The sequence below is a fragment of the Candoia aspera genome, chromosome 3 (genome assembly GCF_035149785.1).
Source record: "Candoia aspera isolate rCanAsp1 chromosome 3, rCanAsp1.hap2, whole genome shotgun sequence".
Classification (NCBI taxonomy): Eukaryota; Metazoa; Chordata; class Lepidosauria; order Squamata; family Boidae; genus Candoia; species Candoia aspera.
The window spans coordinates 34117279-34405636 of record NC_086155.1 but is presented as its reverse complement, the minus strand read 5'-3'; the positions used below and the strand labels follow the sequence as shown (position 1 = coordinate 34405636).

Sequence of the window (288358 nt, the reverse complement as noted above, 5' to 3'; positions counted from 1 at the left end):
ACTGAACTGGCTGTACAAATAGCAATTACCGTGTTTCCTGTAATACGAAGATTATCATCTATGCCTCTTGGTATTTAGTCCTGCAGTGCTAATACGGAATAAAGGAACATACGTTATGAGAATAAAGTGATTCCTGTAGAGAATTTGGAGTGGGGGAGTGCTTCTGACAACCTTTCCTAGCCTTGTGTCCTTCAGTGTACTGGACACACATTTATGGTTAGGGAAGGCTATTCTGGCTCATCACTACTCATCATTACATAACACTAAGCCACAATTTTTAAACAAATCAGCTTGGCTTGCACATGTCACTACATTGAATGGCTAAGTGTACTCATTACATTAGGGCAAAATAAGCCCAGTTTCTATCTTAGCAGTCAAAGGCATCTACAGGGAAGGTAAGGGAAACAAATGTTGAAACCTGTGTGTTTATATCAGCCCATAAATGTCATGACTTCTATGGTTGTGTCAGATATCAGGACACAAGTACATAATGAGGGCATTTGTATGATGATGTCACTGAGGTTTGCTGCAGACACCACTGGCAGTATGGGTGAACTGGGCCTATATGGGAATAGTATAGTGGGTATAGTGTTCTCCTTGCCATATTCTGTAAGCTAATTCAGAAATTAAAGCAGAAGTGAAAGTCTTCATCATTAGCCTCTGAAATTACCTGGTGAGGTAGGACTGAATTGCCACAAAGCAGACTCTCATTGTGTGAACTATTCCAGGTGTGAAAGAAATGGCTCAGCCACATCCTCCATTAATCCCCAGATGTTGCCTGTCAATTAGGATAACTAAGCATTCATCAAACATTTTTACATTTCTTTCTCCAATCAAAATGCCAGAATCTCATGTTTATTAACACTGAAGTGATGTTTTATAATGAAAATTATAAACCCCTGTTTCATACATTGCTTTTTGTTCTTTAAATTTCTCACCTCTTTTAAAGGAACTCATAAACTCCATCCAAACACAACTTTCTCTTAACACATTCACTCTTCTTTTATCCATTTGTTTTGCAATTTAATCTTCCTTTGTTCTCTTAATACAAAAAACCATTTTAATAATCTCTTTCATAATGAACACTCACTTTCATACTGAATCCATATTTACTAAGCAGCTATCTTTTCTTGTTTTGCCACATGCATGTCTTAAGTAACCCACCACATTCATCTTACCATGTTTCTTGTGACATACCTAATGCTCACTTCCATATAGTAGTTCCATATAATAAAGTGGGTAGAAGCACAAATGTACACACAGCTATTTACAGGTAGTCCTCATTTAGTGACCACAGTTGAGACCGGCAACTCGATTGTTAAGCAAAGTAAAACATGATTTTACAATCTTACTTCAGCTTTCCTTTGTTTTACAGACCTGCAAAGGTCATAAATGTGAGGACTTACTTTTTCATCACTGTCATAGCTGCATATGGTTGCTAAATGAGGAAGTTGCTAAACAAGGACTACCTGTACACTTCTTTCCACAAACATTCATTCCTCAGACCAGACCCATATTATCCACTACCTTCTAACAGCAGTTGTACATCTTAAAATGTCTCCATTTTCCAAGTTTTTGTAAACGTTCTATCAAGATGCACATTCATCTACTAGCAATAATTCACTCCACTTTCTCTGTCAAATGTACTACCTTAGTCTTTGATAAATTAATTTTCAGATATGTACTCTTCATTACATCATTGATTGATTATGTCCCATCAAGTTGGATTTGACTCTTAGCAACCACATAGATAGATTTTCTCCATGATGATCTATCCCCAACTGGGTTCTTCAGGTCTTCTGACAGTATATCCATTGCTGCTATAATTGAGTCCATCCACTTTGCTGCTGGTCATCCTCGTCTCTTTCCTACACCTTTCCCAGCATGATAATCTTCAGAGAGTTAGATTTTTACATAATGTGTCCATTGCATCATACAGTCTATCTAATATTCATTTAGGCTACAAATCATTCAGGTTCTCAGCCAACAACATGGCATCATCTGCATACAAAAATGGATACATATTTATGTCCCCAATCAACACACCCCTGCCAAACAAGCATGATTTTCTCTAGTTACACCACCTACATCTGTAGCCTTATTATCATAGCATCCCCTACCTTTCTACCGGTACTTGCGTGTCTTAACATTTCTTCCTTTTTCCATCTTTAGTTTCTACCAAAGTAAAAATTATTCACTTACTCCTGTTTTTCACTGTATTTCCTTGTCCAAAACAGCTAGCTTGGTTTTCAGTTAAATTAATTTTCAGATCTGTATTTCTTGTTACATTGTACAATCTAACATTTTCTGCAAAATATTTGGGTTCTCATCCAACAATATGACATCATCTGCACACAAAAGAACATGTACATTCACGTCCCCAATCAACATAATCTATGTTACCACAAGCATTTCTTATACAGTTATTCATAAAGACATTAAACAGCTAAGGAGACATCACACATCCCCGCTCAAGGTTTGATCACTTACAAAGCATTCAATTTATGCTTCGTTTAATTCCCTCATAAGCAGTTTTTATCTCATTCAGGAACCAAACTTCATATTCATGCAAAAATATCTCATAATTAAAGCCTATTATCATATTCGTTTTCTAAATCAGCACATGTGCAATAAACTTTAATACAGTTTTAATTAAAACTATAGTAAAAGTAAAAAATAGTGCTAATTTTTGAAAAACACATGTGCACCCAAGGTAGGATTATGTAAACTTATTCAATAAACTTGTCATATTAACAGTGACAGACTTGCAAATTTCTAAAGTAAACCTTTGGTACATGTGAACTAAATACTTAGGTCTTCCCAAATGTTCATTTGGTTTTTCATCCACAACAATTTTATCTTTTTGCTTATTAACCCCTTAGAGTTCAAGTAACAGGTCAACTTTTGAAAAATAAGAAGCAGTGAGTCTTTTCCTGGCTGTACAGCCAGGAAAATGTAGATGAATTCTATTCAGTTAATTGAAATCATAGGCATGGCATAGAAATGGCATAGACCTGGCTTGGAGTGGGGAGAGGAAGAGCCATTCTGGTTAGTTCCCTAGCCCTGCTGGGACCAGTCTTACCCCTTTATGGGCTGAATTTGATCTGCCCTTACTTGGATTTTATTGTATTTTATATTTATTGATTATTGGTATTATTTATAATTTTATGGAATTTTAAATTGTTTTTATTGTGAACCGCCCAGGGTCCCCCATGTGGGGGAGATGGGTGGTGATAAAAATATGATAAATAAATAAATAATCCAGCCATCCCAATTTAGTGTCATCCAAATATGCAGGGATTGTAATTACAGTACTAAAATTCTCACAGAGCATGCCATGCCTCCTGTGAATCTGGCATCTGCAGTTTCCTTGTACCTGGAAGGTACCAAGTCGGAGAAAGCTAAACTTCTGTAGTAATATTACTTAGTTCCTGTCTTCTAGATGGGTAGGGATACAGACCTCCAAAATTTCCAGCCAGATAGCAAAGGATGGTGGCAGCTCCATCATGTCTGAAATCTATGATAGAAATGTAAACCAAATAGCAAATTATGTGGTTTGGAATTATAGGGTAGCCATCAGTTTTGCCCTTCAATTTGCCATGCACTGGATTCTAAATCTGAGGATAACTATGTCACTAACGAGCCCCACCGCACCACAGAAACACCTATGGAAGCCTTGCTGGTTTGAATTGGAGCCAATTTTAGACTTTCTGTTAAAAAATCTACTACTGTAATAAATCATGTGGAGATGAGAAGCAGACCACTGAACCATTCTTCATGGTAAAAATCCAGCACAGGAAGCTAATAGGCATATCTAGAAAATTATCAAACCTGATGTCCTAATTTTTGAATGAAGAAAACATTTCTGATGTAAATCCATACCTATGATTCTCCATAATATTCTCATGACGCATACTCTTTCTACTATTTCAGAATCAGTTTCTCTAGGTTTGAATAACACAGGCCTATCTGAAGTAGGCAAACAGCCATTTTAACTTACTATTTCCTAGTAGGAACCAGTTTGCCTGAAATTGTCCCAATCTGAAAAATCACCATACTAATGTTAAAGACGTTCCATTGAAATATAGGTGTTCCAATATGGTTAGTTGTAATTCATATACAGGAGGAGGAGCAGAAAAATGGCTTCCCACATGAAAGTGAGAAACTAGGTGACTTTGGTAAGAGTACATAAATATTATACATATCTACAGTACGTGCCTGACTTCATGTCAGGATAGGGTAATTCCTTCCTCTCCTTGTAGATTTAACATTATCACATTTCAAAAATGAATAGATGGCTTAAGGAATAGGTTACTCAATCATCATTCACTGTTTCCCACATTTCAGCAAAGTCACCTTTACAGGGCAAAGACCAGAATGTTCTGGTTGAGATTTCTTGAGAACATGAGCAAGAACAGCCAAAGGTTACTAGCCTTAGGACCTTAGAACACCTTTACAGATCCCCATTGGCATATTATTTATACAGCTGAACAACTACATCCCACTGTTCATAATGAAATGTAAATGTCTTTTGGGCTGTCAGAAGGGGAGCAAATTTCCCAGGGGGGTTCTTTGATGGAAAAGGCTGACCCTTGCCTTTATTCCCAGGCAAAATGTAGGTGGTACAGGGCAACAGTTGCAGTTATATTTGTTCTTCAGAAATAGCACTGTTAAATTAGGGCAGTTATCAAAAATAAACATGTTGACATTACTATGATAGATACGGCCTATTTGTTGAATAGATGGAGGCAGGCCATGCCTGATGAATTCAATTTCCATCATGCATTCATATCAAATGGTGAACTTCTGTGAGTATGGTTTGTTCCAAAGTCCAAGTCTATGCTTATAAACTCTGTATGGCCCTAACCTCTATCCATGGCAATGTTGAGAGAAGTTATATTTCCAGGACCAGATAAATTACATATTAGGATATTAATGGAACATGCTGATGATCTGGCCAAACCCTTATTCCTTGAGAAATCCTGGAGAACTGATGAAATCCAGATGATTGGAGGACAGCAAATGTCCTTATGCCCAAAAGGATAAACAGCCTCCGTGGCCAAATGGACCCTATGATTTTACGAAGTGTCTTTGAATCAAATCTCAGAACTGAATATTCACCCAGCCCTGATGCACATACTGTGTCTCCACTGGAATTCAGGTACAGTATGTGACTGCAAATATAGCCACAGCTGCTGTTTTAGAATTGAGGACAGTAGAGCAGGGTTCCTCAACCTTGGCAACTCTAAGCTGTGCGGACTTCAGCTCCCAGAATTCCCCAGCCAGCTTTGCTGGCTGGGGAATTCTGGGAGTTGAAGTCCGCACAGCTTAGAGTTGCCAAGGTTGAGGAACCCTGCAGTAGAGAATAAAACTAAAATCTGAACAGAAAAACTAAAGATCGTTCATTAAAGTCAACATAGGCTTGAAAGAAAGAGAAATCACCTTATTCCTGGGCTTGGTTGCTTTTTACAGTAAGTGGCAAAAACACTGCATAAGATTGGAAAACATGTTCCAATATATTTCCCAGAAGCATAAAATGTTCTGTTTGATTAATATTTTCTATTCAGAGTAATAGCACATCATTTTCCTCAGTGTTTCTATGACTGAGTTTTTCCCACTCTGAGTTTTTCCCAACTGCCTGATACCATTTTAGACATGACTCGACTGCATCCTCTTGAAGTTGCAGATTCCATCCTGACATATACATCTGTCAATCATTATTATTGGCATAATGATTGAACAGGAAAGATTCTGCTGGGATGCATCAGGTTTTTCATAGGTCAAAGCTATTACGGGGGCAAATGAAGTCAGACATCTGGACATGGGTTGAACTCTGTCACATTCTTACTCTCCAAAGGGCTAGAAACAAGCAACATTTAGAACTCTATTTCCTAAAGCAAATTGTCTTATACAAGCAAGTCACTAAATAAGAAGTGTTGAGTGATTGAGCACTATAAAAGCAAGCCACTAAATAGGAAGCTCTGAGTGATCGAGCATTGAGTCTTTGTAATTCATACATTTACTCTGCAACAAAATAAAGATACCTTTCGGTCAAATGCAGCTCCTGGTAACAGCACAAATCGATCTATGCAGTTTTCTTGGCAACTGAACAGAAGTGGTTTGTCACTGCCTTCTTGAAGGATTTTTTTTTCACTTCATAGACTACAATCCTGGTGTTGCCTGATGGCTTCCCATCTGGAGATTATCCAGGCCCAACTCTAATTAGCTTCTGAAACTGAACAGACAGCAGCAGCTGCCACCAACTCAGACCAGCCATATAGCAGCTTCCTAGGGAACAACAGAGACCCAGCCATGTGAATTTCTGACAGACTGCTACTCATCCCAGGTTACCAAAGTATATAAAATATAAAATTTATCCTCCAACAAGTTATAAATTAGGATCAAAGAGTATATAAGTGGAATAAAACTAGAATTAGAATCTGGTAGCCAAGAGTGTGACTTATAAATGGTGGTGAGGCCAAGATAATCTAGAGGTAGGCCAGATCAGGACTCAGGCACTACAAGGACTATTAGAATTCAATTACTGTGGGGTGTAATAACAGAATCTTGAAAGCCTGCCAGCATTTCCCTCTGCCCCCTCTTATACTGGAGAGAACCAAGGCAGGGTTATTTTGAGTCTCTTTCTTATGCCTACTTCTTCCCTAGGACTGAGATTTTGTGTAGTCTCTTTTATCCATTAATGGCTTTTGCATTCCTTCACTGTCTCTGCCTCCCTCTATGGAAACTGACTGTGTAAGCCCAAAGCTTCCAGGAATAAAAAGTTGTGACTCTGAGGACCAGTGTAGTGTACTGATTAAGGTGTTGGACTGGGCTCAGGTAGATCCAGCATCCACAACTGAGGAAGCCTATTAGATGATTTTGGTCCAGACATTATGTTTCAAATTAGCCTAACTCACAGGGTTCTTGTGAGAAAAATTTGGAGGAGGAAGTATAGAGGTGGACTATAAATCAAGCAAATGAAAGAATGAATGGAAATGTACTGTGTGATAATATATCAAAAACATTGGTTAAAATACCAGCAATTCTCTACAATGTAAGCACTATCCTCACTTCCATTGCCTAAAAATAACTAATAGGGAAAATACCTGTTCTATCCACCCCACAGTCACTCCTCATTTGCACACACACCCCAGTCTTTTTCACCTGTTCCTCCCACAACCAGCATAATTTTACTCTGCTCTGTTCTACATTTTCCCCCTCTTACCTAAACTGTGCCCTGGGTAGCATGGCCATCAGAGTATCTGTCTAGCTTAGAAAACACCAACTTTCAAATCCCCTGTGAAATTCTTTGTATTAATTTCATCACACAGTGATTAGGAGGATAATAAAATGAAAAGAGAATGTGGAGAAAATTTGGGACAAGTTAGACTCAGAAAGCATACTAAATTGGGGGGAAACAACTCACAACTCTCTTCGCAGTGGCCAGGGCGGGGATGGGAGCCCAAGTCTTTGGGAGGCCTCTTCTTATTTCTATCTGTTAACCTCCCAAACGTCTGAACAGCCAAAAACCATCATTGTGGGGACCAAAGTCAACCCAATATTTGGGGGTTTGAAAGATGAGAATGGGAGTGAGAGCCTCTGGGGGACAAACCCTTCCTATCTCTAACCTTGAATCCCTCCTCCTCCTGCCCCCAACATGGCAATTCTGTGCTACTTCTCCACGTTTGTATGGATTGGGAATGGGAGAAGTTTGCTCCTCAGTCCCTTTGCTCCTCATTCCCTTATCTCTGCATTCCTACCCTTAATTCCCACCCCTCCAAAGAAAAAAGGTCCCAAAACATGTTGGCCTGCCCATTCTGCTGACATCACCAATATTCTCCTGCAGCTTTCTGGAGCTCCAATCCCTCAGCGCCCTTGTGCTAAACCCAGATTGCACAGCTGCAGTGTTCATACAACGTGGGCCCGAAGAAACAAGCCATATTATGGCTTAACCTGCAGCTAAGAGAATGGCTGGGTTCCCATAACACACTGAAGCTACGAACTACCCTACCCAGCTTAGCCAAGTCTATTATATTGTGTGATCCTAAGCAGAGTGTATTTGAAACACTCAAATACTGTTTGTGGTCAGGCAGTGCAAAGACATGTTTAAAGGATTTTCTGCAGCTTGAGGGATTCATTTAGTACTTAAGTGACTACGTTGCTTCATAGGAAGTCATTCAGAAAGGCTTTTCCTACCTCATGTCCATTTTTTGTATGTCTAACAGAAGAGCATCATGTACCATTAAAATCTGCCTGCTCTTTATATGTTAGATTTATATCCCACTTTTCATCCAGAAGCTCAAGGGAGTATACCACACCCAGCTCCAACTTTCCCCCACAACCTTTACCCTGGGGGTGATCTGTGTGGGTTAATTTCTATAGGCATGATGAGTTAACATTTCTTAATCATTTTAATACAGACAATCACTTTTCAAATGAGACAAGAAATGGAAAAGTCATAATTCGATGTAATGATCATGTCATTAGTCTGAGCTAATGTTCTGGTCTCGCTGTATCCAGGAATAATCATATCACAACATCAACATCAATCAGAAAAATCAAGCAGGATATACAGTATTTACCATAGAAATTGTTCACTAATTGCCTTCACTATCCATAAAGATAGTGTGCAAATCTGATCAACAATAAGCTTCCTTCAGTTCAAACTGCCCAGACAGGAATAAATTCAAGGCAGATATCCGTCTGTTATAAGAAAAAAAATTATGACACTAATATATTTAATGTGACATAAATTTTTATAAAATACAGATCACTTTGTCACGTATATAATGTGTTCACATCAGTTCTGTGGTGTGCACATACATACATAGAAATATAGGAACTCAAATATATAAGGTGAAAGAAAGGCAAACCGCAGCACCAGAAGGCTGTAAGAGCTGTCTGCCAGAGCCTTTCTATGTAAAAGGCTACGAAATGTAAGCAGTGTAACCTATGAGATTTCTATGCAACACTCGTGTGTATAACTTTGCATGGAAATACGAACTTCGCAAATACATTTTTACAGATGGTACCCCTTACATATTATGGTCTTTGTCCCCATTGTTACAGCATTTTTTCTCAATATATCCAAGTAAGGAACTACCAACTGAGTGTGTTTACCGACTGACAATAAACACTTATCACACTGATTTATGTGATTATTATTGCATTCCACCTTTTCTCTGAGAGCTCAGTTGGGTGCACAGAGGAGTGGGGTCTCCCCTCATTTTATCCCAAGATCCTTTAAGTATGATTGGGCTGTGAGAATGAGTAGCCAGAGTCACCCAGTGAGCTTTATGCTCAAGGAGGGACTTCAACCTGGGTCTCCTGAGTTCATCTCCTTAAATGCTACACAACACTGGCCTTTTGGCTCTTATTTCACAAAAGGAGATGTCACAATAAATACTGGAGTTGTTTATGGTGCCACAAGGACTCATCTCGTCCCTTTATCACACTCACTGTTAAATTTACTTCAAAAAATATTCAGCATATAATTGATCTTGTGCTCTGACCTTTCTATTAAAAAAAAAACTTGATTCATTGCAGCATTCCAACCCATGTCAAACTAACATGCTTAATTTAGATATTACAGGAACAAATTCAATAGGCCACCAGACTTAAACCCTGTTGTAAGTGCTTTTGGTTTCATTGGGAATTTTGTCCTGAAAGCAGCATATCAAGCTATAAAAGAAATGAATAAATAAGACGAAGTGGGGTTTTTGGGTCCTAGATGTGTTTAACTGGCTGGAGGTCCTCTCTCCCACTTTTTTGTAATGATTTCATGTGCTGTGAACTATAAATCATTTACACTGCTTAATTCAATTCATTCCCATTCCATCCATAATTTAAATTAACTAGTTGCTGTTTGGCCCCCATGAAAATTTTGTTTTCTGTGAGGCTCCTGCTCAACAATTTTGCATTTTGTTTTTGTGAGGCTCCTGCTTTCACTGTTGATCTGAATGGCAGAGCAGAAAACATTTATTGAGGGAACCTCTCTGTGATAAAGAGTTCTTGCCTTACAGTATTTGAGAGCAGTGGCAACCTCTGCTAGCACTGAGAGTGTAAATAGTCTGCATCTGCTAGGGACTTCTCCAGATGAGAAGGTAACGGCAGAGAATATACGCATTCCCTTTAGACAGAGAAGGGAGGGAAAGGAATATTCTCAGTTCAAAATTCAAATCTTGGGTGCCATTTTATCTTCCACTGCTGTTGATAAACATTAATGACCGCTTCACTTAGCAACCAAAATCTGGTCCCAATTGTAGCTGTTAAGCAAGGACTACCTGTATCTACTTTGGCACCCTGTTTTTTGCCAAGCCAATGCCAACAAAAAAACTGTAGAGCAAAACTGCATCCCGCTGCTTATACTTTCCAGTAATTGGCATTTAGAGGTACTTTGACATTGGATTCTTCAGCAGCTGGAGAAAATATGTAGCCCCTGGGTGCTAGCATTATGATAAAAGAAGTAAAGTTGTCCACTGGAGGGATAATCTTGGAAACATTTATCATGATCCTCCATATTCATCTGTTTCTTTTGCTAAAAAAGCCCAAACGTTGTGAGCTTTCCCATTGTGCTATAGCCTATTGATAATTTTGGTTATCTGTTTCAGCATTTTCTCTAGTTTCGCAATATCCTTGTTTGATTAAAAACTCAGTAATTTTAAACTATTTAAACTAGTAACTTTAAAATATTATGATTAGTTTCTTGAAAGAGAGTTACATTGTGTGTGTTGCCGTGTGATTTTCCTGAAGGGGAACCAATGCCAGGCAGAGATCCTTAGTGATTCGCAGGAGCAACTCCAGGACATGCCTTATGTGTGACTAGAAGGACACAGAGAAAGACAGCAGAGAGAAATGGAGGAGCCAGCATTGTTCTTTTTGTCTTTTTCCCTTCCCATTGTTGGACTTAGAATAAGGGTCTTTCAGGGAACTTAGGAGACCTGCAAGTTACTATGTATTCCTCTTTTTCCTCTGCTTGTTTCTAGCACTCCTCTCTGAAAGACAAAGGGAAAAAAAGGGCCAGGCAATTCAGTATAATTTCCCCTCACCTGAACAAGGTGACCAAGACATTCTGGCTCTTAGCTATTTCAACATATGTCTCTTTTCTTATTATTAAAAGCTGATGGCCTACTTTCTCTTTAGGCACAAACTAATTAGATAAGAACTGTTGCTAAAGTATTTGTAAGCTAGCGTTAGATTCTTTTTTCTCCACTGAAAAAATGAGATTCCAGCAAATCTCAGAACACAGGACTACTTGTTTTCATGAATGCCACAGGCATTTATTAAGATGGTAATCTGATGGAAAGGAAGTTTGGGACTCTGGTGCTGTGATATGTGCACTATTGAAACGGAAGTTATTTCCAAGCAACCATGGAAATGGAAGCAGAATGCTATCGCTTGTTAATTGGACCCTGGCGCACCCAGACTTATAAACAGTCCATGACCATTGCAGCTTTTGGGCCCATCATTCTTCAGACTGCTCTAAGTTGGCATAGGATGCTGGTCTTGGTGGTAGGTCTTCTGTTTGAAAGGAACTATTTGGAAACCACTTTTGGGCTTTTTGCTTGAAACTGAAAAAAAATGAAATTTTTATTTTGGGATTTGACGATTAGGACTGTGTAAGAATATAGAAATAATGTGTACCTTAGTTAAAAATAAAATAAGGGGTTAATGTAGTTTTATGTTTTTATCTGTACTGAAGATGGTCAGAAGTCATTCTTTTTTCTGTCTCTTCCTTTTTATTTCTGCACTTTTAGGTTTGTTTTTTGTTTCTTCTTTATTCAATCTCTTTCTCTCTTTATATATTTTATTTGTATTTTGAAATTTAATAAACTTTATTTAAAAAAAGAATATTGGAGAAAGAAAGAAAGAAAGAAAGAAAGAAAGAAAGAAAGAAAGAAAGAAAGAAAGAAAGAAGGAAGGAAGGAAGGAAGGAAGGAAGGAAGGAAAGAAGCTCTTTCTTATTCTTTCAGAAGCTCCTTTCCTGTCTTTTAAAGGGCAGCAGGCTATGTATGTTTTGTAGCAGAAAGAAAGGAAGAGGAAAGAAAGATACTTTTAGAATTAAAGCTTTACCTCAATTAGGTAACCTGAAATAACAGGACTGTATGTAGCTCTGAGGCCAGGGTCATTTATTTTCAGTAGAAGCAAAGCAATACTTACAAGCCAGCCTCATTGATTATATCCTCTGTCAGCTAATGTTCTTCAATTTTGCAGAAATGGTAATTTTGTAATTGATAGGTCGGTCTAGCCTGCGCTAGGCAGCTGTACTGCTCAAATTGCTCAATAGAATTGTTGTCAGGATACCAGAAGGAAAGAAAAATCTACTACCGACCTATACTGTTAATTCATCTACATTAGTTTCAGCAGCGCAGCACATTCAATATTAAGACTGGAACAAACTAAGAAATGAAACACCAGCCACAATCAGCTTCTTGGCCTGGTCCTGGTTAGGCTTCTCGTTTATGTCAGTTTTTGAATCCACTGATATTACTTGATCTGACTGTTCATTATCTAGCCTGGTGTTTTAATATCTATAATTTTTTTCAGGTCCCGAATAATAATAATAATAATAAAATAATAATAATAATAATAATAATAATAATAATAATAATAATAATCCTCTTCACAAAACTACTGTGATGTATGTTCTGTTCTACTTCTTTAGATGTAATAAGCTGTTCCTCCCAGGTGGGGAAGCTGAATTAATCTCATTTGCATATCTAGATCAGTTACATGATAAATTTCAGACCTCACCATGCTAGGATAGGGAAGAGAAGAATTTATTTTTTATCAGGGAATAAAGAATCTGTTGCCCTCTTGGTGTTGGACTCTGGCATAGCCAGTCATCCAGGATGATCAAAACTGTAATCCAACTTCTGGAGTGGAAGACCTGCTTCTTCCAGTTATTCATCTCTAGGAAGCTTACTGGAACAAATCAATACTATTTAAAAATTGCCCTGAATGCAAGTTTAACTGCAATCATGATGCATGTATTTTAAAAAATGAAGGTTTGTATTATCACTTGACAAAGTGAGATGTCTAGACAAAAGTGGCAAATCGAAGCACATTAAATGACAGCAAAAGGTCAATTAATTTAACTTAATATTCTCACATTTCTAGACAGGCATTTTTATCCTTAGATGCCAAACTGTGCACAGCCAATTTGCTATAGTTGCATTGTTGTAATGACCAGTGAAGGGGGAAGTGGAAATGAAATCTTAAAATAATTCCTTCATCAACAGCTACTAGATATGGGTAGCAAAAGTCCATATGATCACTAGATGGTAGCAAAGAGACACAGAAAACTAACTAACTGATATTTATTTATTTATTTATTTACTAAGGCTTATATACTCCAGTTGATAACAGCTCTGCATGGTTTACATTCCCAGTACTAAGATAAAAATGCAATCAATTCCCATTATTCAAATTTACAGAAAGTCTCAGTAACCCTCAGTCAACTGGCGCTGCTTTAGGACCATCACAGCTTACAGCTGTCCCCAAAGATCCTCTAGAAAATCCAAGTCTAAACAGATATCAGCAACTGCAGCAAGGATGGGCCAACACTATCTTCAGGAATACACTGTTCCAGAGGAGGGGAACCACTGCAGAGAAGGCTCCTGCTCTGGGTCCTTGACGGTGACATTCCCTCACGATCTGCAGAGTGCCTTTCCTCTTGAACCTCACCCAGTTGGCAGAAATCACTGTGGTCTAATATTCAACTGGATTTTTGTGGATGTAGTGAATTAATAATAGGTATAATCTGGGATTATATATGCAAAGATTTATGGCAGCAAAAAAATTAACATAATACTTCCTGGCACCTAAATTAAGCCCATGACTGAGATTGAGTTGCTGAATATATGAGAATGTGAATTGCCCCTCTGCTCTTGCTCATACAAAATCTTATTAGTTATTATATTTGTCAGTATTAAATATAGGTAGTGGCCATGTTTTATAACCACTGAACACAAGATTTTCCTCCACATTTCCGTTTCTTTTTTCCTCTGGATTCCCCTGTATGACTACTGAGGACTTCAACATTTGAGTCACTACAGTATACGGTAAATCTGCACAGGAAAAGCAGATTTTCACAAGAAAATCACTGAGATTCATTTCCTCTTTATTGGAACGAAAGATACGATACAGTTTTTTGTTGGTATAATTCCCCTTTAAATGTGTATCAATTTAAGAACAGGTCATAGAATACCAAGTGATACAATGAATATTACTAGTAGAAGTAATAAATAATACTCTTGGGTGCCTCTGAGCTTTGCCTGCTCCATCCAGATCATTTGGACAATGAAAGGAATGTTTATAGATCATCCTGTACAGTTTGAAGGCTGCAGCCCCAAACACCTCAGTCCGTAACTCCTAAATAGCAATGTCGGTGTTACCAATATTATTTGCATTCTTGTCCACTTTGCAATAAAAATACTGGTTCCAGATTCGCAGGAATGCGGTCCTGAATTTTTTAATCCTAAATGCATAAACAATGGGGTTCATGGCTGAGTTCCCATGAGTCATAAATATAGCAATATTGGTGAGGGTCGTGGGATTCTTGCATGTGGAGCAGAATAAGCGGACACAGTTGCAAGTGTGCAGAGGAAGCCAGCTCAGAGCAAAAAGGAATAGCACCAAGGCAAGAGACTTGGCAATTTGCAGTTCCTTCCCATAATATTTTTCTGGGTATGTTGAGCTGGATTCAACCTTTTTGTTGAGCTGCTTGCGAATGATCCTGAAGACCTCCAGGTAGATGACGAGCATAAGGACCAGTGGAGGCAATACCCACACAAAGAAGTTGAAATACACCATGTAGTCCATGCTGATGACATTCTCAAATTTGCAAACCATAGTGTCTGACTGGCTGGAGTTTGACTCTCGCTGTGTCTTCGGTTCATTCCAGCCAAACATAGGAGTCAGCCCCACAAGGAAGGAGATCAGCCAGCAGAATCCAATAGCAACCCCTGCACGTTTGGGGGTCACCACACTCTTATAACTGCAGAAAGAAAGAACAGAACATACATTGTGGCATTACAGACACAGCCACACTTGCATCTCAGTTTACTTCTCACACTGTTCTAAAGGGCACCATGGTACCAATGTAGCATGCAATGGGTCCAAGCTGTAATCCTCCAGATTTTAATAAAGAGATAAGGTGCCAGATTTTGAGAAAAACTTCTGCTTAATATTTTTGAGGGTCATTGCCACCCTGAGCATACTATGCTGAGGAAGTAACAAGTGTTTGATTTAATATAAAACAACTTCTATATTCTAAAAAAACATTAAACAAAGAAAAAAACTCTTTGAGGCAAATTTCTCCACAATAATTTAACTTCTTTGCAAGTATCTTATATAACAGTATTTTTCAAAATATTTTATTATTTATATATTGAAAATATTTTATTTTAAAATGATAAAATAAATATTTTTCAGAATATCTAAATTGGATCTACATTATGATAGGAATAGGCAGTGCACAGCCTCTCCATTGATCTAGCCAGCATGACAAGTGTTCCACAATCATGGGAGAGGAATATGGTGGGACACATGTTGCTCACCCCTAGCTTATGTGCAAGTAGATTAGAGGAAAAATATCATATCAAATGAATAACCTTTCCACTTCATGTATTGCTTTCATTCTCTCCTTTTCAGGAGTTCATCATACAGTATTACATTGTGGCAATAAAGATGTTTGGTGTACTTATTTCTCCACCCATTGTGTCCACCAAAACCCATCTAGTGACCCTGTTTAGGATGACTTTTTCCTTACTGGGGAAGAAAGAGTCTTAGGAGTCTTCAGGACCACTGTGAAGAATGTTCTAACTATGTGGCAGAGAGTCACTCAGATCTGCTCAGAGTTGGATTCTGACTAGGCAAGTCAGATGAAGTGGACAGGATCCTGTGAACCCAGCCACCTGCTTCTTAGATGGCCTTCCTGGATTCTCAAGGCCCTCCGGGAGGTGACACGTGGCTGGATCCCTGCAGGGCCTTTTGGAACCTCATCGGGGTTGGAACTACCCAGAGTCACAATTTCTGAGTCAGATGGCCATATAGATCAAATAAATAAGTAAATAAATAAATTTTATCCCACAAATCCCTCCACACATTGAACCAATATTGTAAGAAAGCATTAAACCTACAAATCCTACCATTTAAAACCTTGTTCTTATGTCTGTTCTTAAGCTCGGAAGTAAATGGATCTCCTACTGGGAGAAGGAATGCAAAACAAAACATTAATTACAAATTGTAGCCCACATCATTTTGGTTTTTAATCTCAACCAAGCCATGGAAAAGGACTCTGTGAAAGTCCTGAATAAGAAAAAAATGTGAAATAAATTCTTTCATTAGAAACCAAGTTGTAAAAATACACTATATCTGAGTTTTTAAAGCAGGGTATATTGTCATTTTTAATAAAAGTGACATGAATTATAAAGATGCCATTAATACAATGTACAAGAGAAAACTATTAAAGAAAGAAAAAGCTATCTTTATTTAATAATTAAATAGTTTCAGGGGGAAAAAGCAGTCTTACCAACCAGTTCCAAAACCCACATTAAGCGCCAGTGTTATTAGGTGAACTGAAGTTTTACAAAGCGTAAATCTGGTTTCTTAAAACTGGATTTTATATTTCCCAAAATGGGGGACCAAAAATTATTTGTTTCTTCTTTTTCTCCGATTTAGGAAGCTTCTAAATGTGACAAAATCCAGTCTGTATCATTACAGGCCACTCCCCTATTTCACCCAAGATATGATTGTCATATTTAAATTTTTGAAAAAGAGGATACCCCAGAAAGACATGTCAAGCCCCAAACATCTGGGCAAGATCAAGAAAGTAATTACACAGATTTCAGTAAGTTATTTTGAAAGCTGCTCTTGGGTTAATTAAGAATCATGTGGTCATGTGATCACGCTTTGGGCACTTGGCAACTGTCGTGCATTTACAACAGTTGCAGGTCCCACGGTCACATGATTGCCATTTTTGACCTTCCCAGCCAGCTTCCGATAAGCAAAATCAATAGGGAACCACATGGTTCGCTTAACAACTGTGGTGATTTGCATAATGACCGCCACTTTCAGTTCTGTGTCTGCCACCATGGGAGCATTCTTCCTCTAAACTCAAACTGAAATATACTTCCAAATAATAAGTGAAAATTCTATGGGGCTGAAGTCATACTTGTCATTGACAGAACAATATATAAATGGTGTGTGAGCCTGGGGGCTTTCTGAAGACTTCATTAGCAATTCAGTGTAAACATTTTTTGCACCAACTAATGAACCAGCTACACTTATAAACAAAACACACCAGCATATGTAAACAGTGAGAAAGAAAAGGAAAGGAAAATCCCAACAAAATGCTTATTAAACAGCTATATGTAATTTTTCAATTTGGCTTGCAACAAAATAAAGCAAAACCCTGCGTATCTGGTATTTGATCTTTGTTGATCTTTTTTTTAAAACCCACACTGCTCAGTCACTTTTATTTTCATAAAAGCTAGTCATTTTCCTTCAAGTGCTGCCCATTTAACTGTAACATTTCCCTGCAAACTCTCATGTTACCATGTTATGTGAAATCAGAAAGGATTGTTATGAATTTATTTATTTAGTAAATGTATATGGCCGCCCATCTCGTATACATGACTTCGGGTGGCTAACAATTAAAAACAAGATAAAAATAGGATAAAACAGCCAAAACAAAAAACAAAAAACCATCAATAGCATAGAATAGCTGCCGAGAACATTCAGTGTCTCACATTCAAATCAACTGAGAAACGGGTTCACCATGCTGCCAGGGCCACAAAGGGATGGCAGAGCGAGGTTTTTAATGCCTTGCAAAAGGCCAGCAGGGTCGGGGCAAATCCAATCTCAGGGGGATGATAATCCAAACAGCAGGCAACATGGCAGGAAAGGCTGTCTTCCTGGGTCCTGCCAGATGGAACTCTCTAGCACAGTGTTTCTCAACCCTGGCGACTTTAAGACATGTGGACTTCAACTCTCAGAATTCCCCAGCCAGCATGCCACTCCTGCATGATTTATCTACTTTCTGATACTTGAGGATTCCCCACATTTGAGATTAAAAACAAAACAGATAGATAGATAGATAGATAGATAGATAGATAGATAGATAGATAGATAGATAGATAGATAAATAAATAAATATCAGGGCTGCAGTTGGAAAGCAGCATCCCCAATAGCTGACTTAAGTTAGGACTTTTATTTTAGGAGTGACAAAAGAACCCTAAGAGAATGATACCAGGTGGCTTTCCATAATGTTATTCCTTTGGTTTCATTTTTAGTTTAGAGAATTCCACAACACATTGGCTGTCTGTGTAGTTTTCATAGCTGTAAATCCTCAGCAGCTATTCAAATTTTCAGGGTGTTGGAAAATGGCAGGAAAGGATGAGGACACTGCCGATTCTTCACCGTGAACAGCTCAAAGGAGACAAGGCTACATCAGGGTAGCCCATCTTTTGGCAGCCGGAGCCTGAATTTAAGCATGTGGCAGAGCAGAAGTAGAGTGAATAAAGTAAGGATACAAAATGGATGGGGTCATGTCATGCATGCAGGTGGAGCCATAACCGGGAGGGGTCTATATTTGTGGAAGGAACAGTTTATTTTTTAAATTAGACTTATACTACCCTGTCTGTTGGTTTCCTGCGTCAAAATATAGCTGTAAACAAGGTACAAAGAAAAGGCATCAGGAACTACATTTGATCCTGAAGGTGCACCGCATATGATAAGAAGCTCAGATTATTTTCAAGAAGTGCTGGAGGTGTGGGAACTCTGCCCAGTGTCCCATAGTTTTGACACTACTCTTGCTGCTGATGTTTGGATTTCAATTCTATAACCCTTGCTCAGCACAATCAGGTGAGGGGAGTTGATGTCCAACCTATGCGATGGTGCTAAATTAATGGGCCTCACTGCAGCTATCAGTCAGAAATGTAATCACTATTTACATCTTCTTAAGCTTTGGGGGAAAACTCTTGGCAATTTTGAACCAAACAAGATTTGATGGGGTAGCAGCCACTTGTATTTAGAGCTGGGTTGAAATTTTATAAAAAGGGGATTTGGATAAATTCTCAAAGAATATTAATTTTCAGACATTCCTGAATTTTTGCTAACAAGAGCCAAAGCAGTTCCCTAATTTTTCTACCCCCAAATAGGACGCACAATTCCAGACAAAGCTGAATTCTACTTCACTATACCTTTTAGTCATTTTTTAGTCCACTCCTTTTGTCATCCTGTGCTAAATAATTCACTACCAATGGTAAAAGAAAAATCCCTTTTTAAGGGCCTCCCCTGCAACTGTTGGGGAGAACTTGCCTCTTGCAGCAGAGAATGGAAGCTCTTGAGGTTTATGGGAGTAAAAGAAATGTGGTTCCAAAGAGGCACTGAAGCAAGCAAACGAGATGAGCTGGAAGGTGGATGGGGTCAAGGCTACCTAGACCAGTTCACTGCCACCCACAGTCTCCTACAGCTCAGGATTCACTCTGTGCAGTGCAAAAGGCAGGACACCACAGGATACCATCACTGAGAAAGAGAGGAGGTACGCAGTTGATTAGTGGGGAATCTGCCTTGACTCCCAGTCAAACCAACTGCTGGCTAGAAGATACTCCTTCCATTTGACTTTCATCTGTCTCTGGCCGTCTCCTTTTGTTACCCATTTGGGTGGTGTTTCTTAGTGAGTTTGCTCTTGGTATTCTGAGCTTGGGCTGAATTTATGAAGATGGAATTAGCGTGACAGATTTAGTACAGTAATAACCCAGAGAAAGCTACCATTTATGAGGCCAGGACATCAATATTTTTGCTGTGCTTTCCTGCACATCCTCCCAAACTCCTTGTTTTTTTACTCTGATAAAGCGTTTTATCAGTGTTCAGTTCAGGGCTCTTCCTTTCCATTCCCAATCCCCCATGAAGCAACTTGAAACTGACCCTCAATCAACAGCATCAAGATGAGGGTGTCAAAATTGTCAGGATGGCAGAGCAGTGTTGTGATGCAAGGCCTGCCCCTACGGTTTATGCATTGACACTGCATACACAAATGAAAGATGTGGTGGGGCTTGGCTCACATCTCTGCTCTGCACCTTGCTGATTTAGGCCTCTTCCACAGATACAACTGCTCTCAGTTACCTTTAATTCTGTTAAACTTGAAATGTTGTTAAACTTGAAACACCGTGACCCTATTGGTGCTTGTCTGCTTTCTCCCCAGATGAACTGCAGCAGAGTGCAAAGAACATCTGAGCAACTACTGGTTATGGTTGTGCAAAATCTCCTTCCCACTCCATAGAAAAAGGAAATAAATTGCTAGCATCCACCCACACCTTTGTTTTTCAGCACATGTATTTCTGTGCATTTGTTTGGTGATTTGCAAAAACTATCCTGAGAAGTTGCTATGTGAGGAAAACTTGCTTGTAAAGAATCTAAGCAAAACTACTGAAATCCTTCAAAAGTTTCCTAGATCCCTTGCTGCTATTCTTCTTGCATTTAAAAGCCTCGATGAGCTGTGAAGATGAAAGGACAGCATGTCAGCAATTTTGTAACTAAATGTTCTTCCCAATAGCTGGGACCAGGTTGCAAATTGCTATTGTGGTTGGATTAGGGAAGCTGTCAGTGAGCTGTCTTTACACACATGGGAGAAGATGATCTATAATACTGTCATCTTACAATCAATGCATTAAAGAAAAAAAATGCTTCCCATGCTTTTTTCTCAGCCATCAATTAAAACATTCTTGATCTCAGAATGAACATTAAAACACTCCCAGACCTGAACACTGTTTGTTTGTTTGTTTGTTTATCAAATTTCACCACTGCCCATCTCCCCCGTTGCATTTAAAGGCACTTTCTGTAGTTCTAAAGAATATTTCAGAGTAATATCTTGGTGAGCTGCAAAGGGATTTTGCTCATTTTTAGGGTCTGAAAGAAAATTCAAATGGCTTTCAAACCAGTTCACGTGTTGATGGATTTAGAGGCACCCATGGCCCACTTTTTGTCAATTTCCAATGTCTGAGCAGCTTTGCACATTCTCTCTAGTCAATTTTACAGCAGGCTCTCTCATTGCATCCCACATGGTATTTTGCTTGTTAGCCAATGTCTCAGTCTCCTGCTAAATCTGTGTTTAAAAACCAGGCCTAGTAGTCCTTCAAGGCAGTGTTAAATCCATGTATATAAGGAGCCTGAGCAATGCCTAACTGGTGCTTTCTGAAGAGATGGTCAAGATGCTGCTGGGGAAGCCAGGTATCTCTTTTCTCCTACAGTCCAGATCAAAATGCCATGCCAGCAGCAGCAGCCTAAAATAAACAATAGGAGCTGGGCAGATACCAATCTATGATCATGTTTTCAACCACATCCTAGAGGAAGTACTGCAGATCATGTCCACAGCAAGGTTGTGTCATGAGAAAAGGGGAAACATTTTTAAGTTGGAACAGCTCAAGATAAATTTAAGCTGCTTCTGGTGTACTGGATATGAAAGAGATATCATGAAGACATGGCTTTTCAAAACTGTTAGTGGGGCATCTTGGTGCTACAGTTATGGGAATGTGAAGATGAGACTTAAGAGTTGGAAATCCTGTCTAACTAGAAGAGGTAGTGAAACCTAAGATGCATATGAATACAATATGGCTTTATTCAAATTGTCTTCATAATGCTTTACAATGACTTCTACCCTCCCTGGCAAAAATGTCTACCACATTCTACTGTGACTTAGACTGACTGGAGTCATGGGTGGCCAGTACTCAAAACACATTTAGTACCCTCTGAGGATGCTCCAATCTGGATACATAACAGCAAAGGTAGAGAAACACATGATACCAGAATCTGCAAGCACTGGGACTGCTACAAGCTTCTCATGAGACTCTTATTCTCAGAAACACAACCTGCAGTACACTGTGTCAAATCGGTGCATAGAAAAATGAGCAATATTGATGCCTGAAACTGAGTCATGAAACAGAAACTGAGAAACATTGAGTCTGTGCTGGAATCTGTCTATCAATTTCCATAGAAAGTGGTTTCTACTGAAAGAAGATTCTGTTTTCTTCCTCATTCTCACAGTGCTTTCAAATGTCTTTTAGTTATGCTTTGTTCTTGGAGTTCCAGTGGCTGTTTTCTATTGCTCATCTTCCAACCCCTTGGCTGCTCATACATCCTAATCTGAAAATATTGCATGAAAGGAGTTACAACATGATGACTAGCCTTGAATTTAATTGTAAAGTGGTGGGGGGGGGAAGAAAGCTACAACTCTCTGAAGAAAATATTAACAGTGGAAATCAGGACACTCGCACACAACCTTGGTCAGCTTGAAACTAAAGAAATTGCCAGACCTCATCCTCACTCTTGTGAGAATTTTAGTGAAAGGTTTACTCTTCTTTGGAAAAAAAAGGAAGTATTTTCTTTCCCATCAAATTAAATGAGAATAGGAGAGTAAAATTCAGAAAATATCTGTGGTATAGCACTACAGTAAAGGAATATAAAAGGACATCCATGAAGTATGGAAGTAAATGAATTGATATCAAGAGGGAATCTTGCTGGAGTTTTTGGCACCTGATTTACTTGCTTATGTATTCCTTTGCATAAAATCTCATGTATGGGGAGAGGTCCTTATCAGCTTTGTACTTGGGCTTTTCAAGGGAAAATGGCAGTCCATCCATGTTTCCTCAGTGAAATTGGGCATTAGGATCAATGATTCACACACCAATGAACAGCATGAAGTTGGAAGGGTTCCCAATGATTTTTTGATCATCCTGTTCTGTTTTTTTGGGATGCACAGAGTTGATCCATCCATATTTAAGTTGCTGTAAGATTCCTGGACTTCTTTTGAGTAAGAAAATGAGAGGAGAACTACTTATTCTATTGGTTGATTTCAAAAAGCTAAGCTCAACTCTCGGTGACTTCATGGACATGTCCATGTTGTTTTCTTTGGTATCCCATCTTGGTTTTTTATGACGTTTTTCCAGTTTCCCAATCTAGTCTACATCCCTGATATTCCTGGAAGTTTCACATTCAAATAATAACGAAGTCAGGCCCTGCTTCCCTTTTAAGACATCATCATCATTATCATCATCAAATTTATATGTCATCCTACTGCCAGTGACTCTGGGTGGTTTACAATTTTAAGAACAAAAATCAATACAAACACACACAGACAGACACACAAACACATTTTTGGTTGGTTAGGGTCATGTTACGTAAACCACTGAAGGGGTGCTTCACTTCACCAATGATCTGAGCAAAGCACCATTTCAGAGTCACTTCGCAAAGTAATGTAGCCCTCACACCTCTAAAAGCAAAATGATGGCCATGGTGCTTCATTTCACCTGACCTTGCTTCCAACTTGCAATAATTGAACTTTTAGAGGAAGTGAGAAGATTTGGAAATGGTAGACTTTTGAGGTGATGTGATTTGCTGCCCTGAGTGCTTCCCATCACTTCTATAATGCAAACTCTTCTCTGAAGCAAAACTCCATAAATCTAGTCTATATATTTCTGACTATCAAAAGCCCACAGTTTATTTCTTCCTTGGCCTTTCTTATGTATTTCCCTGAAGCACCTGTGAGATCATGAAGCAAACAGAAGGATACACTGGATTGGCCACTGGTGTAGCTCAGCATAGGGATTCTTTTGGCAGCAAGCATCCTTTTATTATTTATTAAAAATTCTATGCTTATTAATAAAATAAAGCAGAGAAGTGGGAGCCTGATGTCAGGTATGAAATGCAGCTCATCTAAATGCTGCCAAATTAAAATGACTTGATTCAAGCAAGCTGGATCTCTGATCTTGCTCTTCTTCTGTTTCTTCTGTTTCTGAAAGTTGCAGACTCCTGCTCAAGAATTCCTCTTTCCACAACTTCTTCCATATTCACCAGGACCTTTCTTTTTCTGTTCTGCACAACACAGTAAAGGTGAGCAGAACATCTTTGACCTATAAGCGCTCACATTTTAGCTACTTGTCATAAAGATGGTATGAAGATGTTTAATACTTAGGGGAATCCTAATTGCTGCTGGAGAGCAGCCTACAAATTCCTTCGAGAAGTATAAGGGATTCCCTGTACAAGCTCAATGCCAGGCATCAGCTATATTGCCAGCTCTAGTTCTGCCTGTATCTCAGTTATCTGGAGGGCAATATCTAAGAGCAGATATTATGGGTAGAAATATTGGCCTAGATCTGTAAAAAGGTTTGGTAAGCCTTCTGAGGTTCTCATCGGATCAGAATGCATAGTGGCTGCAATAATATCTTCTTCCTGTAGTAAGGAAATGTAAGAGGGACATTTAGCTAACTTCCTGAACAAACACTATTCCCCTACTCCAACCAGGGGCTTAACTAGTCAGGAAGGAGCTTGCTGGCTGCTTTTGCCTCTGAAGCTTCCTGGGGAAAGCAACTTGGCTCTAGGGGAAGACAAAGAAAAGAGGCCATTCCAGAAAATCCAATGGACCCAGACTTTGAGATTCAGTAATTAATTAGGTTTCATTAGGTTTTGAATTTATTTTGGATGTGTTCAAAGCCTTCACGGATTCCTTTCATAGTGGTTTTCATTTCAAAATGAATGAACCTACTCGTACATTTTGTATGAACTTACTCAAAGCACATTTAGACTGGTTCTTGAAGTCAGCTTTTTTTTTCCTCCAAGCCCAACTTCCAGCCTGGTTTCTCTCTGATGTTTATCTGTTTGCTAATAAAAATGGGCTTTGACTGTCCTCGTGTGTTTGAATTAATAGAAAGGAGGTATTAATTTTCCTCAGTGACCCTGGTGGTGTATCTGCTCAACGTTTGTGGGATCTATTGCCTTTCTTGTAGCTTGTGGAAGTGAACAAGACTTGTTCTTTTGGCTCTTGGTTGGTAAGATTTAGCAGGAGGAATTACAGTGATTGTGTGGGTCCAGGAAGTGGTGTGCTTTATTAATGATTTTATTTCTATACTGCTCTTCATCTCAGAGAAACTTTGAAAAGTTTATAAGACAGTATTTAAAAAAAAAAACTTAAATAAAACAATCACATTAAAACCAACAATTCTTATATGCCACAGATACAGCAATTAAAACAAAGTTCATTTAAAAAACAAAAAGAAAAGCAAAATAATAGTAATTCTTAATGGCAATCTTGTCCTACAGTAGTTGTTATCCTATAAATGCTGGTTAAACAACCTTTTCAGTGTTTTCTAATGTAAAATAGTATGGGTGGCAGCTGAACACCTCTTGTTCTCTACATTTGCCTAGCCAGTGCACTATGAGTCAAAACCTACCAGTATGACTATGAATGGGGAGTTCTCCAACTGATTGTATATTGTATTCTATACTAGGCTGTGTAATATAGCTGGAGCACCAGCCAAAGTTGGGCAAAATTCTCCTTGCCACTCAGGCTACACATGCCTCTGATGATACAATGCATCAAGAAGGAACCATACATTGCTCACTCATTTCCTGGAAGAAGTACTACTTGGTTCAGTGGAGGCCACCTTCCTAATTCCCTTTCGTAGAACTTCAATCTTACTAGTTTGTTGGTTCTCAGCCAGCCTGCAGGCAGTTATCAAGTATCTGAACAATCTTTTCTGATTCAGAGAGAGAGAATTGAGATATTCTAATAATACCGAACTTCTACAGAAGACTACCCCTAGCAGATGGGAGATCACAACTTGAACATCATGTCCTGCAATAAGTGCTTGTTCTAAGGCAGGGTTTCTCAACTAGGGTTCCATGAAACCATAGGGTTCCATGAGAGATCACTAGGGGTACCCCGAGAGATCACAATTTATTTTAAAAAGTATTTCAAATTTGTGCAACTTCACATTAAAGAGGTAAGTTTCATTCTTTATTTTTTAGTTTAAGAACACTGTTAATGCATACAGACCTACACATGAAACAAATATAATAATTGTGTAACTTCTGGTCTGAATGTGCAGAGGTTCCCTGAGACCTGAAAAATATTTCAAGGATTCCCTCAGAGTCAAAAGCTTGAGAAAGGCTGTTCTAAGGAAACTGGTTTACAGTTTCTATGAAAACCTGACTCAATCTTTAGTAGCAAGCCTTAGCACAGATAACTGAAGAATCTCAGGACTTGAGATTCTGCAAGACCACCCCAGAAGCTATTTTTCCTAGTTCAGGTGGGAAAGATGTTGGGCACCTGTTTGGCGTCAAAGACCCAAAACCAGTTACAAACCCTCACAGCCAGTTCCAAGACTTTTTTTTTAGCGAGATAATATTCCAATACTACACCCCTCTCCTGATTCTGTGCTATTATTGTCACATTTGTGAGTAATTAGGCTTACTGTTCTAAAAAAAGTAGAAACACATTCTCACCTTAAGGAGTGCTTCCTGGATCTGGACAATTATCATCCAGGCACCAGTAACAGTTCTCCTGCTTACCTGCAGACAGACTTGAAGGCTGAATAGAAATTCAGCTTTCAAGTCTGTCTGTAGGTAAGCAGGAGGACTGTTACTGGTGCCTGGATGATAAGATGCATTTCAGTCTCACCAGAGGTTTGGGTACTGCACCAAAATAACTTTTTTGCCTTGATTGTGGTGGGAGAGAGATGGGGAAGTGGTGCTGTGTTGAACTTCTTAGATCCCTCAGCAGCTTTTGCTAGTGTTGACCATGATGTCTTGCTGTAGCAGGAAATGAAAGCATGGTATTGCAATGGATCTGTTTCTATCAACTGTATGTTAATGACTCACACCTCTGACCTTCTATTCCATTTGAATCAGGTGCTGAATAGCTGCTTGGAAGTGGAGATAGCCTGAATGAAAAGCAATACACTAAACTGAAAATGAATGTTAGGAAGGCAGAGGTAGACAGGTGATTTGTGGATTTGGGAGCTAGAAAAGTGGCCTGCTTCACTTCCTGTGAAGACACAGATCATTTTGGTAGATCATCACTGCAAGTCTCAGGAGAGCCAGCCAGTCTTTCTTCCAGTGGTTAATCAGGGAGCATCAAACTGGCCTCCTGCCTAGACCCTGCCATGTGTTGCTGGGTTTGCATGAAGTAAAAGGTTTTTAAAAACAAGGGCACTGGTTGACTAGCCACTCTGAAGCCTGAAGCACCAAGGTTGGCTGCAAGAGGAGGAGGAGGCCAAGAAATCATGAGATGGGGATTATCAGGAATTCGTGCTAGTGGGAAACCAGACCACTCCCAAGCCTCAAGTAGCAGCAGTATCACAAAGCGCCTGTTCTGTTTTCATGGTTGTACCTGCCCTCTGGAAAGATCTGCCCACCCCATCCCCTGGTATACAGTTGATCCTTACAAAGACAGGGAAAGCCTGGCTCATGCCTTGGGCATTTGGGTCAGGATGATTAGAGCTGCCATCTGGAAGAGTGCAATAAATTTGAGTTTCTAAACACTGAACAATTGCTTATATTGGTTTTTAGTTGTGATTAATTTTGCTTTAGATATCTTTGTTTACTGGTTTATTGAATGCCACCCAGTGTTACATTGTTGGAGTTGGGCAGCTACATACATAGATACATAGAACTTTTGGGGCATTCAGGACTGAAGAAAATCAACCCTGCTACTTTGCCCGAATGCTGGTATGGAAATCTGGGGCACAGTGCTGCTATCAACCTGAAGCCAAAATCCCATATAGGATGACCTTTCCTCAGTCAGGAGATACAAAACAAGGAAGTGTAGAAGTATCAGAGAAGTAAAAAAAAAAAATCAAGACAGCTGTTGCAGTTATGACATCTGCAGCACAGAGTCATTTTCAAGAACAAGACCTAGAAATTTAATTGATTAATCCCTAGTGCTGTATGTATTACAGCCATCAGATTACATGCAACATGTTGGAACAAAATGATACATTTAATTCTATCAATTTTTTTGATAATCTAATCCTGTATTATTTGCTTTAGCTTTTGGCGGATAGGTTAGATTTTTAAATGAGTCATTTCAAGTCTTTCTAATTAGCATTTCCCAGCCTGATACCTTCCTGGTACATTGGATAATATCTTGCATTGGCCAGGAGTCAGCCAACGTAGCAATCAGTGACCCAAATTAAGTGCCTTCTAGGGGCACCAAAAACAGCTCGCACAGCTGCATTCTGGACCAGCTGAAGCTTCCGGATACTTTTCAAGGGTAGCCCCATGTAGACCGCATTGCAATAGTCTATATGAGAGATAACAAGGGTATGGGTGATTGTTCGAAGGGCCTCCTGGTCCAGGAAGGGGCGTAACTGGTGCACAGCACGTAGCTGCACAAAGGCTCTCCTGGCCGTGGCTGCCACCTGCTCTTCGAGCAGGAGCTGTGAATCCAGGAGGACCCGCAAGTTACGCACCGGGTCTGTCTGGGGCAGTGCAACCCCATCCAGAACCAGAGATGTTAATGTCCCAGATACGGAAGAATCATTAACCCACAGCCACTCGGTCTTACCAGGGTTCAGTTGAAGCCTGTTGTTCCCCATCCAGGCCCCCACAGTCCCCAGACACTCAGAGAGGGTAGTCACAGCATCACTTACTTCACCCGGGATGGAGATATACAATTGAGTATCATCAGCATACTGATGATACTTCATCCCATGGTGATGGATGATCTCGCCCAGCGGTTTCATGTAGATGTTAAAAAGGAGAGGAGAGAGTACTGATCCCTGTGGCACCCCACAAAGAAGGGGCCGTGGGGTCGATCTCTCCTCCCCTATCAACACCGACTGGGATCGGCCCTGGAGGAAGGTGGTGAACCAGCGTAAGACTATGCCACCCACCCCCAACTCCCTGAGCTGGCCCAAAAGGATACCATGGTCAATGGTATTGAAGGCTGCTGAGAGATCAAGGAGAGCGAGGATGGATGCACTGCCTCCATCCCGCTCCCGCCAGAGATCATCCATAAGTGCGACCAATGCCATTTCTGTCCCATAACCGGGCCTGAAACCTGACTGAAAGGGGTCTAGATAATCGGTTTCCCCCAGGACCCTCTGGAGCTGCAAAGCCACCACTTTCTCAACCATCTTCTCCAAAAAGGGGAGGTGGGAGACTGGATGAAAATTGTCCAGAACAGTAGGGTCCAGCGATGGCTTCTTGAGGAGGGGATATACCAATGCCTCTTTAAAGGTCGCCGGAAACACCCCCTCTCCCAAGGATGTATTAACCATTGCATGGACCCAACCACATGTCACCTCCCGGCCTGCTTTTACTAGCCAGGAGAGGCACAGGTCTAGATGGCATGTGGTGGCATTTACGTGTCATAGTTTCCTTCTGAGGTACCTGAAAGAGTTGGGGGTTGGGCACACTGTTCTGCAGTGGTTCCACCACTTCCTGGGGGGGGGGCATTGTGTGGGAGAAGAGATCAAGTCCTTGGGCACTCCAGTATGGGGTGTGCTAGGTCTCTGTCCTCTCCCCCATTTTATTTAATACCTACATGAAGCCAATTGGATGAAGTCATCCTTTGGCTTGGGGTGAGGACTATGTATCTCCACTGTGGCCGAATGGGGATGCAGTGGAAGTCCAACCCAGTGCTTTGTCAGGACCTACTGGGGAGAAACAGACTCAGATCAAACCCTAGTAAGATGGAATGGCTGTTAATTCAGAAGCCAACCAATTACAGGATTGTACCAACTTTGTTGACAGGGATGTGTTCCCCCAGAAAGAGTAGGCTCAGAACTTGGACATTCTCCTGGACTCACAGCTCTTTTCTGAGAGCAAGTATAAGTTGTGCCCAGAGGGGCCTTTGCCCAGCTTCAGCTGGTGCATAAGTTGTAGCTGTTTCTGGAACAAGGCATTGAAGATAGTCACTCATATCCTTATTCACTTTCAGCTGGATTATTTGCATTCACTTTCCATGGGGCTGTCCTTAAAAACTACCCCAAAACTTCAGCTAGTATGTGGCTGCATATATGTTTCCAGGTCAGACACATTATTGCCATGCCATGTATGATTACTGATATGGGAGCTGCACTATTTCCCAGTTTACTTCTGAGCACAATTTAAGATGCTAGTCACAACCAATAAGCCCTACATGGTCCAGGTATCTTCAAGACTGCCCACTGCAGGTGGGATCTGCCTACCCACTGCAGAAGAACAGAGAGTGCTTGCTGAGAGTCCCTATATATCAAGATGTGAGGGGACTCAGAAGCAGGCATTATCTCGGGGGGTGGGGGCTTCCTATGGAATAGCTTGCCCCCAGAGGCAAGAGAGGTCCTTTCCCTCGTGGTATTCCAGAGGTTCATTTAAATTAGATTATTTCAGAGAGCCTTTGGGAACTACACTGGGTAGAGATGGTGGGAATGAATGGTGATAGACAACTTCTGGATTATATATGACAATTTTTTTATACTGTATTGTTGTATTGTTTTAACTATTGTATATTGTACTGTAAACTGCTTAGAGACATCTGTAATTGAGGCAACATGAAATTGCACAAATCAAATAATGAGAGCTGATATCATATCATAGAAATCAGCTCTCATTATTTGATTTGAGCAATTGCCCTCTCCCTTTGTGCATAACAATCCACTAAAAAGACCCATTGTTGCAAAAAGCATCTCTAGTAGCAAACATTTTGAGTTTCCAAGTGCCCTGATCCTGTCACTGATAAAATCTGAAGCTCTTGTATGCACTCACCATGCATACACACCATGCATTCTCTCCAATATTACTAGGAAAATTGTAAGGAAAAGGAAAGAAAAAAAGTTGGTTTATAAGCTTTACCCCTATCTTAACACAGCATGCTACACTTTAATTTCATAAATCTGTAAGGTGCAAATCATTAAGAGGAACCATATGAGTGGGATGGCTCATCTTGATCAGTGACATTGTAGTTTCTGACATGCCAACAATGACTGAAGAATTTAAGGGATCACTCTTCCAGAATACAGGCAATTTTGTCCAGTTTGAGGAAAGGAATGCTTTGTGCTTTTTTACTAAATGCCACTGTGGTGCTACAAGTCTGGGTATGAGGCAGAGTTTGAGGAGAGGGCAAATGTATCATCTTAGTACAAATTACATTCTGCCCCATTAATTAAAAATATTTTTTAAAACTACATGACTATGGATACACCTTTTGGTGCACACTTCTACTTATGTATGCATTTTATATGCATTTTCTCCACAGTGGGCACTTCTTACAAGCCAAAAGAAAATACATAGTTTTATAAGGTTCTCAAATGTTCATATTGTATTCTGTTCTTGCGTACATTTTTTAGTCATAAATCATACTGCAAAATTCTGAAAAGTCCAACTTTATACATATGTACATTCTCCTTTGTATTTGACAGATCTCAAATCTGTATACTGATTAGATAAAGCCTACATCAAGTTGAGCTCAGCTCTGGGGACTTCAAGGACACGTCCCGATAGTTTTTTGGCAACATGCACAACTGGTCCACCATTGCCTTCTTCCACAATTTTTTTTCAACTTACAGCTCTCGGATTCCATGAAGGCCACTCATCCAAGACCAACCAGGCCTTACCCTGCTTAACTTCTGGACCACAACACAGTCAGCCAAGGACTGCCATTTGCCAAAACACTATATGGCAGTGTATTAATGTACTATATAGCATAAAGCATCACTGTCTCACTAATATTATGCCAAGACTGTCTGGTCTGTTGAAATGCCTCTTTAAATTAGTAACTGCATTTATATCTTTGTTCCTAAACATGCATTGGCTCTCACTGTGATTAGTACTTGTTGATAATAATGCACAGTTCACTTTGACACTTTGAACTTTCTAAAGCCAGTTAGTGCATGGATTACAGAGAGAGCCTTCCCTAATTTATTGCTTGCCAAATGTGGTAAACATCAACTTCTGAAAGTCCCAGCTGACACCTTCTGACATGCTGGCTGGGAATTACAGAGTTGAAGTGCAACACATTTGGAGAGTATCAGGTTATGGAAAACTGCTGTAAAGGAAAAGAGGGACATTAATTTCCATCCATTAGCTTCATTCTTCTGGAAAACAATGACAATGAAATGATAGATGTTTATCTTCCACAGATACCTCTGCGCTTCTCTTCTAGGATCCACACTGGCATCTTGCTTAGTCTGAGCTTTCCTGCATTAATTTCGCTCTATAACATATATTTAAAATAAGGAACTGGTATATAACCATGTATAAAACTAGTGCACAGAAAAGGAACCCAATGCACTATTTTGAATAGGAAAGGTTAAGGAAAAACAAGAATAAATTTAAAGAAACAACAAAGATTTTGAGAGAGAGAGATGTAAGTTGATTGCAAATATTGGTAAACAAAAAATCATTTTTTTAAAAAAAAATTGTACATCCAAAAACAAACCCAACAGAGTTTCGTAGGACTGTTTCTTACAGTGGATGAAATAACATCTTAAAATTTGGATGTACACTGGGACAAATAAAAAATAAAAAATACTATAAATGTTAATATGATTGCATTAACTGATACTTATATTTACATTGAGAACCAGTTTGGTATAGTGATTAAGACATCAGGCTAGAAACTGGGAGACCATGAGTTCTAGTTCCGCCTTAGGCACAAAGCCAGCTGGGTCACCTTGGGCCAGTCACTCTCTCTTAGCCCTAGGAAGGAGGCAATGGCAGACCACTTCTGAAAAACCTTGCCAAGAAAACTGCAGGGACTTGTCCAGGCAGTCTCAAAAATTGGACATGATTGAGTGTGTGTGTGTGTATGCCATATATATATATTTACAATGACATTTAAAAATAAGACTAAAGGTCTTTCCACACTCAGCTAATTAGAATCTAAGCATCCTTGTCTGCATAAGGATTTGATGTTTAGTTATCAAGCCAGAATGAAAATATATTACTATTTCATAGAAATAATCTGCCTTTCGGTACCATATATCCCCTTAATTCTCACCAGTTGGATCTGGAAGATATCTTTTCTTCTTCTGCCATGAAAAACAATAGTAAACTCCTGTCTACAGTCCAGATATAACCTCTATCTGTGCAACACTGGAATAAAACTTGCAAATATGTGCACCGAGCAACACTTCTTTAGCTAGAACCACAGTAACAGAGAAGATAGCAACTACCTTATGGCTAACTGCACAGGAAGTCTGTTTAAGGGAAGAACAATGCAACTAAACATTCAAAGAGGAAAATGTAGCTGCTGGTCATTCCTGAGGCCAAAGAGGAACAAGGCACAGTTCTTGTCTGAGAAATTTGTAGAAAGCTACTCCAACTTCCTTTCTTCCGTTTGCTTTTCATGAACAGCCCTGCTCAGAAACTGATAACTAGCAGAAGGCTTTTGACTTTTGGCTAAGCAGCTCCTGGAATGACTAACGATGGCTTTACAAGTTCAGAGATCAAGAAAGTGAATCCCTTATAGGTTGGAGCCTCCCAATCACAACTGCTAAGTATCAGGGGCACTGTTTTCCACCATTCGGGAAGAAAACACATAAAAACAGCCCCTCATCCAACTTACCATTGTTTAAAAAGCAAACTATTTTTTTCCCCCAGACTTAGGAGACTGCAGATATCACACTCCCAAATGGTTTCTTCATCCTTCCGTGAAAAGGGGGGGGGGGGTAACGATGTTGTTTTTGCAAAAAAAGTTATTTCTACAATAGAAAAGAACTTGCTTTTTCAGTAACTTGCCAACTGAAGCTTGCTTTCTAGTAGCTAGACTTGCTTGACAGTATATTAAGAATGCAGGATATGTGGTCAGGGGAACAGAAGATTATATCCCCATATTAATAGGTGTTAAGGAAATAAGCTGCCTAACCAATGCTGAAAATATGCTCAAAACCAGTTCTAGCAAACTTTGTGGTCAGACAAGACCCTGACCTACTTACTCCAAGGGGGCTAGCTGCCTTATAAGGAAAAGAATAAATAGGGGACTGGGGGAAGTAAAAAGTGAGGAATGGGAGATATAAACAAAGGTGGGACTTCCTGCAAAATCTAAGGTGTCTTGGATAGGTTGTGAACAGCCGTACCTATCCTAAGTACCTATCCAATGGGGAACAGGAGGAGGGATTTCACCGGCCAGGGGTAGGGAATAAAACTGCATGCTTTGTGTGAAGGGGTGTGCCTATCTTGGCTGGGCACCCATCCTTGCAAGAACGTTAATAAAACCTTTTTGCTGCTTCTCAAGACTTTGTCAAATTTATTCCTTGAGGGACTTTTCCCACAGCTGGGGGCTCGTCTGGGATTCAAAAGTCTTCAGACTTCTGAGCACTGCCCTGACAGCCGGGAAGGCATGCCCCACTGATTTCAGTGGTCTTGCCCCGGAGCAGTGGTCTGGAGTCTCTGAATGACAAAGGATCCCAGGGAAACTAAACCTATTTGAGAGGTAGCAAAAGGACATTGAGAAAAAGGTAACCAGACCTATAACCGCGGCAACCAGTCAGACCTTGTGCGCGAGCCAAAGGTAAGGAAAATGGGGACTATAAGTATTTACCTTGGTGGTCGGGACCAGGGAAGGAAAATTGGACTTAAGTACTTCCCTGGTTGGACATTCTGTGAGGATGGGACCCTCTATGAGACTTTGAAAGTGAATGGATGAGATGTACAAGGGTGTACGAAGTGATTGTGGGGTCTGGATCTGCAGTTCTGTTCTCCCACGAGGGAAACAGTCAGAGAAGGACGAAGCGTTGATTAACAGGTGAAAGTCGAAGTCTCGGGACAGACAGAATTCAGAATAGGAAATCTAGGCCTAGTGGGGAGACAGGGTCTCCGGGAAATAAGGACTCCAGAAAAGGTAGTCCGGGAAACATTCGTCCAGATAGTCCTTTAGGAGTAATGTTGAAAAATTGGAAACATGTGTCTTGTACAAGGGATAAGGATAAGAAGAAAATGATACAGTACTGTTGTTTTGTGTGGACTAAAGAACCTATAAAAGGGACAGCTGTTTGGTGGCCCAGGTTTGGAACTTGGGAAGACTGGGTAAAACAAGCCCTAAACATCTATATTAACAATAAGGAGCCTTGGTCAGAGGAGGAATCAAAATATGCCTTGTGCTGGGTAAAATCTACCAGCCTAATGATGCCTCTCAGGGCCAAAGAAACTAAAGGGAGTCAGAAAATAAAATTTACAAAAGAAAACCATGGCGAATTATTCTGTAAAAGTATGGCCTATGTATAAATTGATTAGGGGTTTTGTTTGGCCACCATATGGAACTGATGATTTGGCTATTTGTGAAGATTTAAATATTACTATAATGAGACTAAAGTGAGAAATGAGGAGTTTAGATATGCTGCAGCATGGTTAGGAAAACAAACCAACTCAATCATGAAATTGTCAAAATGGGACCGCTTGGATGACTTGCCACCCTACAATGTAGTGGCGACAGCTCCTCCAATGGAACCCCGGTCTGAAAAGGATAATGGAATTCCAAAGGAAACGAGAAATCTCACAGGAGAAAATGAAGAATTAATAAAGAAAATGGAAAGTTGTTGTAGAGAAGGGACCTTTTCACCTATCAGCCAAAGGTTCATGCAGCCAGAAATCATTGTGCCATTTAGGCAGGTGCCCTTGGCTACTGGTGGCATGGGTCTGGTGAAGGTTCCCTTGCATGCAATGGATGTTAGGAACTTTAGGAAGAAATTACAAAATTAGAGGATTGGGAGAAGAGGAAGTTGCAGTGTCACACCACCCTACAATCTAAGCCATGGGAGAGGTAGGGAAGGATGTGGGGGTTGTGGGGGAAAAAAAGGGTGAGACCTGGGGGGAGACCTAGTAAATTAGAACTGAAAATTAGTAGTTTTTATTTTGTTTTGTTTATTTTTTAGTGTGTTTGTGCATGCACATGTATTTTGTTTGTGCGTGTGTGTGTTTTGATTTTTATTGTCTCTTTGGAAAATATCTTGGGCTGCCATAGGTGCACATTGGCCCCAAGTTTGTTTTGTTGATGGGAGAGCAACCAAAAACAGTTGCCATGTTTATAAGTATGTTTGAATTTCATAACTGTGTATGTCTTGTTTGTGAGAGAGCTGAGGATTGGCAACTGTATGTGGATAGAAGGTTGATAGAAGGTTGATAGAAAACACACACACACAAAAGATAGTGATTTAGTTGAGAGTCTGTGGATTGGATTGATGCAAATCCACAATCCAATGTGGCAAGATATTCAGACTTTGTTATCAGTCTTCCTGACGTTGGAGGAACAGAGGATGGTTATGGAAATAGGACAGAAAAGGGAAAAGTGGGAGGATATTGAAAGAAAACTACAAAAGTTGGGGGGTGCTGGCAGAGCCCATAAATGAACAGGGTGTTTGCAGGGCAACCCCAGGAGGAAGAGAGGAAGGAGAGAAAAAAGAAAGAAAGATGAAATGCCTTGTTTTTAGCTCAAGGTTTGTGGCCCCAAAGAGGGGGAGGCAGGGGGAGTTCTCAGAAGATTGGATCAAGGAGGTATTCCATGGAATGGAGGGCTAGGGAAACAACAGCGGTGACAGGCAAGGTGCAGGCTGGACCCTGATCAAAGAAGAGACATTAGAGAAGAGAACTCACCGCAGAAAGGACCTGGAGAGACGCAGGCTCTCTGGGGAGGGGAGTTGACTTGAATCACAATAGGGGAGTTGCATGGATCGTCTCCAATAGGCCTGGGAGCGGCTAGATTCATCTTGATGGGAGCTATCGCCCTTTTAATAAAGCGTTCCTTTCTCCTGGCTGAGAGGCAGGGAGGAAGAGCTTCTGTGTTCCTGCAGGGCTGTGATGGATTGCATGTGGCAACAGCCTGTTGAGGCGCTGGTGTGCGGTTTTCTTTTTGAGAGCATTTGTCTGTCTGAATGTGCGCGTACGTGTAAGGTTGAGAAACTGTTCTGAGTTGTGAAAAGAGAGTTTAGAGGTTGTGAGGCTATTCCTTAGGAGGCTGCAGGTTCTGGCCATGCCTGCATCCACCATTTATTCTGGTTTTGTGTGTGTGTGTGTATTGTGATTTTTCCCATTTGTTTTTTTTTTATTGTCTGAGGTGTATGTGTGTTTCATTATTTGCCCAGTCTTACCCAAACTCCCCCCTTCAGTCTGCCTCTTGCCTGCTTGTTACAGGCTTGAGGATCGAGATGAGGGGAGAGAAAGGCGACAGAGGGGAGGGGCAATGCTTTTACAGAAGATCCTTTACTCCCCCATCTTTTTAGGATTCTTCCTTTTACAATACCTTTACACACATCAGGGACAATCTTTTAAGTTTCAGAGATGTCTCTTTCTGCAGCTGCTGCTGTAGAAGGAAATGATTACTCCTCTTGTGAAAGGGGGGGGGGAATCTGGGCAGTTTCAGAGAAGCAATGACTCAGAGAAAGGGGGGGCACCCCTTTGCTCTCACAGCTCCACTCTGCTCTACCCCATGGCATTCCAGTTTTAGAAAAAGTATGTGTGTTTTTATACATTTTATATGGATGAAATTTGTTAAATTTTAATCACTCCTCAACATGGCACATGATGATAAAAACAGAAGAGAGAGAGACGAAAAATTTTGGACAATGTATGGTTCTAGTAGAGTTTCCATGGACTGGTATGATCTATCTGAATTTTGTTTTTTTTTGTTTGTTTTTGTTTTAACAATTTTGGTTATGGAAACAGTCCAAACATTAGATAAACTCTTATGTCAATGCTTTCTTTTTTTTCTAGTTTTACAAGTTTTGATTTTAGGGAAGTTATTAGGGAATTAAATATTGGTAATTGAAGTATATAATATTGTTTTTATTGGAAAAAAATGACTTTAAGTCATTATATATATATTAAAATTAGAGGTTTGGCTGTAAAAGTCTTAACCCAATTTTTGGGATTTTGGAAAAGACTTGTTGTTTAAGCAATTGGGTCAGGTGGTTGTCAGGCTCTGCCTGAGACCCAATAAAAACACAGACGCTAGAGTAGACTTTAGGTTCTGGTTTTATTTAGGACTAGAATGCATGCCCTTAGAAAGCTGAGAGTGAGGGAAGCACACTGGAACGGGATTTAAATAGCCCGCGCTGGTCAGCGCTCCACCCCACCTTACCCCAGGTGCGCCCCACGAGTCCCACCAGTTCGTCCTTGCCAGGTGAGAGGTCGTCCAGCCCCCTGCGCCCTGGGCATCGCCTCGATCGCCTTCCTGTGCGGTGATGATCCATTGCCGGGCGATCAGGCTTCTAATTCCTCGAAAGCCCGGCCGCGCCCTTCCGAACCTCGCCTGTTCAGTTGTTATTCAATTTCTTGTCAGTTACCTTTTATTGTTGCTTCCTGGGTTGCCGGCCTCGGTCATTACATTGTTTCTTTAGACCCATTACTGCTTTTTGTGTTTCTCTATTGCCTTTGCCTTATCAGCCAGGGACCCATATTCTTGTATTGTCATGCGAGCCGTTGCGATGTCACAAACATCACAACGGCGATCATGACAGTGGTGAAGAGATGGCCAGCCTGCTTACTTACGGTGGTATTTTAGCAAAGTTAGTTTTATCCAAAGTAATGTTTAGATAAATCCAAAACTACACCTACCAATCTAGTCACATGGGACAAATGCTTTAGGGGATTGTGTGCCTAGAATATTTATTTGTCCTGGAATCTTTTTGAAAGCCAAACAGGTGTGTGAGAGATGTGTGGTATGCCAGAAGGACAACCCAAAGACCAACCAAGTTCAACTCCAGGGGAACCTCCAAAGGGGGATGGCCCAGGGGTGAACTGTTTCTTAGAATGGGTGAAAGGCTTTCTTTATAGGCTGAAAAGACACTTGGAGAGGCTAGGACCAAAGGCAGGATTAACATGGGCACAAGCCTTTTTAGTGACAATACTAAGTCTCTGGATTGCTCCTAAGAAAAGACTAGGAGTCAGTCCATTTGAGATGGGTGAGGGTGACTCTATCCTGGAATTAGCGGAGAAGTAGGAGGTATGCATGCCATGGGGAAGAAATTTGTCTGCAAGTATTTGAAACAGTTATCTGCGCAAGTCTTGTCCTTGTCTCCCTATCTACAGGAACACAGAGCCCTACTGTCGGAACAGCAGGAGCATCCTTGTAAGTCTGGAAATCGAGTTAAACCAGACAGAGGGGAGTCGGCAACTGAGTTGGGAGAAACCCTAAAGAAGACACTGGTGTTGCCAAATACTGCTGGACACTGGACTGTACAGCCCCAGAAAAACCAAGAAATAGGGCGCACCATGCGCCTGAACTTTTTTCTAATACCTTGTAGTTTTGATGACCATAATAGTCCCTGGACTTGGAAAAGAGAGTCACAGGGTTCAAGGGAAGCTTTGAAGATGTACTCAATTTAGAACAATAGGGAATTTCTATTTCCATATGAAAAGGGATTAGGGTACAATTCTGAAATCCAGCCTACCTGTAGTATGGAACTACGGTTAATCCACTGGTTTGGATTTGTTAGCCTTATAGGCTGGCGCCTGAGTCACGAGTGGACTGATGAACACCTGTTGAAGGTGGGGTGAGGAATTTAACAGCTTAATAGCTTTAGCTCAGAAAATAGCTTGTCAGGCTAAATATCTTAATTGCTGGTTGTGTGGGTTTACAACTCTTCATGGTAGACATGGATTTAGAAAGGCTAATGGGCTCTTAAAGAGGGCAGTGGCAAAATTGGCTCAGGAGGCGAAATTGAGGTGGCCCCAGGCCTTGCCAACTGCTCTCCTGAGAATGCGTATTCAGCCATCCAGAAGACTGGGGCTCTCCCCTTCTGAGACAATATAAAGTCTCAAGGGGGAGGAGAAAGCTCCTCTCCGGTGGGTGGGGAAGGAGCAGCAGAATGCCTTTCAACAACTGAAAACAGTCTTGGTGGAGGCACCAGCTTTGGTGAGGAAGACCTGAGGAAGGCTTTTGTTTTGTTTTGTTTTGTTTTGTTTTGTTTGCTTCTGAAAACAAAGGGGTTGCAAATGGGGTACTAACTCGGAAATTGGGAAATTGGAACCAGCCTGTGGCAAACCTCTCTCAGCAGCTAGAGCGCAAGGCTGGCCGGCTTGCTTGCTTGCGAGCAGCAGCTGCAGCAGCACTCCTTTTAAAGGAGGCAGAGGAAGTCACCTTCAGAGCAGAGATTACAATTGAAACCCCACACATGATTAAGAAAGCAACTTGCTTTGTTGCTGTGGTAATAAATGTTTTCAATGGTTTCCTGTAGACAAGGTGGGATGGTGTTACGTGACACGCATCATTCGCTGAGAGTTGTAGAAGAAACACCCTCGATGTCCCCTGATAATACATAGAAGAGGGGAGTGAGAGTGGTCAAAATGATGAAGAGAGGTGTGACTGGGAATGTGAGGTGTTGCTCCAACCATTAGAAGGTTCAGATGAGACCGAATTATAAAGTTGCAAAAAGCAACAGGATGTTAAAAAGAAAAAGGGATTGTGACAAAGGGGGGGGGGGTTGCAATGTTGTTTTTGCAAAAAAAGTTATTTCTACAATAGAAAAGAACTTGCTTTTTCAGTAACTTGCCAACTGAAGCTTGCTTTCTAGTAGCTAGACTTGCTTGACAGTATATTAAGAATGCGGGATATGTGGTCAGGGGAACAGAAGATTATATCTCCATATTAATAGGTGTTAAGGAAATAAGCTGCCTAACCAATGCTGAAAATATGCTCAAAACCAGTTCTAGCAAACTTTGTGGTCAGACAAGACCCCGACCTACTTACTCCAAGGGGGCTAGCTGCCTTATAAGGAAAAGAATAAATAGGGGACTGGGGGAAGTAAAAAGTGAGGAATGGGAGATATAAACAAAGGCGGGACTTCCTGCAAAATCTAAGGCGTCTTGGATAGGCTGTGAACTCCTAAGTACCTATCCAATGGGGAACAGGAGGAGGGATTTCACTGGCCAGGGGTAGGGAATAAAACTGCATGCTTTGTGTGAAGGGGTGTGCCTATCTTGGCTGGGCACCCGTCCTTGCAAGAACGTTAATAAAACCTTTTTGCTGCTTCTCAAGACTTTGTCAAATTTATTCCGTGAGGGACTTTTCCCACACTTCTAGTTGCTGTTGCAGGATTTTTTTGCACGGTGCTTGCCTAGTTCATACAAGCAAATCTATTGATGTGTGATGTAACAAGGGGATTTCTTTTCAGCCAGGTTGTTGCAGACCCTGATTAGAGCTAAGAGGAAGTTACTGGCCCAAAATGGTGTCTGGGGAATTCTGGGAGTTGCAGTCCACACATCTCAAAGTCACTGAGGTTGAGAAACTCTGCTCTAAGGGATACCCAACTGCCTTGACATACCTTGAAAGAAAGCACGAGGGAAGTCATGAGGAAACATACACAGTTTCACCCAGTGGCCCTGTTCCTACAACATATTGGTGGTTTTGGCACAATACAATCATACGAAATCCAAAATCCCCATTTTAAAAACCACTTTCTCCAATAATTGCCTAGTATCCAATGAGCCCTTGTACCTGGAGAGTAACAGCAAGCCTTCATTAAATTAATTAGCCTGGCAGGTAGTAGTAGATATGGCTTGGCCAATACAGCCAGTCTCTGGCCAAGCATTTTGTGTCTCTAGTCTTTGGCAGTATAATCAAAAAAAATTTCAGGCATTCTTTTCCTCCTGTTCATTTTCTGGGTTGACTAAATATGCAGAACAGGTATCTGACTTGGTTTAGATGTTCCAACAACTCAGCCAAATGAGGGGAGTTAGTTTAACCCTGTGTATAACTAGGTCTGTTTAGGACTAAATTTAACTCCCTTAGATTAGCTGATTGGATTAATTGGCCCATTTGTTTTGTTTCCACAACACACTGATCCATCTTGATTAGCGAGATCATTAAAAAACAAAGGAACAGTTTTCATGTTCAGGAAGGATGTAAAAAGATAGTACCTGAGTACAAAGCAGTTAGTGACTGAATAATATCAATTTGACTTTGTGGACAACCCTTTAATATGAAGGTTATTCTGATGTATTTCATTTTATTTATTTATTTTCTATCCCGCCTTTATTATTTTTATAAATAACTCAAGGCGGCGAACATACCTAATACTCCTTCCTCCTCCTATTTTCCCCACAACCACCACCCTGTCAGGTGAGTTGGGCTGACAGAGAGTGACTAGCCCAAGGTCACCCAGCCAGCTTTCATGCCTAAGGCGGGACTAAAACTCTCAGTCTCCTGGTTTCTAGCCCAGCACCTTAACCACTAGACCAAACTGGCTCTCTACCAATTCTCTACCACTCTCTACCAATGTATGCTCCAACCAATTCCAGAGAAAAGAAGATTGAGGAGTTTTATGTTCAAGTTCAGTCTGAAATCAACATAACACTCAAGCAAGATGTTCTGCTTATGGTTGGAGACTGGAATGTCAGAGTTGGAAATGGTAGCTAAACTATATTTCTTAGGAAACCAAAACGAAGCAGGAGAACTACTCATCAGTTTCTGCCAATTTCTTCATTGCTACAGTCTCCAGACAACTAAAACAATGCCCATATGTATCGACATCACCAAATGGAGTACACAGAAATCAAATTGACTATATTATTGGTACAAGGAGGTAGAAGAGCTCAGTTATAATAGCAAAGACATGGCAGAGGGGCTGACTGTGGAACAGATCACAAACTGCTCATGAGAAAGTTTCAAATCAAGCCAGGGTAGAAGAGTGAACCAATTTCCATGATACAATCTTGAAGATAAACCCACAATTTTCAAGGAGAATAACAGGACTCTGAATCCTGAACCTCACTGATAGGGAACCAGAGGAACTGCGAATGAAATCAAAGGACAAATATTAAGAATGAATGTGAAAAGAGACTGGTGGAAATTGCCAAGAAAAAAAGAAAAGCAAAAGCTAATAAAGAGTTTAACAAAGAATTTCAGAGAGCAGTTAGGAGAGACAAGAACAGTATTATGATGACATCAGTGACAATGAAAATGGAAACAGGCATAGATATACAAAGAAAGTTTTCCCAAAGATCTCCAAATAAAGAAGGAAGTTCCAAGCCATACAAAACCTTGAATTGGGATAGTAAAGGATGCCAATATATAGTAAATGATTCAAAGTAAATCAAACAGAGATTTGATACTGAAATTCTCTATAGGTGGCATGTCAACTCCAAGATACCTTAGAACTATTTCCTATTTATCAGATTCTCTGGTCATTCTGGTCATTACCAAGCTGGAAGACCACAAGAATTGATTGAATATTTACAGAATTAAGGCACGCAACAGAGAAAAAATCATTAAAGGTTCTAACCAAACTATGCCAACAAATCTGGAGAACAACACAGTGGCCAACAGATTGGAAGAGGTCAGTCTCCATACTAACACCAAACAATATCTTTATAAATCTCACTATCATTTGCATTTTCACAAAACTATGAAAGCCTAGGAAGTAAAGCTGCACAAATTCAGTTTCTACTAAGGAACACTTTATTTTTCAGAAGAGACTGAGAAGTTTCTTTTAGAAACCATTAGACCATCTAATGGTTTTAGAAACCATTAGAACTGAGAAGAAAGATGGAGGAGCTACCATCCCTCAAAGTCTTCAACAGATTACAGTGCCATACGTTCCTTTGTTGGTCTCTCTATAGGGAATCAAGGAAGACATATATTTATCCTATTTTAAAGAACTACCCTGGTAGAGAACACAATGTCTGTCACTCCTTCTATCTGACCAGGACCCTGACATATATCTTTCCAGGTTGCCCGATTTTGTGCTATCATTTGTTGTACCCGTCCCACCTACAGCTGAAGTTCAGTCACAGTTACAATCACAAATTTTGGTGATTGCCACTACTATTTGTACTACAGTTACTACAATAATGTATTTTATGTAATTTTATTGCATTTCTGAAAAGTTTTATTAATAATTACTGGTCTATGTATTTTATTGTGCTTTCTAGCCCAAAGGCTGTAATAAAGGTTTGATTTGATTTGATTTGAGTAGTATTATTTGATTCAAGTTGACAGAAATTACAATTTTCATTACAAAATATACATACATAGACACATACATAAAACAATGAATTGCATTTCTCTTCTACTCCCCACTCCTTCCTTCAGTGCTGAAGAGAATAGGATCTTGATTATAGTAACTCTACAGCATTTTTCCATATTATGATCCTCCACCGGTTCTTTCACAGATTTTAAAATGTAAACGGGGGGAATGATTCCTACAGTCACATTCTCTTTGCTAAACCTCGATAGATTTAAATGTAGGAATAATTTCCTCCTCAACCCCCCCCCCCTTAGGGATTTTCCCTCATTTGGAAATTGAGCCAGGCTGTAATTCCTCCAGATCAGGATGGATATAATGTTTTATATTAGCTTCGTCTCTCATTATCTGAAAATAAATCCTTGTTTCTAGTAAATGTGTTTTCTCTTTCGGAAATATGAGCTTGGTAACTTGCCTTTTCTGTTTTTCAGAAATACTCAGTTTGCATAACACAATGATTTAAAATAAGAATTTAACTTGATTTAATTATGCTATTATATAATCATTTTTGAATGCTATTGCATATATGCTTTTAGTTGTATTTCTCTGATGGCTCCTTTTAGTAGGGAATTACTATGATGCCAGCTTGTATTAATTGCCTATAGAAGGTAGGCCTAGATTAGAACAAAGATCTCCACTGCTGTGCTCTTCTATCTCCCCCTCTCTCCTTTCATTTTGGGAGTTGAAGTCCACATTTCTTAAAGTTGCCAAGGTTGAGAAACAGTCGTATTGGCTTGCTCAACTTTTATTTAATCCACATTCTATGCAAAACCCATGTAACCTTGGAGCTCTAGCTCTTGGCTCTTCTAAGTGCAAAAGACCAGTGACTTGCTATAACCTGCTAGCTTTGAAATAATAAAACAATTATTTGGATCCTCTCCAGTTGTTGGTGTTTATTTCAGTGAGTTATAATATAATTATAATTATATTATAATGCACTCATAGATTTGATTCTTTCCCTGTGGCCTAGGAAATGGTAGAAAATACCTGTTTTGTAAGGCCTCTAATAGATAATATGCATTAAAACAGTAGCTCTTGTTCTGTGGTTTTATTCTTACATTCTTGACACCCTTAAATACAGTAATATTATTACTGTTCTTGCATAGTTTAATGCCTATTAATATCAAGCTGCTCTTAAAGTAATTTAGCACTAGAGAGATATTGGCCTGGACCTTTATAGAGAAGAAAATGCTGCTTAAGAGACTGTCTAGTCTATGGTCAGTTTGAATGGAGAGCAGAAGCCTTGACTTACCTATCAGTAGCTATGACTTCAACCACAGACTTTGCAGCATAGTTAATATGGGTACAGTATTTTCAGTAAATATATTTCAACTTAAATGATGGTAATTTTTCTGAATGTGCATCTACTGTATACATTTTACATAGGATATGCAGATTTTATTTTTTTATTGTTACTCTTGCTGATGTGGCATTGCATATTGATGCCATTGCTAGGGACTTACACTTGGTGGGTCCTAGGAGGTGGGCCTTCTCTGCCATGGTGCCCACCTTATGGAACATTCCCTCCCCACCCCCAGGAGAATGTTAGCTCCATCCTTGTTATTGTTCCGTAAGTCCTTTAAGACCTGGCTATGTCAGCAGGCCTGGGGATCCCAGGGGACTGGTGATGTTTTAAGATGGCTCCCTCATTGTTAATATTGACTCTCTCCTGTGCCTGGTGGTTGTATTTTTAATAATTGATTGTTTTATATTTGAATAATGATTGCTTTTAAATATTTATTGTTTTATTTAATTGTTGTACGCTGCCCAGAGTGAGATGGGTGGCTATACAAATTTGCTAAATAAATAAATAAAAATAAATGTGGTCCATCCAGGAAGTGCCATGGGAAACAAGCAGACTGTATGCATAATTTAACCACTGTATAAAACTTCTAAAATTGACAGTATTTCCATCTGATCCTAATCCAATCTGTTGAATTTCCAATCTAATTTTTAATTAGAAAAAATTGAATCAGAAATTTGCTGAATCAAAAAAAAAAACCCTCACAGAAATTTGCTGAATTAAAAAATCCAACCCTAAAAGCAGATTGTAGAATAGAGCAGAAATATCCATTAGTCCCTAATCAAAGAAATAAAGACCTTGAAGTCATCTAGTCCAGCTCCCTGCTCAGTGCACATCTGTCAGAGCATCCCTGACAGATGATCATCCAGCCTTTTGTTTGAAGACCTCCTGTGAGGGAGAATGTACCACTTCAGGGGCAGTCTGTTTTACTGGCTGACAGCTCATACAGTCAAGAATTTCCTCCTGGTATCTGCCTGAACCTACTTCTTGTAGTTTTAGCCCATTGGTTAAATGTGTGATGCCCAGAATCTGATACCAGATGTATGCAATTACTTGGTAAAAGATAGTCACATTTAATTTCAGAAGGATTTCTTAAGAGGAAGCTGAAAGTCAGTTGGTTGAAATTTCTTTAAAACCACTATGGTAGACAGAATATGCCACACAGAGTAAGTTAAATACTAACACCTCCAAGAGAAGGAAGCCACTGTGGCTAATAAGCTGTAAAGAAATTTAGAAATGATGAGGTACAGGTTTCTTGAGATGCACCCTGGGAAATAAACAGGAGAATTTTGCTGTTAAAATAATTATAAACAGATAAGGTTAGTAAGAAAAATAGTTGAAAGATTATATTACTAACGATGGTCTAACAAACAAAATGGATTTTCAGGAATCCAGGGAGAGGGCTGGACTCTAAAATAAGAAAAGCATGGGAAGACTATTGAAAGAAGAGACGGCAAGAACAAACAAGTAGAACTAATCTCATGCTTAAGTCTTCTCTTCAGATACTGTGTAATAGATACCACTGCTTGTAACAGATACCACTGCTGTTCCTATTGTTCAGGAAAAGGTGTCTGACCAGAGGTAAACAGAAATGAGAGAAATGACATTCTGGGAACAATTGACCCATTGCAAGTAAAAACCAATGGATTTTAGCTGCATTAGCCCACAAGAAGCACACATGTGGATTTACTGACCTCCTTTTAAAGTATGACATTGCACTAAAATATACTTTCTCTCCAGAAAATGTAGCCAATGTAGCCAATATAGCAATAATTTTTACAAACAGGTTTGGAGGGCTTTTAGAAAATTAGAGAACTATTAGCCTATCTTCTGCCCTGTATAAATTGGCAGCAAGCTATATCAAAGCTAAAGTTATCAGCTATCCAGAACAGTGTTTCTCAAATTTGGCAAATTTAAGATGTATAGACTTCAATTCCTAGAATTCCTCAGCCATCAAACCTTCCCTACAAGCCCCCACCCTCATCCTAACATTAGTCACATTGCAAGACAATAAAACAATAAACCTGCAAAAACCTTGGGAAACAAAGGGAAGCATTCCTACAGTGGTGTTCCAAGCCTCTGGATTTTAATTCTTGTAATAAAAATTAAATTTTACTCAAATAGTTGCAACTAACAGGCAAGGAAATGTCAACGCAGAGGGAGAATTTTTCTCATGATATTAAAGAACAATGTTGTGCTTTCATTTCTGCCCATGTGTACACAATGCTATCAAGGTTAGGTTTTCTAGGCCTTTCATTTTTAGTACTCGGTGTAGCAAGCCCAGAGAGCCATTCGTGAGAGACGATGTTTTCCTAGTAATATCTGATGAGCTTCAGTTCTGAGAAAGACCTTCATACACTTGCTACTGTGGGTGAAATAGTTTCAGACAGGAGCAGCACTTTGGTGAAGATGACAGAACTTGCTGAAATGGCTAAATCAACTTGTTTGATAGAGAAAAGACAATATCTACATTGACTGGTGACTGGAAACCCCTTATGGATTTTTACATAAAGAAGAAAAAATGAACTTGTGATTTATGGTTTTGATGATTAGACAGGATAGATTATAGAAAGAAGAGAGTCATGATGTGACTTTAGAGAGAGAGGTTAAAATATAATTTTACTTATAACTGCTGTGAAGAAAATTGGAAGCCACTTCTTTATATCTTTCTTTATGCCTTTCCCCCCCTTTCTCTACATTTCTTCTACTTTTTTATTTTTTTATTTTTGCATTTTTAGCTTTTTCTTTTATTTTTCCCTTTTTCTTTCTTTTTTGTTCTACTCTAGTTTGTATTAGTTCTTACTATTGTTGTTAAGACTTTCAACAAAAATTTATATATACAAAACTTTCAACAAAAATTTATATATAAAAACAGGATCAGTACTATGCACACATCTGGGAGAGTAGAAGGCAGGGTTTGCTGTGCTTCCCAGGTGTTGGTGCAGGATCTCCTCATGAGGGATAAAACAGGAGCCCAGCAGTTGCCCAGGGAAAATTAGCAAACGTCTTGCTGGACGTTTTGCTGCAAATCTGATGCAGCCTTGAATCAACCATCATCACATGCAGAGAAGGGCAATGTAAGTATAGAAATCCATTAAATAATGATACTAATTCCATTAGACCTGTGAGAAAGCTGACTCAAATAATGCCTAACGTCTGTAAAATGCTATGGTTTTAAAATTGTCCTTAGGATTCCCCAATCCTTCACACATGCAAAGCTCATCAAAATGTTGTTTGACTTTTTAAATCCAGTTCTGGCTAAATTATTATTATTATTAATCAAATAATAATAAAATCAAATAAATGTAGGTTCAATGCTCCACTTTTGGGCAGGTGGAGTTGTTGTCAAGAACTGAAAAAGGCTCGAGCAGCATTTCATATCAACTAACAATTTGGACAGATTCTGATGTTGTTATTGTTTTGTTGCATTGTTATTCTTTCTAGCATCTTTTAAATGGTATTGGTATTCTCCAATAAAAAATAAAGTAATGATAAACACTGATTTTAAGCCATGCTACAACACATTTTCTTTGGATTTTGATATAAATAAAATTCCTTTAGAAAATGCAGAATCAAAATTTCATTGGATTGGACATGCATGCCACCAAACACTTCAGCTTCAGCTTCGTTGAGTACCCTCTTTCTGTACTACCAACCTGGAAAACGTGCATATTTTAGGCATTTCATGATTTTTCAGGCTCTATTCCTTCTTCCTTTTGCATCTGTGTGCACCATTCAAATTATTGTAGCTTGCCATGGTGAGGCAGGATATGATATAGTAAATGACCTTAGTGGAATAATAATTAATAGCATCCCTGCCAATATGTCAAGACCAGAAGCTGGGACATCGTTATGCAATGCACCACTCATTTATTTATTTTGCAAACCTTCAGCTGACTTGAGAAAAAGTATTGCGTCAATAGGGATGTTTGCTTTTCTTCTCACTGGTCAAGCCTTCATTTTTATTATTATTTATTGAATTTATGGTCAAAGACCAAAAGAAAACACACAGCTACAATATAAAAGAATAACAAAATGAGGAATTGGTGCATGACAGAAAAGGAGCTGGTGCAACTTTAAAAATTATTGATTTTCTAGGCTTAACATAGGTAACCATCCATGCCTAGCATGATGCAAACCCTTTCTAATCACCTTAACTCCCTCTTCTTCCTGCCTTTTTTTAATTATATGGAGAGACTGGGAAGAAATACATCCTTCTTTGCAGACACGTTGGTTGAGTTCACACAAGACATATAACCAAATCACTCAGTTAAGGAGTGCATGGCTGAGAGCAGAGCTGTTCAGATGCCTAGGCTTGTACACACAAGCCACTTTCAGTGAAGAATGGCAGCAGTAGTGGCTCAGGGTGTTCTTCCAGGGGCACAAGGGCACCAGCAGGTTTTGTGAATGCTACGGCTACTGGAACAGGGTGGTAAAAATCCAGATGTCTGCTAGATGGCAGCAAAGAGTTAGAGACTTCTGCATCTCTTGATCCCACTAGCAATTGTTCTGATTTTTGCAACTGGTAGCTCTAATCAGTACACAGTGAGACTGGCTGCTATGCTCACTCAATCCTGCTTCTGCCTGCCCCTTAGTCCCCACCCATCATGCCACCATAGACAAGTGCCTATGGGTGCATGCACAAAGCCTACTTGCCAGGATGTAAAGATGCCCCACTTATCATTTCACAATGTCATGCCCTTACCATGTAGCCTCCATGTCACTGCCAGCCTGCAGCTGACGCAGACTGAAGCCGGTCCAAGGTGTTCTGGCATAAAAGTAATGTTTTTCCAGCTCAATAGGACGACCTCCTATCTGGATAATCCACAGTGCATGGAGGTCAGCAATCTATTGGGCTCCAACTAACTCAGCAGGCCTGCTGTGGGACTGCCTCTTGCCATCACGAGCCATTTGTGCTGTGGCTGCCAGAGAGAGTGGAAGCCTCTCTTGCCAGCTATTTTGTTCATGGAGATTCAGGGATGGGAAGTCTGATTTCATGTAAGGGCAAATGCAGGTCAGTGTTCCACTGGTAAGCAAAAACATCCTGGACCTTTTTTGATGGAGTGAAGCCTGTGTCTTCCCAGTTTGCAGGCTAGTTTAAATCAAAGGAAACTGTCATCCTTTCAAAACAGATTATACAACTTTGCCTCCTTGGGATTATGATTGTGATAACGCTCCTTATTTATTAAACATCATTATTGTTTTCATTCCTCTGAGTTACTCTGGCTCAGAACAGTTTCTTGTCTCTCAGCTCTTCTTGTCACTGAGAAATTTTATAGCCCTTCTAGACTACACCCGATTTTTAATTAAATATTATGGGAAGTATTTGAGGAAAGATGTGATGACAATGCCATGTATGTTCAGGTTTTTTTTAAAACTTTATTTCTTTTCTGAGATGATGATGATTAAGTCAAATTTCTAGGCTGCCTGATTCCAAATTACTCTGGGTAGCTTGACATATCAAGAAATATAAAATCAACAATAAAACCCAACAGGTTCTCTGAAGGGAACAGCAACCGAACCTCCTCCCACATCAGTAGACAAAAACAGACAGAAAGGCCCACCCAACCATACTCCATGGCTGAACTGCAAGTTCATGTGGTATGTTTGCTGTCAACTCCTCATTTTATTCTTTTAATTAATGCTTTGTTGTGTTTATTTTGCTTGAAAGGATCAACCCATCTGTGTTTGTATGTGTGTGTGGAGGAATTATTCTCAGACTGATGTTTTGGAAATATAAATTTGCTGCCAGAACATCTGAAAAGTGAAAATGGACCAAGCTGTAATCCTCTTTCTTGAGAGTCATAAACATGCCTGAATTCAATAATCCTATAATCAGGGTTTAATTAGAGCTCCCTGAAATGGACTGCAGCAAAAAATAAAAAATAAAAAAAACTTCTTGGCTGCCATCTGGTAGAATTCCGGATTTTTCCAGCCCAGATCCAATATCCCTTGTTTAATCTATGAAGATATCCAAGTACATGTTCAGTTTTCCTGCTTTCCTTCACTTGCCTTGGACTCAGGAGCCAGTTCCACCAGCATTCAATGCAAGTTCTCTCTTTAAAAAGTCCAACTTCTCCCCTTTTCTTCTTTCTTTCCTGTCATTCCTGTCATTCTCTATCTTCCTCTCCAAAAAAAAAATCACACTTCCTCCAACTCAATTGAGTATGCCAAATGTACCCTACACTTTGCCCCTGCTTCCTTCAGAAATGGAATTACATTGTAGCCATAGGAATATTAAGAGCAGTGCCTGAAAGTGAACACCACTGGCTTTGTTGAGGTAGGTTGGTGGGGCAGTGTTTTTTTACATCAGTATACTTTCCTTCCATCTCAAGGACAGGAGGAAACACATTATTGCAGTTGTGTGGATGAGCCTTGTGGTCCTTCCTGTGGAAGTGAGCTGGCCAGTGGTAGATCACAGCTGGGCTGGTTCATTTGAAAGCCCACCTGTGGGTCACTATGCCTGAAGGCCCAAAAGTGGTTGGCACTCTTGCCTTGATTGTCTTTACAGCACTATGTTGTTGAATAAGGAACAGAAAAGGGCAATCAAAAGATTAAGGGAATACTCCATTTTCCTACAAAGCTAAAATTGATTTGTTGGATCCTAACCTTCCCCACCCCACCCCACCCCACCCCCATATCTGGGAATTGCTAAATTGGGATTGCTAGACAATATTTAACTCCTTTCTCATAAAATAGCACATTATTGTGCTAATTTATTGCTGGAAAAGTGTGATATCTTTCTGAGGCTGCATGTGACATTAATTATGTCAGATGACATAATTGTACTTCCACTATAATTTTTTTACTTTAAAGAGAATCCAGGTAAAATCACTATTACTGTCCCTTTCTTCACAACAAAATTATGCATCTTTTTTTTCTTTCCAAATGCTGCAGCAGTCTTCTCCACTCAATGGGACAATAAACCCTACCAACCTCAGCTTTTTTTTCAAATAAAATGGCAAAAGCTCACTGTGAGATATTTCTCTGGCTACATCCTCTCCCATGGGACTGAAAAATAAAGTACCATGAAAACCTTGCACAAGAACCATAACAGGAATTATATATTTTTTGCTCTATCTTGCATGTGGAAAAACCACCTTTCTCTTGCTGCATTTGCAATTATTTCATACACTAGATAGGATTTACCAGAAGCTGGCTTGTATGCATGTGGCATTCAGCCTGGAGGGTTGAAAGAATGTTCTATTTTGCATTGCTCAGGGACAGGTTTTCTTTCAATCATTTATGTGATGAGCACCACAAAAATAAATCTCAGATTAATTTCTCCCTGCCTCCATTGCTGTCAGTATGGTTTATAGTAATGACCTGATTATTGACATAATTGTCATCAAATGTCTCTGAACAAAGTAGCAGTAACTGTGTCCTTGCAAGAGATGGATGTGTAGCATAACTCCAGATTCATCATTCCATGACCTAAAGGTATTTGATCTCTGATATTAAAAGGAATGTTACTCCTCTAAGATGAAACATAGGACATTAGTAACCACATTTGCTATAAAAGAGAAAGTGTGTACATCATCAGTAACACTTCCACAGTTGTCTTGAGTCCCTGATGTAAATGCAGGATTTTAACCACAACTCCTAAATTGGTTGCATTTTATCAGCAACTTCTGAATTTAATATGTAGAGTGTATAAACATGTATATTCCCCAGTTGATGACTGCTATGTCCGGTGATCATTGAGCTATTTTCATCACTGAATCGAATAAAGCCAATGTAGTCATTTAGATGTTGGTCATCAAATAAACAGTAAGAGAAAGACCCTGCTTGTATAAGCTGCTTAATGAGATATAAGAATAGGGAATTTTTTAGTTCACATTTTAATGCAGATAATGCACATTGTACCGTACTTCCTGAATTAGTAGGTGAACTGAAACTCAATTCATCTTCAGTTTTCATGCTTCCCCATATTCTGAGATTCAGTTCTCCTATTAAAATTAATACAAAAATGTATTAATGTATTTTTCCCCAGAGGGGGGAAAATACTCAGAAAAATGTGGATATTGAGGGAGGATCATTAGGATATCTTTCAAGAATATCAGCCTGATTCAGTTCAGGATGCAGAATTTTCCTAAATCCATGGTACTGCCTTACTAGAAACTCTCAGCCCTTTCTGTTTCCCTTGGTATATTATTGTATGTTAACTGTTCTCTCCCATACAGAGACAGATACAGGAACACAGAAAAACACAGATACACTGGCCTGTCCTTTACAGATATATACAAGTATCTCAAAGCTCCATTGATCTCTCTCTCAAAATTATAAGGGGACTATGTTCTAAATTATTGTCTTCTAGGACAAGGGTGTACAACTACAGGTGGCCTCCCAAGCATTTGATATGTCTTCCAGAATTTGGCACCAACTGTAATTTTTAATGCAAACAGAAGAGGAAAATTATTAAATGTATGGGGCCATATCCCAGCAGGATGGGAACTCTACATTACAGTTCCTTTATACAAAAAAGGAAACAAGGGAGATTCTAAAAACTATAAACCCATAAGCCTTATTGATATAACAGCTAAGAGGTATGCAAAACATCTCTTGAGCAAGATAGAGAATTGGGTGATCGAGAAGAAAATACTAGTGGAAGAAACAATCGGATTTAGACCAGGGTCTCCACAACAGATAACTGCTTCATCTTACATCGTCTTATTGCTAAATATACAACAGATGGTAAATACCTGTTTATATCTTTCATAGGTCTTAGCATGGCATTTGGCTCCATAAGTAAAGACACCTTATGAAAGAAGCTGGCCAAGCTAAATATGGTACCAGGACTCCTATATCTGGTAAAGGCCCTCTACACAAATACATGACTAGTTTGGTCTAGCGGTTAAGGTTCTGGCCTAGAAACCAGGAGACTGAGAGTTCTAGTCCCGCCGTAGGCATGAAAGCCGGCTGGGTGACCTTGGGCCAGTCATTCTCAGCCCAACTCACCTGACAGGGTTGTTGTTGTGGGGAAAATAGGAGGAGGAGGGAGTATTAGGTATGCTCGCTGCCTTGAGTTATTTATAAAAATAATAAAGCCGGGACAAAAATTAAACAAATAAATAAATAAAAGTTTGTACCGAGTCAATGGCTCTCTTAAACAGTGCATATCCACTTACAATGGTGTTAGGCAAGGGGGGAACTTGGCCCCAATGTTGTTTACCCTTTTATGTCAATGACATCCCAGGATTCCTTCATTTCACTGATGCTCATGTGCCAAAGATCCTCAACAGACATATCAGCATTATTTTGTCGGCAGATGATATGGTTCTGATGCATACTCCCAAGTAGGCCTGGGAAGATTGATGTGAAAATTTGGTTCCTATTATGCCTGTAATTCTTTGAATATCAACAAGAGTAAATCCAAAGTGGTGCTTTTCGGAAAGAGATGTGTCAAATACAGCTGGCACTTGGATAGTAAGCCGATAGAACAAATAGGCTCTTTCCTATATTTAGGGGCAGTTTTTAATGATACAGGGCCTTGGGCTGACCACTTCAGAAGAAGTTCAGTAAAGGCCACAGCAATGTTCAAAATGTTACTTAAATTCCTCAGTTACAACCATCTGGGTACCTTGATCCCCATTTTAAAGGTCCACATGGCAAGAATTGCACCAGTGTTAACTTATGGGGCAGAATTGTGGCACCTATCAAAGGCCCCCTTACTGAAACAAAATCAAACAAGCTTTTAAAGATCTATCCTGGGAACCGATAGGAAGATACCAGCAGCAGCAGCAGCAGCAGCAGCCAGAGCTGAAACAGGTACCCACTCCATTTACAGCCTAATATTAATTATAGTCTTCTACTACTGGTGGAGGATTCTCCCAATGGGACCTGACAGGATACCAAAAATGTGCCTTGAAGAACAGATAGGCATATTTTAACCCATGACATGGATGAATCAACTTGTCAAAGTCATCTTGCAGCTTGGCTTATCAACGCAATACCTACTTTCAGCCGGACATCAGGCCAAGGCAATATTTAAACAGAGAATCTTGGATATTAATGCCCAAACCGACATTGGGTCACTTGCAGACTTCAGGTCACTGAAAAGGTTGTGAAATGTAAACTATAAAATGTCTCCCCAAACAGACAACTATTCAACAATGAGTCTGATTCAATACCATGGGACAGCCATTACCAGAACAAGATTTGAGCATATGGATTCTATTTTTTTTTATAAGAATTTAATTAGGTTTCAAGCAAAGATAAAAACTAAGAAAAGAAAAAACTACGAAGAAAAAAAGAAAAAACTAAAAAAAGTGTAGAAACACAAGAGAAAAATGTTCAAAATTACAAAAAGAGGTGACTTCCAACGTTTAACAGCAAGGATATACAACAATTTCCCATAATCAATCCCTTACTCTATATTAAACCAAAATCACATTATTTCTGTAAGTCATTCCTTTGGCATGTTATAAAAATCACTAAATACAGTTGCTCCATCCCCTTATATTAAAATAAAAAAAATATATAAACCTCCTAATCAACTCCCCCCAAGATAACATTTATTTAATTATTTCCTAGGGACGCGGTGGCGCTGCGAGTTAAACCGCTGAGCTGCCGATCGGAAGGTCGGCGGTTCGAAACCGCGCGGCGGGGTGAGCTCCCGTTGCTAGTCCCAGCTCCTGCACACCAAGCAGTTCGAAAACATGCAAATGTGAGTAGATTAATTGGTACCGCTTCGGCGGGAAGGTAACGGCGTTCCGTGAGTCATGCTGGCCACATGACCCGGAAGTGTCTATGACAACGCCGGCTCCAAGGCTTAGAAACGGAGATGAGCACCGCCCCCTAGAGTCGGACACGACTGGACTTTACGTCAAGGGAAACCTTTACCTTTACCTAATTATTTCCTTCCTACTACTATTCTATACATTCCTGTCTACTATAATAAAGATCAAACTAAAAAACATATAAATTGTCTGCCATTGTACTTGATAATACAACAATTTTAATAATCTTAACCATATTAAACCCAAAACCAGACGCTTATTATTTTTTTTACGATACCTTAATAACCTTAATCCAAATCGTTAAAGATAAATGAAGTCAGCCAAACCCTAAAAGCAATACAGATAAATATTCTTAAACCCTTATTCCACTTCAAAATAAACCAGAGCATTTACATATCCACAACGCGCACAGGTTTTTCTTTTAAAAATCGAACAGCTCAACTCCCCCCTCATGTATGTACTCCCATACATAATAACCCCTTCTTTTCCATGGCGTTCCATCAGAAGATCAATTTCATTTATGGCCTGCAACTCGATCTCTCCCTTTAATTTCTTCAACTCAACTATCCAATCTTCATCCAGCATTTCAACAGAAGTCCCAATCTCGCTCTTAGAAGAGACATTTCTGTCGCCATTAAATTCCTCACTTTCATCCACAACATCCACAACCACTTGATACATTTTAGACCTCATATTTTCCACAATGTCCTGAATGCCTTGCATAGAAACTTGGTAGGAATCAGAAAGAATCTGTTTAAAATCTTGTTGGAAGTCAGAGAAGGTCTGTTTAAAATCCTCCATGTCTCAAGCAGTAGGTTATGGCACCCCCTGGGAGCTTAACCAGTGAAAGTCAAAGATATGAAAGAATTCTGAAATATGTTTACATAAGTGAAAGTGAGCTATGCAGACAGTTCCCCAGGGAAAGTAGAAGCAAAAAAATGACAGTTCAAAACAGCCAATTCAAAGTGTAGGAAAATGCTAATATCTTCAAATTTAGTACAAAGATAATAACAGGGAGACAATTATGTACTCTCAATCCTCCTTAATATTTGGATGGAAAACAAAGTCCAAAACTTAAAAAGATTTTTTTAAAAAAATAGATCCCCAAAATAATGATAAGCACCAAGAGAACCCACTTCTCCTTGTTGTAGAAAGCCTCTCTTAGGGTACGCATACTTGAAAGAAATATAAATTGGGTGATTTAGAAATGGGGTGGCTGGTCTTAGTGTCCCTTTAAGGCTACAGCACAGCTTGGAAATGGTGATGTCCCAGCCTCCCAGCTAGCTTTTACCAGTCAAACACAAATGCTGTTTGCGATCTTCTGGCTGCAAGCAGCCGTCCGGAGAACAGATGGGGTGATTCCAGGTATTTTCCTTTTTCCAGAAAAACACACCTGGGCTTCAGGAAGAACCTGCCTGAGCCTGAAAAATTGCCGCATTGTCAGTTCTGCCTGCTGAGCCTGTGGGCACAGCTGATCAGTCCGCCATGTCCCCACCAGAAGTCAGAAGAGAAGAGCATTTGGATTCTGTGATTAAATACAGACAACTGCAGCAGATGCCATGCTCTGAGAGAATGTGGTATGTGGAGCATCAGACATGCAAGATACTGCACAAGTCTTATTCAACTGCCAACTATATGCCCAGCATGGTCTCAGAATTTGCAGACATTACTTGACAGAGCTACACATTGGGACTGCGATGAAAACCTGTCTTATTTTCTTCACTGTACAAACACATATATAGTTAATAGAACTCCTAGGTTTGTAGCTGGGGCTGTTCAACTGAGAATGTGTTTTATAGAACACATTGGGGTAGCATGTAAAGGCAATGCATTCATCTGAATACACACTGTTCTGTATTTTAGCATTCGTTTTATACTTTTGTATTCTATTTTATCTTACATTAGTTTATCTCTATTTCATATTTTTATTTTATCTTACCTTACTCTATTTTATCTTATCGTTCATTTTACCTTATCTTGTTTTATTTTATTGCAGATGATGCCCATTGTTCCTTGATATAGTCAGTTGACTAATCAATAAAGTTGCTATTCTATTAAATGTAAGGTGAATTATCATACTAAGCGTATTTAATCTATTTGATTGAATACCAATTAAAATTAAAATAAACTCTATTTAATCATATTCAACAATCTACTTGTTGAAGTGTGGTTCCCCAGCTTGCTGAACAAAGGGTAAGCATGCAGCTCTCATCATGAAAACATTTGGGCCCCTCACAACTATTTGCTGTGTTGAACTTGGGGTTCTAGGGCATCAGGTTGAGCTCATATATCCCAGCTAGCAAGGGTGATTGAATAAAATGGGGATTGTAGCCTAAAATAGCTAGAAGACATCAGATTGGGGAAGCTTCATGCCACTCCTGCCTTTGGGGCATGGTATATATGATTAGGTGAAGAATTCAGCACAATCCCTCCTGGGGTGAGGGACTACCACCCTTTACAAAGGTCTGCATGCACACACATGTTGGACTAGATGACCTCTGAGATCCCTTCCAACTGTTAAGATTCTATGATAATATGTATACACAATATTTGCATAAGCAGACTGACTTCTGGCAATTAATGAAATTATTTTATCAAAAAGGATACATCAGCAAAGCACAAGCCATGGTGGCCATTTAGAAACAGAGGCATTAGACAGGAGCTTTGGGAAAGTGAGACCGAGGGAGAAAGAGGGAGATTAGTGGCTGCTCTCCTTCTGTGCCTTTATCAACCACATACATTGTTTACATCTGACAAGGCTCAGACCCACAAAACTTGGTTTCTGTCCTTGAAATCTTCCATCGCCATGCCTCTTGCTGCAGAACGCTTTCAGCTTCAATCAGCTTCTCGGAGGTCTGTAAATTGACAGCAGCAGGAAGCCTTTGGTCAAATCTTTGCTCGGGTGTCAATACGGTATTTTCATTAGGACCAACTCAGGCTTTCACGTTCTTTCAGGTAAGATGTTCCAAAAAGCAGTGATGAGGAAGAGAGGAGATGTGCAGGGGAAGGATGACTTGTTGTTAAAGCATGAAGTCTCCCTAGTCAGAGGCTTAGAAAGGAAAGGGCGGCGGTGGTGGTGGTGGTGGTGGAGGTTAAATGGATTAAGTTCTGTTGCAGAGGTGCAAAATCAGAGACTTCACAGTTTATGTGCTTTGCAAAAGCCTTGGATATTGCCCCCAGAAATTCTCCAAAAGTTGCCACTAAATTGCAATTTTTAGTTTGAAAAGCAGGGGAATTATTATATAAATAGACAGCAATCATGTTAAATGTACTTAATTCATGTAAAGGTAATAGAGTTCCATTAAAAATAATACGTGAAATCACATTTAATTCTTGTCCTTGTCATGCTTATTTCCTTATTCTCATACTTTCTGACATGCTGCACACCACCAACAGAGTCCATGTACAGCCCTCAAACATCCCCCCCCCAGTTACACATTTCTATTTAGTAAAATAGAATGGGTAATTCCCACATTTTTGAAAATATTAAAACACATGCAGAACAGCTTCTCACAGAACCCCAGTCCTGCCTACCTCTCCATGGATCAATGCAGTCAACCAGCTAGCCCATCAGTTCAACAGAAGTTTGGGGCCAGCATCTTGGATGCTGTATTACTTACTCTCAGGCACATTGGTGGCTTTACCTTTGGATCACAAGGGAATCTTAGGCTATTGTCTGCATATGAACACCCGTGTCTGTGCAGTTCTTTCAATGGCAAACGTGTGAAGAAGGCAGGGCAAAGTGCCATTTTGGAGCTGCCTCCTCTGAAATCCATGATAATATATTTTCTGTTCATTAGCTATTTGTGGCCCTCCATCTACTACCTACATCTATAGACACAAACCTCATACATCTGTAATATGGAGGAGAGGGTGGCTTTAACTGGGCATATCATTCCTAGAAGACACTATAAAACCTTGAAACTGACACTAATGGCTTCCTTGCATAAAGGACAACTGAGCAGCAATTCTATGAAAGGAAGAAAGTGCAAAAACAAAAATTGCACAAAGAATCTTATGGAATTGCATTTGAGCTGACGTGTCTCAGAGAGTTATGCAGCTACATCCTGGGTAGGCAGAGGCAAGGAAAACATTTTCCTTGGCAGCAGGTTGAAGAGTGATTGGCATCATTTAAAACACTGGTTATGAAAGGCTGTAGTGTCCATTAACTGAAGTGAAGGAAGATTGCACACAAGCTATCTTGACACAGTCTGACTCATATCAGCCCTGGTAACAGCGTACTAGCAAAAACTGCTGAGTAACTTCGGTACAAAGGGACTTCTTTCTTTGCCAAGAGTAATAATTTTCAGGGTGTGCCTGCTACTGATGAGGAGATGAGACTAAATGGCTGGAAGGAGAGATGGAGAAAATTCAGTTCACATTACAGTTACCAAGTGCTAATACGCTTTTACAAGATCTATGGTGGCAACACTTGACATTGTCTGGACTCAGAAGCTAAGCAGGGTCATGCCTGGTTAGTTATTGGTTGGGAGAAGTGTGTGTGTGTGTCCATGTGGTTACCACATATCAAGCTTGACTCAGCAGTCTCTTATCTTTTGTTTTCTTCTTAAAAATCTAAATAAAGTTCAAATAAGCATAGCTACGGAGTACAGTAGACTCATATTTCTTCTCATAAGGACATCCAGAAGCAGATTGTGTGAAAAGCTGCTCATACAGAAGCCAATTAAAGGCCTGCTTCCAACTCTTAGCTCCTCTAATACTTTTCCCTTGTTTTGTAATCACTTACCGTAACTCTAGTCACTCTCAGTCTCCTTACTGGAACGAATGTTTTAAGAAGCCCTGCTGAATTCTACAGTGGATATTACGTGACAGATGCCCTGAATAATGTGAGGGACATTCTCTGTCTATAATTTTCATAGATATTTATTAATTTATTTATTAGATTTATATCTGCCTTTCATTTAGCATCCCACTCTCCATTTTTTCCCACAGCAACAACCCTCTGAGGTAGGTTGGACTGAGAAAAAATGACTGGTCTAAAGAGATCCAGTGAGCCTCTATGGCTGAGGTGGACCGAACCTGGGCCTCCCACACCACTGCACCCCAGTGGGTCACATGGAAATAACCTTTATTTATTTATTTGATTTCAATAGCCACCCATCTCAACAAGTGACTCTTGTTATGCCCATTACTGTGCATAGCACAGACCTCCATTACTAAGGTAGGATTAAACAGACATTGAAAAAGATGCAAAATCTTCATGCGAGAGACAGATCAAAACATTTTCATCTGTTTTTCTTAAGGCTTGTCCATATCTGCTTGCACTTCATGAGCAAACATCACTGAATTTACACTGTGAACTGCTTCCATTGAAATGTATTGATTCAAGGAGATCCCTGGTGGCATAAAACCTATGCCTTTTCTAGTTCATATACTGTATGTAATCAATTTTGCATTCACTCAATAATAAAAGTGTATGTGTGAACTCATCTTTAGGGTTAATTGATAAACCGCATATTATATAAACTGATTGCTTTGTCACCTTTGTGCCCCTTTACCAGGATGAAAATGCTCAAGGATAATTATTATTTTATCTAATGTAAAATGTTTGGAGTTACCTTTTTATTTATAAACTTGCCTATCTCTTTACAGTAAAAGTTCTCAAAGCTCTGAGCAACATGTCCTTTCTAGGCTGAAGACAGGAACCACATCTGTTGGTTTTCCAAGTGTCTGGAATCTCTGTTTTATCCTAAGGTTTGTTCCAATGTAGTAATGTCACTTGATTTTTAATTGAAAGAATGAGGGTGAGATGTTGAAGTCTCTTTGAAGCCTTACATGCAACTCCCACTCAAGGGATATACTTTGATCAATTGGTATTGGTTTTTGAACAGGATTTAGGGTTGTATCTAATCCATGTTCCAAATGTGCTCTGATCCAAAAAAGCTTTCCTACCTCTTGTTTACACTGCTGTTCACTGAAACCATTTATTTTAAAATTTTCAATAGGGTAGTAGCCTTAATCCTTTCTCAGAGGTTCCTGGATTCCTAAAGCTTAGCCAGCCAGAGATCAGTAAGTCTGCATATTTAAAAACCATAGCATAAACAACAATATAAGACATGTGGTTAGCCAGGCTTTATATCAGTACTGTTGGGAACACACCAATGGAAAAATATAGGCTGGCCAACCTGTTTAGATTAGAGACTACCAAGGAATCTTAGGATTCCAGGTTAGAACTGGAATTCAGACAAAACGAGAACAAACTTTAAAGATAAGGCAATGGTAAACCACTGCTGTATTGTTGCCCAGAAAACTACATGGGCATGGACGTGTAATCACCAGTTATTCAGCTCAGCTTAAATGAGTCTTTATCTTTATGTTGAAAATTATTTAAATAATAGGTGTGACACAGCCAATATCTAATATTATTCCACCTATGAGAAAAATCTAAGGCATGATTTTAGAGAAAGATTACAAACTTTGGCTGACCTTGGAGAACTTCATAGATCAGCCCTGATTAGTACCTGGATGGAAGATCCTCCAGCAGCTCTAAACTAGATCCGGAACTCACCCCCCACCTCAAAAAAAGGCAGAAGGCAATGCCAACTAACTAATTTCATAATATTGCCAAGTGAACTGAGTTCAGTGGTTAGGCAGGGGGTTAGAAAGTGGGAGACTGTGAGCTCTAGTCCTGCCTGGGTGACTTGGGGCCAGTCATTCTCTCAGCCCTAGGAAGAAGGCAACAGCAAACTAGTTTTCTAATATTGCCATGAACACTATATGGCTGGTCTATATGAGATATATTTGTACTACATCTTTAAGCTGCTTTGGCCCTGGGCAATTGCTGACTTGACTCTGAACCAGCTTAGGAAAATCAGGTCTGAACTGGGATACTTTGACAACAGCTTGTAAGTGATTCAGTCTGGGTGGCAAGCTATCATGGTCTCCCATTGGACAATTCCCTGCTAATTTGCCTTCCCCCCTTCTGTTCCAGGAAAGCAGTGGCCAATCGCTTTCTTTCCCATGGCCAGGTCTTCCTGGACTTTTATTACATCATCATCATTATTATTGCCAAAAGGCCCGCCTGGACATATATATGTTTATAAGTATGTGTGTATGTGTGTGTATGTGTATACCCTCACATACACACACATAAAATTAAACTGAATGTATGTATACAAAGTTAAAACATCAAAATGTACATATATGCAGGCACAACCACCAGCTTCAAAATAAATACTCCTTTCTTATTGCCCCATTTATTTATTTATACACACACACACACAATCCAGGAAAATAAAACTAAGAATCCCATGTTTGCCTGTTTGCAGCATGTCTCTGACTAGTAGGACCATCAGGTTCTTCAAAACTTTCTTAAGTGCAGAAACCTGGCTTGGTCACGCAGAATAGAAAATCTGATACAGCTTCAGGAAAATCACACTGTGAAAGGGTTTTAGGATTCTTTGCCAGTAAGCGCACTTTGAGGTTTTTTTATAGGAAGCAGAAGGAGAAGTATGGATGAGATTTTACAAGTTAAGGTCCTAATTTAAATGACACTATTTACTTGATTATGAGAGCCAGTCTGGTGTAGTGGCTAAGGCACCAGGCCAGAAACCGGGAGACCATGAGTTCTAGTCCTGCCTTAGGCATGTGACCTTGGGCCAGTCATTCTCTCTTGGCTATACGGCAAACCACTTCTGAAATTCTTGTCAAGAAAACTGCAGGAGGTAGTCCAGGCAGTTGCCAGGAGAACATTGACTCGAAGGTACCAAAAAAAAAAAAGCTTGATTACCACCAAGATTTGCAGATTGCCAAAATGCTGACTTTGAAGAGAAACAATACATTTTAAGTGGATTGAAAATAATATAACAAAGCATTGTTGCCCATAGTTTACACACATATACAAATATTTTTTGCTTCCCAGTTGCCTTTAATCAAACAGCATTTTGCAGATTTCAAAACAGAGCAACCCCTAACCACAGAGTACCCACGGCAAGGAGTGATGCCCCTTTCATATCATTTTCAATATTCTTGGAAATATTTTTTCTTTCTATATTAGAGTGGACTATTCTGAGATGTGGTCTCTTTCTGTCTTTCTCTGTGTACTCTGCATGCATCTGTTTTTATGTACATTTCAGGGAGTCTCTGAAGATTGTTGCCATCTATATTATCTCAAGTTTATGTGGGGACTTGAAGGGTAGCTTTTATTTTCTTTCCAGGATACAGTCTGTTATCCTTTTCTTCAATACAGAGGTACAATTTTTAGAGCTGCTAGCTGGTTGCCTTCCAGGCAATGAGACCCCATATGGATTTCCTGCAGGCATGGCAGAATTTAGCCAAAAAAACAATGGTAGGCAAGATGCATGTGGGGAATGGCCAAGTAAACGTTTCTCTGTATTTACATCCCAGATATGCGAAAAGACAAATGGGCAGGGATGTTCCTGTTTGGGAGAGATTTCTGACAGGGGCTCTTCTTCCTTCATCTCCAATCACTTTGATTTAAAAATTGGACACCACAGTCTGTATGCTTTGTCAGCAGTAAAGGAAGAGCATAAATGTAAATTTTATGCATGAAAATGCTTGTGTGTCTGTATGTGTGGAAGAGAAAGAGAGAGAGAGAGATCGTCCAGTAAATGAAACAGCTACTTTTGTTCCGGTTGAGGACATCTCTTTTCATAAGCCTTTACAACAAGTGTGGGCAATGTATAGCCTAAAGTCATACTCAGTCTCAAACTCTTTTTGTGGCCTTCAGAGCTGTCTGCAGCCATAGTTGCTGAAGATCATGGCTCAGTTTCTTCTCACTCTGAGGCAGTTTGGGAAACTGTGGTTTGAGAGAAAATTCTCTGAAATTTCCCTGCAACCCAAGAAAACAGAGCATAGATAACCCTAATCCCACCCAATTATGTGTTATGTTCTTGACCATTTCGCATCATTGTGACATTTATGGTAGCTCTCAATTTTTCCCTAAAAATGTGGCCACTGGTCACCCAAAGCCTTCCCAAACCATCTCTGGAGAATTTTCTATGTTCAGAGCAAAGAATGTATTAAGGACCAGGGGGTTGCAAAAAAAGCTTTCCCAACTTTGAATGAGAAACCTTCTTCTGCAGTTTCAGGACCATCTCCTAGGCCTTTTTAAGAGAGAGCACAATGGGGCAGTTGTTTTAGGCCCCAGACAGGAAGGAGTCCTCATGCAAAACCTGGTTCATTATATGAAGCACTCAGATGGATAGATTTCATTCAAGGCAGTGAAACTGATTGGTTAAAATATAATTTCAAGTGTTCTTTCAGTATATAGGGTTTCCTCACAAACTCCCACTACAGGGCCACGGACTTCAACAGACCAAAAGCAGTGGGGAGAAAGGGATCTTGACATGGGTTGCAGGAAGGAGAGAGACCAGGGCAAATTAACACCCCTCCAGGCATGGGATTTTACAAAGAAAGATTGGACTATGTGGTTATGGCTGACCAGTAATCAGAAAGAGGGAGACGGGTTAATTCCTGTAGCTGCCAGTAAGAAAACTGGTCCACCATCTCCCAAGAGACACAGCACAGCTCTTGGAAGTCAGCAGCTGTGTGTCGCAATCTGCCAAATCTCAATCAGAGGCCAGCCAAGCGGAGGAGCTTTACTTCACTTCATTTACACTGAACACCTGGAAGCAAAGCTGTTTTTCCCCTCTCTCATTCTAGGCAAAGGCCGCACTGTCTTTATTTGCTAGGTGGCAGATTCTTAAAAGGCGTCCATCACTCATTCCAGGCAGCCAAGTCCAAATGAATGTGACACTCTGGCTGGATAAATGGAATAAATGGGCAGGAAGGGAAGGGAACCTCCCAAAGAATCAGCAGAAGGTGGGGAGGGGGGAGAGAAAGCAAAAGGGGGAGAAAACAAGAAGGGAAGTAAAAAAACAGTGTTTCTCAACTTCAGCAACTTTAAGATGTGTGGACTTCAACTCCCAGAATGCAACTCCCAAAGTTCTAGTAGTTGAAGTCCACAGATCTTTAAGTTGCTGAGGTGGAGAAACACTGGTAAAAAAGATAGTCAAGCAAAGTGTCCCTTTTTGTAATGTCAGCAGCCTAGATCCTTGAATTAGGCTTAAAATAAAAGTAGCTTAGAGAACAGAAACTGCATGAGCAAATCAAGCCTTTGTTTGTTTGCTCAGGAACATCCCGTTGGTGTTGGAGCCAAAAAAGTCATAACGTCAACCACAACTGCAAAGATGAAGCTTTACCCCTTTTATACTTGCATTGCTCATGTGTCCCAGGCAAAAAAGGGGCAGAGCTTCAATCTCGTGGTCAGGTGTATCTGCATGTCTGGTCAAAAATATCAAGATGGCAGCTGCAACTTTGATCAAATCTCCACCTGTTTTTTATGTGTATCGCATGGGTTTCAACTGCACTGTCGTGGCTACCATCTTGACTTTTGAAACGTACCCTGTGGACACTCTGCTCATGGTCATGGCACCATCTTGACTTTTTTGACCTCCCCACACAGACTTCGACTCATATTGTCCCTTTGCCTTTGCCATGCTGGCTTAGGCTGATCGGAACTGAAATCCAAAAATTCAGGAGAGCACCAAATTGCCTGCTCCCAGGGTATGTGTGGGAGGGGACTCAAAAAAGTCAAGATGGTGGCCATACCACAATCCCTATCCCTTTTTATGTGGCCCACATATAAAAAAAGGAGTGGGGCTCCAACTGCACAGTCATGGCTACCACCTTGATTCCTTTGAGCTCTCCACAGACGCTCCTGCCCACTGCTACTTTATTACATGAATGGCTTTAGGTTCCTTCCTTTTTCAATAGAAAAAGGAGAAATGAGATTCAAACTATCTGCCCTTCAATGGCCACTTTCCTACTAAAGTCAATACATGTTTTTTAAGGATCTAATTATTAACTTGCCACTCTCAAACCTGGCCTGAAGTAGGCAAGTGGTAGTCCAGCTGGCACTGCTGGTGACCTGCCATTCTGTTATCCTCACAGCTTTGCTTCCAAGTGTGACTGGATATGGGCTCCACCAGTATATCTCTACAAATAGTGCCGTGTCTTGGGTTGTTGCTGTTTCCGCCTCCCAGGGTCACGTCTGACAAGCTGGTGACAAGAAGCAGGTGTGGGAGCAGCCGGACAAATGGTTGGGTGGGAGGGGAGAAAAGCAGAAGACCGAGATGTTCTCTGACTACTGTCCTAACCTGAGTCAAACTTTCTCTGGTTTTATTCATTAGGAGACTGCGTTGCCCCAATGCTGAGGTGCTAGTATCGAACATTTGAGAGCAAACAAGAGGCGTGCATATGCACCAGAAAAATTCTCTGCAGAAGTTATAGAGCAGATTGATTCAAATGAAGAGGAAAATTAACACTTCAAATTCGGTTCGGCTGATCTAAGCCACAAGCCCTGGGCAGAGGGACCTCTGCTGCTTTTACTTTATATGCATGATTTTTTTTTTAGTGCTGAGACTTGAATCAAGTAGAGAAAGAAGCCAACCACTGTTATCAGCATCTTCTCTGGGACCACCGATAAGCTACCTACTGCAAATAGCTGTTCTCTCCTGCAAATAGCAGTGAGGGGCATTCCAAAGCAGGCCAGCCTTTACAAATGGGGTCACATCACTTCATTGACGTCTGGGGGATTTGGCAGCAAGCGGCAGAACTGGACGCAAAGCAGTAGGCAGGCCCGCAACTAGGGTCTGTGTCACCTGGGGCAAACATGAATTCCATACCCATTTTGGCAGCCCCAGCGCTCATTTTGGCACCCCCAGCACGGCGCCCAGGCCACATGCCCCACTTGCCCCCCCCCCCAGTTGCAGCCCTGGCAGCAGGCAAACTTGTGAATAAGATGCATTTCAGGGGAGAGTCTGTACTCCCTGCCCACTGCCCTACCTCTGTAGATGCACCAGGAATCATGCCATCAGGAATAGGTGGCAGGTCACCCCAATCCCTTTCTTCCTCTCTTCCCAACCCACAGGACTGCGTTGCTAAGTTTTGGGACAAGATGTGAAAAAAATCCTCTTTTTAAAGAATAGAAAAACTGGGAAAAACACAAAAGAGCCAAGGGCAGCCCAAAAGGTCACCTCATCTCTTCCAGGCCTCCAGTGGCCGTCTTTAATTCTTAGAGCTCTGGTTTCAGTCCTTGGCTGTTCAGCCATGTTTGCGATACTCAGTTAGGTTCACCACCAGGAGAGTCAGTGAGGGGTGGGGGATCAAAATAGTCAAGATGGCAGCTGTAGGGCTGCACAGATGAAGCCCCTCCCCCTTTTTACATGTATCCTTTGTGCAAAAAAGGGACAGGCTTTTGATCACATGGCCACAGCCACTCTCTTAACTTTTTAGACACCCCTCCCCACCCCGAGGACATCCCTGCTCATCAACTCTTCCTCTGGCAGGGTCCTTAGCTTTAACACCTACATAAGGAACATCACAAATTTCTCCATAAATGGAATAGAAGAAACATACACTTATTTTAAAACATCAAATGGAGGAGCAAGTAAAGCTGTTCAATTCCCCGTGTGGGCACCTGTTATCTCTTCCTCATTCCGCTCATTTTCCAGAGGTTTGGGTACCAACTGCATTCCTTCCCATTTGTTCTGATATATTACATCCATCTCTTTCAGTAATGAAGGGGGGTAATGTTCCACCAGGGCTGAAAGGTCACCATGTACAGCACAAATAAATCTCCCAGGAGGCAAAGAGACCTCCATCCTTTGTGAGTCATGATATGCAAAGCAAAGCTCATTTAGGGAAGCTCCTGAAACTGGGCTAAGCTCTACTGCCTGAAGTTGAAAACATGGTCTGGATATGAGTCACCATTCCTGGGACTGCAGTAGCAGCCAGGCACACTGAAAAAGCCGCTCCCAAGCCTCTCCTGCTACCATGCTACCTGTGCAGGTTGCACACAGCCAGCCAGAGGCAAGCTCCAAGCAGCACCCAGTCCGTGGGGAGCTGATACCCAGAAGGAAGGATTTGAGAGAGGATGCCAAGCATATGCATTTGAGAGAGAATAGGTGACAAGGAAAGCTCTTGTCCTTTGGATGACCTGAGCAGGCAGCTTCCCTGGTTCTGCTGTGGAAAATGCCTTTCTGTTTTAAAACCAGTCAGAGAAGCAATCTCAGCCACTGGTGTGAACGCTTATAATGAAGACTGAAGGCTACTGGTGCGCTCACTCCCAGGAGGAGACTGATTAGTCTCAGGATAGGAGGCTAACATTTAGGCCCTTCCCAGGTGGGCAGTCAGTGAACATGCCCTCGCTTGTGGCTGCCCAGGTTTGCTCTCCTCTTTATGCTGCCAATCAGAAATCTCACAAGCAGACCTATTTAGGCTTAGCTCATGTAGAGGGACTTAGATCTCTAAGCGCTTACCTGGACTGTCAGTTGTCCTGCTACCAGAACAGGCCAGTAATGATATTTGGAGGACAGAAACAGATCACATTGCCCTCTATTAATCTCCCACTTACTGTCAAACATCAAAGCAACCTCTGGGTATATTTTTCTGCTTCACTTCTGAAGTATTCTTTCCATGTGATGTCACCTCAAATGTTCCCATTCATTTTGGGTAGCGTGCTTCAGTTTTTTTCAGGATAACCCCAGGAGTCCATTGGCTACTTCACAGAGCCAGCAATGACTATTCAACTGAATCTAAGGTTACAATAATCTCTAATAGCTTTTAGAGTTACCGGGAATGCTGAAAAAGCATAGTGATTATACAGTAACACTTTCCTTGTAAAAAGAAGGGTGCTGGGTTGAAACCTGACAGATTTTTAAAATATACTGTATTACTATGTTTTATTTCCCTGAGCTACCTAATTCACTTGAGGTAGAAGGGTTTCACCCCAAGCTTCCAAATATTCCATAGGATGGTTAAATCTACCTCTACCTCTACCCACACACACACAGACATACATACAAACACATAACCGTAAGTACGTCCAGTAAGACCCACCCACAGGAAGAAAAGTGATTGGGACTTGCTTTTGTGGAACGAAAAGGTGGGAAGGCACAGCAGGAGAATTGTCCAATGGGAGGCCATGGTAGCCTGATGCCCTGCCAAACTGCTGTTGCCAAGGTGTCTTAATCTGACACTTTCGTCTCCTGATATTTTCATCTCAGAATCTTTTCCTACTCTTGATAAATCAGTGTGCCCTTGAATCAAAAAATGATGCCTTTCGCCATGTTGCCTGGGAATTCTGGGAACTGTAGTCCAACACTTCTGGAATTCAACTCCTTGGGGAAGATTGTTTTAGACTATTGAATTTTTTTTGACGGGGGAGGGTTGAAAGACAACAGAATATGGGCAGAGCATTCAATTAGATATCTAACAGCTAGGGGTTTATGGAAGTAAATAATTCTTCATCATGTTCCTACATTTTAGCTATTTCACCCCTAGAGATCTTTCATGAGGGTGCTGAAACCTTGCATGCACTTGCCCAAAATAGTACAAGACTGAGGAACTCTTGCAAAACTTTTGCTATTTTAATTTAAAAAACAACAACATTGAATTGGAAGAGCTGGTGGATGATCTACAGGATTATCATAGACAATGCATTACAGTTTCAATTTGTACATTTATATAATGCAAAGGTTTTTCAGACTATGTTCTATGGAACTCTAGAATTCAGAGATAATGTGATAGGGTTCTGTGAGAGACTAATGGAAAAAAAAAGTTCACTTGAATGCAGGCAGGGGCATCCATAGCAAATTTTTTAGGGTACAGTAGGAAGGGCAGGACTTGTTCTCCCATGAGAAAACACCATGACTACCACCTTGCAGTACAGAGTTCTGGGATTTAAAACAAACAAAAAAAAAAAACTAACAGATTTCGCAGCCTGAAAAAGGTTGAAAAGACCTGCTGTAGTGTATCCATGTTTGAAGTGAGGGGCCAGTAAGATGAAAGAAGATGCACGTTTGCTATAAGAATCTATATTTGTTGAAGTATCTTAACAATACTGTAATGGCTTCTCTAAGTTCTGACCAGCTGAGAAGAAAGTGGGAAGAATGGAAAAGCATAAATGCAAATCACTGGCACTTCAGCTGTTCCTCATTGAGGTCCATCCGTATAGACAAGTGCCTCTAGTAAGGATTCGCCTGACCACAGATTTCGCACAGCAGCCACTCCAAGCAAAGTGAGACCTACTAAAGGACATATCTTGGCAAGTGAACGCAGGTTGCCAATCTACTGCCATTCTCATATGCTGAATTTGGCAAATCCCATGAATAAGCAGCAAATTCACAGTATTTGTCTTTATATAATTAGCAGAGAAGACACTCCTATAAATTCTGGGGTATTTCTAATATTCCAAACCAGTAATCATGAAGGGCCTTCTCTGGAGTAGTGACTTTCACTGAGCATCTTAGATACACCAAAAGTATGAGATGAACAATCCACCAGATCTCGGTCCCAGGTTTATTAGGTGGGGGGTGGCTTTGAGTCAGCATTGACTCATGGAGACTGCTTGGACTAGTCCCTGTAATTTTCTTGGCAAGATTTTCAGAAGTGGTTTGCCATTTCCTCCTTCCTAGGGCTGAAAGAAAGTGACTGGCCCAAGGTCACCCAACAGGCTTCATGCCCAAGGTGGGACTAGAACCCACAGTCTCACAGTTTCTAGCCTGGTGCCTTAACCACTACACCAAACTGGCTCTCATTTATCAACATTGGGCTGTTTCAAATTCTTACTAGCCTAAACAATGAAGCAGGGTATATCCTAAACAATGAAGCAGGGTATATCCATACTGCACCAAAAGCTCTTCCAATCCCCTGCTAATGCTGGCTGATCTCTAGGTCAGTTGAAGAAAATTCTCTCTGGATTAGGATGCTTCAGCATTGACCAGCAATATGTTCAGTCAAGACTTCCAGCTACTAGGAAGCCCACTGGATAGGTCTCCTACTGCTGTGCCCTCCCAAATTTCTCTTCCAGAAAATAAATTGCCAATCATTTTCCTTTTTCTGGTCTTGTCTGAACTTAACCATTTGAGTAATTGGGGAGTGGGGTTAAAAAACAACAACAGCATTTCAATAGGGCAGCAATGCACTTATTTAAAAAAAAAACAGCCCAGTGGAAAACTGGGTAGCTTAAAGAAAGAAAACTAGTAATTTTTTAAAAAAATATTTCTGTTGGGTGCTGCAACAGTGACATTTTGCATATCAGGCAAATGTTTTAACCACTATGCTACTGAAATACCATTTCTTACAATACCTGCAGCAGGGATTAGAGAGCTGCAGGTAATCTATGTGAGGGGATGTTCCTGCTCCTATGCTCAGTAGCTAACCAAAGTGCAGGGGGTTGCTTAAACGAAAGAGTTGGCAAATCAGACATTTGGGCTTGAGCTGAAAAATACTACTTTCAAAGTGGAAAAGGAAACTAAGGGTGAGCAGAGGACAATGTCATCTGTTCCTGCTCTCCAGAAACAGTTGGCCTGTACTCATGATGGGATAACTTGGCAATGAGGTAGGTCCTTGGATTTAAGTCTTTCCCTTCTCTTAGCCCCAGAAGAGTTAGCAAAAGTCCTACATGCTAGGGCAATGCAGCACTCAGTCTTTGGTTCCCAAAAGGTACTTCAGAGTATTTGAGGATACAAATATAGCGTCTACCTGCAAGTCTTTAAAGGTGCTGTATTTTGTCCTGGGATTGTGTAACAACTCTACTTTATATCACTAAAGTTCAGACCAATCCATATGTAATATTAAAACAATCTTTAAAAAGCAAACCTTATTCTGAGATCTGGAGCTAAGAAAACTGGATAGAAAAACATCTGAGCCAACAGCCTACATTCTCTATATGGTGCAGGCAACATCACTTTGCTATTTTGTTCCAAGAAAAAAGGATGGCCTAAATTCCAGCCTGCACAAGCTCATAGTCACTCATTTTGTGCTGATGGGCCTTCAGTATCTTTGGGGCTATATATGCATAACCCAGCACAAATCCAGCACTGGTTACTAGTTAATGTGCAGAGTAATCACAAGTGTTTATTAAAATGTGTGATAACTGATAAGCATACTATTTTTAAACATCTAACTAGATGAATTACAATTAATATAGAATCATAAGCATATCCAACTGAGATATTGTAGGAAACATTGCTGACAAGGTTAATGCTTTGGAACAGCATGTTACAAAGGAGGGCAATTCTCATTCAGTGAATAACCCAGATCTTGTATTTGCCCCCGTATCTGCAGGTTCTGCCTCCATATCTGCAGGTTCCTTTAGTGGTACATTCAGAATTGTTTTATGGGCCCAAAAGAGAGCTCAAAGTGGACACTTAGGCTATTGGGTGACCTGAATGACATTCTGAGCACACTCCTCTTCATCTATATAGGGAGGTTGTACTGGCAGACACAGTTGTGCATGCACACACACATGCACACACACACACGCACGCACACATACATACTCATTCACATACACAACTATGTGAAGAACTTCGTCTGTATTGCACTCAGCCAGACTGTGAACTACACTGTTAATGTTTTAAATAAGTATCTTCAGTGTTACCATCTGGAATTTTGAGAGCATATTATGGGCATGCTCCCAAAATGGCTGCTGGGGAGGGCACAAAGCACACATTTACCAGAAAATAAAATAGGTGGAGTTGCTCTCCATTCCAACTTTTAACATGCTATGAAGTAACCCATCATCTCAGGTTTTCTTTGTCTTTTTCAAGGGCATGTGGATATAGAGAATATTGAACTGCAACCACTCACCATATTATCTGGGGGGAGTTATGCGGAGCCAACAGATATCATGGAGATGAAGAGTATATTTGAGGCTGATGCTTTGCTTTGCAATGTATGAGCTTTCTAAGTGTTTGTTCATTCAATTAAAATAAGGTAACCAAAAAATCTAATGGGGCAGAAATCCTGGGAAATGTAAAGGGAGTTGTTGCCAGGCACACTGGTGCCCACAAAAGGTGTTATGCGTCTATGTTTTAAATTATAGTGTACCTTTGTAATGTAAAACTTAGAAAAATAATGTAGAGTTGTGCCTATATGTTGGAAAATCCCTGAATTGGATATTAGCTCCTCCATCAACTTTGTTGTGTTCCCTTACACGCAGGTAGCCTTCTATCCTGACCATAATACAAGGTTGTTCTCAAATTTATTGGGATTATTGGAAACAGTTTATGTATTTAGGAAAAAAGCTATAGTAATAGTAAGCATTAGTACTGCTTTGTATATTTCCATGTAGTTCAAACTATAAATCTCTCCATTTTCTTCTTTTGTCTATCAAGAATGAGGTTGCAAAAAAGTAACCCAATCTAAAATGTAAAACATACCTACTAAGTTATTACAGTAATTTGAATCTGTTGATTCACAGAATAAGCCTCTTTGTTTTCCAGTGAGCAAATACAGGCCTGCTTTTCTGCTTCACAGAACACTTGGACTAAAGAGATTAACGAATACAGAAACAAAGGTAGATAATACTCAACTCTCCAACAGCACATCTCACATGCTCATCTGATCCTTCCAGGAAGTTCTGCAGAAGGGATTCTACAAGGAGTCTACTCTATGCTACTACTTGCTTTAGAAAAGAAATATGTGCATTCCTCCCCTCCCAAAAGTAAGACTTTTTAACTGAAAAGATGAGAATCAGCTGAACACTGTTCTTGTAAACTAGCATGGGTATCATATTAGTTTCCAGCAAGATCTGTGACAGAATACTTCTATAACCTTGGTAAACAAGCAACCCCATTTTACTGTTGAAACCTGGTTAGATTTATACATGGTAGAGGCTGAACATTGCATTACAAAATTACAGGTGTTATTAGATTAGGTTGCAATCTTATTTATTCATTTGTTCCTATTTTAACTCTAAAATTGTACTGAAACTGAGGCATCTGTTGAGACTGGAGGTTTTGTCATTTCCCCCTTCCCTTGGCTGCCCATGTATTCACATAAACAAATTCTGTAGGTAATTTTCTTCCCAAACTAGAAAATATGCACCTGCTAAATTTCTGCATACAGGCAGATTTTAAAGATCATGAAACCATCCATTAATTATATAGATAAAAATCACACCCTTTTATTCAGTGTAAATTAATGCAGGATAACTTCCTCTTCTCACACACTTACTCAAAAGGATGTACTTGAAAGGATAGTGGGAATTTTTTTTTTAATCTGATAGTTACATGTCCTACTTAAATTGATACCAGCATGCTTTTCTTTGTGAAACAAATAGCAAGTTGGGGGATAATTTATATGTTCCCCACCCCACTCCCATCCCGGTGCCACAGCTTGATCCCAATCCAGGGTTCTTCCACACTTGTTTAGTTTCCTCAGCTTTCTATATCAAAACCAGTGTGGCTGCAAGAAGGAGGCTAAAAATTATTCATATATATTCATTGTTGCATACATCAGTTATTGCTTAGTTGTTGCTTAGAAGAGGAGACTGACCAATGTGTTAAAAAAAACCAATTGCAACTCTGACCTTAAATGTATTTCCATCACTGTTCTCTTCCCAATACTGTTACTTCCCTACCATCCAACCTGGGTATCCTTTGCTCATCTTTTGCTCAAGAATGATTAGAATACGGTTAAAAATATTCTGCCTTCCAACCTCAGAAAGGGTGATAGAATCTTTGCCTCAAATCAGACAGCCATATTCCTATTAAAATTTGGATCTCCCAATACTTCCTATATGGAATTATTAAGAAAAGTCATACTTCTATGTTAGAATGATCAGAACATAATCCAAACCTAAAACTTAGGACATAACATAACACCGAACACCAGAAAGATCTGAAATCAGGACAAGGCAAATGCTGAGGATAGTGAATAGGTGCTTCCAGACAAGATTTTGATTACACGGTGTGGTGCCTCATTTATGAATTTTTAAAAGGGGTCCAATTCAACTCAACTCAACTCAACTCATTACGGTTGTAGATCAGTACATAAAAGGGGTCTATACAACATCATCATCCATTTATAGCAATCCTACATTTTTCCACTGATTTTTATGTCTTATTTTTTTCCCCTCAAAAATCCATTGGGGAAAGAAAGATGGAATAGCTTTGTAATGTTGTCTTTTTATTTATAATAGTGGCTGCTGTCCATCAGAAAGTAACCTAGGACTGCATGGTAAAAATCTAACCCTTGTCTGTCCTGATTGCCTGAACCCAATTTTAGTTCTTTAAATTTTTGTTTTACCAAAAATATGCCTTTCTTATTTTTATTTCTTTTGATTTTTACTCTTTTGATTTTGCTAAAATCAATATATAAAGCACATGTAAAACCAATGTTCATCCATGCATTGGACAAACTTATTAAAGCTTTCTTTCAAAGTTCTAGGGGTTATAATACAGTTCTTGACATTTTGGAAATTTTGGTGTCTTGCTGTGCAACACAGTCTTAGAGCTATATGAAAAAATTCAACTCCCACCTCTGACTATGCCTTATCTCTCAGGCTTCAGGTCTTACCGGATAGGAATCCTGACTCGGAGATAGCGATCCACAGCAATAGCCAATAATGCCAGGATGGAGCTTTCTGTGAGGATGAGGACAGGACATGTCACCATCAGGCAGCTGTAGAAAGGGATGCGTGGTCCTACGTTGATGACAATGGCAAGAGGAATTACAAGTGCTCCCACAGCTACATCTGCCACTGCCAGAGACACAATAAAGTAGAAGGTGGCATCCTGGAGGGACTTGTTCACTTTGACAGCCCAGATCACCAGAATATTCCCAGGAATGGATACAAGGGCAATCAGCACCTCTATGAAGATGTAAGCAGCCTGGAAGTCCGAGTTGTTATGTGACATGGTGGTGTGATGCTCCTTAGCTTCGGACCCTTAAATTGCCTGAAATGATTAACGGAGACATAAGATATGGACAGCAATAGCTGCTACAGAATTTCAAGCTATCAGTTTCTTCATAGAGCGTGGCCCAAATATATACAAATATACACACATTTCATAGTCTGCATTTACTAAATCTTGCAAGGCAAAAGGGTTTCTGGGGCAGGGGAATTGTATATTTTAAATCCTGCAAAAGTACATGGTTTTTTCCCATTTCCAGCTAAGCAGCCCTTCTCCAATTTGTCACCAAGAGGTTCACATACTGGATATGTCATATAAGTAGAGCTATTGCACAGAAAAACTTTCTTCCTTCAGTCTAATTGCTACAATTTAGGCTGAGTTCTTCCTTGCCGCTACATTTGATCCCATCCATTCTGTTCAGCAACCATATAGAGTTCAGTTGATAACATCTAAAGGAGCAATTCTGAACACTGCTGATTCACAGCCCCAGGAAACCTTCCTAGAAGAGATGGCTCTTCTTGAACGCATGCATATGTATTGATATATGCAATATTGCTGCTTAAAATGTTTTGCATCCACTCTGCAAAATGGTCATTTCCTTGCCTTCCAGAGCAAGGAAATTCCAAAATGCGACAACTCCTAGGAAGGACTTCTTCCCATGTCTGCTAACCTGAGAAAAAGCCCCACTCAGAAAATGTTTCAGGGCCTGGGCCTTGCAGGTTTACCAGTCGAATCCCTGCCTGACTGCATTTGATGGAGCTTCTGTTATTTTACCACCATAATCCCAACTAAGTCACTGTGGTGTAGTGGTGCTGGACAGAGCGGGTTTGGGTCCTGCTCTACCCATGGAAGCTGGCTGGGTGACTTTGGGCCAGTCATGCTCTCTCATCTGTACTGGGTGGTTGAAAACTGTGTATCTACCAGCCTGCACTGGATCAGTGTGGTAGATTACTGTCCATGACTTTCAATAAATAATCCCAATTAGGTTCATCTTAAAAGTCATAGATTTTAAACTGTGAAAACAGTTCGCTAACCACATATATTTCCGAAGCAAGTTATTTCTGAAATATATAATTAATTAAAAGGGGGAAAAACCCACTATTTAGATGCATTCAGATTGTAACAGCAAACAGACAAGAACCTTAACAATGCATAATTGTAGTGGGAGGCCTGTGGCTCAGGCAGACATCTAATGTCAAAGATCGGGGATATTTGATATACATAAAAGTGTCCCCTATTTTTATCAGAATGATGAATAAGGCTAATAGACTTTTTTGCCCCATGTGCAGTATTTATCAGAATAGCAAGGGGAGTCCATGTGGAGAGGTGTCCAAAAAGTCAGGATGGTGGCTACAACCATGTGATTCAAGTCCTGTCCCTTTTTTACATGCATTGCATTGCTTTAAAGAAAAATTAAGAACTTTTAAGATTGTGCATGAAATTAGACCAAACTTGTGTATTATTGATCTGTAGAGCTGGGATGTGCAACTTTTTCAGGATAAAGGGCCTTATGTTGCCTTTGAGTGGAATGCCTGAGGTTACAGTATCAAAAAAGTAGGTACAACATTTAAATTTTGTTTTTACTTCTTATGCATATTTTATTTAGTTAAAAGCACTTCCACATAACAGCTTTGCACAGCTCCAAAATCCATAGCACCTACATGATCTCACGCTGTCTATATTCTCAGATAATCTATTTCCAGCTGAGTTGCAATGCATCCAAAATCACAAAAGTGGTAATCTTTTCATTTCCATGTTGAAACTCTACAGATCTTGTCAGCATGGCATTATCCCACTGGCGGATAATGTCATGCTTCATTCTACCTTCCAGGTCTGTGGCTCAGGCCAGCTTCTTCCTCCTCTGCTATCTGTGCCGCTGGACTTCACACACTTTCTGTCTATAGGAACAGCATTTAGCACTCACCATCTCAAGTGGTTATATCTTTATTATGTTTTGGAAGTAAGTCAACCCCATTCAGATCAATAGGTTGGAGTGTTTAGCATGGCACTGAACAAAAACAGCAAGCAAATCAATTGTGCCATTCAGTGAAATGCATCATTTTACTGTGGCCCTAACATAGAAGTGTCCATCACTGAACAAGTTTCCCCTTTCTTCAATTGATTATGATTTCTCAGTAATAGGCATGCACCACTGAGCATTTTTATGTTTATACCTGGAAGGCTTATCTTAAAAAGAGTATTTCTCCAAACTTCCATTACATTACATTTGATAGTAGAATAGACTACCACTGGAGATGCTTAACATTCTAATTAATGTAGTATGATATAATGTTTGACAAGTTATGGTAAGACATGACTGCTAAGATGTGACCGGTAATGCTCTGTTAAATGTGAACATATGTTAGACAACAGGTGCAGTATACTGTCCCTTAATTCTCCCTTTAAATATGAGTGTGTGTTAGTTAATAGCTGTAGTATTATTTCCTTCAATTTTTTTTCTTTCTTGATTGTATAGTTTTAGTAAATAACATTATTACTTTACTATTGTTTATTTTTGATGTTATGTAAATATATTGAGAGCTCTTCCAACGAAGTCAAATTCCTTCTATGTCTAATCATACTTGGCCAATATTCTATTCTATTCTATTCTATTCTATTCTATTCTATTCTCCTGTACAAACCATATTTAAATAGAGATTGGATGGCCATTGGCCAGGAATGCTGTAGTTGTCTCCTGTGTTGTAGAACCTGAACTGAGCAGGGAGTTGGTCTAGATCAGGGATCCCCAAACTCCTCAGCTCATCAACCCCTTCATGAAGTTTCAGATTGTTCATTAACCCTCAAATATTTATTATATGAGAATAATTTAATAAATACTAGTTTAATAGTACTACAAATAAAAATAACAACAATAATGGATAGTCCCATTGACCCTTGGAGGTTGATACTGACCACTTTGGTGAACCTTGGTCTAGATAACCACCAACATCATTCCAACTCTTCGATCCAGCATCATGGTTTTTCCTCTATTTATGGGCTATTGGACAATTTTAACATGTGAGCTGACAATCACTTTATTTTTGCCTTGTGATTATTATACATTTTAAGCCAGCACTGCTGTCATATAGATGAACAGCAAGTCTGTTTCATCCTTCTTTTAATCAAAGATGCCAGCCAAGGGTTGAACCTGGATCTTTTGCGTGCAATGCATGTGCTCTACCCATGAGCTACCCCTTTCTTTGATGTTGGATCTTTTCCTCCCTCCTACAAATGTAGCAATCAGAGAAGACTTCTTCAACTTACAGAAATAATGCAGTATCCTGCCCCCCAGATAACAGGTAGAGTGCATAGACAGGCTGCTCTTTCCATCTAAAAATAAAATGCAGAAGTATACACTTCTTCATAGGAACTGGGAAAAAGAGCAGTCCAGAATAACCCTAACATAAACAATTCTCAAACAGTGGCAAATAAGGGGTGGTGTCATTTGTAGTTAATCACATTAATATTCGATAGCCACATCAATAGGTACAAGCAGTACATTGCACATGTCAGTAACAACAGCAGTGAAAGCATAACTGAGGGGAAGAATGACTACATTCCCCCAGGTATGACATGTTGTGCTTTTTTATCCTTGAAAAATGTGATTCCACTGCAAGACAATGGCAACCTTGGAGGGAAGAAATGCAAGTTATGCATAACAAATGAGGTGCAAATGTGGATTTATTAGGCAAAGAATGGGTTTTATCACAATATAGACTTCTTGGTGTTACACAAGTTCCTTTTTTGTCCCATTATAGTTTCTAATTAAACTGGGGTAGCCTATTTTCATAGCACTTCAACCTGCACTGGGAAAGGCTGTGCACTGGGGGGGAACAAGCCTTCAGGAAGGTGCCAGCAAATGTTGCAGTAGAGATGTGCATGATGTTTTTGAACAACAGTCAAAGGTACCTCTTGAATGCATCCCCACACAAGCACTTTTCCCCTCTCCATTCCAGCACACTTTTGGACCTGTGCTTCTTCCTTCTACAGAGAGATTCTGCCTCCCCTCCCCGCCAACCCCACACCACCATCCTTCTTATTTCATTATATTTTAGAAACACCCTCCCTTTGGGCTCTGGAGGAATAACTGCTTGTGTGCAACCTAAGAGCCAAACAAAGGCTCAGTGACAAAATAAAGCAGATGTGCTCTAAGATACTGCGGCCCTTTTGTGTTTTCTACTTTGAATAAATTCATCTGGGAAAGTATCAGTGCAGCACATCCATTCCTGGCCTGGTGCCGCTGAAATGTTACGGACTACACTGACTGCCAGGCGCGGGGAGTGGAAGTCCATCTGAAGGGCACCAGGTGCAGGGAAGGCCGGGAAGCACGTTCAGGGACCCGCACAAATCCTCTGCCCGTCAGGGAGAAGTTTGGCTAAGCAGAAGGACGGCCACCCCCTGCCCTCCAGCCCTCTTTTTCCTGATAGTCGCCCCGTTGACCCGACCATCCCACAACCACTCCCTGCCCCTTTCCCGTCCCGCGTACAGCCGATCTCCGAACAAAGGCGCCCCCCGGTCTCCTCCTTCCCTTCCCAAGGCTGCGCCTCCCTCTCCCCGCTGCTGTGCGGTCCCGGCCACGAGATCAGATCCTCCGACTTCAGGCGACCCAGGAAGAGCCGAGATCACCAGCCGGCAGAAAGCGCTGCGCCCCGGACGAGCCCGCGCTCCGAGGCTCACCTGGCCCCGCGCGCGGGGGTCACGCTGTCTTGCTGCCGGAGAAGCTTTCCCACCCAGGACAGGCTGACAGCGGCCGCGACCGCGGCTGCAGGAATGATGGGGTGGGAGCATCCTGCTCTCTCTTGGGCGGCTCGCTTACTGGGCTCCTGGATCTCTTGGCATGCCGGGATGCAACCAGCCCGCCCGGCTCCCGGCCGGGACCCCTGGAGTTGGGGCGGCTCACTGCGGTGAATCCGGACCCTGATGCAGGCAGGCAGGCAGGCAGGCGGCTCTCGTCCCGAAGTCTGCTCCTCGCTGCCGACCTGGGTATCACATGGTGCAGCGGACTGCACCGAACAGGGTCCTTGCGGTATTTTAAAGAGCGAGTCGCCTGGTTCGAGGGTCGGTGGGCCGCGGTGCGCAGGCGCGCGTGTCTCTGAGAGTTTGGGTGTGGGTTGGCAGAGCCCTGAATCGCAACAGCGCCGCTGCACCAGGACCGCGTCGCAGCGCTCCTCTTTCTTCTCTGCCCCAGGAGCTGAAAGCCGGGGCTGGAAAGCCGGCATTTCTGCAACCGAATCTGAGCCGAGTCCGGAGATGCCCTGCTCGGCTCCTTGTCCTGGAGCTGCCAGAAGCCGCAGAAGCCACTCAGAGGTTCTAGAAAAACCCACCCTGCACGTGCCCCCAAACCCCATCCGTTCCTTTCTGTTTCACCTGTGCCAACTTACCTTAGGGAAAAAAAAAAAAATTCCAAGCAGAGTCCTGAAAGCAAGCAAGGCTTCCCTTAGCGAGAAGCATCCTCTGCCCGCGTTGGCTTCCACATGAACCCGGGAGACGCTCGATCTCGGGTGTCTCCCCTGATCCCAAGTGCCTTAGCTACGGCATCCACTCGCGGTGAGGGGCTCGCCTGGCTCCCGGCCGGTGACCCCTCGGGCGCCTAGGAAAGACCTTTTAGCCTCCCGGGGCTTAACACCGGTTCAGCTGGTTCTTCTGCTGGTTTTAACTGTTGCTCTTGTCCCGCAGTTTATGCCCTTTCTTGAAGGGCCACGGAGACTGACTTTGGAGAGTACTGTGTCTCTGTGCCTTGTGAAATAAGGAGACTGGTTGGGAGAGATTGCAGGGAGTTGGAAGGGATCTCAGAGATTATCTAAGCCAGCCTGCTGCCTGGGCAGGAAACCAACTACTAGGGCATTACAAAATAAATAGGACATATTTCTATTGAATCTTTACTGGAATGTAAATTTAAGTTAGAATCAGATCAGCATCTGAGTGAGAGATATCTAAAAATTAAAAGCATTGAATTCCACAAATAAGGTGCTTCAGTTCTTTGAGAATGTCAGCAAGCAGATGCTGAGGATTATCTATTGAAGTCCTTCACCAAAGGCTCCTGAATTTATTTATTTATTTGTTTATTCATTTATTTATTTATTTTCTATCCCGCCCTTATTATTTTTATAAATAACTCAAGGCGGCAAACATACCCAATACTCCTTCCTCCTCCTATTTTCCCCACAACAACAGCCCTGTGAGGTGAGTTGGGCTGAGAGAGAGTGACCGGCCCAAGGTCACCCAGCCGGCTTTCATGCCCAAGGTGGGACTAGAACTCACAATCTCCTGGTTTCTAGCCCATTGCCTTAACTGCTAGACCAAACTGGCTCTCTTAGTCAGTCTTGCAGCTATCATGGGATCAAAGAACTGTTCTTTATTTTTTAAATTTGTATGGCCACCCATCTCACCAAGTGAGTCTGGGTGGCAAACAAAATTTAGAAAATAGAAACAATTAAAATAATGCAAACATTAAAATACATAGCAGCCAAGAATAAAGCACCCATTATAATGACTAATGGTATTAGTTCTTACCAATCTGTAATGCTTAATGTGTATTTAACAGTGTTCTTAAACTAAAAGAATGTGTAAAACTGAAGAATGTGTTAAACTAAAAGTATGTGTAATTCACCTGTAATTCTTACAGATTGGTTAGAAGTTAAAGATTGGAAGAAAGGAATGGGAATGAATTAACAGCTCTTGCAAAGGAGAAATGCAAGCAGTCAAGTTCTTCAAGTACTATCGAAACTGGTACTTTTACTCATACTTTTTACTTTTCTTCAGAAATGATCTAGAATTCAGATAAGCAATGATATGGCCAGGTCTGCACAATAAGAAAAAGTCTGTAAGCAGCATTAAAAAGATTGTTCCAAACTGCCTGATGGCTAATGACATTGGAGCGAAGTGTACATTAAGGAGTATACAAGGCGAAAAGGCTTAAATTCTCACATATCTGGTTGATATCAAGGGTGGAGGTGACTGATAGGAAAAGAGTTTCCAGAGTTATGTTAGTAACTTGATGAAACATATCTGTGGGAGCAGTGAAAAGGATGAGTTCCATGCTAAAGATCCCTAAAGAAAGAAAAAACATAAAACTGCCAAGATTTAAGTAATTTTAAGTAGCACCCATACTTATAATGTAATAGATTTGGAATACGGTGTACATTTCTTGTTTCCACATCACAAAAAGGCTATTTTACAGCTGGGAAAAGACAATAGACAACCTCAGGGGGCTGGTCTGACTCCTCTATGAAGAAAAGATTATAACATTTGCATTTTAGAAATAAAAGGTAAGCAAGAGCAGACATGATAGAATTGATAGAACTAATTGCGGAGAAAGTTTCTAAGTGCAAAAAAAGTGGAAAAAGAAAACTTTTTCCTTTCTTTTTCATCATTCTAGAACCTACCCTAGGCTACCCAATCTAGCAGAATAATGGGAGATTCCAGAAAAATAGCAGGGGGAAACTTTCATGGAATTAATATAGAATTTGTTAATCAGATATCTAGTGATGGCCCTAAAATGACATAGCTTTGAACAGGAATAGATTCATTCTTAGGATATCCATTGCTTTGTGATTCTTCCAAGATCCAATGCAAGATTATGACCGGGTTCTAGTTGCTGAGGAGCAATTGCCCAAAGGAGATGTCGCCTTTACACCCTACAGCCTTCTCAGAAGCAGCTGCCGGCTGGTTTTTAGGAGAAGCAAGATGAACGGATTAGGCTTTCCTCACTTTCTTACTTTTTTAAATAGTATCATTTTGATCTAAATTGGGAGTTATCTAGATTGGGACTACAATTTTAGATATGATGACAGAGATTTGTGAAAACCCACCTCATCCCTATAAACTTTTGCAAAAGATACTCAGATCCCAGCCTAGATGTGGGGAAAGGTGTGTGGGACACACAGAAGAATTTTTTAACCATATACTTTTACCTAGTGCACCCTCCCCACACTTCAAAGTTGCCACTTAGGAAAAATATGTGCACCCAAGTGTCATGCTATAATTAGAGTGCTGAATGAATGTTGGGTAAGTTTTTCTTCCAGCCTATTCTACCATGCAGATAATTTGGGAATGGGTAACTATGGCATATATGGCACCTTGAGTTCCTTGGAGGAAATGCGGGATATAAATGCAGTAAATAAAGGAGCACTAGAGCAGTTCACAGTATGCTTGTGGCTACATTTCTGTGATGTCATAAACAAATTAATTCCTAGCAAGATTTTAAGACATATTTCCTGTTGGGAGCATTTCTATTGCAGAGACTTCACAGACCTAAGAGAATTCATTCTCTTCTGTGATTGGATGCTAATCCCTTCTATAATACCACACATACAAATTTTGCTTTAGGTGTCCACTGTATGCATGTCTTTAAATGTGTTGTTTTTAATGCTATGTAATGTTTGGTGTGAAGCCATCAATGGCCTGCTAGAACCACCTAATGGAGCAGAGCTTAACACAGTGGAAGAGCTGTGCACAGGAAAAGAATATTATCTAAAATGGCTTTAATGAACACATCAGAGAAACACAGGTTATTGATCTTACACACTTAGCCCTCCCAAGCATAAAGAATTACACACTTAGACAAAGTAGGTTTAAGAGTAAAAAGAGTCTTACTGGTTTTATTCTTGGTTCAGTTACATCCATCTTCAGTGGAAAAGATGAAATTTTTGTTCTTCTGTTCTTTACCTATACTTGGTGATCTCTTAGCCCTATAGCTGCTAAGAGCTGCATGTAGAAAGAGGAATTCCAGGTCCACTGCATGGCACCCAGAGATGGAGGAGAGCAGCACACAGCTGTGTGCTTCACTCCAGGTTCAAGGAGGAGGAAGAGAGAGAGAGGAAGTAGGAGTGGCAACAAACAGCTTCCTCAATAGCACAGAGAGTTTGCATCTAAGAGCAACCCTCCATATGCTAATGAGGCATGCTGGATTTGCCAGGACTTCCAACATGGTGCACAACTATCACCATCACTTATTTGCTCCACTGCAAGGACATGCTTTCCTTAAAAAAAAGTTCTAGACACCATAATGAACACATATGTGTAAATCAACAACATACAAACTGAATCAATTATTGTGGTATTGCATGGATGATACATTCTGATGCTTAATTAGGGCTAGTTATCAGGAGATATACCACAGCTGGACTTTCTGCAGATGCTTCTGGTTTTGTACATTAAGTGGAGCCACACCGAACTAAGAATTGGATGAGGAGGTTGTATAATGGTTTGAGCATATGCTTCTCTTACCAATCAGCATATATCCAGTCAGGTTTTTCGACTCCTGAGTTATCACCTGTGCATCCATACGGGAATGGCACACAGGAAGCTTCACAATGGACAATTCTACAGTTCCTTTTGTTTATGTGAACCTAGCCACTGTTTTATACCATGCTTTAACACATTGTGCAAACCCTGCAAATTTAGGTTTATTTAATAAAACATGGTTAAACAAACCAAGGTTTGCTGCAGCATTTGCATTTCCCATTTCAGACCCAGACTGTTAGCCTATCCAGGTCAGTAATGTCCACACACTACCCAACTGTCAGGCTCTGCCTGCTACCCAGTAAAAACGCAGATGCTAGTGTAGGCTTAGGTTCTGGTTTTATTTGAGTAACAGTATGCATGCCCTTTAAGAAAAGCTGAGAGTGAGTGGAGCGCGCCAGAACGGGATTTAAATAGCCCGCGCTGGTCAGCGCTCCCACCCCTTCTTACTTCGGGTGCGCCCCGAGCCCCGTCGGTTCCATTGCCAGTAGGTGAGGGGTCGTGGAGCCCCTCCTGTGCTCTGGGCGTTTCCTTAATTGCTTCCCTGGCCGGTGATGGTTCATTGCCGGGCGATCAGGTTCGTAATCTCTTTGACAGCTTGGGCGCACCTCATGGTCTGGTCTTGTCAATTACCTTCTTTGCAACATTGTATCTCTTCTGCGCCTCCGGCTAGAGTTGATACTTTGTTGCCAGCACCTGTTGCTCTCTTTTGTTAGCTAGTTGCCTTTTCCCTTAATCCGCCCGGTACCCATTTCCCTGCATTGTCATGTGAGCCGTTGCGATGTCACAAGCATCGCAATGGTGATCATGACATACTGCCCCCCTTTGAGAAGGTTAAGCTGCGGGTTTGGAGGGGTAGGCGGTATGGAAGGTGCGGATCAGGTCGGGGGCCTGGACATCATGGGCAGCGACCCACTCAGGGTGTGGAAAGTGTTTCCACTTTACGAGGTATTGGAGGGAGCCCCACCGCTTGCAGGAGTCAAGTACCTCCTTTACTTTGAAGTGTTGCTGCCCATCTATCATCACTGGTGGAGTGGGGGGCGTGCGTGGGTGCCACCGGGAGGGATCACTTGCCGGCTTGAGTAAGCTGCAGTGAAATACCAGGTGCAGTCTCTTTAAATTATGGGGCAGGTCCAAGCACACCGTGACTGGGTTCATGATTTGTGTCACCTGGAATAGCCCAATGAACTTGGGGGCCAGCTTCTTTGACGGTTGCGGCGATTTTATGAATTTGGTGGATAGATAGACCATGTCCCCCACCTGAAATGTTGGTTGCTGGCGCCCGTGTTTGTCCGCTTGTAATTTGTATGCCGTTTGTGCCTCTTTAAGCGCGTCCTTGATGACCGGCCAGGAATCTGCGAGTTTCTCACCCCAATCACAGGCGGCCACTGTTGGGGACGGAGGCTGAGGTAGTTCAGGGATGGGGACGAATTCCTGACCCGGCACTACCCCAAAGGGGGGTTTTCCCGTGCTTTGGTGTATCGCGTTGTTGTATGCAACCTCTGCAATTGGGAGGAGGTCCACCCAGTCGTCTTGGTGATAGTTTATGTAGGAGCGGAGGAATTGCTCCAGTGTGGCATTAAGGATCTCTGTGGATCCGTCCATCTGGGGATGCCAGGAGGTTGACAGGGCTTGCTGGGTACCTATCAGTTTCAAAAAAGCCTGCCAAAACCTCGAGGTAAATTGTGTGCCCCTATCGGTCACCAAGCAGGAGGGGCAGCCATGTAGGCGGTACACGTGGACTAGGAACAGTTTCGCCAGCTGTTGGGCTGACGGGATCGAGGTGCAGGGGATAAAATGCGCTTGTTTTGAAAAGTAGTCTTTTACCACCCAAATGACCATTTTCTTTTGGCTGGGCGGTAAGTTGACTATGAAGTCCATTGAGATCTCATCCCAAGGGCGGGAGGGTTCAGCCATGGGTTGCAGCAGCCCCTGGGGTTTGCCAGCCGGTCGCTTGGCCATAGCGCACACTGGGCAGGATGCCACATACGTCTTGACGTCCTTCCTCAGCGAGGGCCACCAAAACTGTCTCCGAGTCAGGTGTAGGGTTTTCAAGAACCCGAAGTGACCAGACTTTTTGCTGTCATGCGATCTGTTGAGAATCGCCTGCCATTGTGAGTCGGGTACATATAACCTTCCCTCCGCCCATGCTAGGTCCTGGTCCATAGTGACCTTGTTGGGGTTGGCGAGGAGCCAGGGGTCAGATTTTAATGCCGTTATGAAATCTGCCCGTAGCCCCCCTGGCATTTGAGGTTGCCTGCGTCTAGGGGCGGGTTGCGTCGTAGTTGTTTGCGGGGGGGGGAGGCTGTCCCCGAGCGTGACCCCGGGTGACCGCTGCCATACCCAGCTGGGAATCGGAAAGCACCGTCCCTACAATGTCGGAGATAGGCTCCGCATCCTGAGGCAGTCGGGAGAGTGCGTCTGCCAGGAAGTTCTTTTTGCCTGGTATGAACTTCAGCTGGAAGTTGAACCGGCTGAAGAACTGAGCCCAGCGTATTTGCTTGGGACTGAGGTGCCAGGGCGTACGGAGTGCCTCGAGGTTGCGGTGGTCTGTCCAGACCTCAAACGGGTAAGTCGTCCCTTCCAAAAGGTGACGCCAAGCCTCCAGCACTGCTTTAACCGCAAATGCTTCCTTTTCCCACACGTGCCAGCGCCTCTCTGTCTCCGAGAATTTCCTCGAGAGATAGGCGCATGGCTTCAGGATTCCAGTGGAATCCTTTTGCAGAAGGATGGCGCCTATTGAGAAGTCAGAGGCGTCCACCTGCACCACAAAAGGCCATTCGGGGTCCGGGTGAGCTAGAATTGGCTCCGCTGTGAACAGTGCTTTTAGCCTGTCAAACGCGGTTTGACAGGCAGGAGTCCAATTAAGTACAGCCCCTGGGTTTTTTACCTTGCGTGTCTCCCCGACGCCTTTGGTCTTGAGCAAATCAGTTAAGGTTAGGGCAATTTCCGCGAACCCCCTCGCGAAGGACCTATAGAAATTCGCGAACCCAAGGAAGCTTTGAAGCTGGCGCCTGGTGTGTGGGCGTTCCCAGCTCAAGACTGCCTGGACCTTCGCGGGGTCCATCTCTACGCCTTTGTCAGAGATTCTGTACCCTAGGTAGTCCAAGTGCGACTTGTGGAATTTGCACTTGGACAGCTTAGCGTAGAGTTTGGCTTTCCGGAGCTTAGTGAGGACTTGCCTCACTAACCTCTCGTGTTCCCTCTGCGTCCTCGTGTAGTTGAGGACATCATCCAGGTAAACCAGTATGCCCTTGAATAGGTGTTCATGCAGTACCTCGTTGATGAGTTGCATGAAGACACCCGGGGCCCCCGCAAGACCGAATGGCAGTACCTTGTATTGGAAGGAGCCCAAGGGACAGTTGAATGCCGTTTTCCACTCGTCCCCCTCCCTGATGCAGATTCTGTAATACGCCTCGCGGAGGTCGAGTTTGGAAAACACCCTTCCCTTTGACAGGTGTGCTAGCATGTCCTTTATGAGGGGTAGGGGGTATTTGTTGGATAGGGAAGTGGAATTTAATCCGCAGTAATCGGTGCATAGTCTCAGGGTGCCGTCATTCTTTTCCTGAAATAGGACGGGTGCTCCAACCGGCGGGTTCGCTGGTTCTATGAAGCCCCTGGAGAGGATTTTGTCCAAGAATTCCCGCAGCGCCGCTAATTCTCTCTGGGTCATGGGGTAGATCTTGGGCTTGGGTAATGGGACGTCTGGGAGCAGTTCAATTGTGCAGTCCGTCTTACGGTGGGGGGGTAATTGGTCCGCTTCCTCTTCTCCGAAGACATCTGCAAAGTCTGCATATTGCTCCAGCAGTCCTTCTGGTGGGGGGGTCGTGGGTATGGTTGACAACTTCTGCCCTCCCCACTGTCGGAGCAGATGGTTTGTCTGGTGTCGGTGCCTGGTAGACCCCGTCTTTGAACTTGATGGAGCGTGTCCTCCAGTCTATGTGTGGGTTGTTGCGTGCTAGCCAGGGGATCCCCAGCACTACTATGGGTTTCCCTATCTGGGTTTCCACAAAGTCTATGGATTCCTTGTGGGTGCCCATTGTCAGGGTGACCATTTCGGTCCTCTGGGTGGCTGGTCTCCCCCCCGCTGTGGAGCCGTCTAGTTGGTGGAACGCCAGCGGTTTAGGGAGGGGGGAACAGGGCAGTTTTAGTGCGGCGACCATGTCCAGGTGGATCAGATTTCTGGAGCACCCAGAATCCACCAGAGCTTCGACCATAATGGCTCTAGGGCCATAAGAGAGTTTAATTGTCCCTGCCAGGATGGAGCAATCGTCACTCACCCTGGGGTTGTTGTGCCCCTTCTTCACCACCTGCCCAGTGGCACTGCTTAGAGCAGGTGGGGAGCATTTTCCGCCGGCTGTTCTTGGGCGTCGATCACGTCCCCTGCGAGGTAGGCATCCGCATCCTCGTCCGGGGTCGCTAACGCTCCTGTCAGGCATCTGGGGGGGTTGGATGGCTTGTGCGGCGTCTTTGGTGTGGGTCTGGGCAGGCGATCCGTTGTCCTGTTTTTGTAACAGTCCGCTGCTCGGTGGCCCGTCTTCCCACACCTGGTACACTGCCCGCGGGCAAGCCTCCATTGTTGGTCCACATGCCAGGTCGGGTCCGACTGTGGGACTGGTCCTCTGGTGCTGGGAGGGATTTTGTCCTCTGCAGTTGCAAGCAGGAACGTGCACTGAGCGTGCTCCACTTTTCCGGCTAGGCAAATCCACCCGTGAAGGGAGGCTGGGTCGTCCCTGTAGAGTGCCCATTGTAGCACCTCCCGGTTGAGGCCATGCTTGAACATGTCAATCAGGGTGGCCTCTGACCATTCCGTGATTTTGCCTGCGAGGACCCTGAACTCAAGGGTGTAGTCAGCCACCATTTTTCTTCCCCGGCGCAGTGCTTGAAGTGTGCACTTGGCCCTTTCCTTCGCCAGGGGGTCCTCAAAGTAATGCTTCAGCTCAGCTAGGAAGTTGTGGAAATTGGCCAAGGCTGGGGCTCCGGACTCGGGCATCTGTACGTACCAGTCCGCGGCTCTATCTTGGAGCTTGGTGGCCACTGCCGAGATTTTTGCGGCTTCTGTGCTGAAGCAATGGCCGTATTGGGCCATGTAGTCCCTTGCATTTGTTAGGAAGAAGGACAGTTTCGTAGGGTTCCCGTCAAATTGTACGGGGAAGTCTTTGGCGAACCTCCCAATTTGTGGGACCCCTACCTGTGGGTGGTGAGGGATGGCTCCCACTGGCCTGGGGCCATGAAGCCCTGTGACAGAGTCTCGTGCTTGGCCCCTTCCGCTCGGGGTTGTTGGCAGGGTGGGTATGGTGCCTCGATCCCCTCTTGCCCCCTGTGCCGCCTCAGTCTTGGAGCGCTCGCCTACGATCATTGCCAGGGACTGGAGCATATGTTCCAGGTCTCGTACCTTGGCTTCCAGGGCTGTGTCCTTGTCTGGCGTGCTCCGGTCTGCCAATGTCGGGGACAGGAGCAGGTGTTCAAGGTATTGTACCCTGGCTTCCAGGGCTGTGACCCTGTCTGGTGTGCCCTGGTCGTCCGACGTCGGTGCTGCCAGATGCTGACCGATCTGTAGTCTTGTGCCTTCCTGCTCGGGCGTTTGGGGGTAGCGGAGCCTCCAGGTGGAGTAGGGTGTTCCCGTCCAGGGTCCTGCTCCGCCAGCCCATGTGAGGAGTTGCTGGTCCCCGACTTCGTCTTCTGTCGGGGCTCTCCCGTCTGGGTTGGAGCTCCAGGTCTGGAACTGGGGTGCGGTGTGGGCAGGGAGGGTGTCTGTGTCCCATTCCGGTGCGCCGCCTCCAGCAGCTGTCGGGTTGCAACTGCCTCTTGCGGGCCGTCCTTCACGCCTCTGGTGCGAAGTGCTGGCTCCATCGCTGTCCCCGGTTCTGTTTTCGCCAGTTGATCTCTCTTGCGGAAAATTTTCATCCGGTGGAGCTTGGCGACTTTGGTTTGGTGACTCTCAGCTTTATGTCAGGCTCTGCCTGCTACCCAGTAAAAATGCAGACGCTAGTGTAGGCTTAGGTTCTGGTTTTATTTGAGTAACAGTATGCGTGCCCTTTAAGAAAAGCTGAGAGTGAGTGGAGCGCGCCGGAACGGGATTTAAATAGCCTGCGCCGGTCAGCGCTCCACCCCTTTTTACTTCGGGTGCGCCCCGAGCCCAGTCGGTTCCATTGCCAGTAGGTGAGGGGTCGTGGAGCCCCTCCTGTGCTCTGGGCATTTCCTTAATTGCTTCCCTGGCCGGTGATGGTTCATTGCCGGGCGATCAGGTTCGTAATCTCTTTGACAGCTTGGGCGTGCCTCGTGGTCTGGTCTTGTCAATTACCTTCTTTGCAACATTGTATCTCTCTCTTCTGCACCTCCGGCTAGAGTTGATACTTTGTTGCCAGCACCTGTTGCTCTCTTTTGTTAGCTAGTTGCCTTTTCCCTTAATCCGCCCGGTACCCATTTCCCTGCATTGTCATGTGAGCCGTTGCGATGTCACAAGCATCGCAATGGTGATCATGACACCAACAGTGTCTTGTCTGAGTTTCATTTCAGGAATATTTTTACCAGAAGATGTTGTGGACTGGACCTTCTATGGGGAAAGCCTGAGCTACTGAGCTTAGACCATCCTTTTGACAGTGCATCAAAGTGCATTGATTCAATAAATCCATCAACAGTCTTGACATGGCAGCAGGACCAAGAGAAGTGGCCCTCAGCAGTCCTGGGTAAATTGGGCACGATTGCACAGGTGAGCACATCGCCAGAGCAGATTTTTATTAAAGTAGTATGTCAACTGATACATGCAATCATGGCGCTAATGATGACAATAAAATGTCACGCTATGATTTATGAAGGCAAGACAAAGCTTAACACAAGCTGAATCTTGTTAATGTAAAGCACAGCCCAGTGGAAATCGATGAAAATGTCTTAAACTGACATATTGATGCTGCATTGTCCTCATCATTCATCACACAAATTAATTTTTTAAATGTTATTACAGTCCTAAATAATATACATATATTGTAGAAGGGTATTTGCAGATGAATTGTTTGTTAATAAGACTGAGTGGCAACAATGAACAAAAACCATGTGAAGTTTAATGTTAACTTTCAAGCCCCCTCCCCTATTTTGTTACTGATATTCATATAAGGTGGCTTGTGCCCTGTTAATGCAGTGTTTCTCAACCTTAGCAACTTTAAGATGTTGCAAAAATTGAGCGAAGCGGGTAAGACTAAAAATTATCCTAACAAAAAAAGTGGCCTCTTCAAAGAAAAAGATGAGAATTGGTGACTTGCATTTAAATAGTCAAGGGAAAACTGAATTGTGGAAAGTTGAAGATGGAGGGTTTGGAAAGACTGGGCTGCCACCACACCATGATCAAGAAAGAGAATTAAGCTCTAAAGGCTGGAAGATTTCTGAGGAATATTTGGACTTTCTAAAGCAGGTTGTAAAATTTGAAATTGACAAAAAGAAAGTTCTGTGCATAATACTGAGATATGTAAATAGCTTGGTTTACTTTGAAGTAGGATAACTGTCTAAATGTGTTTATCAGGATGGTCTCTTAAAGGTTTAGATAAATGTTTATGCTGTTTTGAGAATTCTTACATTTTTGGTATTAATAATGTTACTTTTTAAATTATATAATAGTAATAAGAAGTTGGTAGGTTATTTTGTTTTAGTTTAAATGCTTTTGACAATTGTTTAAATTTGTTTAATGGATTTTTTTAAGGGTTTAGGTGATTGTCCTTATTTTTGAATAATATTTTTATAAATAAATAATAGTAATAAGATATAATTAGGTCACTTTTTGTTAGTTTAGTTGGCAAATAGGAGTAAATTATAGTGAAGAAGGATATTGTTTCTTAGTATATTAGCTTTTTATGTTTGAAGGGGTTTTTTATGTTTCTTAATTGGGAGGGAAATTTGTTTTAGAAGGGAATGTTATAATGAGAATTTAAATGCTTTATAGAATAATGCTTATCATAGTATAAACTGGAGTAAGAGACTGATACTGATTTATGTATAACTTTGTTAGAAAGTTGGAAGCCATTCTGTTGTAGTTTGTTTTGTATTTTTACACCTTTTTAGTTTTCTTTTTCTTTGTAGGCCCTTTTGTTTCATTCTTTTTAGTTTTTATGTATATTTTGAAAAAAAAATTAATAAAACTTTTTTTAAAAAGAGAGAGAGAAATTTCTGAGGCACTGCCAGGGTCAAAGTGAGGAATGATCTTGAGTGGCTTAATCCTGACAACAGACATAAGTATTAGAGCATTCAGTTCCAGAAAAATGTATTGGATTGTCTTCCACATCGTTAGTTTGATCGAAACACAATGAACTATGTGAACCTGGCTATTGTGGCTTATTCAGCAAATTATGATTTAAACAAATCAGGGCTTACAGTGTGTGAGTCTGGAGGCAATTCCTGCACTCAGCTTGATGGCATGACATGAACTTTCAGCAGAGATCCCAGTCTAGAATCCACAGAGTGGCGGCATCCTCTGCCACAAGGACTTGTGTTCCACCGAGCCTCACTACAATATAGATAGTGGCCGGGTTCACCCAATCAGCTGAACCATGGTTTAATTAATTAACCCTATTACAGAACATGATGGACTGTAATGAACTATAAGGCTAGGACGACACAACAGACTAAGCCAGCTTGTGGTTCAGTGTGTTAGGTAAACAAGGTGTCCAATAAAGAATTATGGTAAGATCTTGGCATTTCCTAGTCTATAAAGATTGGCTTTTTTAAAAGATTTTTTTTATCTCCCCTTTATTATTTTTATAAATAACTCATGGCAGGGAACATACCTAATACTGCTTCCTCCTCCTATTTTCCCCACAACAACAACCCTGTGAAGTGAGTTAGGCTGAGAGAGAGTGACTGACCAAGGTTACCTGGCCAGCTTTCATGCCTCAGGTGGGACTAGAACTCACAGTCTCCTGGTTTCTAACCTAATGCCTTCACCACTAGACCACTAGTTCTATTCTGTACTCACCAGCAAAAGGAAAGCACCTGAGAAAAGGTGTTATGGACTGAAAATATAAGAGGGTTCATTTTAGCCGGTGTTCCTGTTCAAGTCATATTCTTGGGCTCCATCTTAAGTCCTTTTCTCCCTGCCTTACTTGCTCAATAGACCTACATTCTCCTGAATCTTCCTACTATAACTAGACCTTTAATCTCCCATGGACAGAAAACATGGGCATCCACAGAGGGGGCAAAGGAGACAAGTGACTCATATACTTCATGATGTCATTGTGCAAGTGGTGTGAATTATGTAATTTATGACAGTTGTGTCCCACAACTGATGCACAGGATGGAATTCATGTCATTAGCAAAGTAATGTCACAATGCATGTGACAAGACAGCATGATGACTTCTACTGGATATCTATGACAGGAACATAAAGCAAGATTCTTTACAATGGACTTCCAGGGGCTAGATTTTCACACTGTGTAAAGCCACAGTTTGCTTAGCCATGGTTTATTAAATAAGGCACAGTAGGCTGGAATTACAGAACAAACTAAGCCAAACCCAAGAGTACCACATCATGAGTCGGTATGCTCTGTGACTGAAGAAAGTACCGTAGATGGTGAAGAAGCGCAAGTAAGTCCAAGAAGTAGCAGACTCTACTCAAAAAGTGCTTCCTGCATCCCTACAGTCATACTATATTCTGTTTCTACTGTATTAATTAATCACTTTCAGAAGTTCCTATTTTTAAAGAAACCCTATTCACTCATTCAGCTCCAGCATAACAAACAGGAAGAGTCAACATGGCCTGAAACCTCCTGTTCAGCTAAGGAACTAAGCTGGGCAAAGCCCATGCAATTATTGTCATCAGAAGACATCTTTATCTAAAAAACGATGAGTGATCCAGCTTCATTAATAAATTATCAACATTTATTCCCTTATTTTTGAAGTATTCTAATGCACAGGAAAATCCTTTCTTCCCTAAAAACCTGTTAATCTAGAAATGATTGTCTGTGTGGGAAGAAATCAAGTAAATAAAAAAGAGTTGGCTTTCTGATTGAAAAGTTTAAACCAAAAAAGTTGATTAAAAAGTGGTAAGACTATTGAATATATCCAGGCAACATAACTGGTCAGCAACCAGAAGTTTAATGTAGGAAAGTTCTTTCTTTCTTCCCCTCCCCTTGCAGCCACCTGGGCTGCCCCAAAGGGCTCTGTGAGGATTGGGGCTGTCCCAAATAACATTACTGGGGTGCAGAGGATGGGAGAATTGCCATCACTCCCTATTTTTTCCTTTTTCCCAGTTTCCCCACTTCTTTTGGAATAACCTAAACAAGCTACAGTTTAGAACCTCAGAGTCTGAAGGGGCCTCTGAAAATTTCCAAATTGTCTTGTAACAGTTTTATTAAAATTTCCTATATGAAAGTACTTTAAGTCCTCTGGTATGGCTCCCATGACCCACATTAATTAATTGATTAATTACAATAGGCTTTATTTCTGCATGCATTCACACTTCCTCTTAAAGAGGGTTCTTCCTCACCCCATCACAGGTTTATTATGCATTTTGGCAGCATTCTTGCCAAATTCAGTTCTTAAGCTGCCTTATTCTTGGAGCCATTTAGTAGCCTGCTAGAACCACTGAAATGGAGCAGAGCTTAACACAGCTGAGACGCTGGCACAGAAAAAGAATGTTATCTTAAAATAGCTTTAATGAGCACACCAGAGAAACACAGGTTATTGATCTTACACACTCAGCCCTCCCAAGCATAAAGAATCACATGCTTAGACATAGTAGGTTTAAAGATAAGTAAAAGAATTCTTACTGACTTTATTCTTTGGTCCAGTTACATTCATCATTGGTGGAAAATGAAGTTCCTTGTATTTTCTGTTCTTTCTAAATTTAATTCACCCTAAACTCTCAGCCCTACAGCTGCCAAGAGCTGCGTGGAAGAAAGGGGCAGAATTCTTCATCAAGGTCCAAGCACATGGCCCTGATGAACGGAGAGCAGAGCAGCATGCTTGCTTCTCCCTGGGTAGAAGAAGAAGGAAGAAGGGAGAGAGGAAGTGGGAGTGGCAACAAACAGCTTCCTCAATAGCATGGAGAATTTGCATCCTAGAGCAACCATCCATATGCTAATGAGGCATGCTGGATTTGCCAGGATTTCCAACAATTCTCAACAGGGACTCTACAGCTTCGCATCACTTAGGGCCTCATCATATCTAATGCCAGCCATGGTTCATACAAAATATGGAGCCAAAGCCAAACAAAATGTATTATAGCTTAATGCAGACCCAGGCATTCTGTATTCTGTAGATACAGTCATGTCCCAACTTTCTCAAGTGACCTCCTCAGATTCCCCTCCTTCTTCTGGCAGTTCTGAAGCTATTAAACAGATCTGTCCCTTGGTTTTTACTATATTTAGTTACCCAAGGATCTTATACATTGAGTGGGAAATAATCAATATAATAAAATTGCAAGTTATTAAAGCAATAAAAACAGCATTAAGTAGCATCTTCAAAAACAGCATCCGACCAAACCATTATTAAAACACAATGCAATAAAGTAATGCAACAGCATAGTTTTAACATTAAGAAGAATCCATATTTACCTCCCTGGATTGTGGATTACCCAGATGGGATAGCATCAACTGAGCAGCTCCCTCCCAATACTCACATATAATTCATGAGGTCAACATTAGCAGCTTTGGGTATCTACCTGACTCCTGCAGTGCTCCTCAGTCCAGCCTCTAATTTAAATTCCCGCAATGCCTCTGGGCTAAGAAAACCTAAATTACCTTCCCCAATCAGATTCCCCTCCAGATGTGTGCATTTCAACTCTCAGAATTCTCAGAAATGGTCATGCTGGCTGGAGAATTCTCAGAGTTAATCCACACATCTGGAGCAGACATAGGTTGGGGATCCACACTACCTGGATCACTTCTGCTTGCTGCCAAGACAAAATAAACCAACATGGCAAACTGAAAATGGAAAGAGGCCACCACTGGGCAGACCTCACTAAGAACTGGGGCTGGGTTGTCCTATGGTCTGAGTAACTGGGGAGCGGATGCTGAATTCCAAGAGCAATGGATTGTAAGGAACGTATCCTCCGAGATCTATGCTCTTACTCTCCTGCTGGACCTGGCACTTTCTCTCTCTCCTCCTTCCGCTCACTTCTCCATTCTGTCTGTTGTTTTCCCAAAGCAAGGGCGCCAGCGTTTTTCTTTCTCTTTTCCCTTTCACTTTTAAAACACTTTGGGAGGAAGAATGCGGCAATCAAAGCTCACAGGTTCTTTCTGGTTATATTTCTTGCAGCAAAGACTGGCCCGCTGTGCCTCGTCATCTGTTCTTGCAAGAAGGAAGATGATGATTCAGCACAACAAAGGGGGGGAGGGTCCCAAATTTGCTATCTTGAGGTAGGCAATTTGCAGGACAACCCCCATTTTTCATCACTGCCTTCTCAAGAAATAAAATAGCGATATTATCTTTCATTCACGAGCATGCAAATAAAGCAAATTAATAGTTCAATAATCCATAGTAAATTATGCCACCATATGTGGTCTGCTTCAGGTTAGATAAAAAGATGTTAGGCAGCAAACAAAAAGTTGCTCTGGAGTAAGGTACTAGATCTGGGCTGCAAAAATTCAGACCATCACTAGATGGATCAAAGAGATACAGAAAACTCTTTGCTTGCTGCTACCTCCTGGTTGTCTGGCTTTGTGCAGCCCAGATCTGGTAGTCCTATTCTGGAAATAAAAACTTCCTTGTGCAAAAGGTAGGCTGACCTGACCTTAAGGCAGGAAATTGTGTGCTTCAAACTGCAGAAAGAATGGCTAGCCTGAAGGGAAATGAGAGTAGGAGTGGTGAGACCTGACCTTATACGGAGGCACATCTGTACACCAAACCTCAATGTGTTCATCTGGGAATATCCTTTGTCTGTACAACAAGCTTAAGTCTCAGAGTTTCCATCCAACAGGGCTACAGGATCAGTGCTGGGGCTAACCAAATTCTTCGTAGAGCAATAGCAGATCTCAGTAATATTTTCTGTCATATTTCTCCTGTGTATACTATTCACAGAAAAGGCAGGCATCATGAGTCAAAAGATAGGCCTGGTATCGGCTGCAGTTCAGGCAGGGGAAGGTGGAGGTTACATGGAAGGAAAAGCAAGAAACAGAGGGATATGTGTAGACATAGAAGCATCTGCAGCATAGAAACCAAAAAATAGTGGGAAACACTGCAGCTGTGTAACTTCTGCCTACCAAGTAATACATAGCAACTCAGCTGTAAAGTTTAGACAATAAACATCAAGACATTGTTCACGTACCCACTAGAGGGGAAATCAGAAGATTAAACTGATTCCATGAGCAGTTACATAACATGTCCCTTAGAAGCTTTAGTCAACAGGACTAAAACATCTGTTGAACTTTCACAAAATAGGTAAATTTCTGTAACAGCAGAAACCGTACTATCTTGGTCTATGCTGCTCTTAGCACAACCAGTGCCCTTGACAATGCCCTATCCATAATCAGCAATTAATTATCTTGGGTAAGTTTCCTCCATTTGATTTACCTGCAACAACAGATTTCTTTTCTCACTTACTGCCCACAGTCCTTGAGTGGTGACCTCTGAATCCCAGAATGAGATTAGTATATTTACGGAAAGAGAAAAACTGTTGCAAAGCTCAATGTTTCCTTCTGCTTGAAATCAATTTATATAAGAGGACTCTTCTGATCTTAATGCTTTTAAATCTTGGTCTTCTTGAAAAAGTCCACATTTTTCAGGTAATGAACCCATAATTCTGGTTCATTTATGGCTCTTGAAAGCTGATGTGGCACAGTGGTTAGGATGCTAGAATGTGATTGGTTGGGGATGATAGGTTTCAAATCCTGAAAGACCTTAGGGTCTTGAGGGGATTCTAAGGATTCAGCAGACAGAAGATAGCACACAAGGACCTTTTTGTGAACCAGTTCAGTTTTGTTCTTTTACTTCTAACATATCTAAGGAAGAAAAGTATTTGTTTTTTTTTGAGAGACTGATACCTTCAGGTACTATGCAAGCAGCATTCAGCTCACACATACAAACAGAACTTTGGGTCCCCAGTACATTCCTTCTTTAAAGGACTATAGTGAATTGTTTTGTGGCCTAACTGAGCTATTATCCCAAGTTTACCTACCTCCCTGCCTGGAACAGTAATGCTTCTGCTATTATTATACTACATGTACCTTAAGCTGTTGCTCTGTATACAGCTATTACTAACTGAGAGTCCTGTGGGGTTGTGATGGTCTGTAAATGTGATTGATACATAACTAACTAACTCCCTTACAGAGTTAATCAAGAGCTTTAGTTCGAAGTAAATAGCAACTTCTCATGGCTAGCACATCTATAGTTGTCTTCTTGTCACCAAATCCTCTTGTCCTTTGGAAATCTTTGCCTGCTAGACTGATCCTTTGTCACATTGCTTTCCTCTTCCTCTTTAGGATTTTGAATCACCAGCTTCCGGTTCGGGACATGGCAGACTAAACAGCTTTGTCCGCGGGCTCCGCAGACAGAACTGACAATGTGGGAGTTTTTTCAGTCTCAGGCAGGTTTTTCCTGAAGCCCAGGAGTGTTTTCACAGACTAGAAAATGCTTGGAATCACCTCATTTGTTCTCCTGAACGGCAACTTGCAGCCTGAGGATCGCAAACAGCATTCGCGACAATTGGATAAGAGCTGCCAAGAGATGGGGATGCCATCATTTTTTTTAAAAGAATTTCTATTAAGTTTCAGAAAAAGATAAAAGATACAGAAAACAAAAAAACTACAAAAACAGAAAAAGAACTAAAAAAATGTGAAAACACAAGAGAATTTTTTTTAAAATAGATTACAAAAAGAAGCAATTTCTGACTTTAAACATCAAGGATATAAACAATTTTCCATAATCAATCCCTTACTCTATATTAAACCAGAATCACATTACTTCTATAAATCAACCCATTAGCAAATTATAAAAATCACTAAATACCATTGCTCCCTCCCCTTATATTAAAAGAAAAGAAAAAGTATAAGTGACCTAATCAACTTCCCCCCCCCCAAAATAACAATTAGTTAATTATTCCCTTCCTACTACTATTCTATACATTCCTGTCTCCTATAATAAAGATCAAAAATAATTTTAAAAAGCATATAAATTGTCTGCCAGATACAACAAAGAATTAATATTAATTTAAAAAACCTTAATAATCTTAATCTCAATCATTAATGATAAATAAAATCCTCCAAAGCCAAAAGACCATCCAGATAAATATTTTTAGCCCCTTAGCCCACTTCAAAATAGACCAAAGCATTTACATATCCCCATGATAAACACAGAGCTATTTTCTTAAAGAAATCAAACAGCCCAACTGCTCCCCTCACAAACACAGACTTCTCTTCAAAAAACCTCCCATACATAATACCCCCTTCTTTTCCATAATATTCCATCAGAAGATCAGATTCACTCATGTCTTGCAACTCGATTTTTCTGTTAAACATCTTCAATTCAGCATTGTCAATTTCATCTGGTATTTCAACAGAACTCCAATCTCACTCTTAGAAGAGACATTTCCACCTCTGTTAAATTCTTCGATTTCATCCACAGCATCCCCAACCAGATGGCACATTTTAGACCATATACAGTATTTTCCACAATGCTCTAAATGTCTTGCATAATAACTTGGCAGAAATCAGAAAAAATCTGCTTAATATCTTGATGGGAGTCAGAGAGAGCCTGATTGAGATCCTCCATGTCGTACACAGTAAATTATGGCACCCCCTAGCTACTTATCCAGCAAAAGTAAAAGGTAATGGAAAATTTCCAAATTGAGTTTACAAATTAAAGGCAAGATACCAGACAGTTCCCAGAGAAAGTAGTGGCAGGAAAGTAAAAATTCAGAATGGCAGATTCAACCTGTAGGAAAATGCTGAAATCTTCAAAATTAGCACAAAAATAATGACAGGGAGGCGATAATATACTCTCAGCCTTCCTTAGTATTGGATGGAAAGCAAAATCCAAAGCTTAAAAATATTTTTTTTAAAAAATAAAAATTTAATCACAAAAAAAGTGATGAGCACCAAGAAAGATCATTTCTCCTTAATGTAGAAAGCCTCTCTTAGGATACAAATACTTAAAAATAAATAAATTGGGTGCTTTAGAAATGGGGTGGCTGGACTTAACATCCATTTAAGGCTACAGCACAGCTTGGAGATGGTGATGTCCAAGCCTCCTGGTGAACTCTTACCCGTCGATTGAGAACGCTGTTTACGATCTCCTGGTTGCAATTCTCCATCCGGAGGACAAATGGGTCAATTCTGAGCATTTTCCTTGATCCAGAAAAATGCTCCTGGGCTTCAGGAGAAACCAGTCTGAGCCCGAAAAAACTGCCACAATGCTAGTTCTACCTGTGGAGTTTGCAGGCACAGCTGTTTAGTCCGCCATGTCCCCACTGGAAGTGGGGGATGCCATCATTTCCAAGCTGTGCTGTAGCCTTTAAAGGACACTAAGACCGGCCACCCCATTTCTAAATCACCCAATTTTTATCCTTTTAAGTTTATGTACCCTAAGAGAGGCTTTTTACTGCAAGGAGAAGCGGACTCTCTTGGTGTTTATCGTTATTTCTGGGATTAATTTCTTTAAAAAAAATCTTTTTAAGTTTTGGCTTGTTTCCATCCAAATACTGAGGAGGATTGAAAGTAAACATTTCTCTCCCTGTTATTATTTCTGTATTGAATTTGAAGATTTTAATATTTTCCTACATGTTGAATCTGCTGTTTGAATCTTCAGTTTTCTGCTGCTATTTTTCCTTGGGGAACTGCATCTTATCAGCCTTTTACTTATGTAAACAGTTCCAGAAAATTTCCATTACTTTTCTACTTTCACTGGTTAAGTACTTAAGGGGATGCCATAATTTACTGTGTGAGACATGGAAAATTTCAAGCAGAATTTTTCAGAGTTCCATTGAGATCTTAAACAGATTCATTCCGACTCTTGTCAAGTTATTATGCAAGATATTGGGAACATTGTTGAAAATATCAGCCTTGAAATGTGGCATCTGGCTAAGGAGATCATGGAAGGAATTGAAGACCTTAGCAATAATAGAAAGGTTTCTACTGACAGAGAGACTGAGGCTTTTGTTGAAATGCCAGAGGATGGCTGGATGGTTGATTTGAGGAAATTAAAGGGACAGATTGAAATTGTTGTTCTGATGGAATGTTATGAGAAGGAAGGGGTTGTTATCTATGGGAGGCTTTTTGCTGAGAAGTTGAAATATTTAAGGGGAGCAGTTGGGCTGTTTGATATTTTTGTGAAATATGTGAATGCTTTGGTTTATTTCAAAGTGGGGTAAGGGTTTGAGAATGTTTATTTGGATTGCCTTTAAGGTCTGTTTGATGTTATTCTTCTTTAATGATTTGGATTGAGATTAATAAGGTAAATAATAAATGTTTGGTTGTAAGTTTAATATGATTAAGATTGTAATAATTGTAATATTATTAATTATAAGAGTAGAAAATTTATATGCTTTTTTTTAGTTTGATCTTTATTATAGTAGACAGAAATGTATAGAATAGTTGTAGGAAGGAAGTAACTAAATAAGTGTTTTTTCGGGGGGAGGTTGTTTAGGTAGTCTATATTGTTTTTCTTTTAATATAAGGGGAGGGAGCAATTGCATTTAATGATCTTTATAATGTGCTAATGGAATGATTTATAGAAATAATGTGATTTTGGTTTAATATAGAGAAGGGATTTATTATGGGAAATTGTTGTATATTCTTGCTGTTAAAAGTCGGAAGTCACCTCTTTATGTAATCTTTAAAAAATCTTTCTTCATTTTGTGTTTTCTCACTTTTTTAGTTTTTTTCTTTCTTTTTGTAGTTTTTTGCTTTTTTGTAGTTTTTATCTTTGTTCTAAACTTAATAAAATTTTTGTTTAAAAAAAGGATTTTGAATCACCAAGAAACCTGCGTCTCCCCAGCAGTCCAAGACTGCCTAAGTCCATATTGCTTGCTAGCCGTTCCCTTCCTCTGACCCAACCACTTCCTGCCAGCTCCTTAGCACATTTCGACTTTGCTCCCCTAGGAGAGATTCTGTGTGTAGTATGTAAACAGACTCCCCGGTTCTTCCTTCAGTCACAAGTACTGTTCGTACGTCTGGCATGTGACAAACAGCCGGCAGTGTCTACCTCTCCATTCTGCCATTAGAGCTTTCCCCACTTGAACTTAACCATAGCACAAACATGTTCTCGTCTCATAATGTTGTTTACTTCTCCTCAGCCCATGAATGAGACGGACTTCAGTTAATCTCAGCTGTACCAAAATTACAATTAAAATAGTGTTTCCTTCCTTAAACTGACAGCATCAAACTGTCACAGACTGTATAAAGCCTGTTATGCTTTCCCTCCCATTATGGTAGGGATGAAGTCAGGACACTTACCCATGCCCAGGGTTATCCGACATCTGAACAGGCAAAGGAGGACATGGACTATTGGAAAGGAGGGCAAAGGGGTGGAGGAGGACACACCAACTATTTAACTTTCTTGGCATCTGTGACAAAAATTACAGCAAAAAACTCTAAAAAATGTACTTGGGCCTACATGTATATGAAATTATTTTTTCCAGCATCAGAAAGACTGGCTTTTCAATTGCAATATTTTTCCAACAAATCTTTATTTGCAAGAATATATGCTAACAATAATATAGAACCTACAACGAAGTGCTGTTCAAATTTCACCACAGAAATGTATGACGAATCGTGTAATCTACAGATCAGAGTGATTATATATTTGAAGGGGCTGGACTGAAGCTGATTGCTGGAATCAGGAAATAAATAATGTAAATCTAAGCTATCAAGTCTATCAACAGATAAGGAAAAGAAAGAAGCAGATAATTTACAAGGTCACACTACACAGAAGTTTGAATGACTACTGCTGTGAAAAGAGCCCCAAATTAAAAAACAAACAAACAAGATACTCAAAAAGCTGGACCATATTTGATTTTAAGACTATGCCTGCCAGACAGAGGATATAAGGACAAAAAGGAGGACATGTCCTCCTTTTGCTGGACTCTGGTAACCCTAGCCATGCCTCCATCCCTCAGCTTCCTGGTCAGCATCATTTGTTGCCATTCCATTGTTACCTTCCTAAAGAGCTGGGTTTAGCAGTGGTCCTTTGGATTTGCACAGGAGCAAAAGAGATGTCTCTTTTTAGCCTAGGCATTCCCTTTGCACTCCTTTGGCAACCCTTCATACAAACAGTTTCCTGTTACAAGCATATATCTATCCATAGAACACAATATGATACATGGCATTGCCATTTTATATCCTCTATGGAATGGTAGAATTTTTTTTTTTATCTGTTGAATCATGCCTGATTCTTGGAGACTGCCCGGATAAGTCCCTCCAGTTTCTTTGCAAGGTTTTTCAGAAGTCATTTTGCTATTACCTCCTTCCTGGGGCTGAGAGAGGGTGACTGGCCCCAGGTCACCCAGCTGGTTTGTGCCTAAGGAGGGACTAGAACTCACAGTCTCCCGGTTTCTAGCCTTTTGCCATAACCACTACACCAAACTGGCTCTCAGAAATAATTAGAGGCTTGTAAATTTAAACAGCAGCCTACAAAAACAGAAAGTGGTTTCTGCAGTTTTGCAGAAGCCTCGTCATGTTTTGCAAGTGCCTGTTGTGGTTGGGAGACAATGCAGAGTGTTGGTAAATGGCAAATGGTATGTATCATCTCTTTGCCTGAAGACCCTTAGAGAGAATTGTCTCCAGCATTTCCTCACTAAAGCAGGTTAAAGCTCCCTTGCCTAGGCCTATGAAATCATAGTTTCAAAAAAGAGAGAAGTAGACTCTGGCTGAATGTTAGCACAGTCTGGCAAAGAAACCTATTACACAAGAAATGCTGGACTGCTTTTCACTGGATGCGGTTTAAGCTGAGGCTAAGTGGCCAATTGTCTGGGATGCTTTAATCTGGGTTCCTTCACTGAACAGGGGTTACACCCTTTAAGCAATATGATTCTACAAATGTAATTAGAAGTCAAATCCAATTAAATCAAATGTAATTTTTACTGGATTTGCCAGCTTATTTCTCCTGGTTCCTCCTAGTTTTTGAAAGGCAACATAAAGGCCAATTGTAAGCCTGTTGCCTCCCCTAAATTGTGCACTTCTGTCTTTAAGACACCCAGAAAAAGGGGTTTGTGCTGAGGCATTTGTCCAAGAGCTTTCAAGGCTTGATGTGCCGGGGAGGTCATTTATCTAATCCACTGCCAGATGTAGCTTGCTAGAAAGGTACTGTAGGATTCTAAGTACCTAGAATAAAATGGGCTTCTCCCAGTTCAGATGCTGTTTTTTGGAATAGAGCGTAGACCATTTGCTAGAGAACATAATGTAATATTGTTTTTTATTATTATTACTACTATTAATTAGGAGAGGGAATGATAGGTCTTGTCTCATGTCATTGATACCATGTTTTATATCACATTTAATGCCAACAGGAATTGCAGTTGCTGCATGCAGCTTTTGGGTACAACATGAGGAGAGATGTATCTGTGGTGGAAGCCGACCTGCTTTTCTGAAGAAGTTTCAGAGAAGCTGTTGTTTGAATGAGCTGGCAAGTTCTTTCAGGTTTGGAGAAGAAAGATGATGTCTTCTGTGGAGATGGAGTGGGAATGAACTGAATGGAAGGGACAGCCAATGTCTCCAGTTTCTCTGACAAATATGGTGTTTCTGGAGAATTCCCAGAAATTAATCTTTAGAGAGAAGATGCATCCACATTCAAAAATAAAATAATATTTCCTCCCACCTACCTACTCAGAGACTGTTTCCCATCTCTAGCCAAATCTAGCCTCAAGTGACCACTGATATAGCTGCTGATCCTCTTTTCTAGACCAATGTATACCTCTTTGTTACTGCCCAAGGATAAATGGCCAGTTGAACAAGTTGGCATAAGGACAATCATGTTTCCTTATTAACTTTATATGATCTCTTTTTATAAATCAGTAAATAGGTTTGAATATTTTGCTACAGCACATGATTTTTATTTGGACCTGTTTCTTAACCAACAGGAACTACCAAACATAATTTTCTGAATTTTCCTAGAATTAAATCTGAGGTTGCAGTCCTACGTACCTAATTAAACCCATTAAAAACATTGGCACTGACCTCTGTCTAAAATGCACTGTATCAATAGATATAAAATACAGTGAGTAGATACAATCCTTATGCTATAGTACAGTCTTTCAAAGAGGAGATTCACCAAGAAGGGACGTATTAACAGACTCTCTGGATTTTACCCCAGAAGTAATGGGGGAAAAAAAACAGTTACTCCTTGGAAGCCTGATCCTAAATTGCAGCCATAGTTCTCTGATTTCCAAGTATTCCATGACAGTCTTCCTTAGTATGTAAGAAAGCACCCAGAAAGATGTTTTGCTTGCCAAAAATGTCCACCTCCACCAGCAGTTAACCAAATGAATCAGAAGTGACCAGCTATGACATACGCCATGGGCTAAAGGATGTTGAGGAACACATAGTCAATAAACAGTGTGGAGGGAATTATTGTTTCTAAATCCCATGTGTGCAACAGCAGATCTAAGGAATCCTGAGAATTAAGATAGTTATCAAGATTAATCTTCAGCAAAGGATTGTTACCTTGTCGTGGTGCTGGAGCTTGAGCACCTCAATGATGCCATGAGCTAAACCGTGAAGGGCCACCCAAGACGGGAAGGTCATGACAGAGAGGTCAGACTAAATGCGATCCCTGGGGAAGGTAATGGCAACCCACCTCAGTATTCTTGCCGTGAAAACTAAATGGATCAGTACAACCAGAGATATGTCGGTATACCATCGGAAGATGAGACCCCCAGGTCGGAAGATGGTCAAAATGCTACTGGGGAGGAACAGAGGATGAGCTCAACTAGCCCCAGACGTGATGACGCAGCTAGCTCAAAGCCGAAAGGACGGCTAGCGGCCGACGGTGCTGGTGGTGAACGGCGAATCCGATGTTCTAAGCATCAACACACCATCGGAACCTGGAATGTAAGATCTATGAGCCAGGGCAAATTGGATGTGGTTATTGGTGAGATGTCAAGATTAAAGATAGACATTCTGGGCATCAGTGAACTGAAATGGACTGGAATGGGCCACTTCACATCAAATGACCACCAGATCTACTACTGCGGACAAGAGGACCACAGAAGAAATGGAGTAGCCTTCATAATTAATAGTAAAGTGGCTAAAGCAGTGCTTGGATACAACCCAAAAAACGACAGAATGATCTCAATTCGAATTCAGGGCAAGCCATCTAACATCACAGTGATCCAAATATACGCCCCAACCACAAATGCTGAAGAAGCTGAAGTAGAGCAGTTCTATGAGGATCTGCAGCACCTACTGGACAACACGCCTAAAAGAGATGTTATTTTCATCACAGGAGACTGGAATGCTAAGGTGGGCAGTCAAATGACACCTCGAATTACAGGTAAGTATGGCCTGGGAGAACAAAACGAAGCAGGACACAGGCTGATAGAATTTTGCCAAGACAATTCACTCTGCATAACAAACACTCTCTTCCAACAACCTAAGAGACGGCTTTATACATGGACTTCACCAGATGGACAACACCGAAATCAGATTGATTACATCCTTTGCAGCCAAAGGTGGCGGACATCTGTACAGTCGGTAAAAACAAGGCCTGGAGCTGACTGTAGTTCAGATCACGAACTTCTTCTTGCACAATTTAGGATCAGACTAAAGAGATTAGGGAAGACCCACAGATCAGCTAGATATGAGCTCACTAATATTCCTAAGGAATATGCAGTGGAGGTGAAGAATCGATTTAAGGGACTGGACTTAGTAGATAGGGTCCCGGAAGAACTCTGGACAGAAGTTGGCAGCATTGTTCAGGAGGCGGCAACAAAATACATCCCAAAGAAAGAGAAAACCAAGAAGGCAAAATGGCTGTCTGCTGAGACACTAGAAGTAGCCCAAGAAAGAAGGAAAGCAAAAGGCAACAGTGATAGGGGGAGATATGCCCAATTAAATGCAAAATTCCAGAGGTTAGCCAGAAGAGATAAGGAATTATTTTTAAACAAGCAATGCGCGGAAGTGGAAGAAGACAATAGAATAGGAAGGACAAGAGACCTCTTCCAGAAAATTAGAAACATCGGAGGTAAATTCCAGGCCAAAATGGGTATGATCAAAAACAAAGATGGCAAGGACCTAACAGAAGAAGAAGAGATCAAGAAAAGGTGGCAAGAATATACAGAAAACCTGTATAGGAAGGATAACAATATCGGGGATAGCTTTGACGGTGTGGTCGGTGAGCTAGAGCCAGACATCCTGAAGAGTGAGGTTGAGTGGGCCTTAAGAAGCATTGCTAATAACAAGGCAACAGGAGACGACGGCATCCCAGCTGAACTGTTCAAAATCTTGCAAGATGATGCTGTCAAGGTAATGCATGCTATATGCCAGCAAATTTGGAAAACACAAGAATGGCCATCAGACTGGAAAAAATCAACTTATATCCCCATACCAAAAAAGGGGAACACTAAAGAATGTTCAAACTATCGAACAGTGGCACTCATTTCACATGCCAGTAAGGTAATGCTCAAGATCCTGCAAGGTAGACTACAGCAGTTCATGGAGCGAGAATTGCCAGATGTACAAGCTGGGTTTAGAAAAGGCAGAGGAACTAGAGACCAAATTGCCAATATCCGCTGGATAATGGAAAAAGCCAGGGAGTTTCAGAAAAACATCTATTTCTGTTTTATTGACTATTCTAAAGCCTTTGACTGTGTGGACCATAACAAATTGTGGAAAGTTCTTAGTGTTATGGGGATACCGAGTAATCTTGTATGCCTCCTGAAGAATCTGTATAACGACCAAGTAGCAACAGTAAGAACAGACCACGGAACAACAGACTGGTTTAAGATTGGGAAAGGAGTACGGCAGGGCTGTATACTCTCACCCTACCTATTCAACTTGTATGCAGAACACATCATGCGACAAGCTGGCCTTGAGGAATCCAAGGCTGGAGTTAAAATCTCTGGAAGAAACATTAACAATCTCAGATATGCAGATGATACCACTTTGATGGCTGAAAGTGAAGAGGAACTGAGGAGCCTTATGATGAAGGTGAAAGAAGAAAGTGCAAAAGCTGGTTTGCAGCTAAACCTCAAAAAAACCAAGATTATGGCAACCAGCTTGATTGATAACTGGCAAATAGAGGGAGAAAATGTAGAAGCAGTGAAAGACTTTGTATTCCTAGGTGCAAAGATTACTGCAGATGCTGACTGCAGTCAGGAAATCAGAAGACGCTTAATCCTTGGGAGAAGAGCAATGACAAATCTCGATAAAATAGTTAAGAGCAGAGACATCACACTGACAACAAAGGCCCGCATAGTTAAAGCAATGGTGTTCCCTGTAGTAACTTATGGCTGCGAGAGCTGGACCATAAGGAAGGCTGAGAGAAGGAAGATCGATGCTTTTGAACTGTGGTGTTGGAGGAAAATTCTGAGAGTGCCTTGGACTGCAAGAAGATCCAACCAGTCCATCCTCCAGGAAATCAAGCCAGACTGCTCACTTGAGGGAATGATATTAAAGGCAAAACTGAAATACTTTGGCCACATAATGAGAAGACAGGACACCCTGGAGAAGATGCTGATGCTAGGGAGAGTGGAAGGCAAAAGGAAGAGGGGTCGACCAAGGGCAAGATGGATGGATGATATTCTAGAGGTGACGGACTCGTCCCTGGGGGAGCTGGGGGTGTTGACAACCGACAGGAAGCTCTGGCGTGGGCTGGTCCATGAAGTCACGAAGAGTCGGAAGCGACTAAACGAATAAACAACAAATCAAGATTAATAGAAATTTGAGATAGTTCTGTAGTATACTGGTTGGTCTGAAAAAGCGGGTAATATGTAGGCTCATTAACCTAGATTCCTAGTTTGATTCTCTCACCTAAGCTTTTTAACTTTGGGAAGTCCAAGTGAGCAAGATTTGGTCATCTTCATTAGCTGATTGTGACATTATCATATTTTGGGCCGAATATGCAGCCCATTATTTCAGCAATGTAAATTATCAACTTCTAATAGTAAAAATATTAAGCTCTATATAGAATTAATATATGAACCTATCTGACCATTACGTTTGCTCCAGAAGCCCAACTGATTAGACAGGTCAATATACAAGACAGGGATCATCTATGGTATCACTCAGGAACTTTCCCCACTATGGTAAATTAGAGCCTCGGGTCTCCTGTTTTTAATTTTAATATAAAAACTAATGAGTAGTCCATTTGATTTGTTAAAATTGATTTAATTCACTTAAATTTCAAATGATGTTTTCAGATTTGTCTGGTTTTATAGCATTGTGATTTGTCTTTCAGTTTCATTTTTAAATGAGCAACCTGGCAACAAATGCATACTTTACAAAGAAATAGGAGAGTGCCCAATGCCAGGTCAGGTTTCTTGTGTCCTTCTAGCCCAGTCTTGTCACTTTGGGAGATTTCAGAGATCTTTCACATCATTTATTAGAATCTGATCCTTTTTTAATTGAGAATTTAATGGGATCCTTCTGCATAAGTGCCGTTGGCTCTACTATTGTGCTAGGGTGCGTTCCCTTCATATCTACTACATACATACCATGCAACTCCATTGCAGGGTAAACAACATTATACAAAGTGCAAAGTGCATTACTCTTCCAGAGTAAGACATAGAAAGAAAAAGAAATTACAGGCAGGAAATAAGGGAAAAGAAAATGTGATTTCCTTTCTCTTCAGTATACAAAGCTGCTAGGTTAAATATGAACAAGATGGGGTGATTACTACATGACAGACTCTGCACCGAGCCCATAAGAACTCAGTGTGGGCTCAGCCGTTTCCACAGCTTTCCACAGGGTGCTGCTGCTCTCTTGTGATGCAGCACGGGATGGCAAGAGTTGGCAGTGCAGGAAACACAGCCGCCATGAGAACTGCATGCAGGATCCTAACTTAACCTGTAAGTCCCGAAATTATATAGTTTGTTCTTTTCTGCCAGTTAAACAGCTTTTGCTAAGCTATGAAGCATGACTCAATTTTTTATCAATGAAGCGGATGTACTTTTTGTCACTTCCCCAAAACCAAGATTTTTCTGAGAACATGATTGTGTCTTTCTCACCCAGAACAATGAGATGTGGGTAGCACATCCTACTTATATGCAGGCACAGTTTTGAACAAAGAACATGAATAAGCCTAGTCTGAGCTGCTTTGGGTGTCCAGTCTAATTTGACTCAAAGGGCACTGTGTGAATGTGTGTGTATGTGAGAGTGAGGGGGGGAAGGATGATCTGCCAGGTAGTGAATTAATTTCAACTGTCCATTATGTGCAAAAATTCTGTATAGTTCGCCTAACTGCACCAGCGTCCTTATTCTGCGCCAAAGATGGATTTTCTACCTGTTTTTATCTAAACCCAAAAGCCAGCTGACTTTTCATGCTGTATCCAACTAAAATCACCACGCCTTATAAAGCTGGGGTGTCCACAGAACCACTGGGCCTTACCATATTTTGTCATAAAATTCTTGGAAAATATTACATAAAATGATTTGGCTTAGTGATACAAAAGCTGTTACCTATGACCAAATCAGTCCAAAACTCCAAGTATCAACTGAATAGTTTTCATTTGCATTCCTTGTTGAAAGAGGTCATTATAAAATAATTGGGATAAATATATTGCTGCTCTAAAACGAATCAGAAATAGGGAGGTAAATAGATTTTGGATATTGGGAGTAAAATCTTTAGTGCTCTTATTTTATGAAATGCTGAAATGCCCTGCCCCCAAAATGTAAGTTGCCTTAAATGAAACTGCATTCTGGAAAAAGGATATGATTAGGCTTGAGATATGATGCAGCTTATTCTTCAGAAGTCAGGTTGGGAGGATGTCAATTCTACTTCCAATAAGTAGAATACAAAAGGATAAATAAGACTAGGTGTTAAAAACATCCATCTAGCTATCATCCTCATCCTCCATTTGTTATATTTATATCCCACTTTTTTGTCTGAGAGCTCAAAGTGGCATACATAGCACTCTCTCCTTCTGTTTTCCCCCACAACAGCTGCCTTGTGGGGTAAGAGAGAATGACCAGCCCAAAGCTGTTCAGTCAGATTCCATGGCTGAGTCTCTCCCTAGTACCAGCCCAGCACCTTCACCATTACAATATACTGGCTTTCATAAAAACATCAAAGAAGCACGGCTTGATCATATCAAATCCTATTTAGTCCAACTAGTTTTCCCCATAGAGGCCAATTAGATACTAAACAGGAAATTAAACAACTTCCTCCTGCTCTGTTTCCTGGAAACTGGGTTTAATCATCTCCCTGATAATTGATACCCTATTTAAACCCATTATGTCCAATAATACTAATGGGTTTATCCTCCCTGACTTTATCTAATTCTCCTTTAAAGCCACTCAAGTTGATAGTTATTGCTACATCTTCTGGTTATAAAATCAATAGTTTATGTGTTGTATGGAAATGAAGGATCTTTTTAAATTGCTCTGAAGCACCCACAACATATAGCACTTACTGGATCACACTTCCCCAGGCACTCACTGATGTTCTCAAGAACTCTAAAAGGTTAACGAGGCAGGACATATTGCTGAAGAAGCCATGTTATGTATTTTTTAGCAAGACTTGTTTTTCTTTCATAATCATAATTATACTTGAAACAATTAAGCAGTCAGTAATTTTCAGGCTCCTCTTAAATCCTTTTTTTAAGGAAAAGATTGCACTGGCCACTATGACATAGAAGACACAGATTGCACTAGACACGAGGACATGTTATATTTATTTAATATTCTCGGTATTTATTTTAAAAAGCAGGAACCTGGCAATCCTCTGCCTTGCTGCGGATGACTGGAGTGTATCGGTTGAACTAAAGTTGTGATTAGAGGCAAATACTAGCAGTAGATCAGTGGAATTACCAAGTTGCTTCTAACTGCCTTGGCTTTTAACTATGATACACCTGTCCAATGGCAGATTAAATCCTAAGAATGTCATCCAGAATGAAAAGGTGGTACAAAATCATTAAACATTATCAACTGCTGAAATTCCATTGTTGCAGAATCTTGAACAATATAAACAAAAATAGTTTTAAAAGATCAGCTACATCCCTGTAATGGCTTCCTTTTCTATCTGCATTTGGGATTTGCAGTTGGAACTTTTCCTTATTATCTGGATTTTTAAAAACAGGTATTATAATAAATTGTGGCTAAATTTAACAGAGATAAAATAGTTAAGCTTATATTATAAAAGTTTTGCTTAGCTCTTGAATTGGCAAATATATTTAGCATTCTGGAAGAGTGTTAAAAATAATTCAAAACAAAAGGACCCTAATAAAATAACTAGAATAAAATTATACTAAATATATATAGTGGAGTACACTAATGAATTGAATGAGGAAAAATAAGTACTTATTTTTTGTATATGACAAACAAGGAAAAGAGAAGAAAAAAATCCAGTCCTTACCTTTAAGTGGTTAACTATCTAGATTGGTAAAATGTGAACTAGAAGGCCATCTGAGTTGTTAAAATTGCATGAAATTACATTCTATGAATGTAATGCTTTTGAGTAATGAAAAATATCCTGATACTAAAAACATTTATTGGATACATTACTTGATAAGGCTTATTAATCCAAATATTTCCAATATGAAGTTCCCAGCCATAAAATTTTCAGGAGCTAAGTTACCGTAATAAATTAACCAGATGAGAAGTTAAAAATGGGTGAATTATCAGCTACTGCCAGTGAGTGATCAGTACCTTTTCAGCTATTGGTTAGCAGCCCAGTTCTTGATAAAATATATTCTGTATATATACCCTTACTTGGAATATATATGCAATTGCACTGTATATTGTACTATAAAGTGTTGGGGGCTTTAAAAAACTTAACCAATATATTATATTGGAGGGAAGGATCTCTGGAAGTTGTTAGACTCTTAGTCCCAACTGGAGTTGCCAATTTTAAGGCAGGAAGAGAAACAGAAAACACCAGGAGTGTTATAATTTTTAATTCAGTTAAAATCCACTAAAATGCCATAAGTTTCTTTGTCAAGGAAGCAGTGTGGAAATGAAATTAGATATCTTATCTGATACTGTTGGGTTTTAAATTAATTTATATGTCCTTTGCCAGATGCAAAGATACAGAATCAAATGTATCTCCTTGATCCCTGTGAACTTTACAGCTACTTCATGGCTTATATCCATGTGTTGCAACAGATTGGCACAGCTAGCTCTCTGAGAATTATTGCCCAAGTTATTTTCCAGTTATAAATAATGAAGTTTCTGAATAAAGATATAAAGAACCAAGGAATGCTGCCATTTCTATGTGCTTCAAATAACTGCCTCTTGAGAAAGAAATCCCACTGGTTGCACTGAATCCATAATCTATAAATATTATGCTTTTCCCACACAGAATGCCTCCTATCTTATATTAAACATGAAATCTCTGATACGCAGATACCAAGGATAAGACAGTGGAATTCAACTTATTTCAGCGTAGATTCTCTTATTCCAAAAGAATGGAAAGAGAAGTGGGATACCAAATAGTTCTAGTAAAGTCAGTAATAAAACACATCATTGTGCCAAAATATAATTCTGGCGTAGTCAGTAATAATAATAGAATTGTTAAAGTTAACACTGGAAGCCAAGATATTTTAGATAGGATTTTGCCATAGCTAAATTATTTAGAATCTGTGAGGGAATGTGAGGGTGACCTTGGAGAACAGAGGGAAGAGATGCTGCCTAGGGAATGATCAGATAAAAGGAAAGGGAGTCCACGAGAGGGTAATGGTCTAAAGAAGAAACTTAGGAAAGACCGGCCCTGACCACTCAAGCGATATAAATAGGGAGGGCAGGAGGTTTGTACTTTCAGACTTGCAAGATTGTGATCAGCCCTTCCAGGTAAAGCAGATAGGAAACATGACTAGATGAACTAATTCTACCTTATTGTAAGGCTACATTAACAGAATCTTGCAAGTCTGCTATTGTTATCCAAACGATAGCTACATCTGGTTGCCCTTACTGGACTTTTGCTGATGAAGCATTTGGATTTTGGGGTTTTTTATTCAATAGATGAGATATGGGGTGAAGAGAGATTATGTTGTATTTAGAGATAGTGATAAGCTATTAAAATTGTCTTTATTTGCTGGGATGAAGAGGGAAGTTACTTCTTTCTTCTTTTTCTTTCTTTCTTTTCCTATTTTTAATTCTTTTCTTTGTTTTTCACACTTTTTTCTTTTTTTTAGATTTTTCTGTTCGTATTTTTGTAGCCTGTATGGCTTTCATACTTTTCATTTATAATTCTTAATAAAATTATTTGAAAAAAAATTAGAAAGGTTATTCCTTCTGCCTATTACAAGCATGCAAAATAAATTATCAGGTTTTGTTATTTGTATATGCTTTTGAGCAGAAGAATCCTAAATCCTGTTTCTTGATATAAAGAAATGAATAAAATGATCCTAACTGGGATATGAGAAAGGCAGAAAGGAAAAACCTGGACCTCTCTGCTTTACTGCACCTGGCCTAGTTTGCATTGTCATATCTAATTGGAATTAGCATAGGTGACACCGCTTTGTGCAGTAAACTAAAAACGATGTGCTAATTAATTCACGTCTTTGCAAATGTATAACAGCCCTGTGTCACGGCTGAGCTACAGTTGCAGTTAGCTGAAGAGCACAAATATTTTAGAAGGCTAACGGGGGATACCCTGGCTAAGGTATAATTGTTTGCCTGAAAGTTCTAACAGCAGCAGTAAGATCATTGCTACTTTCTTGAGAGATCCATGAATTTAGGGTGGCTTTTCTGCACCTTCCAGAAATGTTGGACCTCAGTTTTCCAAATCCCTAATTCCGCATATTGGGAGATTATTGGAGTAGAAATCCCACATATCTGGGGCCACCAGACTGGGGAGGGTGTTTTCTCTTGTATTTGCATCTTCTGTTACCTCTGCCTTTTTAAGCTGCTGACCTGAGCAGTGGAAAAGCAAGCAAGGATTTGCTTACTCTTGACTTTTTTGTTGCAGTTGTGCTATATAACTTAATTTAGGAGAAAATTTTCCATTCTAGGGGGAAAAGAAGCTGAGGTGGAGGTGGGACTGGGGTTGAGTAAAAAAATAAATTCAAGGAACACAAAGAGTACTTCTACTTTTTCTCCATACAAATTTAATGCCTTTTGAGAATGTTCTCAGTTGGCTGGTTTCTAACTCAACTAAGACCTATCTACAGCAAAAGTAGTCATAATCAAGAACATTTCCAGATGACCAATTCATGTCATTTTCAAGTTTTGCTAAATGCAATGTCAAAGATACACATTCAGGTATACATTGGTGTATCTTCATGTTTGTTTCTGTTCTGACATTCATAACACTATGCTTTGCCCATTGAATACTCTGTTCCATGCAAAGAATGTTGGAAAGTTTGCTGAGACAACTGACCCCTCAATTGTCCCTGCTGCTTGTCTGTAGATCTTTTTCCAACTGCATTTAGGTGGTACAGGGATTGAAGTAGAGGTTGGTTATTCCATCTGTAAATCTATCCAGTTATTTGCTTATTCTAAACAGAACACAAGCCCTTTGAGAGCTAGCTGGTTGATCAACATAGTACAGTTGAATATATTTCAAAGTGAATGAACTCCTTGACATGAACATCACAAAAAAAAACTGTTCTAGAGGAAGTAAAAAGAGCTGTAGAATATCTGGGTGTCTGAATAAAGCCAGGAATGGGGGTTGGTGGGGGAAGCACTAGGGTTCTGGAGGAAAAATAGATTTCCTATAATATTGGATGAAGTTAGCATCATCAGGACAACCAGCAATTTTTGTATAAATGGGATGTTTTGCTTGTGCAATAAATTGGTCATCTTGTACTGTTTCTTCTAAAAAGATCAAGTCTTTGTCAGTATTCAAGGAGAACCTTTTTAAACAAAAAATCGTAATGACTTCCAAGCATTTAGTGCAAACACTTAGAAATGCTCAGGGGAATTAATAGAGCTCACCCCCAGATTTAGAGACAATGAACAGCAGCCTTCTAAATCTGCTGCCCTCCAGTTTGTGGATTACAACTTTCAAAATGCCCTGGGAATCCTGGGAATTGTATACATCTGGAGTGGACCTGTTAGGGAAGACTGCTACAGAGTGAAGGTCATTCAGTGATAGAGAAACCATTTAGAAATTATTCAGGGATAGAGGAGATTTGGGGAAACTGGCAAACAGGGGTTTGTAAAAGGATAACTTATAGCAGAGAAGCCCAGGCTGATGTGGTCCCAAGAGAAATAGTGGTAAGCACAGAGTGCTCTGACCTGTGTGATAATAATAATGAGTATGGAGCCGGAGCATATGTTGGAGTACAGACTAGTAGCCTTTCCTTGGCACATTCAGCAATGTAACAGCTGAGAATCCTAGCATGACTCAGGCTGTTTACAATGCCCTGGGTTGTGTGGGACAGAACCCAAAGCATGTCTTGCATTCAAAAGCTGAGTTATCATTCCAGAGCCTTGGGTCAGGGAAGAAAGATGGGCTAGTTGTTTGGTTGATGTATTTTATAGTATTTGTAATCTGTCCCAATCATAGAGACTTTGGGTAAAGTATGACATAACATCCACAGAATATAACACTACCCCTATTACAATATGTCCAATTAATTCAGCTGCTTCATAAGATGGGATTAGTAGAATGGAACAGTATTCTGTGGAACAGCATCCCCCCAGATATCCAAAGTTCCTTCCTTGCTGGTTTTCAGGAAGGCCATCTCCCATTTTCTGGGAGATTGGAGCGCTTGGAGATTTTTATCATCTGTCCAAACCTCAAATGGATGAGGGGCTCCTTCTAATAAGTGGTGCCAAGTTAAGAGTGCATAGCAGCCAGCAAAAGCTTCCTTCCCTCACACATGCCAGCTCCTTTCAGTGAACTTGCATGAAATGTATGTGCAGGGCATAATGCCCCATGATTGTCTTTTTGTAATAAAATATAACCAAATGCCACATCAGAAGCATCAGCCTGGATGACGAGAGGCAAGGAAGGGTCAGGATGTTTTAAAATAGACTCTGCCATGAACAGGGCTTTGAGATGGTCAAAAGCTTGTTGGCATTCGGCTGTCCAGTTTAGCACCACCCCGGGCTTCTTAGCTTTTTTTTTCCGTTCCCCTTTCCTTTTGTTTTCAACAAATCGGTTGGGGCAGAGCGACTTGGGCAAAATTTGAAATAAACTGTCAATAAAAATTTGTGAACCCAAGGAAACTTTGTAACTGCCTCTTGTTTGGGGCGCTTCCCAGGCTAAGACATCCTGTACCTTGGCTAGGTCCACTTCTATGCCTTTATTGGAAATCCTATAGCCAAAGTAGTCTTTATATAGAAAATCATGCAGAACTTCATTTATTAAGTGCATGAAGACCCCAGGGCCGCCCCGTAACCCGAACGGCATCACAAGGTAACCTCAAAAGCCCCCAAGGGGCAATTAAAAGCAGTTTTCCATTCATCCCCCTTGTAATAATTGCCTTATCCCAACGAAGTCAGTCTCACCAGGGATTAGTGAATAAAACTGATTTATTGAAAGGATAGTATGCAAATACGAAGAAAGCTGAGAATAAGCAAAAGCGCGCCAAATACAAACTAAAAACCCTCGCCTCCAAGCCGATCCCGCCCCTCACCCCAGCATCGCAACCACCCCCTCCCAGCGTTGGCAAGCGTCACACATCTGCCTGGGAAAGTAACCTTGAATACATGTCATAACCCAAACACACATTCCTTCAGGGCACCACAGAGATAACACCCTGGCAGGGCTGGAATTCCCCACCCCGCAGATGATAGACACGGATCAGAAACATGACATGCGAAACGTTACGATGTATGCAAACCATTGGAACGATGAACATGACACCCCTCTCTTATGTGCACACGAAAGTAGGCTTCCCATAAGTCCAACTTTTTTCCCTTTTGATAAGTAGGCTAACATGCCTTTCATCAGAGGGAGACGGTATTTATTAGAAGTACAAATGGCATTGAGACCCCTATAGTCAGTACATAATTGTAGAGATCCATCTTTCTTGGTGCAAAACAAGACCAGAGCAGCTGTGGGAGAAGCGGTGGGTCAGATGAAACCTCACTTCAAAATGTTGTCGATGAACTCCCTCAAGGCTGCCATCTCCTTAGGAGTCATAGAATATAGCTTGGGTTTAAGCAGTGAGGCCCTGGTTCCAACTCAATAGCACAGTCAGATTTTCAATAGGGAGGAAGCTGATCAGATTCAGCTTCCCCAAACACCACCTCTAGAACTTTATAGGGCAGCAGGATCTGAGGTTCCCCTGGGCTAGGTTGGGCTTTGGGAGTTCTGCTACACCAGCCATTGTTTCTAAGTCCGGGGGAGGTTCAGGCTCCTTCCAACCCCTGTACACCCCATTCACAAACTGCAACTGCCCCATGGCCCAGTCCACCTTGGGATTCCTTTGTTTCAGCCATGCTAACCCAAGTATAATGGATTGATGTGCTATAGGGGCCACTAGGAATCTCAAAGTTTCTTTATGAGTCCCAATCCTCATCTCCACTGTTTCAGTATAAAATTGTACAGGACCCCCTTGCATGTCTGACCCATCAAGCTGAGTAAAAGTTATGGGGTTTTTTAATCTTCCAACCCTCAGTCTTAGTCCCGTTACTACTGCAGGGTGCATTAAACAGCGAGTACAGCCAGAGTCTATGAGTCCAGCTAAGTCTGCACCGTTCCAGTTGATAGGGATTTGATTTTCATCCCCACCAGCATAATTGGGCATGGTTCACTCACCATTGGATCTGGGTGCCCATTGCATTGGGTTGCCACTGCCCGCCCTTGGGCACCATTCAGGACAGGCAATTCTAGTTTCCGGGCATCTGGAATTCTTTGCTGAGTTTTCTTCAGCTTCAGATAATCCTGCCAGCACAAGCTCAGTGTCTCCCTTACCTGGTGCAAGCTCAGTGCCAAGTGAACCAGACTTTTTTAGCTGGTAACTTGGGCTTGTCGCTGGGGGTTCTCCTTCACGGAACTGTGTTGGATGATGGGCACTCAGCAATGTGGTGACCTTCTTTGCCGCATTTGAAGCAAGCTCCACTTTGGGTACAACCCTCCTTTTCTCTTTCCCAAGTTCAGCATGCCTCTTTCCACTTGACACTCACTGTAGCAGTGGAGGTGTGCTTCTCTGCTGCATGAATGCATTGCTCCAACCTTACTTGCGCTTGGGTTTCTTCCACTTCTCCAGCCAGGCAAATCGACCATCGCAGTGTGTTTGGCTTGTCATGCACCAAAGACCATTCCAAGATTTCAGGTTTCAAGCCAGCTCTAAACTACTCAATTTTCAGCGATTCTGGCCAGTCATTTTGCCCACTAACTTCTTAAACTCGGAGGCATACTCTGAGTCCCCCATTGGGGGAGATGGGCGATGATATAAATTTAAATAATAAATAAATAAATACTGACCAGTTCCCTTGTCAAGGAGTTTGCAGACTGGTTCTGGCCCACATCGTGATTAGGGGATCTTCAAATCAAGCTTGCAGCACAAACAGAAATTCCTTGAAGTCATCCAGCTCCAGAGCCTCTGATTCGAACAGGTCCACAGTCCAATTGGCTACTTCCTCTTCTAAGTGGGCTGTCATGTACCGGATCTTAGCCTCATCATCCAGAAAATCTCTGCCCCCATTCATTCATGAATCCACAAACCTGATTCCTGAACCAAACCAGCTGCTTTGCGTTGCCTCCGAACTTCACTTTCAAATCCCATAGTCCTATGCTTCCACCTCCAGCTCTCTTGTCCCAGCTCTGGTAAGTAATTTGCAGGCTGGGGTCCAAAAGAGGTGGTGCTCTGGTGATCTGAGAAGTATTCTCACAGGCTTTTTCCAGTAGTCACTATGGCTATTTGCCACAATTGTCGACTCGTCTCCTCGACTGTGCCTTGCAAACCGGACATGCGACTCCTGATCACTGACACCTCACTTTCCACTCTTCTGATTCACTCACCAGATTTGGATCGAGACCCTCTCTCTATGGTCACCTGCTGGCTGGCCTCCAGGTCTGTGCTGCACCTGATCTCACGCGACCATCTGTCTTTCAAATCCCTCATCAAAGAGTTTGGGCAATACTCCACTTCCAAGAATCAGGTTTTGGGTTGGGCTCCCAACCTCTGCAGCCCTGTCATGGGATGATTAATGTCCTCTCTAGGCTCAGATCTCTCCAGTAGGTCTCTCCTCATCTGTGCCTCATATGTCATAGGCTTCTTCAGCGGGGAAGCCTCTCATGTTGGATGTCAGCTCACTTCCTATAAAATCTGTCAGAACCAATCATGGTGGTTTTGCTCACCATCGGTTGTTGTAAATCTTCAATTCCCTTGGGGTACTGCTGAGAAAGTCTCCCTCTTCCCAAGGGGACACCTCCAGCATTACTCTGTCCTGCTGCTTCCTCCATCTCGGAAACCATCAGTGTGTGCTCTGTCATAGGTGACTGGGAAAGTCTCACCCCTTCTGAGGAGACACCTCTGGCCACCAAGATGAGTTGTTTGTCTTGCCACTCATCCAATACAGTTAGTTCCCCAAAGTTGCTCAACAACACTGGATCCTCAGAAGGTACTGCTCCCTCAGGAAGGGCAGCGTCCTCAGGGCAGGTTGCCATTAGATTTGTGTTTCAGAGATTTCTGTGACAGCTCCAGTACCAGGATCTTAACTTGAGATATTCTCCAGACAATCCATTAGGAAGCTTAAAGAATTCATTTATTAAAATCTGATTACACAGGACAGTTGCAAAGCTCTGAATAACATTTTGGCACCAAAGCATTCAAATTAAATCGTTCCTTCTGACATAGTCTCTCCTCCCTGTTTTGTCTCACAAACAACCCTGTTCTCATTCCTGATCTTCCTCCTCCCATCTCCTTAGACTTAATTAGAGTCCAGGTGTCTTATCAGCCTGTCCTTGGCTTCAACATCTTGTGAAGGAATGTGATTAATGATCCTCTGTCTGCAAAGCTGTGAGAGCTGACACATGTTTGCTCTCATTCTGGCATAGCATCTAGGAGCTGATACATGTAGCAGTGACTTTATGGCAGGCGTGCAAAGTGAGCCTGACGCATGGCTATTCTAGTAGGCTAGGGGAATGGAATGGTAGCAGTAGAGGATTGGCTTAACTGATAGATTAATATTCCCAGTGCTATATTTATTGATTAGTATAGAGAACCAGGGAAATTGCCTTGAAGCAAATATTCAGAAGCTGTTATGTAAACAAAAAGGACAGAAGCATTCTTTAAGCCCTGGGAAGGAAGATAGTATTAAGAAGAGACTGAGGCTGACTCCTCCCTGACTCACTGAGGTATAATAGAAAGGGGAGGAAGAGCACAAGCAGACTTGCAATAAAGTACAGTTTTAGTCTTCCTGTGGAGTCAGTTTCCTGGGCCAGTCTACCGCATAGGGCTGAAAGTTATTGATACATTTTGGTTTATTGCACTATTGTTTTTTAAGCTGACATATGTATGTTGGGATGTACTGTATGCCATTTAGAGTTGTTTGTCACTGGAGCTGCCTATAAACTCAGTAAAATAAGCAAATTAATAAAATAAACAGAATATAAACAATATCCATAGTACAGTATTTTCAATTAATGCAGCTGCTTCATCAGGTAGAATTAATAGAATGGTAGTGGAAAGACCTGGATAATTGTTAGATGCCAAACTGGAGAAGGGATCTATCCCCCTATTTTGACAAAGTTTTTATGAAATGAATGACTCATACAAAAACAAAATAGGGCAGGAGACCTTAAGAACCATGGCACAATTTGAAGAACAAACTCTTGTTTGTTTGCTTATTTGTTTATTGCATGTCATCTTTTCTCTGGAATTTCAAGGTATCATATGCTAAAGAGCTGATTTTCCAATAATCTTAAAATAAAAGAGCTTGCTTGAAGAAAGATGTTATCTTAGTTTTGTCATTCCAAAATTTGAAAATTCATTGGTGACACAGAAGAATCTAAAAGTGTTTTCATCTGTCTACTCTTGTGTGCAAATCTGCTACAATATTCTGCATAAACTGGAGCTTCTAGACTGTTTTCAGGAAGGCCACATTACTAGTTATTCTGTGGGTTACCAAGTCATTAATAATTCAGCTGTCCATGAAGAAATGCAGCCAGCCTGTTGGATAAGATTGATGGGTGCTTACTGTTAACTTCTTAACCATTAGCAATGCCAGGCCCTAGATTCTGACCAAGGCATGAACTTTCTCCAAACAGATTGATCAGGGTTGGCAACCTGTGTTCTTCCAAACATTGCTGCAACTTCCAACGTTCCTCATCACTTACTATGGTGGCTAAGATTGCACTCAAGGTAGATGATGGACTCCCAGAACCTCTTGCCCCTCAACCAATGTCATTTCCATAATCTAAATTTAGTTTGTCATCCATTTGACCCTGGCTCCAAGACACTCATTCAGAATCATTATAGTTGTCCCTTGTTGCTTGGTTTAAAACATATATAATGATGAGTAAATATAAATGTGCTGATGACATCCCACCACAAAGTTTTGCATGTCCTCACTCAGCAGCTTCATATATAATTTAAATCAAGTAAGAGACAAAATAGTATAATCTCTCGCCCTCCTGATGTCTACTCTCTACAGTTTGACTCTACTGTTATTGGATCTAAGATCGTTTCATTTTCAGTTTAAAAGAGAGGACCAGTTTGTAAGACCATTTTTGCCCACCTCATTTCCCCTTCACTATTAGCTCTTTTCAGTTATTATTATCAGCTTACAGTATGCTGTACATTTGGAAACAGTTCTCCTCATAACAAGTTGCAAATTGCAGGTAGCAGCTGCATGTGGGGAACAATCTATGACATGTACCAAATTAGTAACACTGTGCTTAAGAACAACATATTGAGCTAAAAACATAAATTTTACATGACTTCTTGAGTGTCATAATGCTTACAATCATATCTAAGCCCTGGGGGGGTTTCCCCTTAGATTTTCTCCTTACTTCCTCCTTAGATCTTAGATCATTTCAATGTCCAGACAGCTGCCATTCCTTTAGATTCTGGTGGCTGCAATATAGCACTCAGTCTCCTTCATTTCTCTGCCCCAGATCAGCCACCTGTTTCCTCACCCATCACCTATCCCACAGTATGCACATCCATTATTAACAACTGATATCCTCACCATTTTTTTTCACGTGTGTACATTGAGCACGAACTAAATTGTTTTCTGTGCTGCTATAGGAAATGTCAAAGAGTATGAAATCCATGGTGTGTGAAAAATAGTTAAACGAAAGTGCATAATAAAGTGCAAGCATGTCAGTCAGGATTCTTGCTTCATGGGGCAACAGAGAATTGTAAGCGAAAAGAAAGTATCTTTTTCTAATTAAGATGTATTGTGAATAACAGTTCTTAGCTCCCATACTGAACTTTTGAGTAGATCATTCAGACTCTAATAAACTTAGAAAACTGGGTATTAGTAGTATGCACTGAATTTTGAATACATTATTTTATGAACCTGATATATAACAGTAGATTTGGAGCAATGTTTTTTTGGACTTCTGTTCAGGCAGTGCTTTGAGTCAGCAGCAGTTGAGTTTTGAGGGCAGCCTGCATGATTTCTGATGCAAATCACCCTGCCATAGACTGAGTCAGCTGGGCTGCTTACATGCATGGAGTTCAGTTTTGGGCAATGGATTGCAGAAACATGAGAAATAGTAGCTCTCTAACCTAGAGCAAGATATGTTTGCCAGTAGGATTCCTGCGGCCATGATCCTTCCAACTATAGGCTGCCTTCTTTCCCTTGTTTGGGAAACGTGGAGTATGTAACCTGGTGACAGACTGAATATTTGACAAATATGCCCATACAGAAATTGATGGGAGAAGGGAGGGTTTCTGCAATCTCACTGCTCTAATCTACATCATAATTTGATTGTATTATATGTTGGAAATGTTTGAAACATAAGATAAATTTGTATAATGTAAGTCAGCTTTCTGCAGCTTGGAATGAATTGATGAATTGATGAATTGGAAGTGCTTCGTCCACACTGGCTGGGAATTTTAGGAATTGAAACCTCAACACATCTGAAGGGCATCCTGTTGGGAAAGCCTGCAATATGTTCCACTCTGAACAAATATTGGAGCAACTTCTAAGGCAGGGTATTAACTCCTCAGCCTCACAATGGCAGTTTTGCCATGACAGTCATGTGAATCATCCCTTGGTCACCAGCCATGGTGTATACATTTCACACTTTCATGTCCACAAAAACTCATAAGCCATAATCCAACACAGAGGTAAGCCTGCTTAAATCCATTGAAATCAATAGGCTTACATTTGTTTATCTCTGCCCTGAATTGTAGCACCAATCTCAAAGACCAACTAACATTCCATCTCTAAGCAGGGTCTTGACAGAAGGATGACAATTCATCATTTTAACCTGACTTTAACCTTTCTGTTCCTAAGGCTACAGAAAGATTGTTAGCACCTGCCACACTAGAAAGAAGAAATGGATGGGTACAGGATACAACTAAAACTGTTTGTACTTTTGTTTCTATTGAGTTAATATAATTATTCTTCACTCACATATTTAATTATTTGTGTCTTCTGTCTCACTAAGAATTGCAATCAGGAAATTCCTGTAGGGTGCACCCAAAGTTTGGGGTAGGGGTAGGGGTCCTGCACATAGGCTGAGGCCTCAGGTTGTAGAGTTCTGTTGTCAAGGCTCCTTAAGAAGAAGAAACTACTTGCCCAGAAAACTCATGGTGTCTTCTGGGTGCTGCTATGCAACTCACCATACAGTTTAAGTTTTCCACCTAAGACCACTTGGTGTCCAGGGAGAGGTTGCACAACAAGCCATATCAGCACAGCATCTGTTCCCTTCACTTCAGACTGCATTGGCTCTCCCCAGAAGAAGCTTGTTTGGAAACTCTGTGTGTCAGCAGCACAGGGAAAGGGCCTGTTTCACATTCCACAAGAAGGGATACGAGAGCGGGTGGAGTCAACCTAGCATCTTAGGGCAGGGTTAGAGCAGCTGCTCCAAAATATGTTGCAACTTGTCATTGTCAAAGCCGCAGGAATATATACTAAGTGGACAGAAATAAGCGGGATTTGAATCTTGGGAAGAAAGGTAGTAGAGGAAGACCTGGAAAGAAAATATAGAATGATTCTTTAAACATCCAAGAAGCAGGAGGAGATACAATTGATGGCCAATTTGATAGCCAGGAAGCAATAGGGCCTATCAGTAAGGAAGGGTAAGATGGAATATTTTTGAAAGAATCTCACTGCCTTCATTCCAAATGCATCTTTCAACCCTTTGTTTAGGCAGGTCCGAAACAAACCAATTGTAGCCATGTTATCCAAGAGGGGAAAAATGTAAAACAATTTGACTTTAACAGAAAGAATTTATATTTCCCAAACTGCAGATCTTACCATTTACCATTTTATTTGCTTTCCTTTTCTTCCCAGCAAGCCTCATGAGAGGTGTCCTTATTGCAATTTAGCATCACTCCGTATCTGGTAAGACCCAATTTACATGTCAGTCTGTCAGTCATTTCAGCTAACAATGTAAGTGGTAAAGCCATGATTTCAAGAACAACAAAGATAAAATTTCCCCTCTACCCTTACTTTTCTAACCAGCTTACCTGACAAAGCGTCATTGAAACTCAACAATTGCAGCAATGTTATGAAGCCTGAGTTCAGTTGCAACTATCAGTTTTGAATTGTTTAGGCAGGAAAAAGGCGGGTTCATTCTAATGCTGTGGGATGTACAGTGTACTACTAATTTGTCTCCACTGAATATGAGAAACTGAAGAACTTACCAAGATAGACTGCCACTCCAAACCACTGTTAAGGGTACAATATAGGTTTTCTGCTGTCCACACTGAGCATCTGGCCTTTGAGGTTATATAAGGGGTTACCTAAGACACAACCTGACCAAAGATAAAGTCTGTATATAAAACACTTCACATAATTAACAGGGATACAGAGGAAGAGGCTAATTAAAAATCTGTGAACCCTTAGCATTGGGCCCTAAATTCAATGCTTCTATTTAAAAGTATCAGATTGTCATAAAAATATAACAAATGTGAGATGTAACCAATGTAGAAATATAACGTCAAGATGAAAAATCACTATTGCCTTCAACTGATTCATCATACCTTCCAAGAGTCCCTGATTATGCTCTAGTTACTGCCACATTGTATTACTTTAATTCTCCTTATTGTTTGCTACTTTTGAAGACAATAGAAAATAGCAGTTGTTACAAAATGTGTTGCTAAGGCTAAAATAGGGATGGAGGATCCACAATGTTGCTGAACTGTAGCCCCTGGCATCATCACAATTGATCATGCCAGCTGAGGCTGATGGGAAATGAAATATGGCAATATCTGCAGGGTTGCATCCTTGGGTTAAGAATGGAGCCTATTTGGTCAGTTTTCTGTAATTTATGGTGCTACCATCTCAGGGCTCATGTTTTTGGCTATAAGTCTTATATAATCTGGGACTAAACATTTACAGATCATCCTAAAAAGTCCTTCAGATTCTCCCTACATATCCACGATCTCAATTAACAGGTATGTGGGAAAGTTTCCATCATGGTATTCGGATGGAAAAATGTCCTGGCAGGAGTTTGGTTGTCTGACCCTGAGTAAGCATTGCTGTTGTTTGATCAAAATACAGGTAGTCCTTGCTTAACAATTGGGACTCTGTCGCTAAGCAATAAGGTAATTAAACCAGCCATCACATGACCACAATGAACTTACAACCTCACTTCTGCTGTAGTTGTTAAGTGAATCACCCCTAGTCGCTAAGTGAAACATCATGTGACTGCAACTTGCAATTTTACTGCTGGCTTCTCCATTGACTCTGCTTGTTGGAAGCCAGCTATGAAGCATGCAAATGGCAATCACAACTGCAGGACATTGTGACCATTGTAAATGGTCAATTGCGAAGCGCCTGAATCTTGAACATGTGACTGTGGGGATGCTGTGATGGTCATAAATGTGAGGACTGGTCATAAAATTACTTTTTCAGTATGTCGTAACTTTGAACAGTCAATAAACAGGGCAGTTGTTAAGCAAAGCCTACCTGTAATACTGTTTTCATTATTACTTTGTATCCGGTTATGTCTTAGCTTGTTTTGTTATTTACAGTAGATCCCTGGCAACTGTATGGACAAATGTCTACCATCTTGACCTATCCCCAGTGATGCTGTAGCTAATCTAGATGATCTATTCACCTTACCTGGTGTCCTTCCCTTCTTGCCCTTCCCTCAGTCTTGCCAAGCACATAGTTTTCTGTCCATCATCTGATCACTTCACATGCTCATAGTCCGTAAGTTTCTGCATGCTAATTATCACCTTAAGTGAGCAGTCAGTTTTTATTTCGTTGATTTCCGTTGCAATCCATGGTACTTCGGTAACCTCCTCCAATTCCAGAATTTGAAGGTGACTCTCCTTTTTCTCTTTCTTTCTTCATGTTCAGTGCTCACAGCTGGTCATTGCCACTGGGAAACAATTGTTTGAACTACTCTGTTCTTTGTTATCATAGAAATATCTTCAACTTCCATGATCTTAATTAAGTTTGTCATTGCCATCCTTTCTAGGATTAACCTCCTCTTTCCTTACCCAGTACATTGTCTGTTATTAAATCTTAACTTTTTTGCCATCAGCTGTGAGTTTATTAAGCATTCTGGTTGGCATTACCATTGTCTTTTTAATATTTAACATTAAGCGAGATTTTCCCCTTTCCATGTATGTTTGCTTTCATAAGAGCTCATTTTAGTCTTCTTCATCTTCAGCTAACAAGGTGGTGTCATCTAACTATCTCAGACTGTTAGCAATCTGGTTTTGATCCCAGCTGCCATCTTTTTCAGTCCTGCCATTCTTATAATATATTTGCAATATATTTTAAACAGACATGGAATCAATATGCACCCTTGTCTCACTCCTTCTCTATTCTGCATCAGTCTGTCTTTCCAGACTTGGTTCTTACAGTAGCTTCTTGTTCATTGTAAAGATTCCTCAAAAGAATCAGGTCATCTGGCATTCCAATGAGTCTTGTATATTCCACATTCTGGCATGTGTAGACAGTCAAAGGCTACTGCGTAGTCAATAAAGCACAGGCAAATCGCCTCCTTATATTCTCTGGCTTATTCTGCTCTCATATCTTTCTGTCCCTTTTTTTGAAGCCTGCCTATTTATTTGGCATTTCTTTCTCCATATATACTTCTATTCTTCTTTGCTTGCATAAGGAATTAATGCAATGGTTCAATAATTTACATATTCTTTTGCATCTCTTTTGCATTTCCAGCCCATGGCTACACACTCTTGTTCCAAATTTGTTGATCTAAAGCTGTTAGGAATTTAACTGTCTTTTCTCCTGCAGTTTTAAATGGTTCAATGAATATTCATCCATATCTGGTGTTTTCTTCTTTAACAGCTGGTCTTTTGCTTCCTACATCTTCAGGTGGGGTCAAAGCCTGAATATATTTTTTCTCTACAAGAATTTCTATCATTTTGTAATTCTGTATTTCCATATTCCTTTAACCTAATTGGCCTCTATTAGGGATGTTCCATGATTACTCTTGAGTATTCCTACCTGAGTTCTTAATTTTCATGTGATTTGTCTGATCTTAAAAACATGTCTCATTTTCCTTTACTTTTTAAAAATTTGATGACATTCTTGATTGAGATTTTTTCCATGCCCTTTCTTGCTTATCATCGAAAATGTGCATTCAGCTGTTATATGTCCTTCTTGCCACACAAGGTTTTCATGCTCCATCTTTCTCTAGCTATCATTATAACTTGTTCTGAGAACTACTTGAACCTATCCCTTTTTGAGATTTTTAGATTTCTTTCCCACTTTGATTTTCACATTTACACAGGTCCTCAGGTTTTGTTTTGTACATATTAAATGTACATATAAAACTAAATACAGCATGTATGTGGACACATCAAATGTTGTTGGCATACTTACTGTGTTTGATTATCCCTTATGTCTGACACCAGTAATTCATGATTTGTTTCACAATCTGAGTCTGGAACTGTCTTACCTTGAATGAACAGTGCTGCTGTCTCTTGTGTTTCCTATTACATAGTCCAATGTTGTTCATTTGGTGTAGAATTTGCATTTATATTACTTGAAGCAGGTGTTAGCAATGAATGAAGAATTCTCTTTGCAAAACTCCTACATTATTGTGTTTACCCATTTCAAGTATTCCTATAATCCCAGATTCCTTCATTTCTCCAATTTTTGCCTTCCAGTCACCCAATATAGTATTATATCTTTTCTGGATGTTGTAGCATCTCTTGAAATTTACCATAAAATTGCTCAATGTTTTCCACCATTGCTTCTGCAGTAGTTTCATACACTTGTATAACATTGTTTTTTGTTTGGCCAGTAGTCTTAATAGATATGAACCAGTTATTTATTGAGCTATAGTCAAGCATATACTTAAAAAAATACTTGATTATACAGAGAAAGAGAAAAGAACCTAGAATGTATTTTTGTCATGTGAACAAGGGTTGGAGCACATATTTATAATATATATTTTTTAAGTATCTTTGACACTTTATTCCTTCATAGGGCTTTATGCCCTAAATAGTCTATCATGTCATCCTCTTATTTAAAGGTGCCTATTCCAGTCCATGTAAGTTCACTTAGTCCTAAAACCTTAAATTTAATACATTTCATTTATGTTTTGACAATTTCCAATTTTCCTTGGTTCAAGCCTCTCACACTCCATATTCAAACTGTATGTGTTTGTGTAAACTTATGAATTTTTCTTTCAATACTGGCACCATTAGTGACCTGTCTTCTTTATGTCTTTGGTCTAGAAACATCACCAGCACCAAATCTACTTGTAAAGGTTTTATGTTCTTCTCCAGTAAATGCCTTCTCTTCTGAAGTTCTCAACATCCGGCAGCCAATTTGTCTAAACGCTACAGCTGTGTCCAAACAGTTTTGGGGGGTGGGGTGGGCAACAATACAGAAATAGTTTGCCACTACTTTCTTCCACATTTGATTTTGGAGTTTGTTACCTTGATGGATGGCTTCCTCATGCTTTCAGAGCCAAACCTGTCCTCACCTTAGCTTTATTGCTCCCATTTCAACCTTAACAAGGTGTGATCTTAACTAGAACTCCTGCTTCCACTGGCAGGGCCATGAAAGATACTGAGCCTTTATGCTATGTCAAGATGGTAGTCAGCTGTGAAGATCAAGTTATGGGAAAATTTTGTGGAGGTAAGGTGGATGGAATAGTAAAGTTTTGCTGTGTAATTTCTCTGAGAATTCAATGTATGATAGGCCTCACTTGAGTTAAATCTAGATCCTAGTTAGGTTTCTATACATCTGAACATCAGGTTTCTGCACAGATACTGCAGGCATGTATTTGGGGTTTTTTTTTTTTTTACTGAATTCACGCATAATATAGACAAAAGTTGAAAATAAAATCTGGAGCAAATATCTATTCACAGTTGAAGACCCTTGAGGCTTTTGACCTTGAGACTTTCCCCCCACCAACACATACACCCAAAATTGGAAGCTGCAGTTCTTTCAAATCATACCATTCATTTCCCCAAGACAACTATTGTGCTAATGCACCATTGCATCATTTAAATTTTGACAAACCACTAAAAACACTAAGCAGACTATTGTTAGCAGTTCAGTCTTCTCAGGGGAAAAACTTATCTAAAATATTTCTTTGAAATCTAACCCCAAAATGTTTCTGCATTAGACCAATAAAGATCTAATATTTGAAATACAGAAGCACAAAATCTGCTTGAGAGGCTAATTTCAAAGGTATCCTTAATGTACTGTCTCTTTCAGAATGTATATTATATGTAATTCTGGAATGTATACTCTTACACTTTTCAGTTTGGGTAAATTCTTGACAGATTGACTTCCCATTTCAAATATTAACAGCAACCTTTCTAGAGATCATGAAAAAACTTTTAGTTCAGCTTGTGAGCGTTAGATGTTATGCAGTGGGGTGTGGGGAATGGACCTCATTATGCATTAGGTGGTAAGTTTGCATTATAGTTTGCCTTAAGTTATTTATCCAGATTAGGCAACCTGGTGGCCTCCAGACATTTTCAGCTTCAATTTCATCATTAGTGGCAAAGAATATGGGAGCTGTAGTTCAAAATATGTGGTGTGCACAGGTTGAGACAACCATTCTCATATGTATCATCAAGAAGAGATCAAGCATTGCAGTGGCACAACTTTTCTGTCTGAGTCATTCACCGCTCATTGTGCTTCTCTAAGGACCTGTGTTTAGTTATCTCTTCTATGTGTTAAACAGCACATTACATTTCTTATTGTTTCCTTTTGCTGCTCCAATCCAAATTGGGATCTATGTCATTTGGAAGATAGGGGTTTGAAGTCTAGATCCATACTGGCCGTGTGCTTGCAATTGACAGGGGGGAAAAAAACCCTGAGACAAAAACTCAGCTTCTTTTCAGGAACATTTTACTTCTTTGGACTCAGCTCACAACTATCCTGGGAGCATGTCATTTCCTTATATGGTATCTTTATTTGGTACACTGATATTGAAATTACCATTAAAAGGTAGGCTATAGATGTCTAAATGAATAACATGTCAGTTCAAGTATTCTTTTCAGGAGTGGGCAAGGCGCTGCTATATTTTCCCAGTATTTCACCCCCTGATACTTTGGGCACCTCTGCACAAGGACTTGGGTCAGTTTGGAAGTAGGGTCAGATTGGCCTGATCACATGTCTACCTGGTTTGGGAGCCGAGTCCATTTTTTTCTGGACTGTGCTACAATTTTCTTTGAAAAGCAATGGCTCTGTGGGACTCATGGTTGATCCATTTTCTCACTGCTGGAATCCCCTCACCCCCAAGCCTGTCTGCAAAACTGCTGATCTGCTTTATTTCATCTCTTGGAGGCTTTTAAAAGTAGCAAAGGGATGGTGGCAAGGTGACCTGGATTTATTTATTTATACACAATAATCCTTCCTCATGTAACTTCCAAATACCATACAGCAGTATGGATGGGGAGTGGAGTGGCAATTTTTTATAGCGTCCTTTTTATGCAGAGTAGGGAATGAGAAGTGTTTTGTTGCCTGAGAATCCCAGGAGGCTGATGGAGCAGTGAGCTGCATGAATTATGTCCTTCAAACTCTCCTGCTGCCTCGCTGGAGGCAGCACAGACTGACTTTTGCTGAGCCACACATCCTCAGCATTTCAAAGGCTACAGGCATAAAGATGATCACAGGTGAGCTTCAAGCTGCTTTGCAAGGGGAATGGTCTTGGGTGGAAGTGCCCTTTTCCTCATTGCCTGACCTATTCATAGGATTCCATAATGAAACTACTTTATTGTTTGCTATGACTTTTGTAGTATTTGTAATGTGTAGGCACATTTATCCCCTGGAAAGACCTATTTCTCCCTAGAGCAGTCCAAGTCCACTTGATACAAAAAGAGTGGCATGAAGTAAGCTGGGGGCAGGGTTACTCTAAGAATCATGTCCCCTCAGGGTACACAGTCAGAGGCCTTTGTCCAAAAGCTTCCAGTGGAAGGGTGGCAGATGTTGCACTGGTGAAATGCCTTCCCTAGCATGTCCCTCCTGGAGCAGAGGTAGCAGGTTTGGTGGCAAAATGAAGGAGATTTTTTTTAAATTTTCCTAGTCTTTTTTGTTGTAAGGTCCATAATAGGTTCAGTTTGGTGGTGTGCTTTTGTGTGTGTTCTACTTTTTACATTTCTGTTTTGTTGCTGTGGGAGTTAAATCTACAGAGAATATTTGGTATTGAATGCTATATAAATTGATCTCATTCTTTGCCATTTTTAAAAACAAACCACAACATGAAAAGTTATTCTTTCCACAACTTGATTCAAATGTGGGAAGATCGTTAGAAAGCCAGATGTTTGGCCCTGGAACCAGCAGTGTGGTCAACTCAGACCGGGGGGACAAACTCTTAGGCCTCTTAGCCTAACTTACCACATAGGCCTGTTAGAAGGACCGAGGTGTCTGCAGAATGTAGTAAAAAAAAGGCAAGATGGCAGCTGCGACAATGTCATTGAGACTCCGTTTTGTAATGAAACAGTTGGAGTTTCTATCACACCATTGCAAGCCCATCTTAACTTTTTGGACAATACCTTGCAGCACCCTTGTATAAGTATCAATTAAAGGGAGGAATGAGATTACAGCATGTTCATCACTTGACTTTCTAGAGAAAGAGTGAGGTATAAATGTGAATAAAACATATCCAGCATCCAAATCAGGGTCTAAATTTGGTTTGGGTATAATTTATTACCAAAGCAACAACTCAGTAAAAGTTACCTGTTTTCAATAAATTATTTACTGTATAAATAAATAAATAAATATCTGTCAATAACAACCCTTTGAAACTAAGCTTGAAATTTTATCATTTATGTTATCATTTAGTTAGCATAAAATCATTTATGCTAGTAAATGATTCATAATATCTTAATAGATGAGTAAAGAGTTCCTTTTGTGTCATCTGCCACAGTTCATAAACCTCTAATTTCATTATAGTTACAGAATGCTATTTATTCCTGAGTTACAACATAATATAATCACTCTAAGATTTATATATTCCTTGCGTGTGTGTATGTGTGTGTTATATCTATTTTTTTTTGTTTGTTTTAGTTAACTATGGGTTGGCATGTCACAAATTTTTTACTTTATTTCCTGATACATTCAAATAAAATTTCAAACAACACAATTCCATGTATAACACCCCACCAGTTTAATTTTTCCTGAAAATTTCTCCACGCTACTCAACTTTCACAATGAAACTGATTAAAGTTTGCAGCATTGATATAAAAGGTACACTTTGGGCTCAAAGGTGAGTAGAATGTGTTAAAAATATTGCATGAGATTTCTGTAAGGCCAGAAAGGTCTTAAGAGCAAAGAGTAAAAAAGCTGGAAGCAAGATTTTCATCAAAAGGAACAGGATTAAGATTCAGCATCTATGCAAGAAACTATTTTTTGTAATCATGGTGAATACTGCAGATATATCTAACTGATAGGAAACATATGAATGAAGAGGGGTTGAAGTTTTATTTGTGCTGGAATGAGCACTTCACAGGAGGCACTGCCATCATTCCCAGAGAGCATCCCAGAGCACCGATCAGCACCCACGGACTGAAAAGATGGCTCCGCTTCCTCAGAAGCGACTGTTTTTTCGTTCTCTTTTGAGACAGGATTCATCTTGCAATGTGGCTACTTTTTGTCCTCAATCATGAGCTGCCCCCACTCTGGGCCCTCCAAGTATTCTCCTCCTTTTAACACAAAAATGTCAGCCCGTGACAGATTGGAACACGTTCGCCTCTTATGCGCACAGTGTTGTCTTTGTGTCGTGACCATCAGTGAACATCCATCATGGTCTAACCTGACAGCTGGCAGCAGAGCTCTAATCCCTCCAGCCAGTTTGGAATTACGGAGCCACAGAAGGGCCTTCCCCAGTAGCCTCATCCTTAACATATCAGGGCATGGATTGGCTAATTAAACCCTGTGAAGCACACTGGAAGGCCTTCCACATAGCCCTTCCCCTATCCCTGTGTGACCAAACATAGGAAAAGGTGTTACCTGACTTCACTAGGTAGGAGCCCATTTTACTCTGTGCTCACCTGTTCCCTGGGTCAGACTGGAACTATGGGGCTCTTGAAGAAATGTAAAGAAGAACATTTTGAAAACTTTTCCAGCTTTTCATTAAAAAAGAAAAGATGGTTTCTTCCATTCCAGTGAGGTAAGGGCAACCAAGTTACTAGTTGAGCTGTGTTTCTGCTTAGTCTGCTGCTTGAAGCTGGGTGGGCAACTTCAAGGCCTATGTTTGCTCCTCTTATTGCTCCTGATCTTTATACTTAATTTGAACATAATGGTTCTTTGGACAAACAATTTCCAACAGCAGATGCCCTCTGTAAAGTAGGCAACCATGTAAAGTTGCCACTAACTTTTCCAATTTTTCCCCACAACAACTCTGCCAGACAGAGTGGGCTGAGAGATGGCTCGCTGAAAATCACCCAGTGTGCTTCCATGGCTGAGGGTAGGATTCAGTCTGAGTGTCTCAGTCCTAGTCCAATATCTTAAGTACAAATCACGTTCACTGAATTGGCACAACACGAGTCACAAACTAGCCAACCTAGTTTGGCTTTCAGTCATTTTAGTCTAGTATGTTGTGCTAACCCAACCTGAGTGGATTCTGTAAAGATACTAGTCTAAATTATGGGTGCCACAGCTGGAAAGGATCTGCCACTTTCTATATATCCAATATTAGGAGGATGATATTTAGAGCCAAATGATATATATAAGTTGCATAGATTGTCAAAGGATTCATATAGTTGGACTTCAATAAACCATTTTCTTTTAGTGTCCCCCCTTTCCCATATTTCAGGAAGGGAGAATTAAGTACAAAGGCCTAAAACAGAAGCTGCAGACTCTGAAATTGTAGGTCTATTATGCTTCAGTCCCTGATATTTTGATGGGATGATTTTGATGGGCTGTACTTTATGACTGAGTTAAAATGCTATCCATCATTTCTTGAGCTGTCAGAAAATATACCAATATAAAATTTGCTACCCCTGTTGGTGATCACTATTATTCGTGCCACAGGCATCATGCCAGCAAATGGTGCTGCCCTTCCTTATAGCATACAGGGCATGTTAGAGATAGGAACTGGTAGATTCTGTGGGCTTCATTTTCTCGCCTCTCAGCAGATGTTACAGCCATCAGGAAAACTGATGGGGAAAGCAGCCATTTTCAGCAGAAGTCTAGACTAGAGAGTTTAACCATCTGTCAAAACTTGCTCTGGATTGGTGGAAATGTTTTGTGCTGATACATTCAAGGGAGGCCTGACAATCATTGATCATCAAGTTCCTTTTGGACCTGAAAATAACATAGGGTTATAATATTTTGGAACACAGAATATAGTGCTTTTCTAGAAGAGCATTAAGCCTTTGTTCAAAAGCAGCCTGAACAACAGTTGACAAGCCTGGAATCAGTTGTGCCATGAAGCAGTAGATAGAGAACTCTCTCTCTCCCACTTCACCATGCAGACCTCTCCCACTGCCATTGCTGGTCAGCTGCTGGTCAGGATGATCCAGCTCTCTTGGAAGCTTGGTAGGTGTAGGGGACAGGCTGGTTCAAAAGAACCAGACTCTCCCACAGCCCAAAGCAGAATGATCCCAGCAACCAGAGTGGAGGACATATGCTTACTGTATAGCATAAAGTGGCCTAAGGTGTCAGGTTGATCCCATCCCCAAGGGTCACCTGACCATACTACCCACCAAGAAGGTCAACAAAGAGTTTCACAGCATATATATGATAACACCCTTGTTGGGATAATGGGAAAAAACACTACTTTAATACCATTAAATTTAAAGATTGTTCTCTACTTCAGGGGTAGATTGATGATCATATGAAGGCAATTGATCATGAGGACACAGAAGCAAAAAGAGGTTGACATGGAAATGTTTGTTCCACAGTTTGATGCAAGTGAGGAAAAACTCTTTATCAGCAGTGGACATCATTGTTCCTTACAGGTTCCATCCCTCCTATATACTTTACTTTTCTATCCCCATTTGCCTTAACCATAGAGACAGGCATGCACATATATAGCTGCCATATCAGTGCATTTTTCTTAACTGTTTTTATTTGTTCTAGTATTGCAAATCATTGTGTACTATTTTCAACAGCCATTATAGATTACTTTTGTCTACTTTTACTGTCCAGTGAGAGTTCAGGAGACAAACTGCTGTATGTGTATGGGTGTGTTTTTACATATGTGAAATAGTGTGGGCTTTGAACTTGGAATTCCTGAAAAGAAGTAGACTTGTTTTTCCATGTTATAGACACAGTAAGCGCTCTCTTTTTTTTTCCAATTATGAAAAAGGCACTGGGTGGAAGAAGTACACTCTATACACCTGCAATATGGTTACCTAGCGTATGTGGAAATTACTGACAGACCTCCCACAGATTCTGGAGTGCCAGTTGACAGGCACCAAAAGAAAAACATGCATAGATCCTAAGTGCTGGACATCCTTAGTTTCAGTAGTAGTAATAATAATAATAATAATAATAATAATAATAATAATAATGACGAACTTACTACAAACGTCAGAAGTATTGCCAGTTTGGAGGAGAGGATGGAGAAAGAACCAAACGAAAAGGCAAATTGGGCATCCAAAAACTGCATCCAAGTCTGGGAAATGTCTGCCTGTCCTAATCAGAGGTAATTAAAACAAGCCAGGATCAAATTGTTTGCTTTAGATCATTTTTTAAAAACCCAGTTGGGGTTAGAGGAAGCCACACTGCCAAGAGCTGAGCTGCCATAAGTCACAGAAGTTATTCTAAAATGAAAGCTGAAGATGTCATTCTTCTTTGGATGCACATTAATGAAAGGGAATATGCAAGTACAAGATTTCCCTTGGTTTATTTCTAACCACCATCTAAAGTTTAGGTGTACAGCTAGATTTTGACCATCGCATAGATCATTGTTCAGACTGGACCTGCAGCTGTGGCAATGAAGTGACTCCAAAATTCCAGGTATTACATGGAATTAGAGCAGACAGGGGTGCCCCACTTTTCTTATACTTTTTAAAAATTGTGGCAAGAGAGGATCTTTTTCCAGATTGCTGTTTTTCTTACCCAACAGCATTGTGACATACTCCATTAGCTGAAATTCTCTGTTCTGCACAATAATTAAAATGTACTGATTCTTGAAGCCCATCTTTACATATGAGTATGTGATATGGGGTGGGCTAAAATAAGGCACATGCTTACAAATAAATGCAGAAGCAAATTTGTTCTGTGTGCATATATATTTGCATACCTTTCAGGGCATGCTGCACAGATGCCAAAAATCTGAATACAGCCGAAAATGTGGGTGAGGGAGACTTAACACATTCTCAAACCAATTATATTTGTGTTCTGTTTAAAATTAAACATAAAATTCTGGTCATAACTGAGGCAGCTCAGTTATGAGCATCCAAAAAAGCCCTAGCCTTCCCTAATGAATCATACACTGGTGTGGCTGCTAACTGTGCAGGGCAAATTTGAAACACGCTAGAAATCTGCCCAAAGTCCCTCCCCATTGAGCCTGTGGGTTGAGAAATGTGGATAGAATAGAAAGCCCCTCTGACTGGGTGGGGGGATTTTGAAAGGAAAAATATCACCACTTTTTTTTTTTTGCTTACATTCTTTCCATTGACCAGACCCCCAACTGGTATTTGATCTGAAAGCCATACTAGATGGACTGGATGGAGGGTAAACTCTCACATCCTAGCATTATGCACGCCAGTCAGATTTAATCTCTATTGATTTTAGTGTGAATTATTTCTCAGAAAACAAATGAGAGAAGAATGTGGAGCAAATGAAAAATAAAACTTTTACTTAATAAGAAGCTGGAATAGAAGACACTTGAGTGGTACTAAATAAGGAAATCATTGCAACATTTTAACTTTCTATGTGTTGAATTGAAATAGCCATTGTTACACTTTCTTAGCTGCACACTCAAATCTAATAGAGCTATTATCCCCTCAAAGATGATGCAGAGTTGATGCTAGACATGATGGCCATTTTGGATGGATTCCTTTTTCTGTGCCTACCCCGTGCATAGAAAGAACAATATCCATTGTATGGAGAGAAAGCTTATTTCTCCATTGGATATCCTAGTTTGAAACACCATAATACGCCACAATGAAGCATATTTACAAAATTGGTTCTTTCTAACCAGTTACATTCTTCATCTCACCCAGACCTTTTAGATAGGCTGCAGCTGAAGTCCTTTCTAAACTATTTTATTATTTGAACTGGAACAGAGATGGGACACTTGTGGCCCTCCAGGTATTACTGACCTCTTGCCATGACTATGCGGAGAATCCAACAACTCCTGGAAGATCATAGATTCCCAAGCCTACAGTAAAAGAAGTAATTTAGGACTATGCCTGATCAACTCAATTTTTAAACCAAATAATCCTGTGGCATTTTAAAGTAGCAATTTTATTAGGTCACAACATTTCATGGACTGGAGTCATTTACTAAGTTGCACAAAGTGTTATCTTCAGTTGGAGGGGTGTGTGTATGTGCAGCACTCACTTATATCCAAGAACAGAATAGAATGATCCATTTATAATAGCAGTCCCTGGTGATTATAGGACTACCTACTAGATCCATGACTAGCTGGTTGATTTCTCTACTTCCAAACCTGTTGGAAGATAGTTGTCATATATGGTGGGTTGGGGGTGGGGAGCAGACAAAGGGCCACCAGGCAAATAGCTACTTAGAAGTCCTGTGCACTGGCTTATCTGCCAAGTGTAGCGGAACCAGTGTGGATAGCTATCTTCAGCAAATTTGGCTGCTAAGCAGCTGAAGTTTGTTCTAGTGGGCAGCACCTAGTGACTATCTGGAAATAGAACATGTAAATAGAAAAGCCATGCTTCCTCCAATACTACTGGAAGCAATCCAAGAGTCTAGATTTTAGATTAATTCTAACTTAAGGTGCATCCAGCCTAAGGTGTGCTAGACCATGGAATACTCACTATAATTTATTAAATAAATCACAATTGGCTAAGCAAACCCATAACACCAAGTCATAAATATATTTTACGAAACATATGGCAACATGCTTATAACATGCTATGACAAAATTAAATAGAACACATTACAATTAAGTACCATATGTGAGCACAGCCTAAAAACAAACCCAGTGTTTCGTACAGCCACCCATTAATCTGGCACTGGACCAAACATCTGATGCTTGGGCAAGCAGATTGGACAACGGCCACACAATGTCATTGCAATTTACAGTCCCCCAAATGCAGTCATCCCCCCTTCCCCACCTGCTGTTTGCTGAGATTCTTGTGAAGCATGTTAAATGCCCTGCAGTCTGATCTAGCAGCACGCTGCTTATGTTCTTAAGCAAGGGCCCATTCTCAGAATCACTTAATGGAGATTAGTTATGCATTAAGCACTAAGAGACCCTGACTACAAACTCTCACTTATGTTCTACTGGTTGGGTTGGTTCACTCCCAGTGCCTTGAGTGAATGACAGAGCATGCAAGATGAAGTGCAGAAAGAGATGTAACAGAAGATGGTGCAATGAAGCACACAGAGTAAGTTTTCTGTTTGGATTTATTTATTATGGCAGCTTATACCCCAACTTTCTCCAAAAAGGTTTCACAAAGCATCTCTAAAATAATAAAATAAAATAAAATAGATAAAAGGTATTTGCTGTATTCTAGAACAATAGCAACTTTCTTATTTGCCCAAGTGGGCAGGGGTTGCCACCTCCAGCCATAGCTAGAGGTAGAGGCTACTGCCTTCTCCAGATGCTTCTTATGCCCCCAGTGCAGCTTAGGCCATGAAGGATGGTGACTGTCAGGTATGTTGGACAGTAACCTTTTAACTCTCGGCCAGCTGTGCTGATCTGGGGTAAAAGGGGTTTAGTTCAGCACATTTAGAGGGTGAAAGTCTAAGGAAGTTTAGTGCAATTGAAAGCTGACCATCTAGTGGTCATCTGGTTTTTGCAGCTCAGGTTTGGTTGCCCTGGTGGTCCCAGACTACTGATCTTTAAAGAGCAAAGCCAGGAGACTGAAGTAAAACAATCTGAGAACCAAGACAGCTGATAAAGGAGTAAAATGCTCTTATCTCCTGGGCCCTGAAGAAACACAACCATTACATATATCCAGGACCATGGCTTAGCTCAGTGTGTGAACTCAGCTGGCTCCAAGTTACATAGTAAGATTCACAGCTGAGTGGAGATTTGGAAGTGAGTCTCCCCAGCATTAGTCTATGTATGAAGAGCTCATTAAAGTAATCCCATGTGCAGATGGCTAAAGAAGGAATGACATCTGACAAACAATTCCTCCATTTATGGGTAGAGCATGTTTGCACTATTGCTTGCATGGGAGTCAGTAAATCAGCAGCCAACCGTCCCCAGTGTGGAGCTGCAGTGCTTAGGAAAGCTTCATCTGCTGACTGTGCAACCCAGAAGAGTCCAGCCAAATCATGTCACCTGCTCCAAGACAGAAGTTGAGGTGAATCTTCCTTTCAGGAAATGCTCTGGACCCACCTTTGTGCCTCTCCTGGCACCCCAGACTCTAGGAAGCCTTAGAACTGGCAGGAAGCGATAACTGAAAGGAGCAGATGAGAAAGGAATGCCGCACAGAGAGGCCAGCTCGGCAACTGATCATCAACATCATTGTAGGAGTGCAAGTGAAAATAAATCCACGGGACTGTTGTTGGAAAGGCGGCTGGGCTTCTCTGGAGCACATGCCAGTTCCTTCATCCGCTCACCCCCCTAACCCCCCTTTCAGCCACAACACTGCCCCAAGCAGCCAACTAATCCCCATAGGGAGAGTACATGAAATCAGATGGACAAGTTTTGATGTGAAGCAGCAGCTTAGGGCAAGCTCAGGTTTCCTAGAGGTTTGCTATATTTATCTCTGTGATTTAATGCCCGCACGGGGTTTAAATGCCACCAAGCAGTTGGTGTGAGGAGCCAGAGTTTCACTCCCCAACACAGACTCTGCTTTGCCAGACGCTCGCTATGGAACTCCTAGAGACCAACCCATATATTTTTACAGATCGGTTCTATGATGGGGAAAACTACCTGAGCCCACACTTACACAGCTATGAGCAGGCTGCCTATCAAGACCGAACGGCCATGACACTTTGTCCCGATGGCCGGGCAGGTATAGAAGAGAAAGTCTCTATTGTGCCAGACCATAGTCCTGGCCAGTGTCTGCCTTGGGCATGCAAAGTGTGCAAGAGGAAAAGTGTGTCCATCGATAGGCGCCGTGCTGCCACCCTAAGAGAGAAGCGCCGGTTGAAGAAAGTCAATGAAGCCTTTGAAGCTCTGAAACGGAGCACTTTATTAAACCCAAACCAGCGGCTTCCCAAGGTGGAGATCTTGCGCAGTGCCATCCAATACATTGAACGCTTACAAGCTCTGCTCAGTACCCTCAATCAACAGGAACGGGACCAACCGGAACTACGCTTCTGTAATGCCAGCACCCAGCCAGTGGTAAGTGCCAGGGGAAGGGTACAAGCAACTATCCACAGGGAGCACACAACTCATCATTCAGCAATAGGAGCTCATGGCTACAACACTAGCCCTTCCAACTATTTTAGACATGGGCATGCCACAGTATGTTCAAAATTCACACTGAACACAATAGTTTAGCACATACAGTTAATGGGATGATGACTGTCAGTATATAGCTCTAGAAGTGGACTAGACAAAGTTAAGGAGACAGAGATGTGATTACTCTTGAATCACAGGCAGTGCTTCTTAAACGGCAGTTGCTGGGAAATGACAGTGTTTGGCCATTGTATTGAGCAGACTCTGTGACTAGAAGAGCCTTTGGCTCAATCCAGCAGGACTCTTACATTCTTATGAATGCCAGCTTTTCCACTTCAGATATTGGCACCAATACCCATTACTGAGTAACTCTACTGAGGTTAAAAAAAAATCCTGCCTGAAACTTTGGAGAGCCGTTCAGTATCAATCATCCTAGGTCAGAGAAGCTAATAATCTGATTCAGCATAATCAACTTTCTATGAGCCTATGAACAGAACAGCTTGACTCAAAGCAAAACACAGCAAGTATGTTGTCTTTCCCACAGCCTTATATATTACTTAATTGTATTTCTATATTGTTCTCTTTTCCAAAGGAGCCTACAGCAGTTCACAAGAGAATAAACACTATCTTAAATGAAACCATCATAATAAAACCAGCACTCCTTAAAATTGACAAACATATAAATTATAGGTTTTTGTTATACACCATCGGTAATAAGTTGACCATACTTATCAACTTATCTGACCAGTTAGGCAAGCATGCAGGCAACTCAGCACTGACTCAAAAGTCTGTATAAACTAGATTATATATCCAGAAGAAGAATAAATGTTAATATAGCATTATTGTCTAATGTATGTGTTATTAAACATACATTATTAGTGGGCAATCTTTGACAGCATCATGTATATTTCTACACTGTATCTCTATAAATTAATTTGTAACTGTTTTGGTACTTCTCATTTAAACTGCCTGAACCCACAAACTACTGCATCTACTGCAAAGAGTGGAAGAACTATAGTAAACAAACCAACCCCAGAACGATCAAATACATTTTACAATGATGCTTTCATTGTCTAGAGAATGCATGCTATAGCACCTAGATGTATTTTTCAAGATGGGCATAAAAAGCAGGACAATAATTAAAACAGAAGTGACTGATGGATAAAATTGTATTCAACAGATGGCACTTCAGAATCAAGCTCTAGCAGATGTGCCAAGGTAGAGTGATGGGGTGGGTGGTGGGAGATGACACCTGCTAAGTTCAAATGGGTTCCTAGATGTCTCGATTTAAAAACACCCAGGGGCATTTGGATACAAATCTGGAATATCAATCCTAAAGGAAGAGAAATGAAAGAGGAACAGGTGCCTGAGAAACTGTCTGGACTCTTCCTACAAGGTGACCCAGCAGCAGAATTTGCCTTGTGACTTCAATGCTCAGTATTTTTCTAGCGCCTTTTCAATACATAGAGCTTGCCAGAAACGTATTTTTTCTCATACTTGGAATATAAATATTAGCAATGTTTGTAAGTTTGAAAGAATGAGAGAAATGTGTGTTTGAGGGAATGAGAGAATCCCAAAAAGAAACTTCTAGAGTTGTTGTTACAGCTATTGAAACTACTTTACATTGGCAGCTGCTTGAAACTAGAATAAAATATTCAAAGCTGGTAGCTTTTTATTTCTATTCAACTCTTGCCTCTTCCATCATCTGGATTACTGATGCTTGATATTTCCATGGTTTTGAGCTGAAAAGTATTTTGCAAGGATAGAATTAGTGGAGCTTTAACATTATACAGATTTTTTTTTTCATTTCCCCCCAAGATGTTCACATCCTTCGAAGAAAACCTACTTTTTTGTACAGAGTACTCAGCTGTTAATTGCAGATAATCCATGATGGCAACTCTGTTTATTAGCTCTGGATGGAGGTAATTCATTTTATCCTTGGGAAATTCTCCACACAAATAATGCATCCACTGTTATTCTAAGCAACAGGAGGAATGTGCTAGCAGAAATTTCAAAGGCAATGATCACTGCTGTATGTGATTTTTGTGCCAACAGACCCCATTTTCCCCTTGCATATTTCCCTATTTTGTAAACTCCTTGCTGATTCAACTGGCACAGTTAAGCAGGTTGTCTTGGACAGGTCATTCAACTTTAATAGTTGGGTGTATTTATTTAAGTTCAAAATGCGGTATGACTGGGTCTCCTGTCCTTTTCTAAGCTATTTTATTTCAGGAATCTTACTTCTCACTGCAACTTCCCATACTATATAAACCCAAATCTGGAATGTGTGTGTGTGTGCATGTGTGTGCATGTGTGTGTATACATACATACATATACATATTTACACACACACATTTCCAAATGAACAAGAGGAACAGCTGCATGCCGAAATTCCCCTCCCCACACCCATACAAAGCCCTTGAGTAAGAAGACCCAGTTTTTGGGTCCTCCTTACTCAAAACTCTATTGCATCACTGGCACTTAACAAATACTTTGTCATAACATATATTTCAAACAATGTATAAATTAACAAGTACAACACAAATCACATCAAGAACAGAAAGTCTTGTTCTCTCAGTTGTTGGAGCCTTGGATTCATGAAGTAATAGTATCTTTGAGGAGGTTTACCAAACAAATCCACACTTTAAAACAGCTAATTCAGTCTGCAATTGCACAGCCTTGCATACGCTTGTTCAGAATCAACCTAATACTCAACTCCTGTCATTATGCACCCCATATCATGTGAATTGTGGTTCCTGTAAATCTCATGTCTCCGTATTTGTTTTGAACAACAGCCTGGGTCATCTCTGAATCTATCAAAAACACGAAGTGGTGGGGAATAACTCCAAGATAAAGAAAAAGGGGGTATTTCCAAGTGCTATTTTGAAAAAAATCTGAAGCCAGGGCATTTTAGATTGGGTTCTTCTTTAGGGCCTCTCTGCCCTCCATGTTCCACTCAGAAAAAAAAAATTGTATGGAGAAAAATAAACATACAACCACTTCTAATTTCCAAAACCTTAGGTCTAAATGTTCATGAGACTATTGTTTCTCTATTTCTCCTCTATCCTACATTTTGTTAAAATAATTATTTTAACCTGTTTCAATAGTATCATCTCAAAGTAAGACTCGTCAATTTTTTCATTGTGAATTGAGCTTCTGAACAGGTGACAGACAATTCTTCACAAAATATATTTTGGGAGAACCAAAAGCAATGGTAGGAAAACAAAGCAACAAAAATTACTTGTTTGATCCAGTACAAAAGAGGATGCAAGAAGGGTATATCAGTGAGGAACTCTGATGTCATCTTCTGATTCCAGGTGCCAAATGACCATGGATCCAGTAGCACCTCATGCAGTCCGGAGTGGAGCACTCACTTAGAGTTCAGCACTCATCCTACAGGTAGGCAGAGTACAGGTAACTTCTGAAAATCCAAAAATCCTGATCCAATTGTTATTTGAAATTAAGGTTCCACCCCACTGTAATTCTCCAAACACCCTCCCAATTTCTCTTCCTGTACACTATTAATATATGTACATTTTTGGTACTACTCCAACAGGACTAGAGGCAGAAAAAAATTCATGCAACGATAAAACTTTTGTGTTTCTTAAGTCAGAAGAAATAGCAATAAGTTCTGAATTGTAAAACGAGCTTATAGGCAACTGTGCTTTTTTAGAAAGAGGCAGGTGTTGTGTGAGAGATTTGGAGATCCTTCTGAAGATTAGAATTGTGTAAAGTGTTCTTTGAAGAGCAACAGAAATTCCAAAATTTAGATTTTAAAATAAGGAGCTGTTTTATCTGTGATATTTTCCCCCAAGGAAGTTTATTTAAATTGATCTTTCTGATACATGCTAAATGTTAAGAAATAGGTTTATAAGTTGTACCTCTTCAAGCCAAGCCAAGCCAAGCCAAGCCAATAAAGAACACAAAACCCCAGCATGCAATGTTATATTTGGGAATTGTTAATCACCAAGCCCAAATCTCATCACACTCCCAGTGTAATTTGCAGTGCTTATGTTTTATCAGTGGTCCAACCTTGTTGCAGTCATATCTGTCCCTCCAGCTGCTTTGAAAGTAAGGAGAAAGAGCTACCCTGTTCCATACTTCACTGACAAGAGTGGCTGTTTTTCCTACTTTATTAAGCACAGTCCTCCACTTGAAAGGATTCTGAAAGTTTAAAGATAAATAGCCTTTATCAATTACTCTAAAGTTACTAATCAAATGTACTACCTGGATAGCAGGCTGATACTTTTAATAAAGATATAGTTCTCTTCCTGGTGGCCATTAATATGTGAATACATTAGGACCCACTGAAAGTGATAATTTTATATACTGACCTATCCATCTTCTAATGATTCCCAATTCTCCTTAATTTTCCAGATGTGATAAATGGAAAAATGCATTGAACAACTTTAATAATCAAATCCAAATCTAAGCCAATTGATAATAATCAGCATTTGTATATTATGTCTGTATATACTTCAACAGTATTCAATATGCCAAATAGATTCTACTTCAGATAATTCCACCATTGTGCAGATGAAGTTGACCCTCTGAAATTAGAACTCAGAGGAAATAAGAATTACTTCCTTCTTATGAAAACAAGCTGCAAAGGATGACTGAATATATAAAATGGGTTGCAGATCCATTAACCATAAAGGATCATTAACAGTTCAGTACAGAGATAGAAAGTATCTTCCAGACAGACAAAGATTAAGACCAAATCCTACCACAAGGTGTCTCAGATTTTGATTCTCCCATAAGATTCCCCATCCTTCCTATCTTGTCCAGTAGCGATTGGGTTTTCAGAAAAGGTTCTCTGCTTAAAATTGCTCCTTCGTTCTCCACAGATCATCTGCTGAGTGATGATTCTTCTGAAGACAGCAATCTTCATTCTCTGTCTTCAATTGTGGATAGTATTGTGGTAGAGGATGTGGCTGTTGCGTTCCAAGAAGAGAGGTCTCAGAACTGAAGCAGTGGCAAACAGTGGCCATCTCTTCACTTTTTTAAAGGTCATCACCAGCACAGTGTAAAGTAGAAGAAACAGAATACTAGGACTTTATAATTAGGAGGCATTTCTATTCTCACTAATACTGGATAATATTCCAAAAAGGGAAAAGTTCCCAGCTAACACTGGATGGCATTTTGTTTCCCAACCCTGACTGTTCCAGATCACAAATAAAGCCACTTATCCGATTCCATATGCCTGGAAGTGGTTTTGGTTTGTTCGTTTGTTTAATCCCTTATACCTAGGCAAGCTAGTGAGAAAGATGCCTAATCATACTCATTTAAGTATCTGCCTGGTTTTCAAAATGATAGAATATTGTGACTTCAATGAAAAAATGTGGATCTTATTTACTCTAAAAATTGGATTGGAATAGGATGTTCAATGTCTTTTGATGTATTATTGCAAACACTAATTAAGGTTGAAAGAAATAACAAAACAGCCTGCTAAGGAAGAATTTGTTTCCTTCCCTGTTTTCAGAAATGTTGTTCCTTTGGGGGCCAATTATTATTGTTTTTTTAATTGTGGGTGTGTGCAAATATGTGTGTGTTTTTAAAATATGCTATCTGACCAACTTCTTTTGGCAGTTAGTTTGCAATTTCCAGGCACAGAAGCTATATAAAATGCTGCCACCAAAGTTTTTTTTCTTTTCTTCTTTTTTCTTTTCTTTCTTTCTTTTTTTACTGTGTGCAGTTACCATTTTTGTATTTTTGCTAATTTATTGTGAGATTTTTTAAAAGAAAAAATAAAGGCTTCCTTTGGTTGAATTTATTCTGAGATGGCATGGAATATTGATTTGGTTTCTTTTTGAAAGTACTAAAGTCACTCCCCTGAAAAAGAAATGCATATAAATTGTATTCTCTATATATCCTTTGAGCCCACCCCTTCCTCTTTCAGTGCTACATTTGATGCATCCACTTTTCTTTCCCAATACAAAATTTAGCAAACGATGATGGATCTCCAAGTAAACAAGAGACATACTCCAAATATTAGAGACCTAGCCTAGTTGTTATTAGTATCATGCACATGGGCGTATGAATAAGTTGCTGAAAGAGAACAGAGAGGGAGGACAGTTCTAGGGAGATGTCTAGCAAGAACACTGATTTTCTTGTTCTGATTGTCTTATAAAATTTAATGGGAATACCTAGGTTTCAGTCTGACCTTCCCATGGAAATTCACTGGGTGATTTTGGGCCAGTCACTCTCTCCAGACTCCATATTAATGGGATATAAATCTAACAAACAAACAAACAAACAAATGTGTGTAAAATGAACAGTCTAGTCAACTTTAGATCCTTATTTTGAAACCTCTACATTCTGAGGCTGTTTGAAAAATATGAGATCATTTTGTTTTCACTGCATCTCTCTGAGCCCATGTTTCCCTAAAAGAATACAGAAAGAGCCATGGAAATATTATGAAAAGCAATTCATTTTTTAAAAATACAATAATATTGCAGCAGTGTTGTAGTCAGGCATTGTTATTCCCTTTATTTCCTTCCTGGAGGTTAAAATTGAGAGGTACTATATAGCCAGCATAATTTATAGCCATTAAGTCATAAGAAAAAAACGCAGGGCGTTGGATATTCTTACTCAACAAACTCAATCAATAAAGGCAAGATAGACACTGAAAAAATAATCTTGTAAGAGTAAAATGTACTTTCAACATTAATTCAGAAACATGTATCAACTATTAGCAGTCTACGATACAATTCCCCTTGTCAGCTGTGTATAATGGTAGGACAACAACAAAAATAGCGAATAGTTGTGAAATCTGACAAAAGAAGTCAGCGCATCTACAGAGACAAAATGTTCTGTGCAGGCCACCCAAGGGAGGTGTTTTGTGTCTACAGCACTGAGCTCATCTTGCCTGGATAACTCATTGCTAAAGGAAAATGGTCATGTATTAACATGACCAATCTAGAACACAGCATAATGAACAGTATCCAGCCATGAAATCCACTTTTATTCTCCTATTCAGCCAGAGAAGCACTGGGAAGCCCTACATGGCATGGGGCCAGGTTATTTGAGGGACTGCCTGTCCCTGGTTACAACTACCCATCCCATCAGGTCTGGCTGGGAGGGGCATGTTATGAGTCCCATCTGCTAAGGAGTTCCATCTGACAAGAACCAGAGATGAGCCTTTTCTGCTGTGGCACCCGACTTTTGGAATATCATTCCTCCCGAGGTGAGATTAGCCCTGACCCTACTGTGCTTCTGGAAATCTCTTAAAACATGGCTTTTTCAGCAGGCTTGGGGATCCCATGGTAATAAGGAACCTGCAAGATGGTTGTATCATATGTGAGATTTTGGTTCATTCTCCTGTGGTATTATTTATATCTTACATTAATTGTTTTTACTGGTTATTTAAGATTTATTTTAACTGTTGGCTTTATTGTACACCACCCAGAGTCGCATTAGTGAGATGGATGGCTATATAAATTTGATAGTTAAACAAACAAACAAACAAACAAACTGGAGATAAATCTTCCAATTGGAATACACTCATATGATATGATAAGATTCTAAAGAGAGACGCTGCATTCATGTAGAAGACAAGTATGAATCAATCAGCCTTGCTTTAAAATCAGGTTTATTGGAACACACATACACCCATTCCTGACCTATTTGCAGGGTTTGGAATCCATGCAGTACCAATATGACAAAAGAAAGAGATTATTCATATAAAGGGATCACTTACTCTGTAAATTAAAAAAATATTTAATACTGTATTAGGCAAGTCGTACACCAAAAAGACATTGCAACTGTACAGTCTCTTGGATATTGCACTTTCAAACAGCACGGTATGAATATATGGCATTTCAGCCACCAAGAAATACCACATCAGTAATAGGGGGCCACACAAGGCAAAAGGCATCATGAGGAGACAAACAGATCCTACCCTAGAAGAGAGAAATAGTAACAGCTAGAATTTTGTGGGGATCACAGGCTACCTGTAGATGCAGAGAGAAGGAAAGGAAATTTTCTGTCTGTCTATGTAGGAAAGATAGGGGTATTCATGGTATAGCCAACAGAGATGTCCAAGAACATCTTCTGCATTCCCAGCATCAGGTTTCATTTTCTTCCATACATGGAAATGTGATTAAAAAAAAAACCCATCACAAACTTGCTTGGTAACCAACCTCTCCCTTCTCTCCATCAATCACCAGTTCATTTTGTTTCTAGCCTGGTATTTTTTAACTGAGGACCTATATTGTCCATGGACAGAAAAGTCTTGTGGCATGATGAGAAGCTCCAGCAGAAGCCCAATGCACCTGAGGAAGAGTTCAGAGCTGGGCTTTCCCATCTTCATTTGCCTTGTTTCTTGGTGATTGTCTTATTGTGTCCAAACTGTACAGTAGGAACAAGCAGCTTCTGCTGCTCTCAGGCATAATGGCAGAGTGTAGCACAGGCGAACATTGGTGCAGGATCTGCTGCAGACCAGCATTAAGATGCACCCACTTCTTACCAAACCTATCGTGTCATACATAGTGCACTTAGAGATAGAGAAGCCTGTTCTCTTTCTCAATGAGGGTATCTTTAAAGCCAAGGGAAGAAATTTAGATGGGGTTTAAGGATACCAAACAGGAGATCAGGGGGTTGTATACAAGCAGGAGGAAGAATGTTCTGCTGGCCATGAGGCCTGAAATGATTGGCCAGTAGCTTCTGTTCTTTGGAGCTTAAGGAGCAGGCATAGTCTCCTACTCCCGGAAAGCAGCCAGCATATAACCATACAGATAGTGGGAATGTGCTGCAAAAGATCAGAAACAATGAGATAATTAAATTAAATAAGAAAGGAAACTGTACTGTGAGAAGTCTGCTCTGCATTTGTTTTCATTCTCATTTGGCAATCTAACTTTGCTTTACAACAACAATCAAGGTTGTCCTGAAATATGCATGTTCACATTGTCAGAGATAGCTGGAAAGCAAAACAATCAAGGAAATGCCAACACACATAACCATTTTACCTTCTATGACTAGGCAGTTTCCACTAGCATTAGTACCACAGTATTTAAAATTGCATGCTATGAGTTTCAGTCCTACTATATTTGAAGGGCATCTGCATGGGAAAAGCTCACCTATAGTATTTTAAAAGAGTATCAAGAAGAACTGATTTAGCTTTATGTTCTCACATTGCTCCTCCAATAACTCTGTTCAGTAGGGCCACCTCTAAAGGGTGGCAGGGCTGGGCATCCACAAAGGATTGCATTCAAGTGAAGGGCCCATACTACTTCAACAGCCACCATTTTCACAGTGCTTGAGCATCTAGGAGAATCAGAGAACATATGGGAGAATTTTCTGTTTGATGCATCTCACCTCTTCTAGGTTAGGTGATCCCATTAAGATTGCCCCACCTGAAACCTCCCAGAACAATGAAGTTGGCATATTATATCACTAGGCCTTTATTGAAGAGGCAGAGTGCATACCATACTGATAAAGATAGAACTTGCAGAACGAGTGGCAGGCACAAGCAAAGAAATGGGTGATACATAGGTTTTATCTGGAATCCCCAGTAAACAGGGCCAAGTCTGTTTTTGTCATTGTCATCAATATCAGTGTTGATGTTGCCTTGGGAAGAAGGGATAAAGTTTGCTATCTTTATCCAACAGCTGTTATCTTCACTTCCATAGAGACCTTCTCTGTCTCTATTCAGCACATTCCTAATGCTCCCTCCTCTTTGTTATTATAACCCACTAAGATTTTGTGGACATTTCAGTCACTTGCATCTCTTATAGCATGTAACCAAGCTGATCAGTATCCTCCTGTGTGGAGAAAACATCCCCAGTAATCTGGAAGTGCATAAAGGCTCAACTACAGTAATTGATTTATCATAAAATGGGTCCTCATTGCAAGTGCCATAGTTATTAAACTGGTTTTGAATAAAGTTTCCTTTTAATAAATATGTTTTGAAATTAATATATTTCATTTAAGCCAAAATATTTTCTCATATACTGTTGGCAGCTCACGATTTCTTCATTTATTTTGTATTTCTTTCAAGAAGCTCAGGAGAGCAACTTATCCAGAGACATTCAGAATGCTTCACAGCTGAACAGAAATCTATATCAAAGCTGAAAAATCTCATTTCAAGCCACACTTTCTACTGTTTGCTGTCCAACATTATTCTATCCATTTCAGAGGTGAGAAAAAATTGAAGCTGGAATTAAAAAGTCAGTTATTTTTATCATTTCTTTGCTGGCTCATATTATATAACAAGATTCCTTGGTTGGAGGTGGAGTGTTTTTTTACTATCATCTCTTGAAAATTAAATGTAGGGAGAACTGGTTTATGCCCTGCTTAAACATGAAGATATGGACCAAACAGATTATTAAACGGTACAGCTGGTTAAAGCTATGCCCAGTAATAGATTTAAAAGATCTGAGTTTAGCAACATTAAGGTAAAGACTTGAATTTGGTACTGCAAGTAGGTTCTGGTTTAATCCATTATTTTCTGGAACCTCTATGGAACATGAGGACTATACTTGTTCTGTCATGGTTTCTAAACTTACCTGGAACCTTGGCCAATTCCCACTGGAAATTGCATTTCAGCAGGAATATGTGCGAACTGTGGATGTTTCCAGCCTTTGGGACCCAGGTGCACCAACTGCAAACCATTTAGCAACAACACACAAAAGCATGCAATTAGTGGGGTCAATGAGCTCTCATGCGAAGCTCATTAAACTCTGGTTGCTTGTTGATGACTGCCTATCCTGGCTTATTGTAGATCTCAGAATTTAGGTGCTTTTATTTCAGCATTCAACATTTTACTTAATAAATTACTATCCAATGCTCTTAAAAGACATGAAACACAGAATCCTGGCCTCACCAACATATGGCTTTGGAATATGGTAACAGAGAATGAATTTAAAACAGTGAATGAATAAATGAAATCTAAGCAACTAGAGGATGCTATTAATAAACCTTAAATGTAATGAAATTAATTGCTAAAGTTTATGAGGGTGGAAGTGGGCATCCATGGGAATTATTAAAATTATTTTGGAACACAAATACTTTACTATATTTTCATTTCCAAGGTTCAGGTCAGTTTCTTTCTTCCAGGTAAGTTAAAAACTAACCAACAAATATAAAATAGTTTTATATTAGCAACTAATCAGTAAACTGAAGTTTTGTATTAGAAACTAACGATAGACTTAAAATAATTAGCTTCTTTGTTCTTTCCTTAACCAAAACTCAGGCAACTAAGCAAACGCTCTGTGTGGGATTCAGATACGTGTATTTCAGGGAACATTAACTACTCTTAGATCTTTTTGTCTGTATCAAACCTCTGCTATATCAATATCAGGTTCAAGGAACTCAGAGAAAGGCTTGAGTATTTTAGGGGTAAGAATTGCATGCAAGATACCCATTTAGTAGTTAGGCTGCTACTTAAAAGAACAGATCACTGGGCTTCAAGTCAGCAGAGAACTCATCGTGCATGCCATGCAGGATCCAGACAGTCACCTGACTTTTTAGATGGTATTGTTCATGTCTCATGAATAATAGTAGAGTTTCATCTTACCTTCTGGTGGCATTTTCTTCGGTGGTGCTGAAGGAGGTGGCAGGGGCACCAAAGAGGTCACTCGAAACCCTGCTGGAAGTGTCTCTGCTGACCCACTAACCATGGTGATACTGTGAAAGTCTCGAGGGCGGAAGCGCTTTCGCCAAGAAGGAGTTCGCCGAAAAGTCTTGTCTTCACCCTACAAAGAAAAGGATACTTACATCACATCTCACACAGAGTAACCATGTAGGCCTATACAATCTCCAGAGGGAGATCAAAGATTAGGACAGCTTGTAAACACTGGGACTGGATTAATTATTCGTGTAGAACTGAGCTCAAAGTTCTCAGAAGACTTATTTTTCTTTCTGAGAAAATGTTTGAACTTTTTCTCTAATCCTACCAGAAAAAATAAAGGCAGAAATTTCTCCGAATATTATTCACATATGCATGCATATATGGGTAGATTAAAGACCATGGTCACATCTAGCAACCCTATGCCTTAGAATTGTATCTTCTGGATCATGATGGTGGATGAAAAATGGCAAACAGTCTGTCAACACAGTTTGCCACTACTATCACTTGCAGTGGCAATACAGGTAATCCTCAAGTTACGATTGCAATTGCAACTAGGATTGCTGTCAATAAGTGATGGGGTCATAAAGTGCAATGTCATGTGACCACATCGCTTAGCAACAGCAATCCAGGCAGTCCCAGTTGTTGTTGGAACCCAAGAGGCACAGGTCATTAAGCAGGAAGCAGAGGGAGTCCCAGATAAGGAGAGTAGGGGTGCCGCAGGGGGATGGGATAGGCCCTGCTAGGCCCAGCGCAGGCTGCGTGTGAGTTGAGATGGGGTGCTGCAGTGCAGAGTGAGTGGTGTGAGCTCAGGAAGGCTGGGGAAGGAGGATGTGGGATATGTGTGAGCACAGGGAGGCTGGAGAAAGGGGGCGCCAGGTGTGGGCATGTGTGTGAGTGCAGGGAGGCTGGGGAAAGAGGGTGCAGAGTACGTACGAGTGAAGGGTGTGTACGAGTGGAGGGGAGAAGGAGGATGTAGTGTGTGCGAGCAAAGAAAGGCTGGGAGGGGAGAGACTCACCAGAATGACTTGCAACCTTCCCTGCCGACTTCCCTATTGACCCTGCTCTATTATAAAAGTTGGACAGCATAACATTAACAAGGAGAATAATTATTAGGGCAGTCTAAGAGGTCCCAGCTGAAGACAGCAGTATTTCCAAAATCATTGATCTTCAGATCTCTGCCCAGAAGAATTTGGAAACAGAGTTTTTACTACTTTTCAGAAGTTGATTCCACAGTCCACAAAATGAAATTTTTTCTACAGAAATTTTTTGTATATCATTTTGACTAGTATAATTAATTAAGAGATATGCAAAATTATGTGATTTCTTACATCTTAGGTTAGCTCTGTTCAGCTGAAAGAGTTTAAATTAACCTAACTTTAGAAGATCCACACAGGGTTGTTATATCTACATTTTCTAAAGAGCAAGGTTGCTAGAATTCTTTGGTTTTGACAAGCAACCCTCCCTCACAGATTTAAAAGAAGAGAAAATAGCGTATGTTCTGCCAATCTAAGGCTTCCTCCCTTGAGAAATGAGATGGCTTCTGTCTCAATTCTTGCCCCCCCCCCACCAAGTTTTATAATACCTCTCTCACCCCATGTATGTTTGCAATGTGGAAGTGGTATAGCAACCCCCCCTTCTACTTTTCCTCCACATAAATTGAGCATCACAATGAACCTCCCAGAAGACATATACAATACCAGTCCTATTTCCAGAACTCCAGTTGCTTCATCAGTTTCCTAGGTAATAGTATGAGCACTATATTTCTTAAATTCCTATCATGCTTTAGTAAGTACTTTATACTCACATCATCTAGTCGTCTGTCAGTACCCAAGGCAAGAAGATTGTTGAATTCTCTCTCCATCACCTGTCGTGCCTGTAAATAATATTGAATAATGTAATAGTAGCAATCTAGCCAAATAAAACTACTAATGCAAACTGTTCACTACCAGAACCAAAGAAGATAAATCGGTATTTATACTAGTAGGTTTCTTTATGCTTTCTGGTAGACCAGCAAGATTTTCCTAGCAACACAGAGGTAGATTTCTATTTATCTATTTGCAAAATTCTAGTATATAGCTCAGCAGTTGTGGGAGATTACCAGCTCCAACCAGAGTGTTTTTACTGTATCCACTCACCCATTTTTTGCTTCATTCCTCCTGCTAGTGGAACTTAAGTATTCTAGCAAATAAATTAGATCTCACAAACTAGAAGCTTGCCACTACTGGCCTAGGCAAATCAATTGCCTCCATCTAGTCCAGGATTTTGTCTTTAAAAATAACAATACAAATGCCTTTAGGAAGTGTTAAAAAAGGATGCATTCAACTATATCCTAAAATTCTACCTCTGAAAATTGGGACTCTGTTTAGCTCTCATAACAGAATGGGGATACAGAGGAAGGTTTCCATAGACAGGTTTGGAATAACCAGGTAAGATAAGCTTTCAGTCTCATAGAGTCTGGCTTCCCTTAAGATGAAGAAATGTGTGATTGAAATATCTTATAGTACATCAAAGGAACATTTATCATTTGTATCATTCCTGTTTAACCGTGTTAGATTAAAAATTCATGGAAGATGTTTTTTCATAATCTCAGAAGGTCCACTAATTACACGAGAAATAACCATAAATTTTGTTGGTGTAAAATATTTCTTCCTACCTGAGTATTCTGAGTGGGAATTTGTAAAATAAGTGCCAGACTATTATAATCAAAATTTTCATCCAAAGCGATAAGGGCACCATGGACTCCACTTTCAATGATGTTGTTGGCATATTCTCTAAGCCCAATGGATTGAATCCAGTGAATTACTTGATCATTGGTCCAGACCAATACATCTAGAAGACATTGAAATTACATCCTTAAATGAAATTACCATGAAGAATGCTTGTGTCTTTATGAGCTGTCCATGACATAAAAAGAACAAAAATGGATGTACTGTCTAAAAATAGTTCATCTGGTGCAACCAGTTCATAATATTCTTCTAATATTGTTTCTGGGGAAATAAGCCCCATTGCAAAACATCAAACAAATATGTGCTAATTTATTTATACACCAAAAATCTATGTTTAAATCTCTATCTTGAAGACAGTACAGAAAGAAGAGGTGTCAGGCAGAGCAGAAGTGATCCAGACATATGGTTGACATTAACTACCCAGTGAATATAAATGAACACAATGAAAACAAATACAGTAAAATTCAACAAACAGTGAAAAATGATATAAAATCAGCGAAGCTATAAAAACAGAAAACAACAAAATACAATAAAGAACATTTACAATATACCGTAATACCTAAGGAAATAAATAACTTTGCTTAGATGATACTAACTTTGCAGATAATACTAGGCAAGCATTTCTGGTGAGGCATTCCATAGGCAGAACAGCATGATTGAGTTAATCTTTGCCAGGATTATCATCTGCTACCATAAAAAGTTTTGGAGGACAGATTCTGATGAAGGATGAAGAGTTTGGGTACAATACATTCTTTTGTAAGAAAATGTACTCCAATAAGCAGCAAAATTGTAAGATATTTTAGGTATCAACTACAACCTATACATTATACTTTATATTCTTCAGTTACACTCTGTCAATGTCCCCAAAAGTCCCTCATTCGGAGATTTTAATAATGTCAACTTTTTTTATTTAAATTATTTTATTTTTAGCCAGTTTGAACCCACTGAATGCCAAAAAAGAAAAGAAAAAGAAAAAAGAAATCATATTATGTATAAAAATATGTAAATGTGGAGTACTGGATTCAGTAAATAATAGGAATGTTTTCAAATCAGAGTAATCCTTCTGTTCAAGCCTCCTTTGCTTGACCAGATGGGTGGAAAGAACTAAGTTTTACTATTCACTCCACATCACTGTGGCTCAATTTCTCATCTGGAGCAGTTGTTTATTTATTTTACAGAAAAATTGGTGGGTTAATTCCTTCCAGTTCCACTTAGAGCACTAACAACCAATTCCTGCAGTCTTTCAGGGAGACATTATCATTCCTGACAAGCATTCCTTTGTTCTGCACAAACCTCCCTCAACATCTAGTTGATAATTAGCCCCCTATAGGGCTAACTATTGCAAATTTTATCACATTCTCCCCCAAATAACAGGCATTTATGTACTAATTACTGGTTAAAAGAGTATAGCCTTACTCTTTATTTTTGATTAAATTTAGCATGCTTCATTCCTCCAAAAAACCCACTGTGAGAATTTCATTCCATCATGTGAAAACCATTAAGGTAATGCCATTTATGTTTTGTTAGACTAGGGAAAACTTTTCCATGTCTCATCTCAGATCTTGTTATGAAGTTGGAATAAACTACCTTGGTTGTGACTCAGGCAGGATCACAGCATTTCTAGAGCTTTGGACTAGGCTCCTAAATTGGAACATTTAGTCTCTGCACAACTCTAACTAATAAGCCTATAACAACAACGTTATTTCATTTCCTCAGCATGTTAATTCAGTTGTAAGTAGGGCAAGGAATTGTGCCTTGGATCAACTCTCTAGTAAAGGAAACTTGGGAGCTACCTATATCTAAGATTCCATCAAAGCCAGAATTCCTGCAAGAACATGTGAGCATTATGCATAAAACAATCGGAAAAATATTGAAATACAGTAAAATAAAAATGATTAAAGTGATGAAACTGTGACAGATTTCAAGCATGACAAATCCTGCTGAAAAGCCAATAACTGGAAAGCCTCTGGAGTATTTCAACTCTCTATAACTAGGAAAATAGATTTTGTAAACAGCATTGACTAAACAAGGATCCATACTTTGTGAACAGATTTGACTTTTCTGATTGAAAAAGAAAAATAGGAAGGAAAAGCAGCTTCAAAAACTATAACTCAAAATCTGAATTATAGATTGTTTTGCAGCTTGCCTTGAATACCTTTCTAAATTGCTACTTGCCTTTGATTTCATGCTGGCTTTCTTCCCGCCTCTTCTCCAGCTCTTTTCTATCATAGTTCAGTCTCTTCAGGCACATAATCCCATACTGGAGACTTGTTCTGCAACAATGCAATACTTAGAACAAGGCATATCAATTTTCCAACCACTTTTACTTTCAAGAAGTGTGCATGTAAATATGTGTTTTAGCCTATGGCAAAAATACATAGCAACTTTTGATACTGTTTCAAAAATAATGAACTGCCTACACTATTGATCCAATTTTCCAATTTTTGGCTTTAATGTATTATAATCTGAGAGTTTTATACTTATGGGATATGCTACTACCCAGCCTAAAAAACTCTTACCATGCCTGTCATTACTGCTCTTCATTCAAAGGAAGGATTGATAAAAGCCAGAGTGTACAAGTTGAACTTCTAGGGTCACATGCAACTCTCAAAAGCATGGGATGCAGTTTCCAGAGCCTCTCCACAAGCTGTCACTAAACTGTAGCTTTTTTAATGTAACAGAAGCAGAAAGTTATTAAATACATGGGGAGTAACTATATCAAAACCATTCAATTTCAACTTTAATCAAATTGAATTAAATCAAATTTAAGATATGGTCTCAGAGATGTTTAATATTTGTTTGCAAATGTTTAATTGTATTAACTTTTAATATGATAAATCAGGATAACTATTAAACATATAACTGCAGAGAAATAGTATTAATTGTGTTTAAATAATAAATAAAGTCACTCAGTGCTTCGGATTCGAAGGCAAAAGAGTGCTTTGGAGCACGCAGCTGCACTCACAGAGCTACTTGAAGCAGGTGCATTTTTTCTCCATGGTTGCCTTTTGGAGCTGAAGTGGGATCCTGAGAAAAGATGTATTTGATTTAAAGAGTTTCAGACAACTGCTGTGATTGCATCCTTGCATGCTCTGAAGCCCCTTTTTGCCTTTGAATCTAAAGCATTGCACAGCCTTGTTGAATAAAATAAAATCAGATTTGGTTTCTGTCCAGGCTTCACCTCTTTTTGGAGTGTGGCCCTGTTATACTTCTCCAAAGCCAAATATGGCCCTCAGCCTGAAAAATATAACTATAGGAATTTAAGGTGGTTGCAAGAGTGCTTCAGCTTATGTCCCAAGAAAACTTGCTCACCGATGGAAACTGTCTACCATCTTCAGGTGTACTCGAAGGTCTTTCTTAGTCAGATGATCCAACATTCGTGCATCCACAAGACATTCCATGAAGTAACTGCGATACTGTGGGAGACCTAAACTAGGAAGCCATTCATTCCCTATCCACTCATGGTTCATGTCCCCATAAGCCAGAGTCTGTGAAAGTTTAAAAAAGAAAAAGAAAAAGCAAGCAACATACAGTACATATAAGTGTACCTATTAGCAATACTGACAGAATCCTGACTGGATGGCCTACAGATTGGAGTTAGAACATTTTAGTATAGAAAATCTACCAGAGATATGGAAGTCTTACATCTTAGATATAAAATTCCTAATGATATATACTAGTGAGTCGTGCCACAGAGATAAGAGTCGTATAATAGCCTAAAAATGCTTCAGGACCATTTTCAGTAGATTTGAGATAATTCTATAGCAAACAAAAATTGCAACATCTGAATTATATAGCTTCAAACACATTTTTTCAATATATGACAGCATGACATGCATCTGACATTTGTAACAAGGTCTCAAACTGATTGCCTCAGTATTATGCACCATGCACAATGTATGCTGTAACGTAAGTATGCCATAGTTCAGAAACCTTAAACACACATAAAGCATTTGTATTCTGTTTTCAGCACCTTAGGAATAAATACACTGCATAGTTTTATAATACTGCAACTTATTGTCAGGGATACTTTTATATGACTATTAATCTTATCTGAGTCTGAAGACACAATGAAATAAGATTTGTTACATGCTAACCACTGAATTAACAGGTAAAGTAAGCTACTGAGTTTTCAATGAAATGCTTCGCTCAGAAGATCTTATAGCTCTATCCTGTCAGTTGTCAAAGTTTTTAGTGGCAAGAATCAAAATCTGAAAGGAAAGGAGAATTATTCCCTACTCATGCCTGACAAAATTCTTTAAACTTTACCTTCTGCTGGTCAAACAAGAGAGATATCTGATTTTTTAAAGAAAGTTAAAGAATACACTATAGATATTTTCCTGGTTTGTATAGGGAAATGGGAAGAGTAAAGAATCTGACTAGGAATACGTAGTGCTAAAATTAAATGAAAAGCACCAATAAAATCAATGTAGCAGGTTTTATATGTTGATATCCTAAACATATAGAAGTTGGTGAAATGTTTTGAAGGCTTGACAAAGAATTAGCTATTATTAAATGTAATATGACTAGCTTCCCTATTTGGACAAAATAGGAAGGTACTACAGTAGTAATCAGAAAGGAAGTATAGGAAAGTTTTCAAGTATTCTGCATTTGTTTCCATTATTCTCTAAGAGGTTCTTAAATGAATCTAGAGAAACTAGATATAATCAGATGGTTCATATTTATACAGTACATAACTCCACTTCGCTAGAAACTACAGAGCTTTGCATTTCCAGTTGCAGAAGGAAAAAACCACAAGATAATGCAGGAGTCTCACCTGTGCCCAACTGCCTTCCTCAGTATCCTAAATATGACAATGCAGCATGTCAATAAAATAAGTAAAGTCAGGTATCACATACAAAGCTTGTTTCTCCCCCAATAAAGCAGAGGCATTGTCTATCATCAAAATGATCAGGACACTCTCACATAAACATGGTTACAAGTAAGAGGATCAATTCTTTTGGAGGCTCCCATTATTTACTATTTCTAATTTAGAGGATGTCATTGTGGTTGGCATTTTGAATTTCTCAAGAATGTGCTGAAGTTTGAACAAGCCATCCCTAATCACAAGCCTTCCATTTGTTAGCTGTGGAGGCTGGGATTTATGGGAGTTGAAGTCCAATAAACCTGATGGAAAACCTGTAGAAAGTGGGTCTAAGCAATCCGCCTTATACAACTTGATTAAACAGATATATTGAAAACAGACAATCAACAGACAACACTCTCAGCTACCTGATAGTTTCCATTCCTAAGAGGCTATTAAAATGTGTAGCCAAACTGTGGTGGTCTTACAACTGGCTTTGCCCAAATGCTGATTCGGATGAATGGTGTCAGTAGGTACAAATAATGCATTTCTTTGTTAATCTATAAAGAAATGTATATGCTGCATTTTCTATCACAAGAAACCACTCTGTTTCTTCCCAGAGCTGGAAACAGATTTAAACAAAATGCCACAGGCAGTCATCAAAAAGCGTGTGCTGGATATTTAAGGATATGCTCTCCACACAAATAGTTAAATAGGAAAACATATCAGATATATGAACATGTTTCTTTTGTTCCTATCTAAACCCAGAAACTTTTATTTAAGTATATAACGTTCTCATTTTTCAATATAATGCACTCAGTTCCACTCAAACAAGAACAAGTGATCTGTCCACTGACTTGCACTAGCACTAACATACAAATGTTAGTTGGGTAAGTATAATAGCTGTTACAGCCAGCCTAGTGCCAGAACACATTTCAAAAGAGCCCCATACTAGAACAAGTCTGTTACTATGCATTCAGATCAGCTTTCCGAAGTAGATCATTTGTATTTGATAGGAAAAGGCATAACTGGATTTTTGGCCATTTATGCCCCATATTTCCAACTGTTTTGAGAATTCCCAATGTGGCTTGCAACAATTGATATGATTCCCTTACAGTACCTCAAAGATTCTTCTTATTCAAAACAATTCAATTGCTTGTTCAAAGTTGAACTCTTATCTTTAACCAGAAGCAAAATTATTTTCCTGTCACTTTCATTGAGGACAAGGTGGCAGAATTCTCTTACACAGAAAAAAATATTACCATTTTGGTTGAAGTAGCCATGGTTTCCATTTCTTCATGAGTAACCCAGACATTTCCAGATGACTAGGGTGAAGATATAACACATATGAACAAGAAAGCAAGGAATTTTCAATAAAACATTTCAACTCCAAGTTACTGCTGCATGGCCCTAGCTGTCATAGATTCAATGGCTATGGCAATGTCAGAAACAGTAAAGGCTCCCTTGAGTTGAACTCAACTCCTGGAGACAACTTGTTTTGTTTTACAACATTATGGAAATCGTTAGCATTATTCTACAATGTCAATAGTCTATAGCCCTGGGATTTTCTGATGGTCTTCCATCCAAATATCGGGGTGTCTGCCATCTTGACTTCTTTCATCACACCCTGTTGACAACCCTGCCAAATACTAATTATGGTTTTGTAATACAAGGATATTTTCTCCCAGGTAGTAAACATGGACTGTTGTAGTACCAAGCCAAACTGGAGCGAAGGAAGTACCTTTCAGGAATTCCATATTAAAAGACCTACAGCTATAGCTGTCCTGTTCAGACTATGAGGCAGCCAGGCAGGTTTACTATAAGGAACTCTTTATTAAAAGCAACTATTTACAGTAATAAAGTCCTGGTGATTAATAAAGTAAGACTGTTTAATCAAGACCACCCAGGCAATAACGGAAGAACAGGCAAGGCTGCAGGATCAGACTGTGGCAGATCAGCAGGGCAGAATTCAGCTATCTCGCTGAATGAAGCTATTGGACTTGATGAAGCTAGAGTGCATGGCAAGGCAGGAACTGGAGGCAAGAGTCTGCAGACTGGCACACCAACAGGGCTGGGCTGATGTGTGGAGGCTAGGCGAGACCAAACTGGAACCACTGGGCAAGGCTTGGCTCTGGAGGCTGGGCTAGACCAGACTGGATATTCTAAGCAAGGCTGGGAACTGGAAACAAGGCTGGACTGGACTGGAGACTCTAGGCAAGGCTGAGAGCTTGAAGCAAGACTGGACTGGATTGGAGACTCTAGGCAAGGCTGAAAGCTTGAAGAAAGACTGAACTGGGCTGAAGATTCTGGACAAGGCTGAGAGCTTGAAACAAGACTTGACTGGACTGGAACTCCTAGGCAAAGCTGAGGACTCAAAGCACTACTAGACTGGACTGAAGGTTTCGGGCAAGGCTGAGAGCTGGAAGCAAGGCTGAACTGGACTGGAGATCCTGGGCAAGGCTGAGGACTTGAAGCACAACTAGGCTGGACTGGACACTCTGGGCAAGGCTGAGAGCTAGGAGCAAGGCTAGGTTCACGTCTGGATTGTGCTGAAACATGGCGGTGAGGTCCAGAGCTGGATGTGAGGCTGTGCTCGACAGGAACGGGAAGGCAAGGATCCTTGGAAGCAGCTTGTGCAGAAGACAGGTCTTCAAAGGTAGGTAACACTGGCACCAATTTCACTCTGGCTACAGGCAAGGCTTCTGACGCAAGGGCTGTGAGCTCGAAGGATCGGTTGTCTCTGGAAGCTTGCTCTTCGTGCATCTGCCTTTTATGCCAATCCTTTGAATGCCTGTTTCCTTCTGCAGCCAACTGGGCTGCCTTTTCCTTCACGTGCTTTTCTGCATGCCTTTCCTGTGCACTGATTGGCGGATTCAAAGTCTCCTCCAAAGTTTGGCCAATCAGCATCTCGAGCTTCTCCCACTCTGCTGAGTCACTTCTGGGTTTTGTTTTCCTGAGTTCTGCCTGGTAAGTTTTGGTTTCCCCTTCTGACTCAGAATGGGTTTTGTTTTCTGAGTCAGAAGCTGGCTGAAACCTCACAATAGCCTGCTTCTTCAATTTGCAGCCTATTGCCTGCTCTGCCTTTTGTGGGGATACAGGTAAGGATCTCAGTACATATTATTACAAGCAGAGAATGCAAAGCAAGTATATCACTACATTTCAGGAACAACCTAGCATTGTTCACCAAAAACCAACCCACCTAGGAAGAGCTGTCATTGCTACTAGAAATGCATGTTTAAGTTGGCCAGAAAGTCAAGTTACAAATGGGAATAACAACAATAATTCAGCACTTTATATAAAGCTATTTTGAATTGATTTCTGGCAAGTATAGAGAAAGGGAAAAGGCACTGTATCCTTCATTCATTTTACAAGCATATATTACAATGGGGCAGAAAGGGTATGATACAGTTGACTTTCTCTGAGGGATATGGGGATTCCAATTTCCATCAGAATTCTAGCTAGAATCTGCAGTCTTGAGTCTGACTAAGGGGCTATGTGCTTGGTTTACATCCCTTCAAATGCAGGTTCTTAGCTTTAAATATGGAAACGAAGGCCAGTTTATAAATCCCAAGAACCCATGATGAAGTACTTACTGTTCTGGAGGTGGGTGGAGCAGACGGGCTTGTGAGCGACACCATTTCCTGAATTGCCAAGCGCAGTTTTAACCTGTGAAGGGCATTACTAATTCCAATTTCCCTCTGGATCTCTGTATCTGACAAGGCAGACATGATCGCACCACTTTTCACGTTAGCTCTGCAAGCTGCAACATACCAGGCAGGCATGCCCACCCAAAGCTACAACATAAAAGGCCAGAGATGAGTCTGTGTTTCCAACCTACACATGTGTAACATTTTCACATACTAAGAATTTATAATGAACAAAAGCACTGAAAGGTGAGGTTTGGACTGACTGTATTAAATTCTTTGGCTTCTTATAACAATGTATATTTCTTCTATCATCTCCACATTTCGTGATATAAGATACATTATGTTGAATTATTACAGGTTGGGGGCTTTTTTGTCAAAACAAAAATGCTGAAAAAGTATCTATGCTTTACATTTATGTAATATTTTCAACATTTTTATTTAAATAGGACAGGATCCAAAGGGGAAAAATACTTTTATTGGTACAGTTTAAATTAAAGTTTGTGAGATTATATATATTTGTATATCTTTCAAACTTGAGAAAGGTGATTATCTTGAGTTGCACTTGGGGCAGAGAGTAGCCAAAACCTTCCATAACTTGCCTACTCACTTTTACTGCTATTACTCACAGTCACATTCCTCTGCTTAGAAAATGATCCCAGGTGAATTAAAAATCACAGAGAGAGTGCAGTGACTTTGAACATAGCCCAGCAAAAAGATCTGGGCATGTGATTATATTGCAAAGTCAATTCAGAATGATGATAAATCATCAGGTCCTCACACTATGAGTGTGTAAAGTGTAACTTCTATTTGCAGTTACTTCCCCAAAACATCTTCATTTGCCTTCAATCTAGATATGAAACTGTGGTGGACTTTGGCAGTGCCACTGGTTCTCAGGGAGGAGGGAGCATATTCCAAAGAGGTGGAGGAGGTAAGAGGACGCACAGTCCGGGAGGCAATGGTGGGAAAAGGAAGAGTCTCCCAGGTTAGGTAGAGTTGCTTTAGTCTGGCAAGATTTTGTCTATACAGTGTGAACAAATAAAGAACTGGAGTTTGAATGGACTGACTCTTCGTTGTTCTTGGGCTGGGCCTGACAGAAACAGCAGTTGCCAAATATACATGTGAAAAAGAAAGTACACCCTCTTTGAGTTCTATGGTTTTATGTATCAGGACATAATAAAAATCATCTGGTCCTCAACAGGTCTTAAAATAGGTAAATACAACCTCAACCTCAGATGAACATTTTGGCTTTATTTTTGTAAAATAAATTATGACACGGTGTAATAGGTCATGAGTTGCTGTTCATCTGAGGTTGTATGTACTTAATTTTAAGACCTGCTAAGGACTAGACGATTTTTATTATGTCCTGATACATAAAACTGTAGAACTCAAAGAGGGTGTGCTTTCTTTTCCACAGGACTATTCACACACACACACACACACACACACACACACACACAGAACTCAGGTTACCTGCCAAACATGATTAATCTATAGCTAAGGGGAGCTTACCTCCAACCAGGAGACCACAGTTGGGCCATCCCACTGAGCAAAGGGAATACCCTTTCTTCTAGCATCTTCCAAAAGCTCATGTCTGGAAAGGGAAGCAGTAGTACAATAATTTTTGCTAGCTGTGCACTCCTCCAGAAAAACAAACAAAAACTCAAAAGTGAAATTATATTTAAACAGTTGATAGCAGATTTAGAAAGCTATCCCACAGAATGTGGCAGCAGGAAAGTATGCAATATGCAGTTAATACCATTTGGTATTATTGTACGCTGATCATATATTTTGAATTCACTGAGCAAAACTGGAATAGCTAGCAACAGCTTTCCAGTATGAATACTGATAGACATTTTGGCAACATCCTTCTTTCACACACCTCAGCTGTTCAATGCCATATGTGCTTTGGCATAAGGCACAAGAGTGAGCAGCTAGGGTGCATAAAAAGAAAATTGGCTTCTATTCCTTGGCAAGAGCAGCTTAAAAAGCCTTTTGCCCATGACTTAGTTAGAAGGTAGCAGCTATAAAGTTACATATAATGAGTGTGGAAGGGTGGTCTTCAGTATCAGAATCAGAGTCAGCTTTCTGTATGAAAGGAATTATCATATTCTAGGAAGTAAGTGTGGGCCAGATGTGATACTTGGACCATTGGTCATAAAGATCTGGGGAAAGGCATGTAATCCAGGTTTTGTTTTAACTGAACGGGCTCTTAGGGAGATTCTGAAAGGGTATGTCTTGATCACCTGCCCAGATAGTGACAGGCAAGTCTATTCTCAAAAACTGTGCTAATCCTTTTAGAACAGTTTCACAGTGAAGAGAAGATAGCGCTTGAAAGATAGGAATCATGAAGCTTTAGATCTGCCTCTTTTTTTGTTAAGCTGCCCTCCATGAATATCTCTATCTCTCTATCTATTCACAGTTGCTGTTCTCTTAAACCGTTCTTTTTAAGAAACTTGAAAATGTTATCAAGTATTTCTTCAGGAGAAGATAACACAAAGCAGTTAAGCAAGCTTTCCTTACAATTACTTTCAGGAAAAAAATGAGCTTATTCTAGGACAAGAATTCAAGCCAGTCAATGTGAGAGTTTGTGATAAAATATCCCCCAAATATTTTACAGTGAGCCACAATTTTGTTGATTTGGGCTGTTGAACCCAAATCAAGACATAAAGTTATAATAATTGCTACAATAATTACTAAGGCAGTAATTACAATTGTCCTCACTTTTTTTTGAGCCGTCGGTCTTTTTCTGCTTGTGCTCCTAGCTTGCCAAGACCAAGAGAGTCCTGTATGTTCATCTCTGAATCTGTTAGCAAAACTATGAAATACAAGAGATGAAGAATTAGACTAGACAATCCTTGTGATATATAAAAGTAGTACTATTAAAAAAAAACCCTCAAAAGCTGAAACTGTTTTTTTTGCCTACTCAGCAAATAATTTCATGCAAATGTTCTCAGCTGTTGCATCCAATCTAATATCAAGAAATTTAAACTCAGTAATTCAATAATCTGCAATAGTAGACAAAGTCTACTTAGCTCAGTTTATGTTTGAAGGTTTGATATTTCACAGTATACATGAGAGTCCAATAGTATAGGCTATAAGGCATTCTTTTTAGACTATCATAGCAATACACTAATTCTCAAATATTATATACAATTATAAAATTATCTCTCATCCTCATCCAATGTTCACTTTCCTCATGTACATTAGTAATGACTGTTTTATTGTGGCCTTATTTTATCCACAGTTTCTTTCCAGCTAAGGTCCTTTCTTCCTTAAATTTTTCATAATCCTATCCATCCAGATCTTCCCACTTCTGCTTCTGTGCCTTCCCATGGGTTTCTGCTTGTCTCATTACATTGTTACTTTCAATATCCAGGTCTATGACTCCCTGCCTTCACTGTATTTATTAATGCCTAATTCATCAGCCACTACTGATTCATTTCCATTCTTTGAAAATAGCTGAAATGACAGAATGACACCATATAATTCACACACAAACACACACACACAAATAAACAGGATCCCCGGGACCTTTTTTCCTATTCTTGCAATCTTGTATAGACAATTCTGTGACTCCATGCTAAAACATCATTCTCATTAATTGCTAAACCATGGCAGTAATGGAGTCAACTATCGGAAGGGTGTTGGGCATCTGTTCAGTACAGATGTTCCGCAGAGGTTAGGTAGCTATTTGGGGATGCTTTAATTTGGATTCCTGCACTGAGCCGGGGATTGGACTCATTGGTGTAAATGGCCTCTTCCACCCTGATAAAAAAGTTGAACGAAGCAAGTGCATCCGTTGGCAGACTTCCCTGCTTCTGATGTTGTGCCTGCACACTATGCTGCTCTCTATGCATCCAAGAGTTCTATGTGATCAAGTCATTAGCTTCATCCACTGCTTCTGACAATTCACAGTTCAAATTCCTCTTTAGAACAGCACCATTACTACAATCATATTGATAGGCTGATAGCTAATATTTTATTGATTTTAGTGGGATATAATCAACATACATTTTGCAACTCTATTATTTATTTTTAATGCCTTTGATGGACCTCTTCAGCTATTATATTTTATTATATTAAAATGTTCAACAACTGAATCAAATGGAATGATAATCCAGGTATATGTAAAATTGAGGGAAACTGAGATTTAACTGGCATTGTGAGTCCTGTTTTTATTGTTTCCACTGTATTATTTTTTGCTCTTCCAAGAACATAGAAAGACACCCTCTATGCTAAATGGTCACCTGCCCAAGAAATTTGTAGTATTTTTTCACTTAGAAAAGGCGAAGAGAATCAATTACCTTGCCCAGTAGTGCCTTCTCTGCTCAGTTGGATTAAGCGTCCCTTTTCTTTCTTTCCAAACAAGCGCCCAATAGAAGATTTGATGCCTTTCCTCTTGGAGCCTTTGTGCAGTGAATCCTGACTGCTATTACTACTGCTGGGGTTACTTGCTTGATCCTCCAGAGAACTAAAGGATGTAAGGAAAAGTTCATGATGTCATTATAAACAGTGAAGTTAAGGTCTAGTCTCCTCTTGGGATGAGACTCATTTCCCTCTCTCTCTCTCCCTTTTCAAAATACCCTAGTTCTTCCCTGAGTACCATATCCAGCTAACCTCTGTGTGTGAGGGCGGGCAGCAGCCAGCATCAACATTGTGCAAAACATCTAGAGAAAACACAACTGAGACATACATTTGAATTTTGCTTTGTGGAAGATTAACCACTGCATAATTCTTCCAGATGTGAAGAATAATTTAATTAAAATAATTAGACCACAGAAAGGAACCCCAAGATTTTCTGTTTCAGACTGATCACCCACAGAATGTTATATAGTAAGACTGTTATGAACATATTTTCTATCCATCTTCCTCACCTCAACTACTTACCACTGTGGCAGGGAAAGGCATGATTAGAAAACAGACTGAAGCAAAACAAAGGGAAGTGAAAAGACTGCATTTAGGAAATCAGCAGCTGTTGATTCCCCTTTCTTCTTAATACCTAATATCTCTTTCTTCTTAATAATTGCATAAGAATTCTATTACTTGCACCTTTTGTTTCATCAGCAGCCAGTAGATAATCCAACATCTATATCTCAAACTGTCTTCATGTATGGCAATTAAGATGCAAGAACTGCTGTATTTACAGCCAAAAGGCAAAGAACCAAGAATAATTATGAAAAGAAAATTAGCAGTTGCCCATCTACTCAGCTTCAGTCTATTTTATGTGCACATTTCCATATTTCACTGGTTAGTACTAATGTTCCAGTGATGTACCATCAATCCTGCAGTCCACAAACCACATTAGTTTTTATTCTTCTCCCATTCCTCAGTGTAGGAGGAAAAATTAGTATTAGGCACATTCTTCAAAAAGCTTTTATAGATGTAGTATATTGGATAAGTAACTTCTCTGTCCATCCCAATTCAACAGAGAAAAAGTTTGAAAATACTTTTCTATAATATCTAATCTGCCTTTTCACCTACTATAGTTGAGTATATCCGACAACCTATAACTGACAGAATACATCTCTTCCCTCCCCAGACTTTTGCACCTCTTGCCTTCCTCTTGACTAAAAGCAGGATGTCCAAGTTTCTCCAGCCTCAGGCTCCTGGGTGAAGAAGGAGGAGAAGTCTCACATTTGATGGTGGTTTTATCTTCTCGACTCTCATCTCGACCAGCTGGTGACTGAACAGAGGCAAAATAAGACTGGAGTTTCCTTTCTAAGAACTTCCCACCAATCTCTAGCACACTCATCAGATACTTGTTAGTTAATTAAAGGAGAAGGCAGAACAGAATCACGCGCATCAAGGATATCATGGGGGCTACTGCTCACTGCATGCCCAAGCTAAAGGACTGGATGATCAAGTAATGATTATGAGTGCCATTTGGAGTGATATCGTCATAATATGAGGCAATAGAGCCCACAACAGTAGGAAGTAGGAGACAGATTGTGACACATCAACAATCTAAAGTCAGTAATGTGTAACAATCAAGACTGGAGCCTCTGACTTGGCATTATTTAAATAGCAACTCACATATTTCTATCAGATACAAAGTAGACTTCTATGGGCATAAGGACCATTCTTGAAATAGCAATCTCTAATACATTTCATGGGATGGGAGCTGACAATTTCCTACCTAAGCCAGGACTTGGGACCCCATCAGCAGGAGTGGGAGAAGTACCCTGCAGAAACTGCCTATTCAAAAACATCTGAAGGACAGCTTAAGGAACACTGCTTGCATAAGTGAAAATAATACAAGAGTAACCAAAAAGAAATAGAAGGTATATCAATATACTACACCATTTTCCCAGAACTTGGTCTTGAACAAAGCCACTGTTGCTACCTCATAAAAATATGTCATAATTTTCACTCATAGAAATTTCTGAACTATTACTGGGAAATTAGCAAGAAACTGATTCAGCATATCCTACAACACAAATCATTCTTCTTAAAGTAAACAGAATTTGACACTGCAAGTAAAGTTATCTAAGCATCCTGGAACGAAGAGCAAAGACATTTCTATAGGAGAAATAAGTTATAGATGATTAACAGAGAAAACACTACTTCTGAAACTGGAATTGGCTCCAAACTGATTTACTCTGAGCATAGAATTAACAGGCATTCTGGCTGAAATCAAAGATGCATAAAATGGAGAAGAGGGTAGAAGCATGCAAGGAACAGCAGGAGTACAGCAGGAACAGCATTGTCTTAAAGGAAGATCTGATTTAGACATCAAACCCCAAATGCCAACTTAAGTACACAGAAATACAATGAAGGGAAATGTATCAGTTTGCTAGATCTCCACCTCTCACAAAAGACATTCTCTGTAAACAACCCAAGACCTGCAATATTCTCTAGCCTATTGTAGGTTATGGGATGTGGCATTGATATGGGAAATCAGCACTCTGTACTTTTTCTTGTCTGCCTGTTTATTGCCGTCCAGAGTCTTATCCTTTAAATCTTTTCTTTTTGATATCTAAAGACACTTGCTTTAAACTGTCCTGTCTGGTTTACTTTTTACAGTACACTTCCCACTGTAATTACATAGGTAGGTTTACCTTGAATTACTGTATTTGGGACTTTGGATTTCAAAGTTTGCCTATTAATTTATTTAATATACACCCTGCCTTTTTACCTTAGAAAATAACCAAGATGACTTTACTAGAAACATACATGAAGGCACTGAGAAAAGACATCCATCCATTCACACTGATAGGAGATGCAGACTTGGGGAAAGTGAGATATTGTAAATAATTCTAACAGTTCACAAATTAGCACAGGGATGTGGATGCTATGTATAATGTCATAGGTACTAGTTATATTAATCCATGAGATACATATAGAACTACTACTTACAACCTCTCAGCAGCAATCTGTTTTGATTTGAATGGCTTGAAGCAGAGGATATATAATCTCTCTGCAATAAAACTTAATTTGGAAAAAGTTCCTTGATCATTTAGAATAAGTAATAGCTCTATATATTTATGGTAGAACATCTATATTTATATGTAGGACAAAGAAAACAACACATATGACTAGAGCTATATGGTAAGATTTTATCTGCATCTGATAATGACCCACTTTCAGATAACAGCCAGAATAAACATTGCTTTATCCTTTCAAATATTTTCAGTATAACTTGTATACTGTAGTTCAGAAAACTACAACTGCTATGTTATAACTTACACTACCCAATGTTTAAGATGACATTACACCTGTGCAGTACAACTGCTCAACACACATAACAGAGTTAGCAGGGGAGCAGAAAAGCAGATAAGGTTACAGAAGAGGTGCAAGAATATAAATCCACAAAGAAGAGCAAAGAAATAGACAGACTCACAAGTAGCTTTCTCCGGTGTTTCCTCAAATCACTTGGCTGTCAAAAGATTGGCATAAAAACAGTGGAAGTTAGCTCAAAATTACTCTAGGGAGCAGATGTAAACTGTTCAATACAACTGGGACTAGAGAGGGCTGAAGAAACTATGAGCAATAGCCATGATGGAGGAGGACTTGTCAAGAGAAATAAAAGAACAGTGTGGCATTGTATTATTAGACTAAATAGCGTTACGTACTACATAGAAACAAATTAGAAATGCCAAAGGCCTTAGTACCTGGGCAATACAACAGGCCCTTACAGGACACAATGACAGCATTGTAGGGAGCATAGCATATCACCAAAAACCCCACTTCCTTCCCAGCCAAACACATTTTTTCTCCTTTTCTTTCCATGCTTACCAGGGTCATGCTGCATATTCGATCAAGGTCCTGAGCTGCGCTGCGAGAGGTGAGTTTTGGGGTAGAACGTCCACTGACAGGAGGAGATGAACTTGCCAGGGACAGGGCAGTTAAAGATGTTGGAATGGATGCTCTCTTGCGCAACTGGGTCAGATTTAGGGCTTCCATGCTACCACTGGTGACACGGCTCTCTAACTGTTCAGCCCGCAGCTCAGTTGATTCTTTCTCCTCCTGGATCATTCTAGACCAGATCATAATTTAATCTCAGCTGTGATGTTATTATTTTTCTTAGGCAAGAACAGATAGAAGCATTCAAGGTTTCTATGTAAAACACAATTCTAGTTCACAGAGCAATTCAGTATAGTGTGCTTATGTACTATACCTGAAGAAACTGGAACCATCTATATATTTAAACAAGCTTACTTGTGCTCACTCAAGCAACTATGACCCATTTTTTAAATTATCCTTTTAAATATTTCTCTATACTACCTAAAACTGTTCTGTTGCATTCCTTACCCATAGTCCACATTTTCAATACTCTCAGAATCCAAAATGCTAGAAAATTAATCTTTTTATTATAACTCAAAATTGTGATATGGTCAAATAACTCCATTTGCTGAACCTCCTTGTGCTTTAATCCATGATTATATTTTGTTTATTTCTTGCAGAATTACCAGTATAACTTTCATTACAAAATTAATTTAATGTAATTTCCATTACAAAATTAAGCACGCCATTTGATTTATTTCCTGTATGTCACTGCAGACCTTAGGCCAAGCCTTGGTAAAATCAGATTTGTCATTAGTTTAAAACAAATCTCTTGCAGGCAGCAGGGCCAAAAATGTTTGATATGGACTTTCAACTATGAGATTGAGATGGTGACAGAAATATAATTGCTCATTAACTTCTACCTGACTCAGCAGCAGACTCATTTGGGATAAGATATGCTTTTATTTGGTACCATGTTGGTTCACCATATTTTATTTATTCATTCACTGTTTATATGTTTATTACACTATATTCCACAAGGACTCATGGCTGTTAACAACAATCATCAAAAAACAATCAGTAATTTGGGACTGCTCTTCCACCATGCTCTAACTGCCCCCTTGGAAACAAACCGTGGAACTGAGGCAACTGAACTTGGAACTCTTCCTGACAACCATTTAATTTGTTTGATTTCGTTGCCACCCAACTCTCATGACTCACAATATAACAAAGAAAATAAAATAAAATACAACACAATTCAAAAACATCACCAGCAAAAGAAGGAGAAGGAGAAGGAGAAGGAGTAGTAAAAGCAGAGAAAAAACAAGATGGTAAATCCAGCCAATAACAGAGCTCAGATGGCTGGAGCGCCTTGTGAGTTCTGTTGTTAGCTAGATTTACCATGTTGTCCAAGACCAGGTTTTCAAGGCCCTCCAGAGCGCTATCAGGTTGGGAGCCACCCAGATTGCATTTAATATGATTTCTCCATACTATCTACTACTATTTAATAAGCTTTCCTCCAGTTCATGAGGTGGCACAAAAGTATGCCAGCATAATTAGCTCTGTCCCAAGATCTGGTCTCTGTTCTGCCGTATAATTAAGCTGGTGAGCAAGGCTGCCTTTACAGGTTTAATATGGAACAAGTTAAGGGCAGCATTTGGTGGCTGCACTTCCTCCCCCACCACTGTTTCTGCTCCACCTGTTAACAGGGAAAGCAACCACCAATCACTCTCTTCAACCCTGTGGTGCAGTAGAATTGTGTGATGAGAACCTACCAATTAGAGACCAGGCACTCTTCCTCCACCAAAAACTATTATAACTATTAAGACCGTTTAATGGTCTTAAACAAAGTAAAAGTTCTGTACCATCCTTCAAAAGTTGCCTAAGTAATAGGTGGCCAGCAGAGAGGTGCTCTGCAACAATGGGTTGTTACCTGGGCAAGCTCTGAATACCTGTCTAGCATTCTGGGAGAGTGGTATATATACAGTATATGTCAAAAAACCTCAAGCAATTGGTTGACAGGTCAGTGGCATGGTGGAGGGGCATGGGAAAAAGCAAGATAGAACACAGAAATATTCCCAGCTGAAACCTGTTCTGTTTCACCCAATAACTTTCTTGCAGACAGCTATGAAGATCAATGTGCAATGCTGTTCCCAATGTACTCAACAATATAAATACACAAACACACAAACACACAAACACACACATACACTTGCTTTCAACCAAGTAATAAACATGTGCTTTCAAACAGGTCTAGCACTGTTTCACAAGAGTAAATACACGTTAACAGGAGTCTGTATAAATCTGTATAAGAAGCACCAGCCAGGTATGATGCAGGCAGCTGCCTGGGGAAGCCAGTTGTCATGTCAACCCAGCTGCACAAACCAACTGACCATGGAGGGTTATGCTCAGCAACCATACAGGATAGGGTATACATCTGCAGCTGAAAGCAGCCACTAGGAGCTGGACAGATCCTGGCTGGGGCATCGTCATGGCTGCTGCCAACATGCCTGTAATACAAGGCCTGCTGCCAAACACACACCCCACTCAGGATGTGGTGGGTTGATCTTTCAGGCACTTCCAACTGGTAGTCCCTCAACCTCTCTCTACTGTACTCTCTCTCACCCCTGGGGACGGCCTTTTCAGTTTAGCAGCACTTTCCCCAAAGAAATCCTCTCTGGTGCTGAATTACTTGGGAATAGGTAAAATGGAAACCTCCTTTCTTTCCTTCCTTTTCATAGCTTAAGCAAAAAAGAAGATACAGCATATGATCCTTTGAGAATGAGTGTGCTGATTTAGTAAGAATGCATTGCAGGGTTTATCCCAATGGCTGTGCCCCAGCAAGAATACACACATACATAGGCATATATAAAACATAAGCAGAACGAATAGAACAAAGTGCAGCAAACACATAGCTCAAATAATTTTCCATAAAATACCCTTCTCCCCGAAAGTTTGATCTGCATCTAGTGCCATCATTCCCTAGATTGCTATATTTTTCCTGGACCTATAATCCCAGATTCCTAGGGTTTGGGATACTACTTATCCAGTTTTGAGCAGCCCAGGAAGAGATGCTCCAGCTCCTCCCATAAGAAAAAAGATGAAACAAAAGCAAAATGCAGCTGTCCCTTCCTCTTTTAAAAGTCCAGCTCAGAGCAGAATCTTCCCTTCCCTGATTGGCTCTTTAGTGTTTGATTTCTCCTGAGCTTTGATTGTCTCCCATTACCTAGACTGACAGGTTAGTTTTAACTGATAGATCAGGTTTAGGTTTTCCTTTAACTCTTTATGTGTGAACCTATTGTCTGAGATTTCCCCCTAGATAATATAGCCCAAAACTGGGTATACAGCAAGGATTGTGAGAGAAGATGGAAGACCCCACTTTAATCTTAGATCAGCTAAACGTGAAGTTATGCAGCCTTAGCTATGTTCTATCATGAGAACATGACCTTAAAGAACAATTAGGGAGGCATTTTAGAGCTGCCATTAGGGAGATGTGTAGATGAGTCCTTAGACTCTAATTTTTATTTTTCCTCTTGGCCTGCTCCTCCAGCAACATTTTTTTGAGCGATGAGAGAACACTAAAATTACACACTTAATACTTCTTCATATATTATAGAAAGTATAGATTTTTCTTTATTTTATCCAGACTGAGATCTTCAGAAGGGTGACATTAGAGATGAATGAAAGACTTGTGTTATTTCTGGGAGGCAGTCCAATGAAATTGCTGAGATATTTTCTCTCAAACATTTCATTACTGCTCACAGAACTTCTCAGCATCTACACATAAACATTTGGAAGTATCAGTCTAACATGTCTTCGTAATTTATTTCTTGGAGACAAATCACACTTTTTTCTGTCTTTATATAATCTGATCCCTGAATACATACAGAGTCAACTAAATTATACAGGGTACATACACTTGAATTGGACAGTATCTTCCATACCTAATCTCCTCATTGATGGCATCCAATTGTTCCTGCAGCATCATGGCAAGAGTCTGGGCATCAGAGTGACCACCGGGAGACAACATGTCCATAGAGCTGAAGACTGTCTCTTGGTCATCCTCATCAACATCAGAGATCTCTGGGTCACTGTCAAAAGTGTGAGCTGGAGTACTCAGGATGCCACTTGGTTGGCCATGCTCCCAATCCTGGACACATAAAATCACAAGACACCCTATGTAAGGCAGTGCAGACCTTCACATTGGTGCCAAGCAAAAGAGTAAGCCTATGCAAGAGATGTAATTTCCACATTACTCATTTCCTACTGTATCTTTTTCCCTCTCCCTAGCCTTATGAACTTGGCTTGACTGCTTGTTATCATTAGATAGAGAATGGTCAGATACACAGATATAGACCAAGAAAGAAACAAAAGAGGGAAAATTGATAGTTCTTCAGTGCTTCAGATATTTGAATACAGGTTGAGGCACAGGATTCTAGGTTAGCAAATGTTAATGTTTTCTACTACAGATTAAGGTTACTAAACTAATCATTTTGGCCAGGTGAAGAGGTTGAATTCAACGTCCCCTTTTCGAATGTTAATTTTTGCACCTGGGGGAAAGAACTTGCCTGGACTTGTTTTAGTTTCTGTTTCCCTTCTATCTAGTCATGTAGAGAGTCAAGCAGCTCTCACTGAGAGCCTGTAAGAATGCAGAAGCTTTTAAATATGTTTTGCTTTCTGTAAATAAAATTATTTTTATAGAAATGCCTGGTGTATGACTTTTCTGATCTCTCCTGGGCCAAAGGCTTTCCTAGCAATCTGCCAACAGCAAAACAGCTGCACCTAACTCATAATGAGCTAAAGGAGGCTATTTTGTGCAACATTAGGAAAAGGCTCTTCGTTTTAGTGTTTTATTTATTTATTTATTTCTCAAATTTATACTACTGCCCATCTCCCCCCACAGAGGGACTACATATGTTTTTAAGTGTTTTATGCAAAAACAATAGCATTCACTATACTACAGATATACAAACACCAAAACAATAGCCCTCAGCAATTGGGATAAGAGAATATTGGATTTCTTATTCAACTGTTAGCTTTCAGCTGATTAAACCAAGAATCTCAGTTCTTAAATAATAAGTTTGGATTCTGGGTAGCCAACCTCATCCACTCCAGATGTTCTGGATTGCTTATCTCATAATCTCTTACAATTTGCTTTATAGGCTGGGAAAGATGGAAGCCAGTGTTCAAAAACCTGGGAGGATACCATAATCTTCTTCTAGATATTTCTATCAGGGTCATTCATAGTGGAGTGATTGTGGAGGAGTATGGAGATGGCCTTGAAGAATTCTATAACCTTTATGTAAACATCAGCTTAGTTTCATAGATGGAAGAGGATAATGACAAACTCAAGATTGCCATGCCTTGATTCTCTTTAGCATAAGAGAGGAGAGAGAAAAACTCTGTCAGGCTTTCAAAATTCTGTTGTTATACCCTGTAACAACAGGGTTCCAGTAGTTCATGTGGCATCTGTTTCCTGACCTGGTCTATCTCAAAGGGCAGACAGTGATCCTCTATTCAATTTACAACTGCCTGATCTTATACTGGACTTGCTGGCCCTATACAGCATTTCAATGATTTACATTAGAATTTAAGAAATTGATCACCCTTTATTCTGCAGCTGATTGACCTTTTCAACTCTCAAGATTTATGGGAAACAGTTTAGAAATACACTTAATTACTAAATAAATAAATAAATGTACTTGGTGTCTTGAGTTCCATGGAAGGTATTTTCCTAATAAGAAGAACTTAAGGAAATTGCTAATATATTTGTTACCATACTGAGTAACCTGGATTGAGGAATGACTTAATTGCACTGATTAAAAAATAGGGGGGAAAAAAAAATAAGCTTTGAAGCTGTTGTTTCAAAGGAGCACACTGAACCAATGCCTATTTGTTTCAATAGGCAATTTTACCCAAAGTAAGCAATTTTTGATTGAGCAGTTCTCTGATTCCCAAATAAGAATTTAAAAATGCATACATGGACAGTTCAAATCTCCATTGTGGCTGATAAAAATAATTAGAAAATAAAATATAAGAAAATAAATAGCAACACCAGATCCCAACCAAGTAATGAAATACAAAAGCTAAGAGCTGCTTCTTTCTTTTCCAGATTTCACAGTATTGCAAAGATCCTTTGAAATTTCATCTTACCACCTTCTGTACAAGCCCATCACATAAGTACTGTCCTGGCCACTATTCAGTGAAGTGGCCTTTCTGCACAACAGGGAGTCTCTTTCCTTTAGAAGGGTTTAGATTTGCAGCTGTCACTGCCAAGTGAAAGACCAACCCCCCTCCATTTTAAAAGCACAAGACAGCTGTTGCAGCTGTTGCCAATACAAAGATTTTATGATATACTCCAAGTTGCAGACGTAACTGGAGCTGCCCCCTAGAGATTTGTTGAAGCAAGGCAAACATCAGGAGTTTTACCTTGGAGCGTTCTTCCTGCAGAGCTACAAAACGGCTCTTTGGTGCCCGATGAAGACTGGAAGGTGTTGCAAAGGGGTCTGTGGATGGATGGACCATAGTACTCAGGGGATATCTGAGATCAGGAGTACTTCCAACAAGGGACCTATTAAAAATTAAAGGGGAAAAAATACCTGCTTTAAATAAATAATGGAAGTTGTATTGTTTAAAGTTTAGCTTTCAATAGAGAAATCCTGACTTTAAATATACTTAATATGGTTTTCCTTATCATCTGTCAATATCCTAAAATATAGATATATTGCCAGAGAACATGCATTGAAAGTCACAGGACAGGAGGGGTCCCTTATCTTTTCTGGCTAGTGAGCAGATTTTGGGGGTTTTCTAGCTAATAAACAATTCTACAGCAGTTTTAAGTTACTATAACTATGCTATAGATATTCTTACACAAAAGTTGCCATGTTGAGTGTGTCCAATCACAACTTCCCCACATACTAAAAGGCAATAAAGCACTGGGCCATTTCATTGTCTATGAATGTTCTGTTTTAATTCAGGGCCACGCTGATCAGGCCTTTCTGGGTGGGGGTGCTCAGTGGTTTTCCAAAAGTAAATCTCTTGGAACAGTAAAGAACTTCTGGAAGCTACCAGAGCAGCTTGGTACAGATCAATTACCATAGTCCAGTAGAAAAATGGAACTTTTCAGTGTTTCCCAGAACATTCTGTCTTGAGAAGATAAATCCTATCCAGAGTCTGTGTGTAGATCAGAAGTGTTGTTGGAAATACAGATTATGCTTGAGACTAGTGCTTTGCTTTGCAGCATCCCAGCTTCCCATTAGGTTTCTTTTTAATCAAAAGACTTATTTAATATAAAATAAGGAAGGGCAGAATGCTTGGCAAATAGTGAGGAAAGTGTCAGCAATCATGTCTTTTGGTGCCCCAAGGGCCTCATCAAAGACTAAGCCAATAATAATGTCTAAATTGTCTAAAGAACAACCAAACCACTGAATACATTTATAAGCGAATGAGCATCCTTGTATAAAAACCTAGCTTACATTATCATAATCTACATATACTGAGCATAAACTTAGATAATGGATGCTAAATATAAGAATAAATTTAAGTAGCAGGTGGGGTTAGAGTGCTGCTAATTATCAATGAGGGAACACTTGGTGTCCTCAAGATCAAGACCTGTTTCAGGAATACTTTTTCATTCCCCAAAAATACAGGCACAATTGCTTCCCCTCCCTCCCTCCCTCCCTTCCTTTTTAATAGTTAAAATTTAATTTAACAAAAATACAGCATATACAGATATAGAGATATATATTTACTTCCCTTTTTTAAAAGCTACATCAACAGTACTCTGTGCTTGTTTTATTTTTTATTCTTATTATAACTTATTTTATTTAAAACAGAGGTATATTTTAAAAAAAGGTATTATCTATGAATGCACAAATAATTACTGAAGTTATACAATTATTGCTCAGTCAAGCATTAGTAAAAGATATCAAGCAGAGTGTGTTGTTTTTATGATATAAAAAGTATAAATAATATAGGTAAGTATTTAATTTCTGATTTCCCCCTTCTATGTATTGCAACCAATTTTGTAGTACCTGTTGGCTTAAGCTTTAGAAACCATACTCTAGAAACACAAGCTATTTTGGATGAGATTAAAAAAAAGAAGAATTAAAGAAATTTCCAGAGCAGGTAAGTATTTCTCAACAAATTAAGCTTCTACAACAACAGTCATCTATGTTAACAGGAAGAGAAATGGGAAAAAAATGAATTATGTAAAGCAAAAAAAAAAAAGTTGAGTTTACAAATAAACCAGGGAAGTGGCTGGCATATAAATTATGAAAAGAAAAAGAAAATTGAAATTGAAATTACAAGAGGGAGATACTGTATTAATGACAATACAGCCACACAAAAAGCATTTCATCAATATTACTCCAACTTGTATAAAGGAAGTGACATCTGTCTAGAGAAAATAGATGAATATCTAAAGAAACAAAACTTACTTAGGATTATAGAGGAACAGAGACAGATTATGAATGGACCTATAACAATAAGGGAACTTTCTGAAGCTATAAAAAAGATTAAACCAGGAAAGGTGCCTGGACCAGATGGATTATCAGGTTTTTATTATAAATGTTTTAAGGATGAACTTCTATAACCTTTACAAAACACAATAAACTCTATCTTACAGGGAGGAAAGATGTCAGAGAGTTGGAAAGAGGCCAACATAGCACTAATATCTAAAGAGGGACTAGATTTGACTTTAACAAGAAACTATAGGCTGATAGGAGAGCCAGTTTCATGTAGTGGTTAAGGCACCAGGCTAGAAACCGTGAGCGTGTGAGCTCTAGTCCTGCCTTAGGTACAAACCCAGATGGGTGACCTTGGGCCAGTCACTTTCTCTCAGCTCTAGGAAGGAGGCAATGGCAAACCACTTCTGAAAAACCTGCCAAGAAAACTGCAAGGACTTGTCCAAGCAGTCTCTGAGAATCAGACACAACTGAATGAAAAAAAAGAGGCTGATATCATTAAGACTGAAAATAATTTTGCAAAAATTTATTTATGGGGATCAGTGTGGGTTTTTACCTAAAAGACAGTTAAAGGACAATCTTAGAAATGTGTTGGATATTTTAGAATATTTGGAGCAACATAATGAAAAACAAGCCGCATTGATTTTCTTAGATGCAGAGAAGACCTTTAACAATTTGAACTGGGCTTTCTTGTTCAAGGTTTTGGATGATATGAATTTTGGAGAAACTTTATAACATGGGTAAGATCAATTTATACTTCACAGAAAGCACAAATAATTGTTAATGGAGATCTAACAAAACCCTGTGAGATACAAAACGGAACAAGACAGGGATGCCCAGTGTCTCCTCTCTTGTTTATTTTAATTCTCAAAATACTGAATAGGGATATAATACAAGATGAGAGGATTGTGGGAGTAAAGATTAAAATAGAAACTTGTAAGTTAAGGGCTTCTGCAGATGATTTGGTGTTAGTTTTGGAAGTTCCTTTAAAGGGAAAATTAAAAGAATGTGGTGCATTAGCAGGTTTCAGGATTAACAGATGAAGATGTTAACAAAAAGTATGAAAATAGAGGATCAAATAGAATTGATGAATAAAATGGGTTTTAAGATTGAGAAGAGGTAAAATATCTGGGTATCGCTATGACAAATATGAACTGTATGTTATTTCAAAATAACTATGTCAAGACATGGAATGAAGTTTATAAAGACATGTTAAGATGGGAGAACTACAACTGTCATTGCTGGGAAGAATTTTAGTGATAAAAATGAATGTTTTGCCTAGAATGGTGTTTTTGTTTCAGACAATACCTGTTTTGACAACTGATGCACCATTTAAACAGTGGCAGAAGGATATGTCTAAATTTGTGTGGCTGGGAAAAAACACAGGTTAAATATAAGATGTTACAAGATGCAAAGGAAAGAGGAAGATTGGGTTTAATTTGAAATTGTATTTTGCAGCTTGCTGTTTGGTTTGGATGAAAGAGTGGGTGCTGCTGAGAATTAAAAAGCTCATGGAGTTAGAAGGACACGACCTGAGATTTGGGTGGCATGGATATTTGTGGTACGATAAAGTCAAAGTTAACGTCGATTTTAAAAATCAGTATGTTAGACATGCCATATTGAGAATACGGAATAGATACAAACCCAGGTTGTGCCCAAAAACACCTTTGTGGGTCTCAGCACAAGAAGCACTCTATAGATGAGAAAAAATAGGCAAACACAAATGGCTAACTTATCATGAGATACTAGAATTTTGTCAAGAGGAATGCAAAATAAAATCAAGAGAAGAACTGGTGGCAGAGGGATATACTGTAGTTTTCAATGGTTTTTTTATTTGTCATATTTTAAAACTTCTGGGTGGTATACAACAAAGAAGGAGCAACAAATGTTAAAACAGAGCCAGGCCCATATACCAAGATGAAACAGCCACAGTGAATTAGGGGCAAAGGCCTGCAGAATTAAAATGTTTTAACCACCTTGCAGAATGTATGGAGAGAGAGCGCATTACACATCCCTCCAGAGGAAGCATATTCCAAAGCATGGGGGCCACTACAGAGAAGACCTGCTGCCTAACCTAGGTCCCATGTACATTTTATTATTATTAGATTTATATCCCACCTTTATTTTTGTACAACTATTTTCCCCACAACAACCACCTGTGAGGTGGGTTGGGCTGAGAGAGAGTGACTGGCCCAGAGTCACCCAGCTGGCTTTCATGTCTAAGGGGGGAACTCACCATTTCCTGGTTTCTACTCCAGCACCTCAACCACTACACCGAACTGGTTCATTATTTTATTTTATCTTGTGTATGTATAATGGACAATTTTAACCATCAAGGGTTCTTTCTTGATCTGGCAGTATATAAATGTAATAAATAAATAAATACACATACATATATATATGAACGTAACATGTGAATTCTTCAGGACTGCAGTGGGTATAAAAAATAAGATAAAAATAAAAGCAATCAAAGATTTAAAGAATTTGTACCTGACTGTTTAAAAAAATCTTGAATATCAAATAATAAGCAGCCATTGATGGTACTTAAAATTCAACATAGGCCCAGAAAATCCATGAAATGTGCCATAAGGTTTCGGTGATTTAAAAACATACTTGTACTGTCTAAAACTGAATATTTATTTTTAAATTAGATATGTGTGCATTTTTAAAATTAATGATTCTCTTGATATAACTGAAGTTTTCAATTCTATTTTAAATGTTTATCTGTTAAGCTTGTCATATGCCACATTAAGCTCCCACCCAGGCCACCAACCAATCTCTCATCACACTGGCTGTGCCTGAGAGCCACATTTCACTCTGGAGAGAATAAAATCAAAAGGAAAAGTAACAGCTGTGATCTCTACTGGATGCAAGTCTTTCCAGCCCTACCAACTGGCCTTTTCCTACACATGACTTCCAACTTCATGCTCTGCCAATACATGACAAGGAACCTGTTATAATGTTCAATAGTGAGTACCAGTATCATCATATCAAGCACAACAATACTGTTTTTAAAAATGCTCTGTTTTATTTTGCATCACATAGGAAGTTTTGCTACATTACTACAAGCAAAAAACGAAATCCTAAGTTTTTAATATCAGTGCTGAACAGTTGGGGACTTGTGAGGATGTGAGGAAAATAAGAGTGCTAAATGCAGTTTGCTCAGCATGGAAAGGATGAACACCAAGAAAGAGTGCTTTGTATGTTTACATTTAAATTTTATAAAGCTGATATAGCTATCAAAATAATTCTGGACAAGTCTCCATAGGCCATCAGTTGAAGTTAGAAAAATTGGTAAGTACTATTCAGACAGCTCTTGGATTTGGAACATTCCAAAATACTCACTTGTATCTATCTTAAATACAGTTTTAGAAAGGCATCTTGTCCTTTCTGCTGTCCTTTGCTAGAAAGCTTACTTCTCTATAACTGTGGTTCTTCACATGATCATCCATGCATTCACACATATGAGGTTTGAGCCTACACAGAAGCCCACTGGAATATTCTCTAGCTGAGATTTTTGACAGCAAGATTACTCCATTGTGGATGTCTAAATACATGATTGCCACTTTCTCCTCAATTTCCCCAGGACTAACTCAACAGTTCTAGAAGTAAAGCAGTCACTACAAGAAGCATCTATACAGGCAAAGGTGAATGGGTTGTGTGTATGCAAAATGATAATTCAAAGAACACAATTACAGGTAAACAATCTGTTTTTCACCATGCTTTCTGTGCAACATACATATGAGAGAGTGTGCAGGTTCTCTCTAGGTGAGGATGGAGACAGCACAACTCTGCCAATTTGCTTATGGTTGGACATCCAATCTATACTATTGTACAACTGTCTGCTAACCAGAGCGCATGGTTATTCTGCAAAGGTCTGGGAGGGTCACTCTTTAGAATAGTATTGCAGAAGTTGAAACTGCTCTTTGGAATGTGAGACAGATCAATTGGTAAGATCCTTATAATCTGTCTCACTTGCATCTGTACAACCAACCCATCTTCCCCTCCCTTCCCACCTTCTCCAGTTTCATCCCAATTTCAGTCTAGCCACTTTATGTATCTGGTGAAGTGAGCTACAGCTCCCAAAAACATATGCCTTTTAAAAACATATGTTAATCAGAAAAGGTGCTACTAGGTTCTGTCTGATCTTTTGCCTCCACAGAATACCACAGCTCCTTCCTACAATAAACATCTTAGTGACTGATTTGGAACAAGTTATTTATTGTAAACTGCCCAGAGTCCCCCATCAGGGGAGATGGGCGGTAATATAAATTTGATAGATAGATAGATAGATAGATAGATAGATAGATAGATAGATAGATAGATAGATAGATAGATAGATGACTCATTGGCAGCAAGACAGTGTGATAGATCCCTCTAATGGTGTTAACACTACAAGTTCCCCTGCTGTAGGGTTTTCAGCATTGAGAGGCCTTGAGACCATGCAAAGCAATTCCAACTGTAGCTCAGTGATAGAATGTCACCATACTGATTATGCATAGCTCCTTTTGGTCTGGTACAGATTGCAGTTGAGGGTTCTGAGATCATAGAAGTGGGCTCTGTGCCACTATCTCTATACTGATCCACACCTTAATGGTGAGTGGAAAAACAGGAGCAATGAATAGCCCAATGTCAGGTCAGAAGAGGGGGGCGTAGCCACTGGAAAGGGCTATGGGAATGTTTCTATTGGTGAAATGTAATTTACTCCCTCACCCATTCTGGTGGGGCTTTTGCACAGCTGGAGAACCCGTATTTGGAATGTGATACTCACAGACCACATTGCAGAACCAAAAATAATTATTAACTGAAAAGATGAAAGGAGAAGAACAATTCCTTCTTTCAAAACTGTATATGTGCTACCCCTAGCTAACTGCTCAATCAGAGGATAGCTTAATTGGGACATATCCGTCTCCCTTTTCCTCCAACATGGCAACAAGGGAAAAAAAGTCAGTGTTTCTTAAACCAGGCATTAATCAGACAAAAAGCTTGAGCAGAAATAATATTATTCAGACTACAATGACTAAACATATAGAGATATATTTCATACTTTTTGCTAAGAAACAATGACAAGTTTACAAAAAAAGTTGTACATTTTCTTTTTCAATAAAGCAAGAGTACACAACTTTTCTTGGGCAGAGGGCCTCATAATGTACTGTCTCTGCAAACCTTACCATATGAATTGGAGCCTGACTTGATAAGGTAGCATCAACAATGGTTAAAGCAACCAGCTACAAAATGAAATGTATACAGTTGACAATCTAAGTAGTAATTTCGTTACATTTTATTATACTGAAGTGATATTCTCATATGAAGTATAGATGGCATGAAGAAAAGAGTCTGGTACCCTATATGGAGATAATTCCTACGGTATACAGCAAAGCTGCAAAATAAAAACTAAACAAAGCAACTGTTAGTGCATTTCAAACGTTTGCTGCTTTACTTAATTGGTTGGCATGTTATATAAATGCACCCTCTACTGGATCCCAAAATTACAGCAACTATCCAGATTTTAAGATAAGGATAAAATTTCCCTGAGTCAAGCTCAACTTATAATGAATAAGTGAACAAATTCATGTCATTTTCTTGTCAAAAACATGGAAAGAGCTCCCCCCTGCCTTCTTGTAGGATTTGTTTTTTAAAAAATCCCAGTCTAGCCTCCAGCCCTGCAATTTCCTGGTGATCTTCCAGTTGAGATATAGATCACACCTGGTTCTGCATAGGTAGCTAACAAGCCAGTTTCACCTTCATCTAAATTTTATTAGACTAGTTTTGCAACCTGAAAATGCAGGAGAATGTCAAACACCTTCCTGCAACTTGCAACAAGATGTAAAGTCATTATGCTAAACCCACTTTTTGGGTCTAATACAAGATCCCCCCCACAAAGATCTTTTTCTACTTCAGCATCTCTTGAGATTACCCAAACTCTACTGATATCACCCCTCCTTAGCACAGATAGTATTATTTTGGTTACATAAAGGATATACTCGAAACAAATTAGTTGTTAATACACAGGTTACCTCATAATTTAATAAAAGTTTCACAGGGTGTTCAAATAGCAAAGACTAGCTCCAAAAATGGTGGCATCTATAATATCCTTCTTACATGAAGGAATGCTCCCAGTACTAGTCAGCTTTGATTGGGCTTACAAAGTAATTTTATTGATTGAAAAAGAGAGAACTGTTTACTTTCCTCATCTGATATGCAGGATAGCATATCCTTGGATGGAATGCTACCTTACACCAATTCATAAGAACATTATTTGTAAGATTGGCACTAGTTTTTCCTTTAAGGTTTCAGGCAAGAGCTTCTTCCAGGTGCCAGGGGTCAGTCTGAGTAGCAAACTGTATACTTCGTCACTGAAAAATAGCACTTTTCTGCCAGTGAAGGGAACACTGTGAGGCTGATCTCCTCACTGTGTTCCAAAGACCCTGGTGCTTGAGTGGAAGAGGACTAGCCTACTGGCATTGTGCCCTTTGATGTGCTGTCTCTGAACCCAATCCTTCCCCTCTGCCCATAATAATTATCTTGGGGAAAATGAGCTTTCTCTTCTACTTTGAAACAGTTATATGGAGAAGCAAAACTACAAATTATTCCTTTGTTCTCTCAAGTATACAAGATTCTATGTCATGATTAAAAAAAATCTAAGAACTTAGAATTTACCAATAAAATCCAAAAGTACATGGGATTGTCATAAAATGCATGCTGCTGTGAAGCAGTGATTGAACAAATGGAAAATATGAATTTTAACTGCATTATATAAAAACAATGTGTGACTCACTTGCAAAAATAATACAGCATCTATCACAATAATATTGGACACAGTATAAGGTGTCAGCCTGTATGGGCTAACAACATTTTTCCAAATCTGAATGAACACAACCACTTCTTAGCTTCTTCTGCCTCACTCAAAAAGGTACAAGAAAATACTACTAATAAAAGTTTTTCAGCAGACTTGGCTATTGTTCTAGAGAGAACCATAAGTAAAGTTATTCTTCACAGAAGTACTCAAGAGGTTAATTTTTGGAAGTGTTGATAAAACACGAAAATAAATGAGTGTCCTCACCTGGTATGTACACTGTCAAGAAAAGGTCCACTTCTTGCCTTTAACTGGTCAATTTCTAATCTCAACCTGTCAATTTCATCAGACAGCCTTCTCTGTTCAGAATAAAAGCAGAAATTGTTTCTCTACAATCATTACTAACCATCAAAATGAATACATTTGTAAAGTTAAATTGCATGCAAGCAAATAACGATGAGATAAAGCAAGAAACAGCAAGTACTAGTGCAAAGAGACAGACAGAAGAGAGACACTTCTGAATTGCTATCCAAAAAGGTTGAGAGCATGCTAGAAAATATTCTTTCACAGAAGAATCTATATCTAAAAAAAAAATAGAATTAACCTCATACTTGGGACCTATCTATCTAAATTTTTACTGAATGTAAGCCTCAACTATATATTTTCTAGATTATGACTCTGCACTTCATTTACCTGTGGTTCATTTGCATATTTATGGAGGTTAGTATTATGCTTTTTTAATCAGAAAAGGAAGCACCAGGTGCTTCATTATACAACAATTACATTCACTGGCAGTTATTGCTACATAAACTATCAGCCATGCCGGTATGACTATTTGATATCTTCTGACTGTGTAACTTCAAGGCATTAAAAGCAACTCTAATAAATATGCCTGGTACTCCTTACACAAGGCTTAGTAATAGCATTTACCTTGTCATGCTGCTGTTCTTCAATCTGTTTTTGAGTATTTTCCAATTCTTGCAACAATGTGTTCTTAAAAACCAAAAGATGAATAGTTAGAAACAAAAGGAGCCTGAGATGAGGTAGTAGAGGATAGAACCATTTACCACCAAAATAAAGTCTTTGCAGTTATTAAAGCAAGTTACATATATGGAGCAAGACTCACGAACTGGACTGGGATGGTGCTAGTTATGAGAAACGATCTCACTCAAGCAAATTACACACAGTAGATACATGAGAAGGGATGATTCTCCATAGATTTATTATAGGAATGGCCAAAGGGTAAAAATCTCTCTCCTCTCCTTGCATGATCTCAATTCAATCGCCTGCCCTTATGCTACCTAATTACATGTTAAAATCTTATACAGCAGACTAACCATAGGACAAGAAATGGCTCTCTGAATTTACAAAAAAATCATTTATACCTAGATGTAATGCAGTTTAAATGCTATTATTATTCAGCACTGATATAAATGAAATAAGTGAGTAGTAATGGAACCTGAAGGCCATTAATTTTAGGTTCATTAGCCAGAGAGGAGATTTTATTATAAATGGTATTGACTGCCATTCTTGTTGATAAAAGAATGATTAATCTGAACATATGTATGGCATGAAATAAGATGTAAAAAAATAGCCTGAACTGAAATATCTTGGTGATGCCTTTAGCTTTTGATGTGGCACAGATTCAAATAATTCTGGTAGTAGGAGAACTTGGGTGATTAAATGCATTATACAAGACACAGAGGTTTTTCAGTTCAAGAATATTAATTCTGTATACAAGGGGATCTTTTATTATATACTTATCATGTAACATAATCTTGAAAAAACTTTGAAGTGAAGGGAGACTGCTTAATGCCTTTAGAATTCAAGTGCTAGAGTCATAAGCATTTGTCAGCCCTTCCAGGTAGGCCATGTCAAGAAACAAATACTGCAGGTATACCAGGAATTCTACTTCATTGTTGTAGATATATTAAAAGTATCTTGAAAGCCTGTTCAACTTCTCTCTCCCCAGTCTTATACAAACAAAATCAAGGCAGGGTTATTTTGAGTTCTTTCTCGTGCTTTCCCTCCTTAACAATTCACTCCTTCCTTCCCCCCCATAATGGCTCTTTCAAGCATTCTCCAAGGTCAGCTTTAAATTCCTGTACCCTATTCTTCTTTGTGCTATTCTCTTTATGACATTTATTAGCATGATGGGTATGTATGTATGGTATATGAGTCTTACTGAGCTGCTTAATGAAGATTTGACATGAAGTCACTAACAAAAGAAGCAGCAATGTTGTTAATTAAAATTAATAGCTGAGGTATGTGGTAGGATTTGGACTGCATGTATAATTCAGACCTCTAGGCTGTTTCTTTGTTTTGCTGGGCTTACAGACAACTTTAATTGCAAATTACTCTGAGTGGCATGTACCTCAGTTGGGTCATAATATATAGAATAAAAATAAAGCCACATCAACATCTGAATATAAGAACAAATATAAAGCCATGAACATTCTTGCGAAAAAAAATATTCCAAACAGCAGCCCAACCCCTCCCTCACATGCAGTTCACCCCACATTCCCAGGTGCTCCTAACGAGCTCTGCTGCTCAACGGGGGAAAGAGACCTTGACATTTCAGAGATAGTCTAAACACATTCCATCTGGCACAAATCAACACGTTTGCAGTACAAGGCTCACAGCAGCCCCCTCCCAGCCAGAACACGTATCAGCACCATGGCAAGCGAACCGTTACGATGCAGAAACACCGGAACGGTGAACATGACACAGAGAGAACAACATCCCAAACCCAAGGCCTGCTGAAATAATCACATTTTAATGGCCTTCCTAAAAACCAGGAGGAAAGGAGCCAAATGGAGAGTTAAGGAGGAGGGGACACTGTTCCACAAAAGGATAACAGCAATTGGAAGAGCTGTTTTTGTGATCCTTGAAGATGGTACTCCCTGAGCAAAGAGATATAATGGGAGCCTACTCCACTAGATCTAATTGGATGGGCAGATACTATTGGTGGTCATGCAGACACTTTAAGGGTGACAACCTTCAGTTGCACCCAGAAGCCAACTGGCAACCAATGCAGCTTTCACAGTAGTGGTGTTATATAGGTGAATCAAGATATGCCTGTAACTTGGTTATGATTATTTTGTAATCCTATCTATATTTATTTTATAGGACTATCTCCTCACAAAAGCCAACCATTTTCCAGTAAATCAACAAAAGTACCTTTCTTGCCCACATATTCCCCACTGTGTCTCAAGAAACCCAAATCTGGCTTTGGTTTTCACCCACACATATACACACACAGACATAAGTTTCTCAGAAACCCAAGGCGTGAATGTGGAACAATGAAATAAAGGGATTTCAAAAAATATTAAAAAGCCAGAATTCTATTCCATATTTATTGCAGCAGCTATTTAAATCATACTTTCATAGTTCTTGTATGATAAGAACAAAGAGAAAAATCCCAAAAAGAAGGCAAAGTCTTGTAAAAACCAAAGCAGCAAAGAGTCACCCCTCAGTCCATCCTGTCCCCATGCTCTAATGCTCTGCAGCAATAATATTTTTCTAATGTTCTTTTTACGTGAGTTCCTGGCCTGAATATTAGCAGCTATAGCTACTATTCAGAACATGTATAATACGACCCATCAAACAGCTCAGCTTCTTTTTTAAGATGGATTTTTGAGCTTGCCAAAATTCCAGCATCATCACAGTTTTTAGCAAAATTAGTTTTCCTATTTGAATGTAACATAACAACAAGATCTGTCACTATACCTTTTCTTCAAGGGCTGCCATTCTCTCTTTAAGGTGAAGCTGAAGTCTCTCATTGGACTCACTCAGCAGCCTGTCCACAGTATCAGAGAGCCTCTTGTTATGCTCCTCATTCATTTTTTCCCGCTGACGGGCCTGGGGAACATATCAAGATCAGCCAAGTATTCCCAAGCATTTTGCCCTGAGATTGCATTAAAATTAACCTTAATGATTCAAGAAAACAGAAATTACTTTTCACTATAACTAGCCCATTATAATCTAAGAAAATATTTGCAACAATATCAAGGCCATTTTATTGACTGAAAAATGTAAGAGAGAACTGCCCTCTAATTTTTTTTAACTTACATCAGTTGAGAGAACCCTATGAATATTAATAGCACTGAAAATCAGAGGTGAGTTGCACTACTAATTTGAGCAAAGATTTATTCTAGGATATAATGATATTCAAAATTTTACCACCATTAACTATTGAACTTTTAATTAATTATTATATTATAGAATCATAGGGTTGGAAGTGACTATGAGGTCTTCTAGAGGAGAAATCCTCAGACCATCCAAGACAAATGGCTGTCCAACCTTTGTTAGAAAACCTTGAGTTATGGAGGGAAGCACCCACAACTCAGGAGACAGGCTGTTCCACTGCTGAATAGCTCTCAGAGTAGGAAATTCCTCCTTATTTCAAGTTTGTATCTCTCTATACAAAGCTTCCACCTGTTGGTTCTTGTCTTACCCTCAGGCACTATGGTGAATAAATCCACACCCACTTGTAGCATTCAAGTATTGGAAGACTGATATCATGTCTCCCTTTTGCCTACTTCTTTAGGCTAAACATATTCACTTCTTTTAATCACTCTTCATAGGATTTAGCTTCGAAGCCTCTCAACATATTTGTGCTCTTCTCTACACTCTTTCTAGATCTTCAGCATCCTTCTTGTATCATAGCAGCCAAAACTAGATGCAGTATTCCAGATTCAGTCTGACCAAATCAGCATAGACCAGAAGTATCATTTCCCATGATTTCAGTATTATTCCCATATTGATTCAGGTCAAGACTGCATTGGTTCCTTTCCAACACTCTGCTAGCTCATGCTTAATCTGTGGTCTACAGGACATCCAGATCCTTCTCCTAAGTACTACTGCCAAGCCAGGTCATACCCGTGCATCTGGGGGGGGGGGTCCTACCTAAATGCAGACCCTTACATTTCTTGCCATTGAACAGCATTTTGTTGCATAGGGCCCAAAGTTTAAGTCTATCAAGATCCTTTTGAAACTTGAACCTGTCTTTGGTGTCGTTAGCAGTCCGCTACAGCTTTGTGTCACCTGCAAATTTGATGAGTATGCCTTCTATCTCCTTTTCTAAATTAGTAATAAAAATGTTGAAGATCACAGGGCCTAGAACAGAACCATGAAGTACCCCACTGCATATCTCAGTCCATAGGAGTTAGATCCATTAAGGACTACATATTGGGTACAATTGTTCAAACCTGGAACAACTTATGTTTAAGAAACCTATGCTGGCTTCCAATAATCACCTTGTTCCTTTCTAAGTGCTTGCAAACCCACTGCTTGATTATCTTTTCTAGGATTTTCCCAGTTATGATGTCAAGCTAATTGGTCCATGTCTCCCTTTTTAAAAAAAAGATTGGAACAATGTTAGCTCTTCTCCAGTCTTCTGGCACTTACCGTGTACTCCATATGAAGTGACATAACATGACATCCCAGAAGTAAGACAGATCACTTTGATCAGAGGCACAAATGAAGGAAGGGAATGTAGAAATAGGGTTTCAAAAATAGGGTTTAAGTCATAGATGGCACTATTTGATTTTACAACTCAAATTAAATTAAGTGCAACTAATCATCTAGGTGCAGGGACGCGGTGGCGCTGCGGGTTAAACCGCTGAGCTGTCGATCGGAAGGTCGGCGGTTCGAAACCGCGCGGCGGGGTGAGCTCCCGTTGCTCGTCCCAGCTCCTGCACACCAAGCAGTTCGAAAACATGCAAATGTGAGTAGATTAACTGGTACCGCTTCGGCGGGAAGGTAACGGCGTTCCGTGAGTCATGCTGGCCACATGACCCGGAAGTGTCCTATGGACAACGCCGGCTCCAAGGCTTTGAAACGGAGATGAGCACCGCCCCCTAGAGTCGGACACGACTGGACTTTACGTCAAGGGAAACCTTTACCTTTACTAATCATCTAGGTAACTACACCTAACACAACTATACTACATTTGCATATACTACACATGGAGCTAAAGTGATTTCTTCTATTGCTGAGTTCCACAACTTTAACCATACCATAACAACCTATCACTTAACCATCACTTAATAGTGTGGCTGAAGATTTAAGACAACCATGTGGGATACACTTTCTCAGAGCAAGCTACCATTTGTGAATAAAACACTGACATCATAGAAGCAAACATAACAGGTAACACCAAGGTATTATTTTCTTTTTAACAATATAATATAAATAATATATTATATAAAGCTACATGAAATAACATAAAGCTACATTCTCTACAGAAAACAACTTACCCTTGCCAATTCTTGGTTCTTCTCCTCCAACTGAGTTTCCAGTTGCCGCAGTCGTTCTTCAATACTGCCATGCCTTTCTTCAGCCTACACAGAAAAAGACATTCTCTAAGGTGGTGGTTCTCAACCTCACCAAGCACTATATCAAAGAACCTGAATCCCACCAAGGTAAAAACAAAGCACTGACTTTTTCTAAGAATATTTGTATATTTATATGAGTTCTGTTATTATATTTATTATTGTAAGTTTTAAGTACATGAAGAATTGTACTTAACAATAATTTGTACAGCTATAACTTTAAAACAAACAGATAAGAAATAAATTAATATTATCCTGTGGTTATAGTTCACTGACTGGCATCTCATTAAAAAAAATCTAATATTGTCTTACATTGGAATAAGTCATTGTGATTGTATTCTGAGATTCTCTTTTTATACTACTTCAGTGTTAGAAGAGATCTGATTTTTTTCTGACTGAGACAGAATACAACTTCAACCAATCATAATGAAATATCTGTTTGTTTCAGTTCAAATATAATTTCTGTACAGCCCTAATCTAACAATTACTCAGACATATGCCTCCTGAATAGCGGTACCTCACTGATGATTTAAAAGACCAATGTTTTTCCAATATACAGGTTCCTCTAGTTCATATCATAGGCAGCAGGAGCTAGAAGCTGGGAAGACCATCCTTGTTTCTTCTGCCCACTATAACGCCATCACCCAACCCAACAATCCAACCTGCCTCCAGCAAAACTGGAGACTGACTGCTTGCCCTTCTCTCCATTTCTCCCATTCTTTCCCATGCATGGATTTAAATAAATTAATCACATCCCATCCAGGGTCCTTCTACATATCATCAGTGGAACAGATATCATCAATTACTAAACATTGCTCTAAATGAACAAGTAAGTTCTGGAAATGTGGGTTGGGGAGGAATGGAGAAGACTTGTTCTTATATAAGATTGCACCCACATATCACATAGGTATAACCAAGCATCTGGGATATAACCAATGTGGATTTGTCTTTGTAACGTATTTGGCTAGGTAGGAAACTATTCTCTGAGAGATTCTAGAAATAGACCTTCTCAAGCGTAGGACATGGACATGAGTTTCATATTGAGTTCATCACTCTAAGGTTGACAGAGCTTTTTGAATCTTGCAGCACATATTTTCCAGGATTTCCAGCCTTATAAGTACATATTTCATTTAAGAGGTGTATAATATGTTCCCATCTGATTTCTTAAATGCATCTATATGCAGATAACAGACCTTATATCAACGCCCCAGACTTGGTAAATGGATCTTAATCCCAAACTAAAATAATCACACAAAATGCCTGATTATTTAATGGGATAGAATGTGCTTTAAAGCATCCTTGGGCAGCAATGACTACCCTCCAATTCTGTATGCATTAAGCAGTAAAGCCCAGTAAAAATCATTTGAAAAGTTCAGCACAACCATTCTTACCTGAAGCTACCAGTCTAGGAGGTAGCTATACACAAACTGAATACAAGCTGAATTTTTGATCAATTCCAAAAAATTAACTCAAAGTATCCCATTTCAGTGCTTCAGCTATTCAGAGCTTCAGCTTTTCTGATTTGAATAGCAGCAACTATTTGAACTGTATCAGAGCTGATCTGTACATCCCCAGTAGCTACTTCTTAGGATAATTATGTCCCCTAAGAGAACTGTATGCTAGTCTAATTGATTATGCTGAACTTTTCATTTTTTTAAAAAAGTCCATTTTTAGAAGACAGATGAGCAGTTCATGACATTTTCCAACTTGCTTTCCCATCCCAGGAAAGTTATGTAGCCTGGACAGATGCCAAACCATCCAGTACCCTGGATTTTACTGAAAGCTCTTTATGGTCTTGCCCACTTGCCTTGGTGAGAGCTGCTATTCTTTGGGCTAGCTCAGCCTCCACCTCGGGCAGAGTCTCAGCTTTCCTCATGGTCTGCTGCAGTTTCTGCTCTGCCAGTTCTAGAAGCTCCTGGAGGTGCCGTGCCTTCTCTTCACACTGTGGAACAATGCAGAATGGCAGCAATGTATAGGAGGAGCCAGAAATGCTAAGGATAGTTCCAGACTAGGCCAGAGCTATATACTCCAATGCATATATTCAAAACAGAATCAGAAGTCAAGCTTGGAATGCCAGTTTTCATTGCACATGCTTTTGATTCCAATTTAAAAAGCCAAGCATCAACATTTACCGCTATTGTGGAATATTTAAATTGTTTTCATTATAACATCTTTTTTTTTAATCTGTTCAATTATGTCCAGTCTCCCAGTTTCTAGCTTGATGCCTTAACCATTACACCAAACTGGCTCTCACAACATGTTTAAAGCTGTGCAAAATGTTCTGAATTCGAACAATCTGATTCCAAAATGCCCTGTCTCTATTCTATGTAAGACAACCATTTAAAATGCAAAATAGGCTGTTTTGAGCATTTTTTAAGTAATTCAAACTGAAAATATGTGTTTTGCATTTGAAACAGAAGTGTTTTCAGCTTAAAACATCTCTGAAATGCTCAGAATGGAATGTTTTGAATTCAGGATGTTTCAGAATCAAAGTATTCTGCACACCCCTATTAATTTTATATATTGTGAAGTTTCTTTGTAAATATTTGAATATCCTCCTAAATAAATAAATAAATTGTTAAGCGACAGCAGCAAATCCCTGCAAACACTTTAAAATTACAGTCTTCTACTCTGGGTATTAAACCACTAGGGTAAATGGATTTGGGCCTGTACAAAACCAAGTTCAATATTAGGTATAGCTTGGAACCTGTACATAAAGATCAGCTGTTCTCACATGAATCAGTAGGCTATTAAAATCAACATAATAGGCCATTTTCTGAATGTTCCCACAATCAGAAAATAGACCTTTTCAATTGTGGTGCCCTATTTGTAAAAATGATGCATGGTACCTAATTTAATAGCCATGGAGTTGGCAAAGACAAAGCTTTAAACCTTCTTGATTCAAAGAAAGCTATGTTTTAATTTTAACTGTCTTTACACTTTAAACATTATTTTTAAAAATTCTGTAGTTTATTATAGCTTTATGTGCAAGAATAGCCAAGCCCAATTGTCCAGCTGAACAGCAGGTACTGGTCATGAAGGCAAAGTAGTAATGCTTCTGGGAAAGAATAATATGAGCAAGAAGAGTATCTAGGGAGAAAGTTCTGCTAAGGAGGCAAAATGGGCATTTTAAAATAGAGTGCATCATCCATGAACCTGTCAATCAGATTACCACTGGCATTCCACATGCCATGACATCAAACCCCATTACCTGGCGATGGAGAGACTCTTTATTGGCAAGCTCATTCTCCAACTTGTCATTAAGGTCATGAATAGAAGTGGCTTCTCTCTGAGCTGCCAGATAGCGCTTCTCTAGGGTGGTAATCCTCTCCTCCATGTCTTCTTTCTGTGCCAAAGCCTGGGAAAGGAAATATTAAAAATGTAGGTTTACTTCTACACATATAACCTAGTTCCATTGTAAATCAGATGGAATCACCCTGTATCCATTTTTCCACTGTTATAGTTGGAAGTGGGCAACAAGTGCTGGAAAACTCCATCACAGTTAAATCCTCTGATACCTGGCAGGAAATGACACTCTACACACCATTGGCAGCTGAAGAACTTCTGCACAGTACTGATTGGTGCCTTTCACTATCACTGTCTCTCAAATGTATTATCATGGAGGCTTCAAGAAGCAAAGGGAGACCAGCAAGCAAGAGAGGCTGGTAGAAAAAAAATGTAACCTGGGTTTTCAACAACTTGTACTAATATTTAAGGAACCTGCCAAGCTTTTTCAAGAATTTTAACAGAATACTTTAAACTAGGTTACCTTTCTGGAAGGTTTTAGAATAATTTTATAATTTATCACTGCATAACTAAACTCATTTCTCTAGCTACTTCAGTAACCTCAGTCTGCTATTTGGCTTCAGATGTAGCTAGAAAAACTGATATTATTTTAAATTGATTTAGAGGTTTTTTGTATGCCATCATTTTCACAACTGGAATTTAGCTCTCTAACCTCTCGTAGATCCCTCTGGCACTTGCTGCTCATTTCTTCAGATTTGATGAGATCCCTCCTGGCTGTGCTTAGATCTTCTTCAAGCTCAGCAACACTTGCCGCCAGACCAGCTAACCGTTCTTTAGCTTGTGCTAGTTCAAAGTTTTGTTTCTCTAGAAGCTCCTGCAATTCCACAATCTGACTTGCCTCATCATCTGGGTGTATAGAGCCATTAGGGAGTCTCTGTCAAGTAATATAGGAAAAAAAAGTTTCCAACTCTTCAGCACAATAGAGAGTAATAAAGGAAAGAACTGAACAAATGTCATTGCATGTTTCTAAAATCTACTCAACAACTGCCAATGAATCAATAATTCTTTTTATCTCTAAACAACATAACAAGATGTATAGCTCTACACAATGTGCCTTTTGAAAATAAGATGTCTAAATCAGATGAACTCTTAAAACAACTGGGAAACTGTTCAATCACCTTTTACAACATTTTAGAAACATAGCAAAGAAAACACAAGCTTTGCCTACAGGCAAAGGAGTCCCATGGAAAATAATTGACTGACTCACAATTGCAGACATACAGTATTTCAATAGTATCTTGGGTATCATCCAGTTCCCAGAAGGTTGCCTCTCACCTTCCAAAGCATCTTCTGTCCAGATTCTTTGCCTTCAGTCCTTTTTTCATCTTCTCCTAGAGGGGCTTCTCTTTGGGAAGACCCTTGTTGAAGAGCATTTACCTGTAAAATACATCTTCAGTAGCACTTAGAGTTCTCATAAATGTGAAAAAAAAGAGTGTGAAACACATTAACAGTACAAGGGGTTTGTAACACTTCTGACAGTAAACCATTATTTTAAAAGCTTTCAAAGAAGGGGCACCTATTTTTTCACTTACAACAAATGATTGGAAAGAAAAATTCACATTCAAATAAGTTATTTTGTGCAGTTTAAACTATGTGATATAATAAAAGCATGCATGTATTTAACTGAACTTGCCCCTTGCACTGCTGCCACCTATTCTGTCATGTTCCTTTTTTTTCTTTCCCTTCTTGGATATGACATTGTCTAGATATTTCAATAATGACAGATCGCTCTGCACTTTCAATCAGGCTTTGCTGCTCCATGCCATGGGCTTGTTGCAAACAGAACTGACAGATTATTTGAGAAACATTCCTATGCAATTTGGAGTAGAAAATGAAATGCATATTTACTTGCTGGTGGGCACTGGACAGCTGTTCTTCTAGTGTTGCTACTCGTTCCAGTGCCGCCCTTAGGCGTTCTCTTACCTGAAAATGTAAAGAAACAAAAGTGTTATTTAAAAGTGAAACTAATAAATAGGTCTCAAAGAGGTTTCTTGCAGTTTATTGCTGTAAGGTCTCTAGCATCTGGAAATCCATTTCATAATGTAAGCAATTTAATGAGATCACTCTCCCCTCACATTATATGCCAGAAGGGTGCAGAACTGTCAGCAGTAGGAGCCTGTATCACATTCGGATAACAAAGAGCGCTCTTGTGGGAGACTATGAACTTTTATATAGTGATTTGTTCTGCATATGGAAAGAGCCCTGGATGTAAGCATAAACAGAAGATGATCTCAGGAAATTTGCCTAAATCAGCATTTCTCAACCTCAGCAACTTTAAGATGTGTGGACCAACTCCCAGAATTCTCCAGCCAGCATTCTGGGAGTTGAAGTACAGAGCTGAATTAGAGTGGAAGTGGACGGCTGGAATATCCCTTTAGAGGAGCACTTGCACAAATTCAGTCTTGACAGCAACTTCCTGGAATGTAAAGCAATAATATTTGAGAATTTTCTCCAAAGGGCAAGATCTTTCAATGTGGAAATCATTTAGTGAAAGAATCAAAAGATTGATGAGAGTGCTGAGCCAAAGCAATACTTGAGATCACTACAACTTTGTGACTTAAAAGATTCTGAGTTAAAAACAGACGGCTTTACTAAAGCTAAACATTTGCCAATAAAACTAACAGCTACTTAAGCCTCACCTTCTCATCCAACGCTTTATGATGTTCAAATAAAGACTTCAGTGCTTTCAGAACTTCAACTTCACTGGAAACACCAGATGGAGACTGAGCTTGCCGCTTCACTACAGTCATCCTCAGAGAGCGTTCATGCCTTGAGACCAGGCACTCCAAGTGCTCCAGCAAAAGCTGAAAATCAAAAAGCCGCTCCAGTTATTCCTTACGTAAGTCACTGTAAGCAGGATAAAGCTTTCTTTCCTTCATTTCGAACAGTTACCAGGTTTAACTGCAAGGCCATTCTCTGCACCAGAAATATAGGTATCAGACCAAGGCTGAAGCCTTAGAACCTAATGGATAAGATTTTATGTATCAAAATAAATTAATAAACAAACAAACATACATACATACTGTACATACATACATTTACAGATTATTCAGAGGAAATGTAGCTCAGGAAGAGATGGGTAAGCTTTTTAAAACTCTCCTCAGATTAATTCAGGAATTACTCTCTTTTTAAAAAAAATGTAATGTAAGGTGATCTATTATATCAGGGGTTCTCAAAATGGGGGTTGTAACCCCTTAAAATGGTTGCAAGCTATTGGAGCAGGGGTCACAATTTCTTTTTTAAAGCTGAACAGGTTTGTGCAGACAAAGCAAGAATACTGTCAAAATTCACTCATACTTTGTCTTGGCAAGTTCACTGTGGTCTTGTGCAGCCAAAACTGAGACAAAAGCCCAAACTGAGTTTTGAGAGATGGCTAAACCCCTAAGTCTAGCCATCTGTCAAAACCATCTGCCAATCATAACAGTGCTGGGTCTGGCAGATAGTTTCCTGCTAGTGTGGTGTGTAGTAGTACATCCAATCTTTGGAGCATCTCTAAGTATACAAATTAGTGAAGTCCAATACTTCTATTTGTCATTTTAAATTTCTAGCATTTCAAATGGAAAAGGTTTTGCTGTGTGGTTCAAAGAAAGCTAACAATCTACCAGTAATGATGAAAACAGTAAACCTAAGCAAAGAAAATATGGTGAAAGTTATATAACTCTTGCCTAACCTTACTCTCAATAGAAGCATTAGTTATATTCATGAAGGAATCATATAAATTCATTATCATATTAAGAGCTGCAGTATCTCATAGTTTAAGGACCTCTGCATTATATCACTTAAGATAGGGTAATAAAAGGCCAGGCAAGCTAGCAATTTTTCTCTCCCTGAATTTGGCTTTTCTTTAGAGACTGCCTTTAACAAGTCCCTCATGTTTTTACAGTGGTTTACAAATACTTGAAGGACTGTCACAGAGAGAAGGGTGTGGATTTATTCTCCATAACTAGAGACATAATCTCCTGAAGTGCCTTTGCAGGTATGAAAACCAAGTTGCATCCCAATAAGAATAAAAAACAAGACCAACATTCTATAGAAATTAAATTGAATTTAACAGAGATTATGTTAAACCCTGCCATTTAATCAAGAGAACAAGTCTCCTATCAAATATTACTGATGATGGCAAATACTACAGAAAGCTTTCAATCCTCTTAAATCTTAGGGAGAGAGAAAACTGCAGGTCTTCTGTATAAGTGTCTATTAGATAGAGTCAGGGGGAACCTTAGAGAAAGGCAGACTATGCTGCATCTAAGTTAACCTAGGTATTTAATTCTAGGTTCATAAAGTAAGACATAATATGATTTCTTTCCATTTGGCCTAGAATGATGTACAAATCAGGCCATTATGGCTTATTCAACAACTTATGGTTAAATCATGGCTGAATGTTATCTGTGAATATAAATGTTCCTTTGGATCAAGCTACTAACTGAACTGAGTGTCTCCAGCATAAAACTCATTTGTTACTGACCCGCGTATTATTGCGTTCTGCTTTCAGCTCGGAGATCTCCTCTTCCCTTTCCAGCAGCTGCTCTCGGCATGCATTGAGTTCCCTGGTCAATGTTGCAAATTCCTGCAAGACAACCATAAGCTCCACAACTGAGTCAGGTTTCTATAGATGTTGCCTAAATGGACTTAATACTATATAAAGAGAATGTATCCCTATTGCCCCCCCCCCTCCACCCAAGAAGGTCACAAAACACGGCAATTGCCAAAACAGGATTTTTGTTATACATCTGATAATGAATTATAAAGCCAGGTAAGTAAAATGCATAGTTGCTCTTCACCAAACAAAAAGCAGTGCAGCTTTTTTATTCTAACACTCCTCAGCAGGTTTTTATGACACTTCATCAGGCATTCAAGTGTCCCAAAGTGAAGTTTATTATTCAGTGTATTCTGAAATGGCAGTAAGATTCCACTACCACCAGTATTTCTGCCTTGGGTAAGCATAATCTGCTCTCCTATGTGAATTAAAGAAAGCAAAGGAACAGCAAGTAAAGAGTTTCAGTCTGTTCACTTAAGACAATTCTTACCAAGTATATCTTTGGTACAATAAATATCTTGAGGTGTATATGCCAGCTACAAATTGCCATCACGTATTGTAGCACAACAGTTCTTTTTCTGTTTTCCCACCAAACAAGATTTGGATCAGCTTTCTGAAAGCCCCTGAGATTTGAACATAGCTTACATGGAAGCCTCCCTTAATTTTATTCATACAACACCAAACCCAGGAGGTAGTTTGGGCTGAGAGTGGCTGCCCAAAGTCATTCTATGAGTTCTGAGCTTGAATCTGAGTGTGTCTGACCTTAAGATGACCATAATCATTATGCTACATTGATTCTGTGGAGTTAGAATGGGGTAAGCAAACTTTTAATTATCAAAGGGTGATGTCATGAGCACTGATGATGAGCAGGAGGGGGCCCCTATCCAGGGGGGAAAACGCATGCGTAGTAGTGAGGAGCTGAGCAGCCATTCAAAGAGACACAGAACAGACCCACCTTGACTTTTGGGGTTTATCTGCCTGGGTTTTTCCCACACTTCTTCAGTTTGTTAGGATTTTCTGTCTTATGTAGCAGTAATAAACACTAGAGACCTATTCCTCGTCTCAGCATGGTTCCTGACTGTTAGGACAGGTAGCATCACCAGAAAGCGGGGGGCGGGGGAGGATAGGCCTGGTGTAAAAGGTTGTACTTGCTAGTCTGGTGTGATAGGAGGTGCTTCTACACACATGCACCGGAATATGGTTGACTGGAGCCCCTGGCTCCCATGTGGGGGTCCCCAGATCTCCCACCCTCAACTGTCGTGCACCCTCCTACAATCCCTGGGCTAAAGTCTACTCAGTAAATACTGCCATCATCCACTTCATTCCAGAGAAAGTCCTTCTCTGCACTGGCTTATTTGAGAGGGGGAAAGTAGCAAACCACCTCTTCTGCTTTCCTTCCTTCATTGTTGCTTAGCCAAGCATCCAGGCAAGTAATTACAGTTAAATTCCCTATCAGAACAATTCAGTAAGAAATGTAACACTTTCTAATGTACAGCAAAGTTAAGGAACTAAATGAGAGATAACAGAAAGGGAAATAGGAGAAACTAACAATTGAGTCTGTAGGATTTATCTCAATAGCTGCTCCTCTAGTCAAGAAATGCACATACAGAACACAGGGAAAGCTACATAAAACAAAATAAAACAAAGGTACGGCTCAGATCATTTCCCATTAAACAAAATTAAGATTGTAATTTGCATCTAGCTTTTACTAGTTCCTAGACTGCTATGTATTTTCTGCATCCCCAGTTCCCAGCGCCTGTGGAATTTGAGTGCTGCTTTTCTAGTTCTGAGCCAGCTGGGAGAGAGACTCCATCTTCCCATGAGAGGAAATCACAAAACCTAGACAAAATTGATTTTGCCACAACCATGCGCACACCAAGGGAAATCTTGCTGCTGATTGCTCTTTAGTGGCTTCTGACTGTCTCCACCGACTCTAGATGTGATGGGTGTTAGATGTTGGTTTTTCTCTTACACCATTCCAAAACCTTTGGGATGAGGTTTTTCCACACTCACTACACCTGGCATTCCATGGTGGCCTCTCATCCAAGTACTAACACTAGTTAGCTTCTAAACCCAGGCAAGGTCAGACAGGCGCTGTCATCTGCTGAAGTGAAAGAACTAAATCACACTTCATAATTTGTCATTTGCCACCGAATATTGGTGGCGTGATCCTGGGGGAGAAGCGAGAGAACTAACAAAAAGGAACTGATTGCAGCCTGCCCTCTCTGACATACAATATTGTCCCCAAAGAGAGCACGAAGCTACAGCCCTTCAGTGAACCTTTCGCTATTATCAGACACTATATTTTTCCAACAAAAATCTAGTAACTATCCTTTTTGCCTTTTTATAAGAATAGTGTTGCTGGGTGTTTGTCAGTTAGAAAAGCTGCTTTGGTGGTGACTGTGTTAGAGATGTAAAACATTCCTGGTGATACATGACGATGTACATCAAATAGATGGTAAAGAAAGAAGCTAAAGTATTTAAAACAACAGCTATCTCTCACTCCCTCTCTTAAATTTCACTTCTATAACTCAGAGGACTTATAAAAGTAAATGGCAATTGGAAAAATTTCTAACAGATGCAAGGATTACCTCAAAAAGGAACCAAGCAGTTCTCAAAACAGGGAAATAAAATAGGAACTATTTTGTGAGACACTTGATGAAGCATCTTTGGGAAGCCATTAATAAATTATATTTTCATATTATTCTCCTGTGTGTGTCTTTTACTGAGACAAAATCCAGGTACATGTACTGTATATTACAAGTGGTACTTGGTAAGAAAAAACAGGAAGTTAATGCAAAAGTTAATTGCCAGATTTACTTTACTGTGAGTAACAGCAGGTTGGCTTGCAAGGTAACCTTTGGACCAGAGATCGATCGATCGATCGATCCTTCCTTCCTTCCTTCCTTCCTTCCTTCCTTCCTTCCTTCCTCCCTTCCCTTCCCTTCCCTTCCCTTCCCTTCCCTTCCCTTCCTTTCTCTGTCTGTCTGTCTGTCTGTCTGTCTGTCTGTCTGTCTAGCTTCTATTACCCCCATCTCCCCCAAGAAAGGGGTACTCCTGCATAGAGTAATGTGAGCATGCCTGGGGTAGAACTGCATTTTGTTTGTGCTTGTGGCACAGTAGCCAATACGTGCCCAAACTGTTGGGTGTTGTGTCCTTACCATTAGTATGGAATGCTGCATGTGGCATGGTTACAACTAAGGATGGTAACCTACTTCTTGATGAGTGATGGAAGTCAGTATTCATGTGCCCATCTGTTAACAAAGATGGCTTATGCAAGATTGCAACTTGGACTGTAACAGAGTAAATGATAAAGAGTATGAATTAATGAATGAAATGAAAGAAAGAAAGAAAGAGATATATTTTTGTGACTGAAAGTAAGAGAAAGGGGAATACTGAAATAGATCTGAATGAAGATGGCCTGATTTTATGCAGTGATGAATACATGCAGGTGATGAAGGTGTAGGTTTAATTATGAGCAAAGGGGCTAAAATATATCTCAGAAAGTATGACTTGGTGTCATCTAGGTTATTGTGCATGTGTATAAAAGTAGGAATTCATAGGTTGGTGAAGATGACTTTGTGGGAAAACTGCAGCATTCCGAATGAATGCATTCCAGAAGTAAAAGTTATTCTATTAGGAGAGATGAAAGGATTTGTGAGAAAGAGATGAAAGAGTACAAGTGATTGGGGCACTCAGAAACCCAAACCTGAATGAGAGTGATGACTTATGAGTATCTACTTAAAAAGGACTGTTTCAAATATATGATTAAGTGCTAAAATCAATCTTGTAAGACTGAAAGTACTTCTCCCCACTTTTAGTTTTACTCTCTGGAAAACTAAGGAGGGCCCCTTCCGAAACACTTCCTACTCCCCCTCTCCTTCTGTAGGCTGAGATATCTTTTAGATGCCGGTTGTCCAGTCTGTGGCTCTTCATCCTGTCTATCAAGGTCATTGCCACATATCATTACAGATGCAAACTTGTGAGATTAATTTTAACCTAAATACCAATTTAAAACAATTACCTTTCGGAACCCAGTATTAGCTTGTCTGATTGGAATCACGATTCTTGTAGATATATTTAACAAGTTCTTCTTCCTTCCATTAGTGAAATTCTTCATAAGTTTATATTATTTTGAATGATAAACTGTATAGTCATAAACTTGTCAGATGAGACAAGACACCAGGGCCAGCTTTAGTTTAAGGCACTGGCCTAGGGCACCAAACCTTAGGGACACCAACACCATCCTCCTTCCAAATTATTCTAAAAATAAAACTTCACATCAGCAGGAGGTGGCGCCATCAGTCAACGTGTCCTAGGGGTACCATATACCCTTAAGCTGGCACTGAGGACATCTATATATGAATTAGGCAATTGAAAATATCACATTTAAATATTTATAAGTTAAATCCTACATGGAGAGGCTACTTTAAGGATAATCTTCCTCCATCTCCATCTCACCCTTTACAGTAAGAATGATAGAACTGGTGGCTTTTAAATTTAAATATTAAATGAGTATTAGCTTATGTTCTTTCAGAAACAAACCAACAAAACTCTATAATATATGAGGATGTCAAACTTTTTTGTATTTCCTATCAAGTTGCTTCATTCTTTTTTAAAACCTTTCAAAATATCTTCAGTTGGATCCAGACATAATTGTACAGTAATTTTGTATTCTAGAATAGTATACCCTTTAGTACCACTAAAATCAGTGAAATTTTGACATGACTAACTGGTATCCCATCTATTTCAATAGATCAATTCTAAGCATGACTAGGTTTGGATGGCCCCATAATAAACCATTCTTTATTTTTATTCTTTTTTTTTTCTAAATAGGAGGAAGAAATAAATAATTCAGAAGTATTGGTCTCATCTGAGGATCTAATTGGAATGATGGGTTCTGCCAGACTTACTTTGTGAATCAAAACAGTTGCCAAGGCAATCAGTACTATTGACTAAGCATCACATGAATAATTAGCCCAGTGCGTAGCCAGAGAATTCCCCCTCCACACACACACACACCAAAAGGAACAGAAAAGAATACCCCAGTGAATCAGCATTCTGTTTTCAAACTTCACATAATTGCCAAGATGCCTCTTCAGTTTGCAGCAACATTTTATATTAGCAGAAATATTAGAAAATAAAACAGCAGTAGCTGTAATAGTAGCAAAACAACAAAATTTTCCTGGGCCATCAGAGCTCTACCTCAGTTTCTCTGAGGTTAATCATGAGGACAGCCCAAATTCTTTGAGAACTGTCTCTGCAGCCATTTTCCAAACATAAAAATCTGTCTGCTGGATTACCTAAAAAACCAATAGTTCAGTATACTGTTTCTCACATGTTAAGTCAGAAGCTTTTAGGAAGCCCACAAGCGATACGACAACAGCTTTCTCCTGTTCTTCCCTATTCAAAGTATTCAAAGTGGGGTATTCAAAGTGGGGTATTCAAAGTGTGCTGCCTCTGATTTTGGCAATAGCATAAAGCCATCTTCACTTCAGTTGTTGATATATATAAATATATATTCCCTTTTAATAATTCGATCTAGCTAGGAAAAAGGGGATAACTCTGTGAACAGTTACATTCCTGTATTATATCAGGGCACTGTCATTTGAACACCATATTACACATCATAGCTTAATTTCATAACTATTTAAACCCACAGACTGGAAAGAGTATATTATACTTCATGGGAAATACTGAAATTGTCAAAGCACAATATACAAAGCAGGAAAACTAATCGTGTCTCTGAAGCTAACTTATCTAAAAGTACAGCTTAAAGCACAATGAAATCCTGCAAACTTATTTGACCAGAAATCATAAAAGAACTGGGGGGAAAATTAACTCCAGGCACTTTTTAAAGTATCTTAATTCTTACATATCAGTTCTACATATGATTTCTAGGACTCTTGGTACTAATCACACTCTGGGGAATGTAGGAGTATAGGACAAAGTATAATAAAAGTCTGCCCTTTTAATCAACAAATGTAGCATGCAGTTTGGAACAGCAGGAGGGATGTAATAAGATGCATGTTCATACTCATTCAGCTTTTACTCACTTCCAGAACCCTATAAACAATTTTCTGCAATTACTCAAGTAACCTAAAGCAAAGAACATACCAGTTAAGCACCTCTAAATGAGTGGCTTCCAAAAGTCAAGGGCCCATTCCTTACATATAAAATACCAATTATACAAGGACACATTTGGAGGGCATATTTGTTCACTGGAAGCAGCCCTAGAACTACTAGTTCTTGATGCTGGTGGTATAACCAGTAGCACTAACACTGGCCAAGTTCTCTTGCCCTCACAAAGACTTTTGGAGTAACCTATCGTAACAAAGAAAAAAAGCAGGATGTCATGCCCATACATAACTTTTGAAAGAAGATGCAAATCTGTCTGAAGACTTAGATAGGCCTGAAAACCTAATGTGCCCTGGAGTATTTCTATCTATCTAGAAAAAGGAAGTGCTAGGATGAATAGGTATTGCAAGCAATATCCTGCTTACCTGATACATGAACATGGTGAAATTAATGCCTTTGGGAAGATGGATGCTTATAAATTGGCTCCCTGTATTCATGCAGGAAAATCATAGCCAACTTGATCAGAAAATCCATAGCTCTACAGACTGAAGGGAGAGTAGCAACTAAATCCAGGGATGAAAGTTAGAAGCAGCACAGATTCTATATGCCACTGCACACCTTGGTTTGAGATTCAAATCATTAGGAAACTACTTCATGTTGTACCTGGAAGGAGGAGGAGGACTGGACACTGTAACAGTGTCACCAAGGCTTGCAAAAATTTCCCATCTGCTGCCTGTGTTAATCACATCCCTTTTCAAAATACAGAGGAGGCAGATGTATGATTTGGTAAGAGAGGCACAGGAGCTACAAGCAGGAACTGGAAGCCAGAAGAGCCAGCAGCCTCCCCCAGAGGATCTCACAGATATACAAATGACCTAGTTTGCTTTGCATTGCTTGCATGTTCCCTCCTCTGATGTTAGAGGCAGAGGAATTGAAGCAGGAGCAGAAAGTAAATCACTGGATAGCCCCTTAATCCAAGCGGCTACAGAGCCCAGGAGACATAACCCTCCCTTAGTGACCTGGCATGCTCTCTGCCCAGTTGCTCAGCATGGATGAACACAGACACCAGAGCTAGGGCTCTCAACCCAAGAGATGAGTGCTAAGAAGGAAGGTTACATGGTGGGGGCAGGAGAGTTATCAGAAAGTTAGGTGAAGCCTCGAGCCTAGGCCAGAGCATATTTACTGATAGAGAAGAACTGCATGACCCAGCTAGAGAACTGCCAAAGGGCAGACTGTTCAGTGAGCAAGCAGCAAGACATGCCGGAGTCCACGTCCCTGTCAAGCTCTTACAGAATTCTGTGGCAGCTTAGCGGCAGAAGGCGGTTGGCGCCACCATAAAACGGCAAGTGGTGAAGTTGAACTTCTCAGTTCAACAAACAATCTATTAAAGAATCTCATCAAAATATAGATGCATGTTAATTCAAACCCTGGTCACTGTGACACTGGCAACAGCCACTAAATTAAGTCCCTTGCCCTTAATTTAACTGCATTTTTCTGAGGAAAAGTTTCTCACCCCAACAACCATAGTATTAAGTGGATGAAACAATTCAGTCAAATTACATTTCAGTATACTGCTTTATGACATTTTGTCAAGTCTGCATTTCTCTATACTGCTACAACTGCTCCTGGTGGTAATTGGGCCAGGTGCTTAGACCAAGAATGGTTAGTTTAAGCAGCCATGTATAAAGTAACATTTGAGACATGCATCTGCACAGAGTCTCACTGAAACCTTCTACAGCTTACCCAGTCATCTGGAGGGGAGCCCTGCTTCCCACATGTACTAAATGCAGCTTCCACTGAACTCCTTCAGTTCCTAAGACCAACTCAGTAAAACGAATAGAACAGTGAAGTCAACGTATTAGTTATTTATCAAATATTTATACCACACACTTCCAGTACAACCAACCAAGTCACCTAAGATTAATCAGGTTAGAAGAGTGGGTTGTGTTAATTCACAGATGACCAAAGAACTGTATTTATAGATAAGTGACCAGTTCTCCTTTCATTGTGGATCCTCTTGATTCACACACATGGCTAAGTAGCCAGTTTAGCAGAAGAAGAAATTGGTTATTGTATGGAAACTGAAAATGGAACAGCTCTTCCAAAAATTGCATCTGTGTTAGAATGGAGGTCCAATCTGCAGCACTGGATGAATAATTGAGTTTATACGGCCACCTGATATAATATTCTCAGGGAATATTCCTGAGAAAGGCTAATAATGCTGAAGCAGAAAATGGTGTCAACTAGTTGATCACCCCTCCCCAGTCACTTTTCCTGGGCCTCTTAGAGAAGCAATAAAAATGCAAGTATAACCATAAAAATGCTTACAAGGCAAAGGAAAGCTAATAACAAGAATGCATACTTGGAGGCGAATATGGGAAGCAACGATAATGAGACAACACTTAGAAATGACACACTAAGCAGTAAACTTTATTCTAAAACACAGACCCTTTCTTTTCTCAGTAAACGAGGAGAGTTCATTAAGGCTGAGTCTCTTCGAAAGTTTAAATCTTCTTTCTGGGTTTCCCGCAGCCCAGACAGAGCTGCCACTGATTAGATAAGCCACTAAAAAAACTGGCCATCAATTGATTGTTTATTGCTCCTCCTGTTTCTTTGTCACCTCCTCACAGTCTCTTCCAGTTACAGAGTTCAGGAGCCTATAATAAGGAACCTCAATTGTATATCTCCATCCCGGGTGAGGTAAGTGATGCTGTGACTGCCCTGTCTCGGTGCCTGGGGGCTATAGGGGTCTGGATGGGGAACAACAGGCTTTGACTGAACCCTGGTAAGACGGAGTGGCTGTGGGTTAAGGGTTCCTCCGTATCCGGGACTTTGTCATCTTTAGTTCTGGATGGGGTTGCACTGCCCCAGACAGACCCGGTGTGTAACCTGGGGGTCCTCATGGACTCACAGCTCCTGCTTGAAGAGCAGGTGGCAGCCGTGGCTGGAAGGGCCTTTGCACAGCTTCGTGTTGTGCACCAGTTACGCCCTTTCCTGGATCGGGAAGCCCTTCGGACAGTCACTCATGCCCTTGTTATCTCCCATATAGACTACTGCAATGCGCTCCGCATGGGGCTACCCTTGAAGAGTATCCGGAAGCGTCAGCTGGTCCAGAATGCGGCCACGCAGGCTATTTTCGGTGCCCCTAGAAGGGCGCACATAACACCATTGCTACGTGAGCTGCATTGGATACCAGTTTGCTTCTGGGTCCAATTCAAGGTGTTGGTTATCACCTTTAAAGCCCTACATGGCATGGGACTGGGTTACCTGAGGGACCGCCTCTTCCCCGTATCATCAGCCCATCCCACCTGATCATGCAGAGAGGGCATGCTACGGACACCCTCGATAAGAGAATTCCATCTGGTGGGATCCAGGAGGCGGGCCTTCTCAGTAGTAGCGCCCACCCTTTGGAACATCTTGCCCCCGGAGGTGAGATTAGCCCCATTTCTCCTAGCCTTCCGGAGGAAGTTGAAGACCTGGCTCTGCCACCAGGCTTGGGGCAGGGAGGAGAATCGACATACTTGAGGTTGGCTAGTGCCTTGAAATGCCCCTCCTACATAATGACTGAAGGAGATCACAGCCATCTGGATTTTATGAGGTGGGGTAGTTAAGAAATTGTTTTAGAGGGATTTTATTAGAATTTTATTGTATATTTATTGTTCTATATTGTAAACCGCCCAGAGTCCCTCCGGTTGGAGGAGATGGGCATGACAAATTTGATAAACCAACAAACAAACAAAGAAACCTTTAACAAACAAACAAACAAACAAACAAAAAAGGAATGTTGGCTATTGATGGAGAGGCAAAAGAAGCCCTTTTACTAGTTGTCTTTAGCTGGTTCATTCAGTTTCTGACATGGGCTAGCAGCATTTTGCAGGATTCTGAGGCCCAAGAGTAAGGTTTATGGTACAGTTACGAAACTGATGGGGAGGCAAAATCTGTGCTTCCCATTCTCAAGCACATGACCAAAGCCAGATAAGGGATAAGATATGGGGAAGTTCCTAGTGTGCTATGCTGTGCTGAACAAAGGTAAGGGAGTTGAAACTAGTGAGCTTTGCATGCCTGGGAGCTCAATGTAATGCTTTCCTGGTTCCAGTGAATGCATGGATTGTGAGCTTGAGGCAAATCTATTCCTACAACTATCAGAAATTGCAATGAGGAAGCAAATGAAGTTGTAGTGACTCTTGATGGTAATAGATGATGAGTAGGAGAAGGTCTCTGAGATCTGAGATAAGCCACAAGCATTGGAATCAACCATCAATAGTTTCCATTGTCACAAGGGTTGGACAGGCTGAATGCACAAGATATATCTGCATGCAACTGAAGATTTTATGAAGTTGCCCATGGCACCAGGATAAAATAAGGTCTGCAGCTCTACAGTCGAGCAGTCTAGGCCTGAAATGTTATACAAATGAGTAAATGTCAATGGGTAGTCCCACGTATCTGACCTCTTCTTAATTTTCAGGTGTTACCATGTTAGAGCCCTTTGATGTTGAGACTGATTTGTTCCCCAAGAAGCCAGATCTGGTTGTTTAGCAGCTTGTTTGCAAAATGTACAGTACTTTATTGATATGTCAGAAAGGGGTGGTCTCTTAGGAGGGCACTTTCATGAAATGTAACTAAATTCTTCACGATATATACATATCTTGTGTGTGTTGACCTCGCTCTTCTCAGACAGCAAAGTTCTCCAGACTCCCAGCTGCAGGAGTTCAATATCCAAAACCACTGATGTAGTGAGAGATGTCATGAGTAAGGATGGCGAGCAGGGGGCTCCCATCCAGACTGTCAAGCGCATGCGTAGCACTGAGGAATTGTTCAGCCATTCAGAGAGACACAGATCGGGACCGCCTTAACCCTTGGGGGTTATATGTCTGGGTTTTTCCCACGCTTCTTCAGTTTGTTAGGATTCCTGTTAAGCACTAGTAATAAATATTAGAGACCAGTTCCTTGTCTCAGTGTGTTTCCTGGTTGTTAGGACAGGAGGTGGGAAGGATGGAACAAGAGAGAATAATGTAGGGAACAAAACAGAATATTTCTTCTCCTGCCTATACTGTGTCACAGTTCACGTATTTCATTAATCCCAATGTAGAATTATATTAATGCATACAAAATCTCTGTGGTAATGGATGAGTTTGTCCTGTACATATTTCTCCTGGCAGACCCTCTTCAAACTGGGCATTTGAAAGTCAACAATATATTCTCTCACTGAGCATTTACCTTGTCTTAAGTTAGTTTTTGTGACTGGCAGTCACCTGTTTGAAAGATTCATCAAAAATAGCCCTGAACAGTGTCACAAAATTGGCATAGTTGTCCAAGTCTGGGTTGTTCCACAGCAAGAAACTGGTTGCCCATTTTGCCACTCCCTCTGTCAGGAAGCCAATTATACATCCCACATGAAATCAGTCCAAAGGGAAATCCTGAGGTCTTAGAGAGATGTACAGTCATATTGAGGAGAAAAGGTACTAAATTTGCCCAGATTCCATCATACATCAGGCAGGGAAGCAAATGCTCAGCCATGGAGAACTGCTGCAGCTCCCACTATGGCTGCTGGATCCTGGGTGTGCATGGGAGTTGTCAATGGGGATAAATTCCACCCCACTAGTTTATTCATAATTAACCAATCGATCTCAGTTGCCACATGGTTATGACCCTAAAGCAGGGTGCTAGTAATCTCTTCCACAATCAAGGGATTTATAGAAGATCAATAGGCATGGTTTATTTCTGGAGTATTGAGTGCTTTTTCTCATTCTGCAAGGATGAGATGAGTAGCAGAACTTGCTGTCAGAGCTTCATCCAGGCCATGGGTAACAGTGGAAGAATCAAGGATAAAGCTCAGATAGATATGTTGTTTTTTATTACAGATACAAGACGCCCTAATAATGAAAATCAGATGCCATTGAATCAAGCAGTCACACCCTCTATTTATTATTGCTCTTCCTCCCACCCTTATGTGGTGACAGACTTCTTGCTGTTTGTTTCTCAGCCTTGGATAAAGATGGCACCTGCATTGTTTTTTGATAAAAGTCTTGTCTTGTCTGCAAGCTTCCCACCCCTAGCCTACAAGCTGATATGCTAGTTTAAATTCACACTTAGTTCTTACACAGAATACTATGTATGAACATATGTTATATTATGTTACTACCCATCTCACCCTAATCGTTATTTTACATGCTACCCATCAAATAGCACATTGCTGCAACACACTACAGAAGAAATATATAAGTAACCCTTGCAGCACACTGCAAAGCTAGCTTACATAACTTCAAGTACAGGTAGTCCTCGACTTACGACCACAATTGGGACCAGAATTTCTGTCACTAAGAGATGCAGTCATAAAGCACAACATCATGTGACCACATTGCTTATCAACAGTAATCCCGGTACTCTCCATTGCTGTTGTTAAGCGAATTCCACTGGTCATTAGCTAAGGACCCACCCCAATCCAAGCCATTCCAGGCTTGGTCCCTCCCAGCCCTGAGCCTCAGGAAGGGAATGGACTGCCTTCAACTCCTCCTACCCACCTATCTCCCCACTATCTCTGCCCTTTTGGCCGCCCTGCACCCTGCTTTGCAAGGTGGCAAGCAGCCCCAGAACTGCACAGCTCTGGGGCTACTTGCCACGCTACAGCCCAGGGGCTTCTTGCAGCTCCAGAGTTGCAGTGCACCACGAAGCCCCTGAGCTGCATTGTGGCAAGCAGCCCCAGAGATGCACAGTTCAGGGGCTCCTTGCCGCCCCACAAGGCAGAGTGCAGGGCAGACAAAAGGGCAGCGATGGGGGGGAGATAGGCAGGTTGGGGGAGTTGAAGCACCTCTGCAGTCGTTAAGTGGGGGCAGGCTGCCAAGCACCCAAATTTTGATCATATGACCACAGGGGCACTGCAACGGCCATAACTTCAGGGACCAGTCATAAGTCCATTTTTTCAGCACCGTTGTAACTTCATATGGTCACTGAATGGTCATAAGTTGAAGACTACAGTACCTGTACACATGGCACCATGCAATTTAAGAATGCTAATGAGAGATAAACCATCTTTTAAATAATTAAAGATGTTGTTCGAAATTTACTATAGGAATCGTACTATATGGTACAAAATTGTTGTACATTAAATGTGAATTATTGTGACTAAACAGCTCTTTCATTTCGCCTCAGGCATTTAAAACTGCTTCTGGTAGCTGCCAAAAGAAACAATTACAAAATAAACTAATTTCATATATAGCATCTGAGAAATTTTCAAGATTTAAGATTTTCTGTTCATCACAAAAGCTTTATAAAACAGGTTGCCAGGAGAAGTGGAGTGGGTAATCTCCTCAGCAATAGCAATTATGCAGTCCAGGCCATTTATGGCCTATACTACTATGGTACTTCTTTTTTATATATATAAGAATTTTATTAAGTTTGAAACCAAAGTACACAAATGAAAAAAACTACAAAAAGAAAAAAAACCTAAAAGAGTATAAAACACAAGAAAAAAGAATTTTGAAGATTGCATAAAGAGGTGACTTCCGACTTTCAACAACAAGAATATACAGCAATTTCCATAATCAATCCCTTACTCTATATCAAACCAAGGTCAAATTATTTCTATAAATCATTCTATTAGCACATTATAAAAATCACTAAACACAATTGCTCCTTCCCCTTATATTAAAAGAAAAAGAAATATATAAACCTCCAAATCAACTCCCCCCCAAAAACATTTATTTAATTTTTTCCTTCCTACCAGTATTCTATATATTTCTGTCCTCTATAATAAATATAAAATTATAAACACATTTAAATTGTTTACTTTTATAATTAATACTATAACAATCTTAACCCTATTAAACCTAAAACCAAACAAATATTATTATATCTTATAAATCTTAAAAATCAAACAACTCTAAAAGCAATCCAGTAACTCTTAGTCCAAATCATTAAAGAAAGATAAAATCATACAAGCCTTAATATCAATCCAAATAAACATTCTTCATTCTCTATCCTACCTCAAAATAAACCAAAACATTTACATATCTCCATATTACACACAAGGCATTTTTATACAGAAATCAAACAGCCCAGCTGCCCCCTTGGAAACTCAGACTTCTCAGTAAAAGAAAAAAACCTCCCACAGAACAGAGCCTCTTCTTTCCCATAATATTCCATTAAAAAAAACAACTGCATTTGTGATTTGCAGTTCCGTCTGTTCTTTTAACTCCTTCAACACCAAAATTTGGTCATCTGGCACAGCAAGAGCTTCAATTTCGCTGTCGGTAGAAACATCTCCTTCTTTATTGGAATCAACTTCTTCCACAACCTCCTCAGCCAGGTGAAACATTTTAAAGCTGATATTTTCTGCAATGTCCCGAATACTGTATCTTGCAGAATAGCTTGACAGGTATCATAAAAGATCTGTTTAAAGATCTGTTTAAACTCACAGCGAAGCTCACCATGGAACTCTGAGAGAGTTCCTTGGAATCCTTGGAATCCTCCATGCTTCAGGCAGTAGATTATGGCGCCCTCTAGATACTTGACTGGCAAATGTAGGAGTTAATGAGTTAATAGAAGATCTCCAAAAGTTGTTGACACAGGAGGAAGTATGCTAACAAGCAGCTCTCAGAGAAAGTGAGCAGAAAAATGAAGATTCGAAACAGCAGATTCAAGGTGTAGGAAAATGTTAAATCCTTCAAATTCAATACAAAAATAATAGCAGGGAGACAATTATTTATTTTCAATCCTCCTCAATATCCAAATGGGAAAACAAGCCAAAGCTTAAAAAGATTTTGAAAATTAATCCCAGAAATAACGACAAGCACCAAGATGGTTTCTCCTTACTGTAGGAAGTCTCTCTTAGGGTACATAACTTTAAAAAATATATAAATTGGGTGATTTAGAAATGGGGTGGCTTCACCTAGTGTCCCTTACAGCTACAGCGCGGCTTGGAAATGATGACGTCCCAGCCTCCCGGCAACTCTTACCTGATCGATGCGGACACCGTTTGCGATTCTCAGGCTGCAAGTCTCTGTTCCAGAGGACAGATGAGATGATTCCGAGCATTTTCTTTGTCTGTGAAAATGCTCTGGGCTTCAGGAAAAAAACCTGCCTGCACCCCCCACAAAAAAACGCGCTGCTGTCAGTTCTGTCTGTGGAGCTTGTGGACACAGCTGTTCAGTTGCCCATATCCCCATCAGAAGTCACTACTATGGTACTTGTGATCCTTGAACTTGACGTGAAAAAGCCAATATTATAACAGACAGATACATCGGTGGAGTTACCAATGGATGTCAAAAATGACTAAGTTTTTATTCTGCAAAGGATCGGCTGAGCAAAGCATTTATACTGATACTGTAAAAATAATAATTTTCCCCTTTAGGGAGAATAGTGATACCTTCTACCACAATCCTGTGCTGAGTAGCTCAGTCATCTTAGCTAAATTAAATTTATATTTATTAGGGCTGGATAGTGCTTTGGATTCAGTTCAGAAGAGGTGCATCGGAGTGCCTGGGAGTGTGAATAAAGCACCTGCTATGACTCATTAAAGCAACTTTTCCAGCTGTAGCTGCACAATACTGAAAACAGATACAGCTACTTTAATTTGTCACAGATATAGCATTCATTCTCCCATGTTTCAAAGCACCTCTTCCAAAGTGAATCCAAAGTATTGCACAGCCCTAATAATTATTCTCTCTCCATTAAATTGAAATTGAGTCTGTTACTGTTCAGGAAATCCAATGGACATTCAACTGAGATGGTTTTTCACTTTCATGGTTTTCATCTTGCGTATCTAGAGAGATGATCTTTTCTAAATGGTGACAGTGAAGAGTTATTCTAACTGAGAAAGCCAACACTATTTTAGAAGTAAGTTAGCATCTATCAAGCATCCATGGTGACAAATAAGAGACCAATGAATTCTATGCGAACAGTATCGTCTTAATGCTTTGGTTTAGGAATTACAGCATAAAAACTATTTTCTCTGTGCTAAATCACACAATATCAGTACATCTGCCCCTAACTATTCCTGTTGCTTGCTTATATTTCAGCTAACAAAAATCTGGAATATTTATCTTCTTACCTGAGGTAGAGCGGAGTTTAATTGTCTCTGCAATTGGTCTCGCTCATGCAAAGTCTCCTGCAGCCGGCCCTGAGTCACAGACAGTGTCTCACGTGTTTCCCGAAGAGTCTCTAGCAGTTTATCTCTCTCATCAAGCATGTTCACCATCAGCTGTTCAAAGTTGGCATCAGAATCAGAGCCTGGCTGTGGCCCTAAGGGGTCACTCTCACTAATGGTAGGCATTACCTCACACATCATGGCAACACTTTGCAAATTGCCTGTGTTATAGGAAGAACTTGAGTTGGCAAGGAAATCTCCCTAGGATGCCTCTTAAGGCAGTAGAAACAGCAAGTCACATGGTTACTGTAGGCCACTGCAGATTGTTGCAACTGTCAAATGTAGATGATGAAGTCCATAAAACCTCCATTTCCTTTTGCAAATAACTGAAACTAACATATCTAGAACATTCAGAAAAAGTCATCACATCATTATGCACAATTAATGCATAAAATAATTAAGATCAACAAGGCCCCTAGATTGAACTGACAATGTGATCATTCCTATAATCTTTGACAGATATTCCTTTGATCTCTCCAGTGTTGACCATCAAGCAGGCAAAGACCATCTTTGTTGTTAAAAACATTCATTGTTTCCTTTCAGCACAAAAATCCTTGCTGTCTTGAGACCTGGAAAGGACTAGAAAGTCTGCAAAACATTTCACTTGTCTTGATATGGTCAATAAAAAAATCAACTTAGATAGATCAAGCAATAGCTTGTGAAAGCCAAAGGGAGAGTAGACTGATCATTCTTGAAGCATGGTTAAACTTTTGCCAAAGATTCATCTTTCATTCTTCATTTAGAATCTGTTAAAAAAGAATATTTACAGATTAGAATGGTCAATTTTGTTTTGTTCCTAAACTTAGATCAAGAAAAAGCTTTAATTTCTTGAGAAAATTCAGAAGGAAACATTTTATAGAGAATTCTATATAACAGATTAATAGAGTTTACCATTTGTTCCTGTCATGAGTAAGGATGGCGAGCAGGGGGCTCCCATCCAGACTGTCAAGCGCATGCGTAGCACTGAGGAATTGTTCAGCCATTCAAAGAGACACAGATCGGGACCGCCTTAACCCTTGGGGGTTATATGTCTGGGTTTTTCCCACGCTTCTTCAGTTTGTTAGGATTCCTGTTAAGTACTAGCAATAAATATTAGAGACCAGTTCATTGTCTCAGTGTGTTTCCTGGTCGTTAGGACATCTCCCTATAGTAAAGGTAAAGGTTTCCCTTGACATTAAGTCCACCCTTGTCCTACTCTAGGGGGCGGTGCTCATCTCCGTTTCAAAGCCAAAGAGCCGGTGTTTGTCCGTAGACCTTCCGTGCTCATGTGGCCGGCATGACTAAACAGAAGTCCCCGTTACCTGCCCGCTGAAGCGGTACCTATTAATCTACTCACATTTGCATGTTTTTGAACTGCTAGGTTGGCAGGAGCTGGGACTAGCAACGGGAGCTCACCCCACCACGTGGATTCAAACCGCCGACCTTCCGATCGGCAAGCTCAGCAGCTCAGCGGTTTAACTCACAGCATCACCACGTCCCCTATAGCCATTCCTAATTTAACCATCAGATTTTAATTCATAGATTGTAGATGACTTGGAGCATTTGTTCTTATTTCAGTTTAATATTTATTGAACATTATATCTTTTGCAGACCACCTTACAGTAATGTATCTTGAAATTAGTTATATTTTGCCTAGATCCATTTCACCAAAGTTCTACTGTAGAATATTTGCTTATTTTTATCAGATTATTTTTCATATTGTGGTCCTGCATCTTGTTTTGGGATAATGACTTGGTCATTCCTACTGCTACCACCTAACTTCACAGGAGTATATCACCCCAGTGTGTGAAAAAGAGGGTTCTCACAACCTGTACTATCTTTCTTGCAATAAAAAGATAAAATGAAAAATGAAATAATTTCTATAGTGCCACCTCCTGATCACAGTGAACCAAGGCACATGTGTACGGGAATCACCCTCCATCCTCCCTATCCTTTTGAGAGACAAACCAATTTCAAAAACAAAAATTAAATTCAAACTTTTAAACATTAAAAGGGAATGTGTAAAATCACTTTTTAATAGATTCAGTGGTAAAGGAGATAAACTCAGTTGTCCCCTCCACCCGCCAAAAAATCAAATGCAATAGACAGTGTAATTCTGCACTTAGACAACAGGACGTTGTCTTTTGAGGGAGATGGGGGGTGATGAAATTTGAAATAAATATAAATATAAATAATATAAATATAAATATAAATATAAATATAAATATAAATATAAATATAAATATAAATATAAATATAAATATAAATATAAATATAAATAAATAATTTTGGTCTACCACAAACAGTATTTCCCCATAGTGGGAGTCCCAGTAAAGAGACAGGAGATTTACTATGATCATTACAACAAATTTTCAAAGAGAAAACTATTGTATCTTCTGGAACATGCCTGAAATATAAATAAAAGGTTGAGATCGAACACATTAACTCAGCTTGTACAGAGAAATAAAGCCAATGAGATAAGAAGACTGTAGCACAGCATGGAGGAGGAAAAAAAACCTCAACAAAACCTAGCACAGTTCTTGGCCAGAATGTATTTCTACAGAAATACTATAGCCTTTTTTTTAAGCCAAAGACCACCTACTTCCTTTTACCTTGACTTCCCTTTTCCTGGATTTGGGGAGACAGCAAGAACCCCATTCATTTTCTCAGCCTCAGTGTGCAACTTGTACCCCTTTTCCAGTTCTGTCTTCTTTTTAAAAGCACTCAAAGCTTCTCTCTCTAGCTCAGTGTTTCTCAACCTTGACAACTTTAAGATGTGTGGACTTCAACTCTCAGAATTCCTTCAACCCTCTTCCCCAAACCTAAAATTGGCCTAAAATGGCTGCTGGGGGAAAGTTGTTTTAAGAGTGTGGTTTGTCTTTCCCAGAGGTGTCTTGTTCCCATCACCACCCTCAAAACACTGAAAACATACCCACACACAAACATAGGCAGAAAAATATCAGCCTCGCCCCCTTCAGTGGCATAAACACATCAGCAACTTCTGCAGTCTTACAAATTCGAATTGCAACTTCTGACTGCCCCACCCCCGAACATTATCCATGCCTACATTTAAAAGTACTAGCAACAGCTAAATCAAATAAAGATATATAGCAGGTTGGGGAAAGATTATTTTGATTTACAGAGTGAAAGTCATCTTGTCTGAAGAAAAAGATCTTGAACCTGGTCTGTAATGATATCAATAAGAGAGCTAGTTTGCATACTTAGGATACGACATTCCAAAACTGAAAATGTTTTTTTTCAAAAACTTGTTATGCATTCCTCAAAAAATGACATACAAATTAGAATATTGAACAAGTGTTCTCAAGGTAATCACACATGGCAGCAGGATTTTGTATATTCCATAAAAAATTCAGAACATCAGCAATAATACAAGCATTTTGAATCAAACCAAATAATGTACTGGAAGCTAGAATTCACAAAACAGTCATCCAGTAGGCAAATGTTTCTATGTGTATGGAGGTATATCTGTATGTATACACATGAACTAAGTAGATTTTTGTCTTTCTACTGTTATGACAGCCTTCAGATGAAGAAGTCCATTAAGATATATTAACTACAAAAGAAATTGCCAGGAGAAGCTACCCACAAGTCTCATGTAAAAACACACTCAAGGGGAAAATTTATCATACTGTAAGAGTAATGGAAGCTGAAGTAGTTCTGCTGTTAATACAAGTCAATATACTGCCAAGTATTTCTGAGAAAAGACTCTTGAGTACCACCCTTCCTAAACAGAAGATACCAGATGCCACCAGCAAAAGACAATATATATTCAGACTGAAACTATTCTACAATTCATTAGCATGTAAATATAGCTTCAAAAGCCCAGCTGTGCTGAAGTGGCTCCTACTGAATGCTAGAACTGGAAGAATGCTCTGTTCAAATGAAGCTTCTCTGGTCAGGCCCACATATAGAATTTTAACGTAGAAGCATCACTACCACAGCATTCCCATAAGTTCCTTCCCAAAATGAAAATCAACTTGCTTTAATGATAAACGATGATCTTCACTGAGATGGAATACTGGCGAAGAAAAGGATCAATAATATCAAGCAAAAAAAATTAACACATAGAAACAATCACTGTATGATTAGCAACCCAGGGACCATATTCCTTAAAAGTAGAACAAATATGGAGAACCAACTGGAAATGTATACATGAATGCACTGGATAGGTTCCAAAGGTTTAATGAAATTCAACATGCTCACTAAGTCTTACAACATTTATGTACATGATCCAGCTTTATTCTAATTTCTTCCTATTTTGCTTGAGACTAGGTAAAACTGGAAAATAGAATAAACTGTTTCCAATCATCTGTTCCTTCAGCAAAGGATCGTTACCTTGTCGTGGTGCTGGAGCTTGAGCACCTCAATGATGCCATGAGCTAAACCGTGAAGGGCCACCCAAGACGGGAAGGTCATGACAGAGAGGTCAGACTAAATGCGATCCCTGGGGAAGGTAATGGCAACCCACCCCAGTATTCTTGCCGTGAAAACTCAATGGATCAGTACAACCAGAGATATGTCGGTATACCATCGGAAGATGAGACCCCCAGGTCGGAAGATGGTCAAAATGCTACTGGGGAGGAACAGAGGATGAGCTCAACTAGCCCCAGACGTGATGACGCAGCTAGCTCAAAGCCGAAAGACGGTTAGCGGCCGACGGTGCTGGTGGTGAACGGCGAATCCGATGTTCTAAGTATCAACACACCATTGGAACCTGGAATGTAAGATCTATGAGCCAGGGCAAATTGGATGTGGTTATTGGTGAGATGTCAAGATTAAAGATAGACATTTTGGGCGTCAGTGAACTGAAATGGACTGGAATGGGCCACTTCACATCAAATGACCACCAGATCTACTACTGTGGACAAGAAGACCACAGAAGAAATGGAGTAGCCTTCATAATTAATAGTAAAGTGGCTAAAGCAGTGCTTGGATACAATCCAAAAAATGACAGAATGATCTCAATTCGAATTCAGGGCAAGCCATCTAACATCACAGTCATCCAAATATACGCCCCAACCACAAATGCTGAAGAAGCTGAAGTAGAGCAGTTCTATGAGGATCTGCAGCACCTACTGGACAACACACCTAAAAGAGATGTTATTTTCATCACAGGAGACTGGAATGCTAAGGTGGGCAGTCAAATGACACCTGGAATTACAGGTAAGCATGGCCTGGGAGAACAAAACGAAGCAGGACATAGGTTGATAGAATTTTGCCAAGACAATTCACTCTGCATAACAAACACTCTCTTCCAACAACCTAAGAGACGGCTTTATACATGGACTTCACCAGATGGACAACACCGAAATCAGATTGACTACATCCTTTGCAGCCAAAGATGGCGGACATCTGTACAGTCGGTAAAAACAAGACCTGGAGCTGACTGTAGTTCAGATCACGAACTTCTTCTTGCACAATTTAGGATCAGACTAAAGAGATTAGGGAAGACCCACAGATCAGCTAGATATGAGCTCACTAATATTCCTAAGGAATATGCAGTGGAGGTGAAGAATCGATTTAAGGGACTGGACTTAGTAGATAGGGTCCCGGAAGAACTCTGGACAGAAGTTCGCAGCATTGTTCAGGAGGCGGCAACAAAATACATCCCAAAGAAAGAGAAAACCAAGAAGGCAAAATGGCTGTCTGCTGAGACACTAGAAGTAGCCCAAGAAAGAAGGAAAGCAAAAGGCAACAGTGATAGGGGGAGATATGCCCAATTAAATGCAAAATTCCAGAGGTTAGCCAGAAGAGATAAGGAATTATTTTTAAACAAGCAATGCGTGGAAGTGGAAGAAGACAATAGAATAGGAAGGACAAGGGACCTCTTCCAGAAAATTAGAAACATCGGAGGTAAATTCCAGGCCAAAATGGGCATGATCAAAAACAAAGATGGCAAGGACCTAACAGAAGAAGAAGAGATCAAGAAAAGGTGGCAAGAATATACAGAAGACCTGTATAGGAAGGATAACAATATCGCGGATAGCTTTGATGGTGTGGTCAGTGAGCTAGAGCCAGACATCCTGAAGAGTGAGGTTGAATGGGCCTTAAGAAGCATTGCTAATAAGAAGGCAGCAGGAGATGATGGCATCCCAGCTGAACTGTTCAAAATCTTACAAGATGATGCTGTCAAGGTAATGCATGCTATATGCCAGCAAATTTGGAAAACACAAGAATGGCCATCCGATTGGAAAAAATCAACTTATATCCCCATACCAAAAAAGAGAAACACTAAAGAATGTTCAAACTATCGAACAGTGGCACTCATTTCACATGCCAGTAAGGTAATGCTCAAGATCCTGCAAGGTAGACTTCAGCAGTTCATGGAGCGAGAATTGCCAGATGTACAAGCTGGGTTTAGAAAAGGCAGAGGAACTAGAGACCAAATTGCCAATATCCGCTGGATAATGGAAAAAGCCAGGGAGTTTCAGAAAAACATCTATTTCTGTTTTATTGACTATTCTAAAGCCTTTGACTGTGTGGACCATAACAAATTGTGGCAAGTTCTTAGTGGTATGGGGACACCAAGTCATCTTGTATGCCTCCTGAAGAATCTGTATAACGACCAAGTAGCAAGAGTAAGAACAGACCATGGAACAACGGACTGGTTTAAGATTGGGAAAGGAGTACGGCAGGGCTGTATACTCTCACCCTACCTATTCAACCTGTATGCAGAACACATCATGCGACAAGCTGGGCTTGAGGAATCCAAGGCTGGAGTTAAAATCTCTGGAAGAAACATTAACAATCTCAGATATGCAGATGATACCACTTTGATGGCTGAAAGTGAAGAGGAACTGAGGAGCCTTATGATGAAGGTGAAAGAAGAAAGTGCAAAAGCTGGCTTGCAGCTAAACCTCAAAAAAACCAAGATTATGGCAACCAGCTTGATTGATAACTGGCAAATAGAGGGAGAAAATGTAGAAGCAGTGAAAGACTTTGTATTCCTAGGTGCAAAGATTACTGCAGATGCTGACTGCAGTCAGGAAATCAGAAGACGCTTAATCCTTGGGAGAAGAGCAATGACCAATCTCGATAAAATAGTTAAGAGCAGAGACATCACACTGACAACAAAGGCCCGCATAGTTAAAGCAATGGTGTTCCCCGTAGTAACATATGGCTGCGAGAGCTGGACCATAAGGAAGGCTGAGAGAAGGAAGATCAATGCTTTTGAACTGTGGTGTTGGAGGAAAATTCTGAGAGTGCCTTGGACTGCAAGAAGATCAAACCAGTCCATCCTCCAGGAAATCAAGCCAGACTGCTCACTTGAGGGAATGATATTAAAGGCAAAACTGAAATACTTTGGCCACATAATGAGAAGACAGGACACCCTGGAGAAGATGCTGATGCTAGGGAGAGTGGAAGGCAAAAGGAAGAGGGGCCAACCAAGGGCAAGGTGGATGGATGATATTCTAGAGGTGACGGACTTGTCCCTGGGGGAGCTGGGGGTGTCGACGACCGACAGGAAGCTCTGGCGTGGGCTTGTCCATGAAGTCACGAAGAGTCGGAAGCGACTAAACGAATAAACAACAACAACAACAATCATCTGTTCAATAGATGGTAACATATAAACATCAATAGCAGTTTTCATTTAATAAAGTGATACAGGATCAAAAACATATGCATTATTATATTCAAAATGAATAACACTGTTTTCCTCTAACTTCATTTTATCTTATTTGTACCACACATCCAAAATATGGATATATGACCATCAGAGACCAAGAATACAAATCTCAAGGCTTGTCATCTTGTCCTGAAACATCAACTACAACTGACTTGCATTTTTAGGTGCTTATGTGTATCATGCTGTAATTTCCCACCATAGGCTAGAACCCATCTGAAGCTAACCTGCACACAGCAAGACTCATCTTGAACTGAATCTTTATAACAACATTAGAGCTGGAGCCCAGTATTACAACAACTGATTGCTCCTGACTGTTAAGGCTGTTACTTCACTTTACATCCTCATGGATTTAATTTCAGCATCTTTCCTCACCTTCATCTGCATTTATGATCCCCACCCTTAATAATATATATTAAATAAAATATACACTGAAATATTATGAGAGGGACCAAAAAGTTCAAGTCCACCTCCATGCTCAATGCAGGAATAAAAATTAAATATCCATGACATATGGCTGTCTAATCCTTACTCAAACATGTCCAATAAGAGATGGCTCACATTACTGGGAATATGTTTTTATTTATTTATTTATTTAATTTTTATTCCACCTTTATTATTTTTATAAATAACTCAAGGCAGCGAACATACCTAATACTCCATCTTCCTTCCTATTTTCCCCACAACAGCAACCCTGTGAGGTGAGTTGGGCTGAGTGTGTGTGACTGGCCCAAGGTCACCCAGCCGGCTTTCATGCCTAGGATGGGACTAGAACTCTCAGTCTCCTGGTTTCTAGCCCGTTGCCTTAACCACTAGACCAAACTGACTCTCTTACTATTCTAATATTCATTTATTTAATATTCATTTAATTTACATTTAAATATATTAATTTATATTTAATATTTAATTTATTTTAATATTCATTTATTTTAATATTCAATCAAAATTGCATCTTGCAGGACCTAGAAATGGCCCAGAGTCCCCTGATGGGAGGAGATGGGCGGGAACAAATTGAATAAATAAATAAAATAAGAATCTGCCTCACTATATTTTAAATCCATTGTTCCATGTCCTTCATTCTTGAATGACAGAAAACAGAACCTGACCTCCTTCTGTGTAATATCCTTCCACATATTTCAGGACTATTATCTTCCTACCACCACCACCTCCAACCAGTCTTCACAGGGCTAAACTTTCCCATTTCTATCAATCTGTCTTTGTGAGACTGTTTTTAGTTCCTTGATCATTTTTGTTGCTCTTCTCCAAATGTTCCAGTTTATCTAACTGCTTCTCAGGGTGTGGTACCCAGAACATACTATAATACTGGAGGTGGAGTCTGACCAATACAGAATAAAAGGGATCAGAATCTGTATTTCTGTTGATGTATTATAAAAAAGCATTAACTTTTTTCACAACAATCTCTCTCCCATCCCACATTTGATTTGTAACAAACTGCTGTTCCAAGATCTTGTTAACAAGTATTACTGCTAAACGGCAGCATGCTGCTGGCAGGTGGGACTGGATGCAATTGGGCCACTCCAGAGGCTGCGGTTGGGAGGACTACAAGAGCTTCTGGTCAGCTCTGGAAGGCTGGCCAGGTGGAGTTTGCGAGGCTTCTGGCAATCTGGCCATTCAGAAGGTACAACTGGTTCAGAATGCAGCAGCACAGGTATTGATGGGCATGCCATGGCATATAAATGTGTCCCCGCTGTTTCAATAGCTGCAATGGTTGCCAGTTGGCTTCCTGGTGCAATTCAAAGTGTTGGTTATCACCTATAAAGCCCTGGATGGCATGGAGCCTGGTTACTTGAAAGACCACCTGTCTCTATTTGTTTCTTCCATTCTGGTGAGGTCAGCTAGAGTGGGTACCTCCAGGTCCCATTAAATAAGCAGCAGCATCTTGCACGACCTAGAAAGGATGCCTTCTCAGTGATGGCTCCAACCTATGGAACGATTTCCCCCAGAGATCAGTATTGTTCCCACCCTTTTGACCTTCCACAAACTGCTAAAGACCCAGTCATTTTTCTAGGCCTTGGATTAAGATGATGGTTGGGCCTCATTGGTTTGGTTTTTTGGTCTTTTTGGTCCTGTCTTCCAGTGAGTTGTCTTCTTTTTCTTGATGTATTTTTTTCTTTTTTTATTTGTAAGCCTCTGAAAGTCATGGCAGAGTCGAGCAGCCTCAATATTGGAAAAGTAGTCCCTTGCTTTCTTGGTCTCTACGTTGCACCCGAGCAAGAGTTCATATATACACACTAACAAATGGTGTTGGTTTTGTATCAGCATTTCTGTCTTTTTTTCTCATCCCTCCTTCATTCTTGAGATCCAACCCTATCCTTCCAGCAATTTGCAAATACATCAACCATAGTATATTCCAGTGTTCAGTAAACTGGATTTCTGAGCAGATATAAGCATTGTAACATACAGCACAATTCTTCTTCCTATTTATTGTTTCTGTCTCTTTTGAACAAATAATATCCTTCACTATATTCCAGTTATTGGAATCATGCAATTAGATCTCCATTATAGTAATTAAATCCTATCTCCCTTCGTCTTAGTTCAATCTCAACTAATTTATTTCCATACTCTGACATTACTGTATAGGCAATTGAACACTAATGTACAGAAGGGACCATAATTTGGCTTAACAGTTTTCCCCAAGACCTTATGAGGTACAACCTATCTTGTGCCAGCAATTTATCATCCAGGTATGTCAGACTATAATACCAAAACCCAAATATCTCCCAATGACACAATTTGTGTAGGTACTTATTCATCTGTAGCATTTTTTTTCTGTTCTGAGTACTCTTCCACAGACCCTTCCAGCTTGACTGTCTTTCCTAGATCTTCAGACTCCACAGTGATATGCTTGTAAATAATCTTGTATGTAACATTTGTTCTCAGAAGGATTAGTAGGAATCCTAAGTTTCTTTCTAAGTGCCTGGTGTATGCATCACAACTGAATAGACTCATTAACATACTAGAGAGCACACAGGTGTGTACAGCCTTACAATCTATGTACTTATCCAATTCAATAAATATGTTATTATGATAAAATAAAACATAGGTAAAGATTTAAGTCTCAGCAGGTGACAACATGCAACTGGGCCTAAAAGATAAGCAGATGTGGGCCTAGTCAGTACTTAGGTGGGAGAACTTCAACAAATATCAAGGCCCACCCTTTGGAACATCTTGCCCCCGGAGTTGAGACAGATTTCCTCACTCTCGGACTTCCAGAAGAAACTTAAGACCTGGTTCTGCCGCCTTGCTTGGGAGGGGGAGAGAGATAGCTCCACCTGGGGATGGCTGGCGCCATAGTACCCCTTAGTGATCCATCTCCACTTGGATTTCATGTTTGCTTTTATGTATATTTTAATGTAATTTTTATCTGGCTATGTTTTAATGCTATTTATTGTAAACCGCCCAGAGTCCCCCATTGGGGGAGATGGGCGGTGATATAAACTTAATAAATAAATAAATAAATAAATAATAAAGGCTAGACGAGGAAAATCATGTTTAAAATATCCCAGAAAGGTAATGGCAAACCATTCTCATATTGGGTATGCAAAAACTATATGGGTTTTTTATGCTTATATATATAAAATATAAGCAAGTCTATTCAGTAATTGAATACAATAGGAACAAAACTGAGGAACATCCATTAACAATTCAACTCTGAAGAGCCACTGTCTTACATAATATTAGTACTACATTTTACACTTTTGATTATATTATAAAGATGTTAAAGTATTTGAAAATTAATTACAAAATGTTTGTTTTTCTCCATCTCTCAAATATATGCACTCTTACTGTAATCATTTCCTCACTACTGTATACCATATTTTATTAACTTTTTTTTTTCATGGCAGCACTATTTTAGCTATTTTATCAGAATTTTAGTCATGCTTGCCTAATCACCTTGAGAGAAATAGAAGGTAGAAGTTCCCTCACCAATTCACTAACTTTTTCCCAAAATCTGAGCAGCACATAACTGTGAACTGTGTTCTATACTACATATTAGACCACTTGCCTTATCTTGATGTAATTTACATAACATTTTGGAGCAATATTCTTCTTCTCTCTAGATATAGAGAAGTGAGACAGAATGTTACAATGCAGGCTCTCGCTTTATAAGGAGCGCCCCAAAGCTCTTGGGTGTTTTTAGGATGCAGGGAGATTCATGAGGGGAAAAGGGATAAAGATTATCTTTTCTCTCCCCATCCTATCTCACTCTTCATGTGGTTTCCCATGATGTGGGATATGGTTCTAGAATACTCAGCTTTCAGGGCTCTCTGCAGTTCTAGAATCAGTACAGAATATTTTATGGCTTTGCAATGGAGGGAGAGTGAGGAAAGAAGCTGTGTACTTTTTCCTTTCCTTCCTTAAAAACATTTCTTTACAATTCAGAATCAAAGGCTTTTTTTAACCTCATGGCATGCATTACATAACTTTAATTCCCATTTCAGAATGCTTAAGAGTTTGAGCAGACTATTCTCTCTCCTTTCCCTCCCCACATTATGCTACAATGCTTATTTAAGAACACTAACATTTGATCAAATCAAATCTTTATTATAGTCAAAGACTAATAAGGAGGGTGGGGTACAGGCAGTTAAAAGCACAGAAAATGCATACGTACATACAGTACATACAATCACAGAAGTCTGAAAGAAAAGGAAAAAATCTAAAAGGAGGAATAGGAGCATTAGATGGGTGTAGGGGAGCATAAAGGTTAGTATATCTGTCAGTACAGTACTCTAGTGTGATGAATTCGATGCTTGTTAAATTTAGTTTATGGCACCAGTCATCATCTGGCAAATTTTAAGCACTGCTGCACAGAACCTGGCAACACTGTACATTGTAGCAGGGTTGGTATCTGACAGCAGCAGGGAGGTATAAAATCATCCTGAGCACCCTGCGTATTTATACAATAATGGTAAGATGAGGCTAGTACAAATGTCTCTATAATACAGGCGCTGGAGGAGCACATGCTCTGTTGTTTCTGTGTGACCAGAGTCACAGGGGCATTGTCTCTCCAGGTAAAGAATCTTCCTGCACCAGCCTTCAAGGGCAGCTGAGGGGAGGGCGTGACATCGTGCCAGAGTAAAGGCCCTCTGATGGTTGGGTACCTCTTACCTCTATGTCTTAGGGGAGGGAGAATACCTGCTGGATTCACTGGCAATCAAGGTTGTGGACCTGGCTAAAACCACTTGGCTCTCTGTGTCTGCTGCACGCTGTTTAATGAGTGCTTTGGCCTGATCATATCCCATACTGAGTAGCAGACCTGGAGAGAAGCCCAGGGATGAGATTTTAGTTGCCACTGCCTGTTTCCACGTGGACTGGAAGTCATCCCTCATAGTTTACATTTGATAATAAATGTACTGCATATTAATCCATTTTATCTTAAATCACTACAAAAATGTATAAAATAACATCTGCACATATTAGCTTTGCTGAATTAGGAAAATGTGTAGAGAAGATAGCAGCTGGGTTTTTTTTGTCTGGAGTGAAAGTACATAAACAAAGGTTTGACAGAGGCATATAAAATTATGCCTAGTTTGGAAAATGTGGATAGAGAGTTTTTTCTCTTCTCACCATGTTAGAACTTGAGGTCATACACTGAAAATAAATGCAGGAAAATCCAGGTTTCATTGCTGCCATTAGATGTAGGGTGGCCAACAGTTTTGAAGCTTTTAAAAAGATACTAGACAAATTTAAATGTGGAAGATAGATCAAACTTTTAATAGCTACTATTCTTCATGGCTGTTTACTATACGTAGAACAGGCTGCCACATGATAATAGTGAATTCTCCTTCACTGAAGATCATCAAAGAGAGACTGAATGTCAGAGCTGTTCTAGTGAATTCTGCCATAAGCAGAGGGCTTGACTAGATGACCTCTTAGATCTCTTCCAACTCTATGATTCTACCTCCTAAATTACTGACTACATACTTTAACAACCTGTTGCTCAAGACAAAATCTGGAAGGGCGCTATTGGCCCCTTGTCCATGCTTATGAGCTTCTGAATGCATCTGGTTGGCTGCTGAGTTATATCAATTATTGGACTAGATGAGCCACTGGCCTGATTTACAGGGCTAATTTTATGTATTTATATTCTTAAATACCAGAATACTTCTCAATGTAATTTAATTTCTAGATGCTAATCTAAACAATGCTTTGACTAATCTCACCATTTTGACATGAAAGCCTATGAAAGTATTCCGTGATGGGATGAACAATGAAAATCCCTGGGAGGAGATTTATTCATTTATTAGACAGTTTTTGTGACTCACCACAACCCATAGACTTTGATTAGTGTATAACAGCTCCCACACCCGATTGGTCTATGTTCAACTCTGCCAGACAATGCGCATCATCTCTGGCACACTGCATTCTACCCGTGTACTGGCTACCAGTGCTCAGCAATATTATACCACGCAAATCAAAAGACAACAAGCCCTTGCCCGGTTATGGTCAAGGATGTTGAATAACAAGGCCCTTCCTATTCATCACGATATTGCACAGACCACCACAAGATTGAAATCTCGTAGGCAGCTTGGAAAACAGCCATACATCTAACATCTATCCAGTTCGATCCTAAGAATGCCTGGAGAGAGGAACGGTCCAAGTTGTCACATCGCGGCTTGGTCATTAGTGATCCCTCTTTGAAACCCCCTGGCTTTAACCTGCTTCACTCTGTCTGGATGAAATTGAATAGAATCAGATGTGATACTGGAAGGAGTGCCTCTGCTCTGGATCTATGGGGCTGGAAAGATTCTCCTTGTTGCGACTGTGGTGCCAATATGCAAACTATTAAACATATTATGCAAGACTGCCCGCAATGTGCATTCCCTGGCTCCTTAGAAGATCTATACAAAGCAACACCAGAAATGATCACCTGGATAGCTGAACTGGACATCCCATTATGAGGCCACTACTGTATCCCTTCAGAAGTTTTGTATATAATTGTGTGGACTGTGTGTATATATTTGCCTTTCTCTTGTCATGTACTCACCATACGCTGTCTATATACTGTATACATAGTGTATAACAGAATAAAAATCCAGAATAAAAACAAAAATATTCTACAGTTAGTAGAATTCCTCAGACAGACACCAAAACATTCAGTCCTGGTTAGAAGCATGACAGAACAGCATTGTTTTAACAGCTTTATGAAATGTCAGGAGGGAAGAGGTGAAGAATTCTAAAGCACAGGGGCCACAACAGAGCCTGGTCCATATCCTCTTCACCTCACAAAGGGTAGGCACTCTGAGCAGGCAGCCTTGCAGCACTCTTTCCAACAGGCAGATTCAACCTTGGCAAGGTGGTACAGGTAGTCCTCGACTTATAACCACAATTGGAACTGGAACTTCTGTAGCTAAGTGAGGTGGTGGTTAAGTGAGTCACGCCAGATTTTACAATTTTTCTTGCCATGGTTGTTAAGCAAATCACTGCAGCTGTTAAGTGAATCACGTGGTCGTTAAGCAAATCCGGATTTCCCCATTGACTTGACTTGTCGGAAGATAGCTGGGAAGGTCACAAATGGTGAACATGTGACCCCAGGATGGTGCAACAGTTGTAAATACATGCCGGTTGCCAAGCACCTGAATTTTGAGCAAGAGACCGTAGAGACGCTGCGACGGTTGTAAGTGCAAGGACTGGTCATCACTTTTTTCGGCGCCATCATAACATTGAACAGTCACTAAACAAATGGCCATAAGTAGAGGACTATCTGTACTGCTGTAATCTGGTGCTATACCACATAGGGCTTTGAATTGGGCCTGGAAGTATACAGGTAACCACTGCAGAAACTTTTATTATGGTGTTAGTGAACTATAATGGACTTGTTCTATCAATAGTCTAGCTGCTCCATTTTGGTCTAGCTGGAACTTCCAGGTCGTCTCCAAAGGCTGCCCCACATAGACTGTGTAATAGTAATCCATGTAGATTAGTGTCATCAAGGCATCCTATCCAGTTAGAATCACAACAGGGGCATCCATTTATAAAATAGATATATTGTTATCTCTAGTAACCCTTAATGGACTTTTGTTGACATCAGGACTGAAATGACAAGGCTTTAAGGATTTGTGTATAGATAAGAGATGGGATACGGGAATAAGAGATCATTTGTTTTATTTTAAGAAAAGGTGATAAGTTCCTAAAATTGTTTATACATGTTGTAATGAACGGGGAAGTCATTTCTTTATATATTTCATTTCTTTTTCTTTACTATATTCTTATTTTTTTCTTTCTTTTCTATTTTTCTTTCTATTGTTTTCTGCACCTTCTATTTTTTCTTTTTTTCTTTTCGTTTTTTAGTTTGTATTAGTTTTTATTGTTGCAACTGTAATTGTTAATAAAATTACTATTAAAAAAACAGGTGGGGCATCATCCAAAGCTGAACAAAGAGATGGGAGGGAAATAAAAACCATTTACAGGAAAAAGATTGAACTTAAATTCAGACTCATTGATTAAATCATGACAGAGCTACTAAGTACCACTGATAAATGATACAATGCTAGAAAATCCAAAATGTTGCCATTTTTGGCTACTCCAGCTACATACAAGATCAATAACCTAATAAAAACTCAAGGTTCTGACACAAATTCAGACAGAAAGCAACAAGCTACAGCTCAGAGACTAGAAGGCAAATGCATCAGCTTAAAGTGTAGTTTAAAAATGGGCATCTGTTTAAATATATTTCTTGTTCTAGAAATGCAAGGGAACACTAACATATATTTACTGTTCACTTTTAAAACACCAGGACAGAAAAATCTCTTAATGTCATTCAAATGTCAATAACTGAACTAGCAATTATCAGCATCTAAACGATGCAACCATGCAGCTGCAGCAGCCCTGATTTCTGAGCACTAGCACGTACAATTCCTCCTCTGCGTTAGATCACGACAAGTGCTAATTTATTCAGAGGTACCGGCACTGAGCAGCACTGCCAAAGTATACACTATAACGCACTAAAGCTTTGACGAGACAAATAATTATGCCTTGCTCCACATCAGCTGCAAGCTTTAATATATCATGTCCCCTGCCCTAGCACCAAGTCACAATAAGAAATGATATCACCCTCTAGAAAACAGACAAGAAAACTATGTTAATTGAGAAGGAGGGGCCTGGTTGCCCATTCTATTTCAAAAACGAACAAACCATTATTAAAAAGAACATATACCGTCAGCTGCTTTTTTCTGCATCAACAGAACACATTGCTCTGCATTCACTGGAAAATATTCACAGCATTTAGCTGGGAAAAAGGATATACTCATTTTCCACAGAACTCATAAAGTCCTGATTTAAAACAAACCAAAGACACCAAATATAGGGCTATAGTCTTAAAGAGCACAATTATATAAACTTGCAGATTATACAGCATCCAAAATCATTGTGACATCAGATAGATATCTTATTTCTGTCAACTTCCACTAATCTGCAATAGCAATTAGTTACATATTTTGTTAAAATGTGTATTCATGCAGAGAAAGTCAAGGATTGTAATTTTCAGTGCCACAATGGCAGAAAAATGGCTCAGAACTAGCTCTAGGTAAGTGTTTGACGGAGGGCAAAATAGAAACAGAGAAAGACGCACACAAAGGGGAAAGATGCTTGGAGAAGGAAATATATGCATAAGTTCCTATATTGCCAGTAAAGTGGTAGCTTCCGTTTTAGGAAGATGATTACTGTAAAAACTGAAATCAAAGTCAAGGGCCAAGAAAAAAACAAATTGCTAAAAATACAGGCTATCAACATAAAGAGACATATTCTATGCTCCCGCCTGCACTTCTAAAATCTATGCTTGTTTTAAAAAAACAAAGCATCTGAATGCTGCAACCAAAATAATGTATACAGTTTAAATTTACAAAATTCAGCTAATGTGCAAAAGGCAAAAGAAAGTAGGTTGGGTGGAAGACTATATTCTGTTTTCCAGACATCTTGGTACATAAAAAGAAAAAAGAAAAAAACTAGAAAGGCAAGGACCCTCAGTAAGCATGTGCCTGAGGTGCTATGTTACTCATGAGCATAATATAGATATAAATCCCTATAAATCTAGAATTAATACCTTGATTGAGAAAGACATGTAAAATACAGCATGTTTCTTCTCAAACTACCGTTAACACTTTAGAAAAAATGGAATAAGCCTCTCATTCTTACACATGAAGAGAGAGTGTTCTAAAGTTTGCAGGGAGGGGAAGAATTACCTTTTAAGTTTAGCAGACAAAGCTTTCCAAAATATTTTGAAAAATACTGTGCCAGTGGAAGACACCAAAAAAATCTCAAGTGAAACCCTATGGCATTGAATTGCTAACTACACAAGCATTTGAAAAAAAAAACCTCTTTCTTTTTTAAAACACATGAGTCAGATTCTCTATTACTACAGCTCCAGGCATTACTTCAGCTCAATTCCCATTAAGCCTTTTCTGAAAATGTCAAATACACCAGCCTCAGTTAATTTGGTGACCTCTTGAATATTCCATCACATTCTTGTGTTGGTTTGAATGGTAGTGTAATGTTCCTGAGCACTTTCTTTCCAAATTCTCCAGCTTTACACCTTACCTCTTCCACAATTGTATCTCTGAAATTCATTTTGTAGGGCACTTTCCCCACTCCTTTTCATCTCTGACTCTTGTCCAATATCTCCCCTGTTGACTCTTATTTTTCAGTATCTCCCCTGTTGACTCTTATTTTTCATTCAAGTCCCTCATCTTTTTCTCCAACATTGTTTTCTTGTTCCTTTATGGTTTAAATATTCTTCCTAAGATTGTGCAGTGCTACAATATTGTGCTCCTTCAGTGAGCTCTACTCATTTTAAAGCACAATCTATTCCATTCTTTTTTTTTTCATTTTTGTTACTATAGTTCAAAAATAATTATATAGTGTTATCAATTCTATTTATTTAAACAATTTATATAGCCTCCCATCTCACAGCAGTGACACTGGGCAGTGCTCAGGGGATTAAAACTAAAAATCTACTTTTGTTATTTCTACCATCTCCACGTGCAATAATTCTCTCTATTCTCCATTAGAATCAGTAGAGAATGGGGACTTCCGGTGAGGTCACGGAGAGCTGAAGATGTTCCTAAAGAAGCAGGGATGACATTACGGCTGAAATCACTGCTAGATGTGGGATCCAGACTGGCGAAATCTCTCCGGAGAAAGGGGAGATTGTGAGATCGCCCATATGTACTCTGGACAGTGGCTCCTTGTGAGCAGACAGCAGGAACCAATGTTTTTGTGATCTGCTTCTGAGTTAAGCAGCTGGGAGTCAGGGATTCCTTCAAAGCTCATAAGCATAATGTAGCCTTTAAGGACATAAGATTTGGCCAATCCTCATTTCCAAATCACCTTGGAATGAATTTTTAATTGCTTTTTAAATATTGAGAACCTCCAGAATAGCAAGTTTCATGGTATTCACTGGCTGAGTTTCCTTCAGTCCATTATGAAAGAAGTTTTAAGTACAAGCTTAAGGGTTTTAAAAAATGTTTTTTTTTATTAACAGCAAAAGGGTGATTATAGGGTTGATTTTAGAAAGTTATAAACGGACTAAGGGTCCAGATGGATTTAATAATATACTGAAATTAAATAGAAGAATCCTTCTTGTGGGAAACTATTCGTAGTTTTTGCAATCAGAAGAAAAACAACATGATAAGAAGGGACTTTGAAGTTTGGATACTAGAAGGCACCAGAAGGAAATTAAAGAGGAAGAATACTTAAAACTTGTTCTGATAATGCAGAATGGAGCAAAATCTTTTAATCATGGATGTATTGAGAGATATTTGCAGACAATGGACTCAGAAGTTAGTTTTAAAGGTCTCTGCTATTATTGATAAACTAAGTGATGCTACAGAAGAGGAACAAGTTGTAGTGGACAAGACTAAAAGTGATTCAAATGTGGACTTAACAATGACAGGCTACAAGAAGGATATGGAAAAAGATATTGAAAATACAAACGAAACCAGCCAATATTTTGGTAACTAAAAAGGACATACAAATGATAGACCAGAAGAGTGTATTGGATAACCTTTCTATATTGGATTTACAAAAGGGATTTGTTAATGTTGTCAGCAGTTTTGTGAGAAGAGACAAAGAGAAAATGGAAAGAAATCAAGTGTTTGGACAGTATTCAAAGGGACTAAAAGTTAAGATTGTTGGGAGTAAGGGGAAGGAATATAAAGTTGGTTCATTTGATCATGGCTAAAATAGATAGGCTGCTATTTCTGGACATTTTTAATGATTTTTTTCTAACCAGGACTGGATGATGATGTTTTAAAGATTTGTTTATAGAGAATGAGGTGAGATATGGAATGAAGAGATTGTTTGTTGTATTTTAAGAGATGGTGATAAGTTGTTAAAGCTGTTTATAGTTGCTGGGATGAAGGGGGAAGTTACTCCTTTTTTGTTTCTCTTTTTAAGTTTTTTTCTTTTTTCTTTGCACTTTTTCATTTTTCTTTTTTATACTTTGTATTAGCTTTATCTGTACAATGTAACCTCTAATAAAATTATTATATAAAAAAGAATCAGTAGAGAATGAAGCAGCCTGAATAAATTTATTTATTTGTCATATTTCTTTACCACCCAACTTGTATTATAAATAACTCATAATGAAAAAAGCCTATGTAATGCAAATATTTCCTGTTTTTCCTCCCAGTCTCTCTTTCTTACATTTTACTTATTTCAAACCTACCTTCCAAGACACTTGTGCAACAATACTGCTTAAAATTGGCTGTAGTTCTTACTTCAGTAGCCTTGTTTGTTCAGATATATTCTCTATTCTCTATATTCTCTACTGATGTATGTCCCTGCCTATCTCTTTCTGTAGCTATGAAATTGCCTCAAACAAACTCTGACTGACCTCCAGTCCTCCTAGGTCTGCAGTTAATGAAGCACAACTTGGGATCTTTTAAACCAACTCTAATTAAGTCATCTTCAAGTTAACAGCTTCCTTACTGGTTTACTCAACTGGGACTTCTTCAACTATAGCTTTTAATTTTTGACCATCAAAAGTAGTGAAAATGATCAAAGAGAGAAGATGGTCGACTGAACAGACTGTCCGCGAGCTCAGCGGGCAGATCTGGCAGCATGGGACTCTTTTGGGGGGCGCAGGCAGGCTTATCCTGTTGACCTACAGTGTTTTCATGGATAGAAAACACTCAGAATCACCCTATTTGTACTTCGGAACGTCACCTCGTAGCCTGAGGATCGTCAACAGTGTTGGCACTAATCCAGTAAGAGAAGATGGCAGTCAGGGGTACCACCATTTTCCAGACCACGCTGAAGCCCCTTTGGGACACCAGGTCAAGCCTTTCTCATTCCTAAACCACCCAATTTATATATTTTCAAGATCTGTACCTCAGGAGAAGCTCTCCACAGCAAGAAGAAATGAAGCTCTTGCTGTTAAATGTCAATGTTTCTGGATTACTCTTAAAATCTTCATTTAACTGCTGGCTTACTTCCCAATGAAAATTTAAGGTGGACTGAGGAAAAAATAAGCACCTCTCCATTACTATTTTTGTATCTAACTTGAAGGATGTAACTTTCTCCTACATGCTTAATTGGTTGTTTTGAGTTTTCAGCTTTTTGCTCACTTTCCTTGAACATTGTATCTGCTGATTTGCATACTTTTTGTTTTGTCAGTATCATTCAATAGCTTCTGGAAGTCTTCCATAGGGAGCTAGATTTTATTTACTGGAATATGGAAGACCTTAAGCAGACCGTTTCAGGACTACGTGCTGAACTGTATGCTGACTTCAAACAGATTCTCCAAGAAACTACCCAAACTATTTTGCACAATGTTAGGGTTATTATTTTTAAAAGGTATCAATTGGCTGAGGGCTTTCTGAAAGGAATGGAAGAGATATATCAAGAAGGAGGCATTTTTCCTGATTGAAGGATCCAGAATATGCAGGCATGCTGCTCAGGAAAGAGCTGCAATTCGACGTGCACAACTGGTCTGCTTGTCTCAGGGCTTGTTTCAAGAATGGGATAGCTCTGATATGTGGGAAGTTCTTTGCAGACTTGCTAAGGGGGGCACTCAGGCTCCTTGATTCATTTATAAAATTGTCCTGTGTATAATATGGAGACAAATAAATGTTCTGGTTTACTATGAGGCAGGATAAGAAAGTAAGAATACGTATGTGGATTGATTTCAAGGCTGTATGATTCTATTTTTCCATAATGATTCAAAGTTGTTGTTTTTTAAGGTATAATAGAGGCAAAGAAGATGAATATGTTAAAGATTGTATGATTAAATGGGCTAAGAATTCTAGATACAATATTATGATAGAACAATGGGAAAACATATGGAACAAAGATCTGAAATTCACTTGGAACCATAATTTGAAAGAGAATTTTTATAAAATGCTGTACCATTGGTATTTAACTCCTGATAAGCTGTCTAAAATGTATAATGGGATATCAAATGTCTGTTGGAAATGCTCACGGGGGAAGGAACTTTCTATTATATAAGGTGAACTTATGGAAAAACTAAGAAATCCAGGAACCAAATAGGTAGTACTATTCAAAAGATTCTTAAAGGGAACTTACAATTGAAACCGGAGCCGTTGCTCTTGGGTTTGATGGACCAACAGCTTGAAAAGCAACATGGAACTCTGTTCTTATATATGATAACAGCAGCAAGACTCTTATATGCTCAAAGATGGAAGGATGCACAAATTCCCTCAATGGAGGATGGGACGATTAAATTGATGGAATCAGCACAAATGGCTAAACTGATAGCATTGATAAGAGAGAACACTGTAACTATATTCATTTCCATCTGGAAACTGCTCTTGGACTATTCGCTGGTAACGCAAAAGAATGAAGTCTTGATTTTAGGTTTTGATGATTGAATGGTTCGATTTTAGAGATACAGTGTTACTAAACGTTTAATTAATAGTAAGAGATTAACTTTTATGTACTTTTATACCTGTGCTGGAAAAGATCAGAAGCCACTGGTCTGATATGCTTCTTTGCTTATTCCTGTACCGTTTTAGCTTTTCCTGTTTCTTTTTTAGACTGGTATTCTATTGGTCTTATATTCTGCATTATGTGCTTTAATTATATCTTGAACAATTAATAAAAAGGTTAATAAAAAAAGTAGTGAAAACCAAAAATAAGTTCACCTTTTCACTCTCTCATATATATACAAAGTAATTCCCTAGACTTGGAAACCTAGAAATCTTGGGGAAAATAAAACTGTTCCCAAATAGTTTTTAACCAGCCAGCTATAAAGTCCAGGTATATATAATATACAGCCCCAAGGTTCCACGCAGCTTCCCAAAGTCTGAATGGGACTCCTAGAGTCTTACTTATTTTAGGAATAAAAAGTATCTTGGCAAAGACAGAACATGTAGATTGGCCAGTAACCCATGAGATATAAGTGACTTTACCAACTCATACCTAACTCTGATTATTAGCCATTTGGAAAGTATGCAGAAATTATTCTTTAATTGTGATCTTCCAATCAGAGGAGTTACGCCTTGTCTCTATTACTCCTATTAAATCATATTTGCCTTCCTGAACTAAATGTTTAAATTCAACTTATTTCCAATACTCTGAGCATTAATGGATAAACAATGAAGACCATGGACGTTATGAGTCAATATTCTTTGAGGTTTTTCATTGAGTGGTTTAAGAGCCTTATTACAGCAACATTCCCACAGTCTTCTCTACATATCTTTATCTTTACCTGAAGTGTGTGTGTGTTTCTACTTTGCTCTCCTATTACATCTGTGCATGTTTCTGTGTATCTGTACACTGGGAAGCACAAGGCATGTTGTATATGTTCTGTTCTGAGTCACATGACCAGTAAGGACAGAAAGGGGACTTAGAATGGAACAGTCAGCGGCATCTTGAATTACTACCCAATGGCCTCACCCTAAGTGACATGTTGATGGTATATTTTTGGGCGTGTTTTTTTTTGCACCCCCTCTTCCCAGCTGGATGTAGCCCATTTTAGAACTTGATCTTTCTTTTTTCATCTTCTTTCCCTAATTTGGTCCCATTCTCTTCAGTTTTCATTTGGTTATCCTCCTAAAAGACAGACAGATGTCCAGAGTTCTTAACCTATTCACATGATATCTTTCAATATGCCCTCAGGATAGAAAGAATAAAAAAGGGGAGAAACTTACACTGAGTATGCAAGAATAGCAGGCTTCTATGGTCAGGTGAGAAAAATGAGTATACTGCTCCTTTTGTCAGTTCTTGCTACACCAAATTGAAAGAATCAAATTTGACTAAAAATAAGTTTGTAAATAAAGGGCAAAGTACAGTGATGCTCCTACCAGAATCACTAAAGACTCTCAATTATATACCATTTTCCTATACTCAAAACCTTCAAATGAGAACTCTGAAGAAAGACTTTGAGAAAAAACAAAAGTAGAAAACAAGATCTCTATATATTTTTTAAAAGCGCATTATTAGGAAAATTAAATTTGTATAATCTATTATTAACACAAATTACCATGCTGCAATAAAATATATTTATTTATACAGCTGTAAACAAGAATGTTAGGGACCACTTAAATTTCTGACAGTGTACAACATGGAAATATGCTTTTAATATGTTCAAAACAAATATTAAGTGCTAATTTAGCTATGATGTTCTCAGTTCATAAATAATTATTGATGAGTTAGGAAAGAACATCTTTACTAGTATTTCAAAACCCACAAGTATTATCTATATCATATTGCACTTATGACATTGGAATACATCTATAACCAAACAGCTATATTTGTATTTAGGAAACTAAAAAGGAAAGCTAATTAAACTTCAGGCCAACTTTTCAGGCAGAGATCAATAGGAAAATATATTTGGGTCGTAGGCAGCTAAACAAGAAGCTCAGAGACAGAAGGACCAAAAGAAGAATTCAGTGTAAACATTGGCTGGAAAGGCACATTTCAAAGAAGGATACTTAGAGAATGAAAAAAAAATAAACAAGAATGACAGACCATTTAATATAAGATGGGACTAATCAAAGAAAATTAAATGGGATCCAGAGGATTTAAGAAGGAGAATTGCCTCAGGTGACATGAATGAGCAAAAGTTTTAAAAAGTTAAGTCCTCTAGAAACTACTCACTTTACAAAAGCAGAAAACAAAGTGAAATAACAGAAGTTCAACAATGCCCCTCTTGGTAAATGAATATTCTGTGATTATGTCATGACTGCCCCAATCCCCAGAAAACGAAATCTTCATTCAAGAAAAAGAACAAACCCATGGAAAATGTTATCTGAAACTGAAGAAAAAGATTGCATCATGGAAGTTGGGACAGACCCAGTTCCCATAGCCACTGCAGTTATGGACCTATACCCAATCCAGTCACAAATAGAGAACCACCAAACTCTTAGGAGTGATGGCAGTACCAGGTCAAAAGCCAAATAGACAAGTGTCATAAAAGTGCCTAATTTCAAAGAAGTTCACTCTCTTCCACCACCACCCAACCCATGAAAGTAGAAATGAGTTGTGGCTTTCAAGTAGCTTGTGTTTGACTTATGGCTGATTATTATCAGCTGGGTTTTGAGCTTCACATATAAAAGCCTCTGCTTGAGAACAGATACTTGAATAATGTTTATGATCTTGAAATGTCATCATTTTAACATGCAAATTCTGCTACTGATCTCCAGTACCACCTGACCTTGCTCTTGCCTTAATTATGTTTTGTCTCTGAGTTTTTGGAGCAGACTATTAATCTTCACTGTACTATTAGGTTGACTTTCAATTGCTCTTCCATTACTATGTTTGCTTGCTTCTTATAGTAAAGGTAAAGGTTCCCTTGACATTAAGTCCAGTCATGTCCGACTCTAGGGGGCGGTGCTCATCTCCGTTTCAAAGCCAAAGAGCCGGCGTTTGTCCGTAGACACTTCCATGGTCATGTGGCCGGCATGACTACACGGAACGCCGTTACCTGCCCGCTGAAGCGGTACCTATTAATCTACTCACATCTGCAGGTTTTTGAACTGCTAGGTTGGCAGGAGCTGGGACTAGCAACAGGAGCTCACCCCGTCACGCGGATTCGAACAGCCGACCTTCCGATCGGCAAGCTCAGCAGCTCAGCAGTTTAGCCCGCTGTGAATCAAATTCCTATACTAGACTGAACTTTGGCTATGCTTTGTCCGTAAGCTGCTATGCATGCATCTGAGACCACATGGACTGGCCTCACCCACCATGGCAACCATTTTGTCCCTGAGCAATCTCTTCCATTTCAGCCATTTTGTGAGAGTACAAACAAAATGCTCTTAAAATTCTAGATGTCTTTTCAGAGAAGTTTGTGTACCTACAGTATATTCCAGAGTTTCATTCATTTAGAACTTAACTTTCAAAGAGGAATAACAGCAAGGTATCTTCTTTGATCAGCTCTTAGTTTTGATAATTGATTCTTAATTATACATTTCTTAGTGTCCTACTTCCAAGGGAAACACATACAAATAGCTTCCATCCAAATTATAATTCCCACCAATTATAAGAAGTGCTTTAATTTGTGTCCTATGCTGTTAGATCCTTTATTTTGTGACCTAAAGCTATAAAGTGAGACTATTTTGGAGACACAAAAAATTATACTCAGAATATCTGATTTCTGGACTCCCACATCACTTCTATTTCAGACAGAAATAGAAATAATGTTTTGGGATTAATTCTATATCACAGCCACAAGCAACAACAGCAACTCTATACCCACATACTATCCTGTTCAAATATGTTAGAAATAATCATAATATAATAATTGCCTGCAGGAAAATGATAAACTATAGGAAATTATATGAGCAAGACATTTTAAGATGCATACTAATAGCACAATTCAAAGTATACAAGCAGAAAATAATATTTATTGGATTTATATCCTGCCTTTCTATCAAACAAAATAGCACTGTAACATCCATATACTCTCAAATTTAAAATACTATCAGTATCTTATATCCAAAAGCTGAATATATAACTCAACATTTATTATAGCTAAACCAAGATTACACATCTTTCTTGTATTTCAAAGCAACTGGAGAAAAATTTCTGATTATTCTTTAAAAATGGAAGTATATTCCACAAAATCATAGAATTGGAAGGGGTCACTGGGCTCAATCCCCTGCTCCACTCAAAAATTCAATTAAGATGATTATCTAACCTTTGCTTGAACAACTCCAGTGAAGGGGAACTCAACATCTCAAGTCTATATTGAACAAATCCCATTGAAGGAATTCACTATCCTCCACTATCAGACATAAGGTGTCATGTTCACCGTTTCAATGTGCTTGGTACATCGTAACGTTTCGCATGTCATTAGCCTGATACGTGTTTGATCTTAGAAGGGAGGAAGATTCCTCTTCAGGGAGTTCTTATCTGTTGGCTGCTGGTATTTGGGTTATCTCATGTATTCAAGGTTGCTTTCCCAGGATGTGTAGAAAACGGTTACCAGCACCTGGGAGGGGGGTGGTTGCTATGGTTGGTAGGGGGGAGGGATTACGTTTGGAGCTGAGGGTTTTTAGTTTGTATTCTCAGCTTTCTCTGTAACTGTCATAATTTCCCTAATAAATCAGATTTCATTTAAGTAACCTCTTGTGAGTCTGAGTGTTTGGGATAGGCAACCATTACATAAGGACAGTTTTCTTAAGATTCAAATGGAATCTGTCCTTTTGTAACATAAGACTATTATGCCAGGTTATGCTTTTGGGGATGTCAGAGAACCAGTATTCTGTGTGACACACTCCTTCAGGTGCTTGAAAAGTGTTATCACATTCCCACTTAATTGTCCTTTCATAAAGCTCAACATTTAAGAATTAGTTTTCAGTCTCCTGATCATTGTCCAGATCTTTGCATCTGTGCCTGCTTTCTGAATCGTTCTTCAAATGTGGTTCCCAGAAGCAGACACTATACTGAAGATAGGGCCTGAACAATGCAGAATACAGTGGAGCTGGGGATCAAATCAAATTGTCCATCAAAGGACATGACCTGAGATTTGGGTGGCATGGATATTTGTGGGACAATAAAGTCAAGGTTAATGTAGATTTCAAAATTCATTATGTTAGATATGCCATTTTGAGAATATGGAATAGATACAAATTCAGGTTGTCCCCAAAAACACCTTTGTGGCTATCAGCACAAGAAGTACTCTATTGATGTGAAATAATAGGCAAACAAAAATGGCTAACATATCGTGAGATACTAGAATTCTGTCAAGGGGAATATAAAATAAAATCAAGAAAACACTAATGCCAGAGGGACATAGTTGTCAATGTTTTTTATTTACAGTTAATAAATTTACAGATTTAAAGTAGATAAAAGAATTTATGGTATTGAACATTGTAAGACTGATTTTGAAACAGAATTGTGTACAAATGAACATGTGATTGCTAAAATGTTAAACTTTTATTGAAATTTGAAACAGAAGAACAAGTTAAAGAATGTATGATAAAGTGGGCTAAAAAATTTTGGTTATAATATACAGATGGAACAATGGTTGGTTGAAAGGATTGAAAGGATTGAAATTTACACCATGTTATAATCTTAAAGAGAATTTTTATAAAATGATGAACCTATGCTATATGGCATCAGAAAAATTATCTAGAACGTATAAAGATACTTCAAATTGATGCTGGGAATGTGAACAACAAGAAGGACCATTTTATCATGTTTGGTGAATGTGCACAAGCTAGAAAATTTTAGGTTCAAATACATACAGTGATTCAGAGGATTCTAAAGATTAACATTCAGCTGCAACCAGAACTTTTCCTCTTGGGACTGATAGATAAGCAGTTGGAAAAATGGTATGGAACATTGTTTTTATATATGATAACTGCAGTGAGATTATTATATGCACAAAGATGGAAAGATTTGGCAATATCTACAACAGAGGAATGGTTGGTGAAGATGACAGAACTCGCTGAAATGGCCTAACTTACTTGTTTGATTAGAGAAAAGACAATATCTACATTTATTGATGACCGGAAACCCCTTACAGACTTTTTGCGTATAAAAAAAAGAACTTATATTTATGGTTTTGATGATTAGATACGATAGGCTATTGAAAGAAGAGAGTTATGGTGTAACTTTAGAGAGAGAGGTCAATTTATAATTGTAGTTATAACTGCTGTAAAGAAGATTGGAAGCTACATCCTTATATCTTTTTTCTTTCTTTTCTATTTTTCTGCTATTCTTTTTCTTTTTGCACTTTTAGTTTTTTTCCTTTTTCCTTTTTTGCTCTATTTTGTTTAGTCTTATTCTTGTGTTTAACATTTTCAATAAAATTAAATATACCGTATATATTTAAAAAGTGGAGCTAGGGATGTGCAACTCTTTGGATCCAAAGTGGAAAAGGTGCTTTGGATCCATCATGGGCACACTTGCTGTACTTGTCAGCAATACATTAATATTTAATCTCTTGGGATGTCAATAATAATAATAATAATACCATTCTCTTTCTTGTGTGTGATAAATTAACATTTGAAGGATTCAACTTGGGTTAAAACCCATACTGCACAGCCAAGTCAAAATCCATAGCCCAGAGCTTCTTTAAACTTTGAAATCCTTTTTCATCAGCCTTCCAGAGAAAAATCTACCCAGCCCTTTATCTCAGATAGAACAAACTCCTGTAGTCTGATGGAAATTTCCCATCTTGCCTAGTGGGTTCCTTTAATGTTTGTCACTGCCTTTGCCTTTTGTTTAGACAGACAAAACATTCTTTTTTTTTCAGTCACTGAATCCTAGCACTGGAATGGAATCATTTGATCCAACTTATTTTATTGCAATTATTACCAGTCCTGGAATAATTTTTAAAAGCTGTGTGTGTGTGTGTGTGTGTGTGTGTGTGTGTGTGTACCTGCATTTCATCTTTCAAAAACAGTATTAATCTTAATAATATTATCTATATTAGCCTTCCTAATAGTTTCATAATCAAGAAGGCTATAGTGAAGACAGTAGTTGGGTACAATGCAGTCATATACTCCCATTAACAAGAACCTCTAGTATTAGAAAATGAAGTTAAATCGGCTATCAGGTCACTATCAAATTGAAAGGCAACAGCAACTGATGGAATACCCACAGAAATAGGGCAAGCATGGTATTTCCCAGAGACAACTGTAACAGATTAGAGTTATACGGAAGATTTCAATAGGCTGCATCTGTTTGGGAAATTCCTTGAAGAAATAGGGTTTTTTCTATGGATTTGCCCAAAATGGAGAAAGCAGAATATGGACAGCTAATTTTATTCTCCTTGGACAAATGTAACTGTAATATAATTAGAAAACCTACCTCTGCATGAGTGAAAGCTGCCTGTGATGCTGTAGGAGCTGGATTTAGCTACTTCAGAACTGAAGGAGTCCTGAGACCATGAAATAGATGGCAATCTTTCATGATGCCTTCTTAGGCAGCTATTTCGGTATATTTTTTATTGACAGATGAAAAAAAATAGAATGTTTAACAATATTTGCAAATTACCTAAACCAGGTAGGATAGCTAATATTCTAGAAGACATAAATAACATTCAAAATAATCTTGAACTAAAAAGAACAGATTGACATTTAATAGAGATAAGCGCAATTTCTTTCATTTATAAAACAGAAATAAATGCATAGTTATAGGATGGGAAATACCTGCTTGGTAACAGTCATTGTGAAAAATATCTTAGAATAGTAGTCTGACTGCAAAATGAATATGGCTATCAGCAGTGTGTTTCACCTACAAAAAAGGCATATGAAAAGGCTGCACTAACGATAGGAATATAGTTTCCAAGTCAATGAATATAGTTATCTCACCATCTGTTTCGGTTAGACTTCATTTCGTGTCCAGTTCCAGATACCACATTTTAAGAAGGATTCTTAAAGGGGAATGCAATTGACAATTTAGTCACATGAAGCAAAATTGAAGGAGCTGGGTATGTTTAGTCTTGATAAGAAGTAACTGAGGGAGGACATAAAATGGCACACTTCAAATACCTGAAAGCATATGACACAGAAGGTCAAGACCTCAACTGGCCTTACAGTGACTTCTAACAAAGGGAGAGGGGAATTCACAGAGATCATGCTTTCTTGAACATTTCCCCTCAGCTTATTTCCCTGCTAATGTTTGTTTGTTTGTTTGTTTATTAAACTTTATCACCGCCCATCTCCCCCACACGGGGGGGGGGACTCTGGGCGGTTTACAATAAAACAGAATTAAAATTCAAAACAATTACAAATACAATAATACAATAAAATAGGAATATAATAGAATCTAAATGGCTAAAGAGATTTTAATCAGTCCATGAGTCTAATAGGTCAATCAAAAATCACTTTAGGGTGCCAGCCATCCCCAGGTATGACTGTTCCCCCTCCCATTCCAAGCCTTTTCAGTTCCAAAAGCTTTTCCCCAGAAACTCCTTCAACTACTATCATCAGCTTTCATTATCATGCCTACCCCAAGTATCTCAGGTGACTTACCAACATCACTTGAACTCACATATTAGGAAGAAAGTACTATTTCTTTAACTGGAAGTTAAATTTCCTTCAGAAAATGGGGGGGGGGGCAAAGAATACCTCACAGATACTATAATACAATTACAATAAATTCAGAAAAATAGTGGGGAAATATTTCAAGCTAGTTGCTAAACAGTACCTAGGCCCTATCCCAGCCAGTGAGCAGCAGTTTCTCTATGGCTTTGAACTTTGAACAAGATATTTGATTTGGAGAACTAAAATCCCCAAAACTGTAAAATACATTTCATCAAGAAAGTATATAGAGTCTATGCCAGTGTTTCTCAACCTTGGCAACTTTAAGATGTGTGGACTTCAACTCCCAGAGTTCCTCAGCCAGCTAGCAAGGTTGAGAAACACTGCTCTATGCTCTGAGTTCTTTAATAAGATGGTATGGTACCCATGTTTCAATCTCCAAAAGGTGCTTCAAAATATGTAGGAGCATAAAAATGACACCCATCTGCAACATCAAAAAGCTGCTGCTCTATTTCCCCGGATCAGGTGGCAGCCTCAAAGGGTAGTCACATGATCCCAGGAAAAAATAAGTGCATACAAAAATACACATACATTCACCTCCCCCATCAACACCTCTTCCATCACTACAAGCATTCTTCACACATTTATCCATAAATACATGAGACACTCAAGGGGCGTCATCTGTATTTGTCTTAATCCCTATTCATTGTTAAACCACTGAGTTAAGGGGGCACCAATAGGGTACTAGAAGGTGCTTTGAAGTGGGCATGGACATACTTTCAGTAGCTCTTTAACTCAAGTACATATTTTTCTGGGATTCCAGCAAAAGATATTACTTTTTTTCAGAGACACTCTGCCTGGTGCAGCATGTACACCCATGCCTGCTTCAAAAGCAACTTTTCAGCTTCAGTTCCAAAGCAGAGCACATTCCTAATCTCATGCTATACAAATACAGTACAGTTTTATACATGTAGACTGATTCCTCTGGCAGCAAGAACCACTAAAGCCACAAATAACTGATAGGTGTACAATATTCAAGTTAAATTCAAGTATGAGAGTGGATGAGGCTAAGTTGCAGGAAAACACAATGTACTAGAGGACACAATAAAAACTAAATTTCAAGAGAATTTAATATGTTTGACTAAATAATGTACTTACTGTATATTACTGCACAGAATCTGATCTAGAACGTATATTCCTCCAGTGTATTAAAAAAATCATGGCATAATATATATACTCCTTATAATTTGGAAACAAAATCCTTATTTGACTAATACTTCAGGACACATTGATACATTCATTGTTCTTCTTTATGCTGGTCAAATTAATTTAACTCTGCTTTTTCAAGATATGAAAAAAATAACAAATACCTTTAAAATGATATCAAAGTAGTGATATAATTATGTTGGCTCTAGAAAAATGTCAAACAAGTAGCTGATTTTATATTAAGCATGCAATGGATTCATACTCAGTTGAATTCCAGCCAGTGGTCCTAAATATGATGCATGTGGCTTGAAATTAATTTCTGCTTTGGTTGCTAAGTGACTGCTTTGATTTAGAAATCTTAGTGTTCATTGACACTGATTACTGAGTAGCAGAACTCCTAGGATTAGAATTCAAGTGACATATATACTAAGGAATATTTTATGCAAATTTAATAATAGGGAATGCCTTTCTGGAGTATTTTGACTATCATTCCATCCAGGAACTATTATGATTAAATAATCTGAGCCCCCATCTTTTGTCACACAACTCTAGATTATTTAAATAGCAAATATATTGAAGATCAGGATTGCATCAGTTCATTAATATAATTAGGTCGTGTTCATTTTTACTCTACAAAAACAATTCCAGAGATGATATGGAATAGCAGTCACTGTTATAAGCAAATAAAGTATCTACAACCACAAAGCAATTATTCTGCAAAGCAACATTTTATTACTAAACTGCCAAGCACACTTTTTAAAAGCAATCTTACAATCTTGGTCTCCACAATGACAATATATCACTTTCTATATTTATATTTCCTACTATTATCATATGATTACTCAACAATTTACAAAAATACTGTGAGATCTCAAATAATTAGAGGGTAATCCAGTTGATGCATTGCAGCTGTTCAGCTTCTAACTACATGGACATTTTCTACTAACTCATCATCAGGTTATCTCAACAGTATACCATTTCTAAGACCTGGAAATAATGTAAAATTTACTGAAATAATGTCCTAATTTATAGAATGTCACCTTTCAGAAGGGACAGAGTGGGATATATAAGCCTAGGATTAAGAGAAAAAGAAAAGGAAAAGAGACTGGTCAGGGACAGAGAGCTGGAGAGTGGTCTGATGCATGATTCAAAGAATGTGAAAACAGCAGAAGAAAGCATGAAAGACAGCTAGATATGTTGGGAGATAGATGGTGGAAGACCAAAAGGATTTTGGAGATGGCAAGAAAAAATAGAGAATGATGGGGAAGACAGGTGACAAGAACAGGTAGTAGAAATGAATGAAAGAGTGGGTCAAAAATGATCACTAGAACTGTCATGAGTACGGATGGAGATCAGGGGGCTCCCATCCAGGCTGTAAAGCGCATGCGTAGCACTGAGGAATTAGGTAGCCATTCCAAGAGGCACAGATCGGGCCCGCCTTAACCTCTGGGGTTTATATGTCTGGGTTTTTCCCACGCTTCTTTCGTTTGTTAGGATTTTCCTGTTATGTAGCAGCAATAAAACACTAGAGACCTGTTCCTTGTCTCAGCGTGGTTCCTGGCTGTTAGGACAAGAACATCATGAAGAATTATGGATGTAGAAGCAAGAAAGAAGAGCAGTGAGTCATCAGGAAGTTAATTGGCAACAAAGGAGATGGATGAAGGTTATCTGGACTGAGGAGAAGCCTAGACAAGAATTGCTTGGCTGGGCTACTGCAATTCATTGTACATGGGGCTGCCCCTGAAGATGACCTGGAAGCTGCAACTGGTACAGAAGTCTGCATGCTGATCAGGGCTAACCAGTTCTGCAGAATAACATCAATTATGTGGGAGCTGCATTAGTTGCTGATGGGCCTCCAGGCCCAATTCAAGGTGATGGTAGTAGTTATCTTTAAGCCCCACATTTTTGTCATTAGGAAAGGCAGTAAAAATAGGCCTGTTTTGTAGAGCTTTTGGACTGGAGGATCTTCAACATACAACCTAGGGTTATGAACCTATGAACTCATAGGGTTCAGCTATATATCCTCCTTGCCCTGGTGCATGGATGGCCCACTTACCACTTGGGAGGCATGAATGCAAAACACCATCCTCACCGCACCCCTAACCCATCTCAAAGACAACAAGCATCCATCTTTTCTAACTCAAATGATAGCAAGCACAATGGCATGTCCCAACCGCCCCACCCCCAAAAGATGGTGAAATGCCCATCATGAGCAAGCAATTCCTGTGCTGAATTGAATATTGGATTAAATGATTTCTGAGGTGACATTCTAATTGTATATGTTTATGATTCTACGACTATTGGATGTGGTTTACTTATGCAGATGGAAACCATATGTTTACAAATAGGAAGTGACTGTTGCTTGCTTTACCTGCATGAGTGGGTGGCATAAAGGAAGGGAGTTCCTCAATGGGAGGCTGTGGTAACTGCTGTCCAGAAAGAACATCTGGCCAAAGTTTGACATCTGAACAGTGATTTCCTAAGTCAGCTTCATTTCTAGCTGATATCAGCATGGGAGGCAAGCAACTTAGGACCACATGCAGAATTGCTCTGTCTTTGCAGTAGCACTGTCCAATAGCATTCTGTAAGAATACTTGGAATCTTTTCCAAGCAAAGCATCAGTGGTCATTAATCGTAAGGAAATACTGCATTCTCCTATAGGGAAAGACCAAGGTTAATATCATGATAACCACATAACAGATAAATAGTTCTTCTGTTCTCTAGGCTCAAATAACATTAGTGGAAAATTTAAACTGGGGGGGCAAATCTAGTATAAATACAGCTGCAGAGCAATACATATGTGACTCAATGCTTCATTAACACTCCTATCAGAAGCATTCAAAATAAGAGGTGGGAATTGTTCACTAAAGATAGTCCTAAAGAAAATCTTCACAACACAACACCCTGGGGAAATCAACTAGTGACAAAATATTCAACATCAGCATAGCATACCCTTCCATAAAAAGAGCTGGAAAAGTAATGGCCATTCCTTACTTAAATTGCTTAAATGAGAGTATGATGAAGGATAACAGAAAAGCTCTTTTAAGTACAACAGAAAAACACCTTTAAATACTGCCAAGTGGAGAAACTAGTGAAATAAAACATGTTTTAACACACAAAAAGTATTAATAGTTGACGGGGGGGGTTGCTTTGCGGCAAGCATTAATATAGCTACTGTATATTTAATCTGTACCATAAGCTCTAATAACACATTGATGAACACAATTTGTTCAAAAGGAACAAAAAGTACTAAAAAAAATCCTTTATTCACAGTTACTCTAGTGTTGGGTTTATACCAGCCCTACACATTCCAAAACTTCTTGAGTCTAGTAAGCCTAATTAAAGGTGAAAACTAGAGCCATTTGAGATCTTAGCCTTGGGAACAGGGGAATCTCCTATACTATCCCATCCAGATTCATGAAATGAGGAAAGGGGGGGAGGGAATCTCCTCTCTTCAAACCAGGTAGTGGTAGCTTACCTAATTGCTCTGAGTACAGTAGAACTCTTTTTCCTGAGGAAACAGGTACACCCGGACATTCCACAACTCAGGTAAAAAGAGTAGAAAGGTAGAGATCCCAAGGATGGATTCAGCAGATTCGTGTTATGTTGTATTTGACACCAAGGCTTTGCTACACTGCCCAACTAAAGAGAAGATATGGATGATGCAAGTTACAGATCGTTAAAAAGAGACTCCAGTAATACTGACAGGATGCTTTAATTACCCCAATATCCGCTGAGAGACAAGCATGGTCCTTTCGGGAAATTCCTAACTTGTGCTGCTGACAATTTTGTCCATCAGAAGGTGGATGAAAGCACAAAAGGGTCAGATATTCTTTGCTTGATATTGGATGGAATAAGCAAAAACACTCAGGAATCATGCAATCCTGAAGTTCTTAGTTTTAAGACAAAGTAAAATTGTTTATAGTTAAATGTATATCCTAGACTGCAAAGAAACAATTTAACAATCGTAGAGCAATTATAAGTAGGGTTCCATGAAAGAAGATGTAATGGAAAAAAAAACACCTCAAGATGGGTAAGAGTTCCTAAAAAGAAAGTAGATACAAAAAGCAAACTTGCAAATAATTCCAGTGAGGAAAAAAATGGAGGACAGCAGATGAAGCCAATGTGGTTACATAAAAGGCTAAGTGAAGAGCAGGGTGGGATGGAAACATATATAGAAGATGGAAAGAGGACAGATCTCCAGACCTTTCTAAGCTTACAGACAGGTAGCCTGAAGTATAGAGCAGAAAAGCTAATGTTCAGAATGAGCTGACATTGATGAAGGATGCTAAGAACAATAAAAAGAGCTTTGGAACATGTTCAAAATAAAAGGAAGAGAAAAGGATCAGTACCCTACCTATTCAATAACTATAGCAACATGCTAAGGGAATAAAAGAAAAGGTAGAATTTTGCCTCTATCTTTTCCAAGAATCCAAGGAACTAGAGACCGATCAATCTAACATCAATACCTAACATCAAAGTTTCTAGGACAGGTCATAAATAGGACTTGAAAAGAATCATAAGTCAGCATGGATTTATCAAGTACAAGGCTTTCTGGATTAACTTTATCTCATGTTATGATCAGGTAATTTCCAAAAGATTGTGGGAATGCTGTAGACAGATCCTGATTTCATAATCAGTATTTCATAATGACATTCTGATTAGCAAGCCAGTGAGATGTGAACTAGATAGCATGCAATTATGTAGATACAAGGCTGACTCAAAAATTACACTCAAAAAGTGCTCATCAACAGTATCTTATCAACTCAGAGTAAGGTAATGAGCAGGGAGCCACAAAGTTCAATCCTGACTCTTGTGTTCTTCAATGTGCTTATTCATGACTTGGAGGAAACCGGTAGAAGTAGAGGAAATGTTTATCAAATCTACAGATGAGCCATAATCGGATGGGATAAATAATACCCTGGAAAACAAATAAAACTTAGAACAATCTCAGACTGAAAACAATAGAATGAAATTTAAAAGAGATAAGTGCAAAGTTCTTCATTTAAGAAACAGAAATTAAGTGAATAAATACAGGATGAGGAATACCTAACTTGATAATAATCCTTGTGAAAAAGATCTGAGAATAGTAGTGAGAAGAATTCAGAATACTTTACTACAGGTCACAGACCCACCAAGCATATCAAAATGAATACAGTAAAAATACAATACAGTCAAATAGGATTTTAAAAAATGAGCAGGAAGGCAAAAGATATAGTAAAATAAGGTAAGTATAACAGAACACTCTGAAGCTCTATGCAATACTCTACACAGTATAGTACAAAATCCAAAGTTAATTTGCCATTGATAAAGCATGAATTCTACAGACTGCAAATTCAAACTTTGTGGCAGCTTGTGTTCTTTTAGGGTCTTTATCTGACAAAAGCAGATTTTAATAGAATTCACCTGGTCATTTGGGAAATGGCCTTATGAATGGTGTTGAGCTCACTGTTGATAATCAAGTTGTGAATAACTTCTGCCTTTTAGGATCAACCATCAACAGTAAAGCAACAAGTAGTCAAGAAAGACACCATAGACTAGCACTTGGTAGAGCAGCCATGAAGACCTTGGAAAATATATTCAAATGCTATGATGTGGTCTATACCAGCGGTTCCCAACCTTTTTGGCACCAGGGACCAGTTTCGTGGAAGACAATTTTTCCACGGACTGGGGGGTGTTGGTTTCAGGATGATTCAAGCACTTCCTCTTTTTCCCAACCTTTTATTCTTTTTTCTTCATGCCATTTGGAGATAGCAGCCAATGGGTTTGCTTTCTGACAGGAGGTGGAGCTCAGGCGGTAATACAAGTGATGGGGAGTGGCTGTAAATACTCAGGCTGTAAATTCACTCACTTGCCCACCGCTCACCTCCTGCTGTGTGGCTCGGTTCCTAACAGGCCATGGACCAGTACCAGTCCGCAGCCTGGGGGTTGGGGACCCCTGGTCTATACCTACAAAAATCAGAATCATGCAAGCCATGGTATTCCCTGTGACATTCTATGGAAGCAAAAGTTGGACTCTGAAGAAGCAGGATAGGAAGAATATTGGTGCTTTTGAAATTTGGTGTTGGAGACCAACACGTTACTGTGGACAGCCAAGAAAACAAGTACACCAACGGTTACTGTGGACAGCCAAGAAAACAAGTACATAAGAGAGAAAGATGTACCCCAGCATGGAAAAACAATGAAAGGCTTTCAAAAGATCTCTGAACTCAGAAGGAGGTTTATTTTATTTTATTTCATTTATTTACTCAATTTATTAGCCACTCATCTCACTTTTCCAAGCAGCTTAAAGAATTGTTTTTTCATTATCATTTAATAATACATTATATTAACTAAGCAATATAAATAAGTCAAGCTAATAGATAAACCTTTTTCTCAAGGTTAAATTTAAAGCATACACAGATGGAAAGAGTTTGGGACAAAGGAAAACATAACAGCAGCAAAGCTGGAACAGGCATTTACAAACTCCCTGACACCTGTTTATTTTCTGCCTGATGCTATGGCCTTGATATGTTTGTCCTAAAAGGCAGAAATTGCAACCTCCCATTGACTTCGTTTTTAACAAACACCGGACTATCTTTCCTGACACTTCAAACAATCCTTCCGAGCTAATTCTATACAAGGCCACAACACTGTGCATGGCAATGATTGGCCTACTTCACACTGTGTGCAAGCATTAAGAACACAGAAACAGACAACCTGGCTCTTCAAAGAAGTCTTGGAGCTTCTGCCTTCAAGGTGAACAAGAGGATGCCTATGTATGTTTAAATGTAAGATACAATCCAATTACTACAGAAGAAGAATAGTTTTGTAAAATCTAATTCAGAACACTGAAAATATTTTAATCTTATAGTGGGATCTATCTGTGTATATACATACAAACAGTTCTAAAAGCAAATGTGATGCTTACAGAACACACAAAAATGGTTCAGCAGCTGCTGTCCTATGTCAGCTGTTTCTCTTGTTCTGTACTGTCATGCTGTCCCTGTTTCTTTCAACCATTTGTCAATCCATCTGTTATTTCAAACTAGATTTCAAAAGCTTCTGGGTGTAGGGAGGCTATTCAAGTTACAAACTACCTTTGGAAATCCATCTGTCCCATCTGAGCATTATGATAATCAAATTAAGGTTGCCTTTTCACCTCATCCCTTCAAGTAAGCAATTAATCTATGATATGTTCTTCCTATTTCACAAGAATATACCTCAGACTAGATATGTTATTCACATCACCCTGCAACACTGCCTGGTTTCACACATGCTTCTAATAACACCTAATGCTGTCAGCCTAAAAAAACAGAGCCTTCAGTAGGAAGATAGTCAGTGAAAACAGAGCTGTTATTTTGTATATAAAACACAATAAATATTAACTGCAAAACTGCATTAAGTCTTAGGTCACAAATCTATACGACCCCAATCTATGTCATTCAGAGACCTTTTTAAAAAAAAAAAAGTCGAATAGATTTAGCCCATCTTTCAAGTGCTAAATACAACTGCTTTTGAGCCACGCCAAAATCAGTAGGCTTTGAATACAGTACCATTCAAGACGTCATCTTAAAAGCAGTCGGCTAGGGCTTATAGAGCAACAAGCTAGGGCTTTTTCATCTGTTTTTAGTTTTCCCCGCTAAGAGCCACAAACCAGCCTCATACAGGCAGTCGGGGCATAAAGGACGCACGTTCCCCCTCTGCCTCTGTTACCAGCGTTAATGTTCCGGGCGGAGCTGGCAGTTCCCGGCTTACCACGTCTCTTTCACTGCGCTCAGCATCGCGGCCGCCGTCCGTCTACGCCCACCGTCTCTAGTGCCGTCGCTCGGAGCCAGGCTGCCGGCTCACTCCTCGGAGCAGCTGCCCGGGGGCGATGGGCGGCGGGGACCACCGAGCTGGAAGGCAGGGAGCTCGCAGCTCATCCCTCCTGAGGAATGCACGAGAAGCCCACCGTTTAGGCTCCCAAGGGGCGGCATCGCCGTGGCAGAAAGCCCAAGGCAAGGATCGGGGGGGGAGGGGGGCATCCACAGACCTCCACCCCGAGGCACGCTGGTGCTCGCCGCCTCGCTTGCCCCCAACTCCCGCGGCAGTATCAGGGGAGGGGGCTGACGTGATGCGGCAAGGATGGATAGGCGGAGGCCTCTGGAGCGGGCGGCGCGCTCGCCTCCCGCGCTCGGGCCATGAAAGCGCCGGCTCGCCGAACTGTCCGGGCTCCGGTATCCACTCCCGACTAGCCACAGCACCTCACGCCGGCGCGACCGCGACAATCAGCCCAGGTTCCCGATCACATAAATCTCTCAGACCAACAGAAGCAACTCTTGACATGGCTCCTTGCCCATCCGGGCATGTTGCCTAGTGGGAAAGGGACGAAAGAGGGATCCGGCTCGGGGGCGCAATCGCAGCCCCCACTCCCACCCCCACAAACCGCTACTCACCGGCTTGGACAGCAGCTTCTCCTCGCAGTGGGTACAACAGCGTCCCGGCTCGCGCGAGGCCACGCCCCCGAGCCAGTCCCTCTCCAACGTCTCACCACGCCCCCTTTTCTATGCCAACCCGCTCTCCTGAATATTACTCAGCGCCGTTTCAATTGGTAGAAGCGTCGCGCTGCTTCTGCTCCCCCTGGAAGATGTTTTTCTGGCCCCGCCTCTCCCCATGCGGATAAAGGAATGACAGCACAGGCGCGGGCTTCTTACGTTTATGCTATGGACGACCCTATACGTAGAACGCTGATAATTCAGTAGCTCAGGTCCCTATACAGCTTTTGTTAAATAATAATCCATTATTTAGTAATTGCTGCTTGAAGAACTTGCTTTGAATAAACAAGCACGGATTAGGTTGTAGTTACCTATAGATAGATCACATAGCATGTCACTAAGGATCCAATCTTACTCCAACTTAAGACATTCCAGAAGGTATAAACCTTATTTATTTTATTCAATCAGATGACTGTAAGTCATGTACAAAAGAACAGCCAGAGCTAACGCAACAATGACACAATAATATAAAATATTACACAGTGTACAATTAATCATAATATAAAAGCAGTTCCATTCCTGGCACAGGGAGCTCCACAACACTCAAATCCCCAAAGGTCCCCTGAAGCAGCTCTATTTTTACAAGCTTCTTTCTGGAATAAACTTCCTTCTGTGAATGTGCATAGCCACAAAAAAAGTTCTGCTACAGTAAGCATACCTGTTTAAAAAAACTGGCCTCTATTCAAGTTTTTCTACTCTGTACCAGTACTTCAAAGTGCACTGCTAAGAATACACAAATCAACGATACCGTGAGGGTTTGTACCACACAACGAGCCACAAACTAGCTGATCTACATGGCATAAGGCCTGGTTCCTTGAGGAACCACCTGTCTCCCATAGCAACTGCCCAGTTTGATTCTGCAGAGTTGGTGCGCTCCAGGCTCCTTCAATTAAACTATGTCATTTAATGGGATCCCAAAAGGGTGGTTCTCTATAGCAGCGCCTGCCCTCCGGAACCAGGTTCCCCTTGAGATCCAGATGGCTCCCACTCTACTGCTGTTCAGAACAGCTGTGAAGGCCTGGCTCTTCACCCAGGCTTTTGGCGTGGGAGAGCGAGATCCCTCATTTCATTGCACTTGCCATCTTTTATTTTTTATGTTTTATGTTTTATTGATTTAATTGTAATTTTTATTGTAATTATTGTTCATTGTGAGCTGCTCAGAGTTGTTGAAAGTCAGGCAGCATACAAGTTTAAATCATCATCATCTTATTTTAGCTTAGTTTCTTATGCAAAACCAGCTATCAGTTTCTCAAAAATCAGGCCAAGTTAAAAAATTATCTTCTGTGAGTTCAGGACTAGTTTCATTTACAACTTACCTACAATATGAAATGTAATAATAACAAAAAATTACTGTATACAGAACATTGAAGCAAGGTTAGTTTATTTCATTAGGTACACTCTATAAGTAAGAGCCAGTTTGGTGTAGTGGTTTAAGGCATCAGGCTAGAAACCAATAGACCATGAGTTCTAGTCCTATCTTAGGCACAAAGTCAGCTGGGTGACCTTGGGCCAGTCACTTTCTCTCAGCCCTAGGAAGGAGGTAATGGCAAACCACTTCTGAAAAACCTTGCCAAGAAAATTGCAGGCACTTGTCCAGGCAGTCTCCAAGAATCGGAGAATGGGACGCAATTGAACGGATTAAAAAAAAAAATTGAGTTGGCCTATTTTTAAATTGCCTTTTACAGTTGTGCCTTTAATTATAGCTTGACTGCTAGTAAAGCAGAGAGTAATATAAAAAGCTTTGCCTAATATTATAAGATCAAATCATAAAGAAAAGGCATTTTTTTCATAGTCGGCTGGATTTACACAATATACTAGGCTAAAATGAGATTGGCTACCTTTACCCCAGTGTGGTGCAAAAGTAGCTGGGTGATTAATTTATGGTTTGGAGTATTCTGCAAGCCCAATCAATTTACTATATGCTTTTTAGACAAAGCCCATGACTACGTACAAACTAGCCAACCATACATTTGCCTAACGGGTTCTGGAAACTCAGCCACTGTGAGTAGTTTGATTCAATGGATTCTACAAATTCAGAGAATTGGGATAAACAAACTAGGGTTCAATTAACTATGAATGTATTGAATGAACAGAGTTTGTTTCTATTATATACATATGTTGAATCACACAAAAATCCTAATCTTAACTTTACAAGACTTTCTTAAACTTGTGCAAAGTGTGCTCGTTCTTCCTGTATGTATGTGTGTATGTGTATGTGTATTAATAGCCCAAACTAAAGCCAACAGATATGGACTGCAAAAATCCAGGCAATCAGTCAACAGGATGCAGAAAGATACAGAAAACTGAGTTGTTTGCTGCCATCTAGCAGGTAGCTGGATTTTGCTGTTTTAAGCTTTCTAAATTCATAGCTAGGCTGGTTCAACTAAAAAATTTCATCCACAAAACCAGTTTAGATGGAGGAGCGAACTTAAGCTATTATATGAAAGAAGAGATAAATGAAGAAATGGATCTGAAAGTTTTTCTTGTCCAGAAATATCTGCTACTAAGTTTACTAGGATAAATAACATGCTTTGAGGCTTCTGCTAGGACATGGATTTAATGGAAAGAACATTCTACTTGTGCAGCCAGGAGCAAAAGGAAATTAGTCTGAGGTGTTCTGCTTGGAATTATGGAAAGAGAAAGTATTATAGAATGACTACGCTTGAACTTGGCAGGAGGAAATCAAGGATAACCCAGGAAGGAACTGAACGTGTCCCACAGGTATGATTATTTCTCAATCACTAGGTGAGAAAGCTGTCTTGTACCTTACTTGAAAACAACCACAGGAAGCCAAGTTGTGAGTATTTGCGCAGTACAATTAAAATACTTTTCTCATCCATGGAGGTTGTCTTAAAGGAACATCTACAATATAGTTTCCCACAGAGGGAAACAGTTCAACATGCTTTTCTGTTTAATCCACTGTGCAGCATAATAATACATCACTACCTGGTGGAGTCTAGGTTAGAGAAAGCATCTGAAACAGCGATTCTCGACCAGAGTTCCGTGGAACCCTAGGGTTCCACAAGAGGTCACTAGAGATCACGATTTATTTTAAACATTTCTGATTCGGGCAACTTCACATTAAAGGGGTGAGTTTCATTTTTTATTTTTAGTTTAAGAACACCCTTAATGCATATATACAGGCCTACCCATGGAATGAATATAATAATTTTGTAACTTCTGGCTTATATTTGAGCCTGAATATGCAGGCTCAAAGGTTCCCCAAGGCCTGAAAAATATTTCAAGGGCTCCTCCAGGGTCAAAAAGTTGAGAAAGGATGATCTAAAAGGTGTCTGTCCTTTCAAGGAGTTCAGTGGAGATTCCTGTTCAGTTCGGTTCTCCATCCAGCCTGCCACTTTTCCCTGCTTCACTGGGAGAAAAATGAAATGGTTTGTCTCTGGTTTATTTCCTTCGTGGCAAGGCAGAAAAAGGCATAGCTCAATGCAATGAGGAACAGAAGAGTGCAAGTACGCCTAAGGATGGACTCTGGCCCCTACGACCATTACAGTACTAAAATGCGGTTCTGGACCGCAAAGATGGGTCCAATTAATCCCAGCCGAAATTAGGTTTCTCGACTCCTTCTTTCAAAAACCGTTAAAAAGGACGGGCGGAGTGTTTATTCAAGACACAAGATGCTATCTGCCATGCCACTCCTTTTCTTCGTATAGGAAAAATGCGAAGCTAGGAATGGAAAAGAAATCCTACCGGGAGGAGACCACCCACTGGCAGTATATTTGAAAACAAATACCGTATATGAGAGAATACAAAATAATCCGAGCACGCCTTGTAGCCAAAAAGCTTGGAGACAAAACCACTCCAGTACCCCGGACCGCAGAGCCTCTCCCGTCTCAATTGATGATGCTTCTGTAGGCACAGTCAGTGTCGTCTATCTTTCTCGCGCTTAGGTGCTTCTGGGTATCGCGAGAGTTGCTGTGTCGGCAGGTCACTATGCCGGTAGGGACGGGATGGCTGAGGAGCTGCGCGGAGCAGACCTGGTAGGCTCAGCGGCTCGGCCATCTCTAACGAAATGGCACCCCGAGACCGACCGGTAGCGGCACTTCCTTCCGCCATGCGCAAACGCGGAGCTCGAAAGCGTCTCAAGTTTCGGGCCGAAGACGTCTGCTTAGAGCGGAGTGAGTAGTGAGGCCTAGGCATGATGTCTGATGGCAGCCATTGTTCCCTGATCCGGTGCCTGAGCATTCGCTTTCTTTCCGCAGTGACTGTGGCCGACTACGCAAATTCGGATCCTGCTGTGGTGAAATCCGGACGCGTTAAAAAAGCTGTGGCCAACGCGGTGCAACAGGAAGGTGAGTTTGGCCGAAAATGCTCGCGGGGTTTTTATCTTAAAAGCTGCGCCTACTGAACCCAATTTTCCGGGTTTATACAGAACTCTGAAGCATAAGGTAACCATACTGATTGAGATTCCACAAAAAAACAGGCTAAAATATGGTGTGAGTTTGTGGCTCAGTGTGTCCTGGAAACACAAGACTAATTTACTGTTGGTCCAGCAGTAAAAATAATTACGCCTTGAGCTTTTTAAAAGTATGTTTTGTGATATTTGTGGGAAGTCCATAATTCTGTCTTATTTGTCCTATAGCTTCTCTGGAAAACTGTCAGGCAGTATGGTGCTTTCTGATACAAAAATCACTTCAAAAAAAGTATGACATTTGGAGTATGTTTGCAAATTTATCTGCTCTGTATTTGTATTTGTTTTTAGCATCTTGATTTGTGTTCATTTGCCTTCTGCTTAATCATATTTTTTTTGTGCAATGATGGAGTTCTAGATGGCAGATATATTACATTATGAACTGCCTGTCAGAGATGTTTCCTCTGTTTGTTTTTTCAAAGTCTTTCAAACTCTTTTCCAGGAATTAATTTATTCAAATACATATAGGATATGCATAGAAATAAAGATACAAATTGTACATATATGATTAACTTGATTAGCAATAGTTCTACATAATCTTAGACAAACTAATATTTTTAATATGCCTCTTAATTGGATATCTGTAGTTCAAATGAAATCTAAGTGAGATAGGAATTATAGTCTGAATTTTCAGATTCTTATTCTTGAATGTTTGATTTATTTACTTTATTTGTAGCTTTTAAGATTAGAAGACAATTTGAAATATTCAGTACAGAGCTGTTTAAATCAAATTCTGATTACAAATTAGACATTATCAACTTTAGGTTAGTAATCAAGTAAAAGCTTATTCAAGGGTAGATTGTTTTAAGAACTCACTACTACCATCCAGAAATAATAAATGTAAGAGCGCATGTATATATATATATAATCTGTTCAGTCGTGTCCGATTCTTGGGACTGCCTGGACAAATCCCTGCAGTTTTCTTGGCAAGGTTTTTAGGAAGAGGTTTGCCATGACCTTCTTCCTGGGGCTGAGAGAAAGTGACTAGCCCAAGGTCACCCAGCCTTAAAATGTTAGGGTCTAAATTGATGGTCTTGTATCCCGTATCTATTTTCCAGGTAATATTGTATCTAAATGTTTGTATGAAGGGTGGAGGTATTTTATGTTTCTTCCCCTGTTCTCGGGGAATAAATAATGATAAACTTTTATGAACGGTTACTGTAAGACATGATAAATTGTTTCTGTTTAAAGAATAATGAACAAAACCATTTCTATGTGTTTAATTACAGCACGAACATTAGACTTTTCACAAGGAGTTTCCAAAGTCATTTTTTTCTTTTAGAAATATTTGTTTTCACCTTTTTTCTCACTGTCCACCCATGAACTGTCTCTCTTTTTTAACCCTGTAAGTTCTTTTAACTTTATGGACATAGAGGTTTAACCAGTTAACTCTTTATTAACATTCTAAGCCATCAGCAAAATTTCCTTGAATCATGGTAGCTCTTACTTTTCAAGGATAAATGAGCAAAAACATTTGCATGAAGTTCCTAAAATGCAGAGAACACAGAACGGTAGTTTAACATTTAAGGTATTAACATTAGCCTAGAAAGGCCTAAATGGCTTAGGATCTAAATAATTGAAAACTTGCTTTCCTCAAAATCTGCTTAACCCTGCTGAGGAAATCATGTTCATGGTTCCATAGGTGGGTCTCGCAACAACACCATGGCAAGGATATTGGGTCTTTTCTGTGACAGGGTCCCAGTTACCAAACTTTATCCTAAGTGAGGCATGAGTGCCTATGCTGTTTTATTTTTAATAACAACTGAAGATATGCTTGTTCATCCATGCATTTGCCCAGTAAGAACTACTCCAGGATCAGAGTTCCTTTTTAAAATAAGCATTTTCATTCTTAAATGTTTACTGTGTTGCCTTATGATACATAGTTTTACTGTAAATTGTGCTAATTGTTTTATTGAAGATTGTACTACTTTTGAAATCTTTGGAAGGAAGAACAGTATAAAAATAGAATTAATAATATTTGCTTGAATTTTAATTCCCTTGTAATTTTTCCGGATTTTAAAATAACTGTATATCCACTCCATCTGGAAATCAGATGCTTTCTGAAGAATTTAGTGGTAGTATTTTAGGTATGTATCTTAAAATAAAGAAGTAACATATGTATTTATGAAAGATAATATGTACATACACTAATTAAGAGGATTTTAGATTAATATACAATTGAGACCAGAAGTCTTCCTCTTGGGATTGATGGACAAACAGTTGGGGAAAAAAAGTAATGGAACTTCATTTTTGTATATGATAACCACAGCGGGATTATTGTATGCACAAAGATGGAAAGATTTGGCAATACCTACAGTGAAGGAATCTTTTTTCTTTCTTTTTTCTTTTTACTTTTGTTTCTTTCCTGCACTTTTATTTATTTATTTATTTATTATTCGAATTTAATTACCACCCATCTCCCCCAAAAGAGGGACTCTGGGCAGTTTACAATAAAATCAAACTACAGCCATAAACGTTAAAATCTCATAAAAATCAAATACATTACAATTATAAAATGCAATAAATAAATATAAAATCCAAGAGGCTATAAAATTCCAAGCTGGTGGGAGGGACTCTAGGGTGCAAGAGTCTTTTAGCTTTCTCTTTGATTTCTTTCTTTTTCTTTTTTCTTCCTTACTTTATATTAGTTTGTATTTTTGCCTTTGTTTTAAAACTTTTAATAAAATTATAAAATATTTATGAAATATAATATGTATATCTTCAAAATAACACCAGATCTTAATGCTGCAGTACATGATAACTTTCTATCCCTATATTTCTACTGTGTTTAAATGATGGAGTTTCTATGTCAGTCCTCAGCCTCTTCTCAAGAAATAGGTTGATTTTAGAGTTGTAAAGCAAAACAAAAACCCTAGGCTGTTAATTTTGGAAGCCCTGACCACTGTAGATCACTGTGGAAAAAAGAAAGTCTACCCATAATCTTAATCCAGAAAAAAATGATACAATAGTCCTTGACTTACCACCACAGTTGGGGCCAGAACTTTGGTCGCTAAGTGATGTGGTCATTAAGTGAGGCATCATGTGACCACACCTGGTTTTACAACCTTTTTGCCATGGTCATTAAGCAAATCACATGGTCGTTAAGCAAGTCCAGCCTCCCCCATTGATTTTGCTTGTTGGAAACCAGTTGGGAAGGTCACAAATGGCAATCACATGACCCTGGGACTCTGCAGCTGTCATAAATACATGCCAATCACCAAGTCCCCGAATTTTGGTCACGTGACCGTGGGGATGCTCTGACAGTCATAAGTGCAAGGACCAGTCATACGTCACTTTTTTCAGTGCCGTCGTAACTTCGAACAGTTGCTGAACAAATGGTCATAAGTCAAGGGCTACCTGTAGATATCAAAAGGATTTTTCAGGTAACCTCAATCTAAATAATTGGCTAGTGCAAGTCACTAGCTAATTCAGCTAGTGCAAATCACTGTATTTGTTTTCTTCCTTGTCCCAGTCTAACATCCTTCTTGGTCCTCTTTTTATCCAGCTGTATGTCTCCACTATCCACTGATTCAAGATGCTTGTTTTCCAGATTGCTGCCCCTTTTCCCACTTCCTCTAGCAGAATGTCCGTTGACTGGCTTTCCTAAAACACCCCCTTGGTCCCATTCTAATTAGCCTGTCTCTGAACTAAGATTCTTTGTCACCTCTCTTTTTCTTAAGCTTCTTCTGCCTAGTTTTTCTTCACATTTTTTATAAACCAGTGGTTATGGTTTGGTCTGTGATGTCCCTGCCTTAACTTGTCTGCTTCTTAGGGTACCTTTCCAGTCCTTCACCCTCTCTTGTGTGAAACATTCCTTCTTAGATGAATCTTAACTGCAAGTTTCCTAAGGCAGGCCAGGCCACTAGGCCGTTTCAAGCAACTGGAGCCTTCCTCACCACAAGAACTAGACAGAAAGATTATCTTTCATATAATGGAATGCACATTGTCCCACATGACAATCAGGATGACAATATGACCTCCAACACCTTTCTTTGTGCCTACTGGCCCCAAAAGGAATTTGTGTTTGGATCTTCCTATTTTTCCAATTGTTTCTTCTCTGGTAGTTTGGATTATCAACATGAATTTAATCTACACCCTTGATTCTAGGACATCTGCTAATTCTTGTATCTCAAGTTCTTCAATTTATTTATGATTCTAGTGAAATCACTCTGTGGTTTGGAAGCATCCTTTGTACCTACTGATGAAATACTATCTGTGGCAGAGTCCTATGACAGTGGTGATGAAATGGATTCTAAATATTTCACCACTGATGAATATTTCATGACTGATAGAAAAAAGAAAAGCAAAAGGCATAAAGGTAAGGTCTGTTGTTTTAACTGTTACTTTAGTGTAATTTCACTTTCACAATAACATACCACATTTAGCTCTTCAAATAAAGTCATGCCACTTTCTTACTTCTTGAAGCATGGCCAATTACACTGCTTGTTTTTGATTTCAGAAAACTCTGATACTGTGGTAGGCAAAGAATATCCAATTGATATATGGTTGATGTTGGCATCCTATATACGCCCAGAGGACACTGTGAATTTTTCTCTAATTTGCAAAAGGGCCTGGACTGTTACTTGTACAGCTGTATTCTGGACCAGACTTTATAGAAGGTATGACAGCTTGTAGAATCTTTATTCCATACTGTATATATTTTTAGCAATTCAGCGAGCTTCTGCAGAAGCTACAAATTATTTGTAGTGGCGTCCTTATGAATAGTTTGTATAGGAATTAATTTCAATATTTAATGACACATTTCGTTGTGAGATACAATTTCCCCAGACCTTTCCATGACTCTGGTATACCCTTTTTGATTAGAATAGTAAGCGTCAAAATGTTAGGGCTATGCATCACTTCACATTTGAAAGCAGAAAGGTGTGCATAGCATGTGGGGTGCAGACTTAGCATCTGTCTGCAGCTCTTTAACCAAGGACCTATTTTCCTGGGATTGCACATTAATTGCCACACAATCCCAGGAAACAACGCAACTGCTTTAAGGTGTTGCACATAGCTGCTGGGTTTGCCTTCCTATACTCCCAAGTGCCTTTTTGTCTTTGAATCCAAAGCCTGCATAGATATATAAAATATGTATGTATAATTGACAGCATACATTACAAAATATACATATGGTATAAAGACACAACTGCGTTATTGTCAAAGAGAAATTGCTGAGATTCATCGGAAGGTACTTGTTAAGTCTGAGAGCTAGTAAATTAGTAACTGTTATAGTTCTGTGTGGCAATGAAATCGACTTCCATTTTGTAACTTCATGTGATTGCTTTGATTTTCTTGAGTCAGATGAAATGGGATATTTTAGACTGGTGCTAATGAGTCATATGATCCTCCCATGTATATAATACAAATCTCTAGGAATAGTTTCAGTTAGAATTGGCAATGCTATACTGATAAGATAGGACATTGCGCAGAATTTTTCTGTTTTTGTAACTTTTTCCCCTGTCTAATCGTTCAGCAGGAAATGGGTCTTGAATTCAAGGTAGTCTTTCTTTTAGGTAAACACAGTAATTCCTAATATTAGACTTTTAGCTGACATGACCCAACAGTACTAATTTATAGGAGAGTGCCTTAATGCAGCTGACAATACAAAAAATTAAGCATTTGATAAGAAATAATGAGGATTAGGGAAGAGGCATCATGATAGTTGGAACATTCAACTAGAATACCTTTTAACTTACTTTCCTATGAGAGTTTGGGGGTTGCATGTTGACCTTCTGGATGGGACAAGGATGGAGCTGCACTACTTAAGTTGTACTGTTATTGTTATTATTTTGCTTTTGAGGAGTTAAGGATGAAAATGTTAGCAGGAGGCCTCCAGTCCCCCATCAATGCAATTTCAGTTCCATAATAACTGACAGCATGATTTCAGGAGGGTTGCAGAGAAGGGGCAGTTAAGGGTGAGAATAGAAACAGTTTGCTTCCCAGAGGCCTCTTGCTTCTATTCCTACCCATTACTATGAAAAAAAAAATGCCACCAAAATCAGTTGCTATGCTTCCAGATTTCAGCGGCATGATCTCAGAGTGCAGGGCGTGTATTTCATCCCTATCTTACTATTACAATTTCTAATTTTTCTTATTTAGGCATTACAATAGGAATGCATCCCTCCCAATCCGTTTACAGCCAGAATCAATGGAAAAGATGTACTGCCTTCGTGCATGTGTAATTCGTTCCTTATACCATATATATAAACCTTTTGTTTCCCGGATAGCCAGAAATCCAAGTATCCCAGAGACTACTCCAAGCACCCTAAAAAATTCAAAAGTAAGTTAACACTTTGAAAAGAAGATCTATCCAGCTGAGTATTAACAGATTTCTTTCAAGCTAGTGAAAAGCATGTGAATGAGCCCACTTCCCAATACACAATTAGACAGAAGTTGCCTTTACTAGAAGTAATTCTGTAGACCTCTACAAGCTTGTTATTAATGTTTTACATTTATTATGTTTGGCTGATGTTACCAATGCAGAAATCAAAACGTTGAATCTTAAATATAGCTTTAGTATTTTTGGTTTCCTGTTTGGGACATCATAGTTTCATTATGGAGTATTTGTTAAGCAATAAGATGAATGATGACTAACATCTGGGTCAAGCAGTTTACTACCGTGTGTTAAAAATAAACTCAGATCCTTTAGGTGGGGTTAGTTGATTCCCAATCCAGTAGAAAAAGGTTTCTATCCTGAATGCTTCATATTCACATCACAACGGCTTTGGTGTCCACAGTTAGTATCGTACTAACAATTTGTGTATCCTTTTGTGGGTAAAATTAGCATTAAAAAAGGAAATTAAATGTAAAAAATCTGTATTGCAGTAACAGTTATAAATTTGGTTGAATTCCAAAAACATAGAAATGATTCAGTTGCTCCTTAAAATTGCTAAAATGCACATCTTGCATATGTGCATAACAGTATCTTTGTACACTGTATAGTCACAGAGCCTCTATGCTTGGACTTCGTTTTTTCTCATTTAGAATCTCCTCTCATTTATGGGAGTTCACTACAAACACTGAGCATGCAAAGTAGAAAGAGTCTGGTATTTTTCTTTTTGGTTACTGAATCCAGCTTTTTCCTATTTAATTTCCCTTTCTCTTTCTCAGTGTAGCTTCTGTGGGACACTGGAGCTGTTGTGGTGTCAGCAAAAGTTGCCCTTAAAGACACATCCACTGTTTGGAGCAGCATACCAGTTGGTACACATCTGAAGGGTAGGACAGCTGGCATGTGGATTATCTATGTCTTAGGAAATACTTAAGTATTCAGCTACTTTGTTAATATGTTTTCTACTACAGATTAAGGTTACTATGGTAACTAATCATTTTGGCCGGGTGAAGAGGTTGAATTTAATTGTCCTCTTTTCAGATGTTAATTTTTGCACCTGGGGAGAAGAACTTGCCTGGACTTGTTTTAGTTTCAGTTTCTCTTCTGTGTAGGCATGTAGAGAGTTAAGCAGCTCTCACTGAAAGCCTGTAAATATGTTTGCTTTCTGTAAATAAAATTATTTTTATAGAAATGCCTGGTGTGTGACTTTTCTGATCTCTCCTGGGCCAAAGGCTTTCCTAGCAATCTGCTACTAGGTTATGGGCCCAGTAAGCAGCCCAGTAAAACCCAGAGAGAATAGAGAGATCAGCTCCACACCTCATGCACAATTTAAAGGCAGGTAGCAAAGACCTGTGAAGATTTTCTTTGGAGCCACCTGGAGATTTTCCAGCAATTGCCGGTCTACAGGACAAAGAAGCCAGCTGAGGTGACTTGCAAAAGAAGGAAGAAGCCATGGCTACCTCCCAGCCCTCAGCAATGCCTCTGGAGTGCCTATCAGAGACCAACTATTTGAATTGGGCCCTGAAGATGGAGATGTATCTTCGCAGAGAGAATCTTTGGCTGACAGTTGGTGAGCAAACCCCCCAAAATCCCAGTGCTGAATGGCTTAGACAGGATGAGCGGGCTAGAGCCACCATTATCCTGGGAGTTGAAGACAATCAGCTAGTCCACATGCGAGGTATGCAGTCTGCAAAGCAACTTTGGGATGCTTTGAGAGACTTGTATGTAAAGGCAACAGCAGGGAGTAAAGTTACCCTGACAAAAATGCTGTACAAAGCCTACCTTGCAGAAGGAGATAGCCTTCCTGAGCACCTGCATTATATTCAGCAGCTGTTTGTTGAGTTGCAGGAGAGAGGAATGGAATTTACACCTCTCACAAAATCCTATATCCTCCTATCCTCACTGAATGAAACGTGGGACACGCTGATTTGTACCCTGGAGGCTATGCCTGAAGCAGACCTCACCCCATCGTATGTTACACAGAGCTTACTTGCTGAATGGGAGAAGAGAGGAAAGATTCCCCCCCCCCATCTCTTCTGGAAAGCTGCAGTACCGGAAAAGAAGCTGAGGCCACAGCACTAGCCAACCAGCGATGCTTCACTTGTGGTTCAGCTGGACATTTGCAGAAAGACTGTGCCTTGAGACCCAAGAGTAGAAAGACAGAGAAGAAGAACACAAGGGCAACACAGAAGAAGGCTCTTCAGACAACCCAAATTGCACAGGTTGCTGAGAAGGGTAATTCTGATGTATGGGTGTTAGATTCTGGGGCCAACTGTAATTTATATAATTGTAAAAGCTCTTTTGTGTCACTGTCTAAAACTGAAAGACAAAATGTATCTTTGGCTGATGGGTCTGTGACCAAAAATATGGGACAAGATGACTTGTATTTATCCTGCTTGGGAGAAACTGTAAAAGGTGTGTTGTATGTGCCAGATTTACAATCAAACCTTTTATCTGTGGCACAGTTGGCTGCAACAGGGTATGTCATAACATTTAAGAAAAATGGTTGTGAGATACGTAAAAATGAAAAATTGTCTGCTACTGGTATATTAAAAGACTCCTTGTACATTGTGCAAAATGCAAGGAAGCCAAGCTGCAAGGCTGCAGTTGGCAACACTCCATGTCATGACCAGTGTGTACACCTGATGCATAGAAGATTTGGTCATGCTAATTTCAAGTATATAGCACAAATGCCACAGCTGTGTGCTGACCTAAAGATAAAACCCTGTGACAAATACTTAGATTGTGTGGTTTGCAAAGAATGCAAAACACTAAAAGCTCCTGTGAGTAAGCACAGTGACAGAGTTACAACTAGACCTTTGGAAATTGTACACTCTGACATTATTGGTCCTTTTGCTCCAAGTCTTGGACAAGCAAGGTATGCAATGACCATCATTGATTTCTCAAGATACACATTTATCTACATCTTAAAACATAAAGATGAGGCATTTGAGAAATTTAAAGGTTTTGTGACATGGGCAAATGGAAAATTCCCTAGGCCTGTATCTGCACTCCAATATGATAGAGGAGGAGAGTACCTTTCTCACAAATTCAAAAGGTTCCTAGTGGAAAAGGGGATAGAACAAATTCTTTCTAACCCTTACGCCCCTCAGCAAAATGGTGTTGCTGAAAGAAAGGGCAGAACCTTGCAAAATGCGATGGAATGCATGCTTAAAGATTCACATTTATCATTTAAGTATTGGGGAGAGGCAATATCTACTGCCTGTTATGTACAAAACAGATTGTATAACTTTGTGATTCAGGACACTCCATTTGTTTTATGGTGTGAAACCAAAGGTAAACCATCTGAGTGTGTTTGGTAGCACTGCTTGGGTTCATAGTCCAAAACAACAGAGAAGGAAAGGAGGCCCCACAACAAAGAAAGCCATCTTTGTTGGCTATGAACAAAGCCAAAGGAGCTACAGGTTCATAATGGGAGAGAAATTAATTATTAGCAAAAGCGCTTCTTTTGCTAAACAGAACTGGGGGAGATTAAACTCTAGCTCTCCAGTTGATCTGACCACCACAAGAGAACAGCAAGGACTTGCTGATGGTGATCTTTTGCCTGATGAGGACATTAAACCAGAAAAGCAAACTGAAGATCTGTCTGATGAGACAGATGCTTCTCAGGACAGTGATAGGAGTCAAAATTTAAGCCCTGTATTACCTCGCAGGTCTCAGAAGAGTAATAAAGGCATTCCTCCGTTTTCAGGCTGAAACAGTAAAGGCATTTCACATATTCACAGAACCTGAGTCTTTAGAACAAGTGAATGCTTTACCACCTGAGATTGCACAAAATTAGCATTCTGCCATGCAACAGGAGTTAGCATCCTTGAAAGAAAATAAAACATGGAAACCTCCCAATGAACGCTGTCTAGGTTGCAGGTGGGTTTTCAAACTGAAAAGGGATGCTGATGGCAAAATCCAAAAATTTAAAGCAAGGTTAGTTGCAAAAGGGTTCACTCAAAGGAAAGATTTAGACTTTGACAAGACTTTTGCACCAGTTACTAAAAGTGAATCTATTAGATTACTGTTAAAAATTGCTGCACACAAAGGAATGTCAGTTCACCACTATGACATTCAAACTGCATTTCTCTATGGTGATTTAGACCACAAATTATACATGCAGCAACCCCCTGGCTATGAAAAAGGGGAGAATCTAGTCTGTGAACTGCAGAAGTCAATCTATGGGTTAAAACAAGCTGCTAGATCCTGGAACCAAAAATTAGATGAAAAACTGCAGAATTTTGGTTTTGAAAAAGGAAAAGCAGATCCATGTGTATATATGAAGAAAGACAAACAAGGCTGTATGTATCTGTGCATTTAAGTTGATGATTTGCTGCTGTTCACACCAACAGAAAAAGGCTTGATTTTGAAGCCTGCATGAAAAGCCATTTCACATTAAAAACCCTTGGAACTGTAACAAATTACCTAGGTTTGGAAATACACAGGAAGAATGATGGTAGCTTTCTGTTAAACCAAAGGGGAGATAATGTGAATGGAAAGACACAAAGAGTTAACAAAGCAAATTGGTTTGCATCTTATTCTGTAGTATAAAAAGGGGAGTGTTAATATGTTTTCTACTACAGATTAAGGTTACTATGGTAACTAATCATTTTGGCTGGGTGAAGAGATTGAATTTAGTTGTCCTCTTTTCAGATGTTAATTTTTGCACCTGGGGAGAAGAACTTGCCTGGACTTGTTTTAGTTTGTTTCCCTTCTGTGTAGGCATGTAGAGAGTTAAGCAGCTCTCACTGAAAGCCTGTAAATATGTTTGCTTTCTGTAAATAAAATTATTTTTATAGAAATGCCTGGTGTGTGACTTTTCTGATCTCTCCTGGGCCAAAGGCTTTCCTAGCAACCTGCTAACACTTTCCTCCTTTTAACTAATATTCCAGGTTTCTCAGAGGACAGGGCTAATTCTACGAGCTGCATCCCTCTTAATCTAATACAGGTAGTCCTTATTTAGTGACTGCCTTGTGTAGCAACTGTTTGCAGTTACGACAGTGATGATAAGGTAACTTTGTGACCAGTCCTTGCATTTACAACCTTCTCAGGTCTGTAAAGCAAAGGGAAGCTGAAGTAAGATTATAAGCACAGTTGTGGTTCCTCTTAGTGACCACTTTGCTTAATGACTGAGTTGCCAGTCCCAAGTGTGGTCGCTAAATAAGGATTACCTGTATGCTCAACCTAAATAATTGGCTTGATAGAGATGATGTGCTTACTCCCTATAGTAATAGTATTACTGTGCTTGTTGGGACAATACTTTTGATGAAAGAATATGCTATCAGTTGTTATAGTAGCACGGTCTGCCTTTACTTCTTATTACTATTATTAATTTATTAAACTTGCATGCCGCTGAATTCCCAATGAATCTGGGCAGCTCACAACAATCAAAACAAAGAAATTATGATAAAACCTATAAAAGGATAAAAAAATCAAGCTTGTGTTATATTGGTATTTTCACGGTAGAACAGCTATTGTCGTAAGAGGTGATATGTTACTGTTCAGATGTAGTGGATGCCTGTGAATGGGCATCTTGTATGACAGCTGCTTTCTCCATAGACATCTAGAATGTCTATGCCCTGTTCTGGACCATGCAGTTTTCTGGTTTTCTCTTGGTAAAGCAAATAATGGGCGATGCTTAGTATCTTGGAATCATTATCACTAGGTTCAGTTGTGGAAATACTTGTTTAAATTCAACCACAAAGCTTGGGCTTTATTTCCATTTATCTATTTGTGTTCAGAACAGGAAGTGCACAATTATAATATTGTACTTTTGCAACTGATATCAGTGTTGTTTACTTTTATCCTCAGAATGATTTGTTGAAGTATAGAAACTCCTGAATTGACTGTTTTAATATAATTCAGTTCAGTAATCCAAGATCTTGACTCACAAGATGTTGGAAAGCTAGTGCTTTATTGCTTTATGTCTGTGTAATATGCCCACAGACCACAAATGTTTCTCTTTTTCTGGACTAGTGCCTGCTCTTCTGGTCTAAAAAGATTAACCAGCAGTCTTCACTGTGGGAATTCAGCTTCAAATTCCAAAGGCAGGTATGAAAGCTAAATATTTATCAATGTCAGAATTCCAGTATTTCAGAATAGCTCACTGGTTTTTATAACCCATTGTTCTACCTATGAATATATCAGAATGTATCTTGTTTGGCAAGGTACATGTCTAGATTTCTGTCCAATATGAAATTCTGTTCATATTGTTTAGAGTAAGAGTGGGGAATTTGGGGTATTTTGTGAAACTGCAGTGATGCACAATCTATTCATTTCCCTTGCTGGTGATCAGGCTGGTGCTATCCTAACCAAGTTGGACAGTCTACTGAATTGTGGCACAAAATCTATATTTCCCCCAAAATCCTTCATAAGAGACAGAACAGCAATGTATCTCTGCTTTTCCAGAACATGAAACAGCATGTAGTAAAACTGATACAAACTACATAAAATTTGTTATTGTGAGGAGTGGTGTGTTAATACCAATCTTGAGTGCAATATATCTCATAGATTTATTTCCTCTAAAAGAAAAGTGTATAGACAGAAATTGTTTCTAGTTTACTTAAAATATAACAGGATTGTTGCTCATTAATTCAGGCTCCTGTTAGTCTTACTAGCTACCACTTGGTCATCTTCAAACTACAGCCTTAGTCATCTGAAACCATATCCATAGCAAAAGCAAGCGCTCTAAATTCAGAGAGTGAAATATGAAAATCTCCATTGTAGCCAAGATTTATATTAAAATTATTAAATGCCACATTATTTCTCCAGAGAAAAATATAAACATATTTAAGTCAATTGGTCCTGATCTTTCAAAGACAGACCTGCAAATAATATTAAAACTATTAAATGCCACATTATTTCTCCAGAGGAGAAAATAAACATATTTAAGTCAATTGGTCCTGATCTTTCAAGACAGATGTACAAATTCTCCTGCTTTGGCACATGACTCTTTTCCAAACATGCAATTTAAAAGTTTGTAGAAATGGAATCAGTTTCTGGTTAACTGAATGAAATATTTCTCTTGAGTCTCCCAAGTTCAAGAATAAATGTTTGAAACAACTTCAACCACCTATCCGGTATGCAGATGTCCACATGAACCCTGACCAAGACTGCTGTCTGTTGCAGATCACTACTCTTGACTTTATATATGTTCCTATAGTAATGGGCATGACAGTTACATTGGTAAGTGTTGTGATTTCTTTGCTTATTTTCAGATCTTTATATCAGGAATTTTGTTCACTTTATATAATCTTGGCCTAGTCGTTTCTAAATTTGAAGCACTGTATTATTTTATGCTGAAATTAAACAGAAAAAAGATTGTTTTGTTGGGCAAATCTACTGGCAATAATGGGGCTTAACATTACAGGTAGTCCTAGAATTGCAACAGTAATTGGGACTAGAATACCCATCGCTAAGCAATGTGGTCATAAAGCACAATATTGTGTGACTGCATCACATAGTGACAGCTATCCCATCAGTTCCCATTGCTGTTGTTAACCAAATCCCACCAGTCGTTAGGCAAGGGTCCACCCTGATCCAAGCCATTCACAGCTTGGTTCCTCCCAGCCCCGAGTCTTGGTAAGGTAAGGGAATGCCTCTTCTACCTCCTCTTCAACTCCCCTCACCCGGCTATCTCCCCCCCCCCACCACCACATCTCTGCCCTTTTGGCTGCCCTGCATAGCAGCACTCCTCAGTGGCAGCGCTGGGGCTGAAGTAGAGACTGGAGCCTTCAGCAGTCTCAGCCAACCACCACTGCCCCCGGGCCTCTACTGCAGTCCTGGCGCCACCTCAAGCCCTGCACCGCAGCCAGCCACCTGAGCACCCCAGCACAAAGCCCCTGCTGCCCTGCACTCCGTAGGCCCTGCGGGGCCCAGCTGACCTTCGCACTCTTCCTCCCACTGCTGTTCAGGCACACTCAGCCTGGTCTTATGTGAGGCAGCTGCTGGCTGTGCCAAGACTTCATCCCAAGGCCACTGTGCTTTTCTTGCGATGCTTCTGAGGCCTTCTGAAACCTCGTGAGAAGGCCCTACCCACCATTCTCCAAATCTTGCATGCCATTCTCAAGGCCTTCCAAAGCATCACAAGAATGGTACATGATTTGGAGAAGGGCAAGCGTGCTGTTCTTGCAATGCTTTGGAAGGCTTCTAAGGCCTCTGAAACCTCACGAAAAGGCCGCACCTGCCATTCTCCAAATAGCACACACCGATGCGATGCAATGCTTTGAAAAGCCTTCAGAAAGCTGCTTAGGCCTTCCAAAGCATTGCAAGAACAGTATGCGCTATTTGGAGAATGGTGTGAGCAGTCTTGGAAAGGCCTGGTGCGGCCAGCAGCTGCTTTGCATAGGGTCAGGCTGGGCACGCCTCGTCAGCAGTGGGAGGAAGACAGTGAAGGTCAGCTGGGTGTGGCAGGGCCTGTGAAGCACAGGGCAGCTGGAGTGGCTGGCCGTGGCATGAGGCTTGAGGCAGCACTCCGCAGTGGCGCCAGGGCTGAAAGAGAGATCTGGGGGCAGTGGCAGCCAGCTGAGACTGCTGAAGGCCCCAGGCCTCTTTTTCAGCCCCAGTGTTGCTACCAAGAAGTACCACTGTGCAGGGTGGCCAAAAGGGCAGAGTTGGGGGAGGAGATAGGTGGGTGGGGGAGTTGAAGTGCCCCTATGGTCTTAAATGAGGGCGGGCTGTCAAGTGCCTGAATTTTGTTTACATGACTGGGGGCACTGCAGTGGCTGTAACTTCAGGGACTGGGTGTAAGTACCACTTGTTAAGCATCACCATAACTTTGAATAGTCGCTGAACAAATGGTTGTTAAGTGAGGACTACCTATATTTTTGAAATAGAAGTCTTCAAGCAGGTACAGCTAAGAAAAATACAGCTTTGGAAACTACATTGAATATTCCAATAAGGAATGGTTACCATGTGTGATTTTTTACACCCTACTGTAAAAAGTTTCATGAAAAGAAAATATTGCCCAGAAGCACTTGCTCAATGATAAAGTTTATTTTTAAAATATTTGCAGACACAACCTATTTAAAAGGTTGAATAAAACGCCATTCAATTTGAGTGGAATTAAGGATGTCTGGGTGATACAAGCTATTGAATAGCTTCCAGACGTAATTTTTTTTTTCTTTTGCAGTTCACAATAAATGTGAGCACTGACATGCGGCACCACAGAGTGAAATTGGTATTCCATGATTCTCCAGTATGGAGTGGCAAGAAACCCAGGTTTGACCATGGGATACAGGTTGTAATGGACCCTGTGCACAGTGTGCATCTGTTTGATTGGTGGCACCCACAGTTTCCCTCTTCACACATCTGAGGACTCCCAAGTAGTTTACATCATAAATTGTATTACGTGCGATTTCCATAAACAACCAAATTTGATAAGCCAGTCTGTGTATATGTTTAATCACCTTTTGGGGAATAATTTGTGCTAAAGATTGGACATAACTTCTGTAAGGCCTTTTATTATATGAAAAATCATCTGCATTTTATTTGAAAAATAATTTTATTATATGAAAAATAATTCATCACTTTGGTGCTAATGAAATTTGTCCTTTTTGTTTTTTGATAACAAAACACAGCAGGAATGTATAAACTCTCCCATGTTGGAGTGATCCAACTCTGGAATGTTTGTTTTCACCTGGAATGGGCCTATGTAAGCATCAGGGGGTGGTTTATGAAGTTTTGAAGTGGATTGTCTGGAACTGGAAGATGATGTGATCCATCACAGCCAAGCCCCAAATACTTGCATTGAATGTGAACATTCTGGAAACTGGCCCAATATGAGACATTCTAATTACACATTCCTCCTATGTAGCTAGAAACATTTACAGTTCACATAATAGGTATCCATTTTACTTTCCCATGCTATAAAGTATTTCCAATGTTCCACTCCTATAAAAGTGCTTGCATTGCTTTACTAGTTGCAAAGACTTCCTTCATGAACTATGTAGTTATTGCAAGGAACTTTCAGCCTTTGAAATTATTGATTACATCTTCACAGGTTACAGGTAGTCCTCATTTAGCGACTTCCTCTTTTAACGACCACCGTTGCAACAATGATAAAAAAGTAACTTTATGACCAATCCTTGCATTTACAACCTTCAGAGGTCTGTAAAGCAAAGGAAAAGTGGAGTAAGATCATAAGTACAGTCACAGTTTCCCTTGGGAACTGCTTCACTTAATGACCAACTTACTGGTCCCAATTGTGGTCACTAAATGAGGACTGCCTGTATAGAAAAACTTGCCTATGGTGCTGATTCCCTTAAATGTGAATTTTCCAGATATACTAGGATAGATTAGACTTTTCATGTTTAAAATAGATTCATGAAGATAAACAATTAATTTATTATTTATTATATTTTTATCCTGCCTTTTATATATATAACTCAAGGTGGCAGACATACCTAATATTCCTGCCTCCTATTTTCCCCACAACAATGAGCCTGTGAGGTGGGTTGGGCTGAGAGAGATTGGCCCAAAGTCACCCAGCCAGCTTTCATGCCTAAGGGAGGCCTAGAACTCACAGTCTCCTGGTTTCTAGACCAGCACCTTCACCACTATACCACACTGGCTCTACATATGACTAATTTGATATCTGTCATACAGAAATGAAGGTTTCCTCTAGTAACAAAGAAATGCTTATGTGCTAGTTGTGAAATGAAACAATTTGGTGGCCATGGCTGCAGGAATAAGTTATAACTGGGTGAGGGATAGTCTGGCTGTAGGAAGAACGGAGAAGATAAGCAATCTAAGAACGGATGATCAAGTTAGCATAAAAGGAGATTGGAATAGGTGTTACACTACTATTCCTAACTTCAGAGCTTTTTTCCACCTGTACGCAACTTCTTGTTGAACTTCTTACCTTTGTGCTCTAAAAATTGCTCAGACTTGTCTCATGACAGCTTTAGTACAAATAATATATACTATGCGATAATTGAGGTATAAAACATTTTATTTGTTGCAGCTAAATGACTTTTTATAATCTTTTGCAATGTGCGCATTACATAATGTTCTGTAGCATTTCAAACATGTTCCAGTTACAGACTATTCTCTTAAAGCTTTTCTTATATTCAATACACCTCTTTCAGTTTGGCTACAAATATGTCTAATTACTGCCATTGATACTAGTGGACTTTCTGCCTGATGTTTTCACCAATAGTTTTTTGTTACTGTTTTTATTAGCTTTCTTGCAATCAGAAAATTTTCATGCCTTGATACCTTCGTAGTAGATTTGGAATTTTCAGCTTTGGGATTTTTTTTTTTTCAGACATACTTTTCTAGATTATACAATACCACCAATGTATTTCTTTTTTCAGGCTCAGACAGAACATCCTGATTCATATAATCTGCTAAGCCATATTTTACTTAATCATAGTTTGCTAAATAAAGTCCAGTTACATGGGCTCATATTTGAAAGTACAAACGTTGATTCACAAATCATTGTGGCTACGTTCTACAGTATGTAGAGCCCAAACTAAACTATCACATTGTGGCTTTATTTGTGAACCCAGCCAGTGTATCAATTATTCTTTAATCAGCTTTTGGGTAAAAAAAAAAAAAAAAGTTTGTTTTGTGACTAAAAGTTCAAGCTGATCCAAGAAAATATATCATTTAGTAACATGAAAGTAGCTACTACAGTATTATAGAACTAGAAGCAAAACTGTTGAATTACCTGACAGCAAGTGAGCTGTATCTCCTAGGAGAGCAGCTGGTGCCACCGTAAGAGTTTATAAGATCTTTAATAAAGTTTAAGAACTTCTAAAATCAGGTAGCTTTATTTGGCTGTCAAGCTGATTTGAAATCAATAATAAAGCAAGTTCCATGTCTAATGTTTATCACTTTGTCCTGTTAACCATTACCCCACAAATATTAGTTCTGTTCTCCATTTATGTTCATTTGCACTTTGTGGATCTTACGCTGTGTTGCCTTTAATATAGTAGCAAAGTGTGAAATCAAGTTATGCAATTAGGCATTAGCCTACACTAAGCTTGTGCTGAATGATCTTAATATCAGCATTAAATAGAAGGTGTAGCTTTCTCTGGCTCTGTACATAGTCATATTGAATATGTATCCCAGGTATAGTTTAGCCTCTTTTTTTTTCTTTTTCTTTTTCTTTTTTTTTTTTTTTTGGTGCCTTCAAGTCAGTCTTGATTTCTGTTGACTACATGAAGAAACCTATGCAGTTTTCAGGCGTGGCTTGCCAGTATCATCATCTTAGGACTGAGAAAGAGTGACTGGCCCAAAGTCACCATCTGACTTCATGCCTAAGGCAGGGCTAGAAGTCATGGTCTCAGGGTTCCTAGTCCAGCGTCTCTTACCACGACACCAAACTGACTCTCTTATACCAAATTTTACAGGGATACTAATATAGGACTGTATCTGCTTGTTCATACAGTATTTTACATATTATTTCTTGTTTTAAATGAATGGGTTTTCCCATTCTTAATTTAAATTAACCAACTTTGGAGGGAAAAATAATATCACCATTTTTTTTATTCAATAAGGAACTACTAGTTGCACAATTAGATGCAATTCAGTCAATTAAAACTGTAAACATCATGCTAATATACCTTTTTACTGTTTAGGTTTGTGTTCACAAGTAATTTAAAAAATACAGCATAATCTCATCTGCATCTAGATAATAATTTACCAATGATTTATAGGTACTATAATAAATGTTTATTTAAGCATAGTAGATGGAAGATAACCAGAGAACAACCCTCTCATAAAAGAGGACAGGATTGGTGCTGTCAGTATTTGTACAAGAGAACTGGATTTTAGAATGAAACAGGATTGCTGGATTACAACATTAAAGAAAGTGTTCTACCCACTTCTAGCCATAATTGGCATTCCATGTGAGTATCAGAAACAGCAGGAGTTGAAGGCGGAAAAATTGGGATTGATCATGCAAGGTAATACCAATAGGTGCAAATAAATCCACAGTCAATGTTGGAAGGGCAAGGGCCAGCAACGGCTTGGGGCACAGACAATCTTGCAGAATAGGGAAGAGAACAGAAATAATGGAATTATAGGAGAGAGCAGGAAGATGCTTTGGAAGAAGTTCATTAGCTTTAGATCCTCAGCAGCCAGAATAATGTTACCTATAAATTACAATGAACCTTGATTCCAAACTGGAATTCAATTTGTATGTTCTCTGACTATTTTCAATTTGATTATGTCAGCTGAATTCTAAGTTTACATTAAATATGTTTATAATGATAGCATCACAAGCATCTTTTAAAGATAAAAGGAGTGGAAGAGTTGAGTCCTGCATATTCCTGATGCTTACTAGAATAAATAACAACTTAATTTCCAGCTGCTTGATACTCAGCTTCTGAAAGGGACCACTGAAGACCTGAAAATTCTGTTTTGATTTCTTTTCATTGTAATTTAGATTGTGGTGATCTTGCATGACTGGCAGAAGAGCCCATGGTAATTATTTTTCTTGCCACACAATGCAAGCAGGTATCAGAAATTAGCTTTTTGTTAATAGTGTGGTGAAAATATGGTTTCTTGGCATTTTATCCTGGAACATATTGAGAAGAGCACAGTAGTAGTTTAACTCATTTGCACTGATCTTCGTTGTAACAAGCCTTTGATACCCACTGAGTGAGCTGGTGCAGTATGAACATACGCAAAGAATAAGTAACAAGGTAATATTAGTAGCACAACTTCCACATGGAAGAGGAATATGGCCTGCTTGACCTGAACTTTAATAAACACTTGGAGGGGGACAGCAACAGGAATAAAACTAGAGATCAGCATAGCTAAAGCTTAAGGAGCTCCCTATGTCTTGCATGGGAAAACTGATAACGACAAATTCTGGGACATGAAGTACATCAGCTTCCTAATTAGCAGTGGGGAATTGTTCCAGATCCTGAGTTTTATATTGAATTAACTTGACATTTTAGTCTCTTGCAGGTGCATTTTATTTCTAAGTCCCATTTTAATAGTATTAAAAAAAAAAACAGGAACAGCACTGCCAGTTTTATTTCTGGGCCTTCATGTTTTTTCTTATTTTATTTTGCAGCAAACATTATGATATTAGTGATCTTCAGCCAAAAGACCTGTTTTATTTCCACCTCCAGCCGCTACCTCCTCATGGCTATGTCATTGGCTGACACAGTGGTCCTTGTCCTTGTAGTTGGCATTGAGATAATTGTAGAATGCTTTAGCACAAGTCCGTTCTGGTACAGAGATCCCTGGTGCACCTTGCGGGATGTGTTCAACTATGGGGCAGTTAACACTTCTGTTTGGCTGATGGTTTCCTTCACCATTGAGCGTTTCATTGCAATCAACACTATTAGACCAAGGATGAAAATCTCTTCTCCCAGAAAAATACTTTATGTTGTTGCCATGATTCATGTTTGCTGTTACACTGTGGCCATCCCCCACTACTGGTCTAACTATTCGGAAACGGAGAATAGTACAGGTCATGCCATCTGCAAGTATAACCCTGACCTCTCCAAAGCATACGTGGAAGGGCTTGTGTGGTTCCAGACTTCTGTGGTCTACATTATTCCATACATCATCATCTTCACCTTAAACAGCCTCATTCTAAGACAGATAATCCATTGTAACAAAGTACACAGTGTCACTTGGGCAGTCTTGCACAGAACCCCACCTGCAACCCATTTTCGTAACTGGAAGAAATCAATCATCCTTTTGGTTACCGTTTCAATGACATTTGCCTGTCTTTGCACCACAAGGTTTGTGACTCAGATCATCATCAAGACCTGCTACTATGACATAAAGAGGCAAGATTACTCCAAGACCATTAATATCATGACAGATATTGGTACCATGCTGGAAATGACTAACACTGCCATTAATATGTATCTGTATGCTTGCACCCAGTCTGCCTTCCGAAAGGAGCTTATCCGATACCTGCAAAGTATTCTGTGCCATCGGCTAACAAAAAGAGAGCATCCGCATGCTGTTTTCAAGGCACAGAATGTACTTTCAATGTTGAGCTAGATAGAAGTGATACTACTTGGTTGGGCTGCAAAACACTGGAGGTGTATAGTATCTATGAATTTTTTTATTTGCAGAAATACTGGAATATTCCCTTTTTAATGACAGCAAAACTGCTAATTCTGCATCAAATTCCCTCTGCCATCATGACCCCAAAAGCATGGATTTCTTCAGCTTCACATCCTTTTTCCAAACACTTTCTAAATCCAAATTCTAAATGATTTTCTGTCTGTGTTTATTATTCTGACAGTGCCTTAATCTCATTGCTATAGAAAATGTCTAATCCAAGGATGGGAAAGTGACTTTAGCCCAAAGGTCAAATGTTCTGTCCCTTTTCTGTGTATAGCCATAGCAAGCAAGGTGATAATCAGATTTGCAGAGGGAGCCCCACTTCTCTTCATTAATTGCCCATCTCCTAGAGTTCTTTCCTTCAAATAGTGTTGGAAACAATTGGCCTCAGAAAACTTGAGTTGTGATCCACCTTCTGATATGCATGACTATGTTTCTTTGCTTGACTTAAACCTAGTTCTCCTTAAGAACCAATACCTGCTCAAGCTTCAGATAATCCTGGTACAAATTCAGAGGATACTACCCTGGAACCCTGCTTCCAGCTTTGTATTCTATGCCTTGCCTTCGCTCACAGGATACCTTGCTGCATCTTCTTGCTATCATTTCCTTGTTTTTGCTCCTATATGAGATTGTAGGCTTTCGTTCTTTGAGGCTTGGCCCAAGGTATAAGTAGAGCTCTTCGGGCCCCAAGGCAGACCTTTCATATGCTGTCTCCCATGGTGATATAGCTTAGGGGCAGAGTCCCTTCTCCACAGGCTGCACTCAGGGAGGTTAGGAGAAAAGGGATAGGAGAGTCACATTGCCATTCCTCCCTGTCACCACAGCAGCAACAGGCTTGAGCCTGATGACATGTTGAGAATTGTCCCACACCTTGGTCACTCCAAATTATCCCTTCCTCCTGTTCAACCTTCAGACTCATGGGTGACCACCACCTTCCATTCAGAAATCCTCCCCACCCCACTGTTGGGCTGCCTAAAAGTCTCTCCCTCTTAGACAAACCATCTCTGGGCTAAGGTAGAGTTTTCTGAGTTTCTTTGCTGAATCAAGTGGCTGCCTCAGTTTTTGCACTCTGGGTACAAGATGCCTATTTTCTCTCCTTCCTCGTACCTTCACAAGCCAGGACGAGGAGGAGAGGAAAAATAATGGCCAGCAGCAATTGCCAGATGAGCCACTGGTGCCCCCAAGAGTTCTACTTCCAGGACACAAGGCTGCTGCTGAAGCAAGAGGGGACCAGGAAGCAGCAGTGGAGGAGGTAGGAGCAGCCACAGCAGTAGTTCCCACCACCACCACCACTGCCATCTCACTTCCTTCTCCACCCTTCTTCCTCCATCACTCCCTTCGGACCCTCCACATGAGCTACGACATCTTGGCTGTCAAAATCCAGATGACCGCTAGATATGCTGGCAAAGCAATACAGAAAATTCTGGATTGTTGCAGCTCACAGATGTGCAATCTAGATTGCTGAAAAGTGTGGGGTAAGGAAGGAGTAGCA

The 288358-nt window shown here is 39.7% G+C and overlaps 5 protein-coding genes across 15 annotated transcripts in view; 3 read left to right on the top strand and 2 right to left on the bottom strand.

The window, feature by feature from the left end:
• Positions 1 to 230, top strand: part of MYBPH (myosin binding protein H) — a 26419-nt gene extending 26189 nt beyond the window's left edge. Inside the window, exon 11 of the mRNA XM_063300066.1 lies at positions 1 to 230. This exon is cut by the window's left edge and continues 163 nt beyond it. The gene's annotated coding sequence lies outside the window, so the exon portion shown is untranslated.
• A 13875-nt stretch (positions 231 to 14105) lies between these two features.
• Positions 14106 to 81214, bottom strand: ADORA1 (adenosine A1 receptor). Its single transcript, XM_063297337.1, has 3 exons — positions 81128 to 81214; positions 76113 to 76492; positions 14106 to 14998 (listed from the first exon to the last, which is right to left on the bottom strand). Exons 2-3 carry the CDS (start codon positions 76451 to 76453, stop codon positions 14374 to 14376), a joined length of 966 nt encoding a protein of 321 aa, XP_063153407.1. The 5' UTR covers positions 76454 to 76492; positions 81128 to 81214; the 3' UTR covers positions 14106 to 14373.
• Positions 81215 to 143062: 61848 nt separating this feature from the next.
• Positions 143063 to 149381, top strand: MYOG (myogenin). Its single transcript, XM_063300065.1, has 3 exons — positions 143063 to 143614; positions 146989 to 147070; positions 148519 to 149381. The coding sequence occupies exons 1-3, from the start codon at positions 143063 to 143065 to the stop codon at positions 148638 to 148640; spliced, it is 756 nt and encodes a 251-aa protein (XP_063156135.1). The 3' UTR covers positions 148641 to 149381.
• A 1873-nt stretch (positions 149382 to 151254) lies between these two features.
• Positions 151255 to 261009, bottom strand: PPFIA4 (PTPRF interacting protein alpha 4). Its single transcript, XM_063297336.1, has 31 exons — positions 260963 to 261009; positions 220206 to 221047; positions 204008 to 204109; positions 202182 to 202346; positions 201391 to 201465; positions 200818 to 200919; positions 200195 to 200416; positions 199448 to 199594; positions 198044 to 198178; positions 196162 to 196245; positions 193631 to 193762; positions 190832 to 190894; positions 190169 to 190260; positions 181070 to 181211; positions 178585 to 178790; positions 174653 to 174893; positions 174258 to 174293; positions 171967 to 172100; positions 170722 to 170888; positions 169139 to 169232; positions 167927 to 168008; positions 166364 to 166564; positions 164033 to 164095; positions 162744 to 162770; positions 161279 to 161454; positions 160142 to 160239; positions 157894 to 158069; positions 157045 to 157113; positions 155187 to 155364; positions 154177 to 154271; positions 151255 to 152420 (listed from the first exon to the last, which is right to left on the bottom strand). The coding sequence occupies exons 2-30, from the start codon at positions 220440 to 220442 to the stop codon at positions 154213 to 154215; spliced, it is 3705 nt and encodes a 1234-aa protein (XP_063153406.1). The 5' UTR covers positions 220443 to 221047; positions 260963 to 261009; the 3' UTR covers positions 151255 to 152420; positions 154177 to 154212.
• Positions 261010 to 264971: 3962 nt separating this feature from the next.
• Positions 264972 to 282786, top strand: TMEM183A (transmembrane protein 183A). Of its 11 annotated transcripts, none has more exons than XM_063297334.1 (9): positions 264972 to 265194; positions 265279 to 265368; positions 269647 to 269805; positions 269947 to 270106; positions 271590 to 271770; positions 272601 to 272690; positions 277801 to 277875; positions 278953 to 279009; positions 280955 to 282786. In XM_063297334.1, the coding sequence occupies exons 1-9, from the start codon at positions 265089 to 265091 to the stop codon at positions 281135 to 281137; spliced, it is 1101 nt and encodes a 366-aa protein (XP_063153404.1). In that variant the 5' UTR covers positions 264972 to 265088; the 3' UTR covers positions 281138 to 282786. The 11 variants fall into 11 exon arrangements, 6 of the variants coding, with proteins under 6 accessions (XP_063153404.1, XP_063153400.1, XP_063153399.1 ...); XM_063297330.1 differs by having other exon boundaries at positions 278863 to 279009; XM_063297329.1 differs by having other exon boundaries at positions 264973 to 265194; positions 278854 to 279009.
• The last annotated feature ends 5572 nt before the right edge of the window (positions 282787 to 288358 follow it).

Coding starts and splice junctions, on each gene's coding strand:
- ADORA1 (XM_063297337.1), bottom strand. CDS start 76,453: ATGTCACATAACAACTCGGACTTCCAGGCTGCTTACATCTTCATAGAG. Junction 14,999..76,112: donor CGAGTCAGGATTCCTATCCG/GTAAGACCTGAA, acceptor TTCTTTCTGCAG/TTATAAGAGTGTGGTGACCC.
- MYOG (XM_063300065.1), top strand. CDS start 143,063: ATGCCACCAAGCAGTTGGTGTGAGGAGCCAGAGTTTCACTCCCCAACA. Junction 143,615..146,988: donor ATGCCAGCACCCAGCCAGTG/GTAAGTGCCAGG, acceptor TTCTGATTCCAG/GTGCCAAATGACCATGGATC. Junction 147,071..148,518: donor GTTCAGCACTCATCCTACAG/GTAGGCAGAGTA, acceptor CGTTCTCCACAG/ATCATCTGCTGAGTGATGAT.
- PPFIA4 (XM_063297336.1), bottom strand. CDS start 220,442: ATGATGTGTGAGGTAATGCCTACCATTAGTGAGAGTGACCCCTTAGGG. Junction 199,595..200,194: donor GCCAGAGGGATCTACGAGAG/GTTAGAGAGCTA, acceptor TTCCTTTCCCAG/GCTTTGGCACAGAAAGAAGA. Junction 174,294..174,652: donor GAATATGCAGCATGACCCTG/GTAAGCATGGAA, acceptor ATCTTTTGACAG/CCAAGTGATTTGAGGAAACA.
- TMEM183A (XM_063297329.1), top strand. CDS start 265,089: ATGGCACCCCGAGACCGACCGGTAGCGGCACTTCCTTCCGCCATGCGC. Junction 271,771..272,600: donor GCACCCTAAAAAATTCAAAA/GTAAGTTAACAC, acceptor TCTCTTTCTCAG/TGTAGCTTCTGTGGGACACT. Junction 279,010..280,954: donor TGGGCATGACAGTTACATTG/GTAAGTGTTGTG, acceptor TTTCTTTTGCAG/TTCACAATAAATGTGAGCAC.